The sequence below is a fragment of the Lytechinus variegatus genome, chromosome 2, assembly GCF_018143015.1.
Source record: "Lytechinus variegatus isolate NC3 chromosome 2, Lvar_3.0, whole genome shotgun sequence".
NCBI classification, from domain to species: Eukaryota; Metazoa; Echinodermata; class Echinoidea; order Temnopleuroida; family Toxopneustidae; genus Lytechinus; species Lytechinus variegatus.
Genome location: NC_054741.1, coordinates 5,304,835 through 5,573,308, shown reverse-complemented (window position 1 = coordinate 5,573,308; position 268,474 = coordinate 5,304,835). Strand labels below are relative to the sequence as shown.

Genomic DNA, 268,474 nt, shown 5'->3' with positions numbered 1-268,474 from the left:
TTTTACAAGTGCTTTTCATCCGATTGGTAGTGCAATAATCGAGATGAGGATGAATAATATTTTTTTTAGCAGTCTTATAACTTTTTTTTATAGGATCTTAAAAATAAATTCTGAGTGCCTTTAATGAAGCGGACTTTGTCAATGTGCTGTTTCATCTAAAATCGATGGACCAGTAACAGTATCAAATCCTTTCGAAACGTATAATAATGTTGAATTTACACAAACATGAGCAGCATATTCAAGGATAAAGTAGGATAATGAATTTCATGTAAAGGGTTGTACTATAAAACCTACCAAATTGTGTGTAAAATGCATACATGTCCGCTGTGGAGAGCATGCAGTTATACCATATTTTACGGAAATGCTACCAATTGTCAGTTTGCATACTATAATTAAATTGATAAAGAAAGAATAAAAAAACAGGCCTTAATTAATAACAAAAATGTTCCTGATCCAAATTTCATCGGTTATGTCTATGGAGCATTTGTCGCATTTTACGGAGCGAATGTCCTCGGAGCAAATGTCGATGGCGCAATCATTGTCGCATTATACGGAGCAAAATGTCGGCGGAGCAATGATTGTCGCATTATGCGGAGCAAATATCCCCAAATATCGGCGGAGCAATTGACGACGGAGCAAATATTGGTGAAGCAATTGACGGCGGAGTAATTGTCGGCGGAGCAATTACACCGAACTGGAAATACGTAATTCCAGTTCAGTGAGTAAAATATCGGCGGATTAATATTGTCTGGAGCAATTTATTATCGGCGGAGTAGTTGTCGCATTTTGCGTAGAAATTGTCGGGTCACCGTTTCTGTGGTAACTGTTGGATAAAACCGGACTTGTCGGATAAAATGTCCGACAAGTCCTTTCATGAAACGCTCCCTGGTTTTCCAGCGTGCAATGGGATATTTTTTTTTATACTTAATCCAAGTCTTTAGTCTTCTACAATATCCTTCTTCATTTTTTTTATTCTGAGATGAAACGCTCCCTGGTTTTCCAGCGTGCAATGGGATATTTTTTTTATACTTAATCCAAGTCTTTAGTCTTCTACAATATCCTTCTTCATTTTTTTTATTCTGCTAGTTCAACCTCATCTAGGAGGATATAGTATTACTACAATCAAACTCTATTATCGCTCAATCGCCTTATTCCCCATCACCTCTCAAAAACAATGCGACAATCACAATCTGTCTAATTTTTACTTGTGCAAAATCAGCATTTCGCAGTTGAAAATAACAAATACTTTTGATACAGTATGAAATGATATACCTTCAGGTCAATTTGAATCATATGAATCATGTTGAATATAGCATGCGGCTGGACCGTTAGATTTTAAAATTGTAAATATTAAATTATTCAATAAAAAATATCATTTTTCATAATAGATAGAATCGTTTCGTTCTACGTTGTTGATTTTTGTACTTTATTTTGACCAAAGTATTAATCAACAGTTGTTTATGTTTGCCAACCTCAAATGTCGTTTTAAACCATGGACCTACTACAAAGTCCATGGTTTAACCAATATTTAATTACAACAGGAGAGGGAGGGAGAGAGAGAGAGGGGGTGAGACGGACAGAGAAAAGGAGAGAAGACATTAGTTTTATGTGCTATATAACTTCTATTCAAAGGTTTCCATGGCGAAGAAGAAGAAGAGTGTAGTGGGTTCACCATGTATTCTTTCGTGAGCACAATAATCATGATAATGTTGGTAGTAATGTGCTATGTAATGAGCGTATATCATGCAGGGATGGCCTTAAAGGTTTTGGCGGGGCGACCACCCTAAGATTTTTAAAGAGAGGAGCAAAGAAAAGAGAAGAAAAAAACATTAAAGGACAAGTCCACTCCACTTTTGATTTGAATAAATGGAGAAAAATCTAACTAGCATAACATTAAAAATTTCATCTAAATAGGATGTAAAATGAGAAAGATATGACGCTTTAAGATATTGCTTATTTTTCTACAAAAAAAAGTGGTATGCACAACCCAAATGAGACAGTCGATGATGTGACTCACTCATTATTTCTTTTGTTGTTTTTTTATTGTTTGAATTATACAATGTTTCATTTTTTTGTATAGACATTAAGGATCAACTTGAATGAATCATATTATTAAACAATTCCCATTCTACATGTTCAGGGAGGTATTAATCGTTGTTTTACTTGACAATGAGGAGAAAAATAGAATATTCCCTATTTCAAATAATAAAATTTAAAAAATAGTGAGTGGATGACGTCATCAGTCTCCTCATTATTCTGCATACCCACCAGCAGCATGTGCATAACTGTTTTGTGAAATTAAGCAAAACTTTGAAATGTCATAACTTTCTTATTTTACATCCGATTTTGATGAAATTTTCAGTGTTGTGTTTGTTTGATTTTTCTCCTTTTTCAAATCAACTTTTTGTTGGGATGGACTTGTCCTTTAACTAAAACCGAGGACGGATTATCGATCAAAGTCAGATTTCCAAACCTTTTTGAAGGATCCATATTATTTTTATCAAACCAACTTACTGTTGGGGGTGGACTTGTCCTCTATACGAGTGATTTCAATTGAGATATATTTAGGTCTTCGCCCCCCCCCCCCATCCTCAGCAAAATGCATTGAGGATGAGGAGCACGAATCTGTGATGGTTGAAGAAGAATGAGATTAGAATACTTTCTCTTTTTTTTTAACTTTTTTCTTGAAACTTTTTCGGCGCATGGCCCCATAGTTTATGTACGCCATTGTAACAGAGAGAAAGAAGGAGGGAGGGAAGAAGAGAAAAGTTTTCAGAAAGGGCACTTTATAGAATTTCAGATGAGATTTATTCAGCTTTATTCTTGAGAAGAATCTCTTATTTAATAGAAATGATTATGTAGTGCCCTGGACCCACTGACATTTCAGGCGTCTCTTCAAATTTGGGGTAGATTGTTTTGTAAGGGGATTCATATTTATCAGGATATGTGAGTTACCTTTAATGATGAAAATTCATGTTCTGTTAAGCTATTAGAAACAAAGTCTAATAGCATATCGAGGGGGGGGGGGGGTCTTCCAGAAACCAAATTCAAACAGGACTTGAATGGCTTAACAACCTTCAAAAGTTATCCGAAGTGAATTAGGGTAATTATCCCACAATAAATCATTTATTGTTTAACATAAATTGTAACAATTATAAGAAGGCCACAAGACGTCTATTACAGAGATCAGGAAGAGAGATTTGAATCATCACAGTGAACAAAATCATCACTGTTATTGTTCTCGAAAAAAGGTCATGTTAATATTTCGAAATCAAACCGCGAGTAAAGTAGAGTTGGAAGTTGAAAAAGGAGAGTTGGAAGTTGGAAAAGGAGAGTCGGAAGCCAAAATGCATGTAAAACGCTTTTTAGATGATAGCAAAAGAAAATAACAAACTTGGCAGATCAATTAGCAAAACAATAAGATTAAGATATAAACAGGTTCCACCTCCGCGATTCATTTAAAGAGAAAGGGAAATTGGAGAAAGAGAAAGGGAAATTGGTTAAAGAGAATCGGATGATGGCTAAAGAGAACAAGAAATCTCGGATGATGGCGAAAAGTAGTGTTGTTTGCTTTTAAAGCAAATTAAGTGACAATGAAGAAAGAGAATGAGATTTTGAATATTCAAGATTAAATATATAGGTGAAGGGGTTCATGAAAGAATAATAAGTAAAATGCCCTAAAGAAGAAGAAAAAAGATAAAGAAAATATGTAATGAATAAATTGATTGATAATAATATGCATAAAATGAAAGACATATAACTCATGACGTCAATGGCGTATACCGCATGGGGGGCACCAGCAAATATTGTGAGCGCACGAAGCGCGCTCACTGGCCACGTATATATACTGATCTAATAGAGACATTTTAAGGACAGTGCCATTAAATGGATATGTATTTCACTTATCAAATAATGCGAGGGCGAAGCGCGTGGTTAAAAGTTTCGATACTCGGACCTATAAAAAAGGACATTATAAGCATCTAAGCATCGTATCATGATACGTACTTGTCTCGCTTAACAAACAAAACGAGCGCGAAGCGCGAGCTGAAATTTTAGTATATACTGACCCCAAACGGACATTTTAAGGACTATATTTTAGGAATCCATTAAGAGTATATACATATCTCACCAATCACCATAGTCATCTAATTCTAGTGCCAAGAGCTTGCTGACTTTGTTAGAATTACATCTAAACACATGAAGCGCTTAGTCATTGTAATCATGATAAACATACGCATCTCACTAATCAAATATTGCGAGCGCGAAGCGCCAACTGAAAATTTAGGAAATTAAGACCTGAAGAGGGGAATTTTAAGGTTTTGTTTGTAGGAGTTCAATACAAAGCCATACATATTTCACTAACCAAATGATTCGAGCGCGAAGCGCGAGCTGAAGTTTGTATATATATTAAATTACAAATCATATATACAAATATATAATTTGTATATATATTGACCCCAAACGGATATTTTTAAGGACTATTTTTAAGGAATCCATTAAATCCAGTATACATTTCTTACCGTGGTCATCTTATTCGAGTGCCAAGCGCTTGTAGTCATTGTAATCATGATTATCGTACGCTTCAATTTAATTCAATTCAATTCAATTCTTTTTAATTTCCATTCAAAGCATAATACAAAGTAATATCAAGCAATACAAATCAATTACAATTTTATAGAAGGGCATTCTTACTTCGTAAAACAGAAAAAACAGTATAATATAGAGCATAATTGGAAATGGAAATGAGGGGGGTCTACTAAAAAGCAAAGCTTGTAAAGTGTGGATCCCCCTTGGAAATGAAGAAATTATAGTTGACTTATTCTTATATGCGTACATGCATGTATTACAGGAAAGAAAAAGAGAACAAAAGAAATCACGCTTCGTACTGTAAGCAAGCTGAAAATTTTTGACATTCAGATCAGAAAAAGGGACATCTTAAGGACTGATTTAATAAATTCATAAGGAGTTAGACATTATCTCGCCAATCCACTATTGCGAACGTTAGCACGAACAGGAAATGTTTCATATAAAGACCTTTATATGGGGCAATCACTTTAAGTAGTCATGAAAAAGAAGCATGTCACTACATAAAACAATAACTTAAAGTGCGAGAAATTTGGTTTGAAGACGGAAGGTTTTAGTACAACAGATTTATATATCTCGTTAAACAGACAATACGAGCACCATGCAGGAACAATGAAATTATGTTTCATAAAGTTATGATAAAAATGTGTCTTATATAATGTAACATAACACAATTTTAACATAACATTATAATGAACAATAATTTCTTCTTTCCTACTACGTTTCTCTTCCTTTCTCCCTCCTTTTTGGCCAGCCGATGTTGGAGGGGGGGGGGTTTACGCGCCCCCATTCCCCCCGTAGTTACCCCCACTGCATGACGTCATTAACTGATTTTGTTAGTTTCGTATAAAAAAAAATTGTGATTTAATTTCTATTTTAATGATCGCACTAAGTTTGATAGACTACTGTAATTGCCACTTTCTTATTCGGGGGGGGGGGGGGGGGGTAGGGGCTTTAGCAACTTCGGGGTAACTTAACCCAAGTATGTTAGGGCTTGGCGCTCTGCTTTGCTCTCATATTAACGCTCCTTGAAACACCCTTGCTAATTGGCCTTGACTAGTATCAACATGAAAGTTAAATGAAGATTGTGAGATTAATTTGATTACTGCAATAATTTTACTTATTACCTATTTTTTTTTAAACAAATTCTCTTTGTGCAACAATAAGGTGCCTCGGAATGATTTTGAAAGTGTAAAGTGGGTGGGAAGGGGATGAGCATGCATTTTAATAACAATTTTAATTGCCAGGGTCATGTTTGTATACATGTTTACAGAGCCTTTGGAACGATTAGTGACGGGTTCGCTCCTAAAGGAAATTTCTACTTTTGAACATACCAAAATAATTTTCAGGGGGTGTGCCCATGGGGTATAAAGTACAAATCAGCACCCCAGCTTCCCCGCTTCTCAGGGCAGGGCCATGTTTACCAACAAATGGAGAAGGGGATGAACCCCCAGCCCCTGCATGGTTGCGCGGTCCCTTTATATTGTTTCTGAACAATGGTTAATTCCAATCCGGTCGCTATTTACATTTTTGACGATTTATGTATTTTTTGTCACGCCAGTCTTCCTTTTCTCAATACGCATGCACTTATAGACATCAACCATGTCAACACTTAAAGCTACTGCTTCCGAAATATACACTAAAAGGCTAAAAGGAAGGATTAAAAGCTGAATCTTAGTTAACTTGTTTTCGTAAACTAAAGGACACGTGAACAAGATCCTGCCTATGCCTATGAGCATGACAAGATAAAGTAGTGTTGTAACTGCTTGGTAGAGCTGTTCAATAATTATTTGAGATAGCTATAATGTGTTTCATATTTATATAAGGATATCACACACATGACACAGTCATGATAATTTGAATGATAGCCCAATTTCATTAATTTACTGGTATAAAAAAGAACCTGCATATTTTGAAAATGCCCCAAAAGAATAATCAGCAGTTTCACAGGGTGTCTTCAAGTAAACTTAAAAACAGGGAGACGACAAGATATTTTTGAAGGGGGGGGGGACGACTTAAAAGTGATGTAATAATTTTATGCTTGAGCTGAGTCTACATTTTTGTCATAATAGGCGCCGCTTTTCCGACGGCTGCAGCGTCGTCAACATTGAAAATTAATCTTAACCAAGGTTAAGTTTTGAAAAGTCATCATAACTTAAAAAGTATATGGACCTAGTTCATGAAACTTTGACAAAGATGTATCAAGTATTACTGAACATCTTGTCCGAGTTTCGGGTCACATGACCAAGGTCAAAGGTCACCTAGGGTCAATGAACTTACACCATGTTGGGGGAATCAATATCGAAATCTTAACCAAGGTTAGGTTTTCGAAAAGTTGTCATAACTTAGAAAGTATACCGACCAAGTTCATGAAACAATAAAGATAATAATGTATCACTGAAGATCCTGTCTAAGGTTATATGACCAATGTCAAAGGTCACTTAGGGTCAACTTACTTTGACCATGTTTGAAATTGTCATCATAACTTTAAAAGTATATGGATCTATAGTTCATGAACATTAAGAGTATTAAAACCATGTGTCACTGAAAATCTTGTGTGTGTTACAGGTCACATGACCAAGATCAAAGGTCATAGGACAATGAAGTTTGGTCGTGTTGTGAGTGTTTGTTGAATTGGCATCACGACTCAGAAAGTTTACGGACTAGCACATAAGAAACTTGCTGTTTAAATTCTTAAGCGAAAGGGCCTTCAGTACACAAGTCATGAGCATGGGTGGAAATCCCGGGGGGGGGGGGGGGCAGGGGGACGCATCCCCGTACCCAAAAAATTAGGGGAACACAATATCAAATGTCCCCCTATTTTTTGTTTTTTATGATGAAAGGAAATCCATCATTCAAAATCGTAATAAAACATGTATTTTTTGACGAGATGACCTTCCTTTTTGGGGGCGATAACCTTTTTTTTTTTGCTTGTCAAATTCATTTTGGTCGAAATGACCTTACATTTGGGATGATAACATTTTTTTTGGGTCAGATTTTCCAGCCCTTGGTCCTCCCTACCTTTGGGGAGAGATTCTCGCCCTTTGGGCATGAGCATAGGCTGCAATTCAGACCCTATATAACCAAGGGTTTGCACAGCAGACTATACCTTCTACTCACGCGTGCCTCTATACGTTTACTCAATTTTCCACTCCTTTTGGTTTACAGTCGTTTTAAGGATTAAACTAATTTCGAAAAGAATACGCTACTTTCAAACCTCCACTTTCTCTCCTTTCCAATTCACCTCCAATTCTACCTATAATCCACTTTTCTTATATCAGTCCCTCTCGGACTTTAAATAATCATGGTGTACCGTAGACCTCTTCCGCGATTGCTTTCCGATGCTTTTAAACGTATTTTGCATTGCAAATTTTTCTAGTTGTCAAAATGATTGGGGGAGCAAATCGATATGCTTGTCCCCCAATGTGTTCATGATCTCTCCTCCCCCTCGCATGATGCAGGGCAGCGTCGATCCTGGGGTCGTGTTCTTTTGCAGCCTATCTTCTTGTATCCTGTTCATGTAAATTTACATTATTTCATTTGGAAGTTCATGATAAAATGCCCCGATTGCTAGGTCACACGTCGCAATTTTCTCCCTGGCACCGAATTAATGGGATCGGTATACCTCTAAAAACCAAATTACATGCCATATTGATTAACGGTCTCTAAAATTTGAAAATATAGCTCTTGAAATTTAGAAATTTTTCGCTCGTTCACCTGACTCACTCTCGTATAATGAAACGCCTGGAAAGAGTAACAACGCAAGCTCCCTTCTTAATTTTTCTCAAGTTACCCTTATCGTGAAATGAAATCACATTCCGACATACATGCAAGTTTTCTGACACCAATGGGGCTTGATTGGGTGTTGTAAATGTAGACGAAATGGCTACGAAAAATATTATCAAGCATTTTGAATATTTGATTGTTTTTGTTCGGCTGCTACGCTCTCTCTTATTGCACTCTAGTCTGGCTTTTCTCTCCCCTTTCATTTCGGCAAGACCTCCGTCAATTTCAAGCTCCAAGCTTAAGATGGTGATCTCCAATTTTTTTTTTATAGTTTATGTACATGTTACAACTTCTTAAAGGGATGGTCCGGGTTGAAAGTATTTAGAGCTTAATAAATAGAGTAGAATTCACTAAGCAAAATGCCGAAAATTTCATCAAAATCGGATAATAAATAACAAAGTTATTGAATTCTAAAGTATAGCAATATTTTGTGAAAACAGTCATCATTAATATTCATTAGGTGGGCTGATGATGTCACATCCCACTTGTTCGTTTGTATTTCATTATATGAAATTAGGTTTTTTCAAAAAAATTATCCAAGAAATAGAAAAATTGGATTGACAGCAGCATGATTTAGTCATGTTAGTGCAATAGATATTTATTGCTGCAACTTATTTCATTATAAGGGAGTCATTTTATTCACATAAGTATGAAATAATGAAAATAATACGATTTTATGTAATAACATAAGAAAACGGAAAGTGTGGATGTGACATCATCAGCCCACCTAATGAATATTCATGACGACTGTTTTCACAATATATTGCTAAACTTTAAACTTCAATAACTTTATTATTTGTATCTGATTTGGATGAAAATTTTCGGCATTTTGCTCAGTGTATTCTACTCTATGTATAATATTAAGAAATAAATATTTTTTGCACGGACCATCCCTTTAAGAGAAAAATTTCCATCAAGGCCTTTTATTCATATCTGACTTGGAACAATCATGGAGCTATTAATAGCTCCATGTTTCCGAACAATACTATATGTTCATGAATTATGTTTATGGTTATGAAATGCTGAAAATTATTACACTTGTATATTTTATGTTCTTGGATTATGGACATAAAATCAAATCAAATCCCTAGATGTTAAAGATCTTTTGGGAACCATGGGCAGGGGAACAATATATAGCTGCTTGGTCAGATCAGTATAGTCTCCCACGTGACAACAGGCAGTTTCCATTGCATTGCATGAACCAACATCGAAAATTTCTCATGCCCCCAGGAGCCCCCTCAAAATATTTTTTGTCTGGAACCGCATGTTAATTATCATGTCCCTGAAAATAATTATAAATGTTTGAAATTAATTTGTTGGAAACAAAATTGGATTAAAATCATAATTTGAAATTGAATAGGCCTATTTTGATCGATGTCCTGGGGAGAGGACTAGGAGGAGGGGTTTCTCACCCCTTCCCTTTGGTCTTTTTATTATTTCATTTATTTATTTTTTTGCTTAAAGAGCCTATATATGCAAAAATTATGAATGGTAGGGAATAGGATTTTTTCCTTGTAAAATTTGAAGTCGTCTGTGATTACATACCTAGCTAGCGCGATAGCTCAGTCGGTATAGAGCGGGGGTTCTGGATTCCGGTGACCCCGGTTCGATTCCCAAATGGTGCGCTAGTAACCTTTGGAAAGGCATTTATCCTCATTACCAGGTCCCTTGGAGACCCGGGGGGGCCACTTACATTGACGAGTGGATACCATGCGCGACCAAAAAAACACGTAAAAAGGATGTCTTTTTCACGATAGGGCACGTTACGTACGTAACGTGATAAGGGTGTCAAAAACACAAAAATAATGAAAAAAGGGTATCTATTTCGCTAAGAAAATTACGTGTTTAGGGTCGAATTTGCGGGGACGATAAAACAAAATTAAAATGTTTTATAAAGGATGTCCTTTTTGCCCCAACACTTCGTGTTTAGAGTCCGATTTGCGCGAGGTGTAGAAGGTGGGGGGGGGGGGGGTCGTACCAAAAAAGGGTAAAGCCGACGACCGAAAGGACCAACAATAACACATTCCTGTACTTGTTTAGGGGTTCATTTCAAGGAATATTTTCCAAGAGTATCGTTTTGTTTCCAATACTTGTTAAGGGTAGGGTTTCACACGCCAATACTTGTTAAGGGGTGCATTTTCAGAATATGGAAATTACGTGTTTAGGGTGCTTTTCGAGACCCCATGGTCGCGCATGGTATCCACTCGTGAATGGAAGTGGCCCCCCGGGCTTGGAGAGGACCTTAAGCCGTTTGGTCCCCTGGTTGCTTGCGCACAGGCATTCGTACTTTCTTAGCAGTCAGGTAAAAAACCTCGGTAAAACATAAAAAAAGAAAAATAAAATAAAATACCGTTTAGCACAGCAATTTTAAAGAACCTGTGTCATGTGCATAGTCTCCATCAATCCAGGCAACAACCACCCCTCCCCGGCCCACATACGTACCCTGTACGGAAGTGGGGGGGGGGGGGGGCTGAGAGAGTGGTAAATCGAGATGAGGAGGAGGAGTCATAAAATCAAATCTCCCGGCCCGGCGCACTATAGCTGGAGCCTGAAAGTACTTGTAAGGGGGGGGGGGGGCAAGCCGACGTGAACAACAATCAATAACAGCGGCCGTATTGACTCTATGCTTGATTGTTTTTTTCAATGTTGATGCTTGATACGCTATAATATAGTTGTTATTCTGACCATTGAGGTGGGGGATCTGCCTCATTGATTGACTCGGCTTTGCTTTGGATGCCTTTGTTTACATGCGATGTATGTGTCCGAGTATTGAGAAAGTACGTGTATACAACCATGATACAGCACGTATGTTCATCACCCATAGGTTATGTATCAATCCAGTGGAGTTCGCCATTAAAGGCCTTTGCACAGTTTCAACGTTGGTGTCGTGATACTTTTTAATAAAGAAAATGTGTGTCGTACCCATGACAACATGTATTGTTGCTGGAATTTCCAGGAATTTAAAATGGATATGGTGTGATCAAACTATGAAAATTTATAACCCATATGTCAATGGTCATATCAAGACTTTAGTTCAGAATATCGTGCACAAATAAAGGCAGATCAGCCTAATTTCATATCATTGTCTAATACGTAATAGATCGGGTGTGGGGGTGGGGGTAAAAAATTTCAACATTCTATTCTACCAAGTTCTCAATTTTTTTGATTCTTTCTTTCTATAGTATGTCATTTTGTTGTTATTTCTTTGTATATTTCTGTTGAGTTTGACAACTCTCCGGTTTTTTTTTAATGTGTAAGCTAGATGAATAGTCAGTGGATCTTGGGGCATATGGCAATTGAAATCACGTATGTCAAGTGGCGTTATCATCTGATCGGGGGGGGGGGAGGGGGGGGGGGTGAGAGCAATATAAAAGTATCGAGCTGCAATAAAAAAAAATGTCCCCCCCCCCTCCATAAAGAGCTGTTAGTAGACGGGGATATATAAATCGTGTGTGAAGGGGGTGGCGGTCAAAGCAATATATTGAGTTAAAAATTCAACAAAAATATTTAAGGGTACCACCAAAGAGCGAGCTTTTTTTCCAAGTATTTGTCCTAAAATTTAAATATTCTGGGCAATGTTTGTGATCCTCAATGTGTATCCACCAACTAAATAATTACCGCCAGCGCGAAGCGCGAACAGACAATTTATCTTATCAAAAAGGGATTAAAATATTTGATATTCCGATCTGTAAAAGGGACAATTTAGGCTCTGTATTTCAAGCACTTTGTGGGAAAATTGTTATAGGTGGATATGGATCACAGTTTGAAATAAGCTGATATGTTTCAATATATTCCTTTGAGCTTTGACATATAGCACCCGGACATCCTTAGAACATTATGTCATCAAATGAAAATGATGACTATGTTCATATTTCTCTTCCAAAGCGCGAAATAGAACTTGTCAATATTCCATTTTTTAAAATGACATAGTAATTATTAAATTGACATCTTATCTATTAATGTAATAAGCCTAATGAGCCCGTGAAAATCTTTTAGTATTATGGCTTGAAAACTGGACATTAAAAACACTTTTGCAATTATGATGCGCGACTTAATATATAAGAGGAAAGGATTAAGACAAAGTAATTTTACAGCTACAACTGTAGTAAAGTATATTCATTTGCGAAAAAAAGGTAATTCTTTTTTTATCTTAAAACCGTTCCGGTGATATTCATAATGTAGTTTATATTCAAAGAAGTAAATTGTGTCAGGAACTCGTTGGCTGCAGTAAATAAATAGTTTGTATCATATCCAATTTTAGTCGAAGTGCCGGAATCGAGCTCTTTGGTATTAACACCGCTTGAAAAAACCAATTATGTACATTGAAGACTAAACGCTGACTAAACAAAAGAAAAATATAAACTGATTGAAATTGCCATGCATTGCATACAATGACATACATGCAGTATTTTGTTTCTTTTACACAAAGAAAACTCAGACTATGCAGAAGCGGATCTAGAGGGGGGGGGGGGTTGCAACCCCCCCCCCCCAAAAAAAAAAAAAATCCGCGGACCATTTTTTAATTTAATTTTATTCTATTTCTATGTATTCATTTAACCTCTATACCAAAAATAGTGGAGTTTTAGATGCAAGAAAACGCCATTTTCACACACAGATTTTCAAAAAATTTCTCTCCTGTGGGAGGGAGGGACACCCCCCTCCCACACCCTCTCCCCTCGCTCGGTCCGCTCGCTTGGACTCGGTCGCTTCGCTCCCTCGCATACCACCCCAACCCCCCTTTATAAAAAGCTGGATCCGCCCCTGCTATGACACCCATCATGATTTTTGCTTACAATATGATTATATTTACATCACAATTTAGATGATTATAGACACCCCACGCACACATATGCGCTATGTATACAGTCCAATGTGAGTATGTTACATAATGCAATCTTGACTTAAATTTGCCTTTTAGTAATTCAGGAAAGAAATAATAATTCTCGAAAATGAAATCATTCATGTGTCAGGTTTATTCCGAGCATTTTCGAAAATCGTTTAGCCATCAATTTTCACAGATTAAGTGACAAAATTAAGCATTAAAGTGCAAAGTGATCATTACAAGGGAAAAGGTACGTAGAAAATATGACCTTACACCAGTATGGGACTAGATATCCGTCCCCGCAGACACGGCGATCAGCCAGTGTGCGCACGCTAAAATTTATCATTCTGCGGCTCGCGTGCTAGGAAATAACTGGATTTTTCTCTCAATTACGAAACTCATTGTGGAAAAGGTTATCCCCCATGCATTGATATACTCGTAAAATTTAGCGTCATGTATCATTTACACACAAAAAATAGAATATAACCCTTCTTTTGGAGAACTATTAGTAAGTTGTTCGAATCTAACTATTTTCTTTTGAAAATATAAAAAAAAATTACCTGATTTCAAATGCCTGTCTTTTCCTTAAAAAAACTGGAGCACAAAATCCACTGCCGTTATCATTTATGAAAAATTCTAAAAAATGTACTAAGATGCTTTTAAAGAAAATGAAAATTTAAGGGGATTCGAAAATAAGGATTTTTCAATGTTATATCAAATTTCTGTTATATTTTCATCAATTTTGGGATTGCATCGAAATGACTGATAATTCGAAGTCTACCCACACAGTGCTTGTAAATTTGGTATATGTTGGTAAACTGATAGTTAACGTAAATGATAAACATTCATAGCCTCACTAATATTTAACGATTCCACTGTTTTTATGATTTTAATGTCGCAGACATTTTAGAGAGTGAAAAAAGGGATGCTCACGAACGTCTCTAACTATACGGCTAAGCGAGAAGAACCTTTCAATGGCGCGCTCCACTGATTTGAGGCCGTGAACATACGTGACAGGCTAGTATAGGACACGCACGAAGAAGAAGCAGACGATCGCTCTAACAACGAAGCCGTATAATATAGAGCTCCATGCCCTAATTGCACATGCACGAGGGTCATATGCCCTTTTCATTTCTATGTAACCAGACATTGTTGTAAAGAACACAATAACGGAAGGAGCTACACTTGTAGCTGAACACCAACTTCGGAACCATGCTACAGCTTCAACTTCTTCGAGTTGTTGATGAATAATGCTCACTGCTGCCCCGAACGTCTGCTACATAGTAGTAGAATATAGTATTGTGCTCGTCCCAATACTGTACTTTCTACAGCAGGAAGCAAGCCCTCTGGCAAGTCCTCTGGCAGCTTCCACCGGTCTAGCTCTGGACTAATTAACATGGCTTGTACCTGTTCTATTAATGCTCGAAGCAGCTGGGAGAGATATTCTTGTCCGGCTATTCTTCCAAGTAGATATCTTCAATGGTGGAAGTGGATTGTAACTGTTTCTCTAGCTATTGTCTACTTTGTGTCCTGGGGAAACATCCATAGCTACCCATTGCTGTTCGGCCCCCTCCAGGAGGAATTTCAAACGTCTGCGATTGAAACAGGTGAGATGATTCTGGTTGAAAGGGGTTTATTGTTTGAGGTGGTCATATTCGTATCACCCACCTCTAATGAGGCTCTATCGTACGTACAGGCAGTCTCGTCTGCGTATCGTTCCTGCTATATCTTATGCATGAATTATTGTGGGTAGATGCCTCTTATTATTTTTTTTTTCTATTGAAGATAGGTTGTGTGTGTCAGTGTATACGTATCAGGCCTGATAGAACGATACCAAATTGATAACGTATATTTCTGCAGGTAGATGTAAACATCAGTCGGAGAAAGTGAGCTAGCCTAGTACTGTACTAGCCTTATCCACCCCCCCAAAAAAAAGAACGATAAAAAAGGTGGATGTAAATTAAAGCCAATCCATGTGAATATAATGACTTGTGAACAATCAAATGTCCCTGTTTATGCCTATGAGGGAAGTGGGAGTTTCCCAGGGCCTCTATGTTGCCCATGCGAATATACTACATCTGTATGTACAATACATGTATGTATAGTATTCTGTTATGCTTGGATCCAGAGGCTGTATAGCGGTTTCTTTCTTCCTTTTTTTCATGATGCTCTCCGACTCTTGATTGTGCCCTGGAAATTCTCCAGGATTTTCTGTTAGTCTTGACTCTCAGAACCTGTTTAGAAATAGGCTGGGCGTTTATAACAACGTTTCCGATCAATATGGAATAATATACCTGAATACAAAAAAAAATGTGGGCGATCATGTGCATGCTCAATTTTTTTGTCGTTTCTGATCATTCAGTTCATAAACATATAGGCCTACATAATCCGAAACATAATATACACAATAGATCCGATAAAGTATTACCAAAAAATAACATAGCATATTAATTGTAATTTAACAGAACATACTGAGTCACTATGGTTACAGAATATAAGATAACACTGAGCTTGGAGCTAGGCAATCAAAGCAAATAAAACTGACTGGGTATATTATATTTTTTTAAAGATATGAAGAGAGGGCGGCCACTCTTGTATAATATGCAAATGCTCCCTGCTTCATGCATTGATATCTTTCATTGGATTGTGTGTTATTGAAATCTCCCTCCCTCGGTAAATTCTCCGTGAAAGGTGAATAATTTGCGCTTTATGAAAAAAATATTGTTATTATTCACGTACATGTATGAGAGACCCCCCCCCCTTTTTTATATCTTGATATGATAATTTTGAACATGGTATCTGCATGTAGTTACATAAAGGTCGAAACATGGACCTATAGGTCCATGGTCGAAATGACTGAAATGTCCTTGATCCAGAGTTATACAACTCCTTGTGATAAGTGCGTTTCATGGTCATAAATTCCTCGACTGATATCTTCGATTAGAGAGAAAAGGCAATGTACATTAGCTTAGCCCTCCCGCGGGGGGGGGGGCACTTGAATTGACTAGTGGATACCATGCGCGACCCCCCCCCCCAAAAAAAAAAGTTACAACTTTATACAAGGATGTCTTTTTCAAGACAGGGCACGTAACGTAGTAGGGGTGTCAAAACACTGAAATAATGAAAAAGGGGTATCTATATATTTCGTTAGGAATTAAACCTACGTGTTTAGGGTCAAATTCGCGAGGGTATATAAAATGATGTAGATCTAGATCTACTTTTTGCCCCAACAGTCAACACAACGTGTTTAGAGTCCGATTTGCTCGAGGTGTCGGAGGTGGGGCCGTACGAAACCCAATGATGTAGGCAAAGGTATGGTAAAACTGACGACCGAAGTCCGTGACAATATACCACTTTACATGTAAATATCGCTGTACTTGTTTAGGAGTTCAATTAAGAGAATACTTACCAAAGGTATATCGTTTTATACGGGTAGGGTTTCACGCGCCAAAACTTGTAAAAGGTCAAGTCCACCCCAGAAAATGTTGTTTTGAATAAATAGAGAAAAATCAAGCTAGCATAACGCTGAAAATGTCATCAAAATCGGATGTGAAATAAGAAAGTTATGGCATTTTTAAATTTCGCTTATTTTTCACAAAACAGTGATATGAACAACTCAGAGTCATGCAAATGAGAGAGTCGATGTTACTCACTATTTTGCTTTTTTATCGTTTGAATTATACAATATTTCATTTTTAACAAATTTGACAATAAGGACCAAGTTGACTGAACCATAGTAGTAAACAAGGCTAGTTCCGCATGTTCAGGGAGGAATTGATCAATGTTTCACTTCACATATTATAATATACAAAAAAATATAATGAGTGGATGATGTCATCAGTCTCCTCATTTGCATACTGACCAGAATGTGTATATAACTGTTTGTTAAATTAAGCGAAACTTTAAGATGTCACAACTTTCTTATTTTACATCCGATTTTGATTAAATTTTCAGTGTTTTGCTTGTTGGATTTTTTCTCTTTTTATTCAAATTAATTTTTTGTTGGGAAGGACTTGTCCTTTCAGTTGTTTATTTTCAGAATGTGGAAAATTCTTGTTTAGGTGTAACAATCATTGAATACGAAGTGTTTTATTAGACAAATAATATTGATGAGAAAATCAAGAAGCCATCACGTATATTATTGTGTGGAACGTGTCATGATCTTGTGTCGATATTTTCCTAGATAATATGCGTAGTATACAACATTCTATAGTGGTAATGAGATTCTATAATGGTATATTGATGTATCAGGTATTTAAACTTTCTGGGGGTAGGGTTGCGTCTAGTTGCGCCCCCTCTCTTCACCAACTGAAAAAAATCTCCCCAACGCTGCATTTGCAGGGCGATGTAGGATCATTGAGCTATAGGTCTAAGGTATTTCCATTGGGTTACTATCCCTTCATTAGACCTATATTGATAACGAGGCATGTGATATGTTGTTCTAAGAATATTGCGGGGCAAACGTATCGCGCTGCCCTCCCGTAATACTTTTAACAACTTGACAATTCTATAAAATGCAATGCAAAAATCTAAAAATTACTAGAAAGATATATATAAACTTTAAGCATGGCATAATACAAAATTGTCATTTTTTTCAAAATGAAAAAAAAATGGCCTTTTAAAAAGTGTTTGTCCCCATCCCATCCAAAACATAGATCGACACCCCTGCTGCTACTTCATCATGTATATGGCAGGTTGTTTTAACAGACTACGTATATAGTCACGTACCCTCCGGCATCAGATGGAATTATTAAACAGTCAGTCATTGATGTTTGAGAATTATGAAAATATTCACAACGGTTAAGGTTTTATTAGTGAGATGGTGTGGTAAAAAAAACACGCATTTTAACACTTCCACGCAGACGAAATTATCTCTAAAGTAAGCGTAATCAGATTTGTTACACGGGTCATGTTAGTTTGTTTTCTCGTCAACTGGCAACAAGTGCTGTTTAATTAATGGGTTCATTACTGGACCTAGATATTAAGTTTATTCAAAGTATAGGGCAATGCTAACTGCATAGCGGTTTGTTGAAAAGTATCTTTGGCTTTTTCTCTGGAATATAAATCATAGAGAAAGTTATAATACGCTGTGATGTAGCGTGGCCCCTGACAATTCTTTGTATAAAGGGTTGGGTTGGGTTCAATACTTTTTTTTGGGGGGGGGGCATCGAATAGTGATCCATTTGGCTTTACAAAATATTTTGACACTCAAAAACGGGAGAAATTTCCTTCCCAAAATGAACCTAAGTCAGTTTTAATACAAAGTTCAACTTGCATTACCAAAATTCGCTTTCATAATAAGACACATGCTTCTTCATATACACAAACAATTTATTATATCAGGTCCAGAACAAGAATTTCATCATCGTGGGGAGAGGGTTGATCCAATGTGTTGGATGAATCGATAAAGCTATTCAGTCCTCTTCTGCATGGCTGCGTCGACGGCACACATATTTTTTTTTTTTACCAGAAACGATTAGCAAAGCTTTTTAAAGTCAAAATTTATGAAAAAGATAAATAATGGGGCATAACTCGTGAAAAAAGAAAGGAACATTTATCGAATCGAAAGGGGGGACGTTTTGAAAAAAAAAGACTCCTGACAGCCATTGGAGGTGAAAGGATCAAACGGCATTTACTAGGTGGAAGAAAATTTGTTATTTTTGTCGTCGATGAAAGGAAGACAAATGTTTTGTTTATAATTTTTTTGTAGGTTCAAAATAATAATGTCTGAATTCAACAAAAGTTATGCGAAATGGGGAAAAGAGAAGAGCAATAGTGCTTTCAGAGTTTTCTTTAAATCTGGATCAGAAAAAGTTTTTTTTTTTTTCGAATGAAAATACATTTCGTGATTGCATGAATATTTAAATAAAAAGTTACTAAATGTTATATTCAAGTTGTGGCGCCACTCGGAGTTGGGGTTACCGCCCCTATCTTTTCCAAGTTTTTAGGCAAAATGAAAAGAGATGAAAAATAAAAATGAGGGGAAAAGGGGAAGAAAGGAAGAAGTTATAAGAGAGGATTTTTTTATATTCATCCCATTACTCTATGATTTTTACACTATGACTGAGGAAAATAATTAGGACGCAACGTCACTTTTAGGTAGTTTTGACCTGCTCCACCCCGTTCTTGCGATGAATCTGCTACATTGGGAAAATCATATGAGATTTGATGAGCCTTTCAGGGGCATTAACGAATTAGAACTATTGTGGTAATCTTAGGTGATTTTGATATTGCTATTCGGTATATGATTGACAGTATTACCTACCTATAATGTTTAGACCTACATTCTAATAAAAAATGAAAGTAATCAGAAAAAGAAGCGGAATCACAAACTCACACAATAAGTAGCAGGTGCTCATTAAATCAAACGAAAGTGTTTTTTTCCGGGGGAATTTCACCCTGCATTAACCCTAAGAAGACTGGGGGGCTGATTCAGCCCCCTCGACTTTTTTTCGCGATAAATCCGCCGCTCGAAAGTTTTTTACCGCGTCGCTCGCTGACTTTTTACAAGTCTCGCGCAACTTTTGAGACCAAAATTGTGACCCCCGAAATTACGCAGTAAGTGCATGCAGACCCCAAATTACTCAAAAACGTGAATTTGTGTACAAATCCAATGCAAATAGTGTTTTTAGTCAAAATTCATAAAATGTATCATTATTTTTTCCTTTTACTGCTTAGAATCAATATTTTTATCTTGTTTATGGTAAAATAAAGTACCCGACAATTTCCATTGAATAAACAAGAAAAAACAAAAAGTCGAAAAACATAGAAATACATAAGACAGTACACATAAGAAAATAAATGTGATGTTGAAATTTTTGAAAAATAAATTTGATCAGATGCCTATCTAGAGTATGTGAAACAAAAATTAGCATTTTAGGGGCATTATTTTATCAATTAGAGCAAACTTGTGATTTTAAATTAGCATATTAAATGAGCAATGAGATTTTTTTCGCAGAATTTGATATTATTTTAAATTATAGTTTTGTAGATAATGCCATGGGTAACGCGCGTGGCAAATTTCGTCGCGATCGCGCGATCGACGGCCGAGATCATAAGGGGGACTGAATTGGCCTCCCCCAGTCTTCTTAGGCGTCGAAATAGCCCAGTCTATTTAGGGTTAAGTTGATTTTATTTTAAGAATTATTTAAAATTTAATATATTTATAAGACCTTAGACAGGATTCCCCTTTAATTGATTTGAAAGTTCGATTCTGTAGACGAATGTGATTTGAAAAAGACTGGTCTTTCGCATATGAAATGGGGAATCTTTAATTCTCATGTTAGGTCAGATCCTTGCAGCGATGGAGTGTTTGTGCAGATAATGGTCTTCAAGCAGGCGCAAACTTATATTTCATTCGGGTTAAACCATCCCAATGATGTATGTTGATGCGGAGTTTGCATTTTATAATTTTTATTACGGTCAAAGTAAACAAGATAAAGGCCGCAAAGTACATTCCAGACAGTGACTTAAACTTATCTTTACTCACACGCTCTTCAACGGCTTGTATTTACTCGAGCAGTTGCTGGAATACAACTATATGAAGGGGTACTCTGGGCTGGAAATATAATGTATCTAAATAGATTCACAGAGCAATATGCTTAAAATTACATCAAAATCTGATAACAAATTGCAAAGTTACTGAATTTTAAAGTTAAGCAATATATTGTGGAAGAAAGCTATATGCACGTCGCTGTGAATATTTATTGGGCTAATGATGTCACATCCCCACTTTACTTTTTCTTATGTTATTACATGTAATCACAAATGTTTTATTTTTCATGCATGTGCATTTGTGTTTGACACTGTGAGGGGGTGCCGCTAAAAAATAACCTCTCAAAGGGATTAGCCAGACGTAGTTTCCTAGATCCCTTTTCCAATAAGACGTTTTGAAATTGTTCACAATTTCACCCGCAGCCAATCAAATCCAACGATATCAGTAGCTTTCGACAGTTATTTTTTTTTGTATTATAAAGCACTTTTTTATGAAACGGACCCAGATGTACATTCACACCGGATAAAAGCCGTCCAAACTGATTCCATCAGGGACGTGACAACGTCCCTGATAATTTGATGAATGATTCTCACTTTTCTAATTGCAGAGAATATATTGTTTATTCGTGTGTTTTTTTTTCAATTTCATTTTCTATGCAGCTTTTGTTTCAGTTCCAGAGGACATGCATGGCTAAATGATAAAAGTGTTATCTTTCCGAGGGCAAAACGCCATTCTCCGTGGCAAACAGTTCAGTTACTATAAGTGGAACGCCTCTGGTTGTCTCGCCTGCATTACGCGATTAAATATAGCAGTTGTGCTGACTTAGAAAACAAATAGAATATTCATTTAAAAAAAAACCTTTCATATGAGGATAAAATACTATGTTCATTGACCCTAAATTACATTTGACATTGATCGTGTGACCGAAGACTTGTGCAAGACGATCAGTGATATTTGATAACCTCATTTTACGAACTAAATCCATAAACTTTTAAAGTTATGACAATTTAACAAATACACCCAAAACGGCCAAAGTTTATTGACCTTGGTCATGATGGTCGTGTGACCTGAAATCACGCAGGATGTTCACTGATACTTGATTTCTCTTATGTCCAATTGCCATGAACGAGATCCATAATCTTTCAGAGTTATGACACTTAAAAAACTTAACCTTGGTTAAGATTTCGTTTGGATTGGTCTAATTGCATGGTCTAATTTCATTGACCCTAAATGACCTTTGACCTAGGTCATGACACCTCAAACTCTGGCAGGATGTTCAGTAATACTTGATAATCATTAGGCCAATGGCAGAAAAAATAATGTTAATTCGTTTTTTTTTTTCAATTTCATTTTCTTTTCTTCTTTTGTATCAGTTCCAGAGGACATGCATGACTGAGCGATAAAAGCGTTATTTTTCCCAGGGCAAGGCGCAGTTCTCCGTGGCAAACAGTTCAAGTACAATGAAAATAGAAAAGTGGGGCGCTTCTAGTAGTCTCGCCTGCATTACGCGATTCGATATAGCAGTTGTTTGTTTGTTTGTTTGCTTGTAATTTATTTCTACGTTCCATATGTTCAACACAATACAACATAATCAATTATTACATAGATTTTACATATATATACATTTTAGACACACGTATCATTTACAATCTCTTTCTGAATATAAAAAAGTATGAAAAATATTATTTAACTGAATTTCAGAACGCAGGAGACCGTCGTCATGAGCGACCTGCTTGATGTTGACGACGGCCTGTGCTGACTTTGAAAACGAATAATCTTATAAAAGAAAACACAATTCGCATGATGATAAATGTTCATTGATGACATTTGACCTTGGTCATGTGACCTGAAACTCACAAAGGATGTTCCGTGATACTTGATTACTCATTTATCCAATTCCTCATGTCCAAGTTTCATGAAGAAGATCTCTAAGATTTCAAAGTTATGATCGCAATTCAACAAAATACGGCTAAAGTTCAGGGGTGGTATTCTGAGGTCATTTTATCTTTAAAATATTTTATTTTATCTCTTAAAATGAAATTGGTATTCTGAGATGAGATTTTATCTCGCAGATAAAATTTTAGATTTTATCTTGCGTATAAATTTTATCTTGCGTATCTACAGATGATACGCAACAGAACAATGCCTGCGTACACATACCCATAGCGTATCTGGCCATTGCAACGCAGATTATGTGCTTGCGCCCAAGATACTTTGAAGAAAAACTAAAATAAACTTTAAAGAGGGTAGAGGCTATTTTATCTCTGCGACGTTGATTTCACCAGTATTTCTAGGTGAATTAACCCCAAATGGTGACATGAAAATGACGAAAAATTATATATTTATTGAGAATAACACCTTAACGTTGTTCCTGTACAATCAGAGAGTATTTCATAAGACTTTTCTTGACTAATATTGTCTTTGAAATGATGCTTGAAAAGATGCGATATAGACTTCGAAAAAAGATGAGAGTATTGTCCTTTTAGTTAAAAAGAAATCTCCGTAAAGACGCGCAAGCGTATAGTGCAAGCGTATTTGAAGTCAATAAATTGACGCAATCTCACCCCTTTGCCACACCTCCTGGCGGAATGGATTTTAATTGGTTGAGTGATATGAGAGAGCTATGAAAGCGCGTTTCTAATTGGATATTGATTAAAAAATAGGTGTGTCTTACAGAGATAAAATGAAGATAAAATGGTTCTCAGAATACCAATTAGGATAGATTTTAAGGGTATTTTATCTCACTGATTTTAACGGAGATAAAATATTTTATTTTATCTGAGATAAAATGGATCTCAGAATACCACCCCAGGTCCTTATACTTTCTTAAGTTACGATGACATTTAAAAAAACTTCGGTTAAGATTTTGATGTTGATTCCACCAACGCGGTCTAAGTTTATAGACCCTAGGCCTAAATGACCTTTGACCTTGGTCATGAGACCTCAAACTCTGGAAAGACGTTCAGTAATACTTGATAACCATTGTGTCCAAGTTTGATGAACTAGGCCCATGTACTTTCTAAATTATGATGGCATGAACTTAACGACGCCGCCACCGTCGGAAAAGCGGCGCCTATGTATAGGCGGGACTAAAAGGCGCTCAGTGATATATTTTGTACTACAAAATGTGTTTTCTGTATCTGTAACTGCCAGATATTTTCCCAATATTGTTGTTCCATAGTGAATGCATATTATACAAATTTTATTAACAGGAGCAGATGAGGACAGGAAAGACATTTTACAGTAATCGGATTATTATTGCCTTATTTATTGTTTTGTATCGTACTATGTAGCACACATGACATGTTTCTGTACAAATCTGCGTGGGAAATTGCAGTACATGACTGTACTCGGTATTGGTCAAGGGGCGACCGCGGGCGTCGAGATATCTTGAGGAAGGGGGGGGGGGTATTTGGGATGAGATCTCTGCCGCCGTTCGCGCGTTCGCGCCGAAATTTGGCACGCACATTCTCTACCAAGTAAACTACAAGCTAGTAGAAAAAATTATGAAAATAATTTTTTAAATTAATTATTGATAAATATGCAAATTTATTCATGAAAAAACATTATTTGCATATGTAACACCCAATTTCACTTCAATTTTTTTTGCAGATGTCATCTTTTCATCTAATTCAAAGGTTTCCACAATTACGAAAGCCAATTTTTTTCTTTATGTATTTCTCTGTTTTTAGAATTTCTTGTATTTCCTTGTTTGTTCATCTTTTATTTTTCATTGTTTTTTTTTCAATGGAAATTATTACAGATTATTTATCAACTAAATTAAACCCTAAATTAATTAACCAGACCAATTAGAACGAAAAATAATCACCCTTATATTAATTTCATCTCCCATAGACTTTGTAAACAAAGTATAAAAATGAGCAATTTTCGACATGACATTGTCTCATAGAAAGTCACGTGACGTCGCGATGTTATACCGGTATGTCGCGAATTTGGTCTCAAAAGTTGCGCGAGACTTCAAAGAAAAAAGTTATTGAATTTTGCGGCGCTTTCTATTTGCGTTGTAGAAATATCGCGCGAAGCGTCGAGGGGGTGGCATCATTCCCCAGTCCTTTTACATATTAGAGGGATATACTAGGTGAAAAGAGAGAGGACCGGTGTACATTGGTGTGTAAAGACGAGTGCAGGGTTCTCGAAACAAATAACTACTGACGTCCAGATCTAGACTAGGAGGGGGAGGGGTGATGGGATGACGTCCCAAACGTAAAAGAGTTTGAATTGTTCTTGATAATATGTTATGAGGGATATCATTACTCCATGAAGATCTCTCTCCTTTCCTTATTTTGTATTCCTCATTTTTCATTCCTTTTCCTATTGTATTCATCTTTGGGGGGGGAGATATCGGTTGGATGGTCGTCCATTGGCCCAGGTAGGGCTACTTCTGAATTAAACTCATTTTTTTTCAATGAAAAAACCACGTGTGCATATAAGCCAGTAAGAATTGATTGAATAGCATTCGAAATTGATTTTGACCTATATACGTTTATTTGTACATTACAAAGTCTTTTCAATGGCAAACAGTATTAAAGTGAGAATGCAGCAATTTGACAAAATCATTTTCCAAAGAACTGGCTCGGAGCAGATTTTTGCTTGTTGGCCTTTATCTAATGAGAGCATATGATCGGAGATATATTAACTGTAAGTCTGTAACCTGTGACTGTGTAGGAGGGGGGGGGGGGGGGTAATGTAGAGAGCAAAGTCACTTTTTCATTAATTGGGACGTGATATTCACAAATGAAATTTAACAGTCAAGGTAAAGAGTACTGGAACAGACAAAAGGAAAGAAGAAGACGTTGACGAAGAAGGAGAAAGGAGAGGAAGATTTAGTATATAGGCTGCACATTCAGACCTATAACTCGAGTGAAGGGTTTACACAGCGGACGAGTACGTTGAGTCGAAAACAGCGGGTTTTTTTGTACCAGCTACATATGGTTGGTTTGAATAAAAATAAGTAAAAAGTCCGTACGGCTGCCTTAGGGGAAATGTGACTGCAGCATTAATTGGGATATGTGGCCTTACCTGAGGCTCCGTAGCGTGACCTGCCATAGAAAACACCAAGGTATTGAAATTGTTCTACCAACGGAATCAATGTGGAAAACAGTTTGAGATTGGAAAAACGATCTTAAGTGGTATTATGGTCTAGAGTTACATTGACCGTAACGTTTTTTTCTGTCCTTATCCCGTGTCTCTCTTTACGCAGGATGGGTAGGGTCTGTCAACATCGGGATGAACTGCCTGGCCAGTCCGTTGGCAGCATTCTTGGAGAGGCGAATCGGCTTCCGCGCGACCATAGTTCTAGGAGTTCTCTTCTGCGCCACCGGGGTCTTCGTATCATCATTCGCGCCGCAACTCTTCATGCTGTACTTCACCTATGGGACGATGTACGGCATCGGTATCAACCTCTCATTCCATGCCAGCTTATGCCTCATGGTGCAATACTTCCCGAACAAGAACTGTCGTCGTGCCACTTCTGTCATAATGATCGGAGGCACTTCTGGTAAGTTTTGTGAAGAATACACCCCCACGACATCAGGAAAGTGGTAAAGCCTATCTGGGGCCTGTTTTCATAAAGAACTTGCAATTGTTGTAACTTTGCCATTATGCAACTACCATGCAAACCTTGATTATGATTGGCTGCTGAGCCCTGCATGTTACCATGGTAGTTGCCATAATTGCAAAGTTACAACAGTTGTAAGACCTTTATGATATGTGCCCCTGGTCGGAGGCTGCAGCTGTTGTCTCTGCTTGTATATTATTTATCCTCCGCCTATATGTCCGGGTTAGATGTAGTTAAATAAGATGATGTGCTTACACAAGACCCAGCTAACCCAATGGTTTGCATGGTGGTAAAGATTAAACAAAAGTGTATACTTCATAGGTTAGTCCTGTAATGGGTTGTGGCATGAAGAGAAGTTGATGTGAACAAAAAAAGGAGATTTAGATTGATCATGTTGTTTTGCTTATACGTATGTTTTTCACAGGAATGCTAGTCTTTAGTCCGGTCATGGAGAGATTAATCGAAATGTTCACGTGGCGTGGAGCCCTACGGATCAGCGGGATATTCGTTCTCTTCCTTGGCCTCCCATTTGCGTTGCTCTGCAAGTCACCAGAAGAGACTGTTAAAGAAGTGGAAAAGGTAGTCAGAAAGTACAGCAAATGCGCCGATTCCATCGAGGATACGGTTAACAAGTGCAAGCGGGATCTTCAGAAGGTCTACCCAGGGTATGATCCTGATGACAAGAGGGCATGGAAGTCGGACTCATCGGGAAACGATGACGAAGACGAGTACGGCGATGAGAGAGGTCCATTGCGGGATTCGAAGACGAGCGATTTGAAATCGCCAGACTCTAAATGTGAGAAAGAACATGCTATTGATCTCCTCGAGAATGTTATTGTCCATGAAGAGGAGGAAAAGTCAGGTTACCGGAAGTGGCGAATCATTCTTGGCTCGTGGCGGACCTGGATTTTCATCATCTCCGTTTTCATTTCAACATTTTCATGGAGTTTCTACTGGGTTAATCTTGTAAGTTGCAACTTTCGTGATTATTCTCTTTCAGTATTATGTTGGACTGAGATGCAATCATCCAATTCATAAGTTTTATCCAGCAAGGCATTTATTGAAAAATTGACTGGTCATAGCTGAAGCTGAGGTAATTTCATTTTTTATTTTTCCCCTGGAGTTGAATAAACAACCCAAGCCCTATAGTTGGAAAAAAATATCGTTTAACGATTGAACAGGTTTAGGAGAGATAGTGTGGGTAGACGGAGGGAAATGTGAAATAAATATAAACTTCCTTTGACCCTATCATTGGTGAATGGAATACAAAATTAAATATTTGATAAAATTGTTGCTTCTCAATATTCCATTATTCTCTCTTCAATCCTTAAGGTCAGCCACCTGTCAAACGTTGGTCTCTCTCAGCGTCAGAGCGCTTTGGTCCTCTCATCGTGTGCTGCTGCAGAGTTAATCACGAAGGTCCTTCTAGCTCTTTTCGGCGATCGCCTACCTGTTAGTAATGTAAGCATTCTAGGCATTCAAGGTCTCATTACCAGTGCTTTCACCGTCGGGGTCATGTTCATCAATAGCTTCGGCGCTGGTATCGGCGTTATTCTAGGTAAGAAGATATGATTTTTGTTTGTTTAATCTATCCACGATTTTATTTAGTTATAATTGGGTGTTTTCATATGTGTATCAATCAGAGATGATAATTTATTTCTTGGACTGACCTGTTAAGCCATGCACCATCTGGAAAAACCATCGGGAATGAATGAGACAATCCGTTCCCTTTGGCAGTTGTATACAGTATTCAAAATTGAAGGGGGGGGGGGGTATTACCGTCCCCAGGATCGCCTCCCATTATATTCTGGACATTAATTACTCTGGTTGGCGAACATTATTTAGTGTAATAGTTATTAACATGTTTAAATCATTTTTTTTCCAGGATAACGTGTTCATATTTAATGTGTCCCTTTTCTCTCTCACACGGTCCTGTTAACATAAGGTCATATAACATCCATGCATTATTACTGCGTTGTATATCACCCCTTTTAATTTCCTCATTCTAATTATCTAACCCCGTGAACGTGTCTAAATGTTAATAGGCCATTGATTGCTCTTCAAATCTAGTTGCCAGGTTATCTTAAAGGAAAATAGGCATAGGCAGGCATAGGCCTACAGAGACAGTAGCTGTTGACCTTTTGACATGACAACTGGCACCATGACATGGTCATGGGAAGCAGGGGTACTGCGTGTATTTTTCTCCATAGGCAGCACCCCCTGGAATTCTGGAAGGTGTGAAAAAATGGAGAAATGTAACAAGATGACCTACATTTTGTATAGAAACCTTTTTTTTTTCTTTTCAAAATTGTCGGAACCAAAATGACACCCATTTTGTAGTGAAACCACATTTTTGTTACTTCCTTTCTTATATCAACAACCCTAGTAAAAAAATGTTTCCAAGGCACTGTTAAAGGGGTACTTGAGGCTGAAAATAATGTGATTTTAACAGTATATAAAATCAGAAAGATAAATCACTGAAAATTTCATAAAAATCGGACAAGGAATTAACATACATGACATGACATACATGTTTTGAACTTTTTTTTATTTCTACGAAACAGTTCTATAAATGTATTCATGAATGCGCATTAGCAAGCATTATATCTTAACTAGACCCCACTTGTTGTTTTGTATTTTACTATAACGTTTGTCCTCGAATGATGAAAAAAATGGACTGAGTCATGTTACAATGTGTAAGATTCTCATTGCTTCAACTTATTTTGATTATTATTTTGATTATGAGGTAAAGTAAAAACATAAGAAAAGCGAACGTAGAGTCATTACGACGCGCGGCGTTGTATAACTGTTTTACAAAAAGCTGCCCAACTTATTTCTTATCTGATTTTTATGAAATTTAGATAAAATTATTTCAAAACGACTGACGAAGGCCACTAAATTTTGTACAAACTAATGAAGAAGCACGAAGTCATTAAACTTGAATGTCCTCAATTTCTATGATGTGGATGATAAGAAATTAAAACTTGTTTGGTTAATGTGTTTTACGATTAAACGTGAAAAATTGTTATAGGCCTACGCTTTGAAAGGACATTTTAAGAAGAAGAAAGCGGAACATTACGGGGCACTAGATATTAGATGTTATTTTTAAAGATAAAATATTCAAATCCAGTGGTCAATGAATTAATGTAAAATGAAGCGTTAGAATGACACACCAGTGTGATTCGCTATAATGAACCTCTACTCAATCTTGCGACAGGATTTAACATTTTTACTAACAGAGTAACTAAAAAAAATCCTATTTCATTAAACAAATGGGAAAGCATCGTTTCGGATCGGCCTACAATAATTGTTACTTGGAACATAATCTACTGTATGTGATTCCTTTTAGATGTTCTTTATCGGCAAACGACAGACAGAGCTTAGTTATTTTCAATAAAATCATTCTTAGCAATATCCTTGGTGTTAACAACTATTTTGAAAACTGTTGGTATATTTCATTCTGATTTATGTTCCCTTTGTTTAAAAGGATCAGCACAAACTAAAACTATTGATCATTTATTTTTAAAAATACCTCTTCACCCGTTGATTTGTAGATGGTTTTTATACCTGATGGAAAGTTTCTTCATTCATTTCAGCAAATTGACAAATCTTTTATGTTGAAAGTATATTCAACGAGATGTTATTTATCATTGACATTATTCCAAATAGAAATGAAAATATATCAGCATCACAAAAGAGGTATATTATGTATCTTGATGGATCGATGGTGATGGATCCCTGTTATGCTTGATTGATACCGAGTTATGAAAGATATTCGTTTTCTATCAATGTACTGACTGATTGCCCATAAAGAATACAAAGACATCACAACATCATGCACCGATTCATACCTTGGTAAAGAAATGAATTTCCATTCTTTGTATAGCTTTCCACGATGTGAATTGATGTTCTTCACTGCAATCATTACACTTGATGGTTACATGGCAACAAAAGGAAACATGGTTCGCATAAAATATACAATACACAAGAATAAGATTACCAGTCGCAAGCTACTAATCAATTTTGCTTTAATATAAGAATTATTAATAATACATTATTTTTGTTGGTTGTGGTTGTCGGCAAAGAGCCTATAATGGAGTGAAAGCTGGTATGCAAGTGCGATTTGACAGTAAGGAGTGTGCATAACGTGGTGTGTCTGTTTAAGAAGGAAGTGCGTGGATAGATGTAGGTGAGGGTGTTTAGGGGGGTCGGTGTGTGTGTGTGTTTTCAGGGGTGAGCCTCTAATAAATATATCTATAGTCAGACGTCGTACATAGATTTTATAATAAGAATTAAACAATTGAAAGTGAACCTCTTACAAATATATATATATTCTGAATTTATACATAATAGGCCTAATTGTTAAACAATAAGCAAGCGATTCGATTAGCATATAGGGTATACTAATTACGGGGAGATTCGGACTTGCATTATAAGTGATATATGGCCTGAAACGGGTTTTCTGTGTGCATGGTGTACATAGACGAATCCCTGAACGATTGAAGGTAAAGTTCTCGTAGAGGGGTGGCAGGGGTCCTGCATTATCTGTTTTAGTTTAGAAGCGATGTCAAATTTAACCATATTAAAGTGATTGGTTAACATTGGTTTGACTTTTAAAAAATCTGAGCTAGAAGGTCACACTTGTCACCTGTGTCTGCGATATGTTCCAAAAATGAAGCCCAGAAAAAATTGCGTTCGAAAATGATTATTTAGTGCTTCAAAAATTGAAATATAAAGTGACCGGAAATACCATCTTAATTTCATCCCATACACTAATTGTACTATTTAGGTGTCTATAAGACGCCTAATTACAAAATCGGGGTTTGCCTTGTAGTTTTAGCTTTTCATTCCGTCAATAATGGTTGTTTTCAGGGTTTATTAGTTCTAATACAGGCACTTGTACACATGTTTCATCTTGGTTTGAGAATTTTTTTAAATCGGCTGCTCACAAAGTTAAACAATACCTTTAAGCGTTGGACTATTTTGCTAGGTTGATAAGTTTCTTCGAGTCATATTTTGTTAATGCATTTTGCAAAATAGCACACAATATTATATCAGAAGACTCTGGATGATGGATTCGTAAAAAGAACAATAAAATTATTCTATCTTATACGAAAAGCTTTTTCAAAGTCCTTACAAAACAAAGCCTTTGATTTTCTTTTTTCTGCAGTGTCACAATGTTATTTGACCAGTTTAGTGAATTGCATAGTTTAGTGAATTGCATATGGTCATACATACTTGTATTCTTTTACTTGTTCAAATTTTACGCCGTGAATTGTAACTGCCATAATGCTTGGTAGACTTTCGTCTGAAATCTGCAATCTATTTTTTTTAATACATTTACCAGTAGAAAATGATTATCACATCATTTTATGAAATGTTCTCGTGTTGTGTTCGCTTCAATATCATCGTCTGCAATGTAACCTGTGATTACGGTATCAACTGCATATTTGATGATGCTACACTGGTTTGAGGAGCATCGGCAGTCACTTGTGTAAAAATAGAAGAGTACTGGGCACAAAACACACCCCTGTGTTCAAGATTTTCACACTAGATTGCACATTACCCGTTGTAAATTTCTGAGGTTGGTTTCTGAGGAAGTTTTTGGTCCTTTTTAGCGTAATCTGCATGAGGTGGCGCTAGAGAAATTAGTTTCTACGTTAGGCCACTTTACTACGTCAAAATTGAATAAAGCATTGTTAAATCGTTGAAATCTCTTTTACTTCGACAGTCATCCTCACTCTGAAGTGTATATTGATGGCGGGCGAGAGCTTTAGGGGCACTGGAGACCTGACCCCTCCCCTCCCTGCACCCCCTCGAAAGAATAGACAAAGTGGGAGAAATAGAAAGAGAAGTAAATGTCAAAATCTGTCGCAATATTTGATTTTCGAGACCCTGGCGCGGCCTCTTCTGTATACGTTAATCTCCCTTGTAACAAAATAAGTTTCAGCAATAATTATCTTACATGTAAAATCAGTTGTCACTCCAATGTTTTAATTTATTTGGGGATTTTATTTGAATAAACACATTTTCATATGATAAAATACAAAGACGTGGTATAGGCCTACCATCATGTGCTAAAAGTGAACCCCCAACAGAAACTGAACATATTTTCAAAGTTTTCCGGTTCTGCAATTGTTTACGTGATTAATTGTGAAGTCATGTGATAAGATATTACATTCAATGAAGTTTGTTTCTCTGGGCTCGCCGAACATTGAAGTGTTGTTGTCTACATTCAACTCTCGGTGCGAAGGAGTGCATTTTGTGGTGGGGTTCGCTAAATTTTAAGCACAACTGTAAAGTGGTGCTAAGATGGTGCTATGGTGAACACCACCACAAAAAGAACATTAATGTAATTTTGTAGTCGGGTGATAAAAATAATATAGATCCTTCAAAAAGGTTTGGAAATCTGACTTTGATCGATAATCCGTCCTCGGTTTTGTTAAAGGACAAGCCCATCCCAACAAAAAGTTGATTTGAAAAAAGGAGAAAATCCAACAAGCAAAACACTGGAAATTTCATCAAAATCGGATGTAAAATAAGCAAGTTTTGTCATTTTAAAGTTTTGCTTAATTTCACAAAACAGTTATATGCACATCTCGGTCGGTATATGCAATGAGGAGCTGATCACGTCACCCACTCACCATTCCTTTTGTATTTTATTATATGAAATATGAAAAATTATAATTTTCTCCTCCTTGTCAAGTTTTATTTCTACCTGAATATGTGGAATTACCATTACTTTACCAGTTTATGGTCAAGTTAAGTTGGTCCTTATTATCAAATCTGTAAAAATTGAAATATTGTATTATTCAAACATTAAAAAAACAAAGAAATAGTGAGTGATGGACATCATCGACCATCTCATTTGCATATCGCTGAGTTGTGCATTGAACTGTTTTGTGCAAAATAAGCGAAAAAAATGTCATAACTTTCTTATTTTACATCCGATTTCTATGAAATTTGCAGTCGATTCAAATCAACAATTTTCTGGGGTGGACTTGGCCTTTAAAGGGGAATGAAACCTTTGGAACAAATAGACTTGTGTAGAAACAGAAAAATCAAAGAATAAGAATAAAGAAAGTTTGAGAAAAATCGGACAAATAATGAGAAAGTTATGAGCATTTGAATATTGCAGTCACTAATGCTATGCAGATCCTCCCATTGGCAATGCGACAAGGATGTGTGATGTCACTGATGAACAACTTTCCCTTTGGTGGACTATAAAATACCCTCAAAATGTCTCTTTTTGCTTTTTCTAATGATGATACAAACTCTTTATCCATGATGTATTCTTAAAAAATATGTAATACATGCCCTCATGTAGAAAGAACACATGATCTATGGATAGATGTGATAAAAGAGGCAATTCAAGTGAAATATATACTAAAGTAATGGGGAGAGTTGTTCACAAGTGACATCACACATCTTTGTCGCATTGCCAATTTGCAAATCTCCTTAGCATTAGTGATCGCAATATTCAAATGCTCATAACTTTCTCATTATTTGTTCGATTTTTCTCAAACTTTTGTTGATCTGTTTCTCTGATTTTCTGATTTCACACAAGCTATCTTGTTCCAATGGTTTTAATTCTCCTTTAATATTAATGTGTGATTGATACCAATGACTAGATAATTTAATTTTCTTTGAAATGATTCCCTACAGGATATGACTTTCATGAATCATGACTATGGTTCACATAGAGGTGCAGTGCTTTGAAATGTGGGGCAAGGACAAAAGTTACAAAACAAACAATATTGAATATCACTGTTCTCTTTTCAAGTGGCGATGAGAATTGTTTCTCAGCGGTTAATTTTGTTTTCACGCATATTAACATCAACATTAAATTGAGATCTGCGAGATAACCATGGTTTGTTACGTGTTTGCTTGTGCAGATGTGTGTTTGATTCCATGTTAATGTTGATGTTAACGTGCATGAAAACAAAAGAAATCACTGAGAACCTCACTCATCACCACGGAAAAACGACTTTCAATATTTTCATTTTACAACTTTTAAATTTTGACCTTGCCCCACATTTCAAGGCACTGCACTTCCATGTGAACTATAATCATATTCTGAAGGGTATCATTTTAAAGAGAATGAAAATGATCTTTTGAATGATATCAAACATGCATTTTGTAAAATTGAGATTGAGAGAAATTAATGGCTAAACTCAGATTTCCAAACTTTTTTAAGGAGTTAAGTATGTTTTCTTGGTACTGCCTGACATTGCAGCGTTGCTATCTCTGTTCAATACTCAGCATGAAAGGAGTTCATTTTCTGGTGGGGTGGAGTTTTTAACATCGCTGTATCACATCATTTTAAAGCTTGGTCCCTGCTTATTCATGAAGACTTGTTGATTCAGCGAAATAACGCAAAGCTTTAAAATGCCATATAACTTTGTTAGTATTTGTCCGATTTCATGGAGTTTTCAGTGTTCTTTTTGTCTAAATTTCCCCTTTTCTATTGATTTATATGTTCTTTTTTGCTATACCCCTTAACATGTTGAGTGTGCAAAACACAGATTGACTTTCATTTGTGCTTTAAATTTCACCAAATGAAAGGCAAGCTGATATGCAAATAATTCTATTTGCAGGGAGTGCTTGCCTCATTGCGAATTGAATAGAGATTAATATCAGAGGAATCAAATGAAAAGAAGTTTCAGCTGCGCTTTATTTGAATTGTCAAATTATTCTGGTCTGAACCAGATGGGATTGAATGCGTGTTTGCAGATGGGACTGTAAATTTACTCATTCGTGTAAAGTTAATATAAAAAGGGCGTATAACATAAACATGAATCAATGTTTTCGATATAAAAACCCTCCTCCCTTCTGGCTTTCTTCGGGTGATTGCAAGGGGAAGCCGACCGAGAGAATTGGAGAATTATTTTATATCGGAGAATAGTGAATGAATCTTCATTATAAAAAAAATTTGTGGAAAGAAATCTTTCAATTTCAGATTTTGTTTTTCCTTATTTCCATCACCCATGGAAATACAATTACTGATAATTCGCAATTGAAGTAAGAAACAAGTATGTTTTCATGATGTTCGTGGACGTGAGGGTGTGGGATATGTGTCATCAAAATTACATTTGAAACTCAGATGTAATACTATCTAAAAATATTAAAGCTATCAATTGCGGTATGTTATTTTAATATATGATAGTTTATGACCCATCTTCGTTTCAAAATTAATGTAACATAGCTATAAAGGGTTACACTTCGTAATTCCAATGGTTCTTTATTCCGAAGGTTCGTAATTCCGAAAAACGTAAATTGCCTATACCTCGATGTTCGTTAATCCGAAAACGAAAAAGACGGTTCGTTAATCAGAACATTTGTGGCGTAATTCCGAAGATTCGTTAATCCGAAAAGGAAATGAGGGTCGTAATTCCGAAGGTTCGTTAGTCCGAAAATGAAATAAGGTTCGAAATTCCGAAGGTTCGTTAATCCGAAAACGAAATGAGGTCCGTAATTTCGAAGGTTCGTTAGTCCGAAAACAAAATGAATAGCGTTTTCGGACTGCCGAACCTTCGGAACAACGAACCTTATTTCGCTTTCGGATTAACGGACCTTTATTCGGAATTACGAATGTATACGGCTATAAGACCTTTGTCATCAGTTTATTGGCCTTTCGCTCAAGACTACGATAGGATTACCATGGGGGTGATACCCCGGGAAGGAGGGGTGATATACCTTAGAATATGAACGCCATATCGGAGGTGAAACCACAGACTTCAGATCTGTGCTTTAATGAAGATGCAAAAAAAAATCATGAAAAAGGATTCTGATATTTTACTGTAATGGTGCTTGCTTTATATTTTGTTCAATGAGCATGGATGGGGCCTGTGGGGATACATGGTTATGGATTGTTTGCTTTGTCAGATTACTCTCAAGCTCAAACCTAATGGGAAATTATGTTTGCATAATATTCGATTCAGTATTCCAGTATTTGAACGAGTGTGTTGATCACAAACTTATATTTACCCCCCCCCCCATATATTATCTCGAAGCCAATAGAATAGAGGCCGCACAGACAGAAGAGAATATGAAAGGGACAACGAAGGTGTTTACCTCTCCAATATAATAATAACAATAATGATAATATAGGGGCGGATCCAGGATTTTCCAGAAGGGTGGTATTTTTTAACACAAAAAAATAATATTTTTTGTGCCTCTCAAAGGCACGAAAAAAATATATGGGCCCATCCACAAGCACAATAGAGTCACTTTTTGTCCCCAGACATTGGCCCATGAAATGCTTTGTAAAATCTGATGCTGGATACGCGGCTGAAATGGGGGCACGGCCGTATGTCCCCTACCTTGATACGCCTCTTGATAAATAACAGCTTCTTTATACCATAGTCATTGATCGTGCTCAATGTATAGAAAGCTAGTTTAGGTCTCTCTTACTGTGTACAATAAATCAGTTGACATGGCAGCTTTCAACCTACGATCTTTACTACAGTGTCTTTTGAAATTTAATTATTTGATATTGGGTATCATCCCATCACCGATTTTTAGCTCATCTGGCCCGTAGGGCAAGATGAGCTTATGCCGTGGCGTGGCGTCCGTCGTCCTTCGTCTGTCGCTCGTCCACAATTTCAAAATGCTACTACTTCGCAATTTCAAGTCCGATTTCAATTCTGTTTGCTTTATATGATAGCACTAGGTGGGGCATTCAAAACTTCTACACAGAATTTAGAAATTCATCAAATATGCTAATTTTTGCGCACTTTTCAAAATTCACAAAAAATGCTACTTCTTCTTTATTTGTTGACCGATTTTGATTTTTTTGCTTCCATCTGGTAGAGCTTCATGAGGTTCACCAAACTTCTACACAGAATTTTGAAATTTTGACCAGAACAATTTTTATGCTAATTTATGCGAAATTAATTTATGCATATTTTTGAAAATTCACGTAAAAATGCTTTATTTGTTGACCGATTTTGATTTATTTTCTTCTATCTGGTAGAGCGTCATGAGGTTCACCAATCTTGTACACAGAATTTTGAAATTTTGACTAGAACAATTTTTATGCTAATTTATGCATGCGAAATTTATTCAGAAATCACAGAAAATGTCTCTTCTTTATTTGTTGACAGATTTTGATATTTTTTCTTCCATCCGGTAGAACCTCATGAGGCCCACCAAACTTCTACACAGAATTTTGAACATTTTTAGTAGAAGGTTATCTATGCTAATTTATGCGAAATGTATTCATAAATCACAGAAAATTCCTCTTCTTCTTTATTTGTTGTCAGATTTTGATTATTTTTCTTCCATCTGGTAGAGCTGCATGAGATTCACCAAACTTGTACACAAAATTTTGAAATTTTGTCTGGAAAATTATTTATTCTAATTTATGCAAAATTTATTCATAAATCACAAAAAAATGTTTTTTCTTCTTCATTTGTTGATCCGATCAGTTGTTGATCAATTTCAGTTTTGTTTGCTTTATATGGTAGCTCGAGGTGGTGATACAAAATTTAAACAGAATTTTGAAACTCATTGAATCTGCTATTTATTCATATATTTTCTAAACTCACAAAATTGCTTACTTATTTGTTGATTGATTTTGGTTATTTTTGTTCCATCCGAGACCTACATTAGGTTCACCAATGTTCTACACAGAGTTTAGAAATTTTGACTAGATAATAATACTTAATTCATATGAAATTATTCACAGATAACAAAAAATGCTTCTATGTCATTTCTTCATCGATTTCAATTCTATATACTCAATTTATGTCTAGAATATAATTCACTACAGTGTCAACTGGGCTGAAATTAAAATTGTGTTAAATTATGTTGCGATATGCCAGATGAGCTCCACATCATTGATGTGCTAGTTTAAATACGCCCGTCTAGACGGGACGTAATTATGGTATCACGCTCGGTGTCCGTCCGTTAACTTTTCCTTGTGAACGCGATAACTTAAGCTTAACTTAACCCATCACTTAACCAAGGCTCATATAATTTGATATGTATGATTCTAGCATGAATCTCAGGAAGCCTATTGATTTTGAGGTCAAAAGGTCAAGGTCACAGTGACTTATCTTCATCTTACCCTTCTGTAATCCTTAACGCGATAACTTCATTTTGAATTATCCTAGGCTCATATAATTTGGTGTGTCTGATACTGGCATGAATCCCATAAAGCCTAATGATTTTGAGGTCAAAAGGTCAGAGGTCAAGGTCACACTGACATGTTTTCACCTTACCCTTCTGAAGTCTTTGGAAACGCAATAACTTCAGTTTAACTTAACCTAAGCTCATACAATTTGGTGTGTATGATACTAGCATGGATCCCAGAAAGCATATTTGTTTTGAGGTCAAAAGGTCAAGATCACAGTGACATGTTCTCATCTTACCCTTCTGAAGTCCTTATTAACGAGATAACTTTAACTTAACATTTAGGCTCATATAATTTGGTATGTATGATATTAGCATGGATCCCAGGAATTCTATAAAGTTTGAGGCCAGACAGTCAAAAGATGAAGTCACCACCTTCCACTTTTCTTGCTTGACCAATAACTCCATTTTCCGCGTTACAGGCGGGGGTATTTTATGTGCTCGTCTTAGCGACACTCTGGTTTTTTTCGTGGAAGCTAAGAGAAAATAAGTATTATATATGATTTGCTTAGAATAGATGACGAAACATTATTGAAATGTATCATTTTCCTGATTTGTAATTATACCAGAATTTCACATGCATGTTGTAAGCTATCTCCATTCATATTTTACCAACTTGTGCACCTTGAAGTATACTCCCCTGCTGAAAGGAATTTTCCTCAGATCAGATGTACGTTGCGAAAGTTGTTGAATTTTCGTTATTTCCAAAACGGTAATGTGCACATGTTTGGTGTGTGAATGAAGAAGTCGACGTTGTCTCACATATTTTGTATTTAATTACATATAAGAGATTAAATAGGCCAATCAAGCTTATTTTCAAAATTAGATTTGATGATTACGTAGTTTTACGAAGTCATTATAATTATGTTAGATTATGACTGTTCAATGAAAAGGGTTACTTTCATTCAGATTACACGCTACAAACATATGATGTGCATGTGACATTTTCGGCTCCCCATTTTTTTTAATCATTATTTTCATTATTCTTCTCCCATAATTTACTTATCACTTTATATTTTGGATAAGCGCAAGATCAAACTGTGCTACTTTTCCTATATACTTTACACCAGATCTTGATTAAATTATTCATGCTTGTTTGGCTTTTCTTTATTAATTTGTTGGGTATATATAGTCTTGCCTTTCATTTTTTTTAAATCATTATTAATCATTGCTTGATTTAATTTATTTTTAGTCATTACTGTTTACTTTCTTTCGTCTTTTGAACTAGCATTAGATGCTTGAGATAATTTTATCGACATTTCTTTTCCTCTTCAGTAATTGTCATATCTGACCACTTTCCTTGGTTTTGATTGGCACTGTTACCACGGTAACTGTCAAATAAAACGGAATAGCGTTCCATCAACATTGTTTTTGTCCGACAAGTTGTTAAATATATCATTCCTTGATTTTGGATGTTATTGAAAGACAGTAAAAGCAAAAGTTACATCTAAATGACACAAATGAATAAAAATATACATGTATACTCCAAATGTAATAAAAGGCACATTTAATCGGCATATTACACCATTACACATCATTGTGAATTTCTTTTATTTTTCTGTAGGTGTTGGATGTATGCGGGGTATATACCAGGTAGTTCCATACATGAGCTGTGTAGAAATTATTGGCACACGATGGGGAGACGAGGCTCAGACCCTCACTCTCGTAGTCCAGGGCTTCGGATATCTTGTTGGGGCTCTTCCTTCAGGTAGGTGAACCAGTAAATTGCTGATTGGTATATATGGGAGTTTTAAAAGTACTATCAAGATGTTAAGATAATTATCTCGGGAATTCAATATCCTATTAGAGAATAGTCAGATGATGAGATCCGAGATCTCGCAATGATGAGATGACAAGATCTTGGAGCTCGTCATGTCTACATAGTTTGGAACAGATGATCAGACGACGATATCTCCAAACTCATGATGACTTCCTTCAGAAGATGTCTTTGGAAGCTTCCTCTTCTACAGGATATAGACAAATGCATGACGAGATCCAAAATCTTGTTATCTGATCATCTCTCCCACGGGATGTATACATGACCAGGGGGGGGTTTCATGAAAGGACTTGTCGGACATTTTATCCGACAAATCCCATTTTATGCGACAGTTACCATAGGAACAGTGCCGCTCAACCAATCAAAATCATGGAAAGATGTCAGATCTGACAACTTGTCGGATGAAAATATTGATGAAATGCTCCCCAGGGCACCGTTTCATCAACATTTTTGTCCGACAAGTTGTCAGATCTGACATCTTTCTTTGATTCTGATTGGCCGAGAGGCACTGTTACTATAGTAACTGTCGGATAAAACGTCCGACAAGTCCTTTCATGAAATGCTCCCCAGATCTATAACATCTTGTCATGTGATCATCTTTTTCACTGGATGTAGATTTGACAAGATCTAAGATCACGTCATCAGATCATCCCTTTTACAAGATGAGACATGACAAGATCCGAGATCTCGTCATCTCATCCTTTTCCCTAAGAGATGTAGGCATGACGAGATGATTATCTGAACATCTGAGTGGCACTTTTATGCCTCCCTAGATATCAGTTGACGAAATCTGGAATCTCATCATGAGGACTTCCTTCAAAAGAGATGATCAGGGGAGCGTTTCATGAAAGGACTTGTCGGACGTTTTATCCGACAAGTCCTGTTTTATCCGACAGTTAATATAGTAACAGTGCTTCTCAACCAATCACAATCCAGGAAAGTTGTCAGATCTGACAACTTGTCGGACGAAAATATTGATGAAACGCCCCCAGATGGCGAGATCTCAGATTTCATCATGTCGACATCCTTGAGCAGTGATGATCATGTAGACTTTTTTTAGACATAATTATTTTAAGGGAAAAATATGTCATGAACATAATCATTATAATATGACCGGAAACTTTGGAAAGAGTATATTATCCCAAATGATTTGATACCGTATTTTATGAGGTATGTCTTCTGTGTATACGCTTGGATAATCAGTAGGTGTTCTTTGCAGTCACGTGACCTTTGATTTGCCCCAAAGTAAGGCATAACTGCAATTAATGATTTCAGTTGTCAATGATGACATAATCCTACAGGGGTTCCATTAAAATCCTATGCAAAACACCTTTCAATAATTAACATAACAATTGTTTAATAAACACTTTTTAGTATCAATTCTCAAGTTTCTTTTATTGAAAAGGGATTTTCAGACATGTTTACTAACTCATGTAGGATTGTGAGATCATCGGCATTTGGATTCATTCATTGCAGCTATGTCTTACTTTGGCGCAATTCGAAAAACCTCCAGATTATCACATACCACATATATATTGGGGATTTGTGAGGTGTCATATTTCTTTTTTACTCACGGTAGTATTATAATTCTCGCAGTATGCATGTCACATGGTTTCTCCCAAACCACTTCCTCTTCCATCTTCTGTCCTTTGAAATCATCCAATTTTCTGAATGTTTGTTAAGTGAATTGAAATGACCTTCGCTCCCTTCATTTTCTCTATACAGGTGCAATATACGACTTAACCCAGTCTTACCAAACGTGTCTTGTCATGGTTTTCATTCTCTTCATCGTGTCGTCGGTGGCGCTGTTCATAATACAGATCTACGATCGTTTCTGTGCCAGGAGACAGGAGAAAGAACCGTCTGCAGCCAAAGATATGCGTTTGAAACATTTATCCTTGCAAAATGAGATTATTGGCGACAAGGTCACGACTGTATAAGGTCGTGAGAGATAGATCGTGAAGCGGAAACAAGAGGCAATGTCATTTTATTGGATATCTGCAAGGAAAGAGAATGAATCAATACCTTGCCTTCAACATTCTGCCTTATAAAATGAGATTATCAGCGACAATGTCTTTACTTTATAAAACAGTGAATGGATGAGTTTAGATAAGAATGTAGTTTGTTAGAGGAATTGCAATGTGAGTGGGTATCTAATATGAAGTGGAAACCACTGTTAACCTCAATATGCTGCCTTAAGAAATGAGGAACTTAACGGCGACAGGATCACGACTGTTTAAAACCGTGAATGGACTTCATTCAGCAAGAGATGTAGATAAAGAGAGATGAATAGCCTAGATAATAAAGAGGGAGAACGTGATGTGATTGGGTATCCAAATAAAAACGAACCTATGCATGGTCTGAACTTCAAAACATTCTGCCTCACAAAATGAGGTGAACGGCGACAGTGTCGCGATAGTATAAAATAGTGAATAGACGAATCATTGAAAGTAAGAGATAATGCTTGTTATAGCCGACAGATATTGAAGAGGAAGAAATAGGCAGAGTGCTATGATAAGATATTTAAAGGTCAAGTCCACCTCAGACAAATGTTGATTTAAATCAATAGAGAAATATCAGACAAGCACAATGCTGAAAATTTCATCAAAATCGGATGTAAAATAAGAAAGTTATGACATTTCAAAGTTTCGCTTATTTTCAACAAAATAGTTATACGAACGAGCCAGTTACATCCAAATGAGAGAGTCGATGACGTCACTCACTCACTATTTCTTTTGTTTTTTATTGTTTGAATTATACAATATTTCAATTTTTACGAATTTGATGATTGGGACCTCACTGCCTGAAGCACAAAATGTTAAAATAATGGAATTCCACGTGTTCAGGGAGGAATGAAACTTCATTTCACATGACATTGACGAGAAAATGAAAATATTTCATATAATAAAATACAAAAGAAATAGTGAGTGAGTGATGTCATCAACTCTCTCATTTGGATGTAACTGGCTCGTTCATATAACTATTTTGTTGAAAAAAAGGGAAACTTTGAAATGCCATAACTTTCTTATTTTACATCCGATTTTGATGAAATTTTCAGTGTTATGCTTGTTGAAATTTTCTCTTTTTATTCAAATCAAGTTTTTGTTGGGGTGGACTTGTCCTTTAAAAATAGAAGTGAAAAACGTACCACTGGCCTTAACTTCAAAACACTGCCTTAAAAAATTAGGTTAACGGCGACAGGGTCGCGGTAGTATCAAATAGTGAATGTACAAATTGAGCGAGATATTCGGAGTGTGGGAGTATTAAGAGTTAGGAGTAAGGATTTGAAAATGTGCGTAAATCGGATATAAAAATGTTGTGAGTTGCACTTACAGCGAACAAAGTTCAAATCATTCTGCTTTCAAAGTGAGATTAGTTATTAGCGACATGGATAACAGGGTCATGACCTTATAACAAATGGAATGGATGATTTTTTTTTGTGTGTGAAAGTTTAGAGAAAGACTAAAAACATTGGATGAAGTGAAAGGGGAATTTTTATTTACAATCACCGATGTAACTTCAACCACGCTGCCTTACAGAATATGGCTATTTGGTTAATAGCGACAGGGTCACAATCGCGAAAAAAATAAGAGAGATAAAAATATAATGAAAGATAATGTATCTACTGAGAGATTTGGGTATGAGAAACAAAAAATGAAAGAGAGAGAGAGCAACAATGTATGCAGAACAAGCGTATCATTGTGCTCTCTACATTCTATAAAGAATATTCCAAACTTTTACATATTTCTTGTGTGTGAAATGAATTTCTTCAGGATAAATCATATATAATTACAGGGTCTATATTTCAAGTCCCATTATGGCTAGTGTCTTTTGGCAAGACATTAATCCAGTTTTGCCACTTTTAACCCAGGCGTATAACATAGTGAATTCCTAGAATACTGTGAGCTCATAATTTTGTTTCCGTGATATCCGTGATATCCTGAAGAGATGGAATAACATTGAAATGATAACGGTTGCCTTGAACACTTTGGGAAATTGTAAATACGTATATGAAGATTGTTTACACTGGCAGAAAATTAATGTTGATTGAAAATCGTGAAGTTTGTTAAAATGTGAACCATAGTGAACCTACAAACAGATTTAAGTGTTGGTATTTCATTTTTAACCAACATTAAAAATCAATAAAATATTTTTTCTTTGGAGAGGGGAGCATTAGAATTTAACTTCAAAGCCCAGTGTATGAATGAGCAGTGGGTCTTGTGAACGTTTCATTGCAATATTATTTCCACATAGTTTTATTTTTACCCAAGGTTGGAGTACCCGTTCTTGAGTTCTCTTCAACCCCCCCCTTCCTCCTCTCCCTCTCCCCCTCGTCCCTCATCCCCCTCCCATCCCCCCTAGACAAATTTGGCAGAACATCGTCCACTTCAATCATAAAACACTGGTGTTCTTATTCGACGTCATGTTCTCCTAACTAGACGTACTTTGGTTTATTATACTTAAAGGACAAGTCCACCCCAACTAAAAAGTTGGTTCGAATTGAAAGAGAAAAATCGGAAAAGCATAACACTGAATTTTTTTATCAAACTCGGATATAAAATAAGAAAGTTATGACATCTTAAAGTTTTGTTAAATTGTACGAAATTGTTATATTCACGTTTTGTATTTAATTACATGGAATATGCTACTATTTTCATTGTCATGTCAAAAAAAGTTCGATACCTCCCTGAACAGGTGTAATTATCATTTTAACGTTTTGTGGTTCAAACAAGAGGGCCCTTATACATGTAGTTAAATTTGTAAAAAAATGAAATATTATATAATTGTTTTGATTCTTTGATGTTTCTCTTTTTATTAAAATCAAAATTTGGGGTGTGGACTTGACCTTTAGTTTTTGAGATATCTAGTGTTACTGATAGATTCCATATTTTGTGTGAATATGTTAACAGGACATCGATGAATGACAGCTTTGCTGATTCAATTGTTTGTTTTGTTATCATATAAAATTATGATGAATAAAAAATATATGAATAAATGAATAAATAAATAAAATATATTTTACAGATATTATAAAGAGCATTTAATGCATGTTGAATCAGACATAATTATAGAGGTGGATAAAAAAAACTTCATGATGAGTATAGTAATCTGTACATAGTGCAAGGGCATTCTTGTCTTTCATTTCGCCGTAGGTGGCTGTTTTGTTTCTACGCACAATTCATACTACCAATTTTATTTTGGCAGGAATCTATAAAGTTATTTTTCTTTTGGCTTTTGGCTTCCTGTTGGCCAAAAGTCACTTATTCTTTGTTTTAAATCGATGCTACCTTTTCCAATCATTGGCCAGTTAGAATGAACAGTGATAGTTTTAATTGTTTATTTCCTCAGAGATATGTTTTCATGATTTACTGTGATAACCTCGAAAATATCATATACTCTGTTGATTAGTTATATGATATCCTGTGTTATGAATCGAAGCACTGATCCATATACAGGGCACACAAATATCGCTTTGAAATGCAGGAAAAATAGAGAGTGAATCAACGACAGCCAGATTAAAAAAAAATAAGAATAAGATAAGGGTTAATTATTGTCACATTCTCCCAAGTAGTGTAATCCGAATTTTGATATGGTATATTATTTACGATTGAAGTATCAGGATGTATTCTACGTTTTGATTTAAAATTTGATTTGTGCCAAAGCAAAGTATATGTTATGACTGCGATTCTTGTACAAGCTGTATAGCATAATGACTTCATGGACGTCTAGATTCATGCATTTCCAGGCGCGGTTCAAGGGGAGAGCTTCTGAATCTTTTTCATTCTTTTATTTTTAAAAATTGTTATGTTTTTGTAAAGAAAATGGTCCGTACGCTATATTCTCCCTGACCGATGTTAAAGTTATATTTTAGAGTCATAGATATATAGATATTAGTCCATATTTTGGATGGGGGGTACTCGAAAAATATCCAAAGTTTTCGGAGCAGTCTACGCGCCAAATTTTAACACAGAATTTTCTGCACATGAAGAGCGTCAGATATTTGACAATTTTAAAGTTTAAAGTTTTAAAGTGTTTCCAATGCTTTTTCAAACATATGGTTTGCATTGAATACTATGAACTTTTCACGTTGCCAAAATTATTGGGGGAGCAGATCGATATGTTTGTCCCCAGGACCATGTTGTAGATGTTTTCATGATTTTCAAGTGCCCCAAACGCAACGTTTCACTTCGAAAATTGTATCCCCGGTCACCACATTAAACATGTTAAAAGGGGATTGGTACCACTTTAAAAAAAAAACATTCCCTGTGATATACCTTATTATTACGCTCAACTCAAATGTCTCAAAATATCGCTTTTGAAAGAAGAAATTTTCGCTTACTCCCTTCCTAATTCTTGCCCCCCCCCCCCCTTATCATGAAGTAAAATCGAAAGCCCTCATCTACATGTACAATACCAATCGGGACCTGATGGGCGTTATCCATGTAGATGTAATGTTTATTGAAAATTCTCAAGTATTTTTAATATGTGATTCTTTTTTGTTCGGTTGCTACACTCGCATTATATAAATATTTTGAGGGCCAAGGGCGGGGTCCAGCTACTGGATCAGGTCAGTATAGTCTCCCACTTGTGTGCTACCTACGATAGGCCACTTCCATCGTATTAATTATAACAACGTCAAAATTTTTCAAGCCCTCGATCAGAAGCCCCCTCAATTTTTTTTTACTCTACAGAACCGCGCCGAATTATTTCAGTCATACCTTACCGAAGCACACATCGAATTTTATGTCGGATCAAAGAATATCTCCTGATCTTCCAATCATGAATATCTTACACCTAAAATGGATTCAGATAATTTTGAGAAGATACTCCCGATAATACTTTTGTTGTTTTTTTATGGCAAGTTTCTCTCTTTTTTGTTTTGAAGTATGAGTTTCTTTTTTATCCCACTTGATATATCTATTAGAAATATTCTATGCAATTGTAGATTACAGCTACGATATTATCATTTATATATATATTTAAGTATGGATCACCGTTTACGATTTTGAAATTTGTTTTTTAAGCAGTAATATAATAAAATATCCATGTGCTGTCTTGCTCAAATCTTCATATCAGAGAATTAAAATACAGACACCATAATAAAGGAAGGTTGTATGGAATGATATGCTGCTATTAATGTTATTGGGTGTCGTAAACTGATAATGTGGTATTTTCTGTGTAATATCAAGGCCTTGGGTCTTTTCATAAAGAGCTTATGAACATGGTGACTCTGCCAAATGTTAAGTACCATGGTAACATGTTGTTGCAGACAATCACAATCAAGATTGATATTTTGATAAGCCTTAGATTTTGATAAGCCTTATATTTATACTTTGATAAGCCTTAGAATTTAAATCTATACCAGCCAGAGTATGTCTGGTAACCATGTACATTCGACCTAGATTCAATTATATTCAATTATATTACAGACGTAAACATATCATGTCGACTTATATACCTCAAATCAAATATCGTTAAATGATTTTACCTGAAAAATGTTTTTATTTAAAAAAACATCTGAAATTAGTGATCGGATTTATATACTTATATTTGCTTGTAACAGAATATGTAATGTAACATGATGAAGCTAGAATTTATTCCCACGATGAATTTTGTATGTCATTGCCATTACCGTATAAATGTATATATAAATATTTATTTCTTTATAATTTTCAATGAAAATTTGCTAAAAATTTATTTGGATGAGAAACAAATAAAATTTGTACCGTTTCAGGAGAATCTTATTTCCAATTGGTGTTCCTTATCGTCTTCGAAGAGATATTTTGAATATAAACTAAGTGGGTGAAGGAATATGAAAAATGTTGATCGGTCAATCGGTGTGTATGAGAGATATCATGTTTTGGCTTTTTGTCATTATTTAATTCCCAAATTGTGATTTATCAAATAAAAAAAAAATCAAAAGTTATTTTTTCTGACTTTCGCCCTGGTGACACTTTTTTTGTTCATTCATTTATCAATCTTGATTTTCATTAAGTGAAAGAAGGAGGCAGAGATCTTTTGAACTATTTCTTGAACTGTTGTTACCAAAGAGGCCGTACGATAAACATACATGTACCTGTTCCGGGGCGGTCGGTGAGCCAGAAGAGACAAGGGTGTCGAACAGACTCGATTCGAATTGTGGTTTGTGCATTAAAGAACAACGATCACGATGATCCAGCGTAATGTTTCCCGATTCCATGGATACGTCATAAATATGGCCTAAAGTTCCATTATAATTTTCATTTCATAAAATGTTAATGCTTGTTTGGATAAGCCAGGCGATGGCAGAACTTAGCAACCACCAAATGCAAAAATAGAATGAGATCGATCGAAGAACAATACTACATCAAAATGAGAACCATTACAATCATTAGACATGTCAAGGGTAAAACAAAATAGACGCTTCATAAGTAATTGCCAATCACATTCACATCTAATGGACCGAAAGGCCTTATTTTTTGGTTCAAGGTTTGCACCGAACGACGGACTCGAGAGTCTCGCCCATCGATCTCCATGCTATGTGCTTTTTTTTTCATTGATCTCCTTGTCTTCTTTTTCTCCCCTTCAAATTACTATTTTCTCATTCTCCTCATCATGCTCACCATGACCACCATCATCAGCATCATCATCCACATCATATTGTTCTCATCATCTTCACCTTCATCATCATCATCATTATCATCTTCACCATCATCATCTTCATCATTATCATCATCATCATTATCATTGTCATTAGCATCATTATCATCATCATCATCTCCATACGATTATAATCACGGTAATGATTATTTTGATACCATTCCTCATCTTCTCCCCGCTCCTCCTCGTCCTTGATAAAGAAAAATAATGCATGAAACAGAGTATGAAATTAAGATATATTCGCAATCTCGCCCTACTCATCCACCCTTCTTCATATCAAAATCTCGGTATCACCCGCAGATATCACCCTCCTCTGTTACGCACGCTGTCATTATAAATCCCATCTCAAATAGTCAACGATTTGATTGACTCGGATCGGATTTCATATCTCCCCTTTATAAATTGCAATATTATTAAGATCCGTTTCCACCAAGCACAGGCTGGCACCTATGTAGGGGGTCTTGATTTCTTTTGATACGCCTTTCTTTTTTATTTGTTGGAAAATAGGTCGAATTACTCTAGAAAAGCAAATCATATCTTATTTTTTAATAAAGTACGTTCGTCAAGAAAGCAGTTATAATAGTATCATTTACGTTATCTGAAAAAAAAAGAAAATTGTAAGCTTTTCCTATTTTAAATTAATTTGAAGATAGAAAACTGTGCACTTGCAACAACGACAAACCTAGTGTACTAAGTTTCTTTAATAAAATGTTTAGCAACTATTGCGACATAAGAAAAGACTTTTCATTCGACTTAGTATCATTTACGTTATCTGAAAAAAGAAAATTGTAAGCTTTACCTCTTTCAAAATCATTGAAGATTGAAAACTGTGCACTTGCAACAACGATAAACCTATTGTACTAAGTTTCTTTTAAAAGATGTTTAGCAACTATTGCTATATAAGAAAAGACTTCTCATTCAACTTCACTGAAATTTCCTTTTCTTCTGTCCAAAAGAGCTGTTTAAGAACATTATCCCTGTTTCGTTTTTGATAGTTTTGTTCTCCACCCCCGTCTGACCTCATTCTCTTTATTTCCTTTGCTTTCCTCCTAATATTGCGCGATTTTTTTTTTCAAATAAAAGGGTAATACTATACCAGTCCAAGATCCGATTGTTTCATGTTAGGTGAAGTTTCCTCCCATTAATGTATGGATAATAAATTCATGAAATTTGACGAGAGGAAGTTAATAATGTTGAGTTGAAACCAATGAAAAGGGAAGAATGGTAATCTCAATAACATACATTTTAATGACTCTATCACTGTCTTGATTGACATTTTTTTATAATGTTATCAAGGACAATATCTCTTTTGACAATGCTCACGCAGCAACCTCTATTATATATTTCCCGAAAGTTCCACATGAACATCAGTCCACCGAAAGTCACCCGATTATTGACCAAAAATAGAGGTAACGTGACTATTGTATCAAATACATAGCGAAAGATCGACAAAAACGCAGAAAGGACGAACAATAAGGCGGGAAAAGTCAATGTCACCATTTACAAATGATGAAAATATTGGCAGATGAATCGTGATGATATAAGCTGAAACCTTTGCGATTGCTTCACAATATGCTCCAGTGATAGCGCCGGATAGTACCGTTCATGATTATACTTATTTCATACTGACAAAACCATTTGAGATTGACTTTGAAAAATTCTGTTGAGTTACGCGAGGGAAGGTAGTTAATCACATTGAAGGCAGATGGTTGGTAAGCTACGATTCACACTGTATTTATTTAAACATTATTTTGTATGCAATATATATTTGGTATTTCCCTTGTCTATTGAAAGAATGGACTAAGTGTTTATTACTTTATTTTCTTATAAAAGTATTATCATTTGGATAGATCTATGAATCATTCAGATATTATAAACCCAATATTAAAAGTAAATACATTTTTTATTGTAGTTTTACTCACGAATGTTAGATTTAAGAATATATATATGTATATATCACTCAATATTTAGTTAACGAATAATCATTTTACCATAAAAACATGGAAGAGAATTCGTTTTTAAAAAATTGAGTCAAAGATACAATCTAAAATCTAATACGAGTTCAATCAAAATGTCTTTATACTTTCGGTTTTTCCCCCTTTTCTCCTTTATTCGTTTTTTTTCTTTTAGGTATAAAACCATTTCTCAAGGATACAATCGTCCAATATATCATTCTGATACAATAGTCAACATGGTTAAAGGTTATTGTATCAAGTGAAATTAAAATTGCCAAAGGTTTATGCTGAAACTGTTTAAATTTCGCAATCACATTTCCAAAGGACCAATAAGTGGAAAAGGGTCGTTAGATTGACGGTCCAATGTATTTCATATTTGAGCCTCTACCACATGGAGCCTTGGGTTACGGCTGCTCGGCGACCGGGCGGCGAGAATTTAGCCAATTTCGCTCGGGCACCGAGCGGCGGCTGTTCGGTTACCACTGTTTTTTTGGGGGGGGGGGGATCGCTCGGTCGCCATTCAAGATTTAGCGCGGAGTTCGAATTCTGGCGGCGTCTGCTCACTTTTCAATCGCCGCCCGAAATACGCCCGGGTGGTCACCGTCCAAGCGCCGGCGTAATCGAGCGGCCGCCGCCGAACGATTTAGGTCAAAAATTGAACTCATGGGTCAAAGGCTTTCGAGTGGTCACCGGCTGCTCAGAAATCGGTCGATGATCTCGCGGCGAGTTCAAGATCGCCGGGCGCCAAACAGAAAAGTTAACCCGATTTGGCTTGACTTAATGGGTAATCGACAGGGCACTGCTAGGCCACCGATAAGTCCGCTCGGCTTCTACAAAAATCGTTGGGCGATGCCTTAATTCAGGCGGTGCCCCGAGCAGGCTACTAATCGGTCGGTCGCCACTCGTGAATTTTGACTGAAGCCTTATCACACAAATTTTATATTTCAGTTCTGCAGAACATCTCATAAAGTCGCAAAATTTTCAGAATATTGGATCGCTGTCAAAGGTAGTCTGTGAAACGTATTTAACATTTTAACATTAGCATTTAGGCCTATAATAGACAGGTGTATGAATTTGGTACATTTGATTCAAGGCTCATAGGCCATTATGATCATATTTTTCCCGCATGCTGATCGAATTTAATTTATTTCTATTCTCATTTTCAATTCCAATGTAGATCCGCCGTAAAATATTGATCAGAATGGATAGCACAACGTTTACATCGACTACAGATCATGGTCAACAAAACGTGACGATGACTACCCAAACAACGCCCGCCATTACGACGAAAGCAACGATACTGTTCAGTATCGAACTCTCCTTGTCAATCATGACAGTGCTCCTTAACGCCTTGATTTTACGAGCATACCACATCGAGAAGAAACTGCAGACCTACCCCAACCGATACATCCTTAATATCACCGTTTCTGACATGCTGGTTGGATTCATCATGGCGATTCGCAGTACTACCGTCCTCTACAACCAATGGATATTCGGACATGACCTCTACCACGTGTTTATCGGAGTACAGAACACGCTCCTTGGGGTGTCTGTCCTCGGTATCATCGCCATATGCGTGGACCGTTACCTGGCAACAACGTATCCACTACAGCACTTTCAACGACGGAAAAGGAGCATTGCGGATATCGTCAATGTCATCACTTGGTTGGTGTCCTCGGCTTTCTGGATACCTCTGGTGATAGTCTGGAATTTAGTGAAGCCCACGGAGTTTACACCTATAGGCAGATACAAAATGAATTATAATGACAATATTTATGTTGTGGGTGCTATCAGCGTCGCCAGGATAGGTATACCAGTGGTTCTCATCATTACCTTTTACGTGAGGATTCACTTCCGAATCAAAGCTGCTCGTAGCAAACGTCTCTCTGGTATGTTTGGCAGAAGGGCAAGAAATACTGGAGACATGCACACCAGTCAGAGCGATGACTTGGACAACTGCACCTCTTCAGCAGTTCGACAAGGAAAGAAGCACGAAGATGGACATAATGAAACAACTCTATCACAGTTTGATTTGTCTTTAAGTGATCTGAAGGGAATGGAGTTTGATGAGAAGAGTCACCAGGATAAAGAGGGTCAAGAGAATGCCATCAATAGCCAAGATGTTGACTCAGATTCAAATCAAGGCAACATCAAGTATCATCACGATGGAATTGAAGATGGTGAACAACAATATCAGGATTCTAGTGATAGCCAAGTGGACATCGATACTGAACAACAAAACACCAAGCAACATCAATCTGATGATGTCCTTGAAGATGAAGACTATAAAAACAAGGATTTTGATGTTGAACAACCGGAATTTAGTGGTGGTCACCTGGACATTGATACTGACCAAGAAAACACCAAACAGCGCCTTGAAAATGAGGAAGTTGTTCTTGCAGACTTTTCAAAGAATTTGCCAAAGCAAAAAAAGGAGAATGTTCCTTCACGTCGAGACATATCGACTCGAACCATACCTTCAAAGCACTTGCAACCCAAAGGTAACAAGGGTAAGCTAAGACACCTAGAATCGTCCAATAACAATAAAGTAATACGAACTTTGACCTTTATCATACTAGCCTTCTTTGTGACCTGGCTACCAGGGACTATCAACTTGATCTTTTTTAAAAACAAGATATTTTCTGAAGTTTCCTTTTGGTTGACTTATAGCAACAGCCTCATCAACCCAATAGCATATGCCATAGCACAACCTTTATTCCGCTCGTCCATGTTAAAGATCATAAAATGCAAATAATGAACAAATAGGGGCATCACCTATTTAATACAAGGCAAATCATTTTCACCTGTGCTTCTTCGTACAATGAAGAGCATATGTTTTTGCTGATAATGAGGATTTATCTAAGGAAATTTGGCATCCCTCTGGCAATCATAATATTAAGTAGTTTTCCCCATATACAGAATTAATTTTCATGAATTAAACCTTCAGGAAAGTAATACTTGTATTTTGAAATTAAGGTTCCTAGAGTGAATCACTGAATCAATGTTTGATGAAACTGTCACAAGTTCAAAGACATGACTAAAGACATAGTTGCCATTGACAAACCCTTGCCTTTCAATGGAATTAATTTTTGTTTCTTTTAAATATACATAGCCATAATCAGCCCAAGTGCATAATTTGCAATGGACAGGATGGACAATCTAAGCAATATTAGATCTATGAAAGTCTTTGTTTACATGGTAATTCAGATGAGTCACTTTTCTCAGTCCAACTCAAAGATCTTATGCGTGATGTTTTGTGTATTATTGTGAAAAACTTAGTCTTAAATCTCTACTAAATTTTCTAATACCATGAAAACTTCAGTATAATTCACAGGGAAATTGAAAAATCACCCCATATCAAATTAGTGTTGCTATGTCAGTGATTTATATTCAATTTTATCAAAGAAAACAATGATTATATTCTACGTTTTCATAGTATGCTAGCTTTCATCTTCTTTGTGCAATATCCATGACAACGATGTTTATAAAGATATAGAAATTAAACTCATATTTGTCTTCTTCTTTCATAGCAAAGTAAATTTCTGGGCATACCAATGACTAATTTTATTAGTCCTCTTGTGTTTTTCTTTCTCTCCTTCCATTTCCTGTTCTCCTTCTCGTATTTCATTTAACACGGATATTCAAATAATTATGTGAATGAAAAATAGGGTTATTCGATGTCCTAGAGATAAATGAAATAAAAATGTAATTGGGTAAAACAAATTTGTTGTGGATGTTCTATAGCTATATGGGCCTCATGTCAATATCAAATTGTCCTGCATTTCTTATACATTTTGTCCATATTATGCTGTATTTTGTAGAGTGCCTAGGATAAAGTTTTAAGCACTATATAATCTTCATTGTTACGTTTTTTTTAATTATTATTATTAGTAGTAGTAGTAGTATTGATTTTTAAAGTGATAGCAGACAACTTGATTGGAATATGTTCATGTCTTTGGTAGATTTTAAAGGATAATTTACGATTCTTCACTGTCACAGGACCCCATCTCACAAAGGAATGTGATTGATTGATTGATTGAGTCAGTCCATCTCAAATATGGAGAGCAGGTATTACTATCATCTAGAATGGACATTCCCTTTCAATCATATCTTCTTAATGTGACTAATACTCATGCAATGTTATAATGGGGCTTTGCAAAAAAAAAAAAAGTGGAATGCCTCTGGCCGTCTCACCTGCATCACGCAGTTCAATATAGCAGCAGTGCTGACTCTGAAAACTACTCTAACTCGCACAAGATGTTCAGTGATACATGGTTACTCTTATGTCCACTTTTTATGAACTAGACCAATAAACTTACAGAGATATGATGGTTATTCAACAAAAAAACCCAACATGGTCAAAGTTCATTGACCTTACATGACCTTTGACCTCGATCATGTGACTTGAAACTCGCACAGGATGTTCAGTGACACTTGATTACTCTTATGTCCAAGATTCATGAATCAGATCCATAAGCTTTCAAAGTTATGATGGTAATTCAACAGATACACCCAATTCGGCCAAAGTTCATTGACCTTTGACCTTGGTCATGTGACCTGAAATGCGCACAGGATGTTGAGTGATCCTTGATTACTCTAATGTCCAAGTCTAACGAACTAGACCAATAAACTTTCAAAGTTATGATGGTAATTCAACAGATACCCCCGATTCGGCCAAAGTTCATTGACCCTAAATGACCTTTGACCTTAATCATGAGACCTGAAACTTGCACAAAATGTTCAGTGATGCTTGATTACTATTATGTCCATGTTTCATGAATCAGATCCATAAACTTTCAAAGTTATGATGAGAATTCAACAGATACCCCCAATTCGGCCAAAGTTCTTTGACCCTAAATGACCTTTGATCTTGGTCATGTGACATAAAACTCAGGCAGGATGTTCAGTGATAATTGATTAACCTTATGTCCAAGTTTCCTGAACTAGGTCCATATACTTTCTAAGTTATGATGTCATTTCAAAAACTTAACCTCAGGTTAAGATTTCGATGTTGATTCCTCCAACATGGTCTAAGTTCATTGACCCTAAATGACCTTTGACCTTGGTCATGTGACATGAAACTCTAATAGGATGTTCAGTAATACGTGATTAACCTTATGGCCAAGTTTCATGAACTAGGTCCATATACTTCCTAAGTTATGTCATTTCAAAAACTTAACCTCGGGTTAAGATTTGATGTTGACGCCGCCGCCGTCACCGTCGGAAAAGCGGCGCCTTTAGTCTCACTCTGCTATGCAGGTGAGACAAAAACGAATGTTCAATTGTAAACCTCTGTGAATGAAAAATTGTATTCTGCTGTTCTTTTTTAACAGAAATTATTTCATAAAACAAAAAATCTACAATGCTATGCAGCGTGAAAAAATATTGGTCATAACACTCTGCCTATTCAGGGTGATTGGCAGTAACATGGGGAAAAAAGGTATCAAGACAGAGGAATGTTGTATGCTAGTATTTTGATCTTAAGATTGATAAAAAGAAGGTTAAAATTGTACTAGTTGATGGGTCTGACTTTGTCTAGTAATATAAAATATTGTCCACGGTGAAATTAGGAACAGTAACCAAACATTTCACAAATCAATAAAAGAAGATGACAACACCACATTTACATCATTGCCTTACCACTTTCCATAACTGAATCTCGAGCAGAAAATAAGAGAACTCTGAATACAGTACGAATAGTAATATTCTCAATATAAACATGTTTATTAAAAAAGAACACAAGTTTAGCAATGAACAAACAAAACTGTCAAGTCATTACATCAGAGCTTGGCCTGAACAACTAAACATAACTTGTATCAGCAATAACCAAAACGTGTATTGCTGAAACAACTAAACAATATGATAATATTCTGCTTATACAAAACACTTTACCTGAACTATAACGGTCTCTAAAGTGCTTTACAGATATATTATTACGACGGTCACTGGATTTAACTGAAGTTAAAATGATACAGCTTGCACACATTCTATGGGACGTAATGTACTGGTTAGTGTTAACCCAAGATTAATTAAAAACACTGAATTTGTAATTCACTGATCTCAACTATCAAATAAAACAAAGGTAATTTACATTTAATCAAAACATACCATGAGACTGTATTCAAGAATACCTTATATAAGAATGTGCAGGCCAGATGCCAACTATCAGTTTTAAGTTTTTCATACATATGCCTGCTTTTTAAATGGAGCAGTGCACATACAATAATATTGTTATCTATTGTATCATGTAGCAGCTTCAAAGGTATATATAATATTGCCATGATTTCTATCACATTGTATTAATTTTCTTGAAAAATAATCATGCTATCAAGATTTTTTTTTTAAGAATGAGAAAAACCTCTCATAAGCTCTGAGAAGAGAATGAGCAAGAGAAAAAACACGATTTGATTTCTCTGACTCTGTTCATCCAAAATACTAAGCCCAGCCCAAACAAAATGTACGGAATATTGGCAGCTTATCAGCATACATCCAAGATATTAAATTTATAACCTATTTTGCATGAACTCTTCAATTTCCACAAAAACCTTCAATTCTATGATTTTTTCAAAACATTCTCCTCATAGCTACCAGTAGTATAGATCGATATGGAAATGCATTGTGGGTAATGGCGGAAATCATAGAACTTCTTTCACAAATCACAATTAAAGGCCCATCAGGTAGGTGACCGCATTTAGACGAGCTGTTTTGCTACTGTTACTTGATAAGGCACTTCACAGCATAATGAATAATAAAAGATCAGGGTCTAGTAACAGTGATTGATCATACGCTTGATTTTCATGATTGAACATAGTAGTCAATGGAATCAATCGTAAGAATATTCTTCTACAATGATTTGTGTTACAGGCCCCCATGCCCTCAATATTCATTAGACCTTAATGGCACGAATTCACAAATGTGGTTTTGAAAACCCACAGTTGAGTCCATGGTTTATGTAGATTTCCTGTATAAATTTCGCTTAATTTAGCTCGTATCGGAAACGTGTATAAAAAATGCCCAATGCTGACGCACGCTTTTGTCACAGTGCGCCAAATTGACGCCTGTTACCATGGTTAGATACACTATTTTATTCATTAGTCCACTGTTTTGAGTAACGAGTCCACTCTTCAAACAGTGGATTCATGAATAAAATGGCGTGGATAACCACACAATAGGCGTAAATTTGGCGCACTGTGACAAAAGCGCGTATCAGCATTGGAATTTTTATATACGCAGTAAAATAAGGGTAATTTATACAGGAAATCTGCATAAATCATGGACTCGACCATGGGTTTTCAAAACCACCTTTGTGAGTTCGGGCCAATGTGTCTAGTAATCACCTGATTGTGTTAGCTGTGATTAGACTTATTCAGCTTCATAAATATGGGCCCTGATAATAAAAAAAAGAATTAAAAAAATAGATTAAAAATACTTAATGGGTGTAAAAAACATGCTTAAAAATATACATTTTTGCTTCTAAGCGCATGAATAAAAATTATCGCACAATGCCATATACTCTTTCATGATTTATCAAGTGCTTTGTGAAGAATGCAGGACAATGCTTTGATACGTGATGATGGCACAACTAGATACGTATCTCTAAATTATTGATCTTTTTTTAAATACTTTCCAACCCCCACTTTCCCCAATATTTACTTATTTCATGAACTGGTCAAGCCATGATGATTGAAGAGCATGAAACCTATTCATATGACAAGTGGAGGTGAAACAATTCAGGAATGTTCCACATATAGGGGTAAGATGTTTGTATCATATGAAATTGCCCAAATGCAGATAGGATCGTAATAAATCATGCCTCACTCCAACAGCATTGCCTCCCTTACATTTCATTATAAGAGAATGAAACCCTGGGTACAAATTAGTTTGTGTGAGAAAAAATTAAAGAAACACCAATGAAAGTTTGAGAAAAAAAATGAACAAACAATAAGATAGTTATAAGAATTTTAATGTTGACATCACTAATGATGTTGACATCCTCCCAAGGGCAACGTGACCAATGTGAGTTATATTCAATTTGTTGTACAAATCCTCAATTTCTTTTCTACATATTTCAATTAAAATTGCAATATTCATGAATTCCATCTACAGATCACAGGTTGCTTTTTTTTTCACAGGAGATGTTAAAGAGACTCCATGAAATGATTGACAACGGGTTTGTAATAAAAGAATGAGCAAATTGTCTGTTTGGAGGTTTATTATCAGTGTTAAAAGGGGGTGACGTCACAAATCTTGGTTGCATTGCCAAGGGGAGGATCTCCATAGCAGTCATGATTTTGACATTCCAGTGCTTATAACTTTCTTATTGTTTGTCCCATTGTTCTCAAACTTTCATTGATCTTATTCTTCGATTTTACGTTTTCATACAAGCAAACTTGATCCAAGGGCCTCAGGCTCCTTAATAAAATGAAAGATTAGTGACACTTTTGATAAAAACAGAAAATAAGCATGGAACTAAATGATTAGTCTTAAAAAAACCCAAATACATATTAGATGCATGCATCAGGTAGATATATGTGATTGTTAGTGTGGTCTGTCCAAAATATAAAGCCATTTTGCAACATACCAGATACAGAGAGGAAAATGTGCATTACAGATATACCATCACAAATCTTTTGCAATCTAATTTTCTTCTATCATGTTTTTATGTATTGGTGTGTTAAAAACAATTTTTGTCTGGGGATATCAGGACTCCATTTTGAAATCAGTAGTTCAAACATCCATTTTATAGCAGGTTTGCATGACTTTGTCTAAACTTCTATTTCACGGAACTATAAAGTAACAGTTTTACATCCTATTTGAGGGACTGGGCCTGCATGAGGACCCTCTTGAGCTGCTTAGTCTGGGGATGGTTTGGCTGTGTCTGTAGGACCATGGTGATCTGACGACAGAGTTCCGTGATGATACCAGATAGATGTTCTCTTGTTACTGGGAAGGTGGTGTCTACGGCAAGCAATGCCTCATCAATGTATCTGCGGGGAAGAGAAAAATCAGAGGTAAATAGCTTGGGCCTGTTTCATAAAACTTGTTATCATAACAAATTTACAAAAACACTTAAAGGACAAGTCTACCCCAACAAAAACATAATTTGAATAAAAAGAGCAAAATTTAACAAGCATAACACTGAAAATTTCATCAAAATCAGATGTAAAATAACAAAGTTATGACATTTTAAAGTTTCGCTTCATTTCACAAAACAGTTATATGCACATCTCGGTCGGTATGCAAATGAGGGAACTGATGACATCACTCACTATTTCTTTTGTATTTTATTATATGAAATATTTTGATTTTCTCGTCATTGTCATGTGAAATGAAGTTTCATTCCTCCCTGAACATGTGGAATTCCATTATTTTAACATTTTGTGCTTCAGGCAAGGAGGTCCTAATCATCAAATTCGTATAAATTGAAATATTGCACACTTCAAACAATAAAAAACAAAGGAAATAGTGAGTGACATCATTTACTCTCTCATTTGGATGTAACTGGCTCGTTCATATAACTATTTTGTTAAAAATAAGCGAAACTTTGAAATGTCATAACTTTCTTATTTTACATCCGATTTTGATGAAATTTTCAGAATTGTGCTTGTCTGATTTTTCTCTATTGATTCAAATCAACATTTTTCTCAGGTGGACTTGACCTTTAAAGGCTATTGAAATCCTTCAGTCTCATTTGCTGATAGTATATTTGTTATAGAAATTGTGCATTGTATCATAACAAATCCTTATGACAGGGGACCCTGGTATTCACAAGGATGTACAAACTTAAACTTGAAATCACTCCCTACATGAACACAAAGTCACACAAAAGGTTTCACCAGTCGTTCGTAAAGTCGCGTGTAACCTAGGAACAGCTTTGTGAAACACCCAGCAAGTGAGATACTTACGTGCACTTGATCTTGGTCTGTGAACCCAAGTCCTGAGAAAGCTGTTGGATGAGAGAGAGAAGCACAGGCTGCTCCAGCAGACATCCGTCGTCGGTGAAGATGGTGTCAGGGGTCACCTCGTTACACGTGAACACCACCACTCGAAGGTCGGATGCATTCAGAGCCTGGGATGAAAAATTTGTCAAAGGACATTGGCATGAAATGATGACAGAAGACAATCGAAGCATGACAACATTAGTATCAAGCAGCTAAAATAAGAAAATAAACATAAATACTCCTCACCAATACTTAAATTCCCAACCCCTCTCCTCTCCTTGGATCTCAAGATGGTGATATCTTCTCCTTTTCTGCTCCCCTTCCTTTGTCCCATCCCTCCTACTCTTTCTTCTTCTCCTCCACCTCCTCCTTCTCATTCTACTCCCCCCTCTTAAACCTTCTCCTCCTATTTCCCCAGCTCATAATTCTCATATCTTGCTCCCCTTCCCCCTTCTCCTCTATCTTATCCTCATCCCTAGCATTACTCACATGTTGGAAAGCTGCATTGATGAGCTTCTGTTCTATCAACTGTTTAATCTTGGCCTGTATGTGTTGTATGTCCTGTGCCTGCGGTATGGGTGTGGCTGCCTGCGACCTGATGGCAGCCATCATATCCTGCTGGAGGGTTGCCTGATGAGCCTTGAGCGCCGTCCCGATCTCCTCCTGGACGATCACCTGAACCCTGTCCAGCACGTCTCTCTTTAACCTGTAAATGGGTAAAGTTCTTCCAATAGTTAATCAATTGTCTACTCACTGGAACCAGGCGGTCCCTGCACAAAGTTACAGAATTCAGTAGACGATATGTCAGGTGTTTGCTTTTTCATCCAACAGTTACAGATTTCATGTATTTATTCTTAGAAACATATGCACCGTTTCATAAACCGTAAAGCTGTTCATAAAGGCAGGGATGCCACGTAGGTTTGATTAAAAAGTTCTGAAAATCATCTAGAATGACCCCTTACCTGAATAAAAAAGGTGTTTCTATGGCTAAAAATATGTTGAAAAAGGGTGAATTAAGACTTTAGTCTGAGAAGTGGCATCTGTGTATAAAGGTTACATATTCTCTTACCACTAACTGAGAAATGAATAGCCAAAATCTGACCCAAAATGCTTTTAACGAAATATCAATGTCTCAATGCAAAAGCAAAATAATAGATAATTTGCCCTGCCATCAAGAGAAACAACATTTAATCAATATCTGCAAATTGTAACTTCAGCTATCAAGACACAAACTTGGATGTATTCCATTTATTTGTAATGTTGTGCTTACTTTTTTAAAAATCTCTCACATAGTTAGGTCAAAGACCTATGTAATGATGAGTAATGCCTCACTACAGGATACTAATACATAGACCTGATTTTGCCAGATTACAAATCTATGATGATAATCATAGATTTGGGGTAATTTGATACAGGAAAAATTCAACAGAGAGGAAACCATAGAGCAAGGTAGAGGCTTGATGAGAGAGCAGAAAAGAGCTTAAAGGACAAGTCCACCCCAACAAAAACTTGATTTAAATAAAAAGAGAAAAATTCAACAAACATAGCACTGAAAATTTCATCAAAATCGGATGTAAATAAGAAAGTCATGGCATTTTTAAAGTTTCGCTTCATTTCACAAAACAGTTATATGCACATCTTGGTCAGTATGCAAATGAGGAATCGATGACATCACTCACTATTTCTTTTGTATTTTATTATATTAAATATGAAATATTTTTATTTTCTCATCATTGTCATGTGAAATGAAGTTTCATTCCTCCCTGAACACATGGAATTCCATTATTTTAACATTTTGTGCTTTAGGCAAGGAGGTCCTAATCGTCAAATTCGTAAAAATTGAAATATTGTATAATTCAAACAATAAAAAACAAAAGAAATAGTGAGTTACATCATCGACTCTCTCATTTGGATGTAACTGGCTCGTTCATATAACTATTTTGTTAAAAATAAGCAAAACTTTGAAATGTCATAACTTTCTTATTTTACATCCAATTTGGATGAAATTTTCAGCATTGTGCTTGTCTGATTTTTCTCTATTGATTCGAATCAACATTTTTCTGAGGTGGACTTGACCTTTTAAGGAGCAAGAGATGTAAGTGGATGGAGGATAAGATAAACTGAGGTATTTATGTGCGAGTGGATGAAATTGGATATCATAGACCAATATTCTGTCTTGGTTTTGACTATCCATCCATTTTTTACTCATTGAAACATGTGATTGTCCCTAAACTCACTTTTCTGTGGTTGTATGCAGCTGTTCAGAGATCTCTCCCTGTACATTCTGGAAGATAGATGCTTTGAGTTCATCCATGCTTGTCCTTTGCGTTTCAACCATTGATTTCAGTTCCTTCATGATGGGCTCCTGTCCCTCCCTCTGTTTCTGCTTCGTCTTGGCCAGATTTGCTTCAAGCTGATTCACATCTGACAAATAAAACGTAAAACAAAACGTGATACAAAAAGGAAAGGAGCAAGTAAATGTAAATATATATATCACATGCAAGAAATGTCATAAACAATATGTTGGCAAAGCAGAAAACACACTCTACACCAGATTTAGTAACACCAGATCAGAAATCTGCATTTACAACTCCACTACCAATCACAACACTAAAATGATCCCCTATGTCCTCCACTTTAACCTCCCTGACCACTCTATTAACGATGTTTCAATCATGGCAATAGAACAGATAGACAAATACCGCTCAATCATCTTACACCAAGAATCATACTGGATCACAACTCTACGCACCTTCGCCCCCATGGAATCAATGTTGACAATTAGAACCAATGATCCATCACGTACACCACCACACACTTAACTTCACTTGACTTCTTACATTCCCACCTTCAAAACCTTCTCTCACTGGGATATTAGGTAACTATTTCTGTTTTTCAACATCATCTGATCATATACTTGTATTATGTTTGGCATTTATTAAACCCTTTACATATCTCTCTTCGACCCCTTTCGTTGTTTATTTTCACTGTATCACCCGTACCCACAGCACCCATAAAGTTTAGCTATGTCTCCTTACCCCTACACAGTTTAATTTATTGCCGTAGTATCTTGATTACTGTTTATGATTATGTTGCTTACCGCACAATACTAATATGAATTATACGATTTTATTTACCTGTGCATGACCATGTATATTTTGAAATAATTTTATATTTATACATAATAGAACATTGAATGTCAAGTTCCTAAACGATATCTTGTACAACCATTATCGTGATTATTTGTATATTATGTAAATGTATGAATATATAAATATATTTATGTATCAATATTTGCAATACTGTAACTAGTTGTTCTTTCACATGAATCAATATCCTTTATTGTAATTACATTACCTAATACACAAGACAAGCCATCCTTACCGATGCCTAGAAACTGCAATTAATCTCCTTTGCCTGCAAATACCTTGTCTTTCTTCACAGTTTAAGTTACCAAATCGTTTTCTATTGTACATCTCGTTTCATTCATTACCCCCCCCTTTTTTTTTGTTATTCTACTGTTACCCTTCTGTTCCGTAACTTTTTGTAACTCTTTATTTACTTTGTTATTACGATTTTATTTGTATGGTTTTGTTCTATTTTGTTTTGTTTGTTTCAATACATATAGGCCTGATGAAGGCCGTGCTGGCCGAAAGCTAGCCATTAACCCTATCTAGGCCGGGGTATTTTGGGAGTTCCTATGGCCGGGGGGGGGGCCTCCCAGGCCCCCCCCCTTAGATCTCGGCCGTCGACCGCGCGATCGCGCCGAAAATTGGCACGCGGGTTGCCTGGGACATAATCTACAAGATTGTATAGTAATTTATTTCATGCGAATCGCTATTAAGTGATTATGCTAATTTATGCGTAATTAGTATGCGAAATCATACTTTTTCCTCTAACTCCCTAAATAGAGCTCCAAATGTACTAATTTTTGGTATAGAAACTCTTTGTGGTGTCCTTAGCAAGTGTACATGAAAAAAATTGTGATATCAAATCATTTTCTTATGTATTATATTGTTTTTTGCAATTTCTTATGTATTTCTTTGTTTTTTTTACCTTTTGTTTTTCATTGTTTTTTCAATGAAATTTGTTGGGGACTCTTCTGTGATCATAAAAAGCATAAAATGAATACATTTAGACTAGCAAAACTAAAAATAATCATACATCTATGAATTTTGGTTGAAAACACAATTTGCATTGACTTTGTACACAAAATCACGTTTTTGAGCAATTTTCGGTCTGACATGCACTTACATAATGTTGCGTAATTTCAGAACCACGTACCCGGGTGACGCAAAATTGGTCTCAAAAGTTGCGCAAGACTTGAAAGTAAAAAGTCAGCGAGCGGCGTGGTCAAAAAATTTCGCACGGCGAAAATATCGCGCGATTCGTTGAGGGGGGCCTCCGAGGCCCCCCCCCGGCCTAGATAGGGTTAAATGAGACACGATTGAAAGCTACATCCATGCCTGGATTTTTTACATCTACACAGAACCTGACATGCTGCAACACACATTGTTCAAAGGGCCCTCTTAATTATAATGCATGTTGTCAACAGTTAACAACTTGCTCTTTTCCCCTGGATGGATTCTCACTTGTATTTCTGTAAATGTGCATTTCAAAACAAACAAAAATATTTGTATATTTTTCTATTTTGTTAGAGAGTATTTGTTGTTCTAATAATAGGGCTTCTTCCCCCAAAACAACATCTCAAACCCCAGTGGCAGTTTTTGCCAAGGGTGGAAGGGACATGCCCCTCTCTATAATCTATGAATTCTCTATTGATCATACATGCTTGATAAATTTGACATATTTGTTATGAATATTCTCATTTTATATATGATTACGCCAACTATCTATATTAATCTTGTTATGCATGGATAAAAAAATCCTGTAACCATCTACTTAGGCAAGTTCCTGTTTAAATATTTTAATTTCTTAAGCATTGTGTCACTATGCAACTGCCTATCATATATTCTTGTATTGTAAAATATTCTGCAATTCATCCTTTGGCTACGAATGAGTTTTCAAGAAACCATTACCATTACATATTATAGCTAAATCTAAGAACTGCTCATCTGCCCCCCCCCCCTCTATTTTTCAAATTTGCTCTGGATCCACCACTAATCACTGTCATCTGTATTCATAATAATGTCTCTGATTGAATATCTTAAGATCACATACATGAGGCTCCATGGAGGGCGAGGGTTTTGAACCGAAGGTAAAACTGTTAGCTACATATGCAGCATATCTGTTTTTGGTCATTATAATATTTTTCTCTTCTTTTTTTTTGGTGGGGTGGGGGTAGGTTATATGAGGTTACATATAGGGTAATTTCAAATAATCACAAATAATCATCCACATGCATGTATATTACTTTCTCAATGCTGTTTATGCCTGTATTGCATATTTAGCTATGGTATTTATTTGTCAAAAAAATGCAAAAATTTACAATTGCAAACCTATTTTGGAAATATTCAGGAACTTACATTCTCTTGTGCCTGCATCAAAACTGGTATTAATCTGTTCAAACATGGATGAACACGCCCTCTCAAAGGCAGGAACGACAGTACTGTGGAAAGCTTCTCGGTAGGTGTTCTGAATGGTGGTTGAAAGGGTGCTCGCTGCAGCCTGTCCCATGGTATCTGCAACGCCCTGGAGAAAAAACAACACATGTGTATTAAAGGTGTATTATATATGTATGAGAGATTCTGACACACTCTTGGCATCACTGTAAAAAAGATAAATCACTTGATAATTCCTGAGTAGGAAGCAGTGCAAGTTGATTACAATCCATTCAAAAATCAACTTCGGTTCTGGCTATGACATGAAGTATTCTAATAAAGGGAAAAGTGCTTCACAATTATTTTGAAAATATTTATAAAACTGTATTGAATAGGTGTGCGTTGTGATCTGAATATTACTCAAAGTAGCAGAAAGACATATTTATTACTAACATATATCCATGAATGGGACCCACACAGATGTTCAGCCAAGATATGTTAGCTAATTTAGGTCATATCCTGAACATCATTGCATCTGAGAAGCAATCATTTGTAATGGACCATATTCTTCCTGAGAAATATAAAAGCTCAAAATTGTTGCATTCATCTCTCTCAAAACAGTATCTTCCCTTTCAGCAATAGTGATAGTGTCAACAAATCTAGGAATTAGACCAACCACCATAAGGCCAACTGAAATCAGGTCAACCAGTACTCAAAGCCATGGATGAAATCTTACCTTTGACTTGACAAGTTTTTGAATATTCTCCTTCATGAGCTGGTCAGTAGCGGTCAGTTTCTGGCCTATACTCGTATTCAGCTGTTCGGTGACCGGAACAAGTACTCTATTAAGCTCTGGATACACAGATGCAAAATAAATAATAGATTTCTGATGATTGGTTTAAAAGGGCAATTTCTCAAAATATAAAATCCAACCACCTATCTACAGAACCTTCTTGAAGAGGTTTGTCTCTGCTCTATATAGACACACCACAATACAATTGTCCAAGTCAAAAGATTACATACACCAAGGCATTCCATGACACAATTTTACATATCTTATCTTCCTTTATATTACCTGTACTTTTGCATTTTAACTTATTTTCAACTTACATTCACAGAATCGTGGTTTATAACCTTAACATTTCTAGAAAATATAACGATTTTCAGGGAACAAAAGCATCTTGTGAAATCAAACAGATTTAAACCCATATTGATTATCATGGCTTACTTATGTTTAAGATTCTTATCAGGATTTGTGTATTCTGGACTATACGAAAATAAAATGATTCAGATTGATTGTTCTTACTTTAGCTATGAGATGAGGTAATCATTTTTCTCATGCTGAATTACCCACCTCTAATCCCAGGGGGAGTTTCATAAACGAGTTGTCAGTGATTTACACTGACTAATTGGCCAATCAGATGCAAGGATTTCAGTAGCTTATAGCAGTTGCCAGTGAAAATCACTATTTGTTTGCTTCATGTAAAAATCCCTTCCAAACCCCCTGCCCTCCACCCCCAATGTCTATCATGTGGTACAAAGTCCTCACCTGGTACGACCTTGGCCTCAATCTCTGTACGTACTGTCTTGTCAAGTCTACTGGTGACCTGTTGCTTGAGGGTCTGGGTGACTGTCTCTAGGAGACGTTCCTGCTTCTGCTTATCAAGATTGGTCTTCTCCTGCAGAGCAAGGCTGAGTCTTTGGCCTGGATATATCTGTTAAGGAAAATCTTTTCTGGTCTTTGGTTATGTCTACTACCACTGATAATAATTCATGTACTAGTACTTGTTTTTGTAGCACTTCTTCACTTATATGCTAATAGTGACACTTAATTTAACGGAAGTCTCTAAGCAGTCTACAATAATTACCGTGTTTACACGTGCATCGGCTCGCGGTTCAGAACCAAAAGCCGATGCAGAATCGGCTTTGGTTTGTCTTGCACCGCATTTACACGCTGTCACAGTTCGCGGTGCAGAATCGGCTCGGGTGACAAAAACCTGAAATGATCCGCGCACCAACAATGTATGTCATAATAAAGACAACGCTGGATCCTTGCACTTTGAAGTACGTCATAATGCTAAAGTAAATGAAATGCGCGCCAATTGCCAATGTAGAATTGGCTTCCTGTTTACACATAGAAAAGAGCCGATTCTGCATCGACTAGCAGTTCTGAACCTACTACTTTGGTGGTGCAAAATTGCAGATTCTGAACCGAGAGCCGATGCCAGTTAATCGGGTTTACAAAAGCTGATTTTGCATCGGCTCGCGGTTCTGAACCGTGAGCAGATGCAGCGTGTAAACACGGTAAATAGGGCATAATTTAAACCCTGGCCATAGCAGAGCAGAGCAGCTGTTATTATTATTTATTCGACCAATATAAAAAGTACATACTGGCTTCTGCCCTTCAAGAAATAAATTTCTGCCAGGTACCCACTTATTTCAATTGGGATTAGTGCAGCACGATGGGGATACATTTTTTGCTGAAGGAAACCAATGCCTGGAGTAAGACTGGAACCCATAACCCTCTGATTAAGAAATCAGAGTCAGAACCACTACACCGTGAAGCCTCCTAATATTCCAACAAATATTAAGTTATCATTCCCTAAAAGAGAATGCAGATGCACCCTTAGTACAGTGAAAACCAGTAGAAATGTGTTTCATACAGCCCTCTCCCAAAAAATTGAAATAATATAATATTCAATTCAAGTAAAATTAGGGGCAAATGCTATAGACTAAATGGTAAATCTCAATTTTATTTGGTGTTCACTTGACCAAAGACCCTTGTTTAATTCCTTATTTTCTCAAAATTGTACCTAGATGTTCCTCCAATCAACCTAAATTTCACTAGAACTATATCACGGGATTATTCTTTTGGCTATTTCATACATTACAGGTTCTTGGTACCTGCAATGAAATCATTGTGATTAGGCATTTACACATATTATGGCATCACTTGCTTTCCACATTTGATGTGACAAGGCCTTAACACAAAATATTGCACTACTCGCTTTCCATACAGTCACTCGTTTTTGCTGGCAAGGGCTCCAATTCAGTAACAACGTGACTGACGCAGTCATGAATATTCATATACAAATGTATTTTTTTCAGAATCTTGCCACAATTTCAATATTAAAGAAAATTTCAAAAAATCATTAAAGATGATATTAAAAATGTGTCAATGGTATTGACTGCAGTCGACTTAATGATTGCACGACATCAATTGAGCTACACTAATGTCTCAGACATTACTCTACATCCTAACGTTTCATGTGCCACATGAATATTCATGAGGCATACTGGCTAAATAAACCCTATTATATCATCATTATATGTCAAGCGCGTTGCCAAACTGGAGGCCATAAAGTCCTATTGCTTGATCAAGGATACGTTCTTGTTCCGATTGCTTGGTGAAGATGGTATCAAGCTTGGTGCCCAACCCCTTCTCAAGCTTGTCTATCCTAGCCTTGGTAGATTGTATGATACTGTTACTCAGCTGAGCTTTGTTCATCTCCTGTCTTAGATGCTTGATCTCCTGCTGCTGGGTCTGCAGCAGTGACATCATCTGCTCCAAGTTATTCATGATCTGTTGATAAAGAATTATAATCAATCAGTGAGTCAATGCACTCATTTGTCAAGCCATCCATCCACCACCTCACCCATCCATCCATCAATGCATTCATTCATCCAGTATCCTCTATCCATCCATCTACCTAGGAGGCCAAACTCGATTTGTTCTGCGTTCTTCAAACTTTGGATGTTATGAAAGATTGATGGGTGCCATTTTGTTCAGAAAACTATCCTCGACAACTCTAATAGGTTGACTCCCTTGACAATTTGCTGCTGAAAAAAGTGGTGCCTACTTTTTTTTTCTGAATGGCTGCCATGACAAATGTATTTAACATCATATCAAAATTCTCTACACGCTAAAACCATACTTGAATTTTTTTTTCCATATGCAAATCTATGGACTAAAACATGCCTTAATAAAATTCTTTTTTTTTCAATTGTAAATGATGAAAGAATATATATTTCCATACATAATATACAGAACCCTTTGAAAATATAAATGAATCTTTTATAAAAAAAAAAGTTTGGAAAAGTCACAATATATAGCTGATGACACTATCTATCATACACCATATATAACCTACTTCAAGGCTAGGGGCATTCCATCTGGCCAATCAAATATCAATAATCATGAAGTTGTGTTTAGTTGATTTGTGGATGAACTGTAAACTCCCCTCGTTGGGGATCTGTCAGGATTCTCATCCTCATCACTTCATGGCAGGTACATGGAAATTCTTAAAAACATTGGCGTTGAGAAGGCGGACCAGTATCAAACAAACCAATTGAACATATGACTCCAGAAATAGTAGTTCATTGCCCTACCCCATCACAGGTGAACAACCAAGTGCCGTCCAAGAAAAAAGCCCTGAATTAAATATCTTGTAGTTTTTATTTGATGGGAAGTACTTGGCATAGATAGATAGATAGATAAATGGTTTATTAATAAATATCAAGACATCATCGCGGCTAAGGCCGAATTGCGATGTATTTACAAGGTAATAAAGACACAAAAATATTCAAACAATAACGCAGATAATTACAAAATGAATAATAGGATAAAGTATGGTATTGTGGAATTTGGAAAGGTAAGAGAGACTTGGGAAGGAGGAGAGTCAGATAGAGAGAGAGGGGGGTGGATGGGGATAGAGAGAGGGGGGGGGGGAGAGAGGGGGTGAAGGGAAGGAGTAGAGTAGAAAGTCAGAAGAAAAGAAGGTACAAACATTATGAAAGAGGTAAAGACATGAAGTTATAAGGCTGTACGTAAGAATAAACAAAGTTAGAAGAATTCGAAAGTAAAATATTATCCTAAACACGTATTGGTATAGTGGTCCATTATCATTTACCGAATTGTACATTAAAAGCAGTAGTATTTACAATTCAACGTTTCGAAGAAAGAGAGGAAGAGGGATGGATAAAAAAGAGAGGGAGAAATATGGATAGAGAAAGACAAACAACAGGAAGAAAAGAGTCGCAAGGAAAGGAAAGGAATACAACATAGAGATCATGCGAGTAGATCATTTGGTAAGTATATTGGAATGAAAGTGTCAAATTTAAGAGTTATGGATTTATATCCGCACATGTACATGTACATATGCGGAAGAAAAATTACCTTTAAAAAAACTTTCAATTCTTGTGCAATACAATAATACCTGACTTTCAAAGATCATACATTTTTAAGTGATAATTATGTATAAATTTGCTAATTCTAAAGCATTTCAAACAGTATATTTATGTTATCTACAATACTTAAAAACATAATGATTGTATACATGTATAAGTGGTGAAAATAACTAACTAATGTTCATAATTCCAAGTAGAAATAGAGAACATATTATATGTTTATATAAAAAAAACTCGAATTTACCTGTCCAATATCCTGTTGGTATTTTCCTTGATCAATGCTGTGTTGTGGTTGCCTGTATTCACTCTGATGAAGGTCACTATCTTCACTTCTAGAAAAAGGAAAAAGAGAAGCAGCAAATGCAAGTCGATTACCTGAATCATACCATACAGAAGACAAAATCTATAAAATTCTTACTTTCATTCTGTTAAAAAAAACTTGTTTACAAGCTTGGATTGTGGTATGCATGCAAAGTGATTGAATAGGTGAAGTAAGACTACTTGTTTGTCAAGTGTTAACAATATTCACTACATGCATCTAAAACTAGAGGTTCCGATTTTTTTCAGACCTGGGGAGTGTTTCATGCAAGAACTTGTCCAACGTTTTACCTGACAAGTTATGTATTCTTATCTGACAGTGAGAGCTCTTCTCAGCCAATCAAAAGCAAGGAAAGATGATGAATCCGACAACTTGACGGACAAAATGATAATGAAACACTCTTCAGAACATGAAAAACATGCGTTATTTACATCGCGCCATTCAAATGTTGCCTTTAGTCGAACAGACTGTTGTGGTCCAAAGAGATTTGACTTGGGTAGATACATACTACTGCGGGAAAATCTTCCCTTCCTGCTCTTTACTCCGTATCTCATACACATAACCTAGCACCCATTTTCCTTCTGTTTCCTCCACTTCATTTTTACTTCAGTCTATCCGTCACTCTTCCCTACCTTCTATCTGTCTCACTCTCTCTCTCCTTCTCTCTCTCCTCCACCTCAAAGGCATTTGTTCTAGCATACTGAACATTCTAAAATCCTGCATTCAGCCAGGTATTTATATTTATTTTATTATTAAGTCTTCTTCTAGTAGGGTGGCTCCATCAGTAATTGTCCTTGGAGGCCCTACCTTGGAGGCCCTATCTTTAAGGCCCAACTGAATGTAAAGTACAATCTGTCTGATGTACCTTAAAGCCTGATTTTGCAGTTGTTGAACAACGGGTTCTCCGAGTAACTGGGTGCTACCCCTCTCGTCTCTCACCTCACCGTGAGCTGCTGAGGCTTGTGACCCATCATCATCATCATCAGTTCTACACCAATACAACCAATTAATCAAAGAAATCATAGTGCAGGACATTCAAGGGCTGTCAAACCAAGATGTTTTAGCAAGTGATTGCCAGTGAAAGTATGGCAAGCCGTTTTCCTATTTAATCATATTTCTTGATATTAAATAATTAGATGTTGTTGACAAATTGCAATTCTTATTATCAAGAATTCAGGATGAAATAGGAAGAAATTGACTTGCCATAGTAAATGATGAAATAGCTTGCCATAGTAAAGGACAAAATAGTTTGTCATAGATGTATTTATATATATGCTGACTAATACATCATACAGTGCAGTGAAATGCTATCTAAATTTATTTTTGTAAAAAAGGTGGTTTTTAAAAAAATAAAAGTTTGAAAAAACAAATAAATACATGAAAATATAAAAACAATAAAATACATAGGAAATTAATTTTGTTTTGGCAATTTTTTGTAGATATTTGTAAGAAATGTAATAATTGATATTTTCACCAAAAATTAGCATTCTGCTAGCTATATAAAGTGAGTTAAAGTTTAAAAAAAAATTTACTGCAAATTTCATGCGCTTATTCACACAATTAATTTTTTGAATATTTTAAGATACAGTCTTGTAGTTTACATCTGGCTCTACACCCATGCACATTTTCGCGGTCAATCAGAAGGGGGTGGTAATTTAACCCCTCCCCCAGTAAATTCTGGTCTGAAATAGCCCAGTTAAATTAGGGTTAATGTGCACTTGCCCAAGTTCAAATTAATAATAAGGAACATCTCTTCTAGGACCTTGTCATCTTGTCATGCATGGTTCCATTTGACAATTTGAAAATTAGGGGTGTCAGAAGAAAATGAAATAAGTGATACATGCATAAAAATTGAAGTGAGATAAGGTTACTATTACTTGAAATCCAATGAATATATAGTTTGTATGAAGTGACTGAACATACCTTGAAGACTGTAAAATTCCTTCAGTATTCTTTTCATCCAGTGTATTTGTTTCTTGTGCCACAACAACTTGATTCTCCTCTTTACCATCATCAACATCCACTTTCCCTTTATCCATGGTAACAGGTGAACTTTGTCCATTATCTTCTTCATCATTCCCCTCTTGTTCAATCACATCATCCTCTAATTCCTCATCCTCTGCCTCTTCCTCTTCAACGTTCGTACCAAGGATCTGAGCCACTTCTGCGCTCGAGTCCGAGATGCGCTTCTCCTTGATCCTGGCACTCTTCTTCAGCAGCTCAGCAACGTTTTCCGATGACTCCAGTAACTGGTCACCCTGAAGATCCTGGATGTCGCCTCCTACAGGTGATGGGGGTGGTGACTTTGGTCCCTCATCCTCATCCTCTTTGATCTGTTCATATGTCTTTGGCATGTGGCCACCGCCAACAGGCGATGGCTTTCCCACCAGGGGAGATACATGATTTGAAGCAGTTGGCGTCGGGGTGAGCGTCACAGAGCTGTCCGGCGTGGCAGCAAGAGTGTTCATTTCAGAAGTCCCGCAGGAGCTCAACAGATCATCCACAGAGACATTGGTGCCCGTGATGTGGGTGAAACTGCTACTTGAGCTGGTGGTGCTGTCTCGGAGCAGGTTCTGGGGTGTGGTAGTCTTGGTGGGTGAGCGGGAGCTGTTCATGAGGGATTCTGGTGTCATGAGGTATGGCTGGCTAGAAGAGTGAGTAGACTCGGAGGTGAAAGAGCTGGTCTCTGCGGAGGGTGTTTGAGGATCTCTGTGGGGTGAAGGTAATGATGCTGTGTCCAGGCGAGGTTGTTCAGTATCAGTGGACCCCAAAGAGCGTTCTGTGGCACTGAAGCTCACGTCAGAGAGTCCATCCAGTAATGCTTGAGAAAGAAGAAGAAACACACAAAAACCCCAATTAATCAGCTTTATGACATATTTTCAATAAAAATCCATCAAATAAATGTTTACTGAAACCTTAATCACTTTAATAAGTTATCAAGGAAATGTATGGTACTTTACATGATATGAAAAATCCTCATATACCCGCTTTTAAAAGTAATGGCTCAGCCTCAATGAAAATAGAATCAGATATTGCAAAATATTATTATCATGACAACCTATGTTATTCAATAAACAGGAAATAATCTTTCCTTCCTGAAAAAGGATGAATTACACCTACGTAATGTGGCCTACCTGGATGGAAACCCTCTTTGACAAAAATGTGTATTACCAACTATGACTTTTTACTATGTTTTTCGATTTGCCTGTTTTGATGGGGGGGGGGGGTGTCTGGATATTTTGAAGGCTTGAAAAAGCTCACAGTAATCTGCCTAAACTATACCTTATAAAAGCTAAGATAAAGAAATGTTTAAAAGTAGATGTCATTACAAAGATAATTGAAGAAATATTATGTTCCTACAAATTAAAATCTGTGACCCAAAGAAAATTCATACCTGTCAACATTTAGACATGCAAAATCTAGACTACCAATGGCCGGGGGTCCAGGAGGTGGATTAAGACCCTGAATGGACTGGGCTTTTTGAGATATATTGAGGGCATGAATGGGTCTATGGCAATTTTTCCTAAACATTTATTTTCTCACATGAAATTTCAGAGATTAGGACATCCTGATTTTGGGGCATTTTGAAAATCAAGACAATCTTGATAAAATCACGAAAGTTTGCTGGTCTGAAAATTGCACTCCAACTTACTATTATCTCCATGTGACGTAGTTGTATTAATAGAGCCAGCCAATATATCTTGCTTCACAGAGGGTGTCGGCTGGAAACGAATCTGTAGTTCTTGTAATGCCCTGAGCAAATTCAAAAAAGGTCAACCAGATAGTTTCTTGACTGAACAAAGTCAAATGTATGCATTCACAAAGATCAGAAAAAAAAATCATTTCACACTTAATTTTTAACAAATTTATACAGGAAATCTGCATAAACCATGGGTTCAACCAATGGTTTTAAAAACCACCTTTGCGAATTCGGGCCAAAGCCTCTGGCAACCACATGCAGTGGGCACAGGCATGTATTTCAGGGGCCCCGTTTCATAAAGAGTTGCAATTGTTGTAACTTTGCCATTATGGCAACTACCATGGAAACCACGATTGTGATTGGCTGCTGAGCCCTGTTGCCATGGTAGTTGCCATAATGGCAAAGTTACAACACTTGCAACTCTTTATGAAACGGGCCCCTGGTACTTGAACTTACAAGTCAAACCCCAAAATGCTCACAAGCATGGTTTCAAGTACAATATCAATGCATATAGAGAGATTCAAGTATACCCCAGTAGAATAAGGGTCAATATCTAGCCGCAGCAAAGTCAAATGAGATACGCTTAAAGAATCAAATGTTCACATATGCTGTTATGACATAATCCTCTTGAGGCATGTTGCTGTGGAAAATTCTGGACACTCTCACTTACAGCACAGCATAGTAATTCATCAATTTTGCTTTGTCTCATCACCCCTACAGTAAGAATGATATGCTACATGTATCTAAATATCAAAGTAATACACGTCTGTAATTTTGTTTCCTAATTGGGCGTGAAGACAAAGATTAAATTTTGAAGTATTCTTGGGTCAATTGAGATTACCTTGAAAAGACACAGAACATCTTGACTAGGACACTAACTGCTTGACCGTTGTCCACCCTATCACCATCCTCTCCAGGAGATACTTCCTCAAATTCACCTATTAATATCAATAGAAATTTGTGATGATATTCAACTAACCAATCAATACTACAGGACATTTATATAGCATTCACTTACATGTTTAGGTAGAAGTTTAAGTCACCTCTTCTCAACAGTAACAATGCACCCAAAATATTTATATCTTTTGGTTACTGAGCAAAAATACAACCTTAAGAGAAAAGTCTGCATTTGTCTAACACAGAATAAACAGGACAGGGCTTCACCAGAAAGGAAAAATTTCATAATTTGTGAATGATAGACTGATCAATCAGTAAGATAATCTCATTGGACATTTTCTAGATGGATTCTTGTATAAAAAAATTTGGACCTGCTTGAATCATTTTTCAAATTATGGGCAAACAAATTTAATAACATGGCGGTCTTCCTGTGTTAATATTTGTAATCTGTGATTGCCACTCACAAAATTCAAATGTTTTCATATTTCCCTTATTCAGCGTTTCCCAACATAGCCTCTGCCACTTGAAGCAATGTCGTAAAAGTAGCCTTAGTGATGACAAACTTGAAACAACATCAAAGGGCCGAAAGGAGTATTTTGGGTCGACATTCTGCAATCTAAATGAATCCTAATATTTTGCATTCTGAAGTTTAAATGAAACTCTAACAGGTGGCACTGTGTAGTCTAAAAGCAATACACAGGAAAAATCCAAGAGACTAACCAGGTTGGAGCTCCTCTCCATCTTCAACCTCCTCTTGGGTTTGCTTGGCCCGGCATCGTCCAGCATCAACGATGGCGAAGCTTAGCATCGGTTGCATCAACAGGAATTCTGTTACTGAACTGAAATGAGCTCGGCCTTCTTCATGTTCTTGGTATAACTGGATTACATACAAAACCTGTAAGAAAGCATGAAAAAAGTTGGTTCACGAACCACGAGTCTCGCCTGATATCGCGATCACTGAAATATGCAAAATGATCTTATTGAACTTATCATCCTCATGGACAAACGCGTGGCATGGTTATTTGTACCAAGTGTAAACACAACTGATGCAAAAATAAATGAGAGCAATTTGAACAAAAACTTGACCTTTTGACCCCTAGAAGATCTCTGACCCCATCACCCTCATTGACACACATGAAGTATTACCCAAGAATCACATGAACCAAGTGTAAACACAACTGATGCAAAAATAAAGAAATAAGAGCAATTTGAACAAAAAATTGACCTTTTGACCCCTAGATGATCTTTGACCCCATCACCCTCATTGACACACATGAAGTATAACCCAAGGATCACATGAACTAAGTGTAAACACGACTGATGCAGAAATAAAGAAATGAGAGCAATTTGAAAAAAAAACTTGAACTTTTGACCCTTGGATGACCTTTGACCCATCACCCTCATGGACACACATGTGTTATTACCCTAGGATCATATGACCCAAGTGTCAACATAATTGATACAGAAATAAAGAAATAAGAGCAAGTTGAACAAAAACTAAAACTTTTGGAACAGACATGACCTCATATCATTTGACCTTTTGACCCCTAGATGACCTTTGACCATATCACCCTTAAACAAACTTTTGTGGTATTACTCAAGGATCATATGTACCAAGTATGAACTTAATTGATGCAGAAATAAAGAAATGATAGCAAGTTGAACAAAAACTTTAACATTTTGGAACAGACTAACGGACTAATGTGAGGTTTCTACCAAACTTCGTTCAGGCGAGATAATTAGGTGGACCCTATGGATTCTCTAATGCTATGACCTATGCAAGTAATATATCAATCTCTTGACCTTTGACTTAATATGCCATGAACACATATCTGTGCATCCACTGGAGTGCCACAAACACATTTGCATGCTCTCCAATCTTTCTCAACAAGGTAACATATATATCAGGGAAATGGGAATGCTTTCACAATGATATAAGCATGACTTAAGGTCATACATAACTCTCTGTGAATCATTCCCCCTCATCTCCACGAAAAATTGATCATAAGAGACGGGAATGACCTCTAACCTTCCTCCTGATGTCAGTAGCCATGAGGAAGCTGGCGCTGAGATCAAGCTTGACCTTGAGGCATGGCTGGATATCGTTTGGGGAGGATCCAAAGCGGATCTTCTGTAAGCAGGTCCACTGGACGGTGCACCAAACCTTCAACTCTCGGTTACGATCTGCACCGGTAATGAGGAACCGCCAGAATGGCAAGCTGAAGGAGAGGAAGAAAAAGATAAATAGGTTTTTCAATTCTGCAAGATGAAAGACCTAAAAAGAAAAAACACATTTTCTGAATAGAGTTAATACACTCTATTTTAGAGTCTGTCTGCTACAGAAAGATGTTATATTAGGGTTCAGCTTACTATGCTGTCCCATTAAATTGAATCAGACATTCCTTACTAATGTTACTTTGCCATTATCGTAAATTCTGTGACATCCTTGATTTTTATTGGCTGCAGAGCCTTGTTACCATGGTAGTTAACAATAATGCCAAAGTTACAATAGTTTGTAAGCCTTTATGAAAAGGTCCCTGTGACAGAGAGCTAATGACTTTATCATATGGGGCAAGGCAAACAATAGTATATCAATTAAAGACTGTCTATAGGTCGCAAAGCTCTGTTTGCTGGACAACACAAAGTGCCTACACATAAAGTGCCTACCTCTATAGAAGTCAAGGTCCCTATCAAATGTTCATGCTAGACAAGTCCAAGTAAGTCTTTCTAACACACCAAACTCACCTTGCATCTTGTTGCTTGTGATTATCACAGAAAAGAAGAGACATGACCGGTTCGCCATCATGGGGAGCAAACTGATGAAGGCATCTTGGTGGGTCCTCAGGCACCTCCCAATACATCTGCCAGAATCTGACGGTGCCATCCATACTGGCACTGGCCAAGACTGACCCGTCGGGAGACACTGCCATGTCGGTGATTGCCTGGATCAATGAAAAGGGAGATTAAAGGAAGATAATTGCCTCGGGTGCACAAATCATATGCCTTGCTGCCCTAAAAAATTCCCCTATCACCGACAGTGATTCTAAAGATATTTTTCAAAATTTCTCTGCCGTCCTGAAGGCTTTCTGCACAGACTGTAAGGTGACATTGAAAGGTCATTATAAATCAAAATTCTGATCCCTGTGACTACATGTACTTTTAAAGACTAAATAGAATATGAGAGCAGCAAATGAAGAAATGAAGAGCAGACCAAGTATTTATATCAATCTATAATTCTGACATTGTTGAAAGCAGGTAAAGCTCTCAAACTTGTCTAGATAATTGCTTATGATGACAGTCCTACTTCTGCTTGATGAAACACGTATAATATAATTACATAAATTAGTGAAAAAATAGTCACCTGTTTTGGTTGTGTTTCAAGAAACATTTGTAAAAGCTATATCATTCACTATATATTATTCAAGATAAAAATGTACCTATTGTCCCACATGGAAGTTTTATTCTTATTGCAAATGTAGAAGAAAAAAAATAAAACAAAAAAAATGTCAGAGTAGACAAAACAAATACAAACTTAAACATGCGTCGTACAGAATAACATACTAATAGACCATGAAAGTACCTTTGTATGGCCGTTGATTCTGATCAGTCCATTAGAAACCTGCTCATACAGGATTTCATTGGTGCCTAGCTCACTAGCAACTACTGCAATGTCCCAGAGCTCGGCCTGTAGATGAAATAAATAGATCATTTTCAATGAATCAAGTTATGAGCTTCATGCCCAGTCTTTATAATAAAGACCCTATCAAGTGATATTATAAAAAAACAGAGGAATGGAAGAGGAGCAGGAAGAGAAAGAGAGATAGGAGAGGGGGAGCAGGGGCGGGAGAGGGACGAGGAACATGAGGAAAATGAGAGGGAGGAGTAAAGGAAAGGGGAGGAGATGAGGGAGGAAAAGAAGGAAAGAAGGAAGAAAGGAATGGGAGAAGGAAGAAAGAAAGGAAAGGGGAGGAGGAAAGAAAGGGGTAGGGGGAAAGGGAGGAGGAAGATGAAGAAAAGAAAAAGGAAATGGACAAAGGAGGAGACTCAGAAGGAGAATGAGAAGAAAAAGAAATAGCCTTTCCCTTGAAATTTATCTTTTGTGGTATGACCATTACACTAGTGCTGCAGCCGAACCGCCGAACCGAACGGAAGTTCGCCGAACTTGGCACTTCCGAACCGGACCGAACCGAACACAAAGGCCTGGTTCGGAAGTTCGGTAAAAAAAAAAAAAATGTTAACATGCAATGCGTAAGTGTGATGACTACATACTAGATTTAACTATACAATTAAAAAAAAAAAATATTGGTTAGTGATTGTGCACAAAGAGAATTCCACTCAATATATTTTTAGAATCCACTATGATAGCTCCCATCACGTCTTTGATTGAACTGTTATCAACTTAAGAATATTTTAATAACATAAATATATTTTTTCTTGATAAAATGAGGGGACATTTTGAAGCTTAACTCGGTATAAAAGTGTGGTGTAATTACGTATTGCCATAATCAATCGTGATCGTAATCGGACCTAATCATTTTGTATTTAATAAAGAAAAAGAACCAGACATAAATTCATTCCTCGTAAATGACAAAGTATGACAGTTTCGGTCTCGTGTTTGATTAAATTTTTATCATTTTCAATTTTTTTTTATAAACATGAATATATTTTTTTCCTTATAAAATGTGGGGACATTTTAAGCTTAGCTCAGTTAAAAAGTGTAGTTGAATTACGTATTGCTGTAATCGGACGTACATTTAATTGTTTTGTATTTAAAAAAAAGAAAAAGACAAGACAAATTAATTCCTTGTGACTGACAAAGTAATGGTAAAGTATATATATTCCACCTTCTGAAATTTCCATATTAATATAAAAGATAAATAAATAAGAGATGAAGGAATGAGGGTGAAAAAACAGAAAATATAAAAATTCAAACCAAATCAACGCATGTTCCCTGATCGATGTTCCGGAAATGGTTGGTAAGGAAAGTTGAAACAGGAAGTCCAAACAACCTGCTCTCGGTTGCTATTATACAGGTAAAATTCGTATTCCGAACTTGAAACGTTTTTCCATTGTCAATATTTTCTTAAAAGTGGTTTAATCTGGTCAATTACTGAATATGAAATGACTAAATTATCAGTTCTGTCTTAGTTCTGACGATCAACGCCGGGTGATTTCACAACACTAAAATACAGTGTAGTCCCATGTACTCATTTTCGTGTTGGAAATATGTTTGAAGTCACGTAGCGTCGATCTTTCTGGACAAAGAATGGACTGATATTTTATCTTTTTAAAGTAATTCATTGACCAGATTTCACCACTTTTGAAAATAGGGACTTTCTAAAACACTCATATTCTTTGGAATGTGAATTTTACCGGTATAATAACAGTTGAGTGGAGGTTGTATGTCTACTGTTTCGACATTCCCGATCAACACTTTCCAATTTGAGAAGCTGCGTTGGCAATGACATCGTAATTAGGCCTGGGACGATTGTCATTTTCACCATTCGATTATTTCCTGAAAAAATAATTGAATGATTCGATTGTTCGTTGGGGAATCACGTCTTTTAAGTCACAATAGGTGACCTAATTTATGGTGACCCCCCCTATGAAGAAATCTCCATCAAAGTCACATGTTTAGCATAAATGAAAGTAGGCCCTTTTCCCCCTTTTCCATGATTTTTATATGAAAAGAAACTACATCATTCAGTATATTGTTCCAATGATAATCTTTCCTAAATCAATGCTGTTACTCTGGCATCATGCATACATCCCTCCAAGTGCCACACCCCTTCATATGAATGAATCAGCCCAAAGACGTAAACAACTCATTCATGAAGTATTCTTTGAGATTGACCCCAGGTGGAGCATTTCACTTGAAAAATTTCATCCCTTGCCCACACCATGTCTCCGCCCCCACTTGTGGCACTGTCCACGATGCTACACATGTATTTAAAAAAAATATATTTTGCAAAATATTTCATTTGAAATACCTTCAAAAATACGATTTTTTATCATTTGAACCTACATGTATAACTGGGTCTATTTTTGGAGACTAGTCGAGAAAGTACTGGGGAAGACGGGCGCATGTTGGAATGTCGTTTTCATTGTGTGAGGGGGATATAAAAAGGTTGCATTGTTTTGAAACATGAAAGGAATTGTCCGGCTCCCACCCTATCTTTCTCTCTCTCTCTCTGTCCCTCACACACACACACACAGATGGGGGAGGGGTCAATTCATTTCTGAAGTCATGACCTTTCCTGATAAGGGAACCACGTGCCTTCTTCTTTGTTTCCCAAAGTTTCATTGGCTATCCGAAGGTCCAATCAGCTCAAGTGAGCTTGGTTGTGTGTTTTCTTATTGTTTTGTGCACGCAGACAATGAACTCATTTTGTGTATCGAGGGCAAGGTTGGGTGGGATTAAAAAAAATTCGGAGCGCTTTCATGTTGGTGTGTAACTGTGAATGTAATACAATCATTGATTATTTTTGAAAAATTACCTCGGTAACATAATTTTTAAACCTGTATGAAGTATTCAAAAACCGTTGTCATCGTTGTTTTCTTGTTTTTGTTATTATTACTTGGGTATTCGAGTTATCCCAATGTCATAATCAGGATCTACCGAACTTTCGATTACATATCAATTTGTTTGCGCTCCCTTTTTGCAGTGCGTAGCGTGTTAAATTATTTTCCTATGGAGAATAATAGAAAATACGCAGTTTTTGAGGGATTTGCTAAGATATCTCCCAAACGCGTCAACAAGGTGATCTATCAAAACAGAATAGAATAGAGCAGATTCTCACCTTGAACATGATATGATTTTCATTTAATTTTAGTCAAATTAAGTTCTGTCACTTTTGAGGTTTTTGGAACCTTTCTTGATGATTTTGGAAATCCATTTGTACATGAGCCAATGGGCAAGTGCGGAAAACGAAACGTTTGGTGCGACTTCACATTGTTGTAAAAAAATATATACGTCACAATAGACCCTATCAAAAAAAGACATTTTGCAGAAAATGCTGTAGATTGCGAATACCTAAGAATGATTTTGATTGGATAAAAAAAACCTCTGTCACTTTTCACATTTGCAAAAGCTTTTGCAATTGGTCACTATAGTTTGGCGGGTTCAGCCGATGGCATTGTGTGTACACAGTATAGTACACAGTACGCATAGCTAGGCAACGCAGCGCGTGAAGAATTTCACGTACAGCGACGACTTGAGTGTATGTTGGATAGGACCGTACCATTTTTGACAGGGGGGGGGGTGTGCCAATGAATGCAAGTGATCAAGAAGAGTTACATAACTGAAGGGAGTGTGAAAACAAGGAAAGTGAGAGGGAAATTTATGAAAACAAGTAATGCGAGGAAAAATGACAAGAAAAAGGAGAGAAAGGAGAAGAAGTGAAAACACGCAGCTGAGTGCGCTCACGATATGTAAGTTAAACACCCCTGCAACGCAATGTAGCAGCCCGCCACTATACACGTAGACTGCCTTCACGATGCGAAAACAGTGGCGCGTATTAGTGACTGTGCGTTAAACGTCCCATTTCTATGCCTTATAAGAGGAGCGTTTTTTGTACACAACAAATTGATATGGTGTAAATTTTTCTAATTTTTTTTTCGATTGGTGATTGGCGGCATGCCAATCGAACCATTCGATCAATCGATGTTTACTCCCAGGCCTAAACGTAATCGATCATGATTGTAGCTACTTGAAATAATCATGAAAAAAATATTCTGATCTTTGTAATTCTGTTTCTGTCCTGATTCTCTCATTATCAATATTTTTTCTTTTTTTTTAATTTTCATTTTAAAAAAGAAAGTAGAAATGACTTATTTTTTGTTTAAAGATTAAAACAAAAGAAAGTTCAACAATTTTCATAACTATTCTTTTTAGAAACAAAATTTATTATAAATATATGTCAGACCATGCTGAAGATCACTTGTTTGTGGGTCGGCGATCTTTATTTTTTTATATGTTAAATATAATTTGGCATTTATTGCCGAACCCCGAACCGAACCAAAGTTCGGAAAAAAATTGCCGAACCCTGCCGAACCGAACCCGAACATGCCGCCTGACTTGCAGCACTACATTACACATGTTGATATATACAACAAATATTGTTACATAGGGATTTTCTTCACCTTTTCGCCGTGTGAGACGGCAAGGAGATTGCTCCACTCATTAGATAGCTCCTCGTCAGATAAATCATCCGGAAGGTAAGGGCACCAGACGATACGATGGTAGTCACTCGGCTGTAAGCTACGTTTCACCTGGATCTTTGGTTCGTAGCTGGAGAAAAACAATATGGATAACAATCATAATAACACAATTTTTGCATAACGAATATCACATTATAATGTAGAGTCCCTATTTACTTCCAAAGGACTTGGATATTATTATCCCAGCTTCAGCCAAGCAGTCTTTTACAGTATGGAAGCATTTCAAGGCATAAATTCCTGCCAAGTACCAACAACTTCACCTGGGTTAAGTGTAGCACAATGTGGATTAATTTCTTGCTGAAGGATATCATGCCATGGAAGGGATTCAAACCCATGTCCCTCTGTTTCAAAGTCAGGAGACTTACCACTGGGCCACAAGGACTCAGTTTCAATCATTAATACAGCTAACTTCAAGTAGTTGCAGAGACCAATGATTTTGAGAAATAGTCTTTAAAATTAAGGTCAACAGTTACCAAATTATCATAGATTACAAAATATATAGTTCAGGCAATTCACATGAAATTAATACAGTAAACCAAATGTTGTGAAATACACATGGGATGTCATTCCACTGGATTCACTTTGTAATTATGACCAAAAGCTGAAATATATGTTTACAATATCCAATAAAACAATGCATGATAATGTATCTTTCAGGGGAACATTTCATGAAATAAATAGTGATTTACACAACTATTGTTATAAGCTACTGTAAATCCTTGCATCTGATTGGCTGAGAGCAAAGTAGTCAGTGAAAATCACTGACAATTTTTTTTATGAAATGAACCCCAGGAAAAAGGCATGAATCTATAGAATAAAATAAAATCACATTTCACTTTCTGATATGAACATGATGGATCTGAAAAACATACAATGACCTCTAAACGTCTACATCTAAATGATTACTTCAAATCTTATTTTCACTCACGTTATTTTACCGCCTTCTTCCTTGATGTGCCAAACAGAGAGATTTCCACGCTGGTCAACGCAGCCCAGAATGTCCGCGTTGTGAAACGCAAAAGCAATGTCAACGATGATGCAAGAAAATCCTTTCAACAAGGCCCTGACTGTGCTGCGTCTGTTGAGAATCCTCAGGCCATAACCAGATTGTACTGAAAAGTGAAAAGGGAAAGGACAAATATTCAATATTGTGTAAGAAATATTCTGATTTAGTTTTCTATAAGAGGGGGGATGGGCCTACACAAGGGCAGAAGGCACTGAGTTTGTAAACAAATTGAACCAATCCCAATAGAGTTTCAAATGTTTGAAACAAGATCAGAAAATAAAGGAAAATAAGACGACTAAATCTAATATTGGCATTTCTGTGATTGGTTGATACATTCAATCTCTTTATCATGCAAAAAAATACTCTGCATATCTTCAAATAGTATTTGCATACAGCGTTCTCGCCAGTGTATAATACGCATGGTTCAAACACCATGCGTGCGGAAATGGAGACCAAGTGGAACCATGCGTAAAATTTCAGCGACATGCGTGGCGACATGCGTGGAAAAATTAAATGGAAATATTCATAAAAAAATACTACACTCCATGAACTCATCTTAGTGATATCAACTTAATTTATCGGGTTGCGCCGAAGTCCCACCAACTTAAGACCACTTACAGGCCTACTACGGCTAGGAAAGTGGCAAGGCGCCCAGCTAGCTCGCGGCTGCTCGCTACGGTTCTCCTTCCGACTCCCTGGTCCTTTCATTCTCTCCCAGTCATCCATGACCCAACTCACTGCAGACATAAAAACCACACACACAAATTCTCTCCTCATCATCACAAGATCAACTCACTGCAAACATTATACACACACAGGACACAGCGCAAGCACATGTTTGACCGTAAATAGCTCTATGGTTTGACCCTGGCAATTGTTTCTTCGAAGTGATTGTTGATAATTTTTAGTGCTGTGATGATAGAGTGATTTCCGTGCTTGACTGATATCTGATTTGATTTAATCCAAGTTTGAATGTGTGGTACTTGGTTTACTTGAGGTCTGTATGTTTACTGTTTAGTATTTTTAGCCCATTATTTGTCAAGAAAGATCTGCATTCGTGTCCAAATACAATGTAAAAAGATAAAGTTTTTGTAGAACTTTCGTACAATTCTGAGAAAAGTAATTTTATCATACAATATACCTGCAAGCCTGCAAATGTGAAGTTGAAATTATTTAAATGATGCATTTAAAAAAAAGACTATCCATCATGAATGCCGTCCAAAGCCTCTCTTTGCAATTAAATTTACCCTGACCTAATTTCTCAACACAGGCCATGTAGCAGCCAAACCCAACACAGAATGAAAAGGGCGGCAATCTTGTAACCCCCCCCCCCACCGCAAGAATATCAGATTTCCAAACATGTGCTTCTCAAGATTGTGCAATACTAGCGGAGACAAAGAAAGTTATGTAAACAACTCGCGGAGGGTTGGGACTAGTCTTTGTTTTCAGTCACTTAAGAAAATGGCAAACTGGATAAAGGTGAAATACATCATTAAAAAAATGATTGTTTGGAATGAAAAGACTAAGATTAAAGGAAATATGACTGAAAAATATCCAGAGTTCAATCGCTAATTTCATTACTGACAGAACAATAATATGTGTTTTATTAACTTCTGGTCAATATATTCCAATATGACAAGACTCCCATTTAAGACTAGCGAGCAAATGATGGTGGGGGGTTCTGGAATGAAAACCAAAAAAAAAAAAACACTAACTTTGATACAATCACAAGTGTTGCTTAACGCAATGCACGTGCTCTCTACTTGCTTTGTATAGTCACAGAAATACACACACGATGCATCCTCATACCATGCATGCACACGGCATACACTGCAGGCTCTAAGCAGAGAAAGTTTGTCCTCTGCTCGAAGTAAATCATTCTGCCAGCTCCAAATTCCATGTTTTTTCTATCTCATTGCTTGGATTCGGCTCTGGCTCCCAAGCCTACTGAACGGCAAGTATCTGTGCATTTGTGTGGGCTTAAAAATACGCCACAATGGGGCTTCCTTAGCGTCTCTTTTTGATGAAAAGGCCGTCGCTTCCGCGCTCCGCGAGGGAGGGGTGAACCCCCCCTCCCGCACCCACCCCCCAGGAGTGGCAGCACAAGTCCCCGACATGCGTGATTTTTTTTCTGGCGAGAACGCTGTTTGCATACATGTATTTCATTTGTTTAACAAAGGATATAACTGTTAAAACAATATTTTGTAGAAAGATTACTGTAATCGATCACTAAGTAAAACACATCAATATGACATCAATATACATGTATAATATATATTCATAATTTTCAATACTAAAGCTTATATTGAATCAAATAACTGATTGAACTTTTCATTTAGCCTAACAATGAATATTCTGATGGAAAATAAAAGTTAACATAATAATAATAATAAAATGTTGCCTTACTTCTCAGCACATAGACAAGGAAGGTATTGTTGACGGCTACTAAGTTTCCAAAGTAGTATTTGGCCTCCCACTCATAGTTCACAACAGGTGTAATCTTTACCTAAAGATATGAAGAATGGGAATTTGAAAATGTCAGAGTCAGAATAAACAAATAGTATACAGATCTTCTAAAATCTTAACGTTGAGATGTTAAAAGATTGGTGTATTTCTGTACCAAGAAGTTATTTCAAGAAACTCTACAAATTGAGCACAACATTGAGCATTATCAATAACATCACCATAGTCTTCATCATCATCGTCTTCATCATTCTCAGCACCTAAAAATAATCATGAACATTACATTCATTGACCTCATCAACATCAAATGCAACATCACAATTAGAGTCACATTTGCCATGAACACCATCACCATCGTCATCACCATCATCGTCAATAACAATATCATCACCATCACTAAAATCTCACCAATCAATGCTATCAACAATAAAAACATCATTGTCACTAGCAGGACCATCATCTTTGACATCATCATTATTCCTGTCATCATTGTTATCATCAACAATATTATTATCACCAACATCATCATAAATTTTGTTAATTGCAATCACGTCAGTCACCTCAACCCTGTAAAAAAAAGTCTCACAAAGTCCATCAAGAGTCATGCAAAGGACAGTTCAAGAAACTCACCTTATTGCTACCTGGGATAGGGCTATCAACACAAGATGCTGAACTGGGTGTTATGTCAACCTCACGTCCATATATAGGAACTGAGCCTCCACGATCATCACCTTCTAGGACACTGTACGACAGAGATAGACAGTATATTTCAAAAACAGAATCAGGCAAAGATATGTTGCGTAAAAGCTCAGCAACTTTCTTACAGTGTTCATGCGTACATGTACATGTTGAGACAAATTGCAATACTTGAAATACGGGCAAGTCCAAGAAAAGGTCACCCTAGAAGGCAAAATTTCATCTTTAATTTAAGAAGTTATCTTTGGTGGAGTAAGAAAGCCTAAATGTGGAATTTTAAAATTTCATTAAGAAAAATGTGATAATATGCATATTTATGCTAATTTGGGGCACCTAATTTGCATAATTGGTAAAATGGGCGTTACGTATGGGACAATTATAAAAACTCATAGAAAATAAAAACAAAACTTGTGAGATTTAGTCATAGGTGGGACATGGACCCCCTAACATCTTAATACTTATGAGGGAACAAAATGGTGTCATCTAATTAATTATGCAAATTAGGTCTTGTCCAAGGATGGAATGTCCCATACGTAACATTTTGAGGATATTTTTTTAAGTTATTTCTCATAATACAATACTTGTATTGTTGCATCTCTGGGAAGTTCTAATTTATAAAGTATGAAAATGTTATACCACAAAAAGTTTCAAAAATAGAGTTTACTTTTTAATTAAAAGTTAATTAAAAAATTGTTACGTATGGGACAACATGTTACGTATGGGACATTTACACACAATGTCAATGGGGAGATTTGTGTACAAAGTGAATGGAGAAAAAACAAATTTCAAGAGTGCTCTAAATAGTGATTATTTACCTTTTTTTTAGTTTTTAAAGACTGATTTGTTATAAATACTGATTAATGAAAACAACTGAAGCGAAAAAATTGTGAAATTGGAAAAATATGAAAAAAATAAAAAACAATAGAAATACATAAGAAATTCATGAAACCATGAAAAACAAGAAAAAAAAATGTTAAAATGGCTAATTTCCTTTTCAGTCATATCAAATATGTCTCAATAGAACATTTGAAAAGACAGAAACTCTTTGGTTATTTCTATATTTTAAATAACTTCATTTTTTTAATTATGGGGAAAATTGTGTACGTTCTCTATGGGGACAAAATGTCCCATACGTAACTGTCCCATACGTAACATGTCATTAATTTGTTTAATTAGTGTCTGTAATTAGAGGGATTTGACTTATGACATGAAACTTGCCTTAGATATACTAGAGTATTGTGAATTCTATCACACTAAGTTACAAGTTGTCAAATGAAATACTTTCAGAGAATTCTCAACTTGAAAAAAATGTTTTAAAAATTGTCTTTTTTCTGCGTCCCATACGTAACGGCCCATCTTTTCTCTCTAAAAGGTCAAGGTCAAGGTCATATGTCACCATTTTTTCCATGATTATTCTTCTCCTAGATGTCTACCATCATGAGGGTATTCAATCTAATCAAAGTCAATTAACACTATTTTTCAGGTCATTGAAGCCTCTGAAATGTCCCATACGTAACGCGCGCGAATTCTTGGACTTGCCCATACATGTAATTCCATGCGAACTTAAAGGTCAAGTCCACCTCAGAAAAATGTTGATTTGAATCAATAGAGAAAAATCAGACAAGCACAATGCTGAAAATTTCATCAAAATCGGATGTAAAATAAGAAAGTTATGACATTTCAAAGTTTCGCTTATTTTCAACAAAATAGTTATGAACGAGCCAGTTACATCCAAATCAGAGAGTCGATGATGTCACTCACTCACTATTTCTTTTGTTTTTCATTGTTTGAATTATACAATATTTCAGTTTTTACAAATTTGACGATTAGGACCTCCTTGCCTGAAGCATAATATGTTAAAATAATGGAATTCCACGTGTTCAGGGATGAATGAAATTTCATTTCACATGACAATAAAATAACAATATTTCATATAATAAAATACAAAAGAAATAGTGAGTGATGTCATCAACTCTCTCATTTGGATGTAACTAGCTCGTTCATAATACTATTTGTTGAAAATAAGCGAAACTTTAAAATGCCATAACTTTCTTATTTTACATCCGATTTTGATGAAATTTTCAGTGTTATGCTTGTTGAATTTTTACTTTTTATTCAGATCAAGTTTTTGCTGGGGTGGACTTGTCCTTTAAAGGTCAAGTCCACCTCAGAAAAATGCTGATTTAAATCAATAGAGAAAAATCAGACAAGCACAATGCTGAAAATTTCATCAAAATCGGATGTAAAATAAGAAAGTTATGACATTTCAAAGTTTCGCTTATTTTCAACAAAATAGTTATATGAACGAGCCAGTTACATCCAAATGAGAGAATCGATGACGTCACTCACTCACTATTTCTTTTGTTTTTTATCATTTTAATTATACAATATTTCAATTTTTACGAATTTGATGATTAGGACCTCATTGCCTGAAGCACAAAATGTTAAAATAATGGAATTCCACATGTTCAAGGAGGAATGAAACTTCATTTCACATGACAATGACGAGAAAATAAAAATATTTCATACTTCATATAATAAAATACACAAGAAATAGTGAGTGAGTGATGTCATCAACTCTCTCATTTGGATGTAACTGGCTTGTTCATATAACTATTTTGTTGAAAATAAGCGAAACTTTAAAATGCCATAACTTTCTTATTTTACATCCGATTTTGATGAAATTTTCAGTGTTATGCTTGTTGAATTTTTCTCTTTTTATTCAAATCAAGTTTTTGTTGGGGTTGACTTGTCCTTTAAAGATGAAATAATCAAGAAATTTCCTATGTGTACAATATATTTGGCAAGCTGCAGATATCCAGTGTGATGATTTTCAAAGACTACTAATTTTTTTCATCCTGCACGTATGGCAAAGCAATTTTAAGACATTTTTAAGAACAAACTAAACTAAAACAAACTAAAGAAGCTGAAATGTCTGTAAGAAATCACAACATTTCTTGAAATTCCTGTCTACCTGAAAACACAAATCAAATTTTACATCTGGTGCTTGTTTTTTTTTTATGAGTGACAACAATGGTAACTTTGTCATTATGGCAACTACCATGGTAACAGGGCTTGGCAGATTTCCATGGTAGATACCAGTGACCAAAATGGCAGATTTACCATAGTTTTAACTGTTTGAAACCGGGCCCAAAATGCTTCTATTCTGAACCACATTTCTGGTAAGGCTTCTTAATCAACACAAATTATGACTGTTGAGCTTCATAATTATTAAAAAAGGCATCCTCTGGAAATCATTTACAACTCCACCAAGCAATAAATAAACTATAAATAATAATTGTACATTTATATTCTATTTATTATTTTTTTTATATTATTCAATTTCGATTTGTATATATTCTCAAATGAGTGTTACAATAATAAAAGGTAACAAGTGGAATGCCTCTGGCCGTCTCACCTGCATCACACGATTCAACATAGCAGCATTGCTGACTTTGAAAACTACTATAACTCGCACAAGATGTTCAGTGATACTTGGTTACTCTTATTTCTACGTTTTATGAACTAGACCAATACACTTACAGAGATAGGCTGGTAATTCAACAAATACCCACAATGAGGCCAAAATTCATTGACCCCATATAACCTTTGACCTTGATCATATGACCTGAAACTTGCACAGGATATTCAGTGATACTTGATTACTATTATGTCCAAGTTTTATGAACTACATGTATACCAACATACTTTCAAAGACCCCTGTTACATCTGAGAGATTCCCTACCTTGGGCCAGCCCGGGGCCTACCTCAGGTCGGAAAGAAATCAGATGTAAACATCCCAAACCTACCTCGGGCCACCTTTTAGCGAACCTACCCGAGACCACATCCAGAGGTAGTCTCGGGTAGGTATCGGGCCGGCCCCGGTCCACCGATTCGTAGATGTAAACACACACAAGCTTTCAAACCTATCTCGGTCCATTCGCCAGCTGTCAAATTACGTCATAGCGCGCGCTATCCCCTCCCCAGCCCTGTCGTTCTTCGAATGTTTTTGCGGCATGCGACACATGAATTGTGATTGATAAAGTCTTTAATTTGAGTGAAAAGAAGCATTTTAAACATATCTTTTTCAAGTCGATCATATCTTCAACGACTGCTACTATCATCAGCATTCTTTCAGAATCTCGGGTAACTTCAATTAGCGCGCGAATTATTCGGAGCCTAGATCGAGAGCGCCTTTTAAAGGTGTCAGCAATCGGATGCCGCTCGAAACAGTACAGATAGGGCGATAGGGGAGGGAATGAACACTGTGATGTAAACAGACCACATTTCGGACTCGGTCCGTTCGCGAAGCTAATCCACCAATAATCCAGTCAAGGTTGCAAGTGGACTCGGTCGGGTCTCTGGTAGGAAACTTTCAGATGTAACAGGGGTCATAGTGATGATGGTAATTCAACAAATACCCCCAATTCGGCCAAAGTTCATTGACCATAAATGACCTTTGACCTTGATCATGTGACCTGAAACTTGCACAGGATGTTCAGTGATACTGGATTACTATTATGTCCAAGTTTCATGAATCAGATCCAAAAACTTTCAAAGTTTTGATTGTAATTCAACAGATACCCCCAAATCGGCCAAAATTCATTGACCCTAAATGACCTTTGACCTTGGTCAGAGTTGGGGGCAGCACTAACAAAGGCACGATCACCTAGTGTAATCTTAAGGTGGGTGACTGTTAAAAGGTGGTTTTTTAAAAGGTGGGTGACTGAGGAGCATGGTGTCATGAGAACTTTGGAGTCTGTATGACTGGGTGGGTGTAAGGTTTAGGAGTTAGGAATTCACTGAGATATGTGAGATGAAATGCAACATCTTGATGAAGGCAACATCACATACATTGAGTGCTTTGACTGATGATTTGATGGAGTTGGTTCCAAGATGAATTTCACAAGTAAAATCATTAAAAGAAAGATTGCATCACATGTTGCTACAGTACATCATGAACACATTTGTTGTAAATATCAACCATTTGTTGTACAGGTGGAAAAAATAACACATTAACACTGCATGGATTGTATGAAACAATCCAGACATCTAGATTGAAATACAGATCCTCAGCTAATACATGTATATCCATGTGCAGCATTCTGGATCAAAGTACATGTAGGGGAAGGCGGGGTAAGTTGAGCATAGGGGCAAGTTGAGCCACCAGCCCCAGGCCAATAATGAATGAGTCAGACATTGTGGTGGTGTCATGTATTGATGACCCATAGCATAACCCCTAACCCCACCACATTGTTTCCAACTTTGAAACAAATAGTAGTTTTTTTAGAGGGAAAAATATGAATTTCAGCGAAAAAAGTAAAAAAGAGTGTGAAATAGATAAGTGCTTTATAAACACACATGTCTTTAAATATAATAAAGACATGATAACAACATTATTAGTCCAGGTATGGATCTTCATTCTTGTCATAGTCTTTTATATGATGGATGCATAATAAATGTGTGGATACAAAATTATCGCACAAGTTCGGACTGGGGTAAGTTGAGCCAAACAGCATGGGGCAAGTTGAGCCATGGTAATTCCTATGGTAATGTATCTTAAAAAACAAACAAACCATAAAAATCGATTGAAATGCTGGCTGAAAGGAGCAAATTTACATGACTGCTCTTTTCCTTTTACAGGATGTTAGTATTTATAGAGAATTAGCAAGTGAAAAGTCTTTAAACAAAAAATTGACATGCTGGTTCTCCCCCATACATTTTGTACATAGTTTTTGTGGCTCAACTTACCCCAGAAGGTGGCTCAAACTTACCCCATATATGGGGCAAGTTGAGCCATTTGACATCGTTTTTTTCAAAGGTCACGATGACTTTCAGTGTGGGGATAGAAAGTTATATATAGGTGGAAAATATTTCAGAAGAATTAAATTTCAAGGCAAGGAACTTATTTCGACAAGTTTATTAATCATATCAATTCTAACATGCAAAAAGCAAAAACTGTCACAACTTACCCCGCCTTCCCCTACAGATCCCACGTACAGGGGAGTGTTTCATCAACATTTTCATCCGACAAGTTGTCAGATCTGACATCTTCCTCTGATGTTGATTGGCTGAGAGGTACTGTTACTATGGTAACTGTCGGATAAAATGGGACTTGCCGGATAAAACGTCCGACAAGTCCTTTCATGAAATGCTCCCCGTATATCAAAAACTCAAAATAGTAACACCAATTACTAGTAGTGTAATTCAGATGACACGACTGGAGCTCCACAATTGTTTAGCACGACTGACAATTAGCCACTTTGCAGGAATAATTTCCTAATAAACTGACAGGTACCATGCTTGTGGCATATGTCTATTCACAAAGGATATAAACTAGAGCTCCATCAGGATTTGAACCCTAAATTATGTAATCTATCATCTGTAGACTTACATGTAGCCCCAATATCACGGGACCTGTACGCCAACATCAACAACATCAATTCTCTGGTCACATCACTGAAGATAATCCAGAAGTTCTGGCACAACAAACAAAAAATGAAACTGAAAATTCCCAAACTGGCCAAATAACAAAAACTTGCATCTGACTCTGGGAGATGTACCTGCAACGACTCCTTCCAGATTTGCGGAATGGTTTCGGAACGCCAAAGTATTCCCGAACAATTTTGAGCACGGTGGAAAGAAGGCGAAACCTGTGTGAAGGCATCGTGATCAATCGCTTCAACTCATTTTGACAGCTTATACTTAATATTTCACAACATTGCCACATGAGTCATCAAGCTAGGAATATCTAGCTTAGTCTTCCTATCACCATCCCTGATCTGACCCTCCCATGATACTTTTATCCCTTCTCTATACTCTATCTATCCCACTTTAGAACATACTTGAATGTATATTGCACCATCTGCAAGCTTTATTTCCTGACAAATTATCCTCATCATGCTCTATTCCCTAGATTAATATTATCTTTTCCTTTTTTTTGGGGGGGGGGGGCAATTGTGAGGGAGGTTCTATTATTGCTATTTTATTCATTGAAAAAATTGGTAATCTCGGCCTAACACGACAACTTATCCTAATGTTGATTGAAACACCCTTCTGTTTTACATTTCTCTTCACCAGCCATTTGCTTTCATTGATCTCTCTTTCTCTATTACTCCCACTCTCTCTTTTTCCTCCATCTTTCGTTCTCACATTATTCCCCACTGTCTAATTTCTCTCACAGCCTCTCACTCTGTCTCTCTCTCATACTCATAGCTACTTAAACATCAACATCCCCCCCACCATTTCCCGAACTTCCTACACATTCATTGCATCCAGAGTGTCACTTGATAAAGCCAGCCTTAGAATATGGCTCAGAATTAACACTTCTGGATTACTTTGATGGAAGCCTTGAGGAATCATCTCAAAGTGATGTATTCTGACAGCAACAAGAAAATGATCATGCTTGGGGGAAGGGAGGAGATCTTCGGAAGGGAACAGAGTCTGGCCATAATTGATCAACGACTTCTTTGTCACCAAACGTTCTAGAAGTTAAAATCTCACTTTATTGTCAAGCAAATGACCCCCCCCCCCATCTCTAGAGACCACTGATTTTATTCTTCCTCGTGTAATGTTGCCTCTGATTCATAATTACAATTAGATTGCATAATCTATACACTGACTCTGAAATGAGATCCTGGTTCAACACAGTAACATGTCCAATTCTATCAACAAGGAGGGTATTTGACAAGCGAGTCATGACCTACATGTAATCTCTAGAATAAAGTATGCCATGTACCCTGCTACCCAGTGAATATGATCAGACATTCATTTTCTCTTTTTACATGCCACAGGAGCTGAGAGACTCTTTATCAAGGAAAAAAAATAACCTGGTTTTCTGGGTGATTTCGCCCACAAAATGCTCATACGAGCATACAAGAACCCAAGAAATCCTCATACACTGCCTGCTCTTCATACCTGTAAACTGTCACACCTTCCCTCCTTTAATTACAGCTTCTCTCATTTATTGTGCCATCCACGGGTCAACAGCCAATCAAAAGTTGTGCCATGTAAAAATGTCACAGGTAACCAAGGTAAATTATCTCAATATTTTCCACCTGACATTTTTACACTGAATAGGAATGGTAGTAGTACAGTAAGGGTTAGTTTGGTCACTTTGGTGCATACTAGTACTGGAACAGTGGAGTTCAAAAAGAGTAAGGAAATAGCAAAGATGGCCTGGGTCCATGTTCCTTTGCCAAATAAAAAATACCTGTACATGTAGATGGTCAAACTTTAACAGCAAGTCAGAAGCAAAAATTAAACTACATTTAATGATAATAGTTCATGTATACATGCAAACATTTAGTGCTTGATATGAACACTTCAAAGCATTGCATATTATTACCCCAGCTTTGATCAGGCATTCAAGTACTCAAGATATTTCTTTCAAAGTGTATATATAAATCAAAGCATGCCACATTTGAGAGGTCATTCAGATTTCAAATCATCAATTCTGTATCTCTAAAATTACTCAAGACCATAGACTAACACCTTTGAACTCATTAAGACACTGGCACAACATTACAATAATCTCAGACAAATCATCAATTTGTAAATTATCAAAGCGATTTCATTTCAACATCAAAAGTATATACATGTAGATGTGAGATATTGGCAGTATATGCGAATGAACACATCCAAATATCAATATTTTCCCACATGTAGATTTTGACGTCTCATGCAACAAATTAATGCTAAATGGCTTTAATGATCTTGATCTTGAGAAAAAAATAAGAAAATAACATTGCCACACCCATGAATTGATTAGCACTGCTAGTCTCAGGGAGGGTATATAATACCCACATGTATTCAAAGATTGTTAGCCTTGCTTCCAGACTACAAAATTCTATATAAAAATATTGCAAAATGACCATTCCTATTTTTACATCTGAACATCCGCACTGTTCTTATGAAATCAAAGTAAACAATGTGGTGTCTACCAGATGATGATGATAATATGGATGATACATGTATATCATACTGCAAGTTTTTCTCATTACCGGTAGTTAATTTATTAGGACTTCAGCTAAAAGGATAGAAAATAATTGAACAAAATCTACAGAAAAAATATCCACACTGCCTGACTGTTGCTATTTCCAGCAAGCTTTTGAACAACTTTTATTTATAATACAATTATTGAAAAAAAAATTACATCAGTAGTATCATTGTACAAGCATGCTTACCATTTTTTACAGCACTGAAAAATTGGGATAACGCCCATCTTAAGTTCACTTTGTAAAAGTTCTGCAGAATACACTATGATTAAATGAGTATTTAACCAGACAGTGCAATTAATTTTAGAAGGCTTGAAGTATAAACAGTTCTACATAATGATCAATCTACATGTAATGAAGCACTAGTTTACAGAGGTCTAAATCAGTGTACTGAATTCTTAATGCAGATAAGATTAATCTTTTTCCATATATGGTATTCCATAAAATCATCAATTACAGGATATTTCCAATTAACATGCCATTTAACTATATGCAGCCAAAATGTCTCCAACACATGCATCTAATTTGTGCACTTGGAAGCAAATACTTAACTGCAAATTATATCTAGACTTGTTTAATCTCCTCAAAGAACCAGTCTGGATTATTATCAAATCAGGGCAAAAGCCATAGAAATACACTAACTTTTAAAGATAGAGATATAAGTATATCCGTTTAATACTGAAGTTTGATTAAGTATAAACAGCTTTCAAACTAATTGACAGACAGACCTGCCAAAACAAATATGAAACCATGTACATGTATATGAGCTCTGATTTATGAAGATATTTTCAGCAAATCAGAAGACATCCATATGTTCTACGTGTAGGTGATTTTTATTTCAGTTCACACTTGGTCTAAATGCAGTTGGTCAACATCTCAGATAGTCTAATGCCACATGTTAATTAATATTTGGTAAAACTGCCATTTGATATACACCACATTCGGTATCATACCCACTTATCATTTTAGTCTAAAAATTTCCAGGGGCAGTGATGTTTACCAATCTCATGTAGGATTATGACACCATTGGCATCTGGATTCATTCATTGCAGTCCTGCCTTTGGCGCAAGTCAAAATTTACATCACTACAAAGAATACCTATTGATAATCCAAGCGTTAACAAATTAATTGGGAGATGCTCTTTCAAGCCATAATGATTATGTGTCATGACATAATTTTCCTTAAAATGGGAATTTGTGAGGTGTCAAGGTTTTTTTTCACTCACACGGTATATTCTTCAGCCACTAGGCATTTAAAATAATGACTTAAAGGGGAATAAATCTTGGTAATAACATGGACGAGTGGAAGAAGAAATATTAGAATGGTGAAAGGTTGAAAGAAATCAGATTTGGAGTAAAAGAAATTATGAATGATTGACAACTAAGACCTGGCTTAGAGACTATTGAAATTTCAAATTGGCAACTTTTTAGTAGACTACATGTAGGACAAGTGGCAACAACAACTTTCCCCTTCGTCATGTTCTTCATAATCAGGATTTGTGGTTTTCTCCCAAGCCCCTGTTCTCTCAGGGCCTTACATTTACTACATTTATAACCTCATAAAAGAAAATATCGATCAAAGTGTATCTTATCATGGAAGAAACAGTCATTTTGTGAACTGAAACAAGTGGAGAAATTGTCCCTACCATCATCGCATCAATATATACACAACAAAAAAAGTAAGTCCCCCCCTAAACAAACATCAATAATTTCCGAACCAATGCGAGTTTTTGATATATTTTTACATGAGCGTGTAGGTAATTTTATAAGCTACCCTCTGAGTAAATTTTGTGGATGTATCTTACGTCATGCTTCAGTGAGCATCATCAGAAGGCAAAAATGTCACTTTTCAAAAGTCACAAGCAAAATATCATGACTTTGATTCCATTTTATTGGAACTAATTCCACATTCTCATCATGAAAAATAGTCAGAAGGCTTGTAAAAGGTACTTTCTCAAAGACGATACAACTTTTTAAGCTAAATTTCACGGTTGAATAAACTCAAGTCCAAATTTGCTATAAATGGATTTTTACACATTTCTATCAATAAAAATGCCAGAATATGATGACAGTTATTTTTGGGAAGACTATATTCAACAATATTCATCGTTTCACGGTTCAATGAACATCTATTGGAAACAAAAAATGCGATTTTCAAATATCGTAGGCAAGTATTGCTTCATTTTGGTTACTGAAAATGATCTTTTCTCAACTTTTTCGTTATGTTCATGACTAATTAACATGCTTCAATGATTCAAAGGTGTCAAATTAAACATTTACGCTTGAATGAACATGTGGAATGTGATTAGCTATTTTTTACGTTATTGGAAAAAATGCAATTTGTAACTATGGATATCTGCCACAAAACTCCTTGCACAGTTCATTTGATTTGATTTTCATGAAAATCCCGATGTTTAATGCATCAGTGAGCATACAATATTCGAAAATTATGCAAATGAGAAGAAAGTTCAAGGCCTTGGCCCCACTCTGTACCGTATCGAATGGTTATTTTGGTGTGCGCACCTTTTGGATAGTGTGACTCTGAAGCCATATGCAAAGTTTCATGAAATAACTGTTGGCAGAAGTAACAAAAACCGTCCATGAAACAAACACTCATTTCATATTTGTTAAAATTTTGACTTCCTCTCTCATAGACGTGTGTACATTATGTGTGCATATGTTTAAGCATACGTAATCCCTTATTCAATATGGTGGAACTTTTTTTCAAGGCTGTCTTTAGCAATGTCGTTTGGCAGTAATGTTTATCAACCTATGGGCATAATTCTGTGCAAAAATGAAATCGATTTGTTAATTTATGGATGAGTGAGCACGCATCAAAGTGGGAAAATTGGTATTTTCAATGTCACAGACTCATTTTAAAGGGTAATAAAGTGAATATTGGGGGCAAATTTGGTTTCAAATGTGTCTTTAATTGCTGTTGTTTTATCATACATCATTTCTATCACCAAACACTTTCCGAACTTTGACCATTTTCATGGTTGAGCGAGCACATTCGAAAACTTAGGAATGAATACTCTTTATACTGCATAAATGTATTCTATTCCTAACAATTTCTCAGGATCAGTTGAATGTATGGACAGATCAGTGGTGGATCCAAAATTTTAAATGGGGGAGGGGCCTATAATCGGGGGAGCCATCAACTTTTTTCAAATTTTAACATGATCTAACAAGTTGTAGAAGATACTACCAAAAACCCCTATGATGATATGTCACAATACAGGGGCCGCAGAGCAGTTTTCAAAGTGGGAGGGGGGGGGGGGGGCTGGCCATGCCAAAAATCACAATCGTATTACATTTTTGTACTTGCTTATGGAAAAAAACTGGGGGGCCCCCAGCCCCCCCCCCCCCCCCCCCCCCCCCCCGCTTCCGCGGCCCCTGCAATACATTGTGCTCACTCAACCATGAACATACGATATCAAAAATTTGGTCTGAAGTGGTTAAATGATGGATAGTAAAACAGCATAACACCATAAAATTCACCTAAAAACAATTTTTGCCCAACTTTGTATTTGCACAATCTTAAAAACGACTCTTGTGACTTTCAAAAATGGTCATTTTTAATTCAATCTTTAATTACTCATGCATGACTCAGCCGATCAATCTCATTTTTTTCCAGGAGTTGCTTAATGAGTGTAGAAAACCACCCATGAAATATCATATCTCAAACTGATTCGGTTCAAAAGTTACAGCAATTTGATTTAGGGGGGACTTACTTTTTTTGTTGTGTATATATCACAGATGGGAACAATTTGAAGTCCCCATACATATCTACAGTGCGTATCAAAAAAAAGTTTACACTTAGAAAAAATCCTGTAAAATTATATATTTGTAATATCCTGACGATTTTTCCACATTTTAACATTGGTACAGATCCATTTAAGCAAGTGACGATATAACTGTCGAAAAATATTTCCGCTTGAGTGAGCACCACTTACTTTTGAAAAGTTGGTGAAAAATGATTTGCGCAGAACTTTGAAATAGTTATGCGAATAAAAGTAGACCTTAATCATGAAGAACACGTGGAAATTAGCTAGTAAAATTGATTTGAAGATATCTTTTACCTTTTTAAACTTGTTTCCTTGCCCAAAACAGTTCGAAGAGTGCATTGCGCCCCAACCCACTCCCCCACACACCGAGTCCATCGTGACGATATTTGCTTTACACTGAGCTGTGATTTACATGAAATGGCTTAGGCTTGATTTTCATTTTGTTAATCATTGCCAAGCTTGGGAAAAGTGTGGAGAAACAAGTATTAAATGAAAAATGAAATGTAAACCAACTTTAAATGATAAAAACTTAGTAAAAAATGCTGGAGATGTCTGATATAAAATTTTGTTCAGATTCAGTTATGTCCTCAGATCTAGCTGGCACAAAAGGGGTAAAGGTTGTGCTTACTAAGTGTTGAAATTTCAAATTTGGGCGGCAAAATTGTTACAAAATGCTTGAATGTATCAATTTTATTTCAATTGGCTAAAAGTGCCAGGGAAATTTATGAGAAATGGTTCGCAGGTTTAGTTTGATTTCGCCCTTTCCCCTTGACACAGCGTGAAAACAAGCATTTCTGCGCAAACAGATTTCTGCGAGCTTTACAAAAATGGACAGTGCTCACTCAAGTGTAACATTCTGTCAAAACTTTTACTTTCATTGGATAGATGAGACCCAAACCCATAATTATATGTGAAAAAATTTCCCACATGTTGTATATTTTTTAATTCCCAGGGCTTTTTCAAAGTGTAAACTTTTTTTGATACGCACTGTATTACAACTTCATTACTTTATTGTTTGTCATATTTTGATCAAACTTTCACATATCTGCTTGTCTGAGTTTTCTTCTTTCTTTTTTTTAATGATTTTCCACTTGGGTCAGATTCCCCTTCTTTAAAGTCACATTTCAATTTATGTGAAATACTCCCCAGGTGGTCCTTTCATTAAAGGTAAAAGACAGTAGTTGCATTGCAGCAAACAATTATTTCATGAGAAAGTCTTTTTAAATCAAGGTTATTGTCAAAATATTGTCATATATTTAGATCTGGTACATAATTGTAAACTAAGTAAAATCATGAAATCTTAGCTCAAAATCAATAATTCCGATGATCACTAACACAGAAAAGCATATGTGGGACAGTGTATTACTATTGCTTCAAAATATGCCCAACATTTAATGGAATTCTGTGCTTATTTTGTTCATTTCTTCTCAGCAATTACGCATATTTTCCAGAGCTTTTGGCATACATGTATATTTTTTTATATATACATACAGAAACTTTGGTGGTAATTTCATTGGATTCTGTTCGAACTCCTGTTGAGATCGTTACCACAACTGGGATTTATCTTAAAGCATTTCGCAATTATGCATGAATTTATTGATGACTGGATTATGAAGTGCCACACAAGTTCCTAGGAATCCCTCAATTTTTAACCCATTGGCTGCTGAATTCTTTAATTCTAATACACTTTGTACACGGAAACCAATTCCAATCAGACACAAGTTAACTGTGCCTTTTTTAACCAAAGGCAATTAAGGTGATCACTAGACTTGGGGCACATCTCAACTGCCTTCCTGCCAGTGAAATTCAACAGAATATCATTAAAAAGGATTGCCTTGCCCTACTGAGGGATTAACTGCGAAGCCCTGGGCATTCCCTTCAGAACTTATTCATAAGACATCACAATCTCATAGTGCCCTCCCTCAGAGGACTTCAGATGGGGGGGTTCAAAATAAAGAAAAACAAAAGGATTATCCAATGAACCAGGTGCATTGCTATATCAATGCAGACATTAGTTTTTGTTAGGTATACTTGAAGCCCTGCAGTTAGAAATTACCATAAAAAACAGCATCAAAATCAAATTGTTGTCAGGAATAGGCATAGGCAGAGTTGTCAGAGATGCTCCAGCTGCAGTTCACCAAGTAACACATGCAAGGCAATGGATTCAGTCTCTATAGATGTTGACGCAATGACATCAATTCAAATGGTCTATATCGACTTTGTGACTCAATATAAGGACAAGGGCAGGAAAATGTGGCCTGAACTTCATCACTGATATGTAGATGCGAAAACAATGTGTATTTTAATTACAACTATAATACAGAAAAATGTTGTTTTTTCACAAATAAGATAGTACTCACATGCTCTGTAGGACTTTCTTATCCATTGGCATGATGTCTGCTAGTGCTGTAGCATCAGGTAGTAAGTTCTGTTTACATAGAGAAAGATGAGCATAAATCATTTGAATTATTTTGTTTATTGGGAGGAATTTGATTACTGACGTGAGATATAAAAGGTCTAAACAGAATAACAGATAATAAAGCTTCATTATGTCCAGAATTCTTGTACCAGACTTAATTATATCCAGTTCTGCAAAATATCCTAGTTACTGTGCAGTCACATTTACCCTACGGTGTACGGTGGCGGTATGGCGAGATGGTGCTGCCCGGTGTTTATAGAAACCAGGTACATTGATTATTGTGTATGATGAAACAGATCAAGCGTTAAAATCAGCCCCGCAGTCAATCACTGAGCTTTGTGTTATACTGGGGGGTTCCACAAAGATTTAAGTATGACTTAGAGTCACACCTAATTGCCTAGTTGTGTGTGGTATAAAAGGCATGGCATTGGTCAGATCATGCCAGGAGGACGTGCACTACTGCGTATTGATCAATAATATTGCATATCATGTACACGTCGGCATTTAAGTGCAACTGTAAGTCATTCTTAAATCTTTGTGAAACATCCTCCTAGTCAAATAAAATTCTACTTGAGATGTCTATGTAACCTACCTTGGCAGACTGACTGGGCATGGCATTCATGACAGCAGGGTCACCTCTGAAAATAAAAGCAAACTGAATTTAAGAAAACAAACTCGCTTAAGAGCAAACGAACCAGCAGCCTTTCATAGCCCACCTTAGGTCTTCATTTCTGGCCAGGGGGCTGTTTCATAAAGCTGTTCGTAAGTTAAGAATGACTGGTGAACCTTTATTATGTGCCAAACCACCACCAATTAACATTTTGGTGTCACAGCTTTATGAAACACCCACCATGTTTATTACCCATAATGCAACATTCTCAACAGTGTAGTCTTGTGACATAGGTCCACTTGAATGGTTAAAACACCAATTCAATGCTCAATACATTATATCCAAATAATCATATAATCATTTGGCAAATCAGGTATATTTCCTCTCATATTTAAATATTTCAGTTTGTCTACACAGATAAAATGATAGGCTAAGTTATCATCTGTATCAATAACAGTTAGTTTGTGTTGGCTCAGTTGGTAGAGCGTCCGTCTCACAACCGGGAGGTCGAGAGTTCAAAACCCCGGCCGCGTCAGACCAAAAGACGTTAAAAGATGGGAGTTGCTGCTACCCTGTTTGGCGTTCAATAATTAAAGGGATAGAGCCTCGTCGATCTGGCGCTGCACGGTGGCTGCCGGGCCCACGATCAATTGGGCAAAAGCAAATTTTCGGAGTATTTCATGTCTATTTCGAACAATTATGGATTTTCATAATAATTAGCTAGAAGCAAGAAACCATTGTAGACCATACCGATAATGTAAGAATTATAATAGGAACTGATCTTGATACAAAATTGCATGTTGGAATGTTTGTGCCCTTAAGTAGAAAGGCAATGAAACATGTACCTCTTTGCAAAATACATGTTTTTATTATGGCAGCTTTGCCATTAATGGTAAAGACCATAATGCCCAATCAATATTAATGATTTCACTATTTTATGAGACAGTTTTACTATACATGACTTTTAAATGTAAAATTAGAAGGATGAAAACCTGGCTCCACAAATCCTGTAATTTACCCACATCAAGAAAATCCAGATTGTATACAAATAACGAATCGAGCTGAATGCATCAGTGTAAATGCAGTACATGTACATTAGCTGTTATCAAATATTGTACAGTGAATACATGTATATGTACATACAATACATGTAAGTGGTAAGTGATTTTATGTTGCTCATATTATAAGTCAACATGTGAAAATATTGACAGAAACTCGTACGAAAAAAATATAGTTCTGAAAAAAGTACTTTATTATATTACTACCCATTCCAATGTCAGAAAGATGACTGTGAGATACATGTACATGTATTGCATGATCTACCAGATATAATTTATCTGGGGATTCCCCTTATTCCTGGTACTACCTGTACAGGATAACAGGAAGTGCAGTAGTCCACTTGTGTAAACCCAGCATTCATGAATGCTTCAACCCATTTCCACCTCTGTGCTCACTCACTGCTCATTCTGCAGAGTGCAGACGGAGTGAACCATGTATTTTATATTCAATGCATTGCTTGTAGTTGAGAAGCACATACATGCAATGCATTTTCTTGATGAAGTACAAATAAAAACATACCATACATACATGTAGCACTACACACTTACCTGTTGGCTTGTGATGACAAATCTGTACAACAACGGAGGGAAATGAAAGGGAGAAAACAGAAGGAATAGATGGTAATTTGGTAATTCAATTAAATTCAACGTGGGAGTTGAAAGTTAATCTGAAAATTTACCAGTTTTGGAAGTATACAATTTCTTTACAGAGTCACTTGACAATGTAAAAGCATACAGCATTCATTTTTATTTTAGAAAAGCACTTTAGCAGCCATTTAGAATTGCAAAACTATTTATGGGATTGAGAAAGTACACTGGAAAATTCTTGAATCAAGTTAGAGTTTTCATTACAAAATGTAAGGGTCTGGTCAGAATTAGGAATAGCTCCCTCTTTCACTGAGTTTTGTACAATAAAACTTTCATTTATCACAATCTTGGACTATAAATCCCCTAAACACCCCTTTCAGACTTTTTAAGTGTCATATAATATAGTTCTCACTCATACATGACTTGATGTCACCTTCATAGAAAAGTAAGTCACTGAGGTGTCACACCTGTAATTATTTCCCCACAGATATGGCACTAAACCAAAATTCACACAAAATAAGGATTAAATTTTCAACTTTTTTTACCACTAGACCAATTGATGTCAAATTTGTCATTCATGTGCTCTAGATATTTACCTCCACTCTAGGTTTTTTTTCTAACCCTGTTTTGCATCATATATATTCTTGGTAAGAATCTTATAAATTTGAGGGTTACACATAATGCGCATATTAGTAGATATTAAGGGCTTTTCTGGAGACACAGAGAGTAGAATGATTTGATAATGTAAATATTAATGTGGTGCGCAGGTTCCCAATACTTTGTTGAGTAACTATAATATTTTTCTTTGCACATTGTTCTCCAAAGCTCCTACAATGTACAATCTACATCAATATTCCAGTGCAAAACCAAAGATGTAGCCTTTAAGTAGACAACACTTAGACCCCTACTCCACTTTTATTAATAGACATTTTCCCTGTAAATTTTTCTTTGTTGATAGATATTAAACAAATTTCTTGTTTCTTTATGTCAACATCCATAAGTGTTTTTGGAGGACAGTTACGGTATTACAAAAATATAAAAGTAAAGGGTTATTGGCAGTTCTTCTATTCTGATCATTCACATGAACTACTAGCACAAAGGCCTATTGCTCTCCAACATCAAGAATTTGTTCATATCTATCCATACTATAGCAATGGCACTTCAGAACAAAAAATATGTAAAATTCTAAAAGAGGAATTAAAAAAGAAACACTGAACTTATAACGCTGAATTCCATCAGAATTTTTTCCAGGATGGGTTTGATCCAAGGCCTGTTCAAACTTTCTGTATAAGATTACAAGTGCTTCATTCAGCTGGTACTCTGACGCTAGAACATTAAATTCCTTAGAAAAGAATAATTATAATTTTTAGATGCATGCCATGGTGGAACGCTGTGGAGACTGGAGAGTAGACCAATTTATGTAATCTTTTTAATTTAAATCGAGGTGCATCAATTCTGTTATTTTTACACAAAGCAAGTTCAAGGAATATTAAAGTGCACATCTATAGTCTTGACCTAAACAAGGACATGTTAAGATGACAAGATGTTAAGAAGATGACAAGAACACTTCATTAAAAGTAAACTTCTAAAAATATGATCAACATTTCACATGTTCTGACAAACTTCTCTACGAAGTGCTATTGCTAAACCCAATTTTGTTTTTTTAACTGCCAATTTATGGCTTGTTCTGCCAAATGACTTCTTCAGTTGAGGAGCTAGTGAAAGACTTCCTTATGTCGTCTCCACTAATAAAAAAAATGCTTCTCCAATACCCCCTTCTTTGTCTTTCTATTTTTTTTCTTCTTACTTCCGGTGGGAACTTGGATTCAAACCTCTCGCTGCAGAACGAAGCATCTCCAGTCTGTCGCCTTACTCACTGAGCTAGCAGGAATTGTTGAGAGCCATTGGTTTCATAACGGTTATCAACCGATATTACAACTAGTCTTCTCTTCAAGAGTATAGGGTATTCATGGTATTTATTTTTATGACTAAATAAACCGATGCCATGGGAATTACACACACCCGAATTTTTGACGGAATAAAGCCATATTTTGGTATGTATCCAACTCTTCCTTCTTAAATCTCTTAGATATGTTAGATAATTCTTGATAAACCTCCATATTTGTTTGTTCAATTTTAGTGGAGGGGACATATGGAAGTCTTGCCGTCGCGAGAAGAAGTAGAACTTTGCGCAATAATACCATACATTTCTAGTTTCTTTCTAGGCCTACATGAAACAATATTATTAGTCAATATCGACTAAAACATTTTGTCCATTTCATGTTAAGTTAGTGTTAAGTTAGTGTTTGAGACCATTTCAGGAGCACAGCTCACTCCCCCACCCCCCCCCCCCCCCCCTTCTCCCTAAGGCTAAGCCGGCTTCATTCCCTGCTCCATTCATACCCGACACATTTTGTGGCGATGCTCCGGATACAGATCCAACTCCCCCGTTGTTTGACTGATTTGGTTTTCCAACATTCAACATGTCCTTTAAAATTTGTGAGGCATCTCCACCGCTAAGTAGCCTGTTTAGCTGACTCCCACTAGTCGGGCCTGGCTCCATGATGAAATCAACCCCGATTTCGTCGATGCAGGAAAGCTGTTAAACAAACCCTAAAACTCCTCCGAAAATTAGAGTCTGACAGCAGAGGATCGAGGATTGGCTAAAGTTGTGTGTGTATCGCACACAGTAGTCGTCTAGACCGACCATGCATGCATAGACAGTGCAGTACAGCCATAGACAAAATACACGCGCGCAGCTAGCTCGCTAGCTCGCACGAGATAAACTGACTGAGCAAAGACACTAATATGACTGAAGAAAAAGTATCATGGTATCCTATTACTCTATTTTCCCTTTTTTCCGCTGTAGAGACAAGGATCGGAATGGGGGGCGGGGGGGGGTGCAAATTAATCAGATAAGAGAGCAAGACAAAATGGTCAAATGTCCAATTTTCAATTTTCCCATAGCGATCCCTTGCTAATTCATATTAGATTCTCATAGTCTCCATTAACCCCCCCCCCTTATTCTTGGTGCAATTGGGCCATGAAACGCGAGGGGCCATGATCAAGCGATGACCCCCTCCCCTTCTGATCTCCTCTGGATCGCATTTTCCTTATGATACAAACTTCAAGTCTGCATTAAAAATGTCCAAATGTGTCTTTTTTTTTATAATATATTATTTGTTATGATTGAATGACCTACTTTCACCTGACGATATCTATTTTTTTCAGTTGCCGTCTATGCATCATTTTGTTTTCATGATAATTAAGATTTTTTTCTGCGAAAGTTAATATTATCCCTATGTTTTTCTAAATTATTAAAATTCATCATATACTGCAAAGTATTTTCACCCCCCCCCCCTTAATAAAAACAATCATGCCAGACCACTTAAAGAGACAAATTAATGGAGTTCTTAAGGGGAAGTTCGATATCACTCTGTTATAAAAATAGCAAAAAAAAATAATATGTCTTTGGTACCGCAAAAGATTCAATATGTCAATTTTTAAGGCTTTTTTAAGAAGGAAAAGATAGAAATATTGGTGAAGGTTCGAAGAAAATCCATTAAGAAAAGAAAGGGTAAAAAATGGGGGGGGGGGAGAGAAGAGAAAGAAGAAGAGAAAGAGAAAAAAGGGGGGAAGAAAGAGAAAAGAAAAAAAGCAAGGATGCCGAATTGATGTTCTACATAGGGGGGCGCCAAATCGCTGTTTTACCATGTGCCGAATTTACGTTCGACCAAGGGGGCGTCGAATTTATGCTCGGCATAGGGGCGCCGAATTTATCTTCAACCCAGGGGGGCGCCGAATTTATATCCGACATACATGTAGGGGGCGCAAAATTAATGTTTCAACTCGGGTTGCAGAGTTGAGGTTCGACATAGGGGGGGGGGGGGGAGCCGAATTTAAGTTCGACATATGGGGGGGAGCCGAATTTAAGTTCGACATAAGGGGCGCCGAATTGATCTTCAATTAACAAGGGAGGTGCTGAATCGACGTTCTGTTAGGGGCGCCGAATTTATGGTCGACCTATGGTGCGCGCCGAATTGATGTTCGAAAAAGTGGGATGACGCTGAATAAGAGCACCAATTTAATGTTTGTCCTGAGGAGCCAAATTTATTTTTATCCTAGGTAGAAGGCGCCAAATTCTTATTCGACCTTTGGGGCACAATTATTTGATGTTTGTCCTGGGGCGCCAATTTCACCAAATTCAGAAGTGCTTAGAAAGTTCAAATTTTAGGTTAGAATATCAAAAATTTTCATATCGTTCTTTGTGTTTGCATCAAGGTGACGATCGATCCTGTTAAAGATTAAATAATGATGTTCAACTTTGGTCGAAACATTAAAAAAATATTTTAAAAATCAATAAATCAATCATGATTAGCAATAGTGCTTATATGTCAAAATTTTAGGTCAGAATATCACCCGGGAATATCAAACATTTTCAGCTCGCGCTTCACGCTCGCATGAATAGAGATACCCCTCCTGTTCATGATTACAAAAAGTGCTTAGAATGTCCAGTTTTCATTGGGTCGGAATATTTTGAAAATTCTAAACTCGCGCATTGCGCTCGCATAAAATGATTTTTTTAGATACCCACCATGTTCTTGATTACCAATAGTGCTTTGAATGTCAAAATTTTAGGTCAGAATATCAAAAATTTCTTGTCCGCGCTTCACGCTCCCATCAATTATAAAGATACCCATCCTGTTCATGGTTTAAAAAAAAGTGCTTAAAATGTCAAGTTTTGGGTCGGAAATAAGAAATCCCTATGATAAGTGCTTAGAATGTCCAACTTTGGTCGAAATATAAAATAATTTTAGCTCGCACTTCGCGCTCACATAAAATGTTTCGTTAGATAGGCCTACCCATCATGTTCATGATTACCAATAGTGCTTAGAATGTCAAAATTTAGGTAAGAATATCAAAAAATTCAGCTCGCGCTTCACGTTTGCATGAATAAAGATACACATCCTGTTCATGGTTACAAAAAGTGCTTAGAACAGTTTTGGGTCGGAAATTCAAAAATTCTCAGCTCGCGCTTTGCGCTTGCATATGTTGAGATGAATACACATCCAGTACTTGATTACCGAAAATTCTTATATACGTATACCCATCATGTTCACGGTTTTAAAAAGTGCTTAGAATATCCGATCGGGAAAACATATATATATGAAAATATTTTTCCACCCCAACCCTTTAAGTGAAAGTTGGATCCGCATCTGGTAAAGAAATACCAGCTCCCTTTCACACAATTTTAGTAGGGCCTACTCTGATGAGAAGTTGAAACCACAAAGTGCTTAAAATTCTGTGTTTTCATGGGACCGTTTAATACAAGCTGATCGTAAGTTAAGAGCGAATTAATAAGAACGACTGGTGATCCTTTCTTTTTTACACAGTAAAAACACTGTTTAAGATTAATACAATGCTGTTTACTATATGAACCTTACAGTAGTTGTTAAACAGTTTAAACAATCATGTTTAATTTATTGAAGATTATATATTGAAAATTAAACTTTGTTGTTTAAGATTTAAACACTTGTTTAAACTGTTTAAACAATTAATGTAAGGTCCATATAGTAAACAGCGTTGTATAAAAGTTTTAAACAGCGTTTTTACTGTGTAGAGCGTAAGAAAGGTTCACTAGTCGTTCTTAAAGTCGCTCTTAATTTACGAACAGCTGCACCTGGACCCCCTGGACGCAATTATTATTTTTATTCATGGATATTTTTTTCATGAACACATTTTGGTCTTCGATTACCGTTTTTTCACGTGATTTTGAAATAAAATAATTCAACATGGATTTAAGCATGGACCTACTTCGATTAATTATATATATATACATCTCACAAAAAGTCACATTCGTGTTTAGCGTATTGGGCAAAGGGAAAGGCCCCATACCCCTCCCCATTGGAAAAAAAATCAGGGAAGCCGGGAAGGAGAAAACGAGGGGGAGAAAGAACAAAATGTGAGGAAAAGGGAAAATATAGAAATATCTTATTACCAAATAAGAAACGCTTCATTTAGACGCATCATTTTAAAATTTAATCAAAAGTTGCATGTTGTTCCATGTGTACACTCCGTCGTGGTATTGGGTCGACCACAATCAAAATCAAAAACTCATGTTTGGCTACACTAACCGCTGCTGCTGCAAATCGTCTTCTTACAAGTTAATAAAATTCAAAGTTTCCATTATTCTTCCATGGGGGAGGGGATTCATTGTCATACCTCCACGATAGACATGTGCGTTGATTGCACCAGGGGCGGATGCAGGATTTTCCAAAAGAGGGGGGGGGGGGCATTTTTGTATAGGAACAAAATAACAAGCCCCCAAATTTTTACTCTCATGGTGATTTATATCATGAAAAATTTGACAAGCAAAAAAATAAAAGGTATTCACTAGTGCATGCACGACATATTCCCTACCAAATGTTTTTTTGGCTCTAAAAAAGGGGGCGGGGCATACTGGATACAGTGGCGTAACTACGGGGGGGCATGGGGGGCACGTGCCCCCCCCCATCGGCTGGCCAAGAAAAAAAAAACGGGGAAAAGGAGAAAAAGAGGGAAAAAGGAAGAGAAACGTAGTGGGGGAAAGAAGAAATTGTTATTTATCATAGTGTTATATTATATTATGTTATATAACATAAGAAGCATTTTTTCACAACTTTATGAAAACATTATTTGCTTAATTGTGTCTTCATTGTTCCTGGTGCTCGCATAGACTTTTTAACGAGATATGTAGACCTGCTGTAGTAAAGCCTCCCGTTTTCAAATCAATATACAACAAAATAATATATTTCCTCGCAATTAGAGTTATTATTGTTTTAAGTAGTGATATATTCATCTTTTTCATGACTACTAAAAGTTATTGCCCTATTTTAAGGTCTTAATATAAAACACTTCCTGTCCGTGCTAACGTTCGCATTAGTGGATTGGTGAGATTTCTGCTCTTCATGAACTCCTAAAATCAGTCCTTAAAATATCAATTTTTCTGATCTGAATATCAACAAATTTTAGCTCGCGCTTCGCGCTCGCATCATTTGGTTAGTGAAATACGTGGGTTTTAGTAGTGAATTCCTACAAACAATAGCCTTGGAATGCCCCTCTTCATGTCTGAATTTCCTATAGATTTTCAGCTTGCGCTTCGCGCTCGCAGTATTTCATTAGTGAGATGCGTATAATAATCATGATTACGATGACTTCAAAAAGTGCTCCATGTGTTTAGATGTAATTCTAACAAAATCAGCAAGCGCTTGGCACTCGCATTAGATGACTATGGTGAGATATGTATACTCTGACTTAATGGATTTGTAACTATAGTCCTTAAAATATCCATGTTTGTGGTTAATTATATACAAAAATTTCAGCTCGCGCTTCGCGCTCGCATCATTTGGTTAGTCAAATACGTAGGGTCTTAGAGAATTCCTACAAACAACCCTTAGAATGCTCCTCTTCAGGTCTATATTTCCTAAATTTTCAGCTCGCGCTTTTGCGCTTGCAGTATTTGATTAGTAAAATGCGTATGATAATCATGATTACATGACTACAAAAGGTGCTTCATGACTGTGTTTAGATGTAATTCTAACAAAATCAGCAAAGGATAGCAATAGCATTAGATGACTATGGTGAGATATTTATACTCTTAATGGATTCTAAAATATAATCCTTAAAATTTCCTTGTTTAGGGTCAGTATATACAAAAATTTTAGCTCGCGCTTCGCGCTCGCATTGTTTGTTTAGCGAGACAGTTAAGTATCATGATTACAAAACAATTCGCTTATAATGTCAATTTTAGCCCTCAATATCAAAAATTTTCAGCTCGCGCTTTGCGCTCGCATTATTTAATCAGTGAGATACATATCCGTTTGATGGCACTGCATGTCCTTAAAATATCTCTATTAGGTCAGTATACCTGACAACTGAGCGCGCTTCGCTCGCTAAGTGACCCGAAATTTTTGCTGGTGCCCCTCCCCCCAATGCCGTGACCCACGGTACGCCACTGACTGGATATGCCCCTACATGGATCCGCCACTCCGTTGCATCCACCCTTTCTCTTTTTAGTGAGATCGATACATATTGGGGGAAGCAATTAAAATTCATAGGTCGTCCATGTGGTGAATTATCGGGTCCATGCCCATGCGTGGTTCTCTGGGGATGGTTTGAGAGATTTGAGCCACCCTCCAAAAACAACTGACGATTATTTGCAACTCTTACAGTGCTTCTGTATAACAACAAATAAAAAAAAAAGTTTCAAGAAAAGGGTATGATTAACCCAGGGGCGGATCCAGGATTTTCCAAAAATAGGGGGCATCTTTGTACAAATAAAATAATCAGAACTTCACTCCCATTTATCGATGGTGATTTATGTTTTATGTCTGGAAAATTTTGATAAAAAAATCCTCCCTTGCGTATTAACGACAATTTGACAAGCAAAATAAAGGGGAGGGGGGTCTTCACTTATGACATATTCCCTGGATGTGCCCCTACCTCATCCGTCCAGAAAAGAAATGTTTTCTCACTTGCTAGCTGCGCTAAAAAAATCGTAAAATCTGTTATATTTTTTTCCTTGAGATTAGTATATCTATAGAACTCACTATCTCATGTTGGAGGTTTCAAATGTCTGTGTACTGATTTGGGCAGGCGTGTTTTTTTTTTTGGGGGGGGGGCTTTGGGGACTGAAGCCTCCCCCCAAAAAAAATCGACTACAAAAGAAAAAAATATCAATTCAGTATGTTGTCAAGTGCTCTAAAATCAGTTTTTACTACTCAAATTCGAAATTTTTCTCGCTTCCTAGCAAAATAGCATCTAAATGCAGAATACATTAATGCACTCTTAATTAAAGTGCTAGTATAAGAAGTCTTTGAGGCTCCTGCAATATAGTAGACTGCCTTGCATTTTTTTTTCAGATTAACCTCCCTATACCCACCACGAATATACTCATGCCATAAAATTAAAGTTTTAACTCTAAACATATCCACGTTTTCGCTCCAAATTTCTCATTCTTCAGGGTATACATTTTTTAATGGATATACTTTTTTTTTTAATGTCGGAAATCTCTCAAGCCCCCAAAAGCTTACCCCGCCCCCCCCAAAAAAAAATATATAATTGCGCGGCTGGATTTGGGGTCTCCTTTTTATGAATTCTTCATAAAGGCCGGTGTTATTATTTTTCAAAATCATAGTTGCAGCCTTCTTTCCCGGTCTTCGTCAAACTCCGTACGTTTGAAGGCTTAAAAAGATTTTTTTTAAATATGTTGTTGTTATTGACCATAAGGGGTTGTTTTTTGGGGTGGTGGTGTATGGACGACACCGTAGAAGTTTATAGTCGGTGATTTCAGTTATTAATTTTCCCTTTTTTTTCTTGAAATTGGCTTAAATGATCAGAAGCGAAGGTGAGATTTCTTAAATTATAGCCTTTGGTTTTGATTGATTTCAGATGCATTCGGCATACTACCCTCAACAAGATGAATTACTCTAGATCGATCATGACAAGACCACGAGCTGCATGTTCTGCCTTCTGGCGCGTATTGCGCTAGCTGGGGCCTGGCCTGGGCTTGGGCCAGGGCTCCGCCCGGGGAATCCCCACCTGTAATGCCGAGCGCGAGCGAAAGCGCAGTCAGACGTTCAGCTCGCGGCGCGGGTTCCACCGTATTTAACTCTATAGTATGGGTTCCACGTATTATTGTGAGCATTTCGTGAACATTCTCATTGGTTCATCCGACGAGTTGTCAGTTGCAGATCTTGACATGTTATGTTTACTTAACCCAGTATACCCAGTTGTGTATCCGGACGGGTTGTGTGTCCGGACGATCAATTTTAGAATGTCTTTGGAAAAAAATTAGGCAGTGTATACAGCCACACGCACGTGTCTTTACCATCCAGCCACACGCGTGTGGTTATATCCAGAACACCTATCTGTGGATACCGCCACACGCCGCCAGTAATAACAGTAAAACACGTATGTAGGTCTGACCGTCTATATCACGATCAAAATAACCTCATTTCTTCATTAAATTCTTACATTCTAAACCCCTTTGATATCCTTAGATCGTTTCAATTTCATTCTCACCGTCTTCTCTCCTTGCTTTTCTTGTCTTGTTACAAACGGTCGTCTGTTTAACAGCAAATTCTCTTTTTCTACTTGTGTCGATTCTGGCTTCCTTCGCGGTGGCAGACCCATACAGCGTTAGCGCAGCGCAGTAGTAGACATACACAGTTTTGGGTTTCGTACGTACGCACGTACGCGCACATAGCCTAGAGTCAGTAGAGAATCGACACAAGTAGAAAAAGTGTGGAAATTTGCTATTTAACAGGCGGCCTTTTGTAACAAGACAAGAAAAGCAAGGAAAGAAGACGGTGAGAATGAAATTGAAACGATTTAAAGAAATCAGAGTGGTTTAGAATGTAAGAATTTAATGAAGAAATGAGGTTATTTTGATCGTGATATAGACGGTCAGACCTACATACGTGTTTTACTGTTATTACTGGCGGCGTGTGGCGGTATCCACAGATAGGTGTTCTGGATATAACCACACGCGTGTGGCTGGATGGTAAAGACACACGCGTGTGGCTGTATACACTGCCAAAAAATTACAAGCGAAGTTTCATCAATTATTAGTACAAAATGTTAGGAAATATTATAAAGAACAAAACAGAAAATTATGAGAAGTAATGAATTCACATTTTTATTGTAATCCACAGACAAAAAAGAAGGCTTCAAAAGATAAAGTGTCCGGACACCCGACCCCCCATCCTACCCAGGCCAGGGAGCCCTGGGGTGGTATTCTGAGATCCATTTTATCTCAGATAAAATAAAATATTTTTTCTCCATTAAAATCATTGAGATAAAATACCCTTAAAATCTCTCCGAATTGGTATTCTGAGAACCATTTTATCTTCATTTTATCTCTGTAAGACACACCTATTTTTCAATCACTATCCAATTAGAAACGCGCTTTTATAGCTCTCATATCACTCAACCAATTAAAATCCATTCCGCCAGGAGGTGTGGCAAAGGGGCCAGATTGCGTCAATTTATTGACTTCAAATACGCTTGCACTATATGCTTGCGCGTCTTTACGGGGATTTCTTTTTAACAAAAAGGACAATACTCTCATCTTTTTTCGAAGTCTGTATCGCATCTTTTCAAACATCATTTCAAAGACATTATTAGTAATGAAAAGTCTTATGAAATACTCTCTGATTGTACAGGAACAACGTTAAGGTGTTATTCTCAATAAGTATATATATTTTTTTTTCATTTTCATGTCACCATTTTGGGTTAATTCACCTAGAAATACTGGTGAAATCAACGTCGCAGAGATAAAATAGCCTCTACCCTCTTTTAAGTTTATTTTATTTTTTCTTCAAAGTAACATGGGCGCAAGCACATCATCTGCGTTGCAATGGCCAGATACGCGATGGGTATGTGTACGCAGGCATTGTTCTGTTGCGTATTATTTGTAGATACGCAAGATAAAATTTATACGCAAGATAAAATCTAAAATTTTATCTGAGAGATAAAATCTCATCTCAGAATACCAATTTAATTTTAAGAGATAAAATAAAATATTTTAAAGATAAAATGACCTCAGAATACCACCCCAGGACCTTACCATGTTACCGTGTAATTGACCATACTCACGGGACTAGCATGTATTTTATAATTATGGTCTAAATATTTCTCCAAATGCATTGTGAAAAGAGAAATTATGCACTTACCAATACCATGATTGTATGGATGAAGGTCTAACGAGTGGCAGTTTTCCTGACATCTGGGCACAGACTGGAACCTCAAAAAACGAAAAGTTCTCTCCTACCCCCGTCTCGATCGGCCATTTTTGTTAAAAATGCAACAAAATGGCCGATCGAGACGGGGGTAGGAGAGAACTTTTCGTTTTTTGAGGTTCCAGTCTGTGCCCTGATGTCGGGAAAACTGCCACTCGTTAGACCTTCATCCATACAATCATGGTAAGTGCATAATTTCTCTTTTCACAATTCATTTGGAGAAGTATTTAGACCATAATTAAATCATGCTAGTCCCGTGAGTATGGTCAATTACACGGTAAGGTCCTGTGCTCCCGCGTAGCGGGCGGGAGTTCCCTGGGTTAATGTTTACTGTGCTCTTTCCTGATTCATCGATGGTGAAGACAACCTTTTTATACTTCCAAGACAATTATGAATGATTTTAGAGCGAAATGAGTTGAAGTATGATATCTCTACTGTAGTGTATGTAACAATCGGCTCGCCATACTTAAACCACAACTTTAAACCTGAGTTTATAGTGTGGTACGGTATGTCACTGACAGAGCTCCCGTAGGACTAGCGTGCCAAAATTGATTTTTTGGTTGTTTTGGCTTCAATAGGGTCCCCTTAGACCAAAAACGATGGGGGTCAAATTTTCAGACCCCTCCTTCCCTTTGTGGGGGGTCCTTTTTGGCGCCATATTGGCCTGTACAAAGCCCAATAGGATAATCCATTGTTTTCGACCTTATTTCTCACTTTTCTTTGCCAATTAATTATTAAAGTTGTCTGAGGTGTATGAGAATGAATATTTGATGATGTTGTGATGTCAATGTTTTTTAACTTTTACCATACGGGGGCGGACTTTACGAAAAATGCCCCAAATTGTAAAATATTGCCCCCAAAATATTATTTTTCCCTTTTTGGGCTCTAAAATTAGGACAAAAGGATTACAAAATGAAATGAATATGTCTTGTTATACAATCCAACAACAGAGGAATATATCACATGTAATGTATATCATTATTTTTGGTCAATTGATGTAAAAATCATCCCCATTTCAGGATTTTATGCAGTGTAAACCTTACTACAACACTAGAGGGCGCCATAACTTATGATAAGCACTTCCCTAAAAAATCAAATTCTAGGCACTGTAATTTTATCAATAAATTTGAAAGCTGACACATTTCAAGAGCAATTATTTCCAATGCCGATTCATAGTATGGACATCTAATTTGTTTTGATTCTCGCCCCCCCCCCCCCCCCACGGGGGGGGGGGGGGACAAAATGGCTGCCTTGGGCTAAAATAAAAAAAAATCCTGGATTTTTTTTTGTTACTTAAGTGACCTTAATTTGGTTTCTATTCAAAGATTTATAAGGGTGAAGAAGTATATCGGGAAAAGTTACAAGGACCCAGAAATCCAAGATGGCTTCCAAAAATGGAGTTTAAAATGGTTGTTGATACTTTAAATGGACATAGCACATTTTTATATACCTGAGATAGATGAAATCGGTGTCTAGACCATGGTTTCAACGATCATAATTGGGACAAGAATACCGTTTCCATTCTTTATTCATTTAACTTTTGGAGGCCAACTTGGATTCAACATACCGGGACAGTCGGTGGTCCGGTATGTTAAAAAATCCAAGATGGCTTCCAAAAATGGAGTTTGAAATTGCTGTTGCTGCTTGAAAAACCGATATAGTTTGTTCAATATCCGGGAATATGAATGTGTGTGACTACCATGGAAAAGTGAGTCTAATAATACATTAGAATAAGTTACAAGGAGAGTCGTTGGTCGAGTATGTTAAACAATAGAGTCTGAAATAGCCACTGTTATTTACAAGTGGACATGTAATATCCATCAAGAACATGATTTTTAAAGTCAGAAAATTAGTTACAACCGTTCGAGTGTTGTGGCCCAGTGGATTGGTCTTTTGACTTTGAAAGGGTCGTGGGTTCGAATCCCAGCCATGGCATAGTTTCATTCTGCAAGAAATTTATCAACATTGTGATGCACTCAACCCAGGTGAGGTAAATGGGTACCCGGTAGAAATTCCCTGAATGCGCGAAGGAATTCCTTGAATGCTAAAGCGCCTAGGCAGCCCATCTAAGGCAGGGGTAATAATGGCAAGGCCCGCTGGGAGAACAGTTTTTAGAACTGAAGTGGCTTCCCTGGGTAAATATACCTAGATTATTAATATTACCATATAATAACAAGGACAGTCATTGGTCTATGTCGGAAAATCCAAGATGTCGTGAAGAAATCTGAGTCTAAAGTGAATGCTGTTACTTAAAAATGGTCATCGTTCATTTAAAATTCACCAAGGACATAGGATTTTGGTGTCCACTCAATGGTTTCATGATTATAATAATACTTTCGATTAGTTACAAAGATATTCACTTGTCCATTTTGCCTAAAAATCCAAGAAAATTTTCAAAATGGCATCTAAAATGATTCCTAAAACTCAATAATGATCAGAGTTTACACAATATTAATATGTGAGGAATAATTTGGTTGTCTACATGGTGGTATAAAGGGTTAGATAATACATTCAACAACTAACAAGGATATTTAGTTTTCCATTTCGTCTAAAATCCATGGTAGATTAAAAAAATTCATCAAGTGGGTGCTATTACAAACTCATGAATCAATATGATAACTTATCCCATAAGTGTAGGCACCAAAATAATTCTCACATTTTAAGATCATTTTTTTGGAATTCATCTTTGATTTTTGGACATACCAGACCACTGACTGTCCTTGTAACTTATCCTTATATATTACTTAACCCAAACCAGTGGTTTAAAATTAAACATCGAAATCACATTTCCATGGACGATATGAAATCAGCTATGTCTGCTTTAATTTTAGCAGCCATTTCAGAATAAATTTTTTGAAGCCATCATGGATTTTTGGACCCACCAGACCACTCACTGTTGTAACTTTTTCGAATTTACTACTTCACCCTTAAAATCATTGAATCAAAACCAAATTGAGGAGTTTTAGCACATGGCAGGCTTTTTTGATGCCATCTTATATTTTCCAGGTATCCTGGGGTCCTTAGATTCACTCTACCCTATGTCAACAAATTATTTTAACTCCTAGACCATGGAGTATGAAACTAATTAGGATTCTAGGGTGGATAATGAGAGAGTCGTTTTCATTAATTTTAAGTGAATGGTGGCCATCTTGGATACTATCTTGAAAATAACCACTTTCCCTGATGCAGATTTTGGTAGATTTTTAGTATATTATTCCTGAGGTCAATTAGTACTAACAACTGTTGAAAAACAATGTAAGTTCGGAAGTTCTCTAAACATCACATGTTATTTCAATAATGAATATGTGAGTGTTTGTGGGGGGGGGCTAAAATTATATTTTATGTGTTTTTTCTGGCTATCAGTAATTGGAAATTAGCCGAGAAGTACATAATTGACAATCCGAATAGAAGTACTTTAATCGTTATTGTACTCCGGAACGAGTGGCCGAATAGTGAAAGTTGTATGCCAGTCAGTTGGGGGGGGGGGAGTAGGGGATATGGTTGGTAGGATGCTCGTCCAACTTGAAGCCTTCAGATATAGGCATTTTAGCTGTCTAGAGATGATAAAATTCCATAAAATAATCCATTGTTTAACCGGGCGCAAATTACTAATACTCCTGATTTTAGTGGGTCTCGATATAGGTGAACCCCCCCCCCCCCCTCAGGCAGTGGGTGAGGGTGGGGAAAATTGGACCCCTATCATTTCGTGATAGATTGGACCCAAGTGAATCCAAAAAAAAAAACAATTTTGGCACAAAAATCCTGCAGGAAGTGTGTCATGATGTACCGTACCACACTAATATCATCATGATAAGTTATGGCGCCCTCTAGTGTTGTAGTTAGGTTTTCACTGCATAAAATCCTGAAATGGGGGTGACTTTTACATTAATTTATTAATAATAATCATATAAATTACGTGTGATGTATTCCTCTGTTATTGGACTGTACAACAAGACATATGCACTTCATTTTGTAATCTTTTTGTCCTAATTCTAGTGCCAAAAAGTGGGAAAATTACATTTTTGGGGTAATATTTTACAATTTGGGGGCATTTTTCGCAAAATCCGCCCCCCGTATGGCAAAAGTGAAAAAATATTGACTTCACAACATCATCAAATATTCATTTTTGTACACCTCAGACAACTTAAAAATAAAATTGGCGAAGAAAAGTGAGAAATAAGGTTGAAAACAATGGATTATCCTATTGGGCTTTGTACAGACGAATATGGCGCCAAAAAGGACCCCCCACAAAGGGAAGGAGGGGTCTGAAAATTTGACCCCCATCGTTTTTGGTCTAAGGGGACCCTATTGAAGCCAAAACAACCAAAAAATCAATTTTGGCACGCTAGTCCTACGGGATGACACACCATACCCCACTATTAAGTTAAACCCGACTTCAGAATACGGGCCATTGACAATAGACCAAAAGCTTCAGTCTGTATCTTGGTTTTTCCGCTGAACTGCGTTGGCTCACTCAGTAAAATGTCAGAAATTCTTGAATAAATTCCCAGAAACGATGGTTATATTGTTGAATAAATTCCCAGAAATGATGGTTATTCCTGTCTACACATACATCTGCACGTATCGCCCAAAAACCTGAAAGAAACTTTCGCTCCGAGATTTCTACTTCCCTTCTAAGTGATCTAACTTTAAATCATGGGATAAAGCTTAATTTCTGACATTTCTGCGCTTTCGATTTTATTTTTAAATAAGAATTCATCAAAAAAATGAGAAAACTTGTGAAAAGAGGGAAGAGACTTGCCCGATGTTTACACCGCCTTCCTGTTTCCAGATGCGTGCACAAAAAAGGCAATATGGACTTTGGCAGTAAATTTCAAATTATATTGATCCCAAATCAAACAATGTACCGGTAAGCCTTGATTTGACTCCTGAATGGAAGTTGTAAAATCAAGATAAGTAAATATATTCAATTAGAGATCCTTATTATCACATATAATAATAAAAACAAAAATATTTTACTCTTCATTTAATACAATACACAAGAAATAGTGATGTGATCAGCTCCCCCATTTGTATACTGACCAAAACAAGAAATGTTATGAAAGTAAATAACCAAAACCTTTCAATTTCTTACATTTGATCAAATTTGATAACATTTTTCAATATTATGTTTTTCCAGTAATCTCTCTATAATTTGTTCAAATGTACAGTTTAATGTAAGGGTGGATTGATCTTTAAGCATTAAATTGTATGTTTTGTGTAGTTTCAATTTAGATTTATACTGATTATTTATTTGTAATTTTGATTAGTTTCTTCACCTCACATTTCATTACTATTCTTTTCATTGCAACTGATGCCATTTTATAACAGAAATATCAAATTGCTTCTGATTATAAACTAGAATTTTTCTTTTTACATTTTCAGCTCCCCAATCCGAATGAATTTTATGCGATGGCTTCGAGAACTTTGATTTGTGCTGTCAGGACATTGCATTCTAAACTAACACTGCATCGATCATACAAAAGGTGCCTTGTGGGAAATCTGTCATCCACAAGCCATTATTCAACAAAATCAAATTTCACCCAGACAAAACCAAAAGACTCCGAGGTCACTATTCAAGACAGAACATTCACCCGAGATGCCTTCACGACCATCACGCCAAAGATCATCTCCCGGGTCGGTACCAACCTGCACAATAAACCCCACCATCCACTCTGCATCATCAAGGAGAAAATCCGCGACCACTTTTACAGTAGCTTCCTCAATCGTCGTGGCAACCCACTATTCTCCATCTATGACAACCTAAGCCCCATTGTAACCTTACAGCAGAACTTTGACAGCGTGCTGGTCCCAAAGGATCACATATCGAGGAAGAAAGGGGACAATTACTACATCAATGAGGAGTTTATGTTGAGGGCGCATACATCGGCTCATCAGCATGAGCTGGTCAATGCAGGGCTGGATGCATTCCTGGTGGTTGGCGATGTCTATCGTAGGGATGAGATCGATACCAGTCATTATCCTGTCTTTCATCAAATGGAGGGAGTGAAGCTCTTTACGCAGCATGAGGTGATTTCAAAATTCACAGTATCTGGTATATGTACCCCCCTTTATCTCATTCATTTAGTATTTGTTAAAATTTGGATAATATTTAGTTTAGAGCCTTGAAATACATTAGTAGAATTGTTTCTGCATTGTGCGGGACACTTCTCAAGATCCAGTATATTTTTTGTTTACTCTGTTGCATATGTTTAATGGCACTAGTTCCTCAAAAGAAATATAATAAGTATGAACTGAACATACTTGAATTGAGAAATGAAAAAAAAAAATCAAGGATTGCCTACATGACTGTGAAGGTAGTGCTTGGTAACTTCAATAATGACTGTCACATTTCAGATGGGAGGATGGATATGACCATAAGTGTGTTCAAATTATTTTCTATAAAGGAATGATTATATTTTCAGCTTCATGACTAATTCCTTGGTTTCATTTGCTCTACGGCGGCCGTACGGCAAGTAAAAAACAGCCTTTTTAACATTTTTTGTACCAACTACATATAGATGGTTTTAATTAAAATTAAAACGGCTGTTTTGGACTGTTTTTGCCGTAGAGCAAATATGACCAAAGTATAATCCTCCTTTCCATACATACTTTTTTCCCTATTTGTTTCCCTTCCATTTCTTGTTGTATAATAATTGCAAATTATAAGCATGTGCGGGGGGTGGGGGAAGTTGCTGCCCCCCCCCTCACCATTGCATCACATCTGTTCTGAACCGTATTCATCTCTTAATAAAATTTCAAAGGGGATGATGTGACATACAGTGTCATGTTGACAAGCTCAACATTCATTACTTAAAGGATAAGTCCACCCCAACAAAAACTTGATTTGAATAAAAAGACAAAAATTCAACAAGCATAACACTGAAAATTTCATCAAAATCGGATGTAAAATAAGAAAGTTATGGCATTTTAAAGTTTCGCTTATTTTCAACAAAATAGTTATATGAACGAGCCAGTTACATCCAAATGAGAGAGTTGATGACATCACTCACTATTTCTTTTGTATTTTATTACATGAAATATGAAATATTTTTATTTTCTTGTCATTGTCATGTGAAATGAAGTTTCATTCCTCCCTGAACACGTGGAATTCCATTATTTTAACATTCTGTACATCAGGCAAGGAGGTCCTAATCGTCAAATTCGTAAAAATTGAAATATTGTATAATTCAAACAATAAAAAAACAAAAGAAATAGTGAGTGAGTGACATCATCGACTCTCTCATTTGGATGTAACTGGCTCGTTCATATAACTATTTTGGTGAAAATAAGCGAAACTTTGGAATGTCATAAATTTCTTATTTTACATCTGATTTGGATGAAATTTTCAGCATTGTTCTTGTCTGATTTTTCTCTTTCGATTCAAGTCAACATTTTTCTGAGGTGGACTTGACCTTTAACACACAACAAAAGTCAGCAATAACCTGCTCATCTACGAACTGAATACATGAATTCATCCATTGAAACCTGTTTTGAATTATCTTGATGTTAATTTTCTTATCAGCTGTTTGCAAATTGCAACGATGCCACCAATCTGAGTTTGTTTGAGACCAGGCCTACGACTAGATCCCCTGACAGGCAAGAGTGCCACACCTTGGAGGCTGCCAAGCTGGTGGAGTTTGAACTTAAGAATGTAATCACCTCCATGGCTGAGATGCTCTTTGGGAAGGGTAGGTGACCATGTCCTAGACAGAAACCCTCAGTCTCTGTTTCCTCTCGGTCGTTCCTCTGAACTATGCCTTGCTTCATTACACCTTCTCCTGAGACTGAAATCATTCTTACACTTTGTACATGGAATGTATGCCTCCAAATTGGTTTTTACTATTGCTTGTAAAAAATAGGTTTAAAAACTGAGAATGAAAATACATGTTAGGAGTAGGTAAACATTGCATTGTTGTGATAATAAATATTTGAAAGCAAGTAATGGAGATATTTCTTATCATGGCTCATGAATATTCACCTTCATTCTTCATGAATCAAAGAATGACAATCTTTTTTTTTTTTAATCTCCATTACTTTTGTTCAAATATTTTTTCTTTTACACAGCAATGCAATCTTTAGCCATTTTTTTCCCCGTTTTCAAATTGTTTTGTTACTAACAATGCGTCAATGTCAACGGTAAAACATGATTTCTAATAGTGAACCTGTTAATTAGAACTGTTATGGGATGGTCCAAGTTACCAGCCCATTGGAAAAGATTTGTATGTGGCTAAAAATTAGGTGGTGATATTCATGTTGGGATGAATTTTTAAGAAGCAACATGTAATTGTAAACAAAAACATGTGCACATGCTGCATGTGGGGATATCAAACTTTTGCAAGTGCAAACGTGCCCTTAGCCAAGGCTCCACATTAACTTTTTTTGGTGGTGGCCCGTTCGGGCCACCAAAACCTTCAAACAATTTTTTTTGGTGGCCCATTAGTAAAGTTTGGTGGCCCGAAAAATATTAAGAAAAACATTAATTTAAAATGAATAAAACAAACTGAAATATTCTGCAGTCACTAACACGTACCACTATTCTTTGTACATCTTGTATGTAAATCGTGCTTGCCGTTATTTTACTTTGCTTATTTTGTGGTAATACATAAATTGTTCTATCATTGTAAATATGAAATGATTGAAAGAGAATAAAAGAATTGTATTGTTCCCAGGTTGTGTGGATTTTTATCTCCGTATAGACACACCCTCATAAAGGTAAAGTATATAAATAGTGCATTTAGCAAACTCAGATAGATTTACAAAACAATGATTTTTCCTTTCTTCCTTTTTAATCGTAAAACCTAGATTATTCAGGCCCCAAATCCGGTTTATTTTCTCTTTTCCAGCACATTATAGTAGGAGAAAATGACAGAAAAATTTGCTGCAGAATTAGAACAATGTGTAAAAGGGGGAAATAAACAAAAATAATTTTTAGAATAGTATATTGAAAAAAGAAAAAAAAATTGTAAAAATGAATAAGTGAAATAAAACAAAAGAAAAAATGAAGAAAATACAAACAGGAAAAAAAAATTGAGAAAAAACAAGAAAATGTAAGAAAAATGAATGAGACAAAATTACCGAAAAATGGGGAAAATTATTATTATTATTCAGTAGAAACATGTTCTTTAATCAGGCATATTCAATGGGAAGGGGTATAAATGGTTTAAGCACTGTAAAAAAAATGAAAGAAAAAAATAAAACATCAAGTTACTGGAAAAAACAGTGAGAAAATTCCTTCCCTATATTTGACAAAATGATGGAAAAAAATTCACATTTCATATCAATGAAATGCCTTCCCAAAGTATTTACTTCCTTAAGAGTGGTTTAAGAATTCATTTATAAACAAGAAAGAAAGAAGCTGCCTACATGTATTTATTTTTGGCTAGAAGAGACACAGCTTCGAAATAAACCAAATATCAACATACATACAAATGCACATATGGGACTGTGATGTACTCACCTAATATAGATGTTTTATGTGTATTAATTCATTTGGAAATCGGTCTTTTTGAGTCAAAAGAGAGGTCATAATTCCTCCTTTTAATGCTTGCAAATAATCAGGTTTCAGTAATATGGACTGTAGAAGGGCATTTCATTGGTGTAAAATGTGACTTTGACGTAGATTTTCAAAGTTCTGGGGAAGATTTCTTAGCAGTAACATTTCGTATCGCAGCTCCCTGAGTCTGAATAGTCTGCTCGCGCACAGCTAGCTAGCTGCAGTGGTTTCATGCATGCAAAGCTCAGCCAGACAGCCGGCACAGCCGGCTGAATAATAGTTACTGTATGCTAGCGGTAGGCCTACATACTGTCATGACTATGCAATCTTTGTGTGTAGATTAACAAAAAAGGCGCATGACGATTTGTCTTGCAATTTGAACTGTAGAAAGTTGATAAATGCATGCAAAATCGGGAGAAAAATTGCGCTACTTTGAAAATTATTGGTTGCCCGATTCGGGCCACCAAAACTTAACATTTTTTCAATAATGGTTGCCCGAGATGAATTTTTGGTGGCCCCGGGCCACCGCTAATGTTGAGCCTTGCCTTAGTATTTTTGTGATGATTCACTTTATCAAGAAGGATTATAAATTGGATGGACAATGATCATCAGGAATTCAGATAAATGAAAACATGGAAAGGTAATGACTTCTGTTTATTGCATGTGCATAACTTTCCAAACTTACATCTGGTCCTACATGGACCTATCTCTATCCCTCCAGAAAATGATGCACGAGCGCTAGCGCCTGCTCCAGAGTGAATTATCCCCCACTTAAATTTTCAGGTACATGGTCCCCACCTATTTTGACCACTCAAACCTGGGTAAAACTCATGATGACTCGGGCCTAGCACATATCTTGCATATTCTTGTCCAAAAATTGCTCCAACTTAAAGGTGAATATTTGCAAGATCGCCTGAAATGCAAATTTTCCTGTATTTAAAGGTCAAGTCCACCTCAGAAAAATGTTGATTTAAATCAATAGATAAAAATCAGACAAGCACAATGCTGAAAATTTCATCAAAATCGGATGTAAAATAAGAAAGTTATGACATTTCAAAGTTTCGCTTATTTTCAACAAAATAGTTATATGAACGAGCCAGTTACATCCAAATGAGAGAGTTGATGACGTCACTCACTCACTATTTCTTTTGTTTTTTATTGTTTGAATTATACAATATTTCAATTTTTACGAATTTGATGATTAGGACCTCATTGCCTGAAGCACAAAATGTTAAAATAATGGAATTCCACGTGTTCAGGGAGGAATGAAACTTCATTTCACATGACAATGACGAGAAAATAAAAATATTTCATATAATAAAATACAAAAGAAATAGTGAGTGATGTCATCAACTCTCTCATTTGGATGTAACTGGCTCGTTCATATAACTATTTTGTTGAAAATAAGCGAAACTTTTAAAATGCCATAACTTTCTTATTTTACATCCGATTTTGATGAAATTTTCAGTGTTATGCTTGTTGAATTTTTCTCTTTTTATTCAAATCAAGTTTTTGTTGGGGTGGACTTGTCCTTTAAATGAATACCTTCATGTACCCTGATGTTTAGGTTTTTTTTTTCTTTCTCTTTTTTAGACATTGAATGTCGATGGATTGAGACAGATTTCCCTTTCACTCACCCTTCCTGGGAGTTGGAGATCTTCTTTCAAGGAGATTGGTTGGAGGTGCTAGGATGTGGTATCATGGAACAAAAGCTATTACAGTCAGGTATATAGTCGGATATCATAATGGCCACTTTGTGTAATCCTAGAGATTATTTCTTTAAACTGTACTAACATCCACAAATGTGGGTAAACTTGTTTGATCTGCGGCCATACTGGTCTAATTGCCATGATTATTTATGTTATCGCTTTGTCCAATGTCCCACTTGGCCAATTATCTGATGACCGGAGAGTTTAATTCTCACTTTGCTTCCTTAGTTTTTGTCAGTTTGCCTTTTTAGCCATTCGGTCTATAACTAGACTTAGCAATGTTAGTCTGTTAGAGAAAACAAGCATAGCAAAAGAGCAACCAGACAAATTGGTCAAATGATCTGTGGCAATTAGCATACCGTAAATGGTGTTTTATTTTGTAATGATTGATTTTTCATTTTGGAGGTCAGTAGGCCTACTATTTGTGGATAGAACTATTTATATCCACTGATATGTGAACCACATTAACATATTCATTTAACTTCCATTAATTGCCAAAAATATTTGTACATTTTCCATCCTTATTCCTTTTATAAAGCTGGTGCTGGAACTTCTATAGGCTATGCCTTCGGTCTTGGACTAGAACGCCTTGCAATGATCTTGTTTGACATTCCAGACATCAGACTATTCTGGAGCACAGACAATCGGTTTCTGGACCAATTCAGGGACCAAGACATAAATCAGGTCAAATTCAAGGTAGGCCTCAATTACTCAAGATCACCAAATATGAAATCAATGTAAATGTAGAGCTGCATCAAAGAATTGTTAAAAGATTTAAGTGTACATTGAGTGTTCATTTAGCCTAAAGTTGATATGAAAAAAGTGAATGCCATAACACAGACTTGTTTTAATGCAACTTTGTTTTATTCATTTAGTTTAATTTTTTTTGTTCTATTGATTATATGCAATGGTAAAAGAACAAGTCAGGATAAAAAAGATTTCTTTCCTTCTGCTAAAGCATTTTTAGTTGTAAATAATCATATCTGAAAAATAACACATTAGGATTTTTAGAAAACTCTTATTCTTCCTGTCTACAATATTCATCAGTAATATTTTTTATGTACCACTAAGGAGACACTTTTAGACATCTGAACAAAACCAAGCAATCAATTATAGGGCCTTCTTTTATTTTACTTCAGCCATTCAGCAAATATCCACCTGTCATCCAAGATATGTCGTTCTGGTGTCCTGAATGTGACTACGAATCAAATGACTTCTATGATCTAGTACGAAATGTAGGGGGAGAGCTGGTAGAACAGGTTGCCATGATTGACGAGTTCACGCACCCAAAGACTCTGAGAACCAGCCATTGTTACAGGATAACGTATAGGAGTATGGAAAGAACACTTGTTCGAGAGGAGGTTAATCAAATTCATGACTTGATCAAAGAAACTGCAGAAAAACAGCTGAGAGTGGAGCCAAGATGATTTTACTTCTGGAATGATTAGAATTTATTTTCCAGTAATAATGGTAAAACTTCAGGATTATATTGAAAAGAAAAATCTGAATTGAGAATGAATTTACTTGGATGAAAATATGGGGAGTACCTTACTGCAAGTTTGAGTAAATTTTGATAAGCACCATACTGTCCCAGTGTAGTTTGGTAAATATCTGGCCAATGATAATGTGAAAGAAATCATCAATTTCCCTATTCTAATGCCTGCAAGGTTGGCAAATATATGAGTTTTTAAAGTTGTCAGTTTTCAACAGGAATATGTAAGTTTGTGAAATATCTTTTGAGCTCTCAACTTTAATACCTTTTGTTATTGATGAAATAATGCATGCAGTTCAAACGAGATCTATAGGACATTTCCAAATTATTGATATACTGTAGGTGTAAGATTTAACATTATCTTAAGAAAAAAAAAGAACAACGAATTGTGTGAGTACCAAAAATTATCAAAGTTTGACCTTTTTGAATAATCAAGCAGAGTTTCGATTTCATGCTTATAATCAACAGAATACAATTCATTGAAAAATTAACTGTTATGTTGTGTCTTATGCCATGGATGACAAGCGTGATGATTTTCAACCCTATTTCATGTTTGATATTTGAGTGGCTTTATGATCTATCAAAATAACCTGACCTAGTTAAGGTGTTACGGAAAAAAAGAAGAAAAGGGTCCAGTCACATCGTTCCGCGAAAGTCTTGCGGGTAACTATTGTTGCTACCCGCAGGTCGGCTGCATTGACAGTATCTCGCACGCATCTCACACATAGAAGCTTATGCAAGTCTGATTTGCACGCAGAAGTTTTGAACATTCTCAAAACATTTTTGCAGGCAATCACCCACAAGGCTTGCATGGAACGATGTGACAGGACCTTAAAGGTATTGTTTAACTTTGTGAGCAGCTGATTGAAAAAATTCTCAAACCAAGATGAAACATGTGTACAAGTGCATGTATTAGAACTAATAAACCCTGAAAACAACCATTATTGAGAATGAAAAGCTAAAACTACAAGGCAAACCCCGATTTTGTAAATAGGCGTCTTATAGACACCTAAATAGTACACATTAGTGTATGGGATGAAATTAAGATGGTGTTTCCGGTCACTTTATATTTCAATTTTTGAAGCACTAAATAATTATTTTCGAACACAATTTTTTCTGGGCTTCATTTTTGTAACATATCACAGACACAGGTGACCTTCTAGCCCAGATTTTTAAGTCAAACCAATGTTAACCAATCACTTTAAGCTAATGCTTAATGGTATTTGTGTAAAAATGTAATATTTTATGGAATATAATATCAAAGGGTTATAATGATATAAAAGATGAAATCTTCTAAAAAATTTGCCATTTCATGTGTTTATTTTTTAACGATAATTTAAGGGAGTTTACTCACTGTGTGAGAGAAGCTGGCATCCAGATAGGAAGAGGCAGATAGAAAACCATGTAGAAAGAGAAATGATTAGGGAGGGATAGGAAGAGAGAATAGGAGAGATGAAGATGCAAGAGGAAAAGAGAGAGGGTGAGAAAGAGGAAGCATGAAGAGAGAGGAGGGATAGAGAGAAGGAAGAGAGGGATAAAGAGAGAGGGAGGGGCAGAACGAGAGAAGGCGACCAGAAGAGAAAATTGGTGTTATGCATCAAATTATTAATAATATCAAACACCATTTGGGTTGAAGAAAAAAAAACCTGAATATCTGACCACCCCTTCCAATCCATCTTCTTTTCCATGTACTCTGCATCTTATATCACTAATTTTTAATAAATTTTTCTTATTTTAACACGTTTCTCACTTTTCGACTCGCCAAATTGGCTTTTCTTTTCACCTATCACTTTTTTACTCGATTCTTTCGCCCTCTCTCTCATCTCCCTCCAATGCTCTCATCTTTGACCTTCCTCATGTTCCTCCCATGTCTCTACCCCCACCCCTTCTCTCCTTATTCCTGTATCTACTGTTCCTAAACTGATACCTGCTCTTCACTTTTCTTTACCCCCCTATCTATTATGTCTTCCCACTTTACTCTTCATACTTTACTTTTCAACCCTTTACTTTCTAGAAACTTCATGTTTATCCCTGAAATGAGAGAAGTATAAGACTCCAATGTGAAATTACTTCAGAAAAAAAATAATCTGGCAGTGTTTCATACAGCTGTTTTACACACAACTGGTGATCCTTACTTGAGAAATGCTAAACACAGATTCTCAAATTGTGTTTTTCCATACAAATTCTTACTTTCATAAATAAAAATACATATTGCCAACAAACATCTGAATATCATTCGAAATCCAATATTACAAAAAATCTGCATATCGGGTGGCGCGGAACAGTTTTCAAAGTGGGGGGGGGGGGCTGACCCGTGCTAAAAATCACAATCATATGGTAATTTTTACGTTTTTTGTACACGGTAATATATACCCGGTTCTGGGGCCCAGGCATATTGCTAACAAACATCTTAATATAATTCTAAATTCAATATCTTTAAAAATTTGATCAGGGATATTAGAATTACACTCCCATTATAACGAAACAACAGAAATTTTGGGCATCTCCACAAGAGTCACCAGTCGTACGTAAAGTCGAGCTTAACGTCTAAACAGCTCTATAAAACACCACCCTGTCCTGAAATAAAGCAGACCATAAACATGATTTCGAAGGAAATATTTCATCATTGAACATGGGTGAAGTGAATAATATACACTGTCCTTTGATGTAGTCAATCAAATTCATAATAAAGCAATCAAATTTTACAAATTTCTACATCTATGAATCAAATCCATCTCCTGTACATATTTTTCTTTTGTACCAGATATGAAATTCAATCATTGGTACATCATATTTTGTTCCTACAAACACAATGGATTCATTGTTCTATAATCACACTTGCAAAACTAACTCCAATTGGACAAGGGTGTTAGTTACATAATTATCAATGACATAGTATTGGTTGGTCTGAAGTCTGTTTTGCTGAAGTTGTGACTTGAGCATTTAGGAGTTAGGACTATGGTCAGTTAAAATTCAAATGCATGTATTCTTTAAGGAAACTCCTCAGAACTGTTCAAGGACATTTTCATCTCAATGAGAACAAAGACGATAATTTGAAAGTCCCATTTTCACTTCAGAAAAAGCATCGATCTTGACCAAATCGTAACACCTCTCGGCTCTTACAATGTACCAATTTCATAAGAAAAGATTAAAGGTCTTTAAGCTATCAAATAATAATGATTTTGTCCTTCAGATTTCCACAAAGTGAATAGAAATTAATAAGGGGTGTGGAGGTAACAAGTTTTAAAAGAAAATACAAATTATGATGGATTTGAATATCCACACAGCGTATATCTGAAAATTTCCATCAAGATGATAACACTGTACAACATTTGTTTAATAGGAAGCCATATTATTTCATCTGTGCAGTATCATATTTACATTTCAAAGCTGCAGAGTGTGGAAACAGATGATTTTAGCACTGCAAAAAAAAGAGATAACTCCATAAAAAAACAAAGAAACATAACATTACTACAGTTCTTCACAGTATTATAAGAAAGCTTTTTAACACACAAGAGGTAAAGAGGATGGTCAATTTCACCAGGTACCCCTTATGGGGTGCCTGGATACTCTACCTTTTTTCCTCTCTCCTTTTCTACTTCTTTCTCAAGTGCACTGTGGGAATTACCTCTTCATGCCCAATATTTTATACTCTTTCTTGTTTAATGTCTCAATTTTGTCTATTTGTAATTCATTTTCATTTCAGTTTGTACTGCTAGACATATTGTTTTCAATATAATCCATTTTTCATCTTATCTAATTAAGATAAATTAATAAACTCAGTCTCAAATTTCCTTCTATCATTGTCCCCCCCCCCAAAAAAAATGATCATCTGATTTTTTTAAGTGTATGAACTTGGCTAAACTCTTTGTCCTTTGTTTGTTCTAAACCTCCAAAATATCATACATGCATCACTTACAATACTTCAACCAAATAAATCAATAAAAACAGTTGAATCATAATCTAACAGTTCATTGTCATTCAATACAATTCTAATTTCACACAATAATTTAAATGTACAAATGATAGAGTAATAATAGTAATTATAACAATAAAACGTATTTTAAAAAATACAAATATAGTTAGTTAATCATCAATGCAAGTTTTTCTTTTACTAAATTTTCCCTCTTTATCATAAGTGACCTTATCAAGGACGTCAAACTTATTTTTTATTTTAATATCCAATACAAGTATTATCAAAGAACATTGTTGGACAGCCACTCTTATTTTTCACATACATTTAAAATGATATTATTTCATCACCATTTTAAAAAAGTTTTGTGAACGCAAAACAACTCTGTGTCTCAGATTTTTTCATCCAGGCAATGTCATTTATGTGAGTTACAACCTAAAACTCACTGATATCGAAGCAATACCTATGGAAATCTTAACCAGAGTAAATCTCAAAAATTTATTTTATTTTTGCAAGTTCAGGTCAAAAGGCATGATGAAAATGGAGACAATTTGCAAATAGTCATACTCATCATTACTCATACATGTATAAGAATAATCTGACAATTTTTTTACTTCTTATTTCTTCCTTTCTGGATTTGTTTGTATCTCTACATCACCCATATTTTACATAACAGGCATCTAAACATGAATATGAGACGTATTCATTGTTAAACTAGTTTCAATATCAGAGGAGGGATAGGTTCAATGCTATTTTTAATCACCCTTGAACTACTTCTGTTGCAGCTTCTTCTTGGATCTCTACAGTGACATCCTGAACGTTTCCCATGGTTTGAAGCCAGGTAGCTGCTGCCAAGTCTTCTTCAGTCACCAATCGACCTTGCTGATCAAACTCCACTACAAACTGAGTTATACCTTCCCCTCCCTCCCCTGCAGGTATCATCACCTCGGTTGTTTCCGTCGTGCAGACCTCCGTTTCGTTCTCCACCTCTGGAACGATGACGATGGTCTCCCCGTCTGTACCCAGCCCAAGCTCCTTGGCAGCCAGGCTGACCAAGTCTTCGAGATTACTGCCTGTGACAGGTACAACAGTTTCCACCTCCTGTGAACTGTTACCTGCCTCCACTATGTTTGTTTCCTCTGCTTTTTCTGTTGCCTGAGATTCTTCTGCTGCCTTGGCCTCTACCTCAGCAGAATGATCTTCAAGGGCCAAAATCACCTGCTCCAACTTCTTTTGAACTTCTTCTCTGTCATCCATGATGGTTACATTTCTTTTCCTCCCACCTTTCTTTCCTGGCACAACAGTCACTACCGAGAAAGACTGCAGATCCTCCTCGGTCATCATTTCTTCCGATTGTATCAAATCTGTTGCAACATTCTCCTCACCTCTTAAGGCTGCAGCCATATTTTCATTTTTCCTAGTCACACTCTCTGCTACTTCAAAGTAACTGATATACTTGTCATCATCGGCATGGTTTTGGCGAATGTGGTAGACATAATCTCTGAAGACATTGGTTTCATAACTTGGGCACACCTTGCACCTATACATTTTCAAGCCAGAGTGTGATTTTGTGTTTAGCAGGTGCTTCCGCAAGTTTTGCTTATTGTTACATGAATACAAGCAGAAGGGACAGTGATAGGGCTTAAGCCCTGTGTGAATGATCTTATGGCGACTGAGATGTGTCGAAAGACGACACTTGTAATTGCAGTTTGGGAAGTCACAGTGGAATGGTTTCTCCCCAGTATGAAGACGAATGTGTTTTGTGAGACCGTACTTGGTGGAAGCTTTATATCCACACTCAGTACACAGGTAAGGTTTTTCTTGAGTATGCATACGTTGATGAGTTACCAGTGATGATTTGAACTTGAAAGCAAAGGTACATCCTTCAAAGTCACATTTAAATCGTCTCTCAAGGTTGTGTTTCATGTACTTGTGCTGCTTCATCAAGTATTCTTCGCAATACCCTTTGCCGCATATGTCACAGATGTAATCCTTGGTGCGAATAAGATGTGTTCTCATGTGCCTCTCCATGCCATGCTTGGTCAGACTCTCAGCCTCGCAAAGGCCACACTTGAATGGCTTGATTCCCATGTGACGTAGCTTGTGCTTCTTCATGTCCGCCCACTGTGCACAAGAGTAATCACAAATATCACAAGTGTATCTGCAGTCAGGGTCGTGTATCCTCATGTGGTATCGAAGATTACCCTTACTGGAGAAAGTCTTGTCACATGTCGGACAACGATGCACAACCCTGTGTCCTGATTCTTCCAGATGTTCTTCCAAGAGTTCCTCCGTTTCAAAAGTTTCTTTGCACTTTCCACATCTTGGAACGCTGTGAAATTCTTGATGATTCTGAAGCTCCTCTTCGGTTTTATACTTCCGGTGGCACTTATTACAAGCATGAAGATCCACTTCGCTTTTCTGAGCATGACTGATGGAAGCAAGATGCCTAGCAAAGTGGCCCTCATTCTTAGTTCTGTATGCACAAATGGTACATTCAAGCAAATCCTGGTCATCAACTTCAAGAGGTGGTTTTTCATCCTCTTCAGGTGCAACAATGCCCAACTTAAACCTTTTGATATGCTTTCTGGTACTACAATGCATGTCTATCTTCTTCTTTGAGGTGCAGTAGATCCCACATACTGTGCAATAAAATTTTCCATTTTTAATGAGGATCTTTGCTTCTTGTTGATTCGGTAGATCAGCTTCATTGGTTATTGCAGCTTCATCATTCACTGCAGCTACATCTTCTAGGACACCACCCTCATTGCTATCTGATACATCTGTGTCTTGTTCTTTATCTTGTTCTTTCTTCTCCACTCGTATACTCCTTTTCTTCTTCTTTTCTGCAAGTTTCTTCTTTGCTGCTGCCTGCAATTCCCTTCTATTTTTCAGGGTCTTCTGATTTTTCTCTTTAAATGCTCTAAGCTTCACCATTTGACCAAGTTTTTGTGTGCCCCTTTTCTTTCCTTCACCAACCTCCTCTCCGGCTGGCTTCAACTGCTCTATATTCTCCATCCATCCATCTTCATCCACTTCCTCTTTGATTTTCTTTTCTACTTTTTCTGCTTCTGACCCTTTTCCTTTGATAATCTTCCTTGGCCTACCAACCTTCCGAGGGGGACTTTCCTTGGTTTTGGCCTTTCCAATTACCCCTTTGCCTTTGGAACCCTTGACCTTGGTATCCTTATCTTTAGATTCCTTGGCTTTAGATTCCTTATTTTTCTTACTTCCCATTTTTTCATTCTCTCCTTTGCCATCATCGCTGGACATTCTGGCTTCGCTCCTGTCTTTTCCTGCGACTAGATCCACATATGATATCCTAATTCCCCTACGACCAGACCTCCTTGGAGAATCGATAGTACTCTCTTCCATTTGCTTCTGCTCAGGAGTTTTCTGAGGGGTAGCTTGTGGGGACGTTACCTTCCGTTTCCTGCCACGTTTCACTGGTGAGCTTTCAGGGGGATGTGGAGGGTCTATTGCCATAGGTTCTCCATCAATCACAGCATATTCTGCATTGGCATCGTTTACCACTGCATCTTCCTGAGCATCACCCTTTCCTTAAAATTGAAGAAAGAGGAAAAATAATCACTTACTAAAAGAAAAAAAAATCATAATTTCAACAATTTGACAATAAGATGTTGAAATAGAAAAAAATTTAGAATAAAGATTTTATCAGTTCATAAATAATTGATAAACAAGAATTTTAAGGCATATCTGAAAGAGGGGTTAAAGGGACTAATACACCCATTTCATGTTTAATTAATAATAGAACTTACCCATAATGCCCATCTTAGTAATAGATATTTAAAACCTCATGTTGAGATTCTATCAGTTCACTTGCTCGCACAATTTGATCATGTAATAGGAGGGCTTTGTTTTTTAAACATAATGGCATGAATTACACATTAAATTTGCCTCCGTGGCAGACATACCTTTATCTTGAGCATCTTGAACGTCTGTAGATGTATCATCTGGCGAGCATCCAGTCTGACAGTGAGATACGTAAGCCATCAACCCTTTAATCTCTGTGTTACAACGAAGGCAGAAATGAGCATCTTGTTCCGTCTCCATGGTGATGTGTGTAGCCTTGAAGCTTCCTTTAAAGAAAAATATAATTAAATATAATAATTAGATATACTGTACATGTTCAGAAAATATTCAATACAGAGATCGTAACCACAACAACAGTCAGTGAGCACAGCTAATGACTTAAAACTCAGTTTAGCCCTTTTGTTTTTCATTTTTGTAATGTCTCCGACAACCACCTACTGTTGGCACAGGCATAACAACAATGGAATTTACCGGTACTTATTCTTTTTTTCCATTAACTCTAATTCTTCATTTGTCAATGAATTTCATTCTTCAATTTATCTATTGCCCACTCTTAATGTTTCCCATCAATTTTAATTCTCTCCCCTTCACCCAAGTATTTTTTAAATTTCTCAACAACATGGGCTGAGAAAACCGGAGGCCCCACGGTATCCCCCTGTAAAAATTATCCTCTGATTGTTTTATGGCCCCTGAATAAAGCACCTTTTTCCCTACTGGTTTTAATGTTATTTTAAGTGTTGCATATCAAGATAATGATATAAAAAAGCATAGAAGATAGAGTAATGGGAGAAGGGGACAAATCAATGTCGAATTTCCTAATCAATTAACAAGTGGAATGCCTCTGGCGGTCTCACCTGCATCACGCGATTCAATATAGCAGCAGTGCTGACTTTGAAAACTACTATAACTCGCACAAGATGTTCAGTGATACTTGGTTACTCTTATTTCCACATTTTATGAACTAGACCAATACACTTACAGAGATCTATACGATGGTAATTCAAAAATACCCCCCACGTTGCCAAAGTTCATTGACCTTACATGACCTTTGACCTTGATCATGTGACCTGAAACTCGCACAGGATGTTCAGTGATACTTGATTACTCTTATGTCCAAGTTTCACGAGTCAGATCCATAAACTATCAGTTATGATGGTAATTCAACAGATACCCCCATTATGGCGAAAGTTCATTGACCTTTGACCTTGGTCATGTGACCTAAAATGCGGGCAGGATGTTCAGTGATACTTGATTACTCTTAAGTCCAAGTTTTATGAACTAGACCAACATACTTTCAAAGTTATGATGGTAATTCAACAAATACCCCCAATTTGGCCAAAGTTCATTGACCCTAAATGACCTTTGACCTTGATCATGTGACCTGAAATTTGCACAGGATGTTCAGTAATACCGATTACTATTATGTCCAAGTGTCATGATTCAGATCCATAAACTTTCAAAGTTATGATGGTAATTCAAAAGATAACCCCAATTCGGCCAAAGTTCATTGACCCTAAATGACCTTTGACCTTGGTCATGTGATGTGAAACTCATGCAGGATATTCAGTGATACTTGATTAACCTTATCTTTAAGTTTCATGAACTAGGTTCATATATTTTCTAAGTTATGATGACATTTCAAAAACTTAACCTTAGGTTAAGAATTTGATGTTGATTCCCCCAACATGGTCTAAGTTCATTGACCCTAAAAAGGCCTAAATGACCTTTGACCTTGGTCATGTGACATGAAACTCAGGCAGGATGTTCAGTAATACGTGATTAACCCTATGACCAAGTTTCATGAGCTGTCATTTCAAAAACTTAACCTTCAGTTAAGATTTGATGTTGACGCCGCCACCGCCGCTGTCGGAAAAGCGGCACCTGTAGTCTCACTCTGCTATGCAGGGTGGTGTTTCATAAAGCTGTTCGTAAAGTTATGCACAACGATAAGAACGACTGGAGCATGTTCTTATACATAAGTCAGCTACATAGGGATATATCCTATAGCACAAGAAAGGGTCACCAGTTGAGCGTAAAGTCATTCGTAACTTATGAACAGCTTTATGAAACGAGCCCCTGGTGAGACAAAAACATCTGATAAGAAAAAATAAATCACAAATCAATACATGATGATGATGCACAGCATTTGTATAGCACCATATATCTGTCACAGACATTCAAAGGCGCATTATTTCATTTTTATTTTTTTACATACATGTAGATGACATCAAACTAAAAAGAAGAAAACTTAAGTGTTGTGCCAGAAAATCTATGTGAAAAAGCCAAGATATGACTTGTATTAATACACCAGAAAATTATAGATTGAATGAAAAATAGACCTAATGTTAACAATTACATAAGGAACAAGATACACAGTAAGAAAAAAGAAATTTATCAAATGCAAAATGATAGAGTGAGGTTCTAGATCTTAAAGGACAAGTCCTCCCAAACAAAAAGTTGATTTGAATAAAAAGGGAAAAATCCAACAAGAATAATACTGAAAATTTCATCAAAATCAGATGTAAAATAAAAGTTATGACACTTTAAATTTTCGCTTAATTTCACAAAACAGTTATATGCACATCCTGGCTGGTATGCAAATGAGGAGACTATGACATCATCCACTCACTATATCTTTTGTATTTTATTATATGAAATATTCTAATTTTCTCCTTATTGTCAAGTGATACAATTAATTCCTCCCTAAACATGTAGAATTAGCAGTTTAATACTATATGGTTCAGTCAAGTAGGTCCTTATTGTCAAATCTATAAAAAATGAAATATTGTATAATTCGAACAATAAAAAAAAACAAAAGAAATAGTGAGTGATGGACATCATTGACTGACTCACCTAGTTGTGCATATCACTGTTTTGTGAAAAATAAGCAAAACTTTAAAATGTCATAACTTTCTTATTTTACATCCGATTTTGATGAAATTTTCAGCACTATTCTAGTTTGATTTTTCTCTATTCATTCAAGTCAGCATTTTCCTGGGGTGGACTTGACTTTTAAGGATATCATACACGAAAGGGAACAGGAGTTAGGATAGCTAGTGTGAAGGGGAAATAAGGGATATAAATCTTAAATTGGAAATTTCACCACTAGATTTTTAAGGGGTCCTGATGAAGCTATGCATTTCCTTTTTAATGCAAAGAAATAAGTTTCCTATGCCTCAATTTCTAAAAATAAAGACTGAAATATGTTCATGTTATTATAGGAAAATATGAGATTCAAGATAGTGAATTTAAGTGTTTAACTATTCCAGGTCATGTTATGAGGTCTCCTACTTTTGTGTTATATGGTGATTCTTGCTTTTGCATTGCCTTTTAACTTCAAAAATCTTTATCTCATTAAGTACAAACCCTATGATAGTAAAAGTATATATTGTTTTCTGAAAGTAAATTGCTCAATGAACCCAAATATGCACTTAGAAATACCATTAGGTGTAAGGCATAAGAGTTATTTTTGTTGAATAGAAAAATATTTTTTTTTCTCATATTTTTTATCACAGTATAGGCCCCCTATGACCAAATTATCATATTTCTGTATAGTAGAGTAAGACATTTCGAACAATGTAGGCCTATAATTTTTTAAAGGGTTTTATGGTTACAAAATAAATTCAAAATCAACCAGAATTTTTTTTTCGAAAAAAAATTAAATGAATGTATAAATAATTGCCTGCACAACCATTTCATGGTCGGTATATCTGCTGTGTTTGTCTGATTTAAGGTATTAAACAGTTAAAAAGAAATTTATGATCTAGCAAAGTAGCATTAAACCAAATAAGATTCTTCACATATAGTTGGTCTGAATATCTGTGACCTGTGTCATTTGACTTTTAATATCTGTAACAAAAGTATCATTTACATGTACGATACAGACACGTGCGTTGCGTAACGTTGGCGAAGAAGATGGCGGCGTAAACATCGGGCAAGTCTCTTCCGTCTTCTCATATTTTTCTCACTTTTTTGATGAATTCTTGTTTAAAAATGAAATTGATGGCGTAGAAATGTCTGAAATAAAGTTGCTCCCATGTATGATGTAGGGCATGTAGGGTAAATGATTTAGGGCTTACTTAATAGGCTCGATCTTTCAGAAGTAGAAATCTCAGGCCTCAGCCTCAGGGGGCAAAAGTTTCAAGTTTTAACGGCCTAGGCCTACATCATACATGCACATGAATGGATAGGATTAGGAATACCTGGCTTCACTGAGAGTAAGCCTATGTTAGTAAATGATTTTTACTCCCTAGAACTAAGCCTCCTGGCTAAGTGTGGCCAGGCAAACAACGCGACGCCATCAATCAGGGTACTAATGGATAATTCGTTTTTCATACCCGTTCAGCGTACAGCGAAAACGGAAAATCAGTACGTGGTTCGGTCTTTGAAAACAAAAAACGAAATCACAGCGTGAAAAACCGTGCTGTGATTTCGTTTTTGTTGATCAAAAATAGAATATTGAAATCAGAAACGTTTTGGGCTCTCTCTGATTTCTCATTTTATATTTGTGTTTTTATGTATCCAAAACAAAATCAGAACACGCTTTCCGCTCTGTGATTCCGTTTGGAAAAACGAAAACAGCGAAGACGAGATCAGAGACTCCCTTTTCCACTTCCTGCACCGTGATTACGTTTTTGTACAACCTACGAGCTACAGGCATATTAAAGAGCGCCCTCTACGATAATTATACACGTGAACGCAGCGCCTGCATGCATCGAGTCAGTACAGTGCGAGGCATTTTTTGATACGAAAACCTCCATTGAAACTTGATTCACCTCCTTTAAAATTGGTTTCACCATAATACCAGTACAGTTTTTTCTTTTTGAAAATCTCCATTGAAACTTGCCTTACCTCCTTTTAAACTGGCTTCACCATAAATTGTTCTTTTCAAAAATCTCTATTGAAACTTGCCTCACCTCCTTTTAAATTGGCTTCACCATCATTTGTAGTACAGTTTATTCTTTTTAAAAACCTCCATTGAAACTTGCCTCACCTCCTTTAAAATTGGCTTCACCATCATTTGTAGTACAGTTATAAAAACCTTCATTGAAACTTGCTTCAACCTCCTTTAAAATTGGTTTCACCATAATACCAGTACAGTTTTTACTTTTTAAAAATCTCCATTGAAACTTGCCTCGCCTCCATTTAAACTGGCTTCACCATAATGTGTAGTACAGTTTATTCTTTTGAAAAAAAACCTCCATTATTGAAACTTGCCTCACCTCCTTTTAAACTGGCTTCACCATAAATTGTTCTTTTCAAAAACCTCCATTGAAACTTGCCTCACCTCCTTTTAAATTGGCTTCACCATCATTTGTAGTACAGTTATAAAAGCCTCCATTGAACTTGCTTCACCTCCTTTAAAATTGGTTTCACCATAATACCAGTACAGTTTTTTTTTTTTAAAAATCTCCATTGAAACTTGCCTCGCCTCCATTTAAACTGGCTTCACCATAATGTGTAGTGCAGTTTATTCTTTTTAAAAACCTCCATTGAAACTTGCCTCACCTCCTTTAAAATTGGCTTCACCATCATTTGTAGTACAGTTATAAAAACCTCCATTGAAACTTGCTTCAACCTCCTTTAAAATTGGTTTCACCATAATACCAGTACAGTTTTTACTTTTTAAAAATCTCCATTGAAACTTGCCTCGCCTCCATTTAAACTGGCTTCACCATAATGTGTAGTACAGTTTATTCTTTTGAAAAAAAACCTCCATTATTGAAACTTGCCTCACCTCCTTTTAAACTGGCTTCACCATAAATTGTTCTTTTCAAAAACCTCCATTGAAACTTGCCTCACCTCCTTTTAAATTGGCTTCACCATCATTTGTAGTACAGTTATAAAAACCTAGCTCCATTGAAACTTGCCTCACCCCCCTTAAAATTGGTTTCACCATAATACCACTAGTACAGTTTTTTTCTTTTTTAAAAATCTCCATTGAAACTTGCCTCACCTCCTTTTAAACTGGCTTCACCATAATGTGTGGTACAGTTTATTCTTTTAAAAAAAAACCTCTATTGAAACTTGCCTCACCTCCTTTTAAACTGGCTTCACCATAATGTGTGGTACAGTTTATTCTTTTTAAAAAACCTCCATTGAAACTTGCCTCACCTCCTTTCAAACTGGCTTCACCATAATGTGTGGTAGTGTTTATTCTTTTTAATAACCTCCATTGAAACTTGCCTCACCTCCTTTCAAATTGGCTTCACCATAATATTCAGGTATATTCCATTCTTTTTTTTAAAACATATTGTTCACTTCCCTCACCTAGATCAATTGGCTATCATATAATACCTGTTTTATTCTACACTATTCTTCCCTTAAAAAAGAAAACCTGATTGTACTCCATATGCGCAGCCTCCCCTGATGTGACATTTGCCTCTATTATAGTATACGTCTACTGTACATAGAGTAATTATCTCTTTATATCGGAAACTTCGTTTAACCGAATTGCCATGCACTCTCAAGCTCCCATGCAGACAACATGGAATAGGTTTTTTTTCAAAAGAATAAACTGTACTACACATTATGGTGAAGCCAGTTTGAAAGGAGGTAAGTCAAGTTTCATGGAGGTTTTTTAAAAAGAATAAACTGTACCACACATTATGGTGAAGCCAGTTTAAAAGTAGGTGAGGCAAGTTTCAATGGAGTTGTTTTTAAAAGAATAAACTGTACCACACATATTATGTTGAAGCCAGTTTAAAAGGTGAGGCAAGTTTCATAACTACTCTAAATTATGTTGAAGCCAATTTAAATGGAGGTGAGGCAGGTTTCAATGGAGCTCATTTTTTTAAAAAGAATAAACTGTACCACACATTATGGTGAAGCCAGCTTAAAAGGAGGTAGGCAAGTTTCAATATAGGTTTTTATTACTGTAACTACAAATGATGGTGAAGCCAATTTAAAAGGAGGTGAGGCAAGTTTCAATGGAGGTTTTTTTAAAAAGAACAAATTATGGTTTTAAAGGAGGTGAGGCAAGTTTAATTCAATGGAGGTTTTTATAATTGTACTCTAAATTATGGTGAAGCCAATTTAAAAGGAGGTGAGGCAAGTTTCAATGGAGGTTTGTATGACTGTACTCCAAATAATGGTGTAGCCAATTCAAGAGGTTAGGCAAGTTCCAATGGAGTTTTTTTTTATAACTGTACTACAAATGATATGGTGAAGCCAATTTAAAAGGAGGTGTGAGGCAAGTTTCAATGGAGGTTTTTAAAAAGAATAAATTGTACTACACATGATGGTGAAGCCAATTTAAAAGGAGGTGAGGCAAGTTTCAATGGAGGTTTTTAAAAAGAATACTACACATGATGGTGAAGCCAGTTTAAATGGAGGTTAAGATTGCAGCAGTTCGCATCCTGGTGTTGGACACTAAAACGGTAATGGTCCGTAAAGAACACACTTGAAAAGGCCATCTTGTAGCTTCTCGTCAACTTCTTGATTCACGATCACGCACGTGGTCGTATCAAAAAATGCCTGCACTGTACACTGACTCCATGCATGCAGGCGCTGCGTTCACGTGTATAATTATCGTAGAGGGCGCTCTTTAATATGCCTGTAGCTCGTAGGTTGTACAAAAAACGAAATCACGATGCAGGAAGTGGAAAAGGGAGTCTCTGATCTCGTCTTCGCTGTTTTCGTTTTTCCAAACGGAATCACAGAGCAGAAAGCGTGTTCTGGTTTTATTTTCGATACATAAAAACACAAATATAAAATTAGAAATCAGAGAGAGCCCAAAACGTTTCTGATTTCAATATTCTGTTTTTGATCAACAAAAACGAAATCACAGCACGGGTTTTCACGCTGTGATTTCGTTTTTTGTTTGCAAAGACCGAACCACGTACTGATTTTCCGTTTTCGCTGTACGCTGAACAGGTATGAAAAACAAATTATCCATTAGTACCCTGATTGCCATCGCGCGGCCGCCGAGACAAGTGAGACCGAGCGAAACTCGATGCTGTCTAGTAAGTACCCGGCCAGTGCACCCGGTACGACGAGCACCGAGTTCCCTACCGCTGTGCACTGCACTGTTGTTCCCGTTGCAGTACCTTGCAGTGTATGTGCACGTCTCTCTCTCGCGTACTTTACCGTATCCTGTAGCACGCGCACAATATACGAAAGCACTACTTCAATGCATTTAGAATATGGTAAAGTACGAGCGATTTCTTAGACAGAAAAAAGATTAAACATTATCAAATTGTTCCTGAATATCTAATTTAGATACTGATTACATTCACTCGTTAAAACATAAGAAAAATAGATACAAATTTTCTTACCGAATTTGCAACAATCTCGGAGAAAAAATTGGCGCTTCTTCAATTATCCGCTACCATAATGTCGGCTATGGAAAGCTAAATTTCGAGACAATCGAAATATCGATGGTTGAGTATAAAAGGCAATATTATAGATAGAGTTGCAGTACGGGGTGCAGTGGCCGAGTGGTCTATGGCGCCTGGCTATACATGAAAATTCCGGGATTCGATCCCCTGCCGCGGCACCTATGCCCGTGAGCAGAGCATTTAATCTAATGCTCTTTTTTCTTGCTTTCAAATAAATGGAAATGCTATATGCATTTATTGGTAACTAGATGTGCACTTGTTTTTTGCTTTCTTTTTTTTTAAATAGTCTATAATAGCTATAAAAAATGAAGTTAAAAAATGTCCGTTGAAATTAAAGAAAAAGAGTATATGGGATTTTATGAAAATGGAAATAAGGAAGTTTAAAATTAAAGGACAAGTCCACCCCAACAAAAACTTGACTTGAATAAAAAGAGAAAAATTCAACAAGCATAACACTGATAATTTCATCAAAATCGGATGTAAAATAAGAAAGTTATGCAGCGCATTTTAAAGTTTCGCTTCATTTCACAAAACATTTATATGCACATCTCAGTCGGTATGCAAATGAGGAATTGATGACATCACTCACTCACTATTTCTTTTGTATTTTATTATATGAAATATTTTTATTTTCTCATCATTGTCATGTGAAATGAAGTTTCATTCCACCCTGAACTTGTGGAATTCCATTATTTTAACATTTTGTGCTTTAGGCAAGGAGGTCCTAATAGTCAAATTCGTAAAAATTGAAATTTTGTATAATTCAAACAATAAAAAAAAAGAAATAGTGAGTGAGTTACATCATCGACTCTCTCATTTGGATGTAACTGGCTCGTTCATAGAACTATTTTGTTAAAAATAAGCATGACTTTGAAATGTCATAACTTTCTTATTTTACATCCGATTTTGATGAAATTTTCAACATTGTGCTTGTCTGATTTTTCTCTATTGATTCAAATCAACATATTTCTGAGGTGGACTTGACCTTTAATGTATCATGGGAACGGGCGGAGCCAGAGGAAACTGAAAAGGATCATCAGTTTTGGGTCCAACTTGTATATAAACGATCTGGCAAACTCATCAAATTATTTCAATTTCTGTCTTTTTGCGGATGACTCAAATTTATCTCATACTTTCAATTGTGATGAACAACATATTGGTTTATCAGAAATAAGTCTCAATTTAAACAACATAATAGCATGGTGCAATGCCAACAAATTGACAATCAATTAATGTTACAAAAACTCCGGGGGAGACTGATGACATCATCCACTCACTATTCTTTTGTATTTTATTACATGAAATATGAAATATTCTAATTTTCTCCTCTTTGTAAAGTGAAACAACGATTAATTCCTCCCTGTGCATGGAATCAGCATTGTTTATTATTAAATGGTTTTGTCGAAGTTGGTCCTTATTGTCAAATGAAACTATATTTCAAACAATAGAAAACAAAAGAAATAGTGAGTGAGGGACATAATCGACCGTCTCATTTTCATGTCAATGAGATTTGCATATCACTGTTTGTGAAAAATAAGCAAAACATTAAAATGCCACAACAATTTTATTTTACATTCGACTTCGATGAAATTTTCAGCGTTACTGGGCCTATGCTAGTTTAATTTTTATCTATTTATTCAAATCAATATTTTTCTGGGGTGGACTTGACCTTTAGGACTTTTTCTATTGTCGAATAATATTGGACACCACAAAGCTATGCTTGAAAGTATAAGAACTAAGAAACAACAGCTAAGCCGCTTACTTTATGATTATTTTAATGAAGGTTTGAAACGGTCCGGTCAAGGTCATCATCAAATGTGGAAAAAACAATACAGCTTCCAACAGTTAATACAGTCAAATAGGAAAAAAAAACAATCTACCGTATAATACAAAAATGAAACATCCTATAATGAAAATGAAATTATTGAAGGAATCCAATCATTTTACAGACAATTATAATAGCAGATTCTACAGAAGATGACACTTAAGATTTCTTTTCAATAACCTATACCAAAATGACATCATGAAATTTATGTGAAGGAACATCAATAGCTCAAGAGAATGATTAACATGATTGATAGCTGAAAGAGAATGATAATATTGAGAGGTATGATCGACAAATCTCCCGGAAATTATGTTTTAAGTGTAAAATTTCATTAGAAATTTTGGCAAGCCTACTGCTCTGCTGGATGTATAGATTTGTCAGCCTCTCAAAGACGGCAAAGATCCAGAACCTATAAAACCTACAGATATATTTTGCCGTAGAATATAAAATGGTATCTAGAGGCACTTTCAAAGAGAATACAAAAGTTTATACCGAATACTATAGTTTTTTAAGCAGCTGCATGGGCATGATGGCCAAGTTATTCTAAAGAAAGAAATATTGCATGGAGAAGCAATTACACTTCTTTCTCTTTAGATTCGGGTTTTTAGTAGTCATTTATTTCTAAAGGCATTTGACTCGGCTATGCATTGCCCTGCGGCTATGTCACATCATTATTCATTAAAATCATTTAATTTTGGACCAAGGATTCGTTAATGGGTTAATACATGTATCTCTTAAACGGAAAGTTGTGTTATTCAATGGATGCGCACATCAACAGGTTACTTTAATTAAGGTTGGAAAAGGAGTCAAATAAACTAAGAAAGTCATGACACTAAAGTTTCGCTTATTTTTTTTTACAAAATAGTTATATGCACAATCACTAGCGTATCTACGGGGGGCAGTCTGCCCACCTGACGAGTCACAACCCATGCAAAGGACGTATCCCTGCCCCCTTTTTTTAGCTTGTCAATTTTTTTTCTGATATCCTATATTTGTGGTTGAAGCCCCCCTTTTTATTGCGTGTCAAATTTTTGGGCGGACGAATTTGCCCCCCCCCCCTGTGGAAAATCCTAGGTACGCCACTGTGCACAATATTTAGTCACATGTAAATGAGAGAATCGATGATGTCCCTCATTCATTATTTCTTTTTTTGTTATTGTTTTAATTACACTATATTTCATTTTTTTTACAAATTTGACAATGAGGACCAACTTGAATGAACCATAAAATGTTAAACTATGTTAAACAATTCCACATGTTCAGGGCAAAATAAAAATTTGTGTTACAGGACAATGAGGAGAAACTTAGAATATTTCTTATTTCATATAATACAAAAGATAGTGAGTGAGTAATGTCATCAGTTCCCCCATTTGCATACTGACCAGGATGTTTTGTGAAATTAAGCGAAACTTAAAAATATCATATAACTTTCTTATTTTACATCCGATTTTGATATAATTTTCAGTGTTGTGCTTGTTGGATTTTTTTCTATTTTTATTCAAATCAATTAATGGTTGGGGTGGACTTGTCCTTTAAGAGCGGATCCAGGCATGAGACGGGAACCCCCAAATTCAACTAAAATTTAGGGGTTGATCTTGCGAGGGAGCGAATGAAGACGATCGAGAGAAGGTGGTCCCCCCCCCCTCCATGCACGCTACGAAGCTTTTGCAATTTGTGCGATCCCCGGGGTGCGATCATTAAATATATACATGTAAATTTCTGTAGTCTGATTCTTATTTCATGCGCTTCATTTAAAAATGTCCTATTTTCCTCCATAATATGTTACATAGATTATCATTTGCTTATATACCTATCACAATACTACAACCCGTACTCCCGTCCGTATACAATTGCGTTTAGCATGTTTAGTGGATCAGTTGTTGCATAATAATTAGGAATGATCGAGTTGATGGATATGTGTTTTTTTTTAGATCAGCACAGCACTTATAAAAAAGTACTATGGTTTTACCATAGTACTTTTACAATGGTAATACCATAGTATTACCATAGTAAATTGACGAAGATGAAGGTAGTACATTTACCATGGATTTGCCATGGTATTTCCCACCATGGAAATACCATTGTATTACCGTGCTACCTAATGGCCTATTTTTTTTACTAAAGAATATGGTAGTACCTGCTCTGACTCATGACATGACAGTACCATGGTAATGAATGGTATATTATAATACAACCATGGTAATACATGGTAACTGGCATTACCATGATATGGTAAATCTCTGGTAACCTGTACTGCCTCATCTGTCAATTTACCATACTAGGGTAGTACCATTGTAAAAGTATCATTATGCATGGTAAGGCCATGGTACTTCTTGATAAGGGTATACACAGCCATATTCAAAACGTTTATAGCAAATTTTGACTCCTTGCTATAAAACTCTTCTCCAGTATAGTCTTCAATCTATATGTATCATCCTCAACAGATCATGTATGCAAACAAATGCGTCATTATTCATCGATTGTTTCATGTTCCCCATAAAAGTACTTTGCAAGGTTATGGTAGTAACATGGTTATTACGGTTGCAGTACCATTTAACAGTCAGGTACCATATGGGGAACGTAAAAGTACCACGAAGTGCAATGAAGACGGTCCAAGAGAGTTCCATGCACTATAAAAAAAATATTGGGTAAATTAAGTTTTTACCATCAAGATGGTAATTATGTGTCCAACCAATGTAGGGTAGTATTTTACCCAATACTGGAAGCATATTGTAAAGTATAAGGTTAAAAAATAAGCAGCAATTACTTTAGAATGCGCAAAATTTTCATCACACTTTATAGATAAAAATGCCCAAAATAAATGCCCTATGTTGGTGGACACGTATTTCATGGAGCACTTTTTATTTACCCATATAGTTTAGAGTGTGGAGTACTATGAAAGTATTGCCGAGAACGTAAAAGTACTATGCATAGGCAGATCCAGGCCCCCCCCCCCTATTGGCGGAGCAAAAAAAGGGGGAAGGGGGAGAAAAAAAAGGAAAAAGAATCAGAAAAGAGGAGAAAAAAGGGGAACATTAAAGGAGGAAGACGAGTGAATAAAATAAGGTGTGGGGAGACTTGGAAAATGATTTTTAAAATCTTTCATGTCACTATATAAAAGTTTCGCTCGCGCTTCGCGCTCACATTGCCTTTTAGGATATCTTGCTCAATATGGAACTAAAATTACCAAATTTTGAAGTCAATATATACAAATCATATTACAGCTCGGAAATCGAACTTTCATTATCTTGTTTCATTTACAAATTGATTTGCAAAGAGTGCTCTGTAAAAATGTCTGTTTTATGGTCTAAATATTAACATTTTCTGCATGCGCTGCGCCGCTCGCAAAAATTTAATTCATCAGGTACCTGTTTTCGAATAAAGTTCTCAAAATATCCCTATTCAGGCCACATTCTCAAAAATTATTAGCTAGCGCTGCACGCTCGCATTTTGATTGGAGAGTTATATATATCTCAATATCAATTCCAGAACAAAATCTAAATTTCATGACATTTTATCAAAAATTTCGGCTTGCGATTTGCGCTCGTATTAATAATGTTGAAAATATATTAACTCATGCATCTTATTCATAATTACAAAAGTGCTTTGAATATCCAGTTTTCAAGCCATAATATTAACAGATTTCGCGCTCTCATTAGGCTTATTAGATTAATAAATAAGAAATTAATTTGATAATCAAACTGCCTTTTTTCAGAATGGAATACAGTATCGAAAAGTTCATCTCGCGCTTAGGAAGGGAAATATGAAGATAGTCATCATGATGACGTAAAATGTTCTTAGAACGTTTCAGTTCTAATTCACAACTCAAGGAATATTATTGGAATATATCAGCTTTTTTAACTGATCCATATCCACCTCTCAAGTTTCCTTCAAAGTGCTTGAAATACAGAGCTTAAACTTTACCCTTTTTAGATCGGAACATCAAATATTTTAAGCTCGCGCTTCGCGCTCGCTTCATTGGTTTTCATGATAAAATAAGGTATTTAGAATGCCCAGATTCTAGATCATGCATGTTCTTTTCAGATACGCAGTTTGTTCTTTATTTAAATCATTATCCAATATATCAAAAATTTTCTGCTCGCGCTTTGCGCTCGCATTAGATTTCCAATAATTTTAATGATTTACAAAACATGAATAGAGTTTCCCAAATATGGTATAAATCTTAAAATTTTCCGCTCGCACTTCGTGCTCGCATCATTATCATTTAGTTATATACTTATCTCTATCACGATTACAAAAAAGTGCTTAGGATTTCCTCAGGTAAAAATGTCATAATTTTAAGCTCGCGCTTCGCGCTCGCATTGTTTGATTGTTGAAATAATAAGGTCTCCAACTCTCCATGGCTAACTGCAAAGTCGTTAACAGATCCTTTTGGGGTCAGGTCAATACATATATTAATAATTCAATATTTAGGATCACAAACATTGCCCAGAATATCTAAATTTTAGGACAAAATAAATGAAATAAAAAATAGCTCGCGCTTGCATTATTTAGATAAGGCTTATGAAATTATTATATATTTATGTTGATTTATAAGAATAAAACTAAGGTGACTATTAGGACTACCCCTTCAAGGAAACAAACAACAATCAACTTCGAGCGGCCGATCGGGGAAATACGTGGCCTAAAAAAAAATCCGGCCCCCCCCCCTATTGGCGAAGGCTGGATCCACCCCTGCTATGGAGTACCATGAAAGTATCATGTGCGAGGATGGCACTCTGTTCAGTATATTAACATCAACCATATAACAAGTAATTTCATTGTAATACCATAGCATCTATGGTACATTCTATGGTATGGTACTTGTATTTTCAAATAGTATACTTTCCTATTCCGCACTTACTTCTGCATGTGGTAGTCCGGGGGGGGGGGGGACTTCCATTCACGAGTGGATACCATGCGCGACCATGCATGGGTCTCGAAAAGCACCCTATAAACACGTAATTTTCATATTCTGAAAATGCACCGGCCCTTAAGTATTGGCGTGTGAATTACCCTACCCTTAACAAGTATTGGAAACAAAACGATACTCTTGACAAATATTCACAGAAATGAACCCCTAAACAAGTTCAGGAATGTTTTATTGTTACGACAGTCCTTCGGTCGTCGGCCGTTTACCTTATTTGGTTTAGTACGACCCCACGTACAGTCTACCCCTCGAGCAAATCGGACTCTAAACACGAAGTGTTGGGGCAAAAAGGACATCCTTTATAAAACATTTTAAGTTTGTTTTATCATCCCTGCAATTTCGACCCTAAACACATAATTTTCCGAGCGAAATAGAACCCTTTCTTCATTATTTTTGTGTTTTTGACACCCTTATCACATCACGTACTTAACGTTCCCTATCGTGAAACATCCTTTTTTTTACGTGTATTTTTGGTCGCGCGTGGTACCACTCGTCAATATCAGTGCCCCCCCCCCTACCCCTCGGGGTGGTAGTACTATGGTCAGTACCATTACCAAAGACGTTATATGAATTTACCATGGTTACTGGCGCTTGCATCAACTGCTACTTTAGATATATCTTGTCCACGATTACGACAAGTTTTTAAAGGCCAAGTCCACCTCAGAAAAATGTTGATTTGAATCAATAGAGAAAAATCAGACAAGCACAATGTTGAAAATTTCATCAAAATCGGAATAAGAACATTTCAAAGTTTCGCTTATTTTCAACAAAAAAGTTACATGAACGAGCCTCACTCACTCACTATTTCTTTTGTTTTTTATTGTTTGAATTAAACAATATTTCAATTTTTACGAGTTTGACAATTAGGACCTCCTTGCCTGAAGCACAAAATGTTAAAATAATGGAATTCCACGTGTTCAGGGAGGAATGAAACTTCATTTCACATGACAATGACGAGAAAATAAAAATATTTCATATAATGAAATACAAAAGAAATAGTGAGTGAGTGATGTCATCAGTTCCTCATTTGCATACCGACCGAGATGTGCATATAACTGTTTTGTGAAATGAAGCGAAAATTTAAAATGCCATAACTTTCTTATTTTACATCCGATTTGATGAAATTTTCAGTGTTGTGCTTGTTGAATTTTTCTCTTTTTATTAAAATCAAGTCAGTTTTCGTTGGGTTGGACTTGTCCTTTAAGTGTTCCATTTCTAAGTCGAGATTTTTTAAAAAATCTGATCGTGCCTCTTTCGTTTTATATTTGTTTTATTTGTGGGTGAATATATTTATATACCGGGACATAGTCGAACTATATAATTTCATACCCCATTCGATGAAAACTTTTAATAATGGTCCATTAACATGTGTTTTTTTTCGGAATTCTGATTGCATGATATTGGAAAGCTGCTCTTGAGTCTTGACGTCAATAAAACATATTGTAGGGCCCTAACTTTTTCTTGTTTGGTAGATTTTCATAAAAGCTTTTTTTTCCGCATGTATGAAGTTGAAAACCAACTGATCAACAGGGTAAGCTCCCTTTTGGAGATGAAATAAGCAATACTATGTTCTTCATCTCTGCACAACAAATTAGAGGTGCGCTTGCTTTCGTGTTTGCCTTCGATCCAGAGATTTCTTCAAGCGGGTTTATAAAATGTGGCTTACCATAGATCTCTTAAGAAAAAAAAATTGCGCTTCGTTTCATGTCACGTGATATTTTTGGAATGACGACAATGTCACGTGACCTGGGAATACAAATTTCATCTCGATCTCCGTTTTGTTGGTTAGGAAATCCCCAAGTAAAGTTAGAAAAATACTGCTCGTATACTTGGTAACTTACCTTTCTTTGTCATTTACAAGGTGAGCGAAAATAATTCTTTCTTTCACACTAACTGTTTGATTAATTCAGTTTATTTTGACCTGCTGCTGAGCTGAGTGATGTGTGGAGAGTGAGTGACTGCGTTTGCACGTCTGCGAGCTCGAGGTGACGTGACGCGACCAGCATCGCATCATGCCCATTTCGCCTGCACAGCATTAGAATTAGCCAGGCGTGGCATTGGGCATTGCCATTGCTTAAGACTTAAGTTCAGTTACAATATAGTTAATACCCTGTTAACTGTTGCAGTTGTTCTGTGTCCGGACAGGTTGTCCGACAATCGATTTAAACAGCCAGTATGCAGTGTATCCTACATGTATTGCCGGACACTTTCATTTCAGTGCTTTAAAAATGACAACTAGAGAAATACAAATTGTATTTCTCTAGTACAATCAAGAAAAATTATCACTTGCTATTCCAAATATTCCGAAAATTATGAATATGATGAAATTATTTTATAGTTTCCAACCGTTTTCTTTGCACCGCACTTGCCGCATACCCCTCCGCGAAAAACAATTATTTTCGTGCGTGACAAATTATATTGTAATTCCGGACGCGCCCCGGACGGGTAAAAAATATTCTTGATTATAATGATGTAAGAAAGAATTGGTGTTATTTTTTCGGGATTAATCATCTCATGAGTAAATTCTAAGTTTTTGTTTGCTTTCTTATAACGATTCTGAGCAGATCTTTGATATAAATTTGCGTTTGCTAACTAATTTCCTTTTTTTTAATTGCGCGTTCGATATTGCACTTCCAAGTGTTAATGCTCGTTCATATCGTAAGACACGGTCATCAAGTTCTATCGATGCGCTGTCGATCATGACGGCTCTCCATCACGGTAAACCTCGCGCACGGCCGGGGTATACCCGGTACATTGAGAACTAGCCGTCAACGATTTAATCGATGGAGCATACGAGATTGAAATTCGGCAAATCAGGTCCGTATTTCCATCAGAAAATAGATCAATTGGGATCAATTGTTAATGCCAAAACTGTGTTATATGTTATTTCAAGCATTTTCTGTCATTTTTAGAGAAAAATAAGGTAAAAATTATATTTTCGCCTTGTTTTTGCATTCTCGTTCTTTGAATTGATCTGTGATATTGAACTGCGGAAGTCTTACGGTACGAAATTGATTTCCTACGCAGTTATATGCGCGTCCGGAAATATGATAGTGTCCGGTAATACAATACGTCACTATATATCGCGTGAGGGCGTCTGTCATCACAGAGGATCACGGGATGCGAAAGGGGGCAAACACGGAATTGGCTTTCGGGAAACCATACAAGTACAACGCCATATGTTTTGTGTAGTGTCACTCAAAATCCAGGGTTTTTTTAAAGTCTGATTTCTTTGTATCTAAATTAGAGGATGATCTGTCTTTTATAATAAATTTTGTTTCTAAAAAGAATAGTTATGAAAATTGTTGAACTTTCTTTTGTTTTAATCTTTAAACAAATAATAAGTCATTTCTACTTTCTTTTTTAAAATGAAAATTAAAAAAAATCAAAAGAAAAAATATTGATATAGAGAGAATCAGGACAGAAACAGAATTACAAAGATCAGAATATTTTTTTTTTCATGATTATTTCATGTAGCTATAATCATGATCGATTATGATGTTATTGCCAACGCAGCTTCTCAAATTGGAAAGTGTTGATCGGGAATGTCGAAACAGTAGACAAACGACCTCCACTCAACTGTTATTATACCGGTAAAATTCACATTCCAAAGAATATGAGTGTTTTAGAAAGTCCCTATTTTCTGAAAAGTGGTAAAATCTGGTCAATGAATTACTTTAAAAAGATAAAATATCAGTCCATTCTTGGTCCAGAAAGATCAACGCTTCATGACTTCAAACATATTTCCAACACGAAAATGAGTACATGGGACTGTACTGTGTATTTTAGTGTTGTGAAATCACTCGGCGTTGATCGTCAGAACTAAGACGGAACTGATAATTTATCATCTTATTTTCAGTAATTGACCAGATTAAACCACTTTTAAGAAAATATTGTATACATGTAATAGCGACCGAGAGCAGGTTGTTTGGACTTCCTGTTTCAACTTTCCTTACCAACCATTTCCAGAACATCGATCAGGGAACATGCGTTGATTTGGTTTGAATTTTTATCTTTTCTGTTTTTTCACCCTCATTCCTTCATCTCTTATTTATCTTTTATATTAATATGGAAATTTCAGAAGGTGAAATATATATACTTTACCATTACTTTGTCAGTCACAAGGAATTAATTTATGTCTTGTCTTTTTCTTTTTAAATACAAAACAATTAAATGTATGTCCGATTACAGCAATACGTAATTCAACTACACTTTTTAACTGAGTTAAGCTTAAAATGTCCCCACATTTTATAAGGAAAAAAATATATTCATGTTTATAAAAAAAAATTGAAAATGATAAAAATTTAATCAAACACGAGACCGAAACTGTCATACTTTGTCATTTACGAGGAATGAATTTCTGTCTGGTACTTTTTCTTTATTAAATACAAAATGATTAGGTCCGATTACGATCACGATCGATTAAGGCAATACGTAATTACACCACACTTTTATACCGAGTTTAGCTTCAAAATGTCCCCTCATTTTATCAAGAAAAAATATATTTACATGTATGCTAAAATATTCTTAAGTTGATAACAGTTCAATGAAAGACGAGATGGGAGCTATCATAGTGGATTTTAAAAATATATTGAGTGGAATTCTCTTTGTGCACAATCACCAATATTTTCTAAAATAATTTTATACTTAAATCTGTGTAGTCATCGCACTGGGCGTTGTGGCGTGCGCCTGTAATCCAAGCTGTAGGGAAGTTACAAATTGATGCAGAGGTTCGAGCCCTGGTCACGTCTTTCGGATGGTGACGTTAAAGGTCGGTCTTAGACGTAAATAATCATATCTGATTGATACACGTCTGACAAAACTCAAATACACACACTTACGCATTGCAATGAACATACTTTTTTTTTTACCGAACTTCCGAACCAGGCCTTTGCGTTCGGTTCGGAAGTGCCAAGTTCGGCGAATTTCCGTTCGGTTCGGCTGCAGCACTACTTAAGACAAAAAAAGAAGGCTTCAAAATTTGAAAGTGTAACGTTAGACGTCTACGTCCGGACACCCTTCCCCACCCCCCCCCCTTTCCACTAGTTACTTCATACTACATGTAAGTCCCCACATAAAAATTCAACTAAAGATTGAATATGAATTTATTTTTACTCCACAAAGAAATTCAGTTGATATTAATGTTCTACATGTTCTATATAACTGAGTAGGTCCTAATTGTGACACACATCTCGGTATGAGTTCCATATGCACCCCCACTAAAATTGAAAATAAAAACATGGAGAACGTTCAGAATAATATATCTAGCCCTAATATAGAACATATATGATGGGGGAGTGAAAATACATACCAAAATATGGCTTTATTCTGTCAAATTTCGAGCAGGATCTAGTTCGTGTAATTGTCCATAGACATCGGTTTATGTAGTCAGTAAAGGGTCTGTGAGTCAAGACTAGTCGAACTATCGGCTGATAATCGTTAAAATACCCCTTCAGGTATCAGCGCTTCACGCTAGTATAGCGGGAAAGGTCTTGACTGGAGATAAATCGAGGTGAGTTCAAGTCCCAACTAAGGTACAAGCAACAGTAAAAAAAAATGATAGAAAAATCTGAAGTGAACGAACCGGAAGTCTCAACAATCTTTTGTTATTTTTGATGGAGGGTGCATATAAAACTCTTTCCAACATCTCATAAAATTTGAAAGAAAATCTAGCTGCCCAGGCAGAATTCGGCATGTTGAGCTTTTGTGCAATATTTTTTGTTCTTAATGTCTATTCAAAAATGGTATATGCATCAATGTTTGTTGAATATATTTGTCCATTTTTAATGGTAATGCTTTGATTTTCACCTATCTCAATAAAATCTTGAAATGTAATCGCCATGTTTTGCGCCTGCCATTTGACAGCCCCTGCCCCTCTTTGACATACATGTACACTAGTTACCACTACCAGTCAGCTAGCTATCTTTGACTCACGGTCTGTGAAAACCAGAGAACAATACTAGATTCGGTCCGCTTAATTTAATTTTAGAAAGTCAAATTCTGCCCTATTAAGGGGTACTCCAGGCTAAAAATGATATGATGTGGGAGCATCATGGTCTAGTGGTTGAGACTTGTCTTTCAATTTCAGGGACATTGGTTCGATTTCCAGCCATGACGTGTTTTCCTTCAGCAAGAGATTTACCCACATTGTGCTGCACTTGACCCAGGTGATGTGAATGGGTACCCAGTAGGAAGAAATTCCTCGAATGCTTTAGCGCCCGATCAAGGTAGCCATGCAAAAGCCGGGGTAAGCAGAAGGGCCCGCTGGGAGAACTCTTTTCGGAACTGAAATCGCCGTCCTAGGTTAAACATGACATTTTTATGATTATTATGATTCAGAGATGCCAACCCTCCCGATTTCATCGGGAGGCTCCCGAAAATTCATCCCAACTCCCGCCCTTACGATTACCATCCTTATCCTCCCGAAATTACGATTTTTTTGCATTGATCAAATTGGATTGGAAGGACATGTATCGTCTGCTAACTTTAGCATGTAGTAACTCCAAGTTACGTTCGCTGCTACTAAATTCTGTGCGAAAAGTAGACAAATAAGGAGCAGCGAAAAGCTGGTGCATGTGATATGCCCAACGGGAATCCACTGTGCACCAGGCCGGTAGGCCCGGCTAGCTTCGCGAGGCGTGTGCGCTCGCGGCCACTGGATTTGTCGAGTCGTGCGGTGGAATATCGGTGTGTGATTCCGGCGTATTGATGGGTTGATATTGACACGAAAGGGCGGAAAATCAACAAAAGAAGACCAAGAAATGGTCTCAGAAGTATAAGACTGAATACAGTCTCCAGTACCTGTGTGTTCGGAAGTCGGAAAGAGGAATTTACCATGCATTTTGCGCAATTTGCAGCGTGGACATTTCAGTTTAGCAGGGAGGTCGTGATGATAATTCGGAAGCTCTTTCGTTCGGGAGCAAACGGCATAGGCCTACCACGGACATTGTGATGACAAGATCTTCGAGCTCCACTAGTACCCTGTTGTCTTTATTTTACCAAGCAAGGGACCAGCGCTGAGCTTTTCTTTACTGGATTTATAGTGGAACATAACCTGCCTATAGCCGATAGTGATAATTCATCCTTATTATTATTGTTGAACAGGTACTTCTTTTGTCCCCTCATTTTTTATTTACAATGTGAAAATGCATATTTTATATTTTTAATGTTAAAAAAGTGGGAACAATGTTTATTTCAAAACATGTGAAATGCCCCAAAATAAGGGTCAGATTGCACCAGAGAGCATCTAGAAACCCAGAGCTTCCAGGGCCCTAATGCGGGCCCTGGACCCCGGCCGCAAGGGTCGAGCGCTCCGCGCTCGAGATGTGCGCTACGCGCACATAATTTGGTGGCAGTGTAAATCCTCCCTAATTCTGATTTCCAAAAGTTGGCATCTCTGATGATTTCACCAGATAGAGAAAAAAAAGTCAGACAAACAAAACACTGAAAAATATCTGACAAGGAATAACAAACCTTTTCAAGACCAACTCATGCCCATGAAAGAAGTGAAACCACTACATTCTTATTTGCCATGGAAACCTTTAGAAGTTAACATGTTTTATCCTGTCATTGTTTTTTTTTTATTTGGGGGGGGGTCAAAGTATGCAGAAAAGTTTATTAAAGTTTGAAATAAAAGCTGATTTTTTTTTATTAGCCTAAGACATTAGTAAGAGTTCCTTTGGTTCAATTCTATGCATATTTTATGAAATTTTATAATCTTCCTTGAAAGGTATGAAATACTTTAACTTAATACATTGCTCTTCTGAGTCCAGTTCTTTATGGCTGCCTCATTAAATCAAATCCAATTGATTACTCAATTGGTGAATGTATTCTGTGCAGTCTCCTCCTCCATCAATTTCACCCTCCCACTCTTTTCCACATAGTCTGCATCTTCCGTGATCTTCCTTCATGGCTGCTTTCTCTGAAACTGATATGGCTTTGGTATGTGTAGTTGGTACTTGGTAGGATTTTTTCCCCAAGGATTATGTACAAGATACTTTCAAACTCGCTATTAAATGAATGGCATTTTCTGATCAGGAAAGGGAACTTAATCAGAAAAAGTCCAGAAATTTTTCCTTTCCTAATTTGCACAGTGTGATTCTGCTGGAGATTAATTAATCATATAAGCATATCTTTTTTGGCAGCTGCAAACTCATGGTCTGACTCTGAATTCTTAGACTACCAGAGGGGAATGGGAATTCAGTAGACTTTCTGAAACCCCCATTGCATAAAAGTTACTATTATAGTAACTTTGCCAGCCAATGATATAAAGCAGCCAATCAGAATCAAGGATTTCAGGGCAGTTACCATACATGTACTTTTATGCAACAGGTCCCTCTTGTTTTTCTAAGCAGAAAGTTTGAACTACTTGTAGCACTAAACTTTTCTAAGATGCAAATATTCACTTTCTGATGAAAAAATAGGTATGTGTCAGGGAAAAAATTAATAATTTATTTTCCGAGGCTATTTTTTAGCTCACTAGCCCAAATATCCTAATTTGTGTTAAAGTTTATATTGGACCCTATATGAATTTCAGGGGCTCCATTTTAGTTTTCCAGGGCTCTTTAGGGCATTTCGGGGGCAAAATCGCCCCGAGCCCCCGTGTATTTTTTTCCCTTGTACGTGTCTGCAGCCTAGACTAACATGTACAATATGTACATATATGTGTATGGAATATGAAATTGAGTTAGTGATTGGTTGCAATAATGAAAGTCACCTGACAGTTTCCATAACTTCTACCCATCAGGTGATACATTTCATGGTCATCACATGATCACAGTATTTAAAGCCCAAGCCCACCCCACTAGCAAGTTGATTTGAATGAATTGAGTGAACGAGTGGAAAGATTGGATGGAGCTTTGATACGTATGGAGAATGAGAAAGTTGACACTTTGAAGTTTATAAAACTTCACAAAGGAGGCAAGCAATGGTATCTCTACTAGAATCTCCACTAAAAGACAGGTAGATCATTGTATGGGTGACATGACATTTTCTCTGGCTACATTTGTTCCAGTCTTGATATCTCAGAGGGCATAGGGTTAAAGTTAGGATCGTATTATAGTTTTTGGTGCAGAACAATAAAGGGGTTTATTTAGTTTTGAAGGTTAGATTTTATGTTTGGCTTGACGTGCAGATTTTCTTTCAGAGCAGTTATTGCTGGAGCAAATGTCATGGCCATGATGTATTCCATAAAATTTTGTGCTTGGTTTTTCAGCTACGGTCTGTTTTATTGGTTTGTATCTAGTTCAATTGTTTCCTGTTCCTTTATCTTCAGGTAACTATGTAACTAGTCAAGGTGATACTTTCGCTATTCTCTGCTCTGCTTTCAGATGTAAAATTTAATTGTTTTTTTTCATGTACTTGTTCATGTACATGAAGTCTTTATTGAGAGGAAAGGTTGACAACAACTGTCCTGATGACCTAGAGACTTTTTTACCTATTAAGAAGGAAGTTCACCCTGATAATTGAGTTGGTTTTAAAAAAAACAGAAAAAAGTCAGAGAAATTATTGATGAAAGTTTGACAAAATCTATCAGAGAATGATTCAGTCAGAAATATTAGAGGCTGTTCTCACTACGTTCCTAAAACTAGTTTACTGGAAACTAGTTTAGTGGAAACTAGCTTAACGCGTAGTGAGAACGGTCAAAGCGGTCTTGGAAGCGATCTTCCAAACCAGTTTGGAAAACCACCTCGCGATGTAGTTTTCAAGATCGCTTTGCCTCGTTAAACTGGTTTTAGCGTAAGTGAGGACACAACCGTTCTTCGGGAAGCGATCTTCGCACATTTTGAGCGCGCTACTCCACACGACAGGTGCAGAATGCCTATGGTGCGGTTTCGAATTTCGCGCGAAACGTGTCACCCCACTGAGAGCGTCTCCATAGCAACAAGAGCGCTTTACGTGAAGTGATTTTGAAAACCACTTTCGTGTGATCAAGTGAGAACGCTAGCAAAGCGATCTTCCAAAGTGGTTTCCTGAATCGGTTTCCAGTAAACTAGTTTTAGAAAGCGTAATGAGAACGGCCTCTTAGAAGCAGGTACCCAGGTGACTTGTAATACATGTTATTTCATTCATTTACATGGACTGGTTCAGGATGATAGAAAATATTTTTCTCAGAATGGCTATCAATATTGAATACATATTTTTGTTCTGTTTCGTGATAAAATGGCATTTTGTGGAATAATATGATATTTTGGGGGTTTTAACTTGTATGTCTCATCACAATTTAAAACTGTTAAACTTTTCTTATCCAAAGCTCTGTTATTCTTTGATTGGTTTTTCAGTTTTGAATGAAATTTAGCATTTTTATGCGTATACTTTGCATGTTTAATTTGTCTTGTTTAATTAAAATTTACTTGTTGATAGGGGTGCCTTGGCCTCTAATGATTATCTTTATAATCTAAAATGTTCAGAAGTGAAAGAACTTGTCCTACATCACCAATATATGTAAAATGTTTCTGATGATATTCATATCACCACCTGATTGACCTTGCCTTAATAGTGACAGATCTCTTATGTATTTTCCCCCTCCAATTTGTGCTGGTTGTCATGTACATACATAGGCTCTCTAGAACCAATGAGAATCATCTGTAGCTGTGACATGCTGTGTTGATCTGTTGAGATCCCAGTCCACTGTTAGATCTTGGTGCCATTTCATTAAAGGAAACCGAAACCCAAGAAGAGAAGTAATCTTATTGGAAAGAGTAAAATGAGAGGAACAATCTCAAAAAAAGTTTCATCAAAATCGGTAATGAAATAAGCAAGTTATGGGAGTTTGAAAACCCTTGTTTTACTTTCTTTGGGCATCCTCAAATTGGCAAACGTTCTTCAAAATGGCTGATTTTGTGGACAACTCTCCATTTGTTTTATACACAAATTTTCAGATTTTCCTCATTATCTTTCAAATTGCATCTTGCCTCCTTCTGAGCACAACATTATGTCATGGGAAATGTAATCCACACCATATATGTCAAGGTCAGGAGGAGATAATGTGAAATACAGGGTATGTAAAATAAAGGGGAAAATATGAAAATATGTGTAAAAAACAAATGGAGAGTTGTCCACAAAATCAGCCATTTCGAAGCACGTTTGCCAATTTGAGGATCCACATAGTAAGTACAACAAAACTTTTTAATCGTCCATAACTTGCTTATTTCATAACCGATTTAGATGAAACTTTTTTTAAATTGTTCCTCTTATTGTACTCTTTCCAATAAGATTGCTTCTCTTCTTGGGTTTTGGTTTCTTTAAGACAACAAATGCACGATTAATAAAACATTTACCATTAGTTAATCAGATTGAAAGTTTTCAATAGCTTTTAATAATTTGTAAATGTAAATTTACTTATGATCAGGGGCAGATCCAGGATTTTTCAAAATGGGAGTTGGGGCACAATTTCCTGGGAAAAATTTGACAAGCAAGGAAAAAAAAGGGTTTTAACCAAAAATTAAGGGGATTTCGTCCATAAAAAATTGACAAGTGCAAAAAAGATGTTCACTTTCAAAGGGGGGGGGGGGCACTCTTCTGTTTTAACGGCATTTTGACATTGCAAATTTTAATTGTGCCTCTCTAAAGGGATCTGCCAGTGGTTATGATAACTAGTTTTATGAAATGGACCTCGATATATAGTGATTGTATACAGTGTCAATTTGTTGTTTACAGGATCATACATGTATTAATATTCCAGTATAACGCCAGACAAATTCAGTGTTTTCCTGCATGGGGGTACAACATTGACACTTTATGCGTGCAAACGAATGATGATTCTTCTACTGTGACAAGTTTTTTCGCCTGCTCATGCCATCTATGTTTCCTTTTTACTCTATTTTTTTAATGGGATTGTTCTATTTTTTTTGTTTTTAAGTTTGTTTAGGGGGAGTGTTTTTAGGCAAACCAATGAATGTTCTGTTTGCTCCTACTCACAAATTGAGTCAGTAAATCATCACTACCCTGGGGTAGGCTTGGATCAGTATGTTGAGCAGTTATTTATAATCCTTTGAAATTCAACAAAAATCATGAGTGGATCAAGGGATCTCACAATTTATCTTTTGAGGCAGGTTATTTGAGATTCAATATCAAAATTCTTTTCATAAGCTAAAGTTATAATAAATTTTAAGGGGGGGGGGCATCATTTATTAGGTCAATTACACGGTGGGTCTCCTACTATCATCAATATTAAAGCCAGTGTACAAAGTGACCAGAAGTCGGAGCTTTCGATGCAAGTATAATTTTGATGGACAGGAATACATGAAATTTGGTCTTTTATCAGAAAACAAGAATATTTGGTGTAGTGTGCTTTCATTGCTACATACTGTATTCCTTGGCTATTGGTATCATACTAGTTGTCATATTTGTTGTACGAACATGTACACTTGCTGGGGTAGCAGTCTAGCAGACAATAGAAATTTTTTTTTGCTGTATTCTACATTGTAGAAAATGATGCATTCTTGGTAATACCATGGTCACATTTGTTCTACGGCGGCCGTACGGCGAGTGGAAAACAGCCGTTTTATTTATGTTGATTCAAACCACCTCTATGTAGTTGGACAAAAAAAGGTTGAAACGGCTGTTTTCGACTCGCCGTACGGCCGCCGTAGAACAAATGTGACCATGTCATAAGGATTCCTTCATTCAAGAGACTGATCAAAGTTGACCATGGCATTGTTGCTTCAAGTTTTCCTTGAAAGACTCGAGGATGGATTCGTATATTTGTCTGGGGTCATGACCCTTACAAATACTGCCCAACACATCCACAATCACACGTCCTGTCAAACCCAAATAAATGGCTAATTATAACTTGTTCCTGTCACCATCTTCTTCATCAGTCTTTCCTGCTGCTCGCTTTGGCTGTGTTCACATCTGCTTATATGTACTGTACTCTGTAACCAAGAATTCTTCCAAGGGCAGAGGATGATGCACCACCTCCAGCCCCCCCCCCAAAGAAATGTAAATAAAAAAAAATCTTGGCAGAAGGTAGCCCCCATGGACTTCCATTGGGTTCATTCAAAACATCTTTTCAAAGTTAAAACAAAAGGCTGGAACAAGGCCCCCTTTATTCATCTGAGAATATTTCAAGTGTTTCATGTTAATAGTAAAAACTAACTTGATACTTGCATCTTAAATGTAAAAAGGAGAATTACACTGTAGGTCCAAGATGGTCACAGAAAATAGACATTGAAACCCAAGCCAGAGACTGAGATATTGTGTCCAGAATCATTTTGAGAGCATGATGAGACACACGACACACAATTGTTGTCTTTGAGATGCCCTACACTGTTACAGAGCTACTTTTTTTAGTGTCTTACCTAAGTTGCCTCAGCCAAAGATACCTGAGACATTTCCCTTTGAGACCAAGATGAAGATACATGTAGAAAGACAGATGTATAATTTGTTCATATTTATACATTTTCCACAGACATTTGATTAAAAAGTTTGGCTTTCATTGTTGTATACTACATAATTGTTTTTATTAATTGATATTTTTCTCCCATCAAATGAAACATAAAAAATGCTGAATCATTATCATATTGTTACATTTTTAACATGATACTTGAATCTTAATATGTAAAAGGGAGTACCGGTACACTGTAGGTCCAAGACAGTCACAGAAAATGGACATTGAAACCCAAAACAGAGACTGTCACTGAGATTCTATGTCCAGAATCAATTGAGAGCACGATGAGACACAATTGCTGTCTTTGAGATGCCCTACACTGTTATAGAGCTACTTTTTTAGTGTCTTGCCTAAGTTGTCTCAGCCAAAGATACATGTACCTGAGACATTTCCCTTTGAGACCAAGATGAAGATACATGTAGAAAGACAGATATATAATTTGTTCATATTTATACATTTTCCACAGACATTTGATTAAAAAGTTTGGCTTTCATTGTTGTACACTACATAATTGTTTTTTATTAATTGATATTTTTCTCCCATCAAATGAAGCATAAAAAATGCTGAATCAGCATATTGTTACAATTTAAAGAATAAATTCAAAATTTATATAGAACTTTGAAAAGTCTTATATGGCTTTATGTGGGAAAAAAATGTCTGTCAAACAAATAATTGTTTGAAAATGATCTCAGCATTGATTTATACATTTAGATCACAAGAATTTATCAAGGTTTATATGAATAAATTTGTTTAAGGTGGATCCTTTTTTGCTTTATATTGACAAAGTAACTATCCCGTTCTATGCCAAACAATCTCTCTCAATAAATTAAACCTCTGTAGTCTGTACAATGTCAAATGGGAGCATTTCCTTTTTAAGTTCAAGTAAATGTCATGCTGGCCAAGTTTTTTTTTCTACTCCAGAACATGACTTTTGTCAGATACATGTACATGTATGAGGGTTTGGTTTTGCCCTAGCAGCAATATGTATTTTTCCTGTTTACTCAATTCTTTTGAAACTTTTAGACCTCAGAGAGAAAGAGACCTATAAAAGACCTGTAAAACAATTGATCGTCTTGCTGTGAATAATGTATTCTATAATTTGTGTTCTTTTCAAGTAAATATGTGCATTCACATGTTTACATGAGAAATAACACTATAAACAAAACCAAATGTTGTTTTGCTTTCATTATCACTTTATTCTGTTGCTTGAATAGTCATGTTCTATTTTATCATTGAAAAATTTGCATTTAGAGTTGTGTGCATGTTTTTATTTGTCTCTCTGTTCTTTGAGCAGTTGGATTGTTCATGCTTTTATGTATCATACATGCTATGGTACTTTATATTTTTTTGGTTCAGGCAAAAAATAATTTATTTTTTACTTTTCCCGACCTAATGCCTGAATCTGCAACATTTAATAAGCTTACCATTACAGAGAATGGGGATTTTCAGGGGCTTTTTTATTTGTTTCCTGGGGCTCTTTTCAGCAGTTCGAGGATGAAATTGTCCGAGTCCTCTTGTATTTTTTTCCTTTTTGGTTAAACATCCTTTATTAATTATGATCCTTGTTAAATTTCTACTGAAAGTACTATTACAAGCTGTTGCCATGTAAATTATTTCCTGTATTTTTCCAATATTTCCCATATGTGAACAGGGTTTAATGGGAGTAGGGTGAGGGGGCTACTGCTGAACGTAGTGACCTATTTCCTCTCCCGTAATAGCAACCGCATGAAGGAGAAGTCACATGATGCGCTCGAGAGTAACGTGCTTGATCAAGTGACTTCTCGTAAGTTGATTAATAAGTTTCTTTCCTCCCCCTTTCCACAGACTCTCAAAAGTCTTGACTCTGATCAGAGCCGTTCCTTTCATCATCATCTTAATCTAGATTCTTTGTTCTGTTTTCTTCTTTCAGATTAATCTTTGTTTCTTCCAATGGAATGTTAGATGGACACGTGAAGTGGATTATTTTGAGAAGATATTCAGATGAAGGTGAGTGTTTTTCTGTCTGAAATGAATTTGTGCATCAAGGTTGGTAATGATAAGTTTTTAAAGATTTAGAGGTTTTTTTGAGGGAGTTATGTTGCAAATGGGTTTTGATTAGTTTATTTTAGTTTTAATTACTTCACAATATGCATTTTTCAAACATAAGAATGGTGATTGATTTTGACTTAAATCAAAGAGTTTGTGTTCAGTATGTGTTTATAATTTCAAACAATACTGAGTTACTCTCAAATCATTACATTCACAATATATACATGTAGGAGAAAGATTGTCGTGAGTAAATTGTTTGAACAAGTTTGACAATCCCAAACAAAAACTCATGGATTTGTTCAATGCATAAATTGTGATTATATTTCATATTTTAAATTTCATTTCATAATAGAAATGAGAATGAGGATGACAGAAAGAGTAGTTAAGCGCTTGAGCTATTTGTACCATATTTATTGATAAATAATTACATCATCCACAATATAATTTCCCTTCATTTTTTTTTCCTGCAATAAATGGTAAAGATGTTTCCTATTAACCAAATAGCCCCTGAATCGCCCGCCCTTAACCGCCCGTACGTTTTATCTGCGCTATAGTATCTCTTGTGTATGATTCACCGTGCTAATATTGCGTGTGCATACTGTATACAGTGTATAGGTTGGCTGCTGTATAGATCTGCAAAGAAAAGTGTATGCTCCTATTGAGTATAATAGAGAAAAACCGACTGACACGCATGAGGGTGTAGTAAGTTCCAGACTGTTGCGCAGTCGATCTCAGCAAAGATGGCTGCATCCACGTCTGGGAAAACCACTTACTCTGTCGAAGAGTTTTGATGAAGAGTTCATCAAAACGTTGGATATCACAGAGTGACATCGAAATCGATATGGACGATTCAGATTTGAGTTGGAATTAATTTTTTACATATTTTATCCCTGAATTGGCGAAAATTTTAGTTTTATTTTAATTCTGTCAGTAATACTTATATATTTTTGAAAACGTGGGATTGGGGCGGCTGAAACCTAAACTTTTACTTTTATTTCTCAAAGGTCAATATTCGTATATCTGAGGAACTTTGCCATGTACCATTTTATTCAACAGGTCCTACGCTACAAAATAAATATAACTTGTAATGAACAAAAGTAAATTTATAAAAACTACTTCAATTTCTTTGGAACAATGCCTACTAATTACCAGACTTATTGTTTCCTCTAGTGAGAGATTGCCTTTATGCATATAATCTGTAGGTGCTATAGGGTTAAAGTGATTTTAAAAATGTTTGGAGCTAACATTTACAAGTAGTCACAGATGGAGCAATAAAGTTGTATCTATGTTTCTCAAAATGTTCAGTGTTCAGAAGAGTTAAGAATAAAATTTGTCATATAATCTTCCCTTATTATGTTATAGAGACTTAATTTTGACAAAAAAGTCACTTCATATAGAGAATAGATTTATAGACAAAATTGATATAAAGTCATACAAGGTCTAAGTCATGTCACCAAAGTGCCACATAGACATGTACATCTAGCATGGGCAGATTTGTCTTTGATAATTGCATCAACAGGGTTTCATATCAACAAAATGCCAATAACACAATAACCTACATGTAATACCTGGTCTTGTGTTCACAGTGTTTCTCATCTACAAGATTTGGTAGATTTTTCATCCATATTATGTTCTATCTGAGGTTGCAATAAATTAACTTCGGATATATAGTGTAACTAAGCCCAGCAACATTTTTTTGTATTGTCCAGAGAAGGTGAGGCAAATCATACCAATTGGGCTATAGTTGCGTACTTTAAAGTCTGAACAAAATTTTTCCAAAAGTAGCTTGGCCAAGCTCATGACATCCTTTCAGTTTCAATCATTGTATGATGTCAAATGTGAGATTTTGAATCATGTTGAATTGTGCCATTACCTAGCTTGCCTGCACGATTCTGGATAAAGGAAGTTGGGTTATCCTCTTTTGTTGACATTGTTAAAGGAATTTGGGTTATCTTTTTTTTTTGAAGGAATTTTGGTTATCATTTTTTGTTGTTGCTTTGTCTAAGCAACATTTTTATGCCTCATATTCCTTTTACTTTGTACAAGAAATGTTGATAAATGAGAAAGAAGGTCTGGCATTGATACATTAATATCGAATAGAGAACATTATTACCTACAATTTTATGTATCGGGCACGTCTGTAGGCTCCCAAATAATAAAAGTTATTAAACTTTTAAAATGCAATCATTGTCTGCTACATGAGGCATATTCGGTCTTCAGCAAGCTGCCATTTTGTCTGGGATTCCAGCAGCCACAAGCGAAGAGTTTATTGTATAGTTGTAATAGTGAAAGTAGGCCAATCACACAAGAAGGGCGAACAAACATCACACCCCCCTGGGAGTCCAAACAAAATGGCAGCTTACAGCTTCATGTAAGATCACACTTATTTGATTTCAAGTAAGATATTCTCAGATATGTAAAATAAAACATACTGTGTGTTTAGTCTAGTTAAAAGATATAAATGTCGGCTGTACGAAGCGTAAACATGTATTTCAACCTTTATTCTCCTTTAAGCATTGTCATATCATAATTCAATCTTTGCCATATTTCTTTTTCTTAAAACATACTGGGTGCATTCATTGGTTAGCAATGATAATAATGTGATGTTTTGAACCCAAAATGCACAGTACTCTCTTTAATTGAAAAATAAATCAAGGGGTTGGCCATTTTGATTTGAACTTGTTACCCTGTTACTGCAGAAATCATATCATTGCTTTCTACTTTTTTGTGTGCTATAGGTAGAGACGTGACTGGGATGGACTTCAAGAAGCATCTTCCACAATGAAGGAGAATGAGGAGTCAGCCATTCCCGGAAGGGTTCTTGTGGAACCCATCGAGTTTGTTGACTTCATTGAGATTGCCGAGAGAAAGCATGGCAGTCATCGAGCTAGCCCAGAGAGGGATATGCCTATGAAGAAAGGGTTGAAGGATGCACAGTTCCATCAGGACCACTCTTACAATTGCCTACAGATTGCTCTGCAAGAGAACAAAATATCCCCTAGGAGAGATGGGAGTGTTCACAAAGAGGTATCTCCAAGAATTCCGACTTCATCAAAAACTCCAAGCAAGGATGAGGTGTTGTCTGTGGTCATCCAGAAACTTACTGAATTGGTGAAAAACAGTGAGCAGAAGCAGAAGGATGACCTTGACTCGAGTATTGAGGATGGTGAAGAAGATGAACATAGGTCGGGAAAGAGCAAAGAGGATGGGAGAACTAAATTGTACCAGTGTCCCAACTGCCCTTGTCTCTTTGCTGTCCGAAAACACAATTCAGGTCAGCTGTGCTCCTGTTGTGTGCGAGACAGCAGATGTACCAGTCCTGAGGAGATTGAAGAAGAAGACACTCCTGAGGCTCATTGTCTACGAGATGGTCAAGACCATGGGGGAATAGCATGCGATATTTGTATCTTCAAGGCACAAACATATGATGAACTCCTCTATCACCTTGCGACACACAATGCAAATATCTTCCGCTGCAAGTTCTGCAACTTTGTTACCACAAAGCACGCAGCTATTGAGAGCCATCAAAGTGTCCATATGGCAAAGAATGAGAAGAAATGTGTATGTAATATATGTGGGTACAAGACTAGTGAATTCAGCAGCCTTCAAGTGCATATAAAGAAGGAGCACCAGAGTGTCAAAGAAATCCTTCTGAAATGTTCTGTATGTGGATACAGTACCAGAAGTGAGAGTGGTCTCCGAGATCACATGTGGGGTCATGTCAATGCAGACAGAGAAACACAGCCACAAAGTCAGAAAGAACTTGAGATAAGGAGACGTAAGTCCTCATCCCCTTCCAGATCAGAGACGGAGGAAAGGAAAGAACTAAAGAAAACTGTCCAATCTGCTGTTGAGCAAGATATGAACACCAAGTTGTTTAAGTGTTTGCTCTGTGGATATCTTTGTGAGAAATTGTCTACCCTGAAGGCACATGCCTGGAGACATGCAGGTCAGGAGGGATGTTCATATCCTGTCATGCACAAACTACAAGATGCTAGTGAAATTCTATCTGGGGAGGTTTCTACTAATCACAACACTGAAACTGGTTTCAGCTATGTTGAAGTGACTGAGGAGGTTGAAATTGCTAAGTTTGTCAGGGAAAGTCCAAGAAGAAAACAAATCAAAGAAAAGGGTAAATGCCAATGCTCTCCTATCATGCTGCCAGAAGAGGAACATGGTATCGTGCAGAAGGTGTTTGCAGATGCCACCACAGTAGATCCTGAAAAAGAGAGCAACACCTCTCCCACAACATTGGTCCCGCAAGATCATTGTGCAGCTTCATCAACTGTCAGTGTGATTAAGAAGGCTCCTGAGGTAGCGAAGGATTGTTCCCAGGAAGAAGCACCTTTGTGCAACTCTTTGGTCATTGAGCATCAGAATGTCATTGGCCATGAACAGGTTTCTGACACTTCATATTCACATGTTATGCCTCTTTCAGTGTGCGATGTTTTGATAGAAGAAGTTGTGACCACTGCCAATGAAGAAATTGCTGTTAAGGAAGAGGATATGATTCTTGCACAACTTGGGCTTTGTGATGCAATTACAGAAACAGAAAAGGCACAAAGTATAGCACAGGAGCATGTTGAATCAGATGGGGAGGAAGGTAAAGGAGAAAACAGACAGAACCAGAAGAGGAAAGCACCATGCAGTTCACCTGCCCTGGATAGTAAAAAGATATGTACCAAGCCAGGTATCAGCAAGATGTTACTAAGTGCGGTAGATGATGCATTGCAGGTGAGAAGAGAAATGGAGAAAATCAATCAGGACAGATCAAGCAGTGACCCTGTCAAAGCCAAAGAAAGTATTAAGGATGCAGTTGCCACTGCCACATCTATGCAGAATTCAGAAAACTCATCTGTCCAAACCCATGTGTGCTCCCAGGGATCAACACCAGTCTTGAAGTGCCAGAGATGCCCAGCCACCTTCTGGCATCCTCAAAGACTACAGCACCACATGGACACCCATGAAGCTATTCTGAAATGCAGTGATTGTTCCCTCAGCTGCAGTAGTGAAATAGCACTCAGGGATCATGTCAAGAAAGTCCATCTTACTGCCAAATCCACCATATGCCCTACTTGCCACAAAGAGGTGAATAATGAATCCCCCAAGGACCATGAGCAGACCTGCGTGCTGAAGTGCTGGTACGGTTGCAGAGAATGCGATTATGTGGTCAGCTCCATGGAGGAACTGCAGGCCCATTGTCAAAAAACTCATCAGAAACCCTACAAATGTGGGATGTGTAACTATTCCTCAGCCACTGCTAATGGCATCAAGAACCACATGAAGTTCCACAATGCGGACAAGCCTTACAAGTGTAACTTGTGCGACTTCAGTGGTGCCTACCCTCAGAGCCTCCGTTCTCACATGAAGAAGCATTCAACCAGCAGTCCAAGTCTGTCTAGTGAACAGTACAAATGCAAGTTCTGTCCCTACATCAGTGGACATCTCCCGTCAATGAAATCTCACATGTGGCGCCATACCAGTCATCCAGGCTATGATTACGATGGACAAGACATCATCAAGATGGTTGTCAAAGTCGAGAAATGCAACTCCAAGGGGAAGGACCAACAGGAAAAGTTGTCAGAAGTCCCTACTAAAGCAAGTATCGTTGACACCCGTATGAAAGATAAAGCTGAAGGAAGAAAAAAATCAGTAGTAATTCCTTCACCTGACAAACCCAAGGATCCTCCAAATTCTAAGCAAATACAGTATGGTTCGGTCATTTTTCAATGTTCTCAGTGTGGTTATAAGAGTAATGATCACAGTTGCCTAGTAGAGCACTTGAGAGAACATCTAGCAAACACTGACAATTCAGGAAAAAGTTAATGATCAATTCTCTTTTATATCTTTATAGGCAATTCTTTGACAAACACGTGTGGGTTTATAGCAATGTAAAATACTTATTGGATTTTTTTTTTCATTTTGTTGCATTGCTGAATTTTAATAGATCTTTGCTGCAAAATTTTTTAGTGCCATATCAAATCTGTAGAGAATATTCAATTTTTTTCGAAGTTGTTTGTGTCCATTTGTTTTTCTGTTAGAGAGAGAGGGAGGGGGTAGGATTAGTGACATGCCGATCATTTCTTTGTACAAAGTTGATGTCCTGCGTTGATGTAGTATTCCATTTTTTAGGGTTGGAGAATCATATTTACAAGTCATTTATCAGCTTTCAAATTGAAAAAAGAAAAAATTATAGATTTTATGGCATAATTAGGCAAATCCAAAAGTCAATGTCAATTCATATCACAATGATATGCAAATTCAAATTAATTTCTTACTAGGATTCTTGTCGACTGCAGATGTATACATTGTACATGTACTTTATTTTTTCAGTGTGCTGTGTAAAAGTCGTATATAGTATGACATCTGTTGTAGAACAACAATTCACCTTGAGTTATGCTACATATTGGAACAAGATCAAAATGAAGTGAATAATTGGATTTATGTGTATTTCAGTTGTTTCGGTAATACCTCGTTTAATGGATGGGGCGCTCTCCAAGGAACTGAATTTCAAAATTGGAATTTGTGTGCTACTGCATCTAAAGTTTTTTTTCAATTGTTACATGTTATCACTCATCTTAAAGACAAACTTTATTTCAAATTTTACTGTATATCTATTTCAGAAAAAGAAATATACAAGTAACATTCCCTGATAAATGGCTGTAATCTGGCAGACTTTCTTTAGACTTAACCCTCTCTTTCCATAAAAATCATGAATGCATATATCCACGCCATATAGTTACCATTATTTAACCTAGAGTTATTTGTCTATGGAATGCCACATTTGTATCGAAGTGAATTAGTAATTAAGATTTCCTCTCCCCTCATATTTATTGATTAAGCCAAGTCTACTAACTTGCTAATAAGTTTAGAGTTCAATATTTCAAGAGAAATGCTATGTGAATTAAATTTTCCCAAAGTGTACGTAATTAAAAACATCCTCTTTTTTTTTCCTCTTCAAATTATCAAGGTGAATTTGATAGTGTAAATTGTTAGTTCAAAAATATTAGAAATTGATTAGTAATTTGTCACTAAATTTTCCCAAATTGACAACATAATAATATTTTCAAATAAATTGAATATAATTATATTCATAGTGTGTGAATTAGTGAGTTTTTGACATTTGGCATTCCATACAAGCAAACAAAGTTCAACAAAGACACTTTAACCCTCTGGCGTTGGAACCCCCATTTACCGGCTAATCGACCGGTAAATGGGGGTTCCAACGCCAGAGGTTTAAAGTGTCCTCTTTTTTTCTGGTTCATTAAAGGTATGGTTTGGGCTGAAAATATCCATATCTAAATAAATAGAGTAAAATTCACAGAGCGAAATGCTGTAAATTTTTATTAAAATCAGATAACAAAGTTATTGAATTTTAAATTTTTTCAATATTGTGTGAAAACAGTTACATGCACATCATCATGAATATTCACTAGGTGGGCTGATGTCACATACCCACTTTCCCTTTTCTTATGTTATTACATGAAATCATGAATGTTTCATTTTTTCATGCATGTGTAAATGATGTGTCTCCATTATGATGAAATAAGTTGCGGCAGTAAATAACTAATGCACTTAATCAGTTGTCAATCCAATTGTTAGTTCTTGGTAGAAAAATTTTGAATAAACCTAATGTCATATAATAAAATACAGAAGAACAAGTTGAGATATGACATCATCATCCCACTTAATGAATATTCGTAAAGACATGCCTAGAACTGTTTCACCAGAATAATGCGAATCTTTAAAGTTCAATAACTTTGTTATTTGATATCAGAATTTGATCAAATTTTCTGCATTTTCCTTGCAAATTTTACGCTATTTATTGAGATATAAATATCTCTAGCCTGGACCATCCTTTTAAAAAATTTTCTTTCTAACCATTCAATATAAATTGGATAGTGCTTGGAATTGTCAGGGTTACCTCATTTCAGTCTGCCAAAAATAATGTGCAACTTCATATTTTAATCACTTTTTAACATGTGTAAATTTACATAAGTTCTTATTATTTATTCGGTAGTATATTTTCATTAGCTTTCTTGTGATAACTTTGTAAGACATGTGCCCTTTTTTTGCTGACCATTGAAGGTAACTTTTATTGGATTATCATTGTACAGTATACTAGTATTACTGAATTTGATTGGGCATACCGTACATGTTCACTGATATGCATGATCATACATTAATCTCAATTTGGGCTTGTTATAAAAGGCTGTGTAAGTTGCACGTAAGTGTCGGGTATTTTTTTTATGGGTAGCCCTAAGGGCCAAAATTAAAGGAAACCAAAACCCAAGAAGAGAAGTAATCTTATTGGAAAGAGTAAAATGAGAGGAACAATTCAAAAAAAGTTTCATCAAAATCGGTTATGAAATAAGCAAGTTATGGACGATTAAAAAGTCTTGTTGTACTTAATATGTGGATCCTCAAATTGGCTGATTTTGCGGACAACTCTCCGTTTGTTTTGTACACATATTTTCAGATTTTCCCCTTTATTTTTACATATTTCACATCTCCTCCTGACCTTGACATATATGGTGTGGATTATATTTTCCCATGACATGTTGTGCTCAGGAGGAGGCAAGATGCAATTTGAAAGATAATGCGGAAAATCTGAAAATTTGTGTACAAAACAAATGGAGAGTTGTCTACAAAATCAGCCATTTTGAGAATGCCCGTAGAAAGTCCAACAAGAGTTTTCAAACTCCTATAACTTGCTTATTTTATAACCGATTTTGATGAAACTTGTTTTAAATTGTTCCTCTCATTTTACTCTTTAAAATAAGATTACTTCTCTTCTTAGGTTTTGGTTTCCTTTAAACATCCATGTTAGTGGAGTGTAAGGTAGCTAATAGTAGGCTAATCATAAGCGGACCACATGCCACAGCGGTGGGGAGGGGCTGTTCGGACACATTTTGGTAAATTACCTAATACGCAAAAAATGTGCCGTAAACAGGTCCGAATTAAGCATTTTTATCTCACCCCAACACTTACCCAGCCATTTAATTTTGCCCCTTATGGCTGCCCATAAAAATTCAACCAAATCTTACGCACTACTTACACGGCCTTTTGATTTAATTCTGCACTGCACTCAATTTAGCATTAAAGTGAATATAATGAAATGAGTATTTTCACTTCAGTGCTAAATTGGGTGCAGTGTAGAATTAAATAAAAAATTTGAATGAATTCCATGAGCATTACTTCAATCGATGTAGCCATGTACTCCCACCCCGTCTCTAGAGGTTTTAGATTATATTTAATATTTTTAATACTTGAAGATGTTGTTATTCTTTTTGTATACGTGAATTGCAAGCTGAAAACAATGCCTTGTTTTCATTCATTAGTGTTTAATATCTGCAATTGAATTTTCACATCAATTATTTCTTTTTCCTATTACAAATTGATTTTTAAATGGTAAAAAAAATGCATAGCACATTGAAGAGATGATAATGATTTGCATTTAAGATATTTTCTTGAAAATGTATATTGTCAAGGAAATAATGGAAACTGCCAAATTTATTTGAATAATTTTCGGAATGATATATTTTTTCAAAGGATTGATGAAAACAATAATTTTATCAAAGGATTTATGAAAATAATTTTTATTTGTTTTTGACCCTTCAGACAAATACTCTGAAAGTTTATATTCAAATATTATGAGCACTGAAAGAATAAATATCAATGCCAGTTGTAAATTTAAAAATCAGCAAAGAAGTTTGATTAGACTGACAGGGAAACCATTGTAATCTCAATACTATTGGGGCATCAAATTAGCCTCATATGTAATGATAGAACAACAACTCCATTAAACTTTAATACACAAAAGGACTGATATATATTTTTTCAAATCGTGTCGAGGAAATGTCCTTATCTTGCATGCTAGTTATGATAAATGTAAATAAAAAGTTTTGAAAAGAAAAAAAAAGCATGTGAATGTTTCACATAGAATTTGACAAAGAAAGAGTGAAGTTTTGAAGTGCTCCGGATTATAAAACAGTCTTTAAACTGACAATGTAAATGTAAAGTGCATGCCTTAACAGTATTCAATGTGAATTTGTATGTAGAACTGGTATGTATGTAAAATTGTATTTATTGATATAAGCATAGTACTGTGAAAAAATAATATTTATTTCCTTGTACAGTCAGTATTCATCAAATCAAAAGTTGTAGGTTTAGAAAATGTATTGGTAATTATCATCTAGGCAGAAAGTTAGCTTTATTACCCTATTGTAGGTCAGCATTTTTAATGGGTAGTCCAGATTTTGATTTTTACCGGTTCTCATTTTATGCACTTGCTGCAAGTTGCCAAAGGTGGTGCTATAATGTCTGTCATATAGGTAAATCTCTTGATGTATGAGCTCTAGAAGCCAAGCCAGTATATGTATGGCTGGGTACCTGTTGCATTATAATTTACTATTATAGAAGCTCTGCTGTCCATTGGTAAAATTTATCGAATCCTAGATTTTGATAGTTGCCATGGTACATTAATTGGGAATGCTGCCATGACAGTGACTTCATGCATGATCGGTTACGTAAATGTGCGCATGACTGCATTTTAAGGATGTTGCCATCTTGAGGTAGGGAATTCACTTGTCAGACCTGTATCCACATCATCTCAAGGAGGCTCAACTTTATACAGACCAAGGAAAGACCAAGATTAGGGCATTGGGGTGGGGCAGCCCAGGAATGCACCCAGAGATAGGTACCTGATTCTTTTTTAAGGACCCTTATTTGCTCCACATTTAAAATATATCTTGTATCCACAGAACAAAATATTGATATTTTTCTGAACAGGATATGTAGTTATTATGTGAATAGACACCTCTAAATCATTTCCCTGAAATTTTCAAACTTTTACTTGATACTGTTACAATTGAGTGAATAGTAGTGTTCAAAGATAATTTTAATCAAGAAAATTGTTTAATTTGTAAAAATTGAAAATTCTTTTCGTGAATGAAACTGTGAATTGCCATAATATACAAATTAAACTTCTCACCGAGGGCATTAACAAGAAGTTCTCACACATGGTACCTTTGATAAAGTTCTAACTTGCCTAAGGCAGAGCTGAGGGCATTGGGATGTTTTTCAAAGGCCAAACTGGTGATGGTATCCCGGGCAAAATGAGATGTAGTCTTTGATTTTATAACACAGCAATTTCAATCCTTGCTATTTGACAATCCATCCTCATCTCAAAAACACGACTGCATGGTCATTATACATTGCTTATGACTACCCATCATCAGTTATAACTCAATTTTCACAGGATCCACTTTGTGGATCAACAACAACAAAGCACCAACATTATTGCCCCTATTTTTTGTCTCTTTAAGTCATAAATGTCAATTATTGTAGTTCACTTGCAAGTTATTGATACACTAAAATTATATTCCTATACAATTTAATATTTAGTGAATCAGCTCATTTTGTTAGTCTTGTTAATCCACCATCAATAATGATTTGGTGAAGATTAGAAGTCTATCATTGCATTTAAATAAAGCTTTGTATTGGGTGTACTTTGCTCAGGTGCATTATTTTGTAAGAGCTGCTCATTTCAATTACTGTTTATTTTTAATCCACTAAATACTGCAAGATCATAGCAGCTGTGTCGTGTTTTTTTTAAATGCAATATAATGTGACGAGATATTGAATTTCTTTGATTTTGTTCTTTTTTTCTTCCAAACTTCATACATGCATCACTGTTTTAACTGCTCAACAATTTTGAGGGAATGGAAAAAAAATATTCAGTTATTGATCTACGATTTGAATAAGCATTTGAACCTTATTATTTTTGTATTCTGAAAATGTCTTTAACTATATGATAGGAGTTTTCAAAGCAACATTCGTTTATGTGTCCCTTTTCAGTGTCTAGTTTGACAATAATTCAAAAATGGAGGTATCCCTTGATGGTGTAAATAGGTTGTTTTTTTATCCATGGCAGTACCTCTGTGCTCCCAAATACGCTTGATGCAACAAAACATTGCATGGCTATTGTTGTATCTTCTTTCAATATTACAAACTCCACTGATTTCCAGTTGAAAAACTGCAGATAATCAACATCTCCCTGATTCAAACATTGATTTCTATTATTGGATTGTGTATAATGGAGAAAAATCTCTCTCCTACTTTGTAAATTCTCCCTTCTCCCTAGAAGGTGAATGCTGACTGTTGGCAGCTCTGGGTAAGAGAAACATTGAAGGATTGACGAGATCGAGTATCGGTTGTCTGAATTGTAAAAATTTATTGAATTTGTTCTTTAGTTCCATCACCCCTTTAAAGATACAATGTGGACAAGGCGTGATAGCTCAGTCAGTAGAGCGGGGGTTTTGGATTCCGGTGACCTGGGTTCAATCCCCACTTGGTGTGCTAGTGCCCTTTGGTAAGGCGTTAATCCTCATTACCAGGTCCCTTGGAGAGGACCTTAAGCCATCAGTCCTCTGGTTGCTTGCTTACAAGTATTCATGCTTTCTTAGCAATCAGGTAAAAAGTACCACCATTTACCATTCACAAAAATCAATTGATTGTTCATTTGCTTCATGAAAATACAAGTTTAATTACTTTATGATGTAAACACAAAAATATTATTTATGCTCCGAATACCGTCATTTTCCTGTGATGAATTAATTATTTGGAATTCAAGAAAACACATCTTTCAGTCTGTAAAGTTTTCAGACTTGACTAAATCAGAGGAAACTTTGTTCTTCTGTGATGTTATGAATCAGGGCCTCTTGGTGGTATATATGAAATTGTGTAATATTTATAAGTTATATCACTTTATAGTTAATCCTATTGATTGAATTTTACCATGTTTTGTCAACCCTACTATCCGATAGTTGCTTTTTTTATGGAAACTTTGTAGTGGTTTAAAATACATGTACATGCATTTGAGTACCAGTATACATATTGTTCAAATGTTTCTTTTACAAAAAGCTACTCTCAATAATAGGTATGCAAGCAAAGCAATGCAAAAATAATTTTTATACTTACGAGTGTATGTATTTTATGTTGACATTGCTATAAACAGATGATTGAAATTACTTTTACTTTCAAGCCAGGGAAGTGTTTCATGAAAGGACTTGTCGGACGTTTTATCTGACAAGTCCTGTTTTATCTGACAGTTACTATAGTAACAGTGCTTCTCAACCAATCAGAATCCAGGAAAGTTGTCAGATCTGACAACTTGTCGGACGAAAATATTGATGAAATGCCCCCCAGGTTTATAGACCTCTTGGGTTACAATCATATATGAAGGTACAATGGAAGAACATTAATTGCCTTACATTTGCCCTCTAACACAAAACTCTGTGATCGAGTTGAGCTGTTACTTTGATTGCACATACAGTGGTGCTAAAAAGTTAGTGAACCCCATCAGAAAACGATCAAATTTGAAGTGCAAGTTCTGCCAAGTTTTAGATATCTAGTTGTGAAGTCAGGTGATAAAATGTAGAATTCAGTAAAACTCACTTCATTCAACACTCTGCATGAAGGAGTGCATTTTATGGTGGGTTTCACTAACTTTCAGGCACCAATGTACATATGTTTAATTCAGTCAATATTAAGAAAAAACCAATTGATATTAAAGCTTTGCTATAGAGGGCCTTGGTTTATTGAAGAAGAAAAAATGAAATGTGTATTTTCAGATCACATGATTATCATTTGAAATTCAAGTTGAGTTTTTTTTACTACTGTATGTATTTAACTATTTGTAGTGAATGTTTTATTTTGAGTTTTTTAAACTTTGATACATGTATGTACGCATAGGGTACATTTGTCACTCATTGAGATATTACATTCATGTAGCTTTACAAAGAATGTTCTCGAATCATGGGGGAAAAGTGGGGAACTTGGCGAGCCAAGATAAAAAAAGGTCATGGGCATTTATTTACTTTGTGACAGCAAAGGGGATAGGTCATCAGTTTTAGCTGATTTTATTTTCCAAATAGTTGTTTCACACTAGGTTCCTTTTTTTACAAAATAGGGGAGAATTTAATTTACTTGGTGAGATGAAGGGTATTTTGATAGGATTCAGAAAGGTTATCTGTGACACACCTGAATGTGAGATTGTTAAGACCATCCAGTACAATGCTTGTAACATAGGTGAATCAAGACTTGAATAAAAGTTTGTAGCAAGTAGCATAGGCCAGCTTTAATGTAAGGATTATTTATTTTTTTAATGTACGTGTATAGGAGTATACAAAAACTGTATGTCCCCAGATTATTATGTAGTGTAATTTGTCTGTGTCATGCACTGTACCAATGAGTTTCACTTCTTTTAGCTTGAAGTCGGTCATACATTGTCTTTTGTAATCCCTTGAATTTATTATTATAATTTAGAAGTCATTTTAAGTTCCTAGACTTTTCAAAGCCTAACATTTTACAGTGGGTAAGAATCATTTTGCTGCCATTTCATTTCATTTATCTTCCTATAGACTGAATGATTGGAGATGTAAAAAAAAATTAATAAGTTTGCCTCAAAGTAGAATTGGGGTTTGTGTATTGCATAATATTTGCTGCAATAAAGTGTTGAAACAATCGGTTTTGTTAAGAATCATCGTACATGTATAGTTTTGATTCTTGTGTACAGATTATGTTTTATTTCTTTGTCAGAATTCCAACAATTGTTTAAAATGATAGATTTATTATGTCGAATCATTTTAAACGATTGTTGGAACTCAGACATAATGTTAACTCTTATGAAATCCATGATATTGGCCATTCAACTGTGTTTACCTTTTTACATGTAGTTATAAATCTTTGATCATTTTCAACAATTACTTTGTCATTGTAACAAGACTGATTAGCTAATCAAACTAAAGGTTTTCATGCTAGTTCACCATAGTGGCAAAGGAACCATAAATACATGTAGTATACAACAATGAAATGAGGTGCCTAATACTCTGGACTGGTTGACATATATCAAGCAGTGAGTTCAATAAAGAATAAAAGTGACAATTTCTTATGAATCAGTAATGTATATTTTAATTATACACACAACAAAGCTATAAACATCTCACAAATATATATAGATATCAAAATAGTAATGTATAGTGACTGTGAAAGACACAAAAAAGGCCCAAATTTTGATCAAATGCCCAGTTGGGTGTTTCATATAGCTGTTCAGAAGTTAGAGCGACTTTAAGAAAGACTGGTGAACCTTTCTTACATGCTAAATAATCACCAATGAACATGGACCATAGTGAATATCATTTACCACAAGAAAGGATCACCAGTTGTTCTTAAAGTCACTCTTAATTTACAAACCACTTTATGAAATGGCCCCCTAGGCCCTGTTGCATAAAAGTTACCATTGTGGTATCCAATGGCAACTTGCATGCAATCCTTGATTCTGATTGGCTATTGATCATCGTTACCATGGTAGTTACCATTGGATGGTAAAGTTACCATAATAGTAACTTTTATGCAACAGGGCCCTGGTCTGGTTTACATAGATTATTACAGATCACAAAGCTTTAAAGTTGAAAAACAAAAGTGAACAAGCAGGGTTACCAGGTGCACAACATCTATTATACTAGGACATGATAATTTAACCCAAATTGCTGGGTACACTATTGTCAACCAACGTTGTTTCATACCTCCAAAAAAATTACAAGCAAAAAAAAGGTTTTTTTTAAAATCTTAAAAAATAAAGGGGGGGGGTTGAACACCTGTTATCAACCCCCCCCCCTAGTATGCTACAGAGTGACGCTACAATAAGAGCGCAACTTGCACTCATGTATCATATAACATACAAATAATTAGTACTCTGCGATAGATCACACATCTGACTAGTAAATCTTTCAACAGTGAATACATCAAGGGATAACAAAAAGTAAAAGTCTTACAATAGTCTAAATACGGACGGAAAACACACGATTTTGAATAAATCTGTATGGGGGGGGGATGGTTTCACAAAGGGTAAAGTGTGACTTTGCATCACTTTTAAAGTGACAGTTGCATGCTGTACAAAACACATCAATGAATCATGCTCAGAGGATGTGTGCTACTGCTTGTTGATCAATGTGATTACATGTTACATTTAAATATCAAGTGTGCATCAGCACTAAGCTTGACTATACTGTAAGTCACGATAATCTTTTTTGTGAAACATCCCATCCCCCAGTCTCATATGAAGTGGATTGCGTACATAAGTTGAAAAGCACAGAGAGTTGTAAATGTAGTGACACTGATCAATATAAATGACATTGAACTGGAGAAGAAACAAAAATCAAATTTAATTATAACTTTAATTTTGGTACATCTGTATAGAAAGTTGTTCTGAAATTAAATATACTTCTTTTGCTTGGCAAAAAAATCATTCCTAAGGGCAACTTGTTATAAAGATACCAATGAACATGGGAAATGGAATAAAGTAATAGATTAAGTTCCAAGCTCGAATTCTGTTTGTTCTAATTCCTATTCAAATAAATGAAGTTTTATCCCATCACTTCACAATTTCATCAAACTGCTCTCATTTCAATCATACCCAAGTCTTTGAAAGTGAACAACAGCGATGGTGTATGGCTCAGAAACATGGAATAAGAAGACAACTAAACTAAAATGTTGAGAAAAGAAAGGGCAATGATAAAGAATATATGTGGTGATAGAAAGAACACAAGCCCATTAAAAGGCTGGGCTTGGAAGAAACAGTGGTAGAAGTGGTGGTGGCACAACACATGCTCCTGTGACAATTGCTCTGGGCTTAATTTCGTCCAAGACGTACATGTAGGGTTAGGGTTGAAATAGGGTTTTATGTAAGGTTTAGGGTAGTGTTAAAGCCAGGGTTGAATTTGGTTATTCAATAAGTGTGTGGATATTAGAGCGGAGCAATTGCTGCCAGAGCAAATGTCATGGAACCGGAGGTGGTATAGGTGTAAATGGGCAACGTATCAAGGAGGGAAAAATGATGAACCTATGATAAGAGCATGGGATCTGGGGAGTGTTTCATGAAAGGACTTAAGTAGGGGAAGGCGGGGTAAGTTGTGACACTTTTTGCATTTTGCATGTTAGAATTGATATGACTTGTACTATTGTAGAAATAAGTACCTTGCCTTTAAATTCGATTCTTGGGAAATGTTTTTCACCTACATATAACTTTCTACCCCCACACTGAAAGTCATCGTGACCTTTGAAAAAACCGATGTCAAATGGCTCAACTTGCCCCATATATGGGGTAAGTTGTGCCACCGTCTGGGGGTAAGTTGAGCCACAAAAACTACATACAAAATGTATGGGGGAGAACCAGCATGTCAATTTTTTGTTTAAAGTCTTTTCACTTGCTAATTCTTTATAATACTAACATCCTTTAAAAGGAAAAGAGCAGTCATGTAAAATTTGCTCCTTTCAGCCTGCATTTCACTCGAGTTTTATGGTTTGTTTGTTTTTTTAAGATACATTACCATAAGAATTACCATGGCTCAACTTGCCCCATGCTGTTTGGCTCAACTTACCCCAGTCCGACCTTAGTGCGATAATTTTGTATCCACACATTTATTATGCATCTATCATATAAAAGACTATGACAAAAATGAAGATCCATACCTGGACTAACAATGTTGTTATCATGTCTTTACTATATTTAAAGACGTGTGTGTGAATAAAGTACTTATCTATTTCACACTCTTTTTTACTTTTTTGGCTGAAATTCATACTTTTCCCTCTAAAAAACTATTTTTTGTTTCAAAGTGGAAAACAATGTGGTGGGGTTAGGGGTTATGCTATGGGTCATCAATACATGACACCACCACAATGTCTGACTCATTCATTATTGGCCTGGGGCTGGTGGCTCAACTTGCCCCTATGCTCAACTTACCCCGCCTTCCCCTACTGTTTTATCCGACAGTTACTATGATAACAGTTACTCTCAGCCAATCATTATCAAGGAAAGTTGTCAGATCTGATAACAAAAATGTTGATGAAACACCCCCCTGAATGTGGATGGGATACAAAGAAAAGGAACCAAGATAACATGGAAAGAAGTGGTGGCGATGGAAAAAGACGTTGGTCTGAACAAGGGGAAAAAAAGGGGAAGAAAGGAATGCCATCATGGCACAAAAGTGAGAAACCCTTCATAAGAGGGAAAAACTAACTGAAATGGATGATGATGGTGATCATGGCGATGATATTTTGATATTTCACATGAAAGACAAGACGGAATGAAGTAATAAACATCAAAATACATGTTTATCTACAATTAATACACATAATACCAACCATCAAAATAATAATAACTGCCTACAAAAATAATACTTTGGTATTAAAGTACCTAGGACTCCTGCCTTTTGAATAAATAAACACAAAATTACATTTCAGTGATTTAACAACAAGTATTAATTTCTGGCTACAAAAAAAATCTGCCAGTTGATATAGTCTGTGTTCACAGTAGTGCTTAGGAGTGAAACAAATCTACATTATACCATAAATCATGAATCCAAAGTAGCTTTAGAGATGCCCATGGGTAGTGATATGCACTATACAAGCAATGTATTATTATTTATTATTAAAATTTTACAACAATGAACACGTTGAGGTAATTCTAAAACTTATTGTGACATTCATGTAATGATTTCACTTAAGAAACATACATATGCAATATAAGGTCTTATGAATGGAACATGGACAATACTTTGCAGCATACCTATGTGCCTTTTTAATGTTCAAATACCAGTACCCTTTGGCTAAAAATAAATCAAGGGGGAGGGGGTGGCATACAGCCGTACACATCAGAAAAGTTAATTTTTTTCTGGTTAAACGTATACGCTCCCAGGATTCAAGAGGGCAACGCTGGACAAATTTTGTTACCTGTACGTGCTGTACTTGCTGCCATCTTCATTACGAAGATCATCAACATCGGCCATGGCCCAAACATCTACTGACATCACTTCACACAGAGGCGGAGCCAACCTGCCACAATTTTTTAACAACAGCCAAAGTGAACTGAGAAAGATCAAAATTCTAGCATAAAAAACATGGCATCGGCATCACATAACATTGGTGTCAACGGGCAGCTGTTGCCGTCCGTAGCACGTTCACTTGTGCAACAGCACCTTCTTGAATCTTGGGAACATAAAACCCACCAAAAAGGATGAAAAGGGGAATGTTTCTTCTTCTAAAACATACCCCCTTCAGGCATGTATCCAGCATCAGATCCTACAAAGCATTTCATGGGCCAAATTGTCTGGGGACAATATTTATGCTTGTGCATGGGCCCCATACATATCTTTGTCATAGTTGATGCTGGTTACGCTGGTGCCCTTTTATAATTTTTGGTTATTGTCTCTTTTCTACCAAATTAACAAGTTTTCTTCAAAATAAAAATTATTCAAATTGAAAAAAAAACATTTATGAAAGTGATCAAGAAAAAAGTGCATTACTAAGATTAATAATTAAAAAATTCAGCTTGAGAACTGTACAAATATCATTCTTTCCCCTCTCAGTTTGTAAATTTCATACCTCTATCCCAATCATTTATCTCAAACCCACTTCCCACCCTTCTCACACCAATAAAAATGGATTCAAATAATAATAGAAAAATCAAACAAGAATACTGAAAATTCATTGAAATTGGATGTAAAATAAAAATGCTAAAAGATTCCTTTATTTTTCACAGAACAGTTATATGCACAACACACTGATAAGCAAATGTGAGTGTTGATATCACTCACTTTTTCTTTTGTACTTATTATACAAAATATAGGTTTGACAGCAAGAAAACATCTTTATGAATCATCATAGGTTGCCACATTGGCAATCCCACTTAATCAAGGTGGCAAACCTTGTTTTACATTATGAGGAAAAATTATTCTTGATATTTTTTACAAGAGAAATGGTGAGTGGGTGATGTCATCAATCCCCTCATTTGTATACCGACCAGGAGAAGCATATGACTTTGTAAAATTAATCAAAGCTTTATCCAAAATGTTATAACTTTCTTACTTTACATCCAATTTTGATGAAATTTTCAGTATTATGCTAGTTTGCTTTCTCTCTTTATTTGAATCAACTTTTGACTGGGGTATACTTGCCCATTAACAATACATTCTTTTTCTCTGTCACCTCTAGAGATATGGAAAAATAGGATTCCTGAATGATGAAAACCATTAATTGCTAGAATATGATCATTTGTCAAAACACTTCACATTTACATACAGGGTGATATAAGCCTCTAGCAATAGTCAATGTCCATAGGATATTTCACATCCTGCAAACAATGTCTGATATGTTTCAATGCCCACAATTGAAATGGGAAAGGCAATATTTATTGCTTCATTCCCCTAGCCTATCTGACCAGGGGGGGTTTTCACTAAGAATTAAGTGTGACTTTGAATCGTAATTAAATGCAGAGTTTTGTGCGGAAGTAAAGGCATGACTGCATTGGTCAGATCATGCCGAGGGGAGCCCACTACTGCATATTGATCAACATGATTGCGCGTCGCATATCATGTATGCGACTGCACTTAAGTGCGACCCTAAATCATACTTAAATCTTTGTGAAACACCCCCCAGAATATCAACACAAAAACTGTTAAAGTTATCAAAATAAATGCATGTGTTACTTCTTTGACATAGAATTCTTGAGGCATGAGGCTTAGCAATGTTTTGTTTTTAGCTATAAAAAAACATCTATCTCTCTTTACTAATTATAGTCAAGTGTAATAAGCTTATACCAAATTTCCTACACTCAAACTCTCTGTCTCTCTCACTCTCTCTCTCTCTCTGTGATAACCATTTCATTAATATTTAATGCCACAATCTAATGCCCCCTCTACCTGGACAATGGCATCAGAGGTCACCTGACATGCTTCCCACAAACCCATTTGAGATCATGATCCTCGCTAAGATTTGTTAGAGTTCTGATTGACCTCCAGCAGCACTGGCATGCATATGCTCTACAACCTGTTAAACAAAAAAGCAGATAAAAAAAATTAATCAAAACAAACACAAGATTAAAAAACAAGTGGAAAGCCTCTTGCCGTCTCACCTGCATCACGTGATTCAATATAGCAACAGTGCTGACTTTGAATACTACTCTAACTCGCACAAGATGTTCAGTGATACATGGTTACTCTTATGTCCACGTTTTATGAACTAGACCAATAAACTTGCAGAGATATGATGGTAACTCATGCAGGATGTTCAGTAATACTTGATTAACCTTATGACCAAGTTTCATGAACTAGGTCCATATATTTTCTAAGTTATGATGACATTTCAAAAAGTTAACCTTAGGTCACGATTTTCATGTTAATTCCCCCAACATGGTCAAAGTTCATTGACCCTAAATGACCTTTGACCTTGGTCATGTGACATGAAACTCATGTTCAGTAATACTGGATTAACGTTATGGCCAAGTTTCATGATCTAGGTCCATATACTTTCTAAGTTACGCTGTCATTTCAAAAACTTAACCTTCGGTTAAGATTTGGTGTTGACGACGCCGCCGTCGTCGGAAAAGCGGCGCCTATAGTCTCAGACTGCTATGCAGGTGAGACAAAAAACAGTTGACATTGAAGGAACTGTCATGAAAAGATAACATTGAATATCACCCCAAAAAATGATATTTTGCTAAAATGCAAGTGATTATGGAGGTAATATGAATTCCTGTAAATTCATGATCAGCCTTCTTCTGGCAAATGAACTTTATGACCCTTCTATCAAATGCGATGTAGTAGAAAAGAAATGAGATATGTGTAAAAAACTAAGTACTATCCATCTATGGCTAAACATTAGCAGGGCTTCAATTTATCTAGGGCCATGGTCGTAGATGGCTATGGAAGTTCTTTTGACTGGCCCATCAAAGCCACTCTCATTGACTGGAGATTTTTCATTTTCTCACTTGTGCTGTAACATTAAACATATGCAACCTGTTAGAACACTGGCCTTGCCCTAAAAAAAAAGAATTCATTATGTCTGCAATATTAACTATGGTAAGTATTCCTGAAAAAAATTGGCGATACTAACCTTTCTTTTTTCTGAGTTTTGCACGCAGTTTCTGGAAGTCTGGAACATTATTCCTGAAGAAGAGATAATTGCAGCTTTGGTCCCATTCATAATCATCATAAAACACTATTTTGAAATCACAGGAGGTACATCGCAGCTGATCACAGGCTCTGGAATCACAAGGAAAATAGAGATGAATTAATTTCTCACCTGTCTTGCATCATGTTGACCTGACATTACATGTAGGTCTAATGTCCTTTTTGTCTAGTGTCTCAAAAAAGGAGATAAGGAATTTGAGTTATGCTTTCCAGCTCGGGCAAATGATTTATGAGGTTTTCTTCTTTATTCTGAAAACTACTCTTACATGATTTGAATATTTCACACGTATATGAGGAACAAAAAAAGGAAAAATAAAGTCAACATAAAGTTGTGCAGAACGTTAATTTCTTGTGTTTTTTGTTCATGCTTCTTTACAAATTTAAAGACAAGTTTCTGTCAAACAAATTGCTTCTGAAAGCCTTCAGTTTTTACTGTTTGTAATCTACCATGTCCAAATGATTCATAAAGTATTTGTGCTCAAATAAAGAGAGATATGTAGAGAGAGAGAGATTATACTATTAATGTCAAATCTGTAATAAAAACTTATCTGATGATTGCCATCTACCTCTGGAACAGGTTCTACTTTTATTTGAGATGCTCTATAATACTGCATTTGGTCTCATGATCTCATTATCTCATTCAATTTCATCTCTAACTTGTTTGCTCAATAACCGATCACTACACATTACCAAACTATTATGTTCTTTCTGCTTACAACTGCTGATAAGATACCACTCAGTTTAATGATATGGAAAAACTAATTATGAAAAGTGATCAAATTTGCAATTTTTGACCATATGTCATTCAAAAAAATAGTTGAGCATGGGTGTCAAACTGGATTACATGTATATTGATGAAATATCAAATAGGTTAGCCATTGTGGTACTGGATGATCTGGATATCAAACCATCTGTTATTAGAACAAGTGATGACAAGTACCCCTCACACACACAGGAAGGAGATCGGTTAAAGGGAAAGAAAGGTATATGATCTCCTTTACCCCATATTGACAAAAAGCATTACAAAAAAACAAATGGATCGTAAATAAACAAAAAAAGGCCCTGAATGGATTCACAGAATAAGAAATATACAGTATTATGCTAGAAGGTTGGACCAACACCCCCACCTCCTCCCACCAACACAAAAACATACACACTCAGCCACACAATATACAAACCAAAGTAATATGATCTTTATCAGATCTGAATGAAAACATTTCTTTGCAGATATGATTAGTCTAAAATGCTAGAATTATGCTTCTGTAATTAGCTCCCTTGGGTCTTGGCCAAAACTTAACATTGGACGTTAATGACTCAACTGGGAACTAGGAATTACTAATACAATACAAGGGAATACCCAGGAGAGAATCTCATCCTCATTAACCCAAAGAAACAAGTGTCAGTCATTTTAAAGAACTTTAAAAAGAAAAAAAAAGAACAGAGATAAAACCTTACATGAATTATGCAATAAACTAGGTTGATACAGCCATTTCAGAAAAAATAATTATAGTTAATACTTCTGAAAATTTGTCTTGGCAATTTTCTACACACTGGTAGTTTTGTACACGGTAGGGGAGACCGGGGTTAGTTGGAACATGGGGTAAGTTGAAAAATTGTAATTTTCTTTAAAGCCTGTAAAATAAATTTATGCAATATTGCCCTCAATTTATCAATAATACAAGTGTGGAATTATTATTGCAATAAATTCAGGGCAGTATAGAATAAATTTATTTTATAGGCGTTAAAGAAAATTACGATGTTTCAACTTACCTCATGTTCTAACTAACCCCGGTCTCCCCTACTCTTTTTTTAAGGGGTTATCTACCCCCCCCCTTTACTCCCCTCAAGATTCAAAAGAGAGAGAGAGAGAGAGAAAAACATTCCCACATACAATGTTTCCTACATAACACAAATGGGTTCAAATATATGGAAAGGACAGAAGGGACACAAACCTTTAAATAATTTCTTTAAACAACACTCTCTCAAATCAGTGAAAATGTAAAATTTTCACTAATTTAATATTTTCCTTATTTATAGTACATCCTTGGATTTCCTTATATACATGTATATCCCGAATAGTTTTATTATCAACAAGGAATTCTTAGGAAGTCTTAGGAAGTATACTTACTTCTGTACAACTGTAGATCCCACACCCATTGCTATTGAACTACCACCTAGGTATACTGGAAAGCATCTCCTCTCTGAAGATACCCCATTCACACCACCTGATTTAGAAGAGGAAGATTGGGATGGCGGTCCGGATCGATGTGAAATGGTCTCCTATTGGATAATGCATAATACATACTTCTTAGAATCAAACACCTTTCATTTTGACGATGAAACATAATGCAAAACAAAGAAAATAAAGTGTCGGTCGAGTTCTGTTGTTGATTTGAAGCAAATTTCATTTGTACTAGAAATTTCCCATTTTTGTTGGTTATATTCAAGCGATTAAAGACAAACTTCAATCATGTAACAAAAGCTTCCTGTAATTTTATCTGAAAAAGGGATAAATATACACAACAAAAAAAGTAAGTCCCCCCCTTAAACAAACATCAATAATTTCCGAACCAATGCAAGTTTTTAGTATATTCTTACATGAGCGTGTAGGTAATTTTATAAGCTAAACTCTGAGTAAATGTTGTGGACTTATTTTGCGTCATGCTTCAGTGAGCACCGTCAGAAGGCAAAAATGTCACTTTTCAAAAGTCACAAGTGAAATATCATGACTTTGATTCCATTTTACTGGAACTAATTCCACATTCTTATCATGAAAAATAGTCAGAAGGCTTGTAAAAGGTACTTTCTAAAGTACGCTACAACTTTTTTGGCCGAATTTCACGGTTGAATAAACACAAGTCCAAATTGGCAATAATTGGATTTTTTACACATTTACATGTATATCAGTAAGAATGAAAGAATATGATGACAATTATTTTTGGGAAGAGTATCTTCAACAATATTCATCGTTTCACGGTTCAATGAACATTTATTCAAAACAAAAAATACGATTTTCAAATATCATAGGCAAGTACTGTTTCATTTTGGTAACTCAAAATGATCTTTTCTCAACTTTTTCGTTATGCTCACGACCATTTAACATGCTTCAATGATTCAAAGGCATTTAATTAAACATTCCCACTTGAATGAACATGTGATGAATGTGATGCTCTCTTTTTTACATTCTTGGAAAAAATGCAATTCGTAACTATGGATATCTGTTAAAAGCCTCCTTGCATAGTTCATTTGATTTTATTTTTATGAAAATACCGATGTTTAATGCATCAGTGAGCACGCAATATTAAAAAATTATGCAAATGAGAAGAAAGTTCAAAGCCTTAACTGGCCCCACTCTGTGCCGTATTGAATGGTTATTTTGGTGTGCGTGCCTTTTGGATAGTGTTACTCTGAAGCCATGTGCGAAGTTTCATGAAATAACTGTTGGCAGAAGTAGCAAAAACCGTCCATGAACAAACCCTCATTTCATATTTGTGGAACTTTTGACTTCTTCTCTCATAGACGTGTGTACATTATGAGTGCATATGTTTAAGAATAAGTAACCCCTCATTCAATACGGTGGAACTTTTTTTCAAGGCTGTCTTTAGCAATGTCATTTGGCAGTAATGTTTATCAACCTATGGGCAGAATTCTGTGCAAAAATGAAATCGATATGTTTATTCATGGATGAGTGAGCACGCATCAAAGTGGGAAAATTGGTATTTTCAATGTCACAGACTCATTTTAAAGGATAATAAAGTGAATATTGAGGGCAAATTCGGTTTCAAATGTTTTTGTTTTATCATCCATCATTTCTATCACCACACACTTTCCGAACTTAAAACATTTTCATGGTTGAGCGAGCACATTCGAAAACTTAGGAATGAATACTCTTTATACGGCATAAATGTATTATTTTCGTAACAATTTCTCATGATCAGTTTAATTTATGGGCAAATTAGTGGTGGACCCAGAATTTTAAAATGGGGGAGGGGCCTATAATCGGGGGAGCCACCAACATTTTCAAATTTTAACATGATCTACATGTACGTGTAGCAAGTTGTAAGGGATACTACAATAACCCCCTATGATGATACGTCACAATACAGGGGCCGCGGAACAGTTTTCAAAGTGGGGAGGGGGGAGCTGAGCCAAAAGTTGGAGGCTAGGGGCTGACCATGCAAAAAATCATACGGTAATTTTTACATTTTTGTACATGCTTTTTGAAAAAGTGGGGGGGGGCTGAACCCCCTCCCCCCGCTTCCGCGGCCCCTGCAATATAATGTGCTCACTCAACCATGAACATACGATATCAAAATTGTGTGTGGAGTGGCTAAATGATGGATAGCAAACCAGTGTAACACCATAAAATTCACCTAAAAAACAGCTTTTGTCCAACATTGTATTTGCACAATCTGAAACATGACTCTTGTGACTTTCAAAAATGGTCATTTTTAATTCAATCTTTGATTACTCATGCATGACTCAACCGATCAATCTCATATTTCCTCAGGAGTTGCCTAATGAGTGTAGAAAACCACCTACGAAATGTCATATCGCAAAATAATTCCGTTCAAAAGTTACAGCAATTTGATTTAGGGGGGACTTACTTCTTTTGTTGTGTATACATGTATGTATATCAAATGAACAGCAACTGATTTAATTCGATTCGAATTATTTTTCAATATGTAATGAAAGCAACAAAAGCAAAAAAAAGGTAAAATAACATTCTGTGCTATGCATAAAGTCACCATAAATAAATACACCAAAAAATAAACATCAGAACAATTACAGAATCAAAATGAACAACAAAAACCATCAATACAGAAAAGAAGACTACTTAAAATAAAATTGCAACCTGAAAGTAATGACCTTTAGAGACAATACAAATACAGGAAAATATATAAAATAATTATACAAGACAAATAGGGCTAATTCTAGCTTCTCACATCAGTGATTTCCACTTTCTCACAATTTACTTTTAATTTAATCATAGGCAAATATAAAACTTTTGCGTAATAATTTATCTTTTTTTCAAAGTGCATTTCTAATCAATGCCAATTTACTTTTAATCATAGGCAAATATAAAACTTTTGCGTAATAATTTATCTTTTTTTCAAAGTGCATTTCTAATCAATGCCAAGCTATTAAAAATTCACTTTGCTTTAAATCAAAGACACCTAAACACACCCATCTACAACCAAAACAAAAACTTGAAGTGAACATAGTGGAGAATTGCATTTTAAAAAAATAGGTTTTGTTTATTCATGTATTGGACAAATTAATTCTTACTCTCCCCCTCCGGCTCAATCTTTAAGTTTCTGTCTTACCAAAGGCTCCGGTACATCTATGATGTCATCAATGATAGAATCTAGCTCATCCTTCTCCTTTGATCCATTAGCAGTAGCACTAGTAGTACATTTGAAAGACAAAATGAGGAAAGAAAGAAAATAATTATGATATGGTAAGAGAAAGAACAATAGCAATTATAGGTTTAAGAAAAAATTAGAAAATCAAATGTAGATGTCGTCATGCTAGTGCATAAATAAGTGAGTTAGGAGTCTTTGATATCAAAAGACATGTAGCATTGCCATTGGAATTGCATGATTGGCAATGAATGGATTTTGGTTCTTAACAAGTGCAGCGCCTCTGGCAGTGTCACCTGCAATGCGCGATTCAATATAGCAGCAGTGCCGACTTTGAAAACTACTATACAATAATTATTCACAAAAAACACCATTCATATAATGATACAATACTATGTTCATTGACAATAAATAACATTTGACCTTGATCATGCGACCTAAGACTTGTCAGTGATACTTTATTACTCTTACGTAGAAGTTTCATAAATCAGATCCATCAACTTTCAAAGTTATGATGGTAATTCAACAAATACCCCCAACTTGGCCAAAGTTCACTGACATTAAATGACCTTTGACCTTGATTTACCCTATGGCCAAGTTTCATGAACTAGGTCCATATACTTCTTGAGTTATGCTGTCCTTTCAAAAACTTTACCTTCGGTTACGATTCGGTGTTGACGCCGCCACCGTCGGAAAATCAGCGCCTATAGTCTCACTCTGCTTCACAGGTGAGACAAAATTGTCAGATCAACTCAGCTCAGCTGAGCCGGATTGAGAGAGAGACTAGTATTAGGCAACATCAGCCATCAATTCGATAAGCCTAATTGTTAATGTTGTTCAATTTTTGCTGAGTGTCAGCTAGGTGGATTGCCCTTGGGCTTTTGGGAGTGATACATGGATCAAGTTAGATTTTTTTGCCCCCTTTCTTTCATATAGACCACCTCTATTGAAACCAACCACGTTGCACGATACACGCAGGAGTGTAGGCGCAGTGTCCATAGAAACAGTAAGAATCGATTTTACGAGAGAAAAAGAAGGATAAAAAGGTAAATTTTGGTAGAATTCATAAAAATTGTATTGACCAGACCCAAACAGTTGTTCATGTAAGAATCCGAGAGAAAACGGCTTTAGAACAAATATCCGTCGTCAATCGTCGAATCATGCACCGGAGCTCGCAGTGGAAATACTGAGACAATCATGTTGACATCATACATGTAGAACTGATTTGGAAGAGTCAAAATATTTTGCCACCTTGACAAAAATCGGCCTTAAACTTAGTGAATCACGGGTGGTCGGTCTCAAAAGAAGGGTACAAAAGAGCAAATGTTAAATCGTTGCATTCGTTGTTCTGCTCAATTTTCTGCACAAATGAGACGAAAACTAGCTAAAACTGATAAGTATTTTCACAGATACAATGCTTAGAAAATTAGGTGGTCTATAAGGGGTAGTTTCAACCATTCTATACAGCCTATACCATGGCCCTGGGAAGCGGGGTTGCTGAAGCACCCCACCCATCGGTGCATTACATGCTGCTGGCACAGGAAAATCACAGGCAATGCACATACAACAATTGCATGGGACAACAATTGCACGAATTTAAGAATAGACTTCTTAGATTTTAACTACCGGTAAAATAACATTAATCTACAAAACTTATCAAACGATATGAATCAAATTTCCACTAATTTTCCTAAAATACATTTAAGCGCTGATTTCTCTTCTCGTTGATGAACTATGGAGTTTACTCGCATTTCCCGAAGATTTCATCTTAAGAGGGAGCGCGATTCATATTCATATTAAAGATACTACTAAGGAGAGACTAAGCACTTGAATTATTTTACATGTAAATCGATGCAAAGTGTCCAATCTTTTTATTGTATAGACTTTGGTAGAACTTTTGATGACAAACGGTAGCTCCCTGCTGGCTTCATTCAAGGAATGTAGAATTTTTTGTTTCATGTGTCGCTTTGAATATTTTCCAAACAGTTTTATCGTCAGCAATAATAATCTAAAAGTATCTTTTTTGAAGTAATTGCATTTATTGGTGTCCATATTTCATCAATCAATCATAGGATGTGCGCATACAATGAATTTAAATGAAATACTGACAAGCTCAATTCAGGTTACAAAATGTATTAGCACTGAATGACATGCGCCGTATAAGCTAAAACAACAACAACAACCACCAAACAACCATCCCTTTTATTTGGGTGCGTCGTGGTCTAATGGTTCTGACTCTCGCCTTTGAAACAGAGGGTCGTGGGTTTGAATCATAACCATGGCTTATTTCCTTCAGCAAGAAATTTATCCACACTGTGCTGCACTCGACCCAGGTGAGGTGAATGGGTACCCGGCAGGAGTAATTCCTTGCATGCACAGCGCCGGTGATGGTAGCTCGAGCTAAAGCCGGTGTAATAATAGCAGCGCTTTTATCCTCTGGCAAGAAGCGCTTTATAAATCCAATTATCATTACTATTATTATTTTCGTGGAAGAGACATGCTAAGCCACTTCCCAGGCCGAGGTATGCTCATTTTTATATGCACTTTTTATGACCAACAAATAATTAAAAAGTTGAAAATGGATAGCCCATCACCGTAATGAGCCCTGGTGAGTAGCGGAACAAGTTTTGGCAAACATTCCTGTTATGAAGCGATGTTACCTGACGACTCAAAAATCCATTGGGTAACCATGTTTGCAGTGCGAGGTTAGCTTAGATCTAAAGCATGCTAACCTCGCAATTCAATAGTACGTGTGAGTGGAAGCACCCTTAAGATTTTCCTTGGGGGTGCTGCGTGTATTATTTTCCATAAGCAGCACCTAATTCTGAAGGTGTGATAAATAAATATAACCCAAATGACCATCTTTTTTGTAGTGAAACAAACCCTTTTCTTTCTTTTTTTTTGCTTTTCAAATATCTTGGAACCAAAATAGCCTCAATCTTTTAACTTTTCTTAGTGACAACCTTTTTTGGGGGGGGGAGGGGCTTTGCAAATTAACATCAGCACCTCCATTCAATAAATCGTTTCCAGAGCATTGGCCTATACCTGATTTCACAAGATCATTCAAGAATGTCATCAGAGTTCTGGCAAGAATGGCTACCTGCACTGCCCAGTAAAATCCAAGGGCCGATTGCACAAAAGGGTCTTTGCAAGAACCGTCAATTCCGTGTTGTCCATTTATTATGATGCGCCAAGTGAAACGCATCTTAAGTAAATTATGGTAGTGTGATTAAGGTCACACTGTGTGACCTTAATTTGCGCGATACCTAACTTCGCGCATGGGCGAATACCTTGATATCTGATTAATATTTTGAAAAAATGATACCACCAACAGAAAGAGCGACTTATACCCAGTACAATAATTTTCTCGAAGACCTTTTGCGTCAGCTCCGAGAAAATTTGACCTCGACAAGCATCAATAATTCACTAGTTTGCAAGCGGAGGTCTCCAAATAAGTAAGATGTGATACCATGGATACCAACCGGATTCATGGCATTTTAACCTCCATGTGATACAATTATCTTACCTTTGTCTGCTTGATTTCTTTTCTAGATCCTTGCACAACGATTGTGCGCAAATTAAGGTCATACTTTTTCAGCTGAGCACGCACTAGTCGATTGCCGTGAATTTTGAGATTGCGATACCACTAGCAGCGGAACCCTTGACCTACTTTATAATTCCGTCAAGCGAATTTGACTTTAGGATCTTGCCTTCCGTTTGGTATTCATGATTTTGATTAATGTTGTGTGGGAAAGAGTTCCATATGCACCCCCACCAAAAATAACAAAAGATTGTTGAGACTTCTGATTCGTTCACTTCAGATTATTCTATATTTTTTACTGTTACTTACCTTAGTTGGGACTCGAACTCATCTCGTTTTATCCGCAGTCAAGACCTTTCCTGCTGTGCTAGCGAGAAGCACTGATACCAGAAGGGGTATTTTAACGATTATCAGCCGATAGTTTGACTTGTCTGGACTCACACTCTCACAGACCCTTTACTGACTAAATAAACCGATGTGTATCATGTCTATCAGAGATGCCAAGTTCAAAGACCAGCTATGCGTGAGATTTTCTGTGAATCTGAGTGAGATCATAGACATTGTGTACAATGTATATGGGAACAGGCTGTGATAGTTGCGTGAGACAGAGATTTGAGGGGATGAACAAGAGTCCAAAATGCGTGAGAATGCGTGAGACTTGGTAGCTCTGGTCTATGGACAATTACACGCCCTAGATCCTGCTCAAAATTTGGCGGAATAAAGCCATAATTTGGTACGTATTTCTACTCCCCCATCATATGTTCTATAGAAGGGCTAGATATATTATTCTGAGCCTTCTCCATGTTTTTATTTTCAATTTTTGTGGGGGATGCATATGCAACTCTTACCTTTGTGTGAACTGAGAAATTTTTGATTGAAAATCAACTTCATAACGTTATTAGCGATTTTTAAAATGTGCGCAATTTATGGTCACCCCGGCCATCATACCTGCAATTGCAAACATGTTTTATTCATCCATTTAAACTTTAAATTAAAGTAAACAATATCGTTGATTCGATCATTCTTTGTTTGTGATATAGGCCTAGAATTATATCAATGTCATCATGACAAGAATATACAAATTGCCTTGATGGCAATGCAAGCTAACAAATTTTATTTGTTTATCATAGTATGGTAGTGGATCGTATTACCGAACACTTTTCATGAATTTGATCATATCAAACACATTATTCCAATAAAATTCACCAAACTTTCACCATAAATACACAAATACCTACAAAATACAAATATGCAGAAATTTTGCCGAAATTGTTTTTCATTTTTACGACATCAGCTTCCAATTGGACCCCTCTTCGCAAGTGAAAAATTTTGTTCACTTGAAAAGGTATCGTATTACCGAACGTGTGTTTTCTATGGGAAAAGTTGGGAAAACAACAAAGTCACTGATGAGCTATTTTGACCATATTTTATTGTTTTGAGGATATAAAGACTTCGAAATTGTGTTTTTGATAATTTTCCATCATTTTTCTATTTAAGTTCCCTTTGGAAGTTGCAAAGGTTTGAGCGTATTTGATTATTTTCTGACGCATATGATGCGCACGTTCGGTAATACAAGGCCAGTCGGTAATACAATCACTCACTATACATTTCAGAAATATCCCGCATACAGCAGCACATCAAAAAGATGGGCGACACGAAAGACGGTCCTTGCCTGGCTTGGTGTTGATCGATCTTAAAAAGACCCTTTCGTGCGCCGAGCCAGCCATGCATAATTGCAGTCTAGCCAGCTACAGCCTACGCCGAAGCTCCCCGCGTAAAATAGTGTATCATGTAGCCATGGCAGCCACAAGCTAATTAATGTACCCATACCATACCTTTTGCTCAATTTTGGCTTCGATTTCAGTCTTGAATTCGCACTAATAGCCCTGCCTTCTGACCCTGACTTTGCTGGGGACTTCGTACAGAACTTGGTTTCGACCTCGTTCAGGAGATCATCTAAGTCGTCATCCATTTTCTGGTGAAAAAAGCTTAGATGAGCGTGTGAATGATGAGTAGTCCGATGTGCGGCAGCTAAGCTTTAGCTGATAGCGCTAGTGGCGCGGCCTGGCCGGCCGGCCTTCTAAATTTCCGATTACTGAGCGGCCGGCCGGCGCGACCCGGGACTCGGATGTAGGCTCAGGGGGGGGGTGCCTCTAACTTGTTATTCAAATTTGAAAGAAAATTTTGTCCTCACGTTTTCCGGAATATGTTCAAACAGTCATCAACTCTCCTTCTCTTCCCTGCATGTACATCCTCCTATTATTAATCAGGGGCCGTGGAACCGGGGGGGGGGGGGGGGGGCTTCAGCCCCCCACTTTTTTCCAAAACCGTGTACAAAAACGTAAAAATTACCATATAATTGTGATTTTTAGCATGGTCAGCCCCCCCCACTTTGAAAACCATTCCGCGGCCCCTGTTAATTCTTTTTGCAGCACCCCCCACCTCTCTCTCTCTGATGCATCTACCAATCTTTCTTCCTCTGCCACTTCACACCTTTTTTTTTCTAGAAAATTTTCTTTTGTCCGCTCTCAATGGCCCATATTCTGAAGTCAGGTTTAACTAAGACCATGGTCTAATTACTCTGCTAAAATTATGGGGAGCCAATTAAGCATTCAAAATTTTTGTCTATATTATTTTTCACGTTTACTTTTTGGTTTCCTATTGCTTTTAAAACGAAGAATAATACTTCAAAATACTTCAGTTATCATTCCAGACAATTATGAACAATTTGAGTGTTATATCATTTAATGAATTGTATGTGTATTTTAGTGATTTGCAGTCCCATTGGCTATCCATAGTTAAACCACAACTTCAAACCAGGGTTTAATTTAAACCCGAGTTCAGAATTCGGGCCTCTGTGTTTACTATTTTTTTTTTCAAGAAAATGTCACCCCCACACGTACCCTTCCAATCCTCTCTCTCTCTTCCTCTCACTTTCATCTGTATACTAATCTTTCTTTCTCTCCCCTTAAAGGGAAACTTCACCCTAACACAAAGTTTATTGTAAAAATAGAAGAAAAATTAACAAATATTGCAGAAGTTTTTAGAAAAATCCATCAAAGAATATTTTTTCTGCTATTTTTACAACAAACTTTCTTCAGGGTGAACTACCCCTTTAACATCACACTTTCTCTTTCAGGATGTTCCCCTCCTACTTCTCACTATTTTTTCACTCTCTCCATTGATCTGTCTATTAATCTACCTACCCATATGATAGTCTGCAGGCACAAACCCTTTGCTTTAGTAGTTCGCATATTGCATAATGCAGAGTCTGAAGTAGTGAGACTAGATTCAGTCTGTACTGTGGCTGGCTCTATTTGACACAGAGTCTTGGGAGTCTAGTCTTCACTCTAGTCCTGTTATTGGTTCAAGTGTCAAATAGAGGTCTGTGCTTGCAGACTAATCTACCCATTTCGCCCCCCCCCCCCCCCCCTTCATACTTTCTTCTCTAATACACTCTCTCTGTCCATCCCATCCTGCCATGTATCACTCAATGTTTTATTCATATATTATTCAAGCTCAGGTGTTGACAACAATATCTCTCCTCTGATATCATCTTGCGATTTTAATTTACTCAAGTCCTTCATTCTCTCCTCCCCCCCAAAAAAAATACTACTACGGTCAAAGCAAGTACATCCTACTACAATATAAAGGGGACAAATAGCTTGCATTGTTTTATTCAATAACTATGATAACAAATGAGCAATACTCATCATTAGGTTTTTTCTGATTATCTTCCATAAAAATTACCATAAACAGATTTATAATCTATTAAAAACTACATCTCTGAAAATGTAAGATGCATTGAAAAAATGGAGGGAAACCAATCACTTTACCCTCACCTATATGTGCATTTTCATGAGTTTCTCCTGTGCATAATATTGTGGGAATCTCTGACTCCTATCAATTAAATGCAATGAGATTATAATTTCACATTAAAAAGATGATGACGATTAACATCTGAGAGCAATCCAGTACATAAATATAATGCACATTATCAAGGGAACTAGTAATTAGTAAGAATATATATCTATAATGAAATAAAGATGATCAAGAAGACTGTAAAAAAAAAAACACAGGGCTCTCAAATTGCAATTAATCTTAGTTTAATACATAATTTCCTTAAAGTATGAAAGAATCATACTTTTGTGTGAATGACACAGTGACTGAAGAAAAGGTTTCCAGATGAACTATGATTGCTAACTTAAAATTGTATTTTGGGGGAGAATTCTTAAAGGTCAAGTCCACCTCAGAAAAATGTTGATTTGAATCAATAGAGAAAAATCAGACAAGCACAATGCTGAAGATTTCATCAAAATCGGATGTAAAATAAGAAAGTTATGACATTTCAAAGTTTCGCTTATTTTTAACAAAATAGTTATATGAACGAGCCAGTTACATCCAAATGAGAGAGTCGATGACGTCACTCACTCACTATTTCTTTTGTTTTTTATTGTTTGAATTATACAATTTTTCAATTTTTACGAATTTGATGATTAAGACCTCCTTGCCTGAAGCACAAAATGTTAAAATAATGGAATTCCACTTGTTCAGGGAGGAATGAAACTTCATTTCACATGACAATGACAAGAAAATCAAAATATTTCATATTTCAAACAATAAAAAACAAAAGAAATAGTGAGTGACATCATTGACTCTCTCATTTGGATGTAACTGGCTCGTTCATATAACTATTTTGTTAAAAATAAGCGAAACTTTGAAATGTCATAACTTTCTTATTTTACATCCGATTTTGATGAAATTTTCAGTGTTGTGCTTGTTGAATTTTTCTCTTTTTATTCAAATCAAGTTTTTGTTGGGGTGGACTTGTCCTTTAAGTTGGAGAATTTTTAGGCTTAACTTAAATGTGAATACCACACTGATTCTCAAATGCTCTCATGGCAACATGCTTCCTTGTGGGACCTGGCCACTCCTGTAGCCAGTACAACCTGAATAACCATCTGTGAAGACTCCCTCTATTGATGGTGCCATGTACAGGACTTACTGTTCCTCTGTTGACTGCAGTGTCCATCTTGTCCATCTTGGTTTAATCTAAGCCATCAGGTGTTGCCTTGGAAGCCTGTAGGATGGTACACTGCCTTCAGTTCATCCCGAGACATTGCCTTCAGATCAAACCCCTTTTTCTCTTCTTGACCTGAAAGAACGAAGGAAAGTATCACTTCATTAATGAAAAATCTACATTCCTTCATAAAAAAAGCAATAAAAATTGTGACATCAGATCAATTTTCTATGTACCAATACATGTTGGTTTTCGCCATTTCTCATGATTTGTTTGTTTTTTGACCTTTTGTTTTTCATTGTTCTTTTGATGAACTTTGTCAGGGACTCCTTAGAGATCATAAATGCCATAGAATAAATCCATTTAGACCAGCAAAACTAAAAATAATCATAAATCTATATTTGGTTGAAAACGCAAGTTGCATTTTGTACACAAAATCATGTTTTTGAGCAATTTTTTATCTGACATGCACTTACAAAATGTTGCATAATTTCTGAACCGCATACCCCGGGATGTCACAAATTTGGTCTCAAAAGATGTGCAAGACTTAAAAGTAAAAAGTCAGCGAGCAGTCAAAAATTTCGCACAGCGAAAATATTGCGCGAATCAGCCTAGATAGGGTTAAACCATTTTGTCTGAATTCCACTTAGGTCATACACACTTTGAATAATATCCACTTTGTCTATTAGATGGACAATTTATCAAATCAAATTTTCATTTGACAAAAAGAGTAGACAAAGTAGAGATTTGACTTACTGGGCATTAGACTAATTAGGCTTTAGGCAAGGTGTTTCATAAAGCTGTTCGTAAAGTTACGCACAAGCTTACGAACGACTGGGTCCTGACTCAATTACATAAGGATATATCACTTGGCATGAGAAGGTAACCAGTTGTGCGTAAAGTCAAGTGTATCTTACGAACAGCTTTATGAAACACACAGGTGTAGTGCAGACCAAACACTACTTGGACCAAAATTAGTGTATACCAAGGGCCCGTTTCATAAAGAATTTGCAACTGTAGTTACTTTGCCATAATGGCAACTACCATGGAAACATTGATTCTGATTGGCTGCTGAGCCCTGTCGCCATGGTAATTGCCATTGTGGCAAAGTTACAACAGTTGCAAGGCCTTTATGAAACGGGCCCCACATAGGATAGACCATGTGGTAATAGAGTATATGAGAAGGAGTCCAACTGATTGTAGAACAAATGAATATAAACCCAGAACAGAGCAGGTTGGATACAAACAATGCATTCAAATTTGTGTGCCTCTCGAACAACCAAAGTTAAAGCAGGGAAGTACACATTCATGAGTAAAAAAATTATTTGGCAAGTTATCACATAATCTATAATGTAAACATTTTACTCAGTAGTCATGAAGATATCATATGGAGTGCTGCAAAAAACTTGCAGTTGATTGCAAGTCAAAATTTGGTCCACAAATCAATCACAAGTCTTGCAATTCATTGCAAATTCGCAACTGATCATTTTTAATGATCTGCTTCTTTAATCAAATAATATACATTGATTTGCTGTCGTCAAAATTGATCTCTTGTAAGTTTGGAACTAAAATTTGCAATTGATCGGAAGTATTTTCTTGCAACATCCTGTAGGGGAAGGCGGGGTAAGTTGTGACAGTTTTTGCTTTTTGCATGTTAGAATTGATATGATTAATAATCTTGTCGAAATAAGTACCTTGCCTTGAAATTTCATTCTTCTGAAATATTTTCCACCTATATATAACTTTCTACCCCAACACTGAAAGTCATCGTGACCTTTGAAAAACCGATGTCAAATGGCTCAACTTGCCCCATATATGGGGTAAGTTTGAGCCACCTTCTGGGGTAAGTTGAGCCACAAAAACTATGTACAAAATGTATGGGGGGACAGCCAGCATGTCACTTTTTTGTTTAGTGTCTTTTCACTTGCTAATTCCTTATAAATACTAACATCCTGTAAAAGGAAAAGAGCAGTCATGTATATTTGCTCCTTTCAGCCTGCATTTCAATCTATTTTATGGTTTGTTTGTTTTTTAAGATACTTACCATAGGAATTACCATGGCTCAACTTGCCCCATGCTGTTTGGCTCAACTTACCCCAGTCCGAACTTAGTGCGATAATTTTGTATCCACAAATTTATTATGCATCCATCATATAAAAGACTATGACAAGAATTAAGATCCATACCTGGACTAATAATATTGTTATCATGTCTTTATTATATTTAAAGACGTGTGTGTTTATAAAGCACTTATATATTTCACACTCTTTTTTACTTTTTTGGCTGAAATTCATATTTTTCCCTCTAAAAAACTACTTTTTGTTTCAAAGTTGGAAACAATGTGGTGGGGTTACGGGTTATGCTATGGGTCTTCAATACATGGCACCACCACAATGTCTGACTCATTCATTATTGGCCTGGGGCTGGTGGCTCAACTTGCCCCTATGCTCAACTTACCCCGCCTTCCACTATGTCTTAGAGAAAGTTTGTGCATGCATAAAAATAACTTGTGAAAACAGTTACAACTGATGACATTACCTTCCATTTCTCTAAGCTTGGCAACCTTTGGCTTTAATCCATTCCTCAGATCATTGATCTCTTCGTCCAGCTTCTTCTGATCTGTAAGGTGATGTATACACACAAACGAAATGGGAACATTTAGATTGAAGTTGATAGACAGAATGTCCTGTAAGGGCTCTTGGTGCAATAAAAGCAAATCTCTATACTTCTTCAAACCTTGATCACAAAAGAAATGTGAATATGTAAGAACAGATTGGTCTGACAGAACTTCAAATTCATATGCTTAGTGCAATGAGAAATGTTTGCTTGCTCAAATCAAGCACAGATGCTCAGCAATACAACCTAATAACATCATTATGATTCCTAGCAGATCCATTCATTACAGTGATGTACGAGTCATATCTGATAGTCAACTGACCAACTTTATTCAAAGTACTTAGAGGACGGTCCTCAGTTCTGTCCTCACATTGCTTGGTTTCATAATACATGTAACCCTGAATACATGTATTCAGATACTTCAGGCAGGGAGAAAGAATCTGCATTTTGCCCTATTTTTTAATGTGTCTGACAGCTGTGAAAATTGTACAAAATGCCCTAAATAATGCCTCAACAAAAAAATAAAGAAGAAAATAATTGAATATTTTGTTTGAAGGGGTGGCATGATGAATATTGATGCAGTCATTCAGGATCAATATGTTCAAACAAGGCAAAAGTGATTTTGTGTCTCGACCACTTATGAAAATAACCAGAAATATCGTGATTTACGAGGGCATGCAACAAAATTGTATCGAAACTTCATTGTAAAATGACTGGGATGGAATAACACTTGTCATAAAAGCCTTTCAAAAAAACTTTAATGTTGACCTGAAAATGACCTTTGACCTTACCATGTAACCTCTGACTGCAGAATAACATACATGTCCCCCAAGTCCATCTACAATCCAAGTTTGGTTGAAAAGTGACTTACAGTTGCGGAGTTAGGTGTCATAAGAGAGTCTTGCATGTAAACTTTAAAGGGATAGTCCGGGCTGAAAATATTCATATCTTGATACATAGAGTAGAATTCATTGAGCAAAATGCCAAAAATTTCATCAAAATCGGATAACAAATAATAAAGCTATTGAAGTTTAAAGTTTAGCAATATTTTGAGAAAACGGTCGTCATGAATATTCATTAGGTGGGCTGATGATGTCACATCTCCACTTTCCGTTTTCTTATGTTATTACATAAAATCATATTTTTTTCATTATTTTATACCTGTGTGAATAACATATCTCCCTTATAATGAAATAAGGTGCAGCAATAAATATCTAATGCACTAAATCAGTTGTCAATCCAATTTTTCTAGCTCTGGGAGGAAAAAAATTGAATAAACCTAATTTCCTATAATAAAATACAAAAGAACAAGTGGGGAAGTGACATCATCAGCCCACCTAATGAATATTCATGACCGTTTTCACAAAATATTGCTAAACTTAAAAATTCAATAACTTTGTTATCCGATTTTGATGAAGTTTTCAACGTTTTGCTCAGTTACTTCTACTCCATTTATTAAGCTATAAATACTTTCAGCCCGGACCATCCCTCTAACATTGACCTGAAAATGACCTTTGACCTTACCATGTGACCTCCGACTGCAGCATAACTGCGGGTCCCCCAAGTCCATCTACCATCCAAGTTTGGTTGAAAAGCGACTTACGGTTGTGGAATTATGTGTCATTAGGTTTGTGACGGACGGAAGACGGACAGACGACAGATGAAGGACGACATTTCGATCCCTAAGTCTCGCCTTCATCTCTGGTGGGCGAGACAAAAAGAAAACAGTTTTCAGGCAACTCACCATTCGTCAGCATCGTCTTGACATTCTTGGCTGGAAATTTGATGAAAGTGTTCCCGAAGCTGACCCATGTTTTGACTTCTACATGAAGAAATAAAAGAAATGACTCAAGTAAATCAGTCAGGTGTAACCAGTGTTATTTGCATAAGGGCGAGATGAGCCAAGCTAAAAATATTCAAATTGTGTGCAGATTCAATAATACGAAAAAGAAATAAGTATTTACAGACAGATGTAATAATGCTAAGAATGCAACAACTCTACACATATGTAGGAACCCTCAGTCAGACGACAATGCATAAAATTTTCAAAAAATATATATTTTGCATAAAATGAATGTTCACTTTGAAAAAAAAATGCAAAATTTGTATCTTGTGTACTATTTACCACTGGATGGCGCATGCTAACAACTAATTATTTTCATTATTCACTGAACTCTCATGTAATGCCCAACAATGCCATCTAGGATACAATTCTTCTTTTTTTTCCAGAGTCCAGAGAAGATAGGCCTCTATTAATGTCCATTGCTTAACACCCCTCCCCCAGAAATGCTTACATGTAAACAGCAGTTAAACATTTTGACTTGTGAAAATGTGAAAAACCCTTTAAGACCGAAGAATTTTCCAAATGTAAGCAGTTGATAATCAATACTTATTATGAAAATATGTGTAATAAGTAACACTTAATGTAGGGAACTCTGAATGAAACACAATTATTCACAATCAATGCTTCAGCTTTTTTATTCTGTAAAAATTACCCTGTAGTAGGAAATTTCACCATTTACATACCCTTTTTACTCTTCTGAGATTCTGTCCGGTTTTTGAGCGCTCGCACTGCTTCTCTGCTTTGGTTTCTCTTCCGATCAAGATCCACAATCTAAGTAAAAACAAAATGGACAAAAGCAATGTGAACAATTAGGCCTGTTTGTTTGATATACCAGGAGCCTGAATCATCAAAATGCTATTGATCTAGATCTATCTATTCACTGCCATCGGATTTAGGGTTAGGTTTTGGGTAGGGTATAGTGTTAATCCCAGGGTTTAACATGATGCCGCCCTCTATATGCATGTTGTAGCTAAGCTACTAACAAAGATGACAAAATGGGGATGTCAAAATCGGTTAAGTTACAGTACATCTGATCTTCTCATAATAAATTTCTGTGGTTTTTTATGTATGGTAAGGTCCCCTAAGTCTGTGCCGTGCCCCTTGTCTGTGCACACATGTACATGTACATGTATCTGCAAGATTCTAGTAAAAGAAGATATGCGACAACAAACTTTACAGATGAAATGCATAGAAAGGTATTCATTAAAACAACCGACTCAAAATGGTAGAAAAATCATGAATTTTCAATTTTAGGCATTTCATGTGATGGCCTCAAAATGCAGCCCTTCTCATCACAATCCCTGAATCATGTGTAAAGCGAATGGTTGCACAGACATGGGGCACTATTCTTTTTTGTTCAATCTGAAAATGACTGGCCCAGGTGTTTTTCCAAGAATATCATTTATATTTCTTCCATATTTTCTTGAGAATACAAGGAAAAATGCTATCAACTAAAGTTTCGTGAACTAAAAAGAAATTGATATCAAATCTTTCTTAAGTTAAATAGTTAGGCACAAAGACATGGGGCCCATATATTTTTGTCATTTTCTCCAGCTGCAGTATGCTGCAACCCGGGATGGGGGGGGAGGTGGCCAGGGGGGCACTTCCATTTATGAGTGGATACCATGTCCATGCATGACCCCAAAAACATGGAAAAAGGATCTCTCTTTCAAGATAGGGCACGTCACATAGGTAACATAATATTGAGTGTCAAAAACTCTTAAAATAATGAAAAAAAAGGGTATGTATTTGTTTATGGTCCAATTTGCGAGGGTATAAAAAGACTAAAATACTTGATAAAGAATGTACATTTTGCCCCAACACTACGTGTTTACGGTCCGATATGAGCGAGGTGTGAGGGGTGGTACTAAACCCAATGAAAGTAAAGGTAAAGCTGATGTCCATGACATAATTAAGATATTGTTGTGCTTGTTTAGGGGGTCAATCCAGGGAATACTTTAAATACTCAAGGGTAGTGTTTTGAATCCAATACTTGTTAAGGGTAGGGTTTCACACACCAATTTTGTGAAGGGGTACATTTTCAGAACATGGAAAATACTTAATTAAGGGTGCTTTTCGAAACCCCATGGTCATGCATGGCATCTACTCATCAATGGAAGTCCCCCCCCATCCCCTCTCCCCCTGGGTTGCAACAATGGAAAAAAATATTTGGGGGCCTACATACTTAGGTTTCAGAATTTGAGGAGGAAAAAAAGGAAGAACAGTTTTGTGTCTGAGTTTAAAATAAACATAACTTTACCATAAGATTATTTGTGTGTGTGTCTGTATGTACATGTAGATCACAAAAAAGTCAACACAACATGGGAACAATATTCATTTATTCTCTTTGAATCATTTCATGTTCAAAATGAAATAACAATTTATAATATTTCACCACACATTCCACACATACAACAGATTCTAAATCAATTTGCAAAATATAATAATGGCAACAAGGTCTACAGTCCAGATGAACAAATTGAAACTGAGTGGTTATATGCAGGGCTCGACACTAGCGGCGGTCCGACGGTCCCAGACCGGTAAAAATCGCTGTCGGGCCAGTAGATTTTCAGAAATTTGAAGATTTACTGGTCCGACATGACCAGTAAAAAATATCATTGTCGGGCCAGTAATTTTTCCAAAAATAGCAAGATTTAAGGGTCCGACATGACCAGTAATAAAAACCATTGTTGGGCCAATAACTTTTCCAGAAATGGTCAAATTCACAGCAAACCATTTCCCCCCGTTAAATTCTGCATTTCACACACAGAATACACACAGAATGAATCGCACGTAAGTGGTACTAGAGTACTATACAGCATGCATACAGTGTACATGTAGTCTGCCACACAAACCACATGCTAAATTCTCCACTGGCCGCACGAACGAAGCCTGGCTAAACTCTGGCAGAAATCTCTCACATAACTGTCAAAATCCAAGGTTCATACTCATGAAAGGCTCTTATAATGTCCATATTTCCTAAAAATTGGAGCAACTCTGTCATTTGTAAGCAGTAAAAGGAGAAATTTTCACTTCTGTTTGGTTCAAACAGATCGGGTTTCGGGTGATATCGTCTGAATACATAATAGCCCCACATATGCATTTATGTGTGTGTTGATACACTAATGGTATCTGCGAATTTCTTTCCTAGCTATTTTAAATGAGAAAAGAAACTGATAAATTATTTATAATAATTTTATCTTTCTTCCTATCTTTCTTTCCTTCTTAATCTTTCTTTGTTTCTTCCCTCAATTTTTTTTGTTACTGTCTTTCTCTTTTAATTTCCCTTGTTTTCTTTAATTCATTTTTTCTTTCTATCCTTTTATAAAATATTTTCTCTATTCCTTTTTCTCTCTCTTTCTTTCTGATATTTTCTTTCTTTAGTTTTTGAGTCCATCCATCCTATATTCATCTCTTCTCTTCCTTTCTTTCCTTCCTTCTTTTTACCCCTTTCTTCATTCTTTGTTACTTTCTTTGTTTGTTTCTTCCATCCATCATTTATTTACCCTTTCTTTTTTTATTTTCAGCCCTTTCTTTCTTACATTCGTTCCTTCCTTTCTTCTATCTGTCTTGTTCTTTCCTTTTTCCCTTTATTAATTATATCATTTTACCTTTCCTTTCTTTTTTTTGACTGCTTGCTTCCTTTCTCTCCTTTATTCTTTCATTCCTTCCTTTCTTTGTCTCTCGGTCTTTCTTTTTTTTCTTCCTTTCATCTATTCTTTTACCTTTTCTTTTTTTTATAATTGCTTGCTTCTTTCCTTCCCTTCCTTCCTTTATTTATTTCTTTCCTTCTATCTATCATTTTACCTTTCCTTCATTTCTTCCTTAATTCCTTCCTTCTTTCAATTCTTCCTTCCTTTCTTTCTTTTGTCCGTCTTTCCATCTCTCCTTTTACCCTTTCTTTTTTATTGCTTGCTTCATTTCCTTCCTTAATTTCTTTTCTTTCTTTCTTTCTTATATTTGTTCCTTCTTTATTCCTTCCTTTCCTTCTTTAGTTCTTTTTTCTTCCTTCACATCTATCCTTTCTTTACCTTTTTTTCTTCCTTCCTTTCTTTTATTCTTTCTTTTCCTTCCTTCCATCCTTCCTTTCTTTCTTTCTTCGTTTCTGTTTTTCTTCGTTGCTGTCTTGCTTTCTTTTTGTCCTTCATTTTCCTTCATTTTTTTTTTGTGGGGGGGTAACGAAAGGCTAGAAAAATAAACTTGCGCCTTTTCTTAATGTTTTCTTTATTTTTGGGACCAGTAGATTTTAGGTTCGGACCAGTAAAAATTTGAAAAACTGGGTATCTACTGGTCCGACATGAATAGGTTGGACCAGTAGAAAAAATGGGTTAGTGTGGAGCCCTGTTATATGGCTGCAAAATTAATATTTTAGAAGTTTTATCCATTATGTTTTTGTTTTTTTTTCTTTTTTCAGGCCATTAGAACATGAATGAGGACAGGCCAACACCAAAACAAGTTAATTTGGAGCCTAGCCTAGAAGCACTCATTCACAGCGATTAATCGCTAATCTTTGTGTTATGGGCCCCAGGTCATTTGACCTTGCTCATTCAATGAACAAGGCTATGATGCCATGCCCATGCCATGGTTTGAACTTTGAAGTTGTAATCTGTATAATCATGTCAGAATTTATTGAGGAACGTTCTAGCCAATTTACATGATTCAGTGCTGGAACTTACAGGGAAAGTAGAAATATCGGGGGCAAAAGTCTAAATTTTGCCCAGCGCGGATAGTATAGTGAGTGACTGTATTACCGACCGGCCTTGTATTACCGAACCGAACGCGCGCATCATATGCGTCAGAAAATAATCAAATACGCTCAAACCTTTGCAACTTCCTTCCAAAGGGAACTTAAATAGAAAAATGATGAAAAATTATCAAAAACACAATTTCGAAGTCTTTATATCCTCAAAACAATAAAATATGGTCAAAATAGCTCATCAGTGACTTTGTTGTTTTCCCAACTTTTCCCATAGAAAACACACGTTCGGTAATACGATACCTTTTCAAGTGACCAAAATATTTCACTTGCGAAGAGGGGTCCGATTGGAAGCTGATGTCGTAAAAATGAAAAACAATTTCGGCAAAATTTCTGCATGTTTATATTTTGTAGGTATTTGTGTATTTATGGTGAAAGTTTGGTGAATTTTATTGGAATAATGTGTTTGATATGATCAAATTCATGAAAAGTGTTCGGTAATACGATCCACTACCATATACGCAGTTGTTGTGTGTCCGAACAATCAGTTTTAGAAAAAGTCATTGGAAAAATTTACAAGCAAAGTTTCATCAATTTTTAGTTCAAAATGTTAGGATTATTATGGAGAACAAAATATAAGATGATTACTTCCATTGAATTAGCCGCACATAGTTTTGTAGAGATTTTTACTCGCACTATTCATCTGGGCACTTGACAAGGACAAGACGACAAGTACGATAATATGCCAACGGCAGTCTGTATGGCAGTGAGTCCAAACTTCGTGCGCGTCCATACTTCACAGACGGTCATTATCTAAAAAACTAGCCAATATTCTTAAAATCTGACATCATCAACGTGAAAAGCGACCTAAAATTACCCTTTGCTTGAAGTTTCTTTAGGATGAGTTCAGTACTCAGGAAAATATTGGCAAAGATCGGCAAATTTCACCGCTAGCGCCCGTTTTAAAGAAATCAACAAGCATCACAATATCACCATTTAGCAAGCAGAAATCATCAAAAATGTGAGTTAAATGTGGTACTAACTGATTCCATAGCATTTTGCCATCAATATGATATAAATATTTCACTTTTCGAGCCTGAGTTTTTTGTTTAAATCTCCACAAAAGCTTTTGGTGCGCGAAGTTAGGTCACACTTTTTATGAACGGTTTTCCAGCACAGCCCGCATTCGCCGATCGGAATAGAATTTTGAGATCGCGATACCGGGGAAACCCCTTTACGATCTTGCCGTCAATGTGGTAACTATTTCTTGAATTGGTTTTGTATAAATTATGAATATTTTGTGAAAAAAATTAAGCCTGATAAATATTTTTGAAAAGTGCGCGAAGTTTTGACACCCCATCATAGTACTTTACAGGAAGAAGAATTCACATTTTTAGTGTAATCCAAAGACAATAAAAAAAGGCTTCAAAAATATTAAGTGTCCGGACACCCGACCCCCCATCCTACCGTACAAACTACAATCCCTGCATCTGTGGAGGGTAATTCACAAGTCCGTTTGTAGTGAATGATTTCTACTCTGAGACTATAAGTTAGGAGCCTCCTGTCCTGGCAGTGGCACGCCATCGGGGCCGGGGAGGCGCCGGCTGAGTTTATCTACTGTGTACCGTATAGCAAAGTACCGTACTCGCCATCGACCGTGAAAAAATTGTCACTAATGCATCTTTAAAAAATTAGTTTAAGACAATATACCTGCTGTTTTTCGGTGAGAATTTCTTCTGCAAGTTCCTCTAATTCACCAAGATGCGTTAAGACGAAGTTCGTATCTCTGGATCTGGACATTTTGCATGAAATACCAGTAGTCGACTTGGCCTTGATCGTTAAATGCCGACGTAACGTCTCACTAGACTGCATGCAGGTATCGTCACGCGTCCGGTGTTGGCCTTGGTGTTGGAATGCTTTCCCTTTAGCTCCAAAACTTATTCTGAGTTTGTAAAACTGATCCAGACCACATTATTGACATCTCAACAACTAGTGACTTTTCGGGACCATCTTCATTATAACTTAGTTTAGTGTTATATAAATCGTGTAAAAATTGGCCTAACGCCAACACCAAAAGCTATAAAGGTCAACACTGAACTTGAAATCACACTGAGCTCACTCTCAAGTTTTCAGATCCTTCTATACCAATTCACATCATCGCGCATAATCCATAACTCAGTCCCTTTAAATTGAGGTCTCTGGAAAATTTTGAGAAAATTTCCAGCCAAAACAATGTCAAAAATTGGAGCTATGGGGGGCTGCCCCTAGCTCCCTATACCCATTGGTTATTTGCCCATGAAAAGTGTAAACATATCCTAATCATAACACAAACTTTGACAGAGAGAAGAACCAAGGGATGAAAGCCTCGATGACCCCCTTTGCAAAATACCCATTCTGCACGGGTTTATGCAGTACCTTGTCAATCAAGACCAATAAATCTCACCCCTCCCCCCCCATAAAAAAAAAGATGAATGGCAAATTTCTCAGGACTTTTGTAATGAAACTCTTTTTTTGCTTGTCGGTTTTCTCGGGACTAAAATGACATACATGTTGAAGTGAAACCCTTGTACTTGTTAAAATAACATCAGAACCCATTTCAAAAAAAGAAAAGAAAAAGTCTTTCCAAGGGCCCTGGTTTTCACATAATTGCAGCTCTTTATTTACCCCTCCCATCATAACCTCGCCATGAGCTTGTCTCTCCCTCTCATCTGCCAAATTATCCCTTTTTACAGTATCCATGGTGATGCATGCATCTGTGGGCCTAATCTGCCTTACTATCCCACCCCCATATACCTCGCAATGATATTCTATTTCATTTTCCTGTTCCACAAGACTCACTTTCACTCTTCCCGTTTTTTTTATTTTTGTTGTAATTCTTTCAACCCTTATCTCTCTCTCACACACACAAGCACACCCTCACACACACACACAGAAGTATATACACCCATATCCCCCCTCCCTCGCAAGGGCACACACAGGATGTTTTGTGCAAGTTACCTCGGTCACATTTGCTCTAATGCGGCCGTACAGTGATTCGAAAACAGCCGTTTAACATTGTGTGCCAGCTACATATAGGTGGTTTGAATAAAAAAACAACGGCTGTTTTCGATTCGCCATATGGCCGTTGTAGAGCAAATGTGACCGAGGTATAAGGAGACATCTCCCCTTCTTTAAATCAAAACTAAAGGGTCTGCTCATTATTCTTGATCAAATAAAAACATTGGTAAATAAAGTTTCTAGTGTTTTACAATTCTGATTTCACAAGAGTATATTTTAGTAAATGTCAGTAAATTCCAGCAAATATATTTTGTGGATGCTTGAAAATCTTTTTAGATGATTGAGTCGAGTTATCATTTACCGGTAAGCCATGCGATGAGTCTGCTCATGTGCTCCATGGCTCCAGTATTTATTTCAGACATTCAGACTAATGTGTTTGTGTTTTAACAACATACAAATGAATTATTCCCCAACTATCTAAACATGCATGTTGCAATCAACACTTTTGGATCTAGTTTAATAAACTTATTTCAAATCTGTGAAGCAAAAGTGATATATTTGTGATATTCATGTTTACAGATCATAAACAAAACAAATACAATTTCATTGTTGCTTTTAATAACACTTATCAATAGTTTAATGGCTAGAATTAATTTATACAAATTAACATAAACACAAATCTTTGTAACACGTTTCCTTCGGATTTTACATGTACATCGACAACAACGTTATATATATTTACATAAACACACACATATATATATAGATGTATATATAACAAACATTACATATTCATTTAAACTCTGATTTGATGTAAAAATATCTTACATTGATTTTTTTCTCTTTAAAGGTATATACCAATGTCTATATATCTTTTTCCTTTCCAAATTATCCAGGCCTATTAAATGTACTGTTTTCTTTCTTCATTATCAACAATTTACAGACATCATTTTCTTCTTTCCTTCTTCCTCAAAAGTCGAAATATAAATACAACAAAATTCAATCACAATTAGGACTAATTGATTCACATAATACCTTACACAAATCGCCTGTATCAGGCATCATACTTGTAATACAGAACAATTTACCAAACATTTTTCTACAATATGAGTAATAAAATGAACAATCAGTTTCAATAATGACACAATGAGTTTACAACTTGTTTTGAAAACAAAATATGCAGTTTCAGCACCATTATAATAATAGAAATTGATAACAATTGAATCATGATATTGGACATATTTTATAATCTGAAATCACGAAGAATCCATTTCCAGTCTATTTCATTCAAGGTATCATTTTAACCACTAACTGGTATGCCATACAGGCATTTTATATTTTCTTTCCTTAAATAAGAGGCCAGTTTCATAGAGCTGATCAGTTAGGTATACCAGACTTTGCAAAAAATGAATTTAAAGTGAAACAATAGATCCTTATAAGTTTTTAATGAATTGTGACTGAGTTTCCAATGATCCCACTTGGTTTAATAGATGCAAGAAATGAATCTTATTGGAAAAGTAATTGTTTGAATGCAATATTATAAGCACAAGGGCCAATAATTGAGATTTTGTATTTTTACAGGCTCATGAGGAGGGCATTTTGCATGTAAAATCACCTACATGTTCACGTGCTAGTTATTTATGCAATTTATGAAATAAAATCTACATCATATTCCAATATTGCATTATATAAAATGACCGCGTACTACAATACCATATTGCAGTTGGTCATAAAATCATTCATTATCGTGAACATGAATGAAAATGGCAATAATAAAATTGATTTTTCCGGAATAAATTAATTGCAATTGAAGAAACAAGTTCACCCAAATATTTTTCCAACCATCTCTCACTGTCGTTGAACACAGGAAGCAAATATTTCATGAAATATCTTTATCATCATGAAAAAAAGGAATAGCACTTTGTAGTTAATCAGTGGCAGATCCAGGGGGGGGGGGCTGTCAGCCACCCCCCTTGAAAGTGGTAAATGGCAGGGATATGCGAGTGAGGACCTTTTTTTTGGGGGGGAAGAGGTTGTCAAATTTTCCTTATAAAAATCCCCCAAATCCTGGATCCACCCGAGTTTATAATATTCACTGAAATGGAGGCCTTACATTTTTCTGATTTGTGAAACGGCCATATATTTTTTTTTCTGAAAATGACATACTCAAACTCTGTTATGACCAAATAAATAAGAGTGCTTTCCTGCATAACAAGTGTGCCTTAATTTTTGACAAAAATGTATTTTTGTCAAAATGAGATGTAACTGTACAAAATGTTCTTACCTGGTTGGAACATAGATAATGACTAACATGATGAAGTTTAAGATGTAACATCGTATCCATTGTCATGAAAACGATTAACAATAAGATAAGCGAATAAAAGTCAGGAGTTACAATCTGATGTACAGCTGTGCTGTGTTTAAACATGGAGGTAACTCCTTAGTTTAAATATTAAGGTGGCAAGAAAATTACAATACTTAAAAAAATTCTTGTTAGCACTTCAGCACACAAGGCTAGAAGCGAAGGCAAGCCTAAAACATCACAAGTATAAAAAATGTCTTCTGGAGTAGCAAAAGTGAAATAAATAGTACCTGTACTTAGATCGTAAATTGCAACTAACGGTGGTACATTCTGTCTCTTCATTGTTTCAATCCAGCAGAAGATCCAAGCAGTGTCAAATTGGCCACCCCCCCTAGCAAATTTTCCTCTTCCAATTCATTGTGAAAATCATCAATGCTTTGGCGTTAGCACTTGAACTGTACCCCACCTATTTGGAAATTCCTGGATCAAATCTGCTAGGTGTATTTTAAGGTCTATCCAAAAAGCACGACAAAGCATTTTTGCTTAAATGAAAAAAATTATTGAAAATCCGAAGGTAGATAAGAGAGACAGATATTTAAGGCTTCATAAATATAAACAGAACATGGAATTTGATATTGACATAAGATTACATCAATCCAAATTTACTACACAACATTTAATCTTACTAATCTAATTGTTCAAGGAGATCACTCCGATTTTGTGTCATTCTTTTGTCATAATGGACCCCTGTGTTTAATCATACCTATTAAGAAAAATGCCCTCATGAAATCCGATAGAGAGGTCCAGCTAATATGAAAGTCAAAATACTCTGTAATACTGATGCAATGAGGTGAAATATACCAAATAAAACATTTACTCAATTTAATACCAAACATGCATTTTTCAAAAGGATTTTGTGCAAATGAATTAGAAATAACATAAGAAAAGAGATATACTAGTAAGTAATAAATTGATATATATCTTTTAAAAAAAGTGCAAGAGTAATCAGCCAACACAACTAGTTGCATTGATTGTCAGCCCGGGGGGGCCACTTCCTTTCACGAGTGGATACCATGCGCGACAATGGGGTCTAGAAAAGCACCCTAAACACATTTTCCGTATACTGAAAATGCACCCCTTAACAAGTATTGGCGTGTGAAACCCTAGTACCTTAACAAGTATTGGAAACAAAACGATACTCTTGGCAAATATTCCCTGAAATGAACCCCTAAACAAGTACAGGAATATTTTATTGTTATGCCACGGGTCCTTCGGTCGTCGGTTTTACCTTTACAAATCATTTGGTTTGTACGACCCCACCTTCCACACCTCGCGCAACTATCGGACTCTAAACACATAGTGTTGGGGCAAAAAGGACATCCTTAATAAAATATTTTAATTTTGTTTTATCATCCCCAAAAATTTGACCCTAAGCACGTAACTTTCCTAGCGAAAAAGATACCATTTTTTCATTATTTTTGTGTTTTCGACACCCTTATCACGTTACGTACGTAACGTGCCCTATCGTGAAAAAGACATCCTTTTTACGTGTTTTTTTGGTCGCGCATGGTATCCACTCGTCAATGTAAGTGGCCCCCCGGGATTGTCAGTTTGACCACCACTAATGGAATGGTCAAGTTGGCTTTATACCAATAAAATGCCTCTGTGGAACACAAGTTAAAGAGCCATTTCACAAAAGGTTTGTGACTGTAATGATCATACTTGAGCACTAACACATACATTCATTAAATGCATATTCTCATTTATGAACATTCAGAAATGCATCTTGTCTCAACATGATCTAATGAATCATGCTTTATATTCAACTTTACTCCTTGTGAAACACTCCTCAGTTCATCTGGTAAAATTAGCATAGTTTAGTTAAAGTGATATTATGTTGGATTAAAACCCATTTTCAGTCATAGCAAAATGAATTTCAATCAGATACTTGACTTCACTAAGGATTCCTAGCAAATTAATAGTGGATTTCAGAAATGGGTACAACAAAATGGCCTCGAGAGGGCAAATTCCTCAGTTTTCCAGGCATGTGATTTCTTAGTTCAGGTTGGTCCCTTTGAGAGGAAAACTACTTTTCCCAAACCAAACATAGAGGGAGACATACAAACCTACCAAACTCAGTGAAATTCCACCCAGTACCCAACTTAAAGGTAGCATCCAAACTCCCAACCTGACTAGCAATCACACAGTAATTTGCATGTGTCTTCACACTGGTTTAAAATGTGAATGCCCAACTACTATTCTATTGATTGCCTACGTTAATCAATATATGAAGTGATATGTAGTGATAGTAAAAAAAAAAAATAACATAACAGACCCTGCATATTTGCCCTTTCCTGCCATGGAATATAAGCATTATTATTCCTTTTTGTTAATTAATGAAAAATACAGTGAAACCTGTCTATAGTGACCATTCAAGGGAAATACAAAATGTGGCCTTTATAGACAGGCTCCTATACACATAAACTGCCTCCATGGGAATCAGTGTTAATGGTCACTATAGGCAGTGGCTGCGTTGGACAGGCGGCCACTAACACAGGTTTGGGCTGTCTAATATTAATTGACACTACAATGCAATTAACGCAATTGACACATTCAGGAATATCATGTACCTGTACAATGAAGATACACTGAATTGCTTTACATCCTGTAAAATAACACATCTTTAAAAACAGGTATTTTGTGCATTACTTCGCAAGTAATAAAAGTTGGAGCCTATAAAAAAAGTCTACAAAACAGTATGGGCAATAGCACACTGTGCAACCGTATGAATAACCCTTGTCCCAAAAGAGCAAACATGTAGCCACATAAATACATTACTTCAAACCACATGATATACTTAAAAAAAAGTGACTATTGATATACGTGAGTATAACAGTGCACAGAGTGTCAAAGTTGCAGAATAACAATTATTTTAAAGAATTCCAAATTTCAGTACAAAACAGTTTCATACGGGATTGTACATTGACGGTTTGCAGAAATACTGAAAAGCACCTAGATATAGTAAGTTACACTGAGGTATATAATCTGATACCAATAAAACATCACTGGAACGTAGAAAGCAAGAAGCATGTCTATTACATTTTGTGCTTAAAATGGGCATTTCCAAGATGACCAAAGAATCAGAAGGTCAAATGGGGAGGTCAAGGGTAACACAAATAACAGGGATGCCAGCCTGTTTTACTCACTAGGTCTGAAAACAAAGTGAGGATATTCAAAAGCTTCATAGGTGCAGTGCAATATCAAGCCTGACAGAGAAAAAAATGGGAACTTCTCAGGGCCTTAAGTCTGGCAAAAGCTTGAAGACAGCTAGCCTATAATATAGGCGGAGCATGCAGCTACGGACTCCGCACTAACGAGTCTGATGCTGTTACTCAAAACATTAGTAATATTCTGATATGGAAGATTATGAATAGTGGCTGTGATCCACCTCTACATTTAGTCCCGGTGGGGTCACTCAGCCGCAGAGGGGGACACAGATGACCACAAATGTAAGTGACCCCCTATTGCAGTCAATTTCAAGGACATTTTGTGAAATTTACCCCCCTATTTTCATGCAAAACAAGGACAAAATTGCGGTAAAATGGTACCTTGAAACACCCCTAATTATAAGATTGTAAGGACACTTTTGCCCATTTTGCAAATTTACCCCTATTTACCGTATTTCAAGGACATGGCATTTACACCCTTTCCTCATTAGAGGAAATTGCAACACAGGCGTCAGAGTGCTCAGTCCTTAAAGATGACCAAGAGCCATGTCATACTGATACAATAATCCAAAAGAACTTTATTTTTCTTGAAAAATAAGAAAAGTAGAATTCTTTGTAAAAATAAATGTAGAGTTGTCCATATAAAGATACAGAGCATGATGCGCGCGCCCTCTGCGGCTGGTGACTCGGCGACGGATTTTACTTCCCGTAATTGTTCTCCCCTTTTTCCTGACCCCTATTTCCATCAGATCGAGGACGGTGAGCACCCCTATTTTCACTACTTCGAGGAGTGTTCTGTCTGCGGACGTTCCGTGAAATTGACCCCTTTTCCCGCGATTTTGGTAACGGTCATGCGGTCCCCAAGTCATATTGAGTGACCCCACCGGGCATTTAACCCAAGGGTCTTGCTTTTTTTTTTTAACAACAAATATCCAGAGGCAGTTGTTGTTTTTTCACAAAAGCCCCGTGCAGAATACTGGTCAATCAAAAGAACTACAACTGAAGCAAAACAGGAGTGTATAAGCGTGGCAGCTTTGCATCTTGGAGCCACTGTTTGCAGTGTTCTGCACAAGATGTATTGCTTACGTTCAACATAGTAGTAAAGATATAGCTGCAGCTTCCACCTAGATTTTAGGCTAGAAGACCACTGGCACCACTGTTATAAGATTCAGAACAATGTTTTATTTCAATAAGCTTTGACCTCTGCACGTTTGGCCACTTGACAGGACCTGTAACACAAAGGTTCTTGATTAATCACTAACTGAAATGGCCTATCAGGATCGCCGTTGCATGTGCATTTTACTCAGTAGACTGACTACGATCCAATCAGAATCCGTCTTTCAAATTAGCGATTGATCGCTAACCATTGTATTACGAGGACCTGGTCAACAAAAAAAGTAACAAAACTGTTGATTGATGCATTAATTTTTTAAATGCTACATCATACTCCAAGTCAACCACATGTACAAATACACAATAAAGATAAATAAGATGGCAACAAATTTGATTGGGATTGTCACTGGATGACGTCAGGAATTAATTAAATTCAGTTTGCCTTGACATTTCTTGGAAGGTAGATCATAATATGACACCAGACTCTTTGAATAGCAATGGAAATCCCTGTGGTATACATAATTCTTTGGGGATCAGCCATTCATGATGTACCATTCAATCAAATCATAAGCATTCATTTGCTTGATTTGACAACATTTAGACCATGGATGACAAGACAAATTTATTAGTATGAAGAATAGACGAATACCTATAGCGATTAAATAATGAACACTGATTTTATCCCATTCTATTTGGTGGATTAACAATAAGGTGAGCCACCTATCGGTTACAACGGACAGGCCGAAATTCACAATGCTCCATGGGAAAAAGTTGACATCTGGTGCATGCACTATATGCATGCATGCGATTATGCTACACTGGCCGATGCAGCACAGCTGGCTTACATCAAATTGTGCTGTTTACCAGGGTCCAAGAGGTGGGAGAGAAATTTGCAGCATATTTCTTTGCAAAATTTAGACAGTTTTTGGTGAATTCTTCCTCCACTTTTGCCATGTGGTTTTGAAGCATCACAGTCACATTACAGTACACTAGCATCGAGTGCCGCCTGGACCTGCGCACAATGTTGACCCTGAGGTTAGAAATTGGCCTGTCTGCTGAAAGTGATAGATGGCGCAACATATGCTGAATCCACAGAATTTGATTGACATCTTTGCTATTGGGTAATCCAAGTCGTGTTATAAAAGGCGTATTCAGACTGACTAAAAGCTTGTGAAAAACGGGTATTCTCAGATCGGGAAACATACCCTGATCTACCCTGAGCAGAAAATACCAGGTATTTTTGCCAAGCTGAAAGTGAAATAACTATGATATTCTGAGAAGCATATACCCAATAAATAGTGCCAAAATCACAATAACCTGCAGCTAGTTTTTCAAGGACCCATGTGTTTTTGCAGTGTAGAATTATGAGAATTTTCTCATCCCAGCTAGAAGTGGGGACAAGCGCAAGGAGCGGCTGAGATACCAATTTAAATCACAAATGCTTTTTACTAGGAGAAATTACCCCAAAAGGATATGCTTCAAGTCATTATGAATGTGGAAAATAATCATCAGGTATTTTAGGCTTGAACAATTCCTAGATATTTTGCAGGCATTCCAGTGAAGGCAGTGATCTAGTCAGTCTTGAATATGCCTTATATCACATTGAGAATATGAATGATGTGCATCAAGTGCAAAAAAACTGCACAAGATATCTAAACATACCTAAAAGGCAATACTGAAGATTAAATTGCAACTGTATTATTTTAGTTGACATTTGACAAATATTTCGAAGTTAATCTTAAACTATTAAGATATCATTACTTCAAAAAGATACCTCTTTTGAAAGAAATTTCTGAGAAGGAATTTATTTTTCCTTTAGTATATTTTAAACTCGCTATGCTTGTCTCTAAAAAATTGCACCAATGAAAAAGTTAAAAGCACAGAATATATTTTGCACCAAATCTGAAAGGAACCGAAACAAATTAACATATAAGGATGCTAAAATATTGAGTAGTTTGATTCACAGCTGTGCCATATTTTGGAGTATTCACATTCACAGAGGCCTAGTTGGACTATGCAGCCTAAATCACAGTTGTTTGGGAGCAACCATGTCTCTCTAAGCAACCTTTACAAACATTTTAAAAGATTAAAAAAAATTTCATGATTGATTTGAAAGTGGAAATATCCCTTAACTTTCTCCAAATTGAACGTAACATTTGATTCTAAATATATAGCTCTTACATTCATGAATTCCATGTTTCCTATAATTTTGATGAAAATATAGAGATTTATAAAGGTGAGTATCAAGTCCCATTGACCATTTTATTCATTTCCTCAAGGGGGTTGGTTAGAATAGAATCGGTAGCAGGGATAAGAGGGGCATAGAGTTCTGGCCTTTTCCTGGCACAGAGGGCCTTGAAAGGGGCAGACAGCTTGCCAGTTTTGGCTGGAATGTGATGAGAGGAATTGGTGGTAACAGCAGTCTTATTGACCAACCTGGTCATAGCATCCAAAGGATTGCCCTCACTGGCAGTAGCTGAGGAGAATAGGGAGGGCATGACATAAGCAGAAACAGAAGGAGTGGTATTCACATCTGGGGTGAGAGGTCTATCACTCTTAGAAACAGTGGTCTTTCGCTTGGGCGATGTCATGAGCTGATCATCGCTACTTGACGACCCAGTTGCCTTTGAGCTGTTCAGGGATTTGCTGCTCTTGCGGTTTTTATCCTCACTGTCACTATCAACTGCTTCTGTCTTTATTCTGTGAACCTGTCCATGCTCTGCACTAACAACAAAGCTGTTGCTCATGACACTTGAGGATCGTCTTGGTGCACAGATGACCCCATCTCTTTGGAGAGGTGGATTCTGACTGGGCAAAACAGGACTTTCGATTGGCTTTGGCTTATGACTGATAAAGCCACTTCTATATTTGAAGTAGCTGGATCTAGAGTTCTTCAGAGCTGATATTCCCCGATCTGTAAAGGATTGAAGGTTTGCAAGTGCATTGAATGATGAGCATTCAGGCTGGGTGTCTATGTAAAGTGCTTGACTGGTAGGCACTGCACCTGATGGGGGAGATGTATTTCCGAGGGCACTGGCAGTATGATTGCCATTAGACAGTCCTATGTGATGATCCATGAGTCCTGAATCAGAGTTGCTTGGTTCAGGTGACACAACCTCCTGTTTCACTTTCAAAGGCTGGTCAATGATCTTACCAGAAGATGGTAGCTTCCCTGATGGAGAACCACCCTGTTTTTCTTCTCTGTTGGAGTTTACAGTTCTACGCTTTCTTGCAGGGGAAGGTGGGCTGCTTTTCCCGGCTGATTTTTTGCTGCTTTCATTCAAAGAACTGATAGCATCCTCCAATTTGTTCTTACTCTTTCCAGTGAGCAATTCTTGACTAACCACTTCTCCACTTCTTGTCCCTTTCATTTCAAGAGCAGGACTCTCTGATCTGCAATTATCACCCTCTCCATCTTTTGGTTCTTGTTTCACTGGTAACCCATTAACAGCTGCAGTATTTCTGGTAATAGACTCCTGGGTTTGATTTTCAGGGATTTGCTCTGTGTTAGATTCCTCCTCGTTATTGACCTCTACTTTAACTTTGAGTATCTGCCTAGGAGAGGATGGTAGCTCTGACTGCTTATTTAATTCCTGCTTAGGAGAAGATTCATCAGTACTTGGCTGAGTGGCTGCTGCCTCACAAGCAAGTTGTGCAAGCTTTTCTAAGGGACCACTACCATTTTCAATTTGAAAATAATCTCTACTTTTCTCGCTATCACCTTTCTTTGGCAGACTGGATCCACAAGTCATATCGGTATATCCTGCTTTCAGCTGATTTTCACTTTTTTCAGGACTATTTGTAATCTTGCTGACTGGCTGAATGACAGGAACTGCTCTCCTTGCAATATCAAACTCTGAAGAACTAGAATCTTCTGTCTTGGTTACAGAAGGTGAAAAGCTTTTTTCTGTGATTGGTGACCTTGCTCCTCTTGTCAACTCAGCTGCTTGTTCTGAGGCTTTTATTCTCTTCTTCCAATGCTGAGTATGACCAGCTTCCTTAAAATCTTGCTGCAAGCTACTTGATGTCTTGACAGGAGAGGTACTTTGCTCACAGACCGGCAATTCTTTGGATTCAGTGTCCTCCTCCATAGCAGTGTTCCCAATCCCAGCTACAATCACTTTAGCAACTGTCTCTGGCAATTTCTTAATATTGGAAATGACTGTAGAAGAGTTATCAGAGTTGCTAATCTTTTCTTCATCAAAGTTACCTTCATCATAGACACCCTGACTAGTAGTAGCTGATGGAATAGTTACAACTTTATTTGTAGATTCTGAACATGACTGGGTCTGACCTTCATCACTGTTCATATCAGATCCATCAGAATGAGAACGCTTCCGAGACTTCTTCACTTGTGGCTTTTCTTCCTTGTCAGCTGTCCCACCACATTTTTCTTGAATGGCTCTTTTTAAGTAAGACCTTGTAACAAGTTTTTCAATGGCTTCAGCCATGGTGAATTTCAACTCTTTGAAATGATTAGGATTGCTTGGGCTACCTTGTGGAATACTGGATTCTGGACTATTTTCAGAATGAACAGAAGAGCAAGGATTGGTGGGCTTTGAGTGTGAGTACATCATGGAATTGGGATCTGGTAGTGGGGCCAATGCTGGCGGAACATAGACAACTGTTGATCCTGACATAGCTGCTGATTTGAATGTTCCTACATCTGTAAGACATTCTTCTTTCTGTCTAGCCCAGCTCTTGGTATTACTGCTGAATGCAGCTGGACTGAAGTTCAGCTCCTTTGCAGTCTCAACCATACTTGCCAGATTTCCCAGAGGATTGCCTCCCAAAGAAGCAGTATTGACCCTTGATCCAGTAGGCAGAACCACATCTAATTCATCTGGATTGATGTACTTACTTGTGCATTCGACTCTTGTTTTAGGAATTACAACATTTTCAGCTTCAACTGCTGGAGGATAATGCTCCGACATGAGTCCTATGGCATTTGCCCAATTGGACAACCGCTCAATTGCAGGTAATTCCTCCTCTGCCGGTGGCAGCATAGGACCGAGTAGACTTGGCTTTGTTGGATTTTCTTTGTCCTTATCAGCAGTCTTTGTAAGATTTTGTTCTCTATGACATTTCTTAATTTTGCCATTGGGGTGATGTTCTGACTCTGCTCTTTTTAAATGGCGTAAACGGTGCCTTTCTGCTTTTTCTTTTCGTTTTTCATGCCGCCGCTTTTTGTGTTTCTTACTATGGTGGTGGTGGTGGTGGTGATGATGGTGGTGATGGAGGTGAAATCGATGCTTGCTCTTCTTCTTCCCACTTTTCAGTGAGCCATTGACTGAATGCTTAGATTTGCAGGTGCTCTTTGAGAGCTTCTGGTGTTTGGCAAGACTCCTTGCATGATTGAACTCCTTTCCACATTTATGACATTTAATCTTGGAATCCTGGATACTAGTGACTTTCTTACGAACATCCACAGTGGGTTTGACAGAAGCAGGCTTCTCAGCTACTTGGTTTTCAACTACTTTCTTGTCACTAGAATGTTGTTTGATAACGGTGGAATCACTAGGTAATTGTTGAACAACTTGTGGGGTCAATACAGTCTTATGCCCAAGTGAAGGCCCAGTGATCACTTGTAAACTATTTGCACTGTACATTGGAAAAAGCATTCTCGAAGAAAGCTTGGAATGGATAGTAGAATCTACATTGGAGCTGCTATTACTTTCATCTTCATTGTCACTTTGTGATAAGAAAATGTCTCTGCTGATTGCCTTAGCTGCTTCTTCTGCACCGGACTGGCCAAGGACTGTACTGTAGTGGTTACTATGCATCATATGAAATGTCAGTTCCTCAAGATTAGAAAACGGTGCATCACAAACAACACACTTCATCACCAATTTACGAGATTTCTCATCCTGAAAGTCGATGGCCTCTGTGGTGTAATGTTTGCGCACCCTAGACAGGTGTTTATCATGACCTGTAGTGGTTAGATGCACTGTGTAACGCAGATAGTTCTCAAATGAATGATTGCACGTTGGACATTTATAGTTTGTAATGTTTGTTTTAGCTCCAGCCACGTTGGATTTTCCTTTTTGATGACTGGACATTTCATTAGTTTTACGAATAACTCCTATTTCTCCTTGCTCTCTCTTTCTATCATGATGGCTACTTCTCTTTGATAAATTAGTTCTCTGATCACTGTTTGACCCATGGTCTGACCTCAAAACAGAGCTGGAGAAATTTTGATTATGATCCAATAGATGTCTTGTGTGGCTTTGAAGTACATTTTTTCCAAAACTTGTTTGCTCTCTGGGAAACTTCTCAGGTTTGCCAGCACTCTTCAGCAACAGAGTGTCCAATTTACTGTGTAAACTTTTCCCCTTGTGTTTCACATCCTTGCTCTTTCCACAGTCTCTTGATTTCGGTCCCACCCTGAGATCCAAAGCTTCATCCTGGAAGCCAGTCGACGAACAGGATCTCAACAATCGTGGACTTGGTTGAGGCCTACCACCCAAACAAGAACTTTTTCCAGGAGAGAGAGTGCTAATTCGTTTCTGGCGGGATTCCAATTGCGATGCAGCAATCATAAAGTTCTGTGAGTTGTAGACATCCTTTTTTGAGGAGAGAAGGATGCTAGGCCTCTGCTTTGCCAGTTCAGCAGCATGCTGGGCTGGCTTGCCGATTCTTGTTGGTGGTTGCATGGCTTCGAGTCCTGCAAGTGGGGAGACTGTGATACCTTCCTCTGGACATTCTGCCTCGTCTCTCTTCACCAGAGGGTACTCATAAAGCTTGGAGGTCAAGGTGGCCGGATTTCCTTCTGGCGATTCTTTGTCCAGATCCTCCAAGACTTCTTCCTTGACCTCAGGAGGGGGTTGTTCAAGTGTGGTGTCATTGTCACTGTCATATTCTGCACTGTCCACTCCACTGCTGTGACACACTGCATAGGAAGACAAAAGATGGATGACATCATTAGGTCTTTGCATTTTAACACACGTAGGAAAGGAAGGTTAAGTTGATCTTTTACACCAACACCATGCAAAACATGGAAAAATGTGTAAATTAACTTTCTGAAATTATTGTATTCAATTAACTATTAAATCTAAATCCAGTTCAAAGGTAAAAGAAAGCAGTTGCAGCAAATAATTATTTCATGAGAAAGTCTTTAAAATCAAGGTCAACTGCTACCACATTATCATAGATCTAGTTCTGGTACATTGAAATAATCTTATCTTTGTTAAATCATGAAATAGCTGAAAACCGATAATTCTGATGATCAGTAACACAAAAAGCCATATGTGGGACAATGTATTAAAATTGTTTGGAAAAATACCTAGCATATCATGGGATTCTGAGCTTATCTTGCTCATTTCTCAGCAATTACAAATCTTATTTCAGAGCCATTTGACACATTTATATTTTTTATTCATACAACAAACAACCTGGGGTGGTCATTTCATTGGATTATTTTCGAACTAATTTTTTATATCGTTACCAGAACTCCTGGGTGTTTCATAAAGCTGTTCGTATTAAAGTTAAGAGCGACTTTAAGAACGACTGGTGATGCTTTCTTGTGGTAAATGACATACAACCAAAATGTTCATTGGCGATGGTTTACGCGTAAGAAAGGATCACCAGTCGTTCTTAAAGTCGCTCTTAACTTAAGAACAGCTTTATGAAACACCCACCTGGTATTTATCTTTAAATATGCTGCTGTTGATTTTCATTGACATTTGAGTTTCAGAAAAACAGTTTCATCAATGACAAATTATCTTCTCATCCATATCAAAGACCAACATGTTCAAAGGGTCATTTCACAAAGTTAATTCAAGTCAATCATAACTATTTAAATTCATTTACGACATCAATCAAAAGCCTTGTACTGTATATCAACATCAATTTAAGACAAAATTCATGAGATTAAGAATCATATGGAGGATGGATAATCAAGAATGATGAAAACTAAACAGAGAAAATACAATCTTGCCCACAAAGCAGCAAAAGGTTTATGCAATTCCCTCCCAAAGTATCAAAGCTATCACTTTCACTATGATGAGTTGAAAAAGAAAGAAAACACCTCAATCTTTGATTCTGAGGGCAGCTAGAATTTTGTCATTTACATATATTTTGACACAACTGATACAATTGTGTACAAATGTACAATGTGCCTCATTTACATGTACATGACACTGAATGTTAATACAATAAACCAAATGAAAGAGGATAAATAATTTACATTGAAAACACAAATCATGGACTACAATAAAAAGAATGTTTCATGACAAATCAAGTTTAAAAAGTTATAAAGCAGCATTATTAAATATTAAATACATATTTTGGGATGATACAGTAATATAATGATTTCATAAAGGGGTGTATTTTACATGTATGTGAGGAAATTTGCTCATTTTGCATATTGCACAAAAACAAGAAGGCCAACATATATTTCAAGCATAGCTTTCAACCAAGGCTCTCCCTCATACTACACAGTAATCTTCTAATTTTGCATTTAAAGCATTAAGTTGCAAGTTAGTAAATATTCGAAACAAGTCAAGATTCTGCAACCAAATCTATTAACTATGTATGAACTACTTTATTTCATTTTGTTATTTTGTCAGTAATTGTCAAATTGTCAATTTATGTAAAATGTATGCATGAAGTGAAATCCATTAAACTGATGATAATATATAAAATGAACATTTTAAAGAAGATGCAGCAGGGCTAATAAGTTTATCATTCTTTATGTAAATCAAGAAAAAAACCACTGAAACTATTCATGAAAATAACAAGAAAATACATGAATATATTCAAGCAATCCAGCTTGAAAAAAAATTCCTGTCTTTGACTTTGGGTTCAAATTTTCAGGGTCACAAAGGATTAATACCAGTATTAATAAGGATCCTCACTCTGTATGATCATGTCTAAAATACACACTGATTTATAAAATTGAGTTAACAATAATGCATAAAAAGATCTAGCCATCAATGACTGACCAGAAATGTTAGATGAAAATATCAATTAGAATTCATCCTTTTATTTTCTTAAGAGCTCATGTATGGTATTATAAGTAATCTTTCCTTTAATACCATTCTTCAATCCCTTCTTCATAAATACCGTGTTTACACATTGACTCGGCTCGGGTGTTGAATCCGCGAGCCGGGTTGAACACTGCAAAGAAGGGATCAGAGATCGCGTTTATACGTATATATAAAAAGGCGAGTTCAACACGGCTCGCGGATCTCGAACGGAAGAAGAATTATGACGTCGCAAATTAAACGCGGGAAATTCACCGCCGGAATCGAATCTTGTCCGTGCGAACAACAACAATGCCAAAAGTGAAAGCGCGCGCAGTGACCTGGTCAAGAGAGTTCGACACGGCTTTCTGTTTACACACGAAAAAATTGCCAAGTCTGACTCGGCTCGCGGGTTGAAACCTACGATTTTGGCGGATCAAAAAAGCCGTGTTCGACACGGCTCGCGGATCACACTGATCGCGTTTACACAGCATAAAATTGCCGTGTTGAGCACTGCTCGCGTGTCGAACCCCCGAGCCGTGTCACTGTGTAAACACGGTAATTGTTAATCAATTTTAAAAAATTCCGTATTGTCAATAGTATATGAATGTCTTGTCGCTATTTATACTTGTTGGGTTACTATACTTCAGGCACTTTTACTTTGGAATCCTTACGTTATAACTTTAATGCTTATCTTGACATATAGGTATTCACTAATGAATACTATGCATCTATATATTGAAGATGTCAAATAAATCTGAATTGAACTTAACTTAAAGGTCAAGTCAACCTCAGAAAAAAAAGTTGTTTTTTAATCAACAGAGAAAAATCAGACGAGCATAATGCAGAAAATTTCATCAAAATCTGATGTAAAATAAGAAACTTATAATATTTTGAAATTTCGCTTATTTTTCACAAAATAGTCATATGCACAATTTACCCACATGCATATGAGAGAATCAATGATGTCCCTCACTATTTCTTGTTTTTTTATTGTTTGAGTTATACAACATTTCAATTTTTACAGATTTGACAATAAGGACCAACTTGACTGAACCATATAATGTTAAGCAATGGTAACTCCACATGTCCAGTGAAAAATAAAGTTTTTTTTCACAGGACAATGAGGAGAAAATTAGAATATTTCATATTTCAAATAATGAAATACAAAATAAAAAGTGAGTGAGTGATGCCATCAGTTCCCTCATTTGCATACCGACTAGGATGTCCATGTAACTATTATGTGAAATTAAGCTAAACTTTAAATCTTATAACTTTCTTATTTTACATCCGATTTTGATGAAATTTTCAGTGTTATGCTTGTTGGACTTTTCTCTTTTTATTCATATCAACTTTTTATTGGGCTGGACTTGTCCTTTAAGGACGTTCCCTGGTTATGTTTGTGTGCATCCCTATCTGTGCATATTTTACGCCATGCACATTGATGTCAAAATAAGTGAACAGGTGAGTTTTCAGGTATCAGTTGATTCTTTCCAAGCATCTGCACTCTAACAGCAAATCTTGATGTCTTATTTTACGAAGCTGTTAGCTAAAAATAATAAATGGACCAACTTTTTAAACACCTAGCTACCTCTTCAGAAAACTTTACTCTGCAGTTCTGCAAAAGTATGACAAATATGACCTCGAGTTTCATTAAATGGAATAGTGGTGTAGAATTTTCCCTTGTGAAGATACAAGCCTTTTGACACAAATTTGTGTTTTTAAAAGCATATTGGCTCCAATTAAAGTGCTGATATTTTGAAAACAAGCACATAACCCCAACTTTTAATATTCACATCTCTTTTACCTTTCTCTACAACCATGAAAAATTTGGTGAAAATGACATGAGTTTCAAACAAAGTGCAGCATTGATTGTACTTCTTGAATTTGTAATATAAATCTATAATCAGATATGTTTTTGTCACCTTTCACACATTACTTTTAACATTTAAGGTGATAACTCTTTAAAGAGCAAACAAATAGCAGGATAAGTGGATTCTTTATCTTAAGTATATAGTTCCGAACTAAAATGTAAAATATGGTGAAATTTAGATAGATTTTAACAGAGAAATGAGGTTTACACTTAACGTTATGATCTCGTGGGGTTTAAAAACGCAAAATTATTTTCATTGCATATTTCTCGAGACATTGCAAATGTGTGAACTTCAAAGCTTGATAGCAAAAGATCAAGCACATGAACCCATGTAAATTTGCATATTTGGAATACTTAGGTGCTAAAGTAACTTTGTGCTTAAATTTCATGAATATGACATGGATTTCATTTTAACTGTGGAACGTCCTTAATATACATCTACACAGGAACACAAATAAATTTGCCCTACTCAAAATGTTGGCTTGCCTCAATAACTTATGATCAGCATATCATGTATTCCCTATTGCACGGATTCGCGATAACAGGGAGCCTAAGTAATACAAGCGCATAAATTTGACTCAAATCTGACTTGTGTCACATCAATTGAATCAGGGCATTCATTCATTCATCAGTCCATTGAGTTACTCTTTGTGTATCCACGTCGTATCGTCAGCGACAGTTTACATGAAGGAAAGCCCTTGTCCCGCAACCCCTAACCCAAAGACGGTTCTAGCATGATGTAATTTGATGGACCCGATGAGTGTGGTTATTACGGTGGTGCATTAATGTTTTAGATGATCTGTCGGCGGGGGGATTAGGGAGGGTGGACTAATTGTAAGGTGTCTGCCCCCCACTCCCCCATTGTAAGGGGGGCTAGAGGGGTGTAGGCATGGAGGAAGAGGATGAAGATGAGCGGTAAATTGGAATGTCAGTATAGGATTAGGATGTGAGAGGGACATGGTGATGAAGAGAGAAGGCTTCGGGACGAACCCAAACGACGCCAGTCTCAAGCCTAGCCTGACTTCCAGGGGAAACTTCATACCATATACTGAGTTTAATATTTACGATCAGTAGCAATGACTCTGTAGTTAAGTTTTAGATAAAGAATCCTATGAAATTTAAAGTAAAAGAGAAATAAATTAAACCCTTGATGAGTTTTAAAGTAATGCATATTTCATCTACATCTACAGATTCATACAAAGATGATAGTCTTCAACCTGAAAGGTAGACTACAACATTGATCATTGAAATAAAAGACTGGGCGTTGTGGCGTGCGCCTGTAATCCAAGCTGTGGGGAAGTTACAAATTGATGCAGAGGTTCGAGGTTCGAGCCCTGGTCACGTCTTTCGGATGGTGACGTTAAAGGTCGGTCCCAGACTAAATAATCATATCTGATTGATACACGTCTGACAAAACTAAAATACACACACACACACACACACACACGCTATTGGCGCAAATATTCACTACTGAATGACACGCGCCGTATAAGCTAAAAAAACAACAACAACAACAACGAAATAATACTAATAGCTTGAATTCTAGACTACAATCTTGACAATGAATGATACAGCTTATGACTGTATGTTGAATAAAAGGAGAGAGGGTTGAATTAAAACACATGAACTTAATCTAGTATAAACAATTGATGTCTGCCCTGGGTAGAACCTTTGATTTGTGCAATTTTTATAGATTGACATGACTGCTCAACAAGGGCAAGTTGTTTCAGTTCCTAGAGTTTTACTTTATTGCTAATTCACTACTGAAAACGATCTAAGAAAATTAAATTAATCAATAGTTGATAAACTGGAGAGAGGGTGATAATCCTTGCCCCCCCCCCCCACCCCAGCCCCACCACACATGTACAGATTGAAGCAATAAATAAGCTTTTATTTTCAACCCATTTTTCCTATTCATATCCACTGTAACTGCTCTTTACACCAGCATCAACAAGTATAACACTGAAAATTTTATCAAAATCAGATGTAAAATAAGAAAGTTATGACATTTTAAAGTTTTGCTTAATTTAACAAAACAGTTATATCCACATCCCGATCAGTATGCAAATAAGGGAACTGATGACATGATCACTCACTATTTCTTTTGTATTTTATTACATGAAATATTCTAATTTTCTCCTCATTGTCCAGTGAAACAAAGTTTTATTTCACCCTGAACATGATGAATTACCATTGCTTAACATTCCATGGTTCAGTCAAGTTGGTCCTCATTGTCAAATCTGCAAAAATTGTACTTAAAGGGGAATGAAACCTTTGGAACAAATCGGCTTGTGTAGAAACAGAAAAATCAAAGAATAAGAATAAAGAAAGTTTGAGAAAAATCGGACAAATAATGAGAAAGTTATGAGCATTTGAATATTGCAATCAATAATGCTATAGACATCCTCCTATTGGCAATGTGACAAGGATGTGTGATGTCACTGATGAACAACTTTCCCTTTGGTGGACTATAAAATACCCTCAAAATGTCTCTTTTTGCTTTTTCTTATGATGATACAAACTCTTTATCCATGATGTATTCTTAAAAAATATGTATTACATGCCCTCTTGTAGAAAGAACACATGATTTATGGATAGATGTGATAAAAGAGGCAATTCAAGTGAAATATATACTAAAGTAATGGGGAGAGTTGTTCACAAGTGACATCACACATCTTTGTCGCATTGCCAATTTGCTATCTCCATAGAATTAGTGATCGCAATATTCAAATGCTCATAACTTTCTCATTATTTGTCTGATTTTTCTCAAACTTTTGTTGATCTGTTTATTTGATTTTTCTGTTTTCACACAAGCTATCTTGTTCCAATGGTTTCATTCTCCTTTAATGTATAATTCCAACAATAAAAAACAAAAAATAGTGAGTGAGGGACATCATCGATTCTCTCATTTGCATGTGACTTTATTGTGCATATAACTATTTTGTGAAAAGTAAGCAAAACAATAAAATGTCCTAACTTTTTTATTTTACATCCGATTTTGATGAAATTTTCAGCATAATGATTGACTGATTTTTGTTTATTGATTCTAATCAACATTTTTCTGAGGTGGACTTATATTCACTCCAAAATCATTTAAGGATAAGTAAACCGTAGAGTCAAGCTGTATGATACAAGATAAATGACAGTGGGACCTGCAGTGTCAACGAATGAAGAGCCATTAAAGATTTTGTGACATCGCTACAAGCAGCTATGCTGTCATAAATTCTTTGTGGATTGCTATTTTTTATGTTTTGTGAAACAATGAAGAGCTAAATTCTTGCATGATTTATGTACAAAGAAATGTCATATGGGCAAATGATAATGAATCATCTAGAATTGGTGGAAAGATTAAATATTTTTTGAATTCATACTATGGCAACTATTCCACAGAAGAGATACCTTTGAGGGCCCTTTGAAAGACCAAAAATTAGCAAGGTCTTACAGCAGTCTCCAAGATCACTGAAGTTTGTCATCTCTGTGGAATGGTTTCAAAAGACCCCTCAAAGATCTCCGGAAGGCTGGGCCTAGACTAATCCTATAGAGATCTTTCAATGGTCTTTCAGAGACCTTTTATGCAACAAGTGATCTTTAAGAATTCTTTCCATGGACTTTTCCTGGTTTTTCATTGATCTTTCAATGATCTCTCATGAATCTTTCAGCGATCTCTGCAAAAATCTTGAGAGACTGTCAAACGATCATGGAAAGACTATTAAATAACTTTGAATTTTGAAAGTTCTTCAAGAGACCACTGAAATACCATAAATTTCCTGAAAGTCCACTTTGAACCATTTCAAAAAGTTTTAGAGATCATGGAGACCATGAAGACCACTGAAAGATCAATCGGGAATTGTGAAAGACCTCAGAGATCTTTGAAAATTCATTAAAAGAGCTTTGGAAGATCAAGCAAGTTTCATGAGTGGTCTTTCAGAGGTCTTGCTCTCTGTGGAATGGGAGTTAAACAAAACTTACAGAAGCTAACAAGTAATAACACAAATTGAAAAAAAAATCATCAACCTTCACTGATAAGTTTTGCTAATTTTTCTGATTTTATCAGAACCTACTTGATGACGCCTTTAAACTGCAACTATTTTCCCCCAGGTGTGATCATTTTCATATGATAATGAATTGAATGAACCAGAAAATAATCAGAGTCAACCAATCATTGACAATCAACAAAGGATATGCATGGAATGACAGCTCATGATTATAGGCAACTTAATATTAGCTACACAAAGGCATTTCACTCTGCACAGAGTAGAAGAGAAGAAAAAGAGAAGGTCAGGTTAATGACGTAGAGAGGCAGGGAGAAAGATACAAGAGACAAGGAGAAAGAGATGAAGAGAGACCATGGGAGAGATGCAGATAGACAAACAGACATAGAAACAGAGAGCTGGAGATGCGAGAGAAAAGGGAGAAAGAGATAAAGAGACCATGAGAGGCAGATACAGTCAGACAGACAGAAGTAGACAGAGGAACAGTCATTGAGGGAGAAAGAGATACATGGAGAGAAAAACAGACAGAGAGAGATGAAGAGAGACCATGAGTGGCAGAGAGAGATAGACAGAAAGTTATAGTGGAAGAGACAGAGAAGCAGAATGATGGAAAGGCAGTCATATAGAGAGAAAAAACAGATAGATGGAAAGAAAGACAGACAAACAAGCAGAAATAAAGAAAGACAAAGACAGACAAGCAGGGAGAGGCAGGCGGAGGGGAAAGAGAGCATATAAGGATCGAGGGGAAAAATGAAGAGATGCAAGAGCAAAAAAGGTGAGCTTAAATGAGTACAGGAGGGGGTAATAAGCATGATAAGAAATTATGGAGGGAAACAGAGAAAAGGAGACATATGGAAGAGAGATGGAGGGATTGTCAGTCAGGTGAAAGGTAGGGTGGGAGAAGAGAGGGGGAAAGAGGTAACAAATTAGTAGACTGGTGAGACAGAAAGGGGAGTTACAAAGACAGGAGTAAAATAGTGAGTGAAGCCAAAGGGAAAAGAAACAAAATATGAACACCTTGTTATGTTGATGTGCAAAAGGTAATCAAATCAAATTCTATAGAAGAGTAAAACCCTGTCAAATGCTTCAGAAACGATAATGAATTGTGCTGAGCGGAGATCTCTACAAATCTCAACTTGTCATAAGTTTATTTCCATCCATCAATTGCACTGAGATGTTTTAATGGAATGGTATTAGCAGGATAAAAGGATGGCCCACAGCAATATATTAACATTATTCAACATGTCTGGGTGTATTATCAGATGAAATGATCACCTAGAAAAGCACTAAACATTCTGAATAAAAAAAAGACACCTACTCAAAACAAGAGCTTTATAGACATGTTCAATATCTCCATCATTCAACAGGAAAGGCTTGTTAAGTTCTGTAATCTACCACACTAACTCTTAAGGTGGATAGTTCTGGTAGATTTTTTTGGATACCGAAAATCTACTTTCTCATGCATATTTTATCCATAATCATCAATAAATGATTGACAGGTCTTAAGTCAAGAGTTAGGTTAATTACATTTCAATAAGTTTATTTCTTTATTTAGTGTGACTGTCAGTAAAAGAACTTTGGAACCTATATACATAATATTGAAATTTGAAAAGTATTATCGTAGATTTTTTAACATCTTAATAATAATATTAAAACTATTCTCTGATATCTGGAAAGTTCTATCTTTTTCAATTGAAACTTTCTGCATCAATTCATGTTTGAAGTACAGGAAACAATCTTAACTTCATGTCTTAAAATTCAGACTCTATAACATGCTGGACAAACCAGTTTGTTACACCTGTAAACTATATTTCACCAGAGCTGACCACTCGCATCCAAATTATGCAGTCATCAGGGTAGGTAATTTTTAGGGGCTATTGTTTTTACACTTCGAGGCATCTCTAGAAAAGATGGTTGCACAAACATCAAATTTGGGGGATTTTAGGGGCAATAGGCCGTGATCAGGGCAAAATCGCCTGTTGTCCTCATGTGCTTCCTATGTTGATGTAAAACAACAAATACTTGAACAGCACAACTACTCAAAATCTTCCATCAGTCTTCACTAGTGTATGTTGCAACTTATTCCCAGCCTGGAACAAAACATTCTCTCTCTTTTCTTACATACTATATTCTATATTGTCAAAATGTACATCAAAACTGCCCATTGCTTCTCCAAAATCAAAGCTACTGTATACAGTCATGTACTGGATTGTTCAGTAAAAGCAGCCCATACAAGCCCTCACATACATACATGCATGCACAGCCAACTACGATTAACGCCTTGCTGGCACAGATTCCCCGGGGAGGGGCAGCCTCCAGTTGAATTACATTTGCTAGATTTTAATTGCCTGAAGATAACAGGGGTAATAACTCTGCAAACTCCAAAGGAGATGTCAGAAAAACACATCTCTCAGTCAGACTTTATCTTCAGAAGACTTCGTCTATGAAATCTATCCAAGATTACAGAGCGGTTGCCATCCCCATCAATCACTTTGTCAAATTATCAATGTCTTGATATACAACAAAAGTGTGAAACTCAGCCAGGGATAGGGCTTGGTGTCGTGGGTAGCTAATAAAATTTTCAGCCTGAAATGTGACAGAGATCAAACATGCTTGGGGTATTTAATGAAAACATACTCAATATGAAAAAGAAAAGAGATAATAAATCATAAAGTGATTTTCCTTTTTTTTGCAAAGGTATAAGTAATCCAATGGAAATAAGACACAATGAAAATGATTTACATCCATGGATCATTTTATGGCAGCTAATCAGGAAAATAAAAAGAGGAAAAATAACATTCAGTACCTTTCATTTTCTTGGCTATAATACATAGGTTTACTCCATTCTCAGATGGAGAGAAAGAATGGAGTTGGGGGCTTTTTCTGACTGAAATATCACATATCAAAATGTGAACTAAAATTAATATTTATTGAATGATGTTTTTAAAAAAGTATGACAATTTAATATTTTTAAATGATGGAAATTATAGTAGATTATCTGCAGTCAACATCACCCATAATGTGATAAATAATGATTGAGAATCCATCTGGCTTGCTACAGGAACATTCAAGTCCTTTATATGTAAAATATGTAGCTTTGGGAACAGTTTGATAACATCAAAGCTAGATATATCAGTATAAGTTCAGTGGAAATGTCCATACGCACATTACTGTTATTCTAGTCGAGGCTATTTTTTTAGGCAGAAAACATTAATTGAATATGGGAAAATATCATAGAATACAAAACTGAAACTATTTAATTGTGATTATGAGAAGATTCATAGATACATTCAATTGTGAGTAATGATCATTGGAATGGAAATGAATATCTAATGAATGTTTAATTAATTTTTCCTCCAGTAGGCCTATCTATTATGACAGTATTTAAGAATTACAATAATCTAGTCTATTTACAACAACTCTTTGGTAAATAGGCCTATATGCCAATTCGGAAGGGAAACCCTACATGGAAACACATCAGGCTTTTAGCAAGTAGTTTACATGTATTTGTACTTCATCAATATGACATAGGTGTCAAAGAAGGTGCCAGATCGCCTATCTCTAAAAGTGTTTTTCAAATCAAAAAGGCCTACAACTGTCACTAGTATGGTTTGAGAACCCAAGCTATAAAAAGATATGGGTTTTGAGGTCCCGAGAGATTGGCAAGAGTTGCATCGCTAGCCAAGGAATAAATCATGTAGAATCCCACAGAGTCGCTATCTCTCTCATGTATCTTGACAAGAGATGTATAACCATCACCATCACTAAATGTCTACGACATATGTGGATGGAGCTGGGATGGGGGTGATGCCATAGCTGGAGGTGCGCCACTTCTTGAGAAGGCAAGGCGGTTGTGGAGATGGGCGAGTTGCAGGGCGGGGAGGGTTAACGGTTGATGGGGGTTGTGACAGGCCAAGCCGAGATGGGGCGAGGGAGACACATGAATTATGGAGAGCGGGTTTGATTGTGGATGTGTTTTGGTGATAGGAGTTGATGGAAGCAAGGGATATTGGGCTACAACCTTGAGGATCTTGGGCATGCTTCTCGTCTGTCAGAGCCGTGACAAACAGGAGGTGACAGAGCCATCGCCATCACGTCTCCAGCGCGCTGCCACCGTGTCTCTACGGTTCCTATGACAGCTTCCTGCTCTCCCATTCACTGCCTTGCCGCAATACACATGCTCTCCTTCAATCTCCTTCATGCATGCTAGTCTGACATCTAGGTGATACAATTTTTCATCTGATTACCAACAAATGCCACCCAATATGAAATTCTCTCAACTATCATAAAATCATCTTGGGGACTAAAAAGTGGCAAGGCTGTAAAATAATGTCAGGACTCCGGATATTAGAGTGTTAAATAAATCATATTTGAAATGCAAGCAAGCTCTTCCTCCAACACTTCTTTTACAAAGTCTACCCTTGAGGATCTCCTTATTAAACAATCAGTGACAGAGCTGAAAAAAAAACCACCAAACTAGCAGACACAGACTAACATTTGACTGTAATACTGGAAAATAAAACGACTAACCCTTCAGCATCCATGCAATATCAATGGAAAAGCACTTGACAGTGATAAAGAGTGTTGCCTGAAACACAGACTATGGCATGTTAGGGAGACAAGCTAGTCCCTTCACTTGCCAACAACTGAGCGCTGACGGGGCTATTCATCATTTATGTCGCTATCAAGCGAGCTGGGTCGGTGCTGCCACTGACATGATGGATGAATAAATGCATAGCCAATTACATGAGACCGGAGTCTAACAGAGGAGGTGATGGGGGTATCCATTCTCACATCATCCCCCCTTTTGTCTCCCACAATAAGAGCATGACCACCGCACACCTGTTCATTACCAAAGTTGTGAATCTACATTTGATGAATACAAAGTCAAATCATTGTATCAAACCTACTATTATTAACCATTGTGCGGTATCAATGTTTTTTTCTCCTACGACTGGATCACAGTGGTCATGACTTCTCCTCCCGGTTTTCTTTGACAGGCTGACTACCAACCAGAGTGATCAAGGCATGCAAGATCTCTGCCTAAAGCTTTCATTTCTAACAAAGGAGTTGTGTAAAGATAGGATACACGACACTCCTTCATGGGCAGGCAAGATACCGGAGGTTGATCTGCTTAACCCCTCTCTGACTACCTCTCTATGTCGTTTTCTCCACTCGTCAATATGTTTATTATTCAGCCTCCTGTTATACATATTTTATGTCATTTTCTCCTTCTCTTTCTCTCACTTTCACTTTTACTCCTTTTCTGTCACTGGCCTACAGGTACACTGTCATATATGTACATTGTCTCTGTCCTCTTTTTCTTTTTCTCCCTCTCTCTATCTCTCTCTTTTTGTCTCCCTTTCCTCCTGTTTTTTGTTTTTATTTACATTTCAAGGGGGTGTATTGGCAACATCTCTACCTCTTTCTCCTCCTCTTTCATTTCCTAAACTACATGTATAGTAGAGTTTCCTCTCATATACTGCTGTTCCCATCAACAGTGTATGTACGGTCATTCATATTTTCTATCATATCACCTCTGTGTTATCTTATGCCACCCAATCTACTCTCTCTCTCTCTCTCTCTCCCTCTTCATCTGTCTCTCTTGATCTACATATATCTTTCTCCTCTATCTGTCTACCAATCTATCTTCCTCTCCCTCTCATACTGTCTTTTCCAGGATGTTTGTGTTTTAGCTTAGGTTACATCTGCCCTTCTGGGCAAAGGGGGCGTGTCGGCCTTCTTTGATGAAAGCTGAAATGGAGTATTTCACAAGGGCAGCCTGTATAGCAATCAATTCTGCAAAATATCAATTATCATTGTAATTACAACTGAGCATCCGCAGATGCCGAATGCAACTTAAATGCAGGAAATGCGCAGAACACTTAATAAGACTATCATGTCAAATATAATCGCAAATATTTGCACATTTCCTTGAGTGACTCATGATTTACAGCACATTCATCAAGATAGAGTTTCATTCAAATATGATATCAAGATGTTATTGAACAGTAATACTTTATGATATCCAGGTTTGGATATGGAACAGTGTATAACTGTATATACAGCTTTTCATACAATGAGTGAATAGCCACATGGTCTAATTTGCTTGTTTGGTCTGAATCGTACATCACTTAATCCTATTTTGTATATTGTAAGCCTACTAAATATCAGATTATGATTTAACTGCCACCTATCCCTAATTGTCCGATTTAAAGTTCTGGTAAATATTCAAGAATGAATATCTTACCTACTATCTTTCCCCAACTATTATTGTGAAATTTAAATGGAACCATTAATTAAATTAGTGCTATCTCTTTGGTTATATTATTATCCTTAGTAACCAACAAGTTGATTTTAACAAAACAGAGAGGGAAAAAAAATCACTGAAATTTATCATAAGTGGCCTAATGCAATAAAAGTAATTCCTTTTATTTTTCAATTTGCTTCGCTTCCCAAAGCAGTCATATCCACAATTAAATGCACACAATATATGAATGAAAAAGCTGATGATGTCACATACTGACTATTTATTAGATATAGACTATAGTATTATCTGAAATATCAATATTTCCTTAACTAAAGTACAAAATGATTTGATTCCTCCTTGAAAATGTGAAGTCACCATTATTGTAACTTCTTATTGTTGATTTCTATCAAATACAAAAAACCGATAATTAAACACACACAAGAAATAGAGAGCTGTGTAAAGACAACATCCGCTCTCCTATTTGCAAATCATCCATGCTGAGCCCACAACTACATGTACAACTTAAACTAAAGTGGTCCCAAATTTTCTAACTTAGAAAACTTTGATTGACATTTATGAAATTAGTTTCATAAAATAATTTGTCGCTTTGAAGGTACTGAAGAAAAAAGTGTGCATTTATTGTTTATATTTTGAATTTTTACACTTTCTGGACATCATTCACTAACATCTTTGAAACATGTAAGTTGAATGTAACAATTTTTCAGACCATAATGAATGCATAATGATGAAATTTTGACAAAGCCATCACCAAGATAATACAGCTATTTAAAGAAGATTTTCTTTTTCACAAAATGACAGATGACAGTTATCATGTATGGTTTCACGTTCATTGCCATGATTGCTGAGCCTGAGACCTGTCACTTCATGACAATTCCCCTAAAAGCTATGTGGCTTTGTGTATAACTAAAAATAAAATTCTCATGAATCTTGAAAAGTACTTGGCTGGAACAGTCATCTTCTACAAATATATTGCAAAGGGACCTTGAATTATGTCCCTTATATGAAGCAACGATTGTGTTCATTAAAATTCCTTACTTATTTATTCATATTTGTAAAGCACATAGAGAACAATTCTAGTTATTACTAATTATGCACTAAATGAATACTCTGAGAATTATGCAAATAAATATGAACAAAAATGACAATGGAATTTTTTTGTTCAATGAAAAAATATTCATTCAACCTTTTGGGTCAAAGAGGTTGATCTTGCCTTTCAAATATTTGAAAGCAGTTGATTGAAAAATCACTTTCTTTTGATTGCATGCTCATCTGTCAACTTGTGAAATAAGGGATAAATTTATCACTTTATCTAACAATGAGTTCAAACTATGAAAATTAATAATCTTTTCTTTATTTACATATAAATATAAAGTTTACTGTCTCATAACATCCCTTGAGAGCCTATAGATGGAAAAATGGAAAAAAGATGGAAAAAATTAAAGTAGAATGAAACCTTTGGAACAAGTAGGCTTGTGTCAAAACAGAAAAATCAGAGAATAAGAACAAAGAAAGTTTGAGAAAAATCTGACAAATAATGAGAAAGTTATGAGCATTTGAATATTGCAATCACTAATGCCACGGAGATCCCCCTATTGGCAATGGGACAAGGATGTGTGATGTCACAAGTTAAGTGAACAACTTTCCCTTTGATGGACTATAAAATACCCCCAAAATGTCTCTTTTGCTTTTTCTTATGGTGATACAAACTCTTTATATAAAAATCTGTATTACAAGTCCTCCTGTAGAAAGAACACATGGATGTGATAAAAGAGGCAGTTTAAGTGTAATATAAGTAATGGGGAGAGTTGTTCACAAGTGACACCACATATCTTTTGTCGCATTGCCACTATGAGGATCTCCAGAGCATTAGTGATCGCAATATTCAAATGCTCATAACAAACTTTCTCATTATTTGTCCGATTTTTCTAAAACTTTGGTTGATCTGTTTCTTTGATTTTTCTGTTTTCACACAAGCTATCATGTTCCAAAGCTTTCATTCTCCTTTAAATGAAAATTATTGTATAAAATTACTAAAAAAAACACATTGGATAAACTTCAATTGTGTAAAAGATCACACAATAATTTAACATGATGTGCCAGACATGGAGAAACAGTGAGTATTGCACCAAGTAATAAACAAATATTTTTTTTTAATTCTATTTTTCCCCTTGCTACAACTGCACTAGAGATTTGATTTAAGAAAGCACTAAATAAAATTACGATGATAATAGTAATAGACAATAACTAATAAGAGGAATTTTTGTGAGATTATAGAATATTCTATAGTCTGGTTCAAATACCAAGATATATCTCTATTGTCATTTTTTTTCATTGATTTTTGTACTTTGTGAATATTGTGATGAATTTCACATCAGTTTAAAATATGTATGAAGTTAGTTTCCTTCTAGCTGACAAACTATATAGATCTACGGAACTGATCTATTAAACTTCCTATTTGGAATGCATCCACTGCTGAATAGATAGAGTGATTCCAAATCAAATTTAAAATATGATTTATGATTTATTGAATTATGATCGAACAGGTAATTACAAGTTTAGGCTGAAAAAAACTGATAAAAATATGCATCTCTTTACCAGAGGAAATAGAAAAAAAAGACAGACACATTTGTCTTTGAGGATCTTACACTGATTGGGTTATCATTCAAGTCAATTTAACAAAGAAAAGTATGTAGGAAGTTTCCATCAAAACAAAACCGTACATAATGAAATGATCACCTGAAAATGAATTGAAATGTTAGTATGTTACTATCATCAAGGAATTCCAATGATTAGGTGATCAATCAAGTGATCAAAATACATGGTTTACAAAGATATCTTCCCAATTCCACTTCCATCAATATACTTCGGAGTAGGAAGGTGTCTAGTGAAAAATATGTAAGATATACATGTATTATAGGGCTACATCTTTGACACTAAGATTTTTAAGCTTATTCAAGTAGTCCAACTACAAAATACAACTAGTAACCACCTATCATGGTCTGTTCTGCCCCAGGGGCCCGTTGCAGAAAGAGTTGCGTTTAAATGGAAGCCAAAAAATAAATCGCAAGTCTAAAATGTGCACTGTTGATTGGTTGAAAATCAAGTTGCGCATGGTTTTTAGAGTTGCGATTGATTGCAACTGTTTCTGCAATGGCCCCTGAATGAGGCCATTTTCCTTACATGTTAAATTATACTAGGAATTTAGAGCAACTCATTTGCAACTTTCTAAAGATATTTTAGATAATTTGAAGGCAAAGTGCAATTGCCATTTGTAACTTATACTTTTTAAAAATTTATTTATCATTATTTTATTTATTCATTTATTGATTTACTTATTTATTTATTTATATATTTAATTATTTATCTATTTATTTATCTATCTATTTTATCAATTATAATTTTATGGATATTTATTTTTGTGTGTGGGGGGGTGCTGGCAAAGACATAGAAATCATTGTTTGATGTAAACATTCCTGTATACATGTTGCACATGTGAATGAACTGGGAGTGTAAAATCATTTCTATTTTTTTATAATTTAAATTGGCAAATTCCCCGTTCTCATATACTTTCTTGAACTGGTTTTCCTTAAACAGAATAAGGAAACCAGAATAGATGGTCCCTTTGCTAGCATCCTCATCACTATTTCCTGAACTTGTTTCCAGAACAACTTCATGTAAAGTGGTCTTGTTGCTATGGGAACGCTCTCAGTGGAGTTACATGTTTTTCGCGCAAATATTTGAAACCACAGCATAGGCATTTTAAACACAGTGTGTACTGAGAGGCGTGCCGGACATGCAACACTCTCATACTTCCGTGTAAAGATCGCTTCCTGGCGAAAGGTTGCGTCTTCACCTACACTTACATCTAAACCAGTTTAATGAGGCAAAGCTGTCTTGAAAACCAAACCACGAGTTGGTTTTCCAAACTGGCTTGAAAGACCACTACAGATCACTTTGAAGACACTTTGAGCATCCCCATTACAAGTTAAACTGGTTTCCACTACTTAAACTACTTTAAGGATGTAAATGAGAACAGGGTCTGATTCACATTCAAATGGGCAATTGATTCCACAAATCAATGCAATTTCACAAATTCCAAATTTGTTTTACTGGTTTCAATGCATATATGTATCATGCCAAGACTACATGTATGATGCCATTCAAATTTGTACAGTTAATACATGTATCTACTTCAGTTCATGCTGGCTTTGACTATCCAGTACTAGTTATCAAGATATCTTTTAACATGGGCTACATGAAGATTGTTTTTCTCAAGTTGAATTACCTACAAACAGATCACTTCAGAGCATATTTTTGCCAATGCCCATAATGATCACCTCTAAATTGTCCCAACCTTTCTTATTGCCCACTCCCAATTGAACTATCGTGTTTGGCGAGTGCTAACCCAATGTGACAAGTCACAAATACGATTGCCCTGTGCTGCGCAGAGCACTCTTCAAGTCGTGTCAGGGTCTATTTTCTTCGTTTTCCGGCTTATCTGCGAAAGACACGATGACATGGCCTAAGCCGACGTGTAGGGATCAGTGGGCTGGCGATAAGTGCAAGTAGAGGCAGATACTGTGGTGCAAACCGGCTTCAAAGAGGCAGAAAAGAGATAATCTAGGAAGATAAATTACCAAATTATCTTGCTATTGGGTGGTGACATTTATGCTCGGCAAAACTTAACCAAAGTGACAGCTTGGCAGACTGTTGTAAAGCATCAGATAAATGTGAGCAGAAGTTTGCCTCTCTTTCCTGTTTTCTGTTTGATGTACATTCGTCGTCTAACACATACGTGTACGTAACTTACGCAAGTACTCAATGTGGCTGACATCAAACCATTTCATTCATTAGAGAAACAAAGTATGATATATCACCCTAGTTTTTACAAAGATCACAACAAAAGCATTATTATTCCTCATACATTTTCTTCATTTTTCTTGCTACTGTCACTAAAATAATATTTCAATGGTTAATAATATTCTATCAATTACTTTTTTAATCATCCCTATGACTGATATGTTTGTGTCATTCTCAAGTACAAAAAATACATTAGTTCTCTTACTTTTTAAATTGAATTCTAGGGGACTGAATAATCAATCTATTTTGAATTTTTACTAATCAAGAACTATTTTCAGAACAGTTATAATCTCTTACATGGATCAAAATAGCTTTGTGACAAACTTTGTCATGTTCTTGCCACAAATTCAACTGCGGGTGTTTAACAGATAAACAAGGCCAGTTGCCATTGACAACCCATGCCTCTCCATACAATTTTAACTATTTTCTTTAGTAGTAAAATTGTTACTTTTGAGCATCTGTTCTCTGATCAATGGATCTTACTTTATTACATAGGAATATCTACATGTAATTCAAGGGGCAGAATTTTGAAATAACTTAGTATGTATGTCCCCATTAAAACAGTAGCTAGCTACATGTTCTCATAAATTATCGACTGAAAAACTGCATCATAGGAAATACACGAGGGCGACAAGCAATTTTGCCCTCATCCTAGCCTATCTGATATGCGCCGGGCTATAGTGGGCAAGTTACTGGTCACACGAAGCAGACTGACGGGCGAGGGCGAAGCCTGAGCGCCTATCATCACTGGTAAAGTCATCAATAGGCCTATGCATATATGGTTATCATATGCATGACATACTTTTTATTATGCATGCATCATTCATGAGATAACCCCTACATGGCGATCAACTGTATTTTTAACCAATCAAATATCATTGCAGTCTACGTCAGGTTCAAGCCTTGTCGCTTATTGGTTCGTGTTCGCAGACAGTTATGAATATTTATATTGAAGCTTAGTTGGGGTTCGTAGAATTTCTACAAACAGAACAAGGTAAATAACGAGTGATGATAGGTGCTCGGGCTGCGCCCTCGCCCGTCAGAAGTTTGCCCACTAGCCCGACGCATATTGGATAGGCTACCCTCATCCCAGCCAAAATCACTCCTGAAATTCACAAACTCTATTCAAGAGTCACCCAAGATCTGCCACAAACAACATATGGGTTCCACCCCAATAGGTTTCCATTGTTTCCATAGAGGCCGTTCTCATTACCCTATGTTCTAGTCCGGGATAGGCCCCATAAAAAATTGACCAAACCTTGTTTTTTTATATATACAATATTTTTTGATGGTTTCTTGTCAATTCGAGGGTGCTGATTACGAATCTGAATGATGCCACTCGTGTAACCTTGAGCATTTTCCGCAAATTGGCAAAATCCAATATGGCCGCCAAAATATGCAAATTACCCATGAAAATCATAAAATTGTCCTCACATTGGCTGTGAAATGCATGAAATTGCGTGGCAGGAGTGAAATACAATCTTAAAAAATAAATTTTGACAAAATATTTATTTTCCTGATATTCAAAATGGCCGCCATAGGCCATACACTATGATGTACAATATGAATAGGGAAAACTAGTTTTCACAAAAATGAGCACTAAACTGCAAAAATCGCGATGTATGAACGGAGTAATATATGCAAATCATCATTACTAATGAGATATAATATTATTATGTCAAATATTGGAACATTGCTGTATTTTGATATCTAAAATAGCCGCCACTGGCCCAAAGAGTATTGATGTACAATGGCAATGGCCGGGGCCGAAAAAATGACATGATTGAGCATTGAAATGCAGATTATTCAGATAAACGAGTGGAATACTGACTAAAAACATAATTGTAAATATGCCATTTATGTGGTCAATGCTGTATTTTGACATTCAAAATGGCCGCCATAGTCCCCATATTAATCATGTACAATGGGAATAGAGAAACTAATTTTCCCACGAGTAAGAAACATAAAATGCATATAACTGTGATGTACGGGTAAAGATATTGTCTTAAACATATATTTCTAACTGAATACATCACATATTGGTCGTGGACATGGTGGAGGTAATAAATGCTGTACTTTGAAATCCAAAATGGCTGCCATAGATCCTAAAAGTATTGTATACATTGTAACATGGGACATATAATTTTGACAGAATTTGGCTTTGCTTGACTCTAAATATTGCATATAATTGTGAATTGTGCTGTAAAGGTGAATTATTGTCTAAAACAATGGTTTCTAACTAGATATATCATAATGTTGTGTAATTAGGGTGATAAATGCTGCATTTTTAAATTGAAAATGGCCACCATAAGCACTTATCGTATATATACAATTTGGGTGGAGACAAATGATGTTCACAAAAAGGGCATATGACAGCCATTTTGAATGTTGAAATACAGTATTTATCACCTAAATTACATAAGATATTCTATATTTTGTTATAAATCATGTTTTCAGACAATATTCCACTCATACATCACCATTTGACCAAGCAAAGCCAAATTCTGTTTCAAATAATTTGTTCCCATATTGTGCATAATACCGTAAGGGACTGTAGCGGCCATTTTGACTTTAAAATAACCGTATTTATCACCTAACAGGCAGAATAAATGATATATCTTAATAGAAATTATGCTTTCAGACAATATTTTACTCATAGATCACTATTACGTGCAATTATGGTGCTCACTCTTGTGAATATTGGTTTCCCACTTTGCATTGTACATAATACGGTTAATGTCGATGGCGGCCATTTTTAAAGTCGAAATACAGTATTTAACACAAACTTGAAACCTGAATGATATATTTCGTTAGAAAATACGTTTTTAGACAGTATCCAATTAATTTATCACATATATATATATGCATTTTAGCGCTCAATCTCGTGATTTCTTTTCTCCCATTTCTCATTGTGTATAATACATTTAGGGCATTTGGCAGCCATTTTGAATATCAGAATACAACATTACCACATACATAGCATATTAATAATATATTTCGTTAATAATTATGTTTATAGTCAGTATTCCAATTGTTTACTCTTCATATAAGCATTTTAGTGATCACTCTTGAGAATTTTTTGGCCCCCATTGCAATTGTACGCAATACTGTTTGGGCCAGTGGCGGCTATTTTAGATATCAAAATACTGCAATTTTCCCATATATGACATCAAAATTATATATCTCATTAGTAATGGTGATTTGCATATATTACTTCGTTCATACATCGCGATTTTTTGCAGTTAAGTGCTCATTTTTGTGAAAATTAGTTTTCCCTATTCATATTGTACATGATAGTGTATACAATGGCCTATGGCGGCCATTTTGAATATCAGGAAAATAAATATTGTATTAAAAATTATTTTTTAAGATTGTATTTCACTCCTGCCACACAATTCCATGCATTTCACAGCCAATGTGAGGACAATTTTATGATTTTCATGGGTAATTTGCATATTTTGGCGGCCATATTGGATTTTGCCAATTTGCGGAAAATGCTCAAGGTTACACGAGTGGCATCATTCAGATTCGTAATCAGCACCCTCGAATTGACAAGAAACCATCAAAAAATATTGTATATATAAAAAACAAGGTTATGCCTCTTCTATCCTGGACTATATAACTAGTTTACTGGAAGCCAATTCAGGAAACCAGTTTGGAAGATCACTTTGCTAGCATTCCCACTTGATCACACGAAAGTGGCTTTCAAAATCACTTCGCGTAAAGCGCTCTTGTTGCTATGGAAAAGCTCTCAGTAGGCGGTTTCAAACCGCCTCGATCACAAGAATCCCCGTTAAATTACGAGAACTTTTTAAGGCTAAAAAATACCCGTTAATTATTCCTGCATTCACACCGCCCCGAAACACATCCTTCGGGATAAGTTCCCGAAGTTACGAGCATGCGCAGTGTGGTCTGATAAGCAGGCAAGGCGGGAGATTCAAAATCTCTATCCCAGCAGCCACCCACGCCGCCGCGCCCAACGACACGCTGGGATAAAAGTTCCCGTAATTTGCTTTCACATCGCCAAAATACCTGCGACCTTGGAAAAATCCCCACGAAAGTTCTCGTAATTTCGCCAAGTACCTACTATTTAGCGGGTATTTTCTTTCGGGGAGATTACGCGTAGTTTGCTTTCACATTACCAAAATACCTGGTATTTTCTGATCAGGGTAAATTTCCCGATCAGAGAATACCTGGAACTGGCGAACTTCGAGGCGGTCTGAAACCACCTATTGGGGCGACACGTTTCGCTCGAAATTCTAAACTGCAGCATGGGCATTCTACACCTGTCGTGTGGAGTAGCGCGCTCAAAATGTGCGAAGATCGCTTCCCGAAGAACGGTTGTGTCCTCACTTACGCTAAAACCAGTTTAACGAGGCAAAGCGATCTTGAAAACTACATCGCGAGGTGGTTTTCCGAACTGGTTTGGAAGATCGCTTCCAAGACTGCTTTGACCGTTCTCACTACACGTTAAACTAGTTTCCAGTAAACTAGTTTTAGGAAAGTAGTGAGAACAGCCTCAGAGATGCTCTTGTCAACCAATGAAAGCTTGGCACACCACATGAGTTTAGCATTAATATCAATCAATGGATACAGGACAGTGAAAAATACAGGCCTAATTCATGTAGGGAATAATTTGTTTTAATGTGACTGGATGAAATCAAATCAAATTGAACAAAACCGCCAAAATCTGGGTTTTCATTGCAGTATTAATTTTTCCCTCTGATTCTCAGCGGGCAAACAATGTTATTTATTCATTTTTGAGAGCTACTTTTCACATCTTACTGCCTAAATCTGTGCTTCTACTGTAGGCTTTGGAATGCTCTCCCGGTTTACATTAGTTCCTGACTTTCCAGTTTAAGACTAGATTGAAAACCTACCTTTTTAATCAGTAATGAATCAGAGCGTTTTTTGTTATTTGTTATATAATTACTTGTAATTTGTTGAATTATCCTCCATGAATATTTATATTATTTTGTATTTTGTTAATTCTATCCAATTGATCAACTTATTTATATCTATCTTAGAAACAATGCATATTAAACGCTTTATGAATGTTGGATAATATTTTTAATTATTATTATAAATCTGCAACATTAGATAAGCTTTAGCATATGAATGGGGATTTCAAGGGCTCTTTTTTTTTTAGTTTCCAGTGCTCTTTTTAGCATGGGGGGGGGACAAAATGACCCCAGCCTCCATTTTTCCACTGACTCTCATATATATTTCAAAGTAGTGCTACATAACATAAATCCCCACCATACATGACACTGTTTAAACTGAAGAGTACCCATATGCATAAATTTTCATCCAATACAGCTATGCAACAGATGCAAAACTACTGCGGTATCGGTCCACTACCAGAGCTTTATTCATTCAGAGATACTAGATGGAATGATTAATTGCAAGTCATAAATTGTCAAATTATGGGTAATTGTATTATCAATCAAGCAGTGGTGCTTATTTCAAAACCATCCTCATGCTCTGCTCAAATCCATCCTCATTATTGTGCAAATAAACTTTAGCATTGGTTGAAACAAAGAACTGGAGTATTCATTTATTACCATGTACCTATGTAACTATGTTTTGGTAAGTAAAAAATAAAGTAAGTCCGCATCTCATTCAAAAATGAATTGATGTACATGTAAGTACAATATTAGTAAATCAATTTTAATATTGCTACATGCATGTAAGAAACAATGAGTATATAGGTATGTGTCTACAGGTATTTATACCGTCAGTCACTAAAACAGTCACTCACTCTTTATTCACATTAAAAACTCAATCTTTTCCCCACAAACACTCTCAAAATAGACCTTGATCAAATAAGTAATTCTTAAAAAATATGCATAACAATTTGGAACTAAATATTGGAATAATCATCATCATCATTATTTCAACTCCATGTATTTCCCTGAAATAGGTAACATCTAATCTATATTCATTGCCTTTTGATGAAGGCAGGACCTGGCTTGTATCTCAATTTTTTAGGGAAATCATTGTTTTGTTTTAAATGTTTGTGCAGGTAATCTAATATTTTTTAAGTAGAAAATTGCAATTACAGTGTAATGCAAGTGAAAAAATATAATAAGAAGTACATGTATGGTCATACTCAAATGTTGCTGCTCATATTGTGGCATCACAAAATTAACACTTGAAAAGGCCATGACTGCTTTTTTTTCATGGATTTTCACCAAACCTTCATTTATTCTTCATTTTCTGCATTTATGCCATGGTCACATTTGTTCTACGGCAGCCGTACGGCGAGTCGAAAACAGCCGTTTTAACATTTTTTGTCCAACTACATATAGGTGGTTTGAATCAAAATTGATAAAACGGCTGTTTTCGACTTGCCGTACGGCCGCCGTAGAACAAATGTGACCATGGTATTAATAACATAAAATAAAAACCTGACTTCAAAGTGAACATCCTTTTAAACTCTTTTAAGATACAGTGAATGAGGTTTTGTCACCAAAGAGCAGAAGGCTGCATACAAAACACTTCTCATTAGGAGAAAGCGCCATAAAAACCAACAGATCGAGAAAGAAGCAAACAAAATGTTGTGGCTTAGAAACCTGATTTTATGGCCACAACAAGATGCTCTCTGATTTGCATATATACTGCACTTCATGTAAGCCATATACCTTCTCTTCTTACCATGGTGTGATGTCTTATCGCTCTCAGTGGTCTACTAATGTAAGAATATGCCAAGAAGCTTTAGACACCATTCAAAACTAAGTCCATATAGTCATCATGAAATATTTTAAAATGGAAATGTCTTCACAACGAATAATGCCAATTACATGTGATTTGGCTGAAACTAAAAGAAAAGATGTCCACAATCCTCGACTTTACAAGAATTTATACAACGCTTTCCATTGCAAAAAAAGAAAAATAAACAAAATCATTGGAATTTTTAATCTGTACTTGCAAACCATCTGCATTATCAATAAACTTTCATGTCTTGGGAAATCTTTATTTCTATTGTTCGATCAATATGAACAATCGCATATATCATATTTGAAGTACTAATAAATATTCAAAAGAGACCCCTAATATGTCTTTGAAGTTTTCTTTTGAATGCTTCAATGACAGGGGGGTGTCATTTTGAAGTTTGCTCCAATAACATTAAGGCACAACCATAAAAATCAAACAAAATTTACAACAGTATGCATATATCAACTGTATTTACTGATATACTGTATCTTTTGTTCAATGTTCAATAAAATACACCAGTTCGGAGTTACCTCATGGGCAATTTTGGTCAACTTACCTTTCATCTCTTTCATTATGATGGGCAGATTTTAAAGCAAGATATAATGTAAGAATGCCTTACATAGCAGGATGCAGGGGTGTATCAAAAAGCTTTTCCTAAGTTAAGAGCAACTGGTGAACCTATGTGCAGAGGTGCACCATGGCAAATGAAAATTTTGGTGTATACCATTTACCACAAGAAAGGATCAGTTGTTCTTAAAGTCGCTCTGAACTTTCGAACAGCTTTATGAAACGTCCACCGGGTGACTGGAATAGCACACCAATGAACACTCTATGAAGGTATTTGTTGCGTTTCTACTTTGAATGCATTAGCACATTGTTATATTAACAATGTTCTTGGCCAGCTCTGAAATACCAGTCACTAGCGGATGCATTGCTATTTTTGTGATCTAATGAAAAACACAATTCAAATGAAAAGTCAAGACATTAATGTTGGTGCTTATCTCAGATATTAAACCACCATCTAACTTTTAGTACAAATGACCTCCGGATCATGCGAAGTCTTATGTTCAATGGGAATATCAAATCTACTGTATTTCCACCATGTAAATTTCAAACGGCTCTGATCATCTGGAAGATGGGCAGGGGAGGGGGGAGGTGAACATGAAGGGGTCTTCAAACAGAAGAAAAAAAATAATCATCGATTTGATTGAATATTAAGCTTAATGCTGATTAATGATTTTACCCAGGATGCCACTCACTGTGGACATTGCGAGAATCCCTCTAAATCCTTCCCCTCTACAAATTGCACATAATAAAGACATCGTGATCACATATTTATTGATAATGCTGTTCTACATGTACATACATGTATGTGCCATGGAAACTTACTCAAATGTGGCATTTGCTTAATTTTGATCAGAATGCTGTAGGGACTATATCAAAATAAACTAAAATGAAGCTCTAAATGTATCAGAATGATAATTAAACTCCTATCCAGCTTTGATAGGCCTACTTACTTTTCCCCATAGTCAGTTGTGTGGCATAAGAATAGCTATACATGCAGTTAATCTATTAATAAAGATGTGATAAAAATTGAAATCCTTGACCAGAGAACATAAATTCAACCATGAATATGTTGCCTTCACATCATGTGGAACAAACAATGCCAACAGTAGTTCTACATGTAGCTTAAACTCAATGAGTTGAAAGAAAGATTAAAGATTAAAAGTGACTGCAATACAATGAGCTAATTTCAGCAATACACTAAAATTCAACATAAATAATCAGTTGAATATCAAATAATCTTACAATAAACAATGCTGACCATTCTAAACAAACGACCCTGCATATCACAGATGTACATGTAGACACATTTATGACTGCAATATCAGTTACGGTACATTTAATCGATCACGTGCAGTTTGCATATTACGACTTCTAAAAGCCTTTGATAAAATGTTTGATTTCCCAATCCTATGAATGAAAGAAATCTTGATTAACAGCGATTCACAACTTTCAAAAGAAATCATGAAAATACTTAGAAAGGGTACATGCATCTTAACCAATGAGAGTTTTTCAGATGGGAATGTACCAAGTAATGAGCTCCCCCCCCCCTTAATACCAATAATCAATATAAATATGTGTAGAAGTGCAAACCTTTAGAATTTGGAAACGCACAAAAATGGTCTGAATTTACAGGCTACTGAGATTAAATGGGATTATGTACATGTACGTATATTATGTGGTTAACACTCAAGTTGCATCTGAGGATTTTCCTATACTTGTCTTAAGACCTACTTGTTGATTTAAAGTGTCAATTACAGTCATCAGCTTCAGATGACCCCCATATTATAAAAACTTACTTTTGTTGCATAACTTCACAAACAAAAAGTCACAATAATAATAATCAGGAGAACCCCTTATTCCACAAGTAAAAATGAACACACTACTAACAATAAAGTTTGTATGATTACCGGACTTTTTGATAATACCATGGAGCTATTACAATTGCTCAATGATAATACTGCATACACTTTATTTGGGCACAATCAAACAAATTGTATATTTCCCTGAATACAAAGCATTTTAGCATATCCTGCAGGTTTTAATAGGGACCTAATAAAGTGCCTCTTTGCCAGCAGCCACTGCACATACTCCGTCATCATCTGACAGCCCCACAATGCACTAGGCTCTAGATTAACAAACTAAGGGGGTGGGGTATTCTTCAGGTGATAACCAAGGGTGGGGTCCAGTTCATGTCAATTCTCTTTTCATCATGATTTCTCTTTCCTCTCATTGGATTTCACAATCCCTCTCTCATTTTTTTTTTCTTTCTTTTGAGGGTAATAAAGCTTCTCTTGCCCAGCAGACATTGGGTGTTATCAGTCAACGTTTGACAGCCCCTCTCTCGCCAGGGAGCTGCCGACTGTGAGACGACGCCGTGTATCAAGCAAGATTGATGTGTCAGTGACAGGCATTGAAGTCTAATCCATCTTGCGCTGCATATCTTACAACATATAACACAAGGCCAATGAACTGGGCCTGCCCAGGGACTTACCAGCGCTAATACAAGAGCAACGAAATACCCTCCCCAACTCAACAAACTGTCGAGGGCTCAAGTATGGCCTGCATTATGCATATCTCATCAAAAAGATACCGAACCCCTCGGAGGATCGAACAGGATATGTGCTACAGCGGCTTGTTCATAATTTGTATTCCTCATAATATTATTGGGCAGTGCTTTGCAAAAGTTGCCCATGTAATCCCTTGACATATGAATTACTGCGCCCGGCTTTTGAAAATGGTTTTGTCATCTGTAACTTAACTCTCCTGTTGTCAAACAGTTTTGTCTTTGTGTGAGAGGGACTCCTTCTCAAGAAGGCACTATATCTTGGCTTGGAGAAAAACATGATCGCAATATGCATCCATACTGTACAATATACAGGTATATAATCAAATGCCTACATACATGTACATGTAAACCATATTGAAGTTGAATTTCTTGTCATCAATTAATTCTTGACCGTCCATGGCAATGGCAAAGTTACAATAGTTGAAATGGGTCCCTGGAGTTATTCCCCATTAGACACCTTTGTGGTATCTCACATGATGAAAATCATACTTGGTGCATGTGACCACTTTTTTAAAATAAAATGTAGGCCAGTATGATGTCAGTTTGCCTATCGTATAAAAAAAAATATGTACAAGATCTCACTACTCAGCAAAACTTATTAGCGTTAGAAAAAATATATAAACTTTAATCTGAAAAGCATTTAATTGCATTGGACTATAGCTTGATTCAAGCATTTAATTGCATTGGACTATAGCTTGATTCAATCAGGAATTCCCTGATGTAATAGTAGGTTTTGGAGAAGACTAATTCTGAAGGCATGTCCAATAATTAGTGAATTAAATTGTGTACATGTCAGTGTTATTATCTGGTTGGCGAATGTCAACTCAATAATTTGGAAAGGATCACAGTGAGTATCTTTGGGACACACAGTATCAGGAAAGAATCAATCAAAAAGTGTTTCCAGTTAATAGCAATCAAAGTGAATAAATCAATCTTTTTACCCACAATCCACTCTCATTGGATGGGTTCGGTAATCTCTATTTTCAGTCTCTCAAACTCTCTGTCGTTCACTTCATAGCTCTCTGTAACACCGTGTTTACACATTGACTCGGCTCGCGTGTTGAATCCGCGAGCCGGGTTGAACACTGCGAAGAAGGGATCAGAGATCGCGTTCATACGTACATATAAAAAGGCGAGTTCAACACGGCTCGCGGATCTCGAACGGAAGAAGAATTATGACGTCGCAAATTAAAGGCGGGAAATTCACCGCCGGAATCGAATCTTGTCTGTGCGAACAACAACAATGCCAAAAGTGAAAGCGCGCGCAGTGACCTAGGTCAAGAGAGTTCGACACGGCTTTCTGTTTACACACGAAAAAATTGCCGAGTCTGACTCGGCTCGCGGGTTGAAACCTACGATTTTGGAGGATCGAAAAAGCCGTGTTCGACACGGCTCGCGGATCACACTGATCGCGTTTACACAGCATAAAATTGCCGTGTTGAGCACGGCTCGCGTGTCGAACCCCCGAGCCGTGTCCCTGTGTAAACACGGTATCAGTCTGTCTGTATGAATCCCCCTCTCTATCTATCTATCTCCTTGTCCTGTTTCCATTTTCTTTCTTTCTCTTTCTAATTCTCATCTCTTTTAATCACCTCCCAATTCAGGTTCTCTCTTCAAACCCATACAGGTATGAATCATTGCTGATTTTTAAACCATCATAAACCTAATTTTTGGTCTAATTAAAAAACATTGGGTCTACTGTATTATGAATGCCTGCTTTCAACTTATCAACTAACAAACATTCAGATCAAAATCTTCATCATCTCATGAATGATAAGATTCATATTTTGTTTAAACTGACTTTTCCCTGCGGTGATTTTATGAGCTGCCATAAACCATTGTTTCTACACAATGGTTTACATGAGGTGAATCATTCAGACCGACTTGATCACAAGAATACCTGTTAAATTACGAGAACTTGCTCAGGCCTCCAAATACCTGGTAATTATTCACGGATTCACATTTCACACCGACCAAAAGCAGACACTTTTGGGATAAATTCTCGAAGTTTAAATACAAGCATGTGCTGCTGTATGATCTGATTAGCAGGCAAGGTCACAGCGTTTGCACCTAAAGAGTTCTCTCACTTGATTATACTGCAAAAATATACATGTATATGACCTTGGAAAAATTCCCGAAAAAGTTCTTGTAATTTCAGCAAGTACTAAGTAGGTATTTTCTTTCAGGGATAATACAGATACTTTTCTTTCACATGGGCAATAATGCCTAGAATTTTCTGATCAGGGTAGATCAGGGTAAATTTCCTGATCAGAGAATACCTGGAACTGACAAAGTTTGAGGAAGTCGTCTGAATTAGTGATTTTACCAATTTTAGGAATTGATATACATGTAAACCCCATTTGTTCATGTTGTTACATGAAAAGTTTTGAATGCTTTCCTGAATTTAATTTCCAATAATTAATTTGAATTACAAACAAGATTTTCAATTTTATGAAATGATATAACTTATGATTTTAAATGTATAAATAATTTCTGTAATTTTCTTTTAAGTTCGAAATTTTGAGCGTTTAAAGAACATCCATGTTCAATGTGATTATCTAACAAAACATGTCTAAGACCAGCCATAATTCAGGAAGGTTGGTAAAATCACTGGCAGTATGTGTGTGTTATATTTTTATGCTGTCCCATCAAAGTCCAATCTTTAAAGTCAGTCCATTGGGATGTACTTGGCATTTAAATGATTTCTATACAAGATTAGCTTCAAATACCAGGAGTTTTAAATAAAAGAGCATTTGTTTCAATGTTTCAACAAAATAACCAAAATGAATTATACAATGGCTGGTTTTATGTAGCAAAGCTGGTTTTATGCAAGAAAGAATAAATGCTTGCCAGTAAGTAACTAGAGCTATAGGACCTACATGTACAATTTATATTCGCTCTGAGGGATCTGGTTCACGGATATCAGGTATGTAAGTCTGTCTGCATATAAGTGGACCTTCAAATGATCACCTCAGTTTGATAATTTATTGTACAAAATACAGCAATGCAAGATATTCCTCATTTATTTACCTCACCTCAAATTTCTCTCTAATGAAAGAGATTGTTGTTGTTCCCAGTTGGACCACTTTGGCAGAATTTCCCTTATTTTCCTTTTTACCAAAATACATTAGCACAATGAATTTGTTTCAAACCAATGTCACTTAATTAAACGATCATGCAAACATCCACTGCTCTTAAAAAAATCACAATACAACAATATCCTTTAAATCTTCAGGGACTAAACTGCAGAGAACTACTTCCGTCATGAACTTTCACTGGGTATATCAGCACAAATACCACTCAATCACTCGATCTTGATGTCAGAGTTTTCCTCCTTGATTTGAGATTACAGTATCATTAATACCTTTTTGTTATTGATCAAGTGTCCAAGGAACTGATAGCGTATCGATCAAAGTAAAAAAAAAAACAGTGTGATGTCCAGAATTTTCTCTTTGAAAGCAAGAGCGAGCATTTCTAGTATTCCACTTTTGACATTTGTATTCTGCTTAATTACTCTGATTTTAAAGGACAATTTTAACCCACAAAAAGTGGATTTGAAGCAATCAAGGAAAATAAAACAAGCCTAACACTGAAAATTTCATCAAAATCAGATGTAAAATAAGAAAGTTATGCCATTTTAAAGTTTTGCTTATATTTCACAAAATATGCGCAACTCAGTGATATGCAAATGAGAGAGTTTATGATGTCCCTCACTCACTATATTTATTTTGTATTTCATTGTTTGAATTACACAATATTTCATTTTGTTTGAAAGTTGACCATGAGGACAAACTTGACTAAACCATAAAATGTTAAAATAATGGTAATTCCAAAGGTTCAGGGAGTAACAAAACTTTGTTTCATATCACGATGAGTAGGTAATAAGAAATTTCATATTTCATATAATGTTAATAAAACACAAAGGAAATAGTGAGTGGATGATGTGATAGTCTCCTCATTTGCATACTGACCAGGACGTGCATACATGTACAACTGTTTTGTGAAATTAAGCAAAACTTTTAAATGTCATAATTTTCTTATTTTAAATCTGATTTTGATGAAATTTTCAGTTTTATGCTTGTGGGATTTTTCTCTTTTTACTCAAATAAACTTCATGTTTGGGTGGGCTGGTCCTTTCATTTGTATACTTTTCCATAATTTTTTCCCAGTTAGGGCCTAAATGTATATTCAAATATATTGCAAGGAAGGGTATGTCATTAGGTGATCTGTCAATCGACAGATCAACTATTAATTTCGTACGAATTTTCTTTTTTATTTCTTTATTTATTTTTATTTTTCCGCCCTTTTCTTGTTAGTACAAAATCTCCAAATCTACATCATCAATTTTCATCAAAATATCATCAGATATGGGGACTTATCATGTGATGTGCATAAAGCAAGATCAAGGTCAAAAGGTCATCATGACGTCATCTAGACGCCATTTTGTAAAATCACATTATCAATCATATCTTCATTATCAATTATCAAAAGTTAACAATATTCACATCACATTAACTTCAGGTCAAGGGTCAACTGCCCATGTCATCAAAGGTCATGTAAAGGTCACGACGTGCGCGTACGCGCGCGTCAAAATTTTAAAATGCTCAAAATCACTTTTTGACCAAAACAGAGTACGAATCAGGTCATTTTAAGCATTTCAAAAATTTGCGCGCGCGCACGGTTACGCGCGCGTTCCCGCGCGTAATGGCACTATAAAACATAGGATCGCCATTTTTTACATATCAATGCACCGATAATATAATTCTGAACAATTTGATACCTTGATCAACCTTCTACGACAAGTAATAAAGGAATTAGCCTCCATCAAAGTTTACAGCACGCACGCGCGCGCGCACTAACCATAGACAATATATGTGCAAAAATATGCCTATACAAAATTCATTATAGCTCTTAAGGTAGTCCGTTGACCCCCATTTTTTTTTCATATTCGAATAGAGTATGGATGGGAGATGTGATTTCATGTCACATTTGACCCGAAATTTTATCATGACGTCATCAAAATGGCGTCGGAACTCAAAATTTCCATTTTGCTACTTATGACGTCATCGTAATTATGCAAATTTGACTCTAACTCTGTTAATATTGGTCAATTTTTGCTCAGTTTTTTTCTACGTTGTAGCTGAGGACATATTCTTTCTATTGTGATGGGTATATTTACATTTTAAGGATCGGATCATCCTGAAAAATGGCAAGTTATAGAGGCATGTAATTTTCGCTCATTTTGTGTGCAATCTCTATGGGAAATGACTTTCTCAAAACTGGATTTTACATTCCTCAATTTCGCGAGGCATATCTCCATTTCTATTGGTTAGTTTTCTCTGAGCTTGAACTATGTTGTAGCTGAGATTGTAAGCTATCGCAAGTGTGGTCTTCGTTTTCCGATCAGATGCCGGGATCATGCCCGTATTTCACTTGCAAAATTGGATTTGAGATCCTCTTAATTTGCTTGTGTAGAAAGTCTATGGGATACAGTGCAGCTCAATTGGTAAGGCACCAGACTTGCATCCTTAAGGTCGAGGGTTCGAACCCAAAAGTGGACATAAATTTTTTTTCTTTTTTTTTTCTTTTCAACTTTTCGCAAATGTTCCTTAATCACCATTACAAGGTATATTAGTTCAAATATCGCACAATAAAGTAGGTTAAAATCGTTTTTAATAGGCCTATAACATGTACAATGTGTATCGCCTACACCTACATGTATTTCACATTCTCATTTCCCTCTCTTCAAGAGTATTCAACATGTTCTTTTCGTAATAAAAGTTTAGTTTTCAACATGGTGATTGTATTCGTGATCACGAAAATCAGAGACAGATCACCTAATTCGTCCTCCTGACGAATTAAAATTCTAGTTTTTAATTATTTTCAATTTCAAATGAATGGCCCACCCTAGCACTTGGGGTGATTTAAAGAAAATATAGAAAAATGACAAGTATAGAACTTAAAATTTTGCCAAAAATGGAGATACAAATTACGAACCTATTACAAAATGTTTTCAATTAGAAGAAACTGTACATGTAGGGCAGGCCTACACAATGAGAGAGTAGATGATATCATACACTCACTAACCCTTTTCTTCTTTAATAAAATTAAAATTATACCAATGAACTAACTTCTCATGATTTGTTATTTGAATTTTATAATAATAACATGAAGACATTGTCATTTGTATGGGTATTTTGATTAATAATTGAAAAAATGAATAAATAGTCTTTAGACAAAAGAAAAAAGGAACATACATATGAAGAAATACATGAATTAATGAACAAATGAATGAAATGAAAATGGACTAACAAACAAATGCACTGATGAATAAATTAATAGATGAACAAAGAGCAAAAACAAAAATGACCGAATGCATTATAAAATGTTGACTTTTTAACCAACTTCTTATACATGCCGACATGAACAAGATTGTACAAAACAACACCAGGTTACATGTAACTATACACTTGACTTGACACTTGTCAATCATATTTTGACACAAGTTCATACTGGTACATATAGATAAAGAAAATGCATTGTCAAGTATACATGTACAGCTGCTATTAAACTCTTTTCTGTATTCTATGTAAAATGTAATGTTAACTACACCTATTTGGCAAATAAAACATTTGAGATGATTGACAGATTTGTGCTCCTTGTGGCACTTTGTGCGTTGTCTAGCCAGGAAGTTTTTTTCTCTCCCTTAAGAATTATGATATGAAATTTGATATTTATAACATAATGTGTATTCTTAATATCAACATCTGAATTGAGTCTTTCAACATTTGTTTTTCTTGCATGCATTCTTACGGGTACTGAAAATAATACATCATTCATAATACTACTGTAAGTCAGTGTTTATGATTTCTAACATGATCTTTAAAAGATAAAAGCTTGCCTGCCTGAGGCTCAACACTTCATAGAGTGACAAGTATTTATGCAGATTCCCCATGTACAGTACGCCTATTTTGTAAAAAGATTCATTCATTCATATCAGTACCTTGTTACTGGGCATGTCCTATCCATTGTTTGAATTCAATATTGATCAAAAAACCTTTAACAGAGAAAACCATCAGTATTGACAAGCTGCCATTCTTTGAATCTTTTGTTTCAAATGACTGAGAAACCACTGACTGTCACAATGGTAAAACTGAAAGGTGACAGCTTGTCTTACTGACAACTTTCATGAAACTATTAACACTTCTACTGCACTCTGAACATTGTAAAACTGTTGATAATAGTGAGAAGGAAAAGTGAAGATACATGTATGATGGAAATAACTGCATGAACCCAACCCAAGGCCTATGACATAGAATTAGGTTTCAAGAGTATTCCGAATGTAGTTTGGTTTGACTAAACTAAGTACAATGGAAAAAAATTCAGAAATGAGATGTACACTACATTCCTTTATGTTTAAAATCATGTTTCAAGAATAACTTATTAACTCTATGACCTACATGTAATTCACTGAGGTTTTGACCCAATTTATAAAATTTCCCCCATATCTATTCATATCAACTTGTGGTAGAGATGGGCTCTGCTGTTAAAAATAAAGATGAGCCTGAACTACAAAAGTAACATTTTTGGTGCTAAATATGATACTTGAAGTGATAGATGGAATGACTAATAAAAACAATAATGGAGTTGGTAGACCTACACGGTCATTCTGAACATTGGTCTGACATTGAAGACTAGTTTAAAAGTCATCTAAGGACACCAGTAAGCCAACATACTAGAGACTTGTGGAATATAAACACATCCAAAGTTGATGTAACAATTACACTGTTTGGAATAGCTGATAAGAGAAGTGGAAGAGAAAGCCCCCAGGGCCAGTGACCTCAAACAAGGTCAGACCTTGCCAAGGTCTCCTCCCAATTCCCTGCTTCTACTGTGGTCTAGAAAGAAGACTAGGTTACAGTCATCTGAGGACACAGAGTAGCAGTTTTTGGCATGATGACAATGATACAAATTTTCCTATTTCTTGCATGACTCAAAATAGAATGTTTCTGGACAAACGGCACATTACCTTTTTTAAATTTAAATCATTACTATCAATATCTTAAGTGAGAATCAGAATCAGTATAATCAGCCATGGTATAATAAAATATGAGTGCCTGCAATAATGTGGAAATGTGAATATACATTGCACATGTACAGCAGTATGCAAAATGTGCATGTTGGCCTAAACAATTCCTATAATATCATTTACTATACCACTATGATGATTATAATTACAATCATTATGAATAGGATAACTTCCATCATTGTTAGGATAACTTCCATCATTGTTATCATTATTATCATTACAGGATATTACTTGGCCAAAGGTTACACTATGATAAATGTAGTTGAGGGACTTCAAAGCAACTCTTTGCAACAAACTTTGGCAAGCACAGTATTAATTCATAAATCTGATGGAAGGTTGTCAATCAGATGAGAAATTGAAGCTACCAGTATTTCTTCAATACAAAGATACCAGCAGGCCTAATACATGTGGCCATGCATCATGAGGTTGCCTACTTTTGCATTACATGTACATCATCCATCATGATGGTTTTTTTTTTTTGCTTTCACATCGCCTTTTAAACTTCAAAAATCTATATTTCATTATTTAAAGTATACATCCAACATCATACATTTTCTGAAAGAAAATTGAACAAGGAACCCAAAAATATGCACTCAGAAATAGTATTATGTGCAAGGCAACAGTGTGACATTGAGCTGAACATGAAAAGCTAATATTTCTTTTTAATATCATTTTTGTGATCATTTATAATCATTTTTGTAGACCATCTAGAACAAAAATAATTGTATTACTGCACTGAACAGATTCACACCTTTGACACAATGTATAATTTCATTAGGTTTATTGCTTAATTTATTACAAGAAAATCAGGTGGGTGTTTCATAAAGCAGTTTGTAAGTTAAGAGAGACTTTAAGAACGACTGGTGATCCTTTCTTGTTGTAAATGGTATATTGAATTGACAATAGTAGCGCGTAAGAAGGGTTCACCAGTCGT

The 268,474-nt window shown here is 36.3% G+C and overlaps 8 protein-coding genes across 11 annotated transcripts; 4 read left to right on the top strand and 4 right to left on the bottom strand.

Moving 5' to 3' along the window:
- Nucleotides 1-14,211: 14,211 nt before the first annotated feature.
- LOC121407141 (monocarboxylate transporter 12-like) lies at nt 14,212-42,772 on the top strand. Its single transcript, XM_041598080.1, has 6 exons — nt 14,212-14,799; nt 25,909-26,205; nt 26,690-27,231; nt 27,598-27,823; nt 39,965-40,108; nt 41,903-42,772. The coding sequence occupies exons 1-6, from the start codon at nt 14,589-14,591 to the stop codon at nt 42,115-42,117; spliced, it is 1,635 nt and encodes a 544-aa protein (XP_041454014.1). The 5' UTR covers nt 14,212-14,588; the 3' UTR covers nt 42,118-42,772.
- A 9,201-nt stretch (nt 42,773-51,973) lies between these two features.
- LOC121409349 (muscarinic acetylcholine receptor M3-like) lies at nt 51,974-54,310 on the top strand. The gene is made up of 2 exons (XM_041601285.1): nt 51,974-53,282; nt 54,303-54,310. Exons 1-2 carry the CDS (start codon nt 51,974-51,976, stop codon nt 54,308-54,310), a joined length of 1,317 nt encoding a protein of 438 aa, XP_041457219.1.
- A 2,280-nt stretch (nt 54,311-56,590) lies between these two features.
- LOC121407140 (enhancer of mRNA-decapping protein 4-like) lies at nt 56,591-108,863 on the bottom strand. 2 transcript variants are annotated; one of them, XM_041598077.1, is made up of 25 exons: nt 108,564-108,863; nt 106,122-106,143; nt 104,497-104,542; nt 103,846-103,913; nt 88,637-88,748; nt 87,950-88,049; nt 85,466-85,649; nt 84,460-84,607; nt 79,898-80,002; nt 79,063-79,259; nt 78,347-78,536; nt 77,038-77,212; nt 76,262-76,358; nt 75,373-75,473; nt 73,644-74,541; nt 72,586-72,708; nt 71,646-71,733; nt 69,602-69,797; nt 67,764-67,919; nt 66,951-67,066; nt 66,200-66,365; nt 62,951-63,137; nt 61,203-61,419; nt 60,678-60,841; nt 56,591-59,759 (listed from the first exon to the last, which is right to left on the bottom strand). In XM_041598077.1, exons 1-25 carry the CDS (start codon nt 108,721-108,723, stop codon nt 59,582-59,584), a joined length of 4,194 nt encoding a protein of 1,397 aa, XP_041454011.1. In that variant the 5' UTR covers nt 108,724-108,863; the 3' UTR covers nt 56,591-59,581. The 2 variants fall into 2 exon arrangements, with proteins under 2 accessions (XP_041454011.1, XP_041454013.1); XM_041598079.1 differs by lacking the exon at nt 72,586-72,708.
- A 6,573-nt stretch (nt 108,864-115,436) lies between these two features.
- Nucleotides 115,437-131,139, top strand: LOC121407139 (phenylalanine--tRNA ligase, mitochondrial-like). Of its 2 annotated transcripts, none has more exons than XM_041598076.1 (6): nt 115,437-115,545; nt 123,326-123,970; nt 125,466-125,631; nt 129,030-129,161; nt 129,684-129,841; nt 130,285-131,138. In XM_041598076.1, the coding sequence occupies exons 2-6, from the start codon at nt 123,353-123,355 to the stop codon at nt 130,570-130,572; spliced, it is 1,362 nt and encodes a 453-aa protein (XP_041454010.1). In that variant the 5' UTR covers nt 115,437-115,545; nt 123,326-123,352; the 3' UTR covers nt 130,573-131,138. The 2 variants fall into 2 exon arrangements, with proteins under 2 accessions (XP_041454010.1, XP_041454009.1); XM_041598075.1 differs by lacking the exon at nt 115,437-115,545 and adding an exon at nt 118,265-118,296 and having other exon boundaries at nt 130,285-131,139.
- Nucleotides 131,140-134,228: 3,089 nt separating this feature from the next.
- LOC121407137 (zinc finger protein 37-like) lies at nt 134,229-155,653 on the bottom strand. 2 transcript variants are annotated; one of them, XM_041598073.1, is made up of 3 exons: nt 155,320-155,653; nt 138,486-138,650; nt 134,229-138,110 (listed from the first exon to the last, which is right to left on the bottom strand). In XM_041598073.1, exons 1-3 carry the CDS (start codon nt 155,330-155,332, stop codon nt 135,310-135,312), a joined length of 2,979 nt encoding a protein of 992 aa, XP_041454007.1. In that variant the 5' UTR covers nt 155,333-155,653; the 3' UTR covers nt 134,229-135,309. The 2 variants fall into 2 exon arrangements, with proteins under 2 accessions (XP_041454007.1, XP_041454008.1); XM_041598074.1 differs by lacking the exon at nt 155,320-155,653 and adding an exon at nt 146,661-146,764.
- On the top strand, nt 155,187-174,923 carry LOC121407136 (zinc finger protein 507-like). Its single transcript, XM_041598072.1, has 3 exons — nt 155,187-155,339; nt 168,778-168,854; nt 171,635-174,923. The coding sequence occupies exon 3, from the start codon at nt 171,678-171,680 to the stop codon at nt 174,720-174,722; it is 3,045 nt and encodes a 1,014-aa protein (XP_041454006.1). The 5' UTR covers nt 155,187-155,339; nt 168,778-168,854; nt 171,635-171,677; the 3' UTR covers nt 174,723-174,923.
- Nucleotides 174,924-187,638: 12,715 nt separating this feature from the next.
- LOC121407135 (protein C8orf37-like) lies at nt 187,639-201,868 on the bottom strand. The gene is made up of 5 exons (XM_041598071.1): nt 201,664-201,868; nt 196,252-196,330; nt 193,053-193,204; nt 190,848-190,996; nt 187,639-189,782 (listed from the first exon to the last, which is right to left on the bottom strand). Exons 1-5 carry the CDS (start codon nt 201,798-201,800, stop codon nt 189,676-189,678), a joined length of 624 nt encoding a protein of 207 aa, XP_041454005.1. The 5' UTR covers nt 201,801-201,868; the 3' UTR covers nt 187,639-189,675.
- A 3,000-nt stretch (nt 201,869-204,868) lies between these two features.
- LOC121409348 (p53 and DNA damage-regulated protein 1-like) lies at nt 204,869-215,803 on the bottom strand. The gene is made up of 5 exons (XM_041601284.1): nt 215,714-215,803; nt 209,991-210,078; nt 209,209-209,286; nt 207,387-207,467; nt 204,869-204,983 (listed from the first exon to the last, which is right to left on the bottom strand). Exons 1-5 carry the CDS (start codon nt 215,801-215,803, stop codon nt 204,889-204,891), a joined length of 432 nt encoding a protein of 143 aa, XP_041457218.1. The 3' UTR covers nt 204,869-204,888.
- Nucleotides 215,804-268,474: the final 52,671 nt, after the last annotated feature.

Bases quoted from the DNA above. Each gene is read 5' to 3' on its own strand.
- LOC121407136 (XM_041598072.1), top strand. From the start codon at position 171,678: ATGAAGGAGAATGAGGAGTCAGCCATTCCCGGAAGGGTTCTTGTGGAA.
- LOC121407135 (XM_041598071.1), bottom strand. From the start codon at position 201,800: ATGGATGACGACTTAGATGATCTCCTGAACGAGGTCGAAACCAAGTTC. The intron at 190,997-193,052 runs GTAAGTATACTT...TTGTGATTCCAG, and splicing joins GGATCTACAGTTGTACAGAA to AGCCTGTGATCAGCTGCGAT. The intron at 189,783-190,847 runs GTTAGTATCGCC...TTTGTTTAACAG, and splicing joins AAAACTCAGAAAAAAGAAAG to GTTGTAGAGCATATGCATGC.
- LOC121407139 (XM_041598075.1), top strand. The intron at 125,632-129,029 runs GTAGGTGACCAT...TCTCTTTTTTAG, and splicing joins TGAGATGCTCTTTGGGAAGG to ACATTGAATGTCGATGGATT. The intron at 129,842-130,284 runs GTAGGCCTCAAT...ATTTTACTTCAG, and splicing joins TAAATCAGGTCAAATTCAAG to CCATTCAGCAAATATCCACC.
- LOC121407140 (XM_041598077.1), bottom strand. From the start codon at position 108,723: ATGGAGCCAGGCCCGACTAGTGGGAGTCAGCTAAACAGGCTACTTAGC. The intron at 85,650-87,949 runs GTAAGGCAACAT...TTCACTTTTCAG, and splicing joins CCTTGTCTATGTGCTGAGAA to TACAATCTGGTTATGGCCTG. The intron at 63,138-66,199 runs GTAAGTTCCTGA...TTTATTTGTCAG, and splicing joins TGATGCAGGCACAAGAGAAT to ATGTGAATCAGCTTGAAGCA.
- LOC121409349 (XM_041601285.1), top strand. From the start codon at position 51,974: ATGGATAGCACAACGTTTACATCGACTACAGATCATGGTCAACAAAAC.
- LOC121407137 (XM_041598073.1), bottom strand. The intron at 138,111-138,485 runs GTATGTCTGCCA...TTCAATTTTAAG, and splicing joins TCAAGATGCTCAAGATAAAG to GAAAGGGTGATGCTCAGGAA.
- LOC121409348 (XM_041601284.1), bottom strand. From the start codon at position 215,803: ATGTCCAGATCCAGAGATACGAACTTCGTCTTAACGCATCTTGGTGAA. The intron at 209,287-209,990 runs GTATGTAAATGG...TTCTTCATGTAG, and splicing joins ATCTCAGAAGAGTAAAAAGG to AAGTCAAAACATGGGTCAGC. The intron at 204,984-207,386 runs GTAATGTCATCA...TCGTTCTTTCAG, and splicing joins CAAGCTTAGAGAAATGGAAG to GTCAAGAAGAGAAAAAGGGG.
- LOC121407141 (XM_041598080.1), top strand. From the start codon at position 14,589: ATGGCTTGTACCTGTTCTATTAATGCTCGAAGCAGCTGGGAGAGATAT. The intron at 27,232-27,597 runs GTAAGTTGCAAC...TCAATCCTTAAG, and splicing joins GTTTCTACTGGGTTAATCTT to GTCAGCCACCTGTCAAACGT. The intron at 40,109-41,902 runs GTAGGTGAACCA...TTCTCTATACAG, and splicing joins TGTTGGGGCTCTTCCTTCAG to GTGCAATATACGACTTAACC.